General features: G+C 38.9%; 2 protein-coding genes and 1 long non-coding RNA gene across 3 annotated transcripts; 2 read left to right on the top strand and 1 right to left on the bottom strand.

Moving 5' to 3' along the window:
* Window positions 1-80,072: 80,072 nt before the first annotated feature.
* LOC140603538 (uncharacterized) lies at window positions 80,073-83,201 on the bottom strand. The gene is made up of 3 exons (XM_072773925.1): window positions 83,056-83,201; window positions 82,338-82,941; window positions 80,073-81,715 (listed from the first exon to the last, which is right to left on the bottom strand). The coding sequence occupies exons 1-3, from the start codon at window positions 83,199-83,201 to the stop codon at window positions 81,512-81,514; spliced, it is 954 nt and encodes a 317-aa protein (XP_072630026.1). The 3' UTR covers window positions 80,073-81,511.
* On the top strand, window positions 82,766-281,198 carry KCTD8 (potassium channel tetramerization domain containing 8). Its single transcript, XM_072774910.1, has 2 exons — window positions 82,766-84,160; window positions 279,841-281,198. Exons 1-2 carry the CDS (start codon window positions 83,200-83,202, stop codon window positions 280,299-280,301), a joined length of 1,422 nt encoding a protein of 473 aa, XP_072631011.1. The 5' UTR covers window positions 82,766-83,199; the 3' UTR covers window positions 280,302-281,198.
* On the top strand, window positions 177,622-179,923 carry LOC140604028 (uncharacterized). Its single transcript, XR_012007060.1, has 3 exons — window positions 177,622-177,754; window positions 177,993-178,169; window positions 179,487-179,923. It is a non-coding gene; the product is annotated as an uncharacterized lncRNA (long non-coding RNA).
* Window positions 281,199-288,358: the final 7,160 nt, after the last annotated feature.

Raw genomic sequence — 288,358 nt, 5'->3', positions numbered from 1 at the left:
CTTGCGTTATACGGTGTGAGGTATGATAAACGCTCACCCCGTCTCTGGCTATCCAGTTGTTTCAGCGCCATTGGTTGATGAGATTCTCCTTTTTCACCTAATTGATTTTATACCATTTTGATCATAAATATGCGGGTCTATTTCTGAATGTTCTATTGTGTTGCACTTACCTGTTTATCTTTATTTCTATTCCCAATACCACACTGCCTTGATTCCTGTAGCTTTATGATAAGTTTTGAAGTTAGATAGCATAAGTCCTCCAGCTTTGCTCTTCTTTTTCAAAGTTGTTTGGGTTATTCTAGGTCCTTTGGCTTTTTATATAAATCACAGAAGTAGCTTATCAATTTCTACAACAAGCTTACTAGGATTTTATTGGGATTACATTAAATCTATAGATCCCTGTGGGGAGAATTAACATCTTAACAGTACTCAGTTTTCCAATCCATGGATATAATACCTTCTATTTATTCTGGTTTTCTGTTTTTCTCAGTAATTTGTAGGTTTAAATATAGTCTTTCACATAGTTTGTCAGACTCATCCTTAAGATTTACATAGTTTTCATGCTAATATAGTCTATTTTTGAAAATGAGCTTTCAGTTGTTCATTTCTGGAATACAGAAACACAATTCATTGTTGTATATTGATCTTACATACTGTCATCTTGTCAAAATTCACTTATTAGCTCTAGTAGTCTTTGTTTAGATTCCCTCATATTTTCTACACAGATGATAGCATTATTTGGCATAAAGAAAGTTTTGATTCTTTTCAATCTGTTTGCCTTTCATTATCATTATTTTAAATTTTGCTTCCTTAGCCAGAACCTTCAGTACACTGCTGAATAGAGGTGGTAAGAGCTGATGTTTGTACCTTATTCCTTGTACCTATGATCTTTGTACCTATGATCTTTAGGAGACATATTCAGTTTTCCACCATTAAGTATGATATTAGCTGTAGGGTTTTTTTGTAGATGCTTTTTATCATGTTGAAGATATTTCTTTCAACTCCTCATTTGCTGAGAATTTTGGACAGAAAGATATTCGATTGTGTCAAATTCTTTTTCTCTCTCCTTTGAGATGATCATTAATGTCTTTTCCTTTTTAAATCTTCTGGTATGATAAATGTATCCATCAGAGTTCGATCCGAGACATAATCAGTGTGTGGTTTTAAGGGATTTATAATAGAATTTTATCTTATCCATCTGGGTATCTAGTGAGCAGTCTTTGTAGTCTCTGTGTCAAATGTTGAAGCTTGATGTCTGCAGGGTAGGAAGGGCAGATGTCTAGCAGGCTTGGGGGAGCAAGGACAGACTGCAACCCACAAGCACGAGCTGGAGGCCATGAGGACAGATTGAAACTCGGGGCAGTTTTTGTTGTAATTAATCTGGATGGCACAGGTTCTCTGATGGAAGAGTTGGTGTCCTTCATCATGGAGCTGAACACATACCTGACCCACAGGTAAGAAGAGCTGAAGGAAAGTCAGATAAAGGTACAGAAGTTGCAGTCCCTGCTGCTGCCCCAGACCAGGGAGATGGGCATCATCGTGCTTGAGCTGCAGAACGGTCACTGCCTCAGTTCTTTTACCTTGTCATCCTCACACCAGCATCCCTCTTGTGGTCCACTCTAACCGAAAACATACAAGGGTAAGAATTCTCAGAAATCAACAGGTGACCACGGAGCAACACAGGTTTGAACTGTGCAGGTCCACTGAGCATCTTAAATGCAATTTTTTTTAAGAGATGACAGTGAAAGCCACAATGCATTTATTCACACCTGTGCACCCCAGTCTCCAGGGACCAAATCGAAGGTGACTTGCAAAGACGGTCTGCTTCCCTCTGAGTCCTGGGGAGGCCCACTGAGGCCATCGGGAATCCCTAGGGCCCAGTATGAGGCCATGCTGCAGGGAGCCATGAGCCCCTGGCCCCCCTTCCACCCAGCCTCTCCACCTCTGGAGGCTGGCTCATGTGAGACTGTACCTGCGGGTGGCCATGGGCAGATGGCCGGCCCCCAGCTCCCAGGTCCATGGGGGCTACAACGTGCCTCCGGGACAGAACTGCCTCTGCCATGCTGAGGCCCCCAGGCTGCAGGACATTGTCATGCTGTGTCCTGGCTCCTATGTTGGTGATTGGTAGCAGGGGGCAGGGTAGGTGGCTCTTAGATGCTTTTCAAAAAACATTCATATAGAACTGTAAGAATATTTTCTCTTCTTGTGATTTTCTGAATAACATTTTCTTTTCTCTACCTTACTTTATTGTAAGAATGGGGTATACAGAACATACGGCGTACCCAAAAAATGGGTTAATTGACTGTTTATGCTATTGGCAAGGCTTCTGATCAGCAGTAGGCCATTAGTAGTTAAGTTTTGGGGGAGTCAAAGGTTACATGGGGATTTTTGACTGTTGGTTGCGTAGTGCCCAATCCCCATGTTGTTCCAGGGTCAACTGTGTTTTGGCCTAGACAAGTTGACATATGACAAAGACATTTCAATGAATTACATTGATTGATTTTCCAAATATTAAACCAACTTTGTTTAGCTAGGACAAATCCTACTTGATCATGATATTTAATCATTGAATATAATGTTGAGCACAAATTTAAAATTTAAAAAAATAATTTAAAGTAATTCCTAGATGTTTTGAAGAATCTCTATTTCCTTTCTTTCTTAAAGAAAAATTCAATAGTGAAGCAATCTGGACCTGGAATTTCCTTTGTTGAAAAGTTTTTAACTACAAAGTCAAATTCCTAAATAGATATAGAGCTATTCTGAGGATCTGTTTTTGTTGGTTTTTTTTTTTCTTTTTTTTTTTTTTTTTTTTTTTTTGAGTGAGCTTTGGTAGTTTGTGTCTTTCAAGGAATTTTTCAATTTAATGTAAATTAAATGTATTGGCATAATGTTCAGAATATTCTCTTACTATCCTTTAATGTTTGTAGTGTAGGGACATAATTTCTCTCATTTTTGATATTGATAACTGACATCTTTGTAGTTTTTTTTCTTGATTAATCTAATGAGACTTTTCCAAGTTTATTATCATCCCTCATTTTTTTGGAGGGGGGAGTGAGTATTGATATTTCTCAATTTCCTCTTTGTTTTCTGTTTTATTGATCTTCACTCTGATTTTTTCTTATTTTCCTTTTCTAGTATATGGTCTCTCTTGGTAAATGTTCTTGAAAAGAATATATGTTTTGTGTTATTGGGCAGAGTGTGCTCTATTGTCAATTAGATCAAGGTGTTCAAAAGTGCTGCTCGAATCGTCTCTCTTGTTACTGATGTTCCACCTACCTGTTTATCAATTACAGAAAGATGTGTGTTGAAATCTTCAACTATAATTGTGGATTTGTTTATTTCTCTTTGCAGTTGTATGAGTTTTTGCTTCATATATTTAAAAGCTCTGATGTTCAGTGCAGAAATGCTTAGAATTGTTGCCTCTTAAAGAATTGATCTAGTTATCATCATTATGTAATTAATCTCTTTATCCCTATACTATTCTTTCTCTGAAGTCTTCTTTGATATAAATCAGCTTTCTTATGATTAGCATTAGCATCATATAACTTTTTTGATCTCTTTTTAAAACCTATCTGTGTCATTCTATTTAAAGTTAAGTTTCTTTTAGGCAAATTAGTTAGGTCTTGCTTTTTAAAATCCAGTCTGACAATCTTTGTCATTTAACTGGGTTATTGAGAACTTGTCAGTTGATTCTTGATATATGCAATAGTTATATAAAGTCACCATGATCACTAAATTGGTGAATACATAATTATTTTTTAGGAAATACAAAGTTATCCTCTTGAGCATCTGGCTCTGATTTGTCAGCCAATGATATATATAACCTTGTTTTGTGTGTATTTCTTTTTAGAGATATCTTCTTGAATATATTGTATTGCCTCATAAATAATGAGCTCATAGCCAGCTCTTGCCCACATGAAGTCTGCTAACACACTCATTGCCATGGTAAGGCACAACCTTTTGATTCTTAGGAACAACTTTTGAGCATTGTGTTTGAGGGCCATTTTGAATACCAAAATCATCAATGGAAATCACAAAAATGCAAAAAAAAAAAAATGTGACACTAAGGAGACTATACAAAAAGGACATTTGTTTATAGTAGGAGAGCTAAACCAAGGCAGAGTGTCACTTTGATTAACTTCATCTGAGTATTTGCATGTCCAGCACTTGAATTTTTTACTGCTTTGCACAAGTACATAGATGACCGGGAAAGCATAGCAATTATTGATTTGAGGGGTTACAAATAAATGTCAGTGAGTAGACAAATTTGCAAATACAGCATCTACAAATAATGAGGATTGACTGTATACATTTAATGTGATTATTGATATGATAATATTTAAATCTACCATTTTGCTTTTTTTTTCTATTTGTCCATTTGGTTTTTTTTTCTTATTCTTCTGTCTTCTTTTGTATCATTTCACATTATTTAATTTATCTTCTTGGCTTATCAGAAATAACTGTTGATTTTTCTTAAACTGTTTACTGGTGGCTTTGGAATTCACATCTTCTTGGCTTTTAATATATAAACACCAATATTGATGTGATATCATACAACTTCATATATAGTGAATGTATACTTTGATTTCTGTCTGCTGAGCCTTTGTAGTATTGTTGTCATGAATTTTACATCTATATGTATCATAAAGCCCACAGTAAATAGTTATTATTTAATCTTTAAAAAATTTGAAACAGAAAAAAAAGTTTCTACCCACATAATTACCATTTCTTATGTTCCTCATCCCTTTCTATAGACACAGGGTTTTTTTTTTTTTGTTTTTGTTTTTGTTTTTGTTTTTAGACACAGGTTTTTAAAAAAAAAATATTGGAGTTCAATTTGCCAAGGTATAGCATAGCACCCAGTGCTCATCCCGCCAAGTGCCCCCCTCAAGACACGGGTTTTTATCTAGTATCCTTTTACTTCTCCTTTAACATTTCTTTAAGTATAGATCAGCTGCTGATGAGTTCTTTCAGATTTGCCTGTCTGGAGGTATTTTCATTTCATGTTTGTTTTGAAAGGCATTTTCTTCGTGTAAAAATTTTTACAATTTTTTTTTTCTTTCTGTTCTTTAAAGATGTGACTCCATGGCTTTTTAGCTTCATTGTTTCCATCAAGAAATTTGACAGTGACCATAGCAACTTCTTTCTAGATATGTCTCCTGAGGCAAGGGAAACAAAAGCAAAAATCAGCTATTGGGACTTCATCAAAGTAAATGAAAAACTCTGTACAGTAAAGGAAGAAAAAAAATCAACAAAGCTAAAAGGCAATGTATGGAATGGGAGTAAATGTTTACAAACGACATGTCTGGCAAAGGTCTTGTATCCAAAATCTATAAAGAACTTACAAATCTCAACAGCACCAAAACAAACTGGATAAAAAATGGGCAGAGGACACAGACATGTTTCCAAAGAGGACATACAGATGGTCAACAGACACATGAAAAGATGCTCAACATCATCTTTGCATCAAGTCTTTCATATACCTTTGTATTATCATCTTTGATGAGTTCATCATCAGGGAAATACAAATTGAAACCACAATGAGATCCCACCTCACACCTGTCAGAATGGCCAAAATCAACAACAAAGAAACTACGGGTGTTGGCGAGGATATAAAGAAAGGGGAACCCTCTCATGCTGTTGGTGGGAATGCAAACAGGTGCAGCCGCTCTGGAAAATAGTATGGAGGTTCCTCAAAAAGTTAAAAATAGAGCTACCCCTATGATCAGCAATTTCACTACTAGGCATTTATCCAAAGAATATAAAAATACTAATCCAAAAGGATACAGGCACCCCAATGTTTACAGCACCATTATCTGAAGTAGCCAAATTATGGAAAGAGCCCATGTCCATTGACTAATGGATGGATAAAGATGTGATGTCTACACACACACACACACACACACACACACACACGAATATTACTGAGCCATAAAGAAGAATGAAATCTCTCCATTGGCAACAACATGGATGGAGCTAAAGAGTATTATGTTAAGTGAAGTATTTCAGTCAGAGAAAGACAAAATACCATATGATTTCACCCATTTGTGGAATTTAAGAAACAAAACAGATGAGCGAGAAAGAGAGAGGCAAACTAGGAAAGAGACCCTTAACTCTAGAGAACAAACTGATGGTCACCAGAGGGCAGGTGGGTAGGGGGATGGGGGTTAAGGGGGGTACTTGTCATGGTGAGCACTCGGTGTGGTGTATAAATGTTGAACACTAAATTGTGCACCTGAAATTAATATTTCACTGTATGCTAACTAGTTGGAATTTAAATAAAAACATTAAAAAATTAAAATAATATATTTTTCCTCTGTGTGTCTATTTTCTCTGACTGCTTTCAACAGTTTTCTCCTTATTGTTGGTTTTAAGTGGTTTTATTGTAATGTGTCTTGGCCTAATTTTCATTATGTTTCTCTTGCTTGAGGTTCATTGAGCTTCTTGGATCTGTGAGTTTTTATAATATTTATCAAAGTTAGAGAATGTTTAGTCATTATTCATTCGATTTTTTTTCCTCCTCTCTTTGGCAATTGCATTTATTCATTTATTAGGCTGCTTGATATTATCCTACAGTTTGCTGATTCTTTATTCTTTTTTTAAATACCTTTTACTCTGTTTCATTTGGATAGTTTCTACAGCTATTTTCAAGTTCACTAAAGTTTCTAATTTTCCATTCATCTCAGCAAGTGTATTTCTAATTTCAAATATTGTAGTTTTCCTTTTTTTTTAAGATTATGTTTATTTATTTGACAGAAAGAGAGAGCACAAGCAAGGGGAGCAGCAGAGGGAGAGATGGAGAAGCAGACTCTCCGAGGAGCAGGGAGCCCGATGTTTGGCTTCATCCCAGAACCCTGGGACCATGACCTGAGCCCAAGGCAGATGCTGGACTGACTGAGCCACCCAGGCGCCCCTCAAATATTGTAGTTTGCATCTCTAGAAATTCAATTTGAGTCTTTTATATATCTTTGATGTCTCTTTTAAAGATGTCTTATCCTTCTTGTTTCTTAAACGTATAAAATACAGTTATTAACTTTTAGTATTCTTGTCTACTAATTCTATCATTTGTAGAATTTTTAGGTTTTTATACATTTTCTCCTTTGTAGCTTTATTGTCCTTCTTCTTCCAATGCCTGATGAGTTTTGTTTGGATGCCAGACACTGCAAATTTTACCTGTTGAGTGCTGGATACATTTATATTTTTAGGGAAATTTTGGAGTTTGTTCTGAGATACAGTTGTTTGGAAATTGTTTGATTCTTTTACATCTTTTGAATGTTTTGTGTCAGACCACAGCAAGCTTGGCAAAAGACTTCTGAGTATAGCATCTAATACCTGTGAATTATATTGTTTTCCACTGGGGTTGATAGAAACAAGCTCTATTTCAGTTCTTCTGTGTGCCCCAGAGGTTACTTCCTCTTATCCTTTGGGTCATTCTTTGCCCCAGCCTTGGATAATTTCCTGGCATGCTTGTGCTCATTAAAATTCACCTGAAGACTTGAAGCAGACTGTCTCCAGATCTCAAGAGTTCTTTCCCTTACTGTTCTTTGCTGTCTGCTAGGCGGTCTTGCAAACGCCTGCCCACTTTGGTCCCCCCAGACGTTCAGCAATGTCTCCTCAAATCAGGAAGATGGTCAGACTCCTGGAAATCTTCTCCATGTGGCAAGCTGGGGCAGTTTAAAAGCTCATTGCGTTTGTTCTTGTTGCTCAGAGATCACCGTCCTTCATTGTCTGATTTCCAATGACTTGAGTCGTATTTCCAACAGGAGGCTAAGTCCTCTCCCTGTTCCTTTATTCTGACTAGAACGGAAAGAACTCTGATGTTAATGTTTTGATTGTATTCGTTTTATGGCTTTGCTTGTCTTTTGATTATGACTTTCATTTTCATTTTATAGTCATACAACACCTAGGAACATAGGACTATATCACAACTTCAATATTTTTGAGGAAGAGAAGATAATAACTGAAGCTACCCAGGGGACTAGGAAGGGGGAGAGAAAGAATTTTGTTCTTTATGAGGTGTCCATATGTCATTCAAATTGTAAAACACTGTTTCAATTTGAAGCAGAATATGGTATCCCTGTGTTTTAGCCTTCAATGACCTTAAATTTTTCAAAGGATTCCTTTTGTATAATTTGTCACCCTACTATTTGCCTGAGAATTCCTTCCAACACTATTTTTTTTCCTGTGGCCCTTATGATATAGACGTGGACTTTTCTCTGTGGTTTATAGTACCTATAACTGCTAGGATTTTTACTTACAATGAGCACTAAAAGCACATGCCTGATTCAGGGGCGCCTAGCACTCAGGGGCACCTGGGTGGCTCAGTCAGTTAAACATCTGACTCCTGATTTCACATAGGTCATGACCTCAGGGTCCTGAGATTGAGCTCCATTTCGGGCTCCACGCTCAGTGCAGAGTCCGCTTACAATTCTTTCTCTCCCTTTCCCTCTATCCCTACCCCTACTCGCAATCAATCAATCAATCAATCAATCTCTTTTTAAAAAGAAGACACGGGATCCCTAGGTGGCGCAGCGGTTTGGCGCCTGCCTTTGGCCTAGGGCGCGATCCTGGAGACCCAGGATCGAATCCCACATCGGGCTCCCGGTGCATGGAGCCCGCTTCTCCCTCTGCCTGTGTCTCTGCCTCTCTCTCTCTCTCTGTGACTATCATAAATAAATAAAATTAAAAAAAATAAAAATAAAAATAAAAAAAAATAAAATAAAAATAAAAAGAAGACACATGCCAGATTTAACACATTAGGAAATGAAAATTTTAGGATAATTGACAATACTCAGAACCAGAGCAACTCAGGCATGTAGTGGACCTTGGGTAAGCAGGAAAGTAGAGAAACCCCAGTAAAGACCTCACCCTTCACTTTTCCAACTCCTGATCCCCCATCTTTTGTAGATTGTCATGGCCATGAAAAATGGGGAAAAGGTAGAGAAAATATTCAATCAGCATGATTTATAAAATTTTGTGGAAGTTTCTTTCATTCTGGTTTAGGACAAGATATCTACTTCCCTTATATTGGAATATCCAGGGGGCAGCAATGATGTGTATCTTGTTTACCACTGATTCCAATACTTTGAACAGCATCCGGAACAAATGCTCAAGAAAAATAAATATGCTAAATATTCTAGAAATCCTAGAAATAGTATCAGTACAATTTTATTAGATGAAAGAAATCAAAAGTATCTATATCTTCTGTAATTACTTTTACTTCCCTAAGAGACCAAGACTGGGGTGAGAGGTAAAACACACTGGGGGTAACGTGCAGATGTAGTACCTGAACCCTGGTCGAGTATGGTCACTTCCATTAATTATTGGAAGATCCAGACTCTAACTTCCATGAATAAACAAGTCACGTATGTTTGGTTTCTTCCTACATCTCAGGGCCTTCATACACGTGCAACACGTCTATAACAAGTTCTGAGTACAAATAAAAGAAGAATTATTATTGAAGATATGAGATGACTATGAACCATCCTGTGATTCTGAAGGGAACTTGAGAGACTTGTTCCTTATTATCCAGTATCTAAAGAGTAGAGTGGGAATTTAGTTATAGGATTGGTAAATTCAGGTGTAGCTGTGCTATGACAGAGGGAAAAACTATTTTTCATATATATATATACAGTTTTCATATATATAACTATATACTATATATATATATATATTTTGTCCTACCCAACACTTGTTTCTACTTAATTTCATTCAGTGTGCTCTTCTTTATCATCCCTTCAATCCCTCCAAATATACTAAATTTAAATCCTGTCCTTTAAGGTACTCGTTATTTTCCATATTGATTGAAAAAGTGACCTTGAATAAGCCACTTAAATGTTTGATTACCATGGAGGCCACTCCTATTTTCCTCCCTAGAATGGCATGAGTATTAATATTTGAAATGCTCTAACTGGTATTTGGTCTGGCCAAGGAGCCAAGATGACTTTGACAGTTGATTAAATTCCAATGACAGTCACAGTAAAGAGAAAAAAAAAGAGAGAATGCAAACAGCCCAGTCATAGAATTTCCACTGAGAAAAGGGCATGTCAGAATTGTGTTAAATTATAAAGGATGAATTGGATGTGGAGGAAAGAATAGGGACAGCTCTTTCATCCCTGTCACCTCTCATCTAGTCATCAGTCAACAAATATTTAATGCCTACTAAGTGCCAGATGCCTCTTGAGGTCATTTTTTTCCATCAGGGAACAAATGATTTCCATCCTCATCGTCCCTCCTTACATTCCATCAGGAACGTAGCAGGGAGACGTGAAGGCACAGACAAGACCACAATAGTCCCCTCTTAGCTATGGTTTCACTTTGTGTGGCTTCAGTTCCCTGTGGCCAACCATTGCTCAGGAGCAGCTGATCCTCCTCTGATGAATCGTCCAAGGGTCAATGGGAGCCTCATGCTGGGTCGACATGCCTGTGTTACTCACCTCACTTCGTCTTACCGAGTTGGCATTTTATCATCTCACAGCACAAGAAGAAGGATGAGGACAGGGCAGGAACATATGTTGAGAGAGAGAGAGAGAGAGAGAGAGAGAAACCACATCCACAGCTTCTTAGGTCTTGTATGAACTCTGGCTTTTCTTCTGAGGGAAATGGGGAGCCCCTGCATGGTTTTGAGCAGAGGTGTGAGATGATCTTATTTTGGCTTTGAAAGGTGACTCTGACTGCTGTGCTGGGACTAGACCTTTAGGTAGGTGGGGCAAAAGTAATAGCAGAGATATCTTTTAGAAAACTTTTGAATTAAAAAAAAAAAAAAAAAAGAAAACTTTTGAATTAATTTATGTGAGAGGTGGTGGTTTTGACTGGGATGGTAGCAATGTAGATGTTAACAATGGTCAGATTCTAGGTACATTTTAAAGATATATAAGACAAAGAACCTGCAAATAGATAGGATGAAGTATATAAAGGGAGTCATGAATGCTTCTGTGGGTTTTAGTCTTAGCACTTGAAAGGACAGAGCTGGGGCCCTGGGTGGCTCAGTTTATTGGGCGTCCAACTCTTGATTCTGGCTCAGGTCATCATCTCAGGGTCCTGAGATGGGGCCCCACGTCCAGCTCCCTGCTCAGGGAGGGGTCTGCTTAAGATTCCTTCTATCTCCCTCCTTCTATCTCCTTCCATTTCACACCCATTCCACAGGTGTCATCTGAGGTGTTACTTCTTCAGGGAACCTATTGTTCTTGAAAACTATAATTCTTCCCCTAAACATGCCCATACGTTAATTTACTGCTGCTATTAGAACAATTCCCACAATATATTATAATTGCTTGTTTAATTTTATTTATCATTCACTGTAAGCTCCAGAAGGGTGCCAGTCTGTAGTCTCTCACCGTTCCAGTTAGCTATGGCTGTGTAACAAACCACCCCAAAACGCAGAGCCTTACTACAGCAACAGTCGCTCGTTTGGCACAAAACTATGCAATACAGGTGGTCTCCATGAGGGAAAGTTTGTTTTTTCCCTGTGTGGTGCCAGTGAGGATGGCCTAACTCAAGCTACACTCAAGGATCTACTTGAAGATGACTCATGCCTGAGACTGGAAAATTGTACTGACTTCAGGGCCTCTCCATGTGGGCTCTTCATGAAGTTACTGATTCCAAGAACAAAGTTTCCAAGAGATTCAGGCAGGAGCTGTATTCCCTCTCATGACTTAACCTCAGAAGTTATGGAGTGGAGTCACAGCTTGCCCCGATTCAAAGGGAGGGAACACTGACCCCCAAAGCTCTATGAGAAGAATGGCTGTCGCATTTTAAGACTATGTAGAGTAAAAGCCATTGCTGCAGCATGTTGGGAAAATACAATTTTTCATCTTTCGTATTGTGTCTTGTCACACAGCAAATTGTCTGGCATATATTAGAGCCTCAATAAATATCTTTGGGGTAATCAAAATGTCTTTCTCAATGACTTCCTTTTCTATCTGCCATAAGGAACTTCCTTTCACTATGCATCGCGTAGGACATTCCCTGTGTTGTGGCTTTGTTTTATTTCTGAGCAACATACTATTCATGGAGAGTAGGCCCATGTAACTGAGTCTTTTACATGTTTCACCTGAATGGAACTTTTATTTATTCCATTGGAGTCATTTAATCTGTTAAATGATTACAAGGAAAAGATTCCCAATATATATATATATATTTTTTAGTGATTCCTCATTAGGATATTACCATATATCATTGAAAAATGTTACATAAAACAGAACCATCATTATGCTAAGCAGCGTCATTTTATGGCAACCAATGGACTAGTTTTTCTGCATTTGGCCCTCCTATAAAACTTTGGACTAGACATTAATGTTCAGCTCTTACAGTAACAAAACGAATACACATATTGATTTGTAAAGTGCCTTTCCTCTGCAAAGTCCAAAGTCTTTACTTAAAATATTTTTGTGTTGTTTTAAAGTGATAGATTGAGAACCTTCTTAGTCATTCCTGGAATGGTGGCTTTTATAATTAAATAGGAGTTCTATTAGTAAGCTTTCCAGAAAGTATTGTTTCCAGTTTGAGAACAGTGTTTTCCCTATATCTACATCTACACAAATAGCTAGATTCTCAACATGCCATAACAGGATGAAAATTTAATTCTCCCATTTCCTACAGATTTGTGAGATGGGCAATGACCTGTATGAATGCAGCAGAACTCTATACCATGTGATTTATAAATACACAAACCTCTGAGTCTCAGGTTGTAACTCGCTCAATGTTTATCTGATGCTATTGTCTGCTTTCTTTCCACTATGAAGAAGTTATTTTTCCCCCACCCACACTTAAAAGTCCTTATCAATTCCATTCTTAGCTGCTTATTTTAAAACAGAGGAACCAGAGAAACTGGTCATATGATGCGTATTTTCTTGATAACTTGCATGTGACTTTAGAATCAAAACTTCAACATTCGCCAGGAATAATTTCTGAATTTCCTTAACAAAAACCATCCTTCTGTTATCAATATTCCCATAATGACTTGGGCCTATTTTTACTGTAACATTTTCATTTAATATAATAAAAATTTTTAAAAATCCACCTTCCAAATATAGCTAAGGACTAAAAAACCCCAAGAAACTAGATGTTTTTATATACATACATTTTTTTCATAACACCCGGCACAATGACAGGCATGTTTCCATATCTCAGGTGAAGTAACAGACTTACATTGTTATAGTGCCAGAATTCATGCCTTGATCCTCTGTTCATTAGCTCAGATTCCTCTAGAACTAGAGTTTGTACTTGTCTTTGCAGTCTATTTTTTTTTAAGATTTTATTTAATTATTTGAGAGAGAACCAGAGAGCAAGCGGGGAAGAACAGGAAGCAGGACAAGCAGACACCACAGAGTTCTGAGCTCGATTCGGAGCTCGATCCCATGACCCCAAGACGATGACCTGAGCCCAAATGAAGGGTTGGACACCTAGTCAATGAAGCCGTGCAGGCGCTCCTCCGGTTTCTAAGGAGTCCCTCCTGCTCGCTATAGACTTTCTGATTCCCTTTCTGTTCTTGTGGCCAGACTTCCCAGTAGGATTTGTCTGTGATCTTCTCCATCACCCAACTTTTCCCAGCCCTGGCTTAGCTGTCGGCACCAATCTGTACATTCCACTGTCGAATCTTTGGAACCTCCCTGAATTTTGTCCCCTTCTGCAGGTTCACCTGGTTGGTTTGTTTGTTTGTTTGTTTGTTTCCCTGCCATGTGTGATGAGGATCGCTCTGCCTCTCTTTCAGCTGCTGTTGGAGACCCTCTAGATTATAACACGGTCCTCTGTGGCAGAAACAAACAAACGACAAAACGAAAACTTGTGTGACTTTAAATTTTAGCATATGGAACAGTACTTTCACATAGGTGCCCAATAAGTGCCTTGAATAGATGCCTTTCCAAGTTTAAGAAAGCTTTCAGAGCAACTTTAAAAAGTTGAAAATATGAAGTGAAAATACTTTACAGTTGCCCTTCATATCGAGAAAGTACTTGTGACGTGATTATTGTCTGCCACTCTGTCTCAGGGGGATGGGTTGGCACCAAACCTTTGTTTGGAAAAAGCCACCCATTTGTGATTGCCTCATCCCAGGATCATTGTGATACCAATGCACAGACTCACTGTCTCTGGAACCAGTGTGAGCAACCATCCGAGGCAGCACAAAACACTGCTGGCCGAAGACGCGGACACAGAGTCAGGGAGTTGTAACCCCGATAAAATACGCCCTTTTATTCTGCCCTGGAGCCAAATGCTCTGCAGTGTGTTTGGTTTTCTAAAGACCAATGCCAGTCTGATCCGGTGAGGCCAAATCGGCCTGGCAGCTTCTGCTTTGGCTCCAAAGCCTAAGTGCCACCCCCCATACCCCACACAGAGGGAGAACTCTGGGGAGATAAGAGAGACACACAGAATGCTGCAGAGAGACTCTGGCAGTCAGGAGACATTCTATTAACCAGCAGTTTAATCATCAGAAAACTCCAGAGACTATACCTTATGGTATAGAACATAAACTACACCTAGATCCTAAAGGAGTCTCACTAACTAAAAAAATAATAATAAATAAATAAATAAATAAATAAATAAATAAATAAATAAATAAGTAAATTTAGAAGGCTCTGTCCACAGATATTTCCTTGTCTACCCAACCCTAAACTCTGACCTAGCGTGCATTGACATGCATCTGTTTGAGGTGTTTCCTCCCTCCTGGACACTCTGCTCTGGCCTCCCTGTCCTCCTTGTTCCTTGGACAAAGCAAACAATTTTCTGCCTCAAGTTGCTTAGCACTGGTGCTTCTGTTCTCCCTTCCTTCCAGGCTCAGCTCAAATAGGACCAGAGACATCTACCCTGACCCCTGATTAAAAATCTCTGTATCCCATCTCACTCTCATCCTCCTCATCACTCTTTATTTTTATTCCTCTACATACAGTTTGGTTTATTACACTGGTATGTATTTTTTTATAGTGTCTGTCTCCCCACCAGGCTTTAAGTTCCAGAAGAGGAGAGATGTTGTCTCATTGACTATTGCAGTCCCATAGCACAGAGCAGAGGCTGGCACAGAATGGGTACCCATTGCATATCTGTTGAATGGATAAATTTCGAATTTGTGGCCTCACTGGATAATGCATTCTACTTTGTTCCAAACTTCTCTTGAAACGTGCTAACCACGCAAATATGTGCAAGTGTGCTTTAGGGGACAAATCAAGGAAAAGAGATGATTTCCCCCTTTAGACTTGGCACAGAGCGCAGAGAAGTGAATGGCTCCGAGGGGATGAGGCATAAACTGGTTCAAGTTTCCACCGATCTTGGAATTTTGTGCTAGAAAGGACTGTAAATATGCAAATTCCCTACCAAACTTACAGAAATGTTTGAAAGGACAGAATACGGAGTGAGGAACCGAATCTAATTATACTTAAATTCTGAAAGATAAGAGGACCAGTTGAAGGGCCTCTTGATGATAATTGATGATGATGATGGCCCCTCTGTATTATTGGTTTTATATGTCCCCAGGCACTCTAAGGCTCAGGCCACACGGGGCACACCTGTTCCATCCCCTGCAGACAGTGTCAGAAAGGAGCAGGTGCTCCCCTGCTGAGGCCTGGCCCAGGGCCTGGGGTCCAGGTGAGCACCCTGCCTCGACCCTCCTCTTCTGTGGGGCTGCCACACACAGTTAGAGAGCACATGCACTGGGCTCGCGTGAGTTCTGTGGTTTGGATCAATCAGGTGGAGAGGGGCCGTTGGGGGCAGGGGATCTTCAGGGAATAGGATGTCCCACTCTCATCCATTCTGCTCTCTGGGTTTGTACACTTGTTTCTTTATTACATTTAATCATAATTTAAAGCATCAAATATCAATTTCAGGGACCCAGTACCCCTTTTAAAAGCCGTTAGTCATTGCTGTGAAAACCCATGTGTGTGTGTGGAGCCTCTCCAGGTGCGATGTGACCTGCTTACAGATGCACTCCACTGCACAGGCTGAGGACAAGGCGTGCGTGAGTGTCACTGCACATGTCACATCCCCAGGCCCAGCTCTTCAGGGGTGAAATCTCATAATCAAGCCACTCAGTGAAAAAAAAAAAAAAAAAAAAAAAAAAAAAAAAAAAAAACCTTATGCTCACCCTTCCCCTACCCCCCACCCCAAAAAAAAAAGTTTTAATTTAAACGTCTGGTGAACATTGGTAAGTCATTACCTAGGCATCTGAGACATTATAAAATCAAACTGCTTGGGCCTCACGGGTGTCTCTCGGGCATGAAGAGTTATTTTTGTGATATTTTCCAAGTTTTCTAGTCTCTTAGATACCTTACACCTTAATGAAAATAAGTTCTCAAAATGATGACTAAGATGAGCTGCAAATGTTGCATTTCTCTCTTGATCCCCATCAAGGCTAAAACTCTTTAGTCATGATATTCAAAGAACTGTGATAAACAACTGAAAGTATATAAATTGAACACCTTACAAATCCTTACAAATCCATGGAGTTACACAATGGTTGGGGAAAAAAAAATTTTTTTGACTGAGAGAGAGAGAATGGGAGTGAGCGTGAATGGGATGGGGCAGGGGGAGAGCCCAACACAGAGCCTGACGATGAGATCCTGACCTGAGCCAAAATCAAGAGTCAGACACTCAACTGACTGAGCCAGCCAAGTGCCCCTAAATGGTTGGAAATCTAAGAAGTCTGGTAAAAAGTGGTAATTTGAGCTATCACACAAAATAGCATTGATCAAATAAAGGTAGAGTCCAGGGTATACTGGATATAATGAATATAATGAATCTACTGGTATATTCATTCAAAAGAAGGTGTATTATAAGCCTTTCCTCGATAGTACTTTGAGCACAGATGGAAGACACTGATGCTTTAAGACCCGGCATCTCAGTGTTGATCAAAGCAAAGGTGAGTCCGCTCTCCCACACTTGGTATTAAACCAGCACCAACCACTTGCAATTCGAACCGTAGTTGTCCATGGAACACTTTCTTCAGTTTGATATTTAGAGTCAGCTAAAGCGAGTGGTTATTTCTGCTTCCAAGGAGCCAAAGTCTTATTTTGAGTCAAGTACCTTCATGCATCTTTTTGGTCCAGAAGGATATAGAACTTGCACATAAGTTGCCTCCATCAAGATACACTTGGAAATGAAAGGCTCTCATGGGCCATTTTCATGACGACGTTAACTCGTGTGGACTCTACCAACAATGCAGAGGAATTCCAGTGAGCACTTTTTATATGGAAAGCATTATCTTAGGGGTACCAGGGGGCTCAGCGGTTGAGCATCTCCCTTTGACTCAGGTCGTGACCCCGGGGTCCCGGGATCGAGTCCCACTTCAGGCTCCCTGCATGGAGCCTGCTTCTCCCTCTGCCTGTGTCTCTGCCTCTCTCTCTCTCTCTCTCTCTGTGCCTCTCAGGAATAAATAAGTAAAATATTTAAAAAAGAAGAAGAAGAAAGCATTGTTTCCTGACTTATTCCTCAAGTGCCTGAACAACGCCCCCCGAGGAGGGTGCTTTGTTTCTCTGAGCGAGGCTTAGGGGTAGGCCCGGCCTTAGCAGCAGCAGCAGCCTGTGTAGACAAGGCAAGCAGGCCCTGAGGTCCTGGGACGTTGGGGGGCAGTAGGAAGAGGCCTGGGCACCCCTGGCTTGTGGCAGCAGGGGGAGAAAACCGGGGAGTGGAGCTCGGAGGTGCCCAAGAGGCTGCTGTGATAGGAGCTGAGCCAGCTGGGCCCCCTCCCTGCCCCCTGCCCCCTCTCTGCATCCAGACTCTTCCTGGGTGGCGAGCGTCCCTGGCCTCGATGGCAGGGCCTTGATGGCAGGGCCCCGTGCAGCCTGTTGGGGGCAGGTCCCCACTCCGGCTCCTGCTGGCAGTGTGGCCTACATAGGGCGCCCCAGGCCTTGGGGTCGCCATTGGCCGGGTTTCCAGGCCAATTTCCAGGCATGGTTTTTGGCTCTCCCACCCAGCACCCAGCACCCAGCACCCAGCCGGGCCCCGGGGCCCTGAGGGCACCGAACACAAGGAGGCAACAGAGATTGGGGAAAAGAATATTCAGGCCTGAGGTTTGTTTTTCCAGATGTTCTTTATTTACCCCTGAGGGACCCAGGGAGGGGGGTGGGACACAGGCCGAGGGAGAAGCGGGCTCCTGCGGGGGGCCTGGCCAGAGCCTGGGGCCAAGACCAGAAGAAGACACGAGCCCTGAGGCCTTCACACCACTCATGTGAACCCCTTTGGGTGTGTCACCTGGGGCACCACGGAAGGGGCCACCCCCGAGCGCCGTCCGTTTCCCCGGGCCCCTTGGGGTGCACCGTCCTCCTGTTTAGTCAGAGTCTCGAGACAGGGCCCGAGCCCGCGGTGGCAGAGCAGCCCGGCTTCCCTCTGGGGACAGGTGGCCTCGGGGAGGCGGCGAGGCCAGGCCAGCGTCGCACTGGTCCCCGGGAGCAGCAGCCCCAGAGGCCGGGAGGTCAGGGCCGATGGCTCCTGGGAAGCACATGGGACATGGGGAGGGACCCGGCCCTGTGACCCTGGCGTCTGGGCCTCCCTGGTTCTCCGAAAGCTGCCCTGGCAAGAGAGGCCCATTTACCAGGCACCGGTGCCTCCGTCGTCCAAGCCGTGGAGACAGCGTCCAGCTTGGGGACCTGCTCCATACGGATTTATGGCTCTGAAGTTTCCACAAGTTTACCTATTTTTATTTATTTCTTTTTTTGTGTCTCTCAATCCAGTATGATTTTAGCAGGTGATTCCCACGTCTCTTCGAGGACGTGCTTAGTAGCAGACTTTGAAGACAGGCCTGGTGTCCTTTCTGCGGCTGCCTGGACTGCGCTTCCCCACTGGGCGCTGAATCCCAGACCTTGGGGACAAGTGTGACGGTGGAGCTGCCCCACTGAATAAAGCCTTAGGACACTCAGAAGGGATTACAAAGCCCAATGAGCCCTGTTTCCATCTCCATTCCCCCTCTTTGGGGACTCCATTGATTCCCTGCTCATCCGAGGAGAAATAATTTTTTTTTTCTCATTGTGTCCCTGATTTCATGGTGTTCTTCATTCCCAAAGGCAAGAGTCATGAAATTCTAAGGGAGAAAATGATTACTGCATACACATTCCTAAATTCCTCTAAGATCTGATCAAAATAAATATTCTTCAAAAACTGCCATCGAAATGAGAGAACTTCTGAGTACTTCCACTACATGTTCTTCCAAAAGAGAGCTACCATGAGCTTTCTTTCCCTCCCCAAAATGCAGGATTACACAATATAACATCAGTGGGCTCTTGAGCTCATGCACTGGTTGACACAGATACCTCTGGGAGATAGGGCAGGTTATGGGAATCGCTGGTCATGTGAGGCTCCCTCCGCCTCATGCCCCAGAGAGGATACGGGCCAGGATTTGTGCCATGGGTTATTGCACCCTTATCATGGGAGTTTTGCCAGGTGCTGAAGACTGCAATCTAGGAAACATGGGGTGATAGGAAGAGGCATCATGGTGGAAGGGACATCGGTTTTGTGTTCACGCTCACCCACTTTTTGACCTTGGGCAAGGTCACAATTTCCTTATTTTTAAAACTGACACAGCAAGAGTTACCAGGATTGTTCCGAGGGTCACACGTTATTCATGTAAGGCACTGGTACATACGGTTGGTATTTAGTAAATCGTCACTATTATCATGATTTGGTCCTTGAAGTCCAGGAAATCACTATACACTTAGGGAACGTGATGATAAACACCAGAAAAAAAAAAGGCAAAGTGTTCAAGGTATTTATGTATTTAGAAAGACATATCAAGGGGATCCCCAGGTGGCTCAGCGGTTTAGCCCCTGCCCTTGGCCCGGGGCATGATCCTGGAGTCCCGGGATCGAGTCCCGCATCGGGCTCCCTGCATGGAGCCTGCTTCTCCCTCTGCCTGTGTCTCTGCCTCTCTCTCTCTCTCTATGTGTCTCTGTGTTTCAAATAAATAAATAAATAAATAAATAAATAAATAAATAAATAATCATCTTAAGAAAAAAGAAAAAAGAAAGACATATCAAGCATCCTCGCTGGATAGGTGGTCTCGTAAGGGCATTTTGAGGAGGCCAGTTTTGAACCGAGCCCTAAAAATAAGAAGGACTCCCACATACAAAGCATAAGAAAGAAGAATTTCCAAGGAGAAGGAAACAAGAAAAAAATACAAAGAGAAAAAAAACCCCAACAGCCCAAGATCTGCAAGCAGTTGCTGCTCAGAGATTGGTCCACAGATGAGAAGCATCGACGTCACACGGGATGTCCTATCCAAGGCACTAGGTTGGGTCCCACTTCAGACCTACTGCACCTGAATCTGCGTTTTTTTAAAAGATCCCCCGGCGATTCGCAGGCACATTACATTTGAGAAGTAGACATGAAATTAACTTTTGAATTAGGCCAAGTACAAGTCTTGGGGTGGGTCAGGAAAGGCTCTTTCAGTGAAGTGGGATAGAATCCAGGCCGGAACGGGTTGAGGGGTGGCTGAGTGGTGGGGAGTGGACGCAGCGCCTGGCAGCAGGGCGACGGAGGACAGAAGCGACAGTGGGACACAAGTACAAGGGGCAGGAGAGACGTTGTTTAAGATGAGAGTTGTGTGTTTGTGTCCCTGAAGGCCACACCTTGATGGGAGGAAGAGCGAGGATGGGCGCATGGGGGCACCAGGAGGGACCAGGGCCTCGAGGACACAGGACGAGGAGGCAGCGAGGCCAACCAGCCTGTGATGGGCGATGGGACGCTCCGGCTCTAGGGCACGAGGGGGGGTGACAGGACGTGTGCCCTGTAGATTTGCTGATGGGAAGCGAGCAACTTCGGGCGCACTGACCTGCTCCTGCCTGAGAGACAGGAGGTCACCGAGAGCTGCAGCCCAGGGCCCACCAGGGCTGGGACCCCGAAGTGACATGTCAACGCACCGATCTCTGCAGAACAAAAAAAGGGGGGACAAGGAGGCCGAGCAGGTGGTGGCAAGCAGGTGCTGTTCCCGCCTGGTTGGGTTTGGCAACCGCAATATACGGTGCGACCTGCCCAGTGACATGTCCCCCAGCTGGGCTCTGGGCCCAGGGTGACAATGCTGGCGGCGGGGTTCAGGAAAGGTTGGGGTCCACAACCAGCCGCCGTCCTTGAACTCGGCAGTGGGTCTAAGTCAAGTTCTTAGCAACCGGTTCTGCCTCGAGAAGTTAGAGGTCAGAGGCAGAGGTTTGGCTCAGGTCGTCATAACCAGGTGCTGATTACCCACTGCCCAGGTGCTCCCCTCTCCTCCAGGGCACGGCCCCCACGGGCAGCAGCAGGAGGGCCGTGTGCACCTGGGTTATGACGCCCGCTAAGGCCTACAGACTTCCCACCGCCGAATCACAGCGCTGTAAGAACGAAAGGCATTTTTTAAAAAAGGGGAAAATGAAAAGATGGGAGTTCTTGTTTATGCTTGTTTCTCTTTCTCCCCGATTTAAAGCAACAAACTTGGTTTTCATTGGATGTTTTTCTCTGTCCCACCCCCCCCCCCCTTGGTGGTTTGAGGGTGAGGGAGACGGGACAGGGGCTCTCTTTCTTCAGCTAATGACACCTTAGCAAATAAGGAGCCACCCTTGGAGATCTTGCCTCTGCTGTTTCCTTACCAGCGTGTGGGAAGTCAGAGAGGAAGGTTCAGGCGAGGCCTCGGGTAGGGAGCGGGGTGGGAAAAGTTCCTACAAGGTTTGGAGAAGTCCCTAAAGGATTTATCTTGACTGGGGGCTTCTTTCTTTGCACTGTATGAGGGATATGACATTTATTTGATGGGTTTAAATTACAAAAATGGGGGGCCCCCGGGGGGGCTCAGGGGTTGAGTGTCTGCCTCCGGCTCAGGTCATGACCCAAGGGTCCTGGGATCGAGTCCTGCATGAGGCTCCCTGCATGGAGCCTGCTTCTCCCTCTGCCTGTATCTCTGCCTCTCTCTCTTGGTGTCTCTCATGAATAAATAAATAAAATCTTTAAAAAATAAATAAATAAATTACAAAAAATAGTTTTAAACAATAAAATTCCAAAGTAAACATCAGACAAAGTAATCAGAGCAAACTCAAGTGTCCGCAGGCCCGGGAGGGAAGCATAAAGGGGTGGCGAGGACCAAGCAGAAAGATGTGAGGAAGAGCGTGAGCCTGAGGCTCCGATACCCCAGTAGTTCAGTGCAGTTGATGCTGGGCCTGGAGCCCCAGCTCTGCGAGTTCTATTATCCAATAAGAAACATACATCCTGCAATTTGTGAAATGTGACCATCTTAAAACACTTATTGGCAACATCAAACATATCAGCCAGCACGATGTTAAAAGGTAAACTGACGTATATTAAAATGTTCAAGAGTTTATTTGAGCAAACACTGATTCCATTAGGCAGTACGGGACTGGGAGTGGTTAGGGACGCTTGGAAGGCAGGAGCCAGGGGAAACATTTATATAAGAAAAAGTGCTGAAGTGCAAGAAAGAAAGAAAGACAAAAAGACAGAAAGAAAGAAGAAAGGAAGGACGGGAGGGAGGGAGGGAGGGAGGAAGGAATTTGATTGGCTGTAGCTGTTGAGTTGGCTGCTCCTGACGGGTTGTCTTTAGCACTTGATTCCATAACCCTGAAGAATTCATGGGGTTAGACTTTGGTTTGCTCAGCAGGCCACCCTGCCATTAACCCTCCCCAGTCTCACGGCCTCCTTGTTATTAATTTTCTGGTAGAGACACTTTGAAATCTATGACAAAAGAAGCTGTGGTCTCTGTATACGTGGAATATTCCTCAGTCATTAGAAACGACAAATACCCACCATTTGCTTCGACGTGGATGGAACTGGAGGGTATGATGCTGAGTGAAGTAAGTCAATCGGAGAAGGACAAACATTATATGGTCTCATTCATTTGGGGAATATAGAAATAGTGAAAGGGAATAAAGGGGAAAGGAGAAAAAATGGGTAGGAAATATCAGAAAGGGAGACAGAACATGAGAGACACCCAACTCTGGGAAACGAACTAGGGGTGGTGGAAGGGGAGGAGGGCGGGGGGTGGGGGTGACTGGGTGACAGACACTAAAGTGGGCATTTGACGGAATGAGCACTGGGTGTTATTCTATATGTTGGCAAATTGAACACCAACAAAAAAATAAATGTGTAAAAAAATAAAATAAATGAAATCTATGACAAGGGTCACAGAGGACCAATTACCAATGCTGATAACCAGTATTAAGAAGCCAGATAACTCTTAAAAACCTCTTTTAAGTGGCTCATTTCAGAACTATGATCCACCAGGTATAATTTTAATTAGACATCTTTAATTTATTTTTAATTTAGAGAAGTTACCTGAGAGAAGGCGCTACCTTCAGATCAGGTATAAGAGAAAGTGAGAACAATATGCTTTCTTTGCACAAGTCATAGGCTTCTCCTTGATCAATGGGTTGCCAGTGCATAGGCAAAAAAAAAAAAAAAAAAAAAAAGACAAAAAGACAGAAAGAAAAAAAATCTTCCTTATGAAAGAACGTAGGGAATATCTTTATTCAGCAGTGTAGTTCTCATTTATGCACCAATGAGTTCACAAACTTAATCAATTTATCATAATGAACTTCCCAGGGGTAGTCAACTAGAGCATTATAAGCACAGCAGGTAAGTTTTCCAACAGTAATCATATTATGCTTCCTTCTTCGTAAAGAATAATTCAACAGCTTTGTGTTTCGGTAAGTTAAGCCCATAAATACAAAGAAGCCACAGTGACAAAAATCACAGCCTATTAGCTAAGGTCCATGTGTGATATTGTCCAATTTTATCCTAAGAGCACTGAAAATGTGAATAAGGCTCACATCTAAGCGAATGTTCTGCTATCCCCCAAACACGCCTCAAACTTCTGTGGTTCTGCGTTGGGTGTTGGATTTCTTTCCCCTTAACTTGGCCCTGGATGCTGCTCAAAATCCCCTCGGCCTGCTGAGCCCAGGCTCGAAACAGCTCCCTTCCCCCCATTGATTCTAGTGAGTGAAGGTCTCAACTATATATGAACTCATTTCAAATGGAGGTAGGCTAAGGCCGGTTGACTTTTTTTATTTTTTTTTTTTTGGTTTTCAAAAAGTTGGCTTTTAATTGATGAAGTACCTGAGTCAAGGATGAACATATCTTCAGGAAATCATAACACAGGTAATTGATGGAAAATAACAATTTTTATTATCAATGTTTTACTTGGAATCTTGAAAACTGGGAAAATAAAGAGACAGAATTTATTAGAGTTTATCCTTATTGTGTTTGTTATTTATATCCAAAGTATGGAAACTTCAGTTGTAGACATCTAGGTTCATTATAATAATTGTGACCCACTGGGGGAAATTTTTCTGCAGTTTGGAAGAAATACCTTCAATCTTATTCAATTCCATTTGTTCTGATTCTAGTTTCTTTGAGCCATTTTTGTTTTTGTTTTTGTTTTTTTGGTTTTTGTTTTTTTGTTTGTTTTTTTGTTGTTGTTCATTTCTCAGATTTTTGAAAAGAGAATTGGCCTATCTTAAATAATGGGTACAGGCACTCCTTTCCCTGGGGGAAAAAATCCTTCATTATAAAGGTTATTGGCATCTATCTAGGCTAACTATTACTATCTCGTGAATTTTGTGAGGGTCATTAAGTTTCGACCATTTTGACCAATTCCAGGTTAATTAATAGAAAACTAGTTTATGGACCTACCAAGCTGATAACCAGGACTTAAGCCCCTAAGTGTTTTGTTTTGTTTTGTTTTTTTCAAGAGAAGTCGACTTGACTTTTTATATTTTTCCTTTTCTGGAATCCATTGAATCACTGAGGACTGTCCATGTCTAGACTGTAGACATTCTTTTTGGTAGAATGGAAGGAATTTAATGGAAAAGAAAAACTGACCAAACACACTGGAATTGATGGGTAAGCCAGAGAACTAAAACTTCCAAGGGTTTAGGAACAGTGACATTCCTTTAACCTTTCATGTTGTGTCCTTGACAACATGGGATCTCAGAGACCAACCACCCTACATATAGCGAGGGGGACGGGGCAGCGCCCATGCAAGGGGGAGCCCCAGGACTATCGATCTGTGTTTTGACTAGGCCCATTGTGACACTAAGGCCAAATTCCCGAGCTGAGGGGGAGAATAAAACACAAAAAGGATAAATTAAGTAAAAGAGCTTTTCCTGATCTGACGTTAGAGCTGCGCACTAAGCAAGAGACGGTGGTTACATGAGAGATCTGTGGCCTGAAAACACAATTAATTTCTATGAACCTGATTATTTTACTAGCTGCATTGCAATATTGAATTTTTGTAAAATTTTTAGTTGACTGAGACCTCTGGTAGGCTGGCCTTCAGAACCTGGGAGTATGTTGCCTTCATATGCAAAACGGACTTTGCAGATGTGAATATCTGAAGAACAACTGGTCACCCCTCTTTCCTGCTTGCCCTTTTAGGTCCTAGTCTCCATGCAGCAGCTTCAGTATTCTTTTACAATGTACATCTGATCTTGTAACCGCCCTCCCTGAATCTCCCTCATGGCATCCTCCACACAAAGAATCCGCTCCAAAGCCCATTTTTCACCGCACAAGATCCTGTGATCTGCCCCCCCCTCCCCCGGCTCCCTCTCCAGCCCTTCTCCTACTATTCTGCTCCTTTTTCCTATGCATCAATCACCTGGGCTTCCCAACAGTCTACGAACAGGCTACACATATACCGTCTTTAGAACTTGGTGGTCGCTGTTCACTCGGCTCAAACACCTCTCCTGATATCCATATGGCTGAGTCACTGCCTTGAAATTTCTTCTCAACTAACAGCACCATCTTACTTTTCTCTCATACTCGATCTGCAGGTAGTTCCTTCTCTCAGGTAACTTCTCTAAATTAAAAAAAAATAATAAATTAAAACATGTCTGATTAAAATTATACCTAGTGGATCATAGGTCTGAAATGACCCATTTAAAAGAGGTTTTTAAGAGTTACCTGGCTTCTTAGTATTGATAATCAGCATTGGTACTTGGTCCTCTGTGACCCTTGCCATTGATTTAAAAGCTAATATTTGTAATAAGTGCATTGTGAACAGGCTAATCTTTTAATTAGGATCCCCCTCCACCTTTCAAGTTAGACATATAGAGTATATGCACTGAGAATAACTTTTGATTTATACTGGAAGTTTCTTTCTTTTCTTTTCTTTTCTTTTCTTTTCTTTTCTTTCTTTTCTTTTCTTTTCTTTTCTTTTCTTTTCTTTCTTTTCTTTTTTCTTTTCCTTTTCTTTTCTTTTCTTTTCTTTTCCTTTCCTTTTCTTTCTTTTCTTTTCTTTCTTTTCTTTTCTTTTCTTTTCTTTTTTCAGACTTACTTGTTTATTTGAGAGAAAGAGAAAGTGGGAAAATAGGGGGAGAGGCAGAGGGAGGAGAGGGAATCCTGAAGCAGACCCCTGCTGACTGCAGTGCCTGACGCAGGGCTCTATCCCACGACCCCAGGATCATGACCTGAGCTGAAATCGAGAGTCAGCCACTTAACTGACCAAGCCACCCAGGAGTCCCAAGTTTCTTTTTTTAGAGACTTCAGGCCGAAGAACTGCTTTGTAAGCCATCTCTGCCTCCTCTGGATGGTAGTGGTCAGCTCAGTACCACTCCAAGATCATTCCAAGTATCTCCACAATTTGGAGTTTCGGCTGAACTGAACCCTGATCTTAGAATAAAAGAAGGAAGCATTTCATCCTTGAGTCCAGACCCTACTGCATTCTATGCCTCTACATTGATCTCTTTCAAGGACAAGTGACAATGGGGACATCTATTCCTTCTCGGACAACCCTACTCCTACATATAAGGATATACCCTGGCCTCTTCTCCTAGGGCATAGATTTATATGGTTAATTTATTTACCTTCTAATTCAGACTGCATCAAGACCTTTCCTTCTTCACAAGCCTTGTTCCAAATAAAAGGAAGGGAAATGAGACTGGCATAGTTCTCTTGCTATACTTCTCTGTTCCCCTCTATCTCCTCTGAGCAAGTGCTTCATTAAGCAAATGTTATCTCCTGAGAACTCCCTGGTAGAGAGCAATCTAAATCCACATTTGAAAAAATATACTGGCATATTATATACTGGGATATAGGTCCATTAAATTCATCTAATTCACAAGACTGAATGAAGCATTTAGTATCTCAGTCTGAAGCTATTTGATTTATTTTTCTTTACTGCATTCAAGGTCTCTCCAAAAATAGTGGTTGGGTACTTGAGTCACATACACATAATCATAAGGAACTACAAACACACAAAATCTTATTCAGAACAAAGGAAAAGTTGCCTCTGTTTTACGTCAAAATTATTTTTAATCTGTTTAAACTCAAAACAAGATGCAAGGACTTCTCCCTGACCAGTTATTTCTTCTGAGGCCAGCATTATTCTGATATCAAAACCAGACAAAGACACCCTCCTAAAAAGAAAACTATTGGCCAATATCCCTGATGAACATAGATACAAAAATCCTCTCAACAAAATATTAGCTAACCATACTCAATAATGCATTAAAAAGAGCAGTTACTTTGATCAAGAGGGATTTTTCCTGGCGATGCAAGGATGGTTCAATATTTGTATATCAGTCAACATGATACATCATATCAATAAAACAAGATGAATACCATGCAATCACCTCAAGAGATGCAGAAAAATCATTTGACAAAATTCAATATCTGTTCACGATAAGCTCTCAACAAAATGAGTCTAGAGGGAACCTAATCAAGGTTGTATATGAAAAATATATAGCTGACTCCATATTCAATGGTAAAAAACTGAACTCTTTTTCTGTGATATCAGGAACAAGACATGGATGTGCACTCTCCCCCTTTGTACTCAAAATGATACTGGAAGTCCTAGCTGCGGCGATCAGATAAGAAAAAGAAAGAAAGGGCATCCATATTGGTAAGGAAGAAGTTAAACTATCACTATTTGCAGATGACCTGCTACTTTATATAGAAAACCCTACAGACCCCGTCAAAAAACAATGAGAACTAATAAGTGAATTGAGTAAAGTTGCAGGATACCAAGTTAATATACAGAAACCTGTTGCATCCCTCTATCAGCTAAGAGGCAGAAAGAGAGGTTAAGAAAACAGTCCCATCTACAGTTGCACCAAAAAGACTAAAATACCTAGGGATACATTTAGCCCAAGAGGAGAAAGACCTATAGTCTGGAACTTCTGAGATGCTGATGAAAGAAATTAAAGATGGAGGCAACAAACAGAAAGCCATGCTCATGGATTAGCAGAATTAATGACCTAATTCTCCTCAAAACAGGGTGCTCGAGCTTGACCCCTCTTCCCGACCTAGTGACTCTTGTGTGGAATAGAGTGTGGCAGAATGGATGGGATGTCACTGCTGGGATTAGGTTATTGAAAGATGGTGGTTTCTGACTTGGGTTCTCCCTCTCTCCCTCCCTGTCACTCGCTCTTTCCTATACATCAGTGGCTTTGAGTGACACCCAGTGCTGTGTCACCGGAGCAGCCCTTCGGACAGACTCCGGTGGTGAGGGACTGAGATTGCCTACATGCGAGTGGCAGGCTGTGGCCTACACCCCAGTGGGCCAATCTCAGGGAAGCACCTTCCAGGTTTCTGATCTTCTGGAACCATGCGAGATAGTAAGTATCAGTCATGGTCGGCTGCTACATCTTCTGGTGATTTGTAAGACAGCGACCGCTAACTACTACAGTGATATGGGTTTTCTATGCCACTTATTACCTTTGTCATACGAGTGTTGCTTTGTTGAAGGGGACAGTCACTCGGCCATACGTGGCTGTGGAGCAACTACACCACGGCCTAATTGCTGAGATGAGGTCATTGAAGGATTGTGGCTACTGTGACTCAAGGAACCGATTTTTTTACTTTGATCAATTTTTTTAAAGATTATTTTTTCATTTATTTAGGGAGAGAGAGGGAGCATGAGCATGGGGGAAGGACAGAGAGAGAGGGAGAAGGAGAATCTCCAGCAGACTCCGCGCTGAGTGCAGAGCGTGACATGGGGCTCAACCCTGTGACCCCCAAGATCACAACCTGAGCTGAAATCAAGAGTCAGACACAAACTACTGAGCTGCCGAGGTGCCCACACTTGTAATTAATTTAGACTTAAGTTGAAATGGCTACATGTGACCAGTGGCTGCCCTATTACACGGTGCTTTATTAGGGAGCCCACCCACTTTTTATGTTCTTCACTGTCGGTTTTCTCCATCCAGAATATAGGAATATCAGATATGGAATGAGGAGATTTTTATCTATTTTTTCCCCTAATGTATTCCAAGTGCCTAGAATAGTGTCCAGCAAATAGAAAGAATTTCACAAATATTGGAAGGGCGAATTAATGATATGGGATGCATATTTAATTTCTGCCTCATGTCCCATATATAATTAATTCTGCAACCTCTCCAGGCCTTGGTTTTCCTAGATTTAAATGTGACAAGAGGGAACTGAACTTTCGTGAAAAATTCTTCTGCCCTTAAAACTATGTAATTCTATCCTCTCTGAAGTGACATTTTTAGCGATATTTTATCCTCCGTCAGGGCCTCAGTTGAATGAAGCATCTAACAGATGTCCAGATGATTGAGGTCCCCAACCACTAATGACTTCTGCTCCCGTTCTGGCCTCTTTGTTAGTCAGGTAGCCCTCATGCTCCATGTGACTGGCTGGAGAGTGGCGAGTGTGACACTGTAATGATACCACGTCTCCTTCCTTTCACCTCATGCACCTGCTCTCAGTCTCCCCCATACTGTTCACTTTGTGAGTTTTATTCAAGGGTATCTTTGGCAAATAGTTCTATACCCCACTATGTATTTATTTGATTTAAAAAAACGATTTTATTTATTTATTCATGAGAGATACAAAGAGAGAGGCAGAGGGAGAAGCAGGCTCTCTGTGGGGAGCTCGGTGCGGGACTCGATCTCAGGACCCAGGATCACACCCTGAGCTGAAGACAGACGCTCAACCCCTGAGCCCCTTAGGGGTCCTTGCATCCATCTTTTAAATAGGCATATCTTTCCGTTTTCCTGGCAAAGATGTGTCCCACCACCGGAACCTGGTGATTTTTGTGGGACCAGAGTTACTTCTTTTAATTAAAATTCATTATAGATAAAGACACACAAAACTTTACCTTTTCCTCTTTCCTACTTCTTTTAAGGATTTTTGGTCATTATCACCATTGTTCTTTTTTTTTTTCTATAATCACATCTATGTTTCACTACAGAAGGCTTGTTTGGCTTTGTTTTGTTTATTTGAAAGTTTATTTGAAATATTTCCTTCTTTTTCTGTTTGAAACCACTGGTCCAAATTGTGATGCCCTAGGTGAAAATGTTATTTTCAATCTTTATGATATCCTTACTGACCATCTAATTTTCTTATATTAGAATAAAAAAAAAAAAAAGAAACGCTGTTTTTTGACAAGTTCTTTCTAGTTTTCCCTTCACATTCTCTGCCAAATTCTCTTTCAAACTTAGTCTTCAATTAAAAAGAAGGGGCGGGACGCCTGAGTGGCTCAGTAGTTGAGTGTCTGCCTTTGGCTCAGGTCATGATCCTGGGGGCCTGGGATCGAGTCTTGCATGAGGCTCCCTTCTCCTTGGGGAGACTGCTTCTCCTTCTCCCTCTGCCTCTCCTCCTGCGTGTGCTCTCTCACATGCTCTCTCACTCTCTAATAAATTAAAGAAAAGAAAAAATAAAGAAAAGGTTCAGTGAGTTAAGTGTCAGCCTTCAGCTAAGGTCGTGATCACAGGGTCCTGGGATCGAGCCCCACATTGGGCTCCCTGCTCAGTGGGGAGTCTGCTTCTCCCTGCCCCCTGCTCCAGCCTCTGCTTGTTCTCTCACTCTCTCTCTCAAATAAACAAATAAAATTTTTAACAAAAGGAAGAGAAAAAACTCCCATATATTCTCTTCTCTAACAAGGACTTCAAGATCAATAGAGATATAGTTCATGCTTATGGTGCCCGAGTTACGAAATCTTTCACAAATCAAAAGAAGTGGAGAATGGTCGAGGAGCAGCCTTTCCATGTGTCTCTGGTCACATTCAGAAGGTGACATCTCAGATTTTCAACCGCATCTTGTTGCTTCATTCACATTCCGTGTCTTCCACTTGTATTCAAAAGATTTGTTAGAGTTGATTGTGGCTATGAATCCTCTTTATCGTGTAAGATGTGATATCAGAAGTTCTGAATTAACGCTGTCGGGGAAGAGGTCGTAACTTCCATTTAGCTAAAATGGTTCTGAATTTATTTTCTTTCTTTTTTTCTCTCTCTCTCTTTTTATCACATCGTTCTGCTTTTCAACTTTTTGACGCCATTTTTATTTATTTATTTTTTGATGCCATTTTTAATTTCTATTCACCACCTTTGAATTTCTTTGACTTTCTGGCCTCCTTCCTAGCTTTTGTTTCTGTCTAGAGTCTTTTCTGTTCTTTCTAGAAAGGCGGAGCCTCCGCAAGAATTCTTTCCACACTTTCCACACTTTGTTTCCTCAAATGTAAACATCTATTTGCCTCAGTAACAGAACTGGTGACTTCTTCCCTCAAGAGGTGAAACACATTACTCTCAAAAAGGTCACAAGTGACTTTCCAGGGTCTCAGTTTGGACTCTGGTTTTCCCTAAGTTCTCATAAAATTCCACTGCAAGACCTGCCCCTTTGTTATACACATTTTGCTGCTGTGATCTTGGGCCCTGACCTGGGGGTCTTGATCATCATGCATCACCCCTCTCTAACCCACATGGTTACCCTATGGTATGTCAGTGGCTCTCAAGGTGGAGGCTGCATCAGGGTCACCTAGAGGGTTTTTAGATAGTTTCCAAATCAGTCGGTATAGGGTGGGGCTTGAGAATTTACATCTCCAACAAGCTCCCAGATGATATGCTCCTGGTCAAAGACCACACTTTTGAGAACCACCCACTCCTGGGCCCCGGAACTCATTAGCATCCCTGCAGTGGGGGGCCTGACTCTTCGGGAGAGCAGAAGAATCAGCTGTGCTTCTCGGCGACTACTCAGCCGGTGTGGATGTTGTGACTTCTGCCAAAGAAGTCTGGTTTCCAGATTTCCTGGTGCATTTGGAGCTAGTTTCTAGAACTACCTTCTTACTCTTCCTGTACGCTAACCGTTTCACTAGGTCAGTTGATAATTTTCTTCCTCAGCTTAGGTATGGATTCTCCGAGGACTGCAGAAGAGGCAGGTGTATCCCATGGAGAAAGGTCCCCAGTCCTTTTCCAGCACCTGCACATATTTGGAGCCACCTCTAATCTCCTAGCTGACTTCGTTTCCAGGTAGGAGTCAGACAAAATAACACACTCACAAACCAACCTCTTACATTCGTTTCATTGCAAAACGTCTTACTCCCTTTTCCTCCAAATTCTAGTATTAGCTTTTGACAGCTTTAGGCCTCTGTGTGTGGTTGGTGACCTCAGGGAGGTATCAATACCGGCAAACTCAAGCAGTTTGGATGTGATTTGCATTCTAAGAAACCGCACGGAGAATTCCTTTGTGGACCTAACTCGACATGATAGAGCCCCAGGACAGCAAGTTCAAGACTCAGCTAGCAGTCCATAGCAGAGCTCCTTCCAGAAACTAACACCAGCGAGTACAGGAATACTTTATTGAGAAAGCAAGAGCTTCAAAAACCGGAAAAACACCTTGTACGCCTTTCAAACAGCACAACTTATGTAGTGAAAATAGTCATAGTTTCACAATTCTGTTTATTTTTATTCTGAGAAAGCTGAAAGCAGTTGTAAAAATTAGTGAATCGGCCCTTATTAACAAGAGGGCTACCATCGTCTATTTTCTCTATTTTCCTTCTCTGTCCTTTTTCGTTAGGTGGCAGTGAAAGTTACTACCAATTCTTGAGCAGTTATTATTGGAAGAGATTTTCCCTAAGCAATTGATGTGTATTATCATGTAACCCTTCTAAAAATCCTATGAGGCTGATCCTATTCATGTTTTGCAGGTGAAAAATTTGAGACTTAGGTTAAGTAAATTGCCCAAGGTCACAAGCTACTAAACAACAGCAAAATGGGGATTTGAAGCCAGATCGGACTGCCGACCCTGACCTATAATAGCCTTGCTGTGAGAGTCACGGTGCTGCCCCTGACCGCTCTATCAATTTTTTGGCACTGCTTCTAGGCTTTCTTTCCTAGGGTTCTTATAGGGCAAGAGCCAAGATGTGGGGAGCACACTTGGGCTCCCCAGTAGTGGAAGCTGTAGTAGGAACCAGGCAATCAGTGGCACTGGCTCAATTATGGAGTGTGGGAAAGTTGGCAGCAGTTCCAAATTAGAAAACCCTGACTCCGGGTATTTTGTGGCCACAGGAGCCTGCTTTCCAGATTCCTCTGAGCATGTTGAGGCAAGGTTCTATAACGACATTCTTGATCTTCCCATAATCTAACAATTTCTGTAGGTCAACTACATTTTTTTTTCTATTTTTTCTCCTCTCCCTTATTTTTCTGAAACAGAGAACAGAGTGAATTGAAACAACCGAGAACGTAGCTTATTTTAATCCCAAACGATTTTCTTTTCTCTGCCTGAACTTTTATCATTTAACCCACTCTTATTTTATCTTAAGGATTTTTCTCTCTGCCTGATTGAAGCCAGAATTATGTGAGTTTATTTATATCGCCAGTTATAAAATTTAGAAGCGTTTCACAAAATGATTCCTTATACGGATCAACTATTTCTAGTTTCCGACAATAAGATCAAGGTGGCAATAGTCCTTCCTCAATCTCAATAAGCATGAAGGGCTAGCAATGGTGCAAAATTGAATGTTCACATCCATGGACAAAAATAAAATGATCCTTCTTTGTTTGTCAGATTAAAAGTACCTTAAGACCTGAAATCCTGTTTTGTATTTTATCTATAAATCTCAAATGGAAGGGGATCTGAAATAGGTAAGACCCATCATTGAAGGTGACGTGAGTGTCGATTTACCAACACTCTGTAAGTACAATACAATGATAATGTTGAAATAGCCTTGGCATTCCATTACAGAGGACTTTCACACGTATTACCCGATTTGATCCGAATACAAACCTTGAGAATAGAGCTATTTATAGAGAATATGATGTGGCGAGGTTAAGTAACAGGATCAAGACTATAGAGCTAGTATTTAAGGACTCTTGCTTTCTTAATCCTTTCTAGGTATTATACTGACTCTGCTTTATTCTCTGATGGAAGCTCACAGAAGGGAGAATGATACTGGATAAATTAGCTTTATAAATGAAATATGATGTAAGCTTTATAAATAAATAAATACAATATGATATAAATTCCATATCATGTAAACTTTAAAATTTAGAGTCGTTACTTTTAATATGGATTATAATCCTAATATCTTGAATACCCTCTTGTTCTCTGTCTATGATTTCATGTTCACGTTAATTAATATTTTAAATAACATTTATTTATTTATTTATTTTTTAATGTTGATTTATTTTATGTGATAGGCATCCCCAAACTCTTCGTGGGTCAGTATTATAAACCTCTGTAAGGCCAGCTGATATAATATACATCAGCTGATACCTTCTCAGTTGTTTGATTATTGCCTTTTTTTGGGGGGGGGGGGTGTTAGATAGGTACTTCCCTTTATATCATTTTAATTGCCTCGTCATTTCTTCTATGTATATTTTTTCTTTTCTTTTCTTTTTCTTTTTTAGAGGGAATGAGAGGGAGAGGGAGAGGATCTTAAACAGGCTCCATGCCCAGCACAGAGTCCCACTCAGGACTCGATCTCATGACTCTGATATCATGACCTGAGCTGAAATCAAGAGTCAGATGCTTAACTGACTGAATCACTCAGATGCACCTCTTCTACATTTTTAAAAACATTATTTTCTTAGTGGTGGTCCCGAGAACTACCATTAACTACTTTATTTATAGTAATCTAGTCCTGATTAACAGCAACTTAATATGAATAGAATAGAGAAACTCTCTTCCTATGTAACTTCATTTTCCCACCTCCTTTATGCTGCTATTTTCACAAATTATATCTTTGTACTTTGTGTGCCCAGCAACATAGATTTACAATGATTGCATCATGCAATTGTATTTTAAATAATATTGGACAAAAATTTAAAAAATATATTAATGCTGTCTTTTTAATACTTATCTTTGTATTACCTATGTATTTATCTTTATTGGTATTCTCTATTTCTTCATGTGGATGTGAATTACTCTCTAGTGTCCTTTTATTCCATTTTGGAGGATTCCCTTTATTATTTCTTGTAAGGCAAAAAAAAAAAAAAAAAAAAAACCCACAAAAAAACAACAAATCTCAATTTAAAAAATCTAGATGTATCTTAATTTCTATTTCCTTTTTGAAAGATTTATTTGACTGGCTTTTTTTTTCTTCTTCTTTTTCTTTCAAGCACTTTGACTATATCATGCTACTAACTTCTGGCCTCCGTAGTTTCTGATAAGAAATTAGTTCTTGGCATGCTTGCATGGCTCAATATATTAAACATCTGCCTTCAGCTCAAGTCATGATCTTGGGATCCTGGCATCGATCTCAGGGTTCTGGCACGGAGCCCGTGTCCTCTGGCCCTCCCCACTTGTGCTCTTTCTCTCTCTTGCAAATAAATAAATAAATTCTTTAAAAAAAAGAAATTTGTTGTTAATCATATTTAGGACACCTTGTATATGATAACTTATTTCTGTTAGTGCTTTCTAGATTCTCTCATTGCCTCTGGTTTTCAAGTTTCTTTACGATGTATTTAGGTATGGATCTCCTTGAGTTTAGCATGCTTGGACTTTCTTGAGCTTGTTGGATGTGTAGATTAATTTTTTAACATGATTAACAGGATTTCTGGATGGATTTAATGCCAAGTTTGAATCCAGTATTTTTGCTGTTATTGCTTGTTTTTATTTAGACTATTTTTTAGGGCATTTTTATGTTCACAGCAAAATGAAAGGGAGGTATAGAGACTTCCCACATTCTTCATACCCTCACACATGCATAGCCTCCCCAGTTATCAACATCTTCTCTCAGAGTGTCATTTTTATCATAATTTATGGACACACATTGATACATCATCATCACCCAAAGTCCAGAGTTTACACTACAGTTCACTTTTGGTGTTGTATATTCTATGGATTGGAATAAGTGGATAACACAGGTAACCCACATTATGGTATCTTAGAGTACTGTCACTGCCCTAAAAGTCCTCTGTGTGCCACCTGTTATCTCTTCTCAACTTCCAACCCCTGGAAACCACTGATCTTTTTACTGTCTCCATAGTTTTGCCTTTTCCAGAATGTCATATAGTTGGAAGCATGCAATATATATGTTTTCAGATTGGTTTCTTTCTCCTGGTAATATACATTTAAATTAAATGCTTCTTTTCATGGCTTGATAGCTGAATTATTTTTAGTGCTGAATAATATTCCGTTGTCTGGATATTCCATAGTTTATTTATCCATTCACCTACTGAAAGACATCTTGGGTACCTCTACGTTCTGGTAATTTGGAATAAAGATGTGGTGAACATTTGTGTGCAGTGCTTAGGGAGGGCATAAGTTTTCAACACCTTTGGATAAATACCAAGGAGTGCAATTGCTGGATCATATGGTAAGAGTAAGTTCAGTTTTGTAAAAAAAAACTCTCAATCTGTTTTCCAAAATGGCTGTATCGTTTTGTGTTCTTACCAGAAATAAATGAGAGTCTCTATTGCTGCACATCCTTGAGAGCATTTGATTTTGTCAGTGTTCCAGACTTTGACCATTCTGCTAGATGTGTAGTGGTATCTCATTGCTATTTTAATTTGCATTTTTTGATGGCATGTATTGTGGAGCCTTTTTTTTTCTTTTGCTTTTTTGCCATCTGTATATCTTCACGGCGAGAGATTTGTTAAAAAATCTTTGGCTCATTTTCAAATCAGGTTGTTTGTTTCCTTATTGCTGCTTCTTAAGAGTTCTTCATATATCTTAACTAACAGTCCTATAATAGATAATGTATATTTTGATAATATTTTCTCCCTGTCTATGAATTGTCCTCTAATTTTATTGACATTGTCTTTCAGAGAGCAGAAGTTTTTTTTTATTTTAATGAAGTCCAGTTTATTAATTACTTCTTTCACAGATTGTGTGTGTGGTGTTGTATCCAAAACGTCATCACTATACCCAAGGTTATCCAGGTTTTCTCCTATGTTATAGTATAGGAGTTTTATAGTTTCACATTTTCCATTTAAGTCTGTGATCCATTTGGAGATAATTTTTTTAAATAGCATAATTTTTGCATCTAGATTTTTTTTTTGCATGTGGCTGTCTAGTTATTCCAGCATTTGTTGAAATCTCTATTTTGCCCCAATACATTATCTTTGCTCCTTTGTCAAAATTAGTCAACTACATTTTATGTGGGCCTATTTTCTGTTCCATTGATATTCATCTAATTTTCTTAATACCATGTTGTCTTGATTCCTGTGGCTTAATGGTAAGTCTTGAGGTCAAGTGGCATTGGTCCTCTAGGTTTTTTCTCTTTTAATTGATGAATTTTTAACTCAAATTTGAAAGATTTACAGGCATTATTTCTTCAAATACTCTTTCTGATCCCCTTTCTCTCTCCTCTTCTTCCAAAACTCCCATTATTTCTATGTTGGTTCACTTGTTAGTGTCCTGCAGGTCTCTTATGGTCTGTTCATTTTTCTTCATCCTTTTAATTTTCTGTTCTTCGGACTGGATGATATCACCTGGCCTATCTTCAAGTTTGCTGCTTCCTTTTTCTATCTGATTGAATTTGCTGTTCATCCTCTATAGTAAATTTTTCATTCAAGTTGTACTTTTCAATTACAGAATTTCTGTTTGGTTTCATTTTATAATTCCTATCTCTTTATTGATATTCTATTCATTAAATATTAGAATGATAAGCAACTATAGTATTTCAATTTATTTCTTTAGACATGGTATTCTTTAGGTCGTTGGATGTATTTAAAATACCTGATTTAAAGCTTTTGCCTACCTAAATACCATGACTCCATTCACAAGTGGCAACTGAAAAAAAATGAATAAACATGAAAGCTGAATCAGAACTATAAATGTAGGGAAAAAAACAATTTTTGCCAGAGGGGAGGGAGGTGGGGTGTTGGGCAAAATGGGACAAGGAGAGAGGGAGCTACAGGCCTCCAGTTATGGAATGAGTAAGTGGTGGGGATAAAAAGCAGAGCATCAGGAATACAGTCGATATTATAATAGTGATGAAATGGAACAGATGGTGGCCATACCTGTGCTGAACATAGCATAATGCATAAACTTGTCTGTCAAATTACTAGTCATACACCTAAAACTAATGTAACATTGTGTGTCAACTCTGCTAAAAAATACATTATACATATATATAATTAAATATATAAAATAACATTTAAAAATAAAATAAAATAATACTTTTGTTTAGTAGTTCCAAGGTCTGAACTTTGTCATAGAGTTTCTATTCTTTTTATTTCCTCCTGTGTAGTACGGGCCACATTCAGTTGTTTGTTTGTTTTTTGTTTTTTTTTTGGGGGGGGGGTTGTTTTGTTTTCTTTGCATGTTTTCTAATTTTTTGTTGAAAATCGGACATTCTAAATGATATAATTTGCCAACTCTGAAAATCAGATTCTCCCCTCTCACCAGGGTTTGTTTTTGTTGCTTCCTGTTGTGGTTGTAGTTTATTGACTTTCCTAAACTAATTCTGTAAATTGCATATCTTGGCTGTATGTTGCCACTGAAGTCTCTACTCAGTTAGCTTAGGATCAGCTAATGATTAGACAGAGATTTCTTTAAATATCTGGAACCAATAAATCTCCTTTTTTTTTTTCTTTCTGAAGGTTGTGCATGCATGTCAGGACCTGTCTTCCATCTCAGTTATTTAATTTACAATTCTGACTTAGTCTTCATTTCCTGCTTGTGGAGTCTCAAGATCAATCAGAGGTGAGAGCTGAGGGAATTTTCAGATTTTTTTTCTGAGTATGCGTACAACTCTACACTTGAACGTAGCATTCTAAATTTCCGGGAATATGTTGGAACTTTTCACAGCCTCTGGATATCTCATTTCTCACCTTTTCCTTTTAAACTTTTTGGTTATTCTATTATTTGCTCCAACTCTTATCGGTTGCCTCAGGAAGTAATGATGTTAAAATATCCAACAAATGGCATCTGAGAAGAAGCCTTTAGCACAAGGTAAGTTCAACCTTGACCTACTGAGATTAATAAAGGCAAACTTTTCAAGTGGGATCTTTCAGGGAACCACTACTTGGGGCAAATAAATAATTACTCCTCTTTGGGAATGAGGTCTTGAAAGAATTCCAACACTGTTCTGCTCCCTCTCGTACTGCAGGCACTGGCTGTGAGGGGTGAGATGAGACCAGGCAGGGCAAGTAAAAAATACCACCGATCTCACTGTTCTCATTGAGATCTAGCGGTCTTTCTCCACTAAATGCTCCCCATTCCCTGATCTATTGAAATCTTTTTGCTTAATTTCCAGGGTTCTAAGAAAGTGATTCTGATAACTTTTTCCAGCTATCTTATGACTTTCATAGAGGGTAGGCTTCAGATGTCTTCACCTCCACTATTTTTGCTATTTCCCCCCCTTAGAGCATTGGTTCTTAGGCTTTTAGTTGTTGATGGTTTTATTATCCTGGGTTTTTGTAAAAAAAAAAAAAAAAAAAAAATCCATGCATGCACTCACACTACTTTGGACAACATTCCACTGAGTTTATGTAAACATTGAGTTCAACCACGGATCCCTCATCAGAAAATCCTGACATGAACAACCCCAGGTGTAGAGCCTCTTCTTCCTAAGCCAATACCAAATCTTACCACAAAGAACTCTAGGACAAATTATTCCAGAAACATAGCCTAATAGCAAATTTAGTAGGTACATTTAATAGATAAATTCAATCTTAGTGCCAATTTTCTTGTCTGGAAAATCACATACCTCATAAAATTGTTGTGAGGATGGAATGGGAAAATTAATATGATACTGTTTAGAGTAGGGCCAGACACTTCATAAGTTCTAACCATTAATAATATTGTTCCCTGCTCCTTATTTTCCTCCTGCTACTCTTTTATTACTTCCCTGAGGAAATTCCTTTGAAGAGCACCACATTTGTGCTCATTCTTTTAGGAGTTTTTGGAAATATATTTTTCACTTTTACTAATGTACTAGCATGATTTTGTTGGAGGAAGTATTTGAACAGCAATCGCCATTATAAAGCAGGAAGGGTTATTTAACCACAAGATATGACCTCAGTTGGAAAGATGACAAGTCTAAATATAAATACAGGAAAGCAAAAAAGGGAAGAATTATGGATGACTGTGTCAAAATGCTATACACCTGGAGAAAAGGTTGTACAAGTTTGATTTCTATAATATCTTTCTTCAAATTACCTTATTTTCCCAGGTATTTGTTAGATAAAATCCAGACCAAATTATATTACACAAAGTACATTTCCATTAAAGAACATTTTGTGAGAGTTTGGAGATAATACAAAATCTTTTTTTTTCCACATAAAGAATCAAAGTATTTGCTACGCAGAAGAGAAGTAATATAAATTAAAAATTAAAACCTCAAATTCAACTTCTGCTCTCAAAAATTATGACTTCTCAGGTTCAGTCATCAGAATAGCTTCCAGGGCTTAGTGATAGGATAGATGTGTCTTCATAGGATAAATAATACAGTGAAATGAGTCTGAAGCCAAATCTAACCAGTGGCTGTGAAATATCTGCATGTTTCCTGTGATGTACTAATACTGCACACAGAGACCAAGATGTGGAAACATTTTGAATTTTATCATCTATTAGGTAGTAACTACTGGGCAGATGCTTATTATATATTATACATCTATCTTAGGAACGTTGGGTGTATTTCAGAAAGTTAGTAAGGCTAAAGGAGACAAGAGGTGAAGGGAACGAAATACTGTGAACTTCTCTCTCATGTAGGACCTTTTGTGGTCCGTAGGGCCCCAGATTGGTGTATTGGGAGGTCTCTGATGCACAATCAATAGATGCTGATCAGCCAAGATGTTGGATCCAATCATTCAGAATAAAGATTACTTATTTTCCAAGGTCAATTTTAAAAAAGGACAACTATGAGCAACATGCCACAGTAACAATGAAACTTTATGTTCTAACTTGCTAAAATGTTAAGAGAATGCCACAGACACCTTATATGCAAATGAATTTATCTCCCTTGACTATCAAAAACTTTGTTATTATCCTCAAATTTCTAGATTCTGTTTTCATACGCCATATTTACTGATTTTTTTTTTGTTTGTTTATTAGCGAAGGACATTGGGATAGAGGTATAAAAATTTTGCAATTCACATTTCTTTTTGTCTGGATCATTCTAACTTTAGATTTTCATTTTGCATGTAGAAAAGCCATGAACCTATGTTAAGACTCAAAGCAGCTTCAATTAAGGCATATATAGATTTTGGACTTTACAACATATTCCTGATCACTCTGTAATATGTGATTCAAATAATTCAACTTTTTTTTTCTCTAAGTTAAACCCATGTTGAGGGTGGGCTAGTTCATTTATGAATTTTGAAAGCTTGTCTAGGTGGCTTTATAATTAGGCCTTTCCAGGTAGCAGGAAATTTTGCTTTGCCTTCCCATTTAGCAGCTGTGTTCCCAGCTGGGTCTGTTTGTTATAAATGAAAATGGCTCTTTAAATTTACATTCTCTGCATGACCAAGCTTGGCATCACATGCAGCTTCTGGGTGATGCCAAAGATAAGCACCAAAGGATGTCAGATTGAGACTCTGGATCATAGTGTGTTAGACGGCATTATCAGCTACAACTGTAGATTTCTATTAAAACCAAGCGATGTGACCAGTAGATCTTTGAAAGGGGAATTGCCTCCAGTCTTTGAATGTTTTTGTAATATGATTGAGATGAATCCCCCCCGTGGTATGTCTATGGAGCGTAATGAACTGTAAAATATCTAAAGATAGTGGTAGTGGCAACACAGGACACTTGTTGAACCAAGTGATGATCATATTCTGCTTCAGGCCATAGGCTAATGGAGGAAGTAAATAATTACTTCGAATAGTCCCCGTTAAACATCACAGAATGGAATGATGTCTTCCTATTTCTTGCTCTTAGAGTTGCTATACTCACAATTCTCCTTTTTTGCCTTTCTTATTGAAATCAATGGGATGTGTAGACTTTTCGCTAGACAAGTCCCTGCAGCGTCTCTACCAACTTATTGAAAATCCACCCAGTTCTCTCAATATGAAATGGATAAAAAATGTTAGAAGCTGCTTTATTTTATTTTTCTAAGCAGAATTTTTAGTTAATATCTGTGGAAGAGGGTTGGGGAAGCAAATTAGAAAAAAAAAGGTACAATGTATACTTTAGCTTTCCGAAAATAGTTTAAATTATTATTTTAAAATTACTTTCAAAGCCTTAATCTGTGAAAAATCATTAAAAATGACTTTCCCTCCCTTCCCTCTTTGTATTATTAACACCAGATATATAGACCCCCTCAGTACAGCTGTAAACCCACTGACATTGTAAAAAAAAAAAAAAAAAAAAAAAGTAGCACAAGAAAAAGAAAGAAACATGTATTTATTTATTTTAAAGATTTTATTTATTTATTCATGGAAGACACAGAGAGAGAGGCAGAGACACAGGCAGAGGGAGAAGCAGGCTCCATGCAGGGAACCTGATGTGGGCCTTGATCCAGGGTCTCCAGGATCACATCCTGGGCTGAAGGCGGCGCTAACCCGCTGAGCCACCAGGGCTGCCCAGAAACATGTATTTAAAATGTGTGTATATATATATTGTGAGCTTCTCTGGGGAGAAGATTCTCTAGTTGTTTTGTTTTTGCTTTTGTATTTTTAGGTTCTCAAGGTAATCCATAAATGGTTGAGAGCCACATCTACGGAGTGTATTTTTCTCTCTCTCTAGTACGATTTTTAATTAAATGACGAATGTACAACACAAAATGTTTGTCATTTCACCTCTACTTGGCACTCTGTAATCACAAAGTAGCACATTAGAAAACTCCCACTCATTTGCTCTCTTTCTGATTTCATCATTCATTATTCTGTTTTGTACTAACTGGTGAAATTTTGAATATTGAATATAACTAATTGAAATAAAGTGAGACGTAATTTAAGTATCCTTTCAATGAAACATTAAACAAGCACTTTTTCTGAGCAGAATTTTTGGGTTAATAACTAATCTAGTTTTTCATTTTTTTCTCTTTTGCCATCACAGGCATTGTAAATTGGATGGCAAAGTTTGAAAACACCTTTTTTGGGATTTCCAGCAGAAGTTAGGTTTAAAAACAAAAACAGAACAACTTAAAATAAGAATGACTTAAAACCTAACAAGAGATGAAGTATTAGGTCATGTGACTATGTTTCTGTGCATTTATCTTTCAGCATTGAGATCAGATCCTTAGAGACATGATCTCATTTTTCCTGGCTTAATCTAGGCAAATAAAATTAGTACTTATGGTTCGACTTTCTATTTCATTTGCATTAATTGAAATTCTAGCACAAGGCCCCATTTAAAAGTTAGTACTTGCATACTTCATTAAGACCCTCAAAAGGATGTTATTAATTTATAATACTTCACCAAAATCATTTGTATATTAAAACATAATACCCTTTATATCTGTCATTAAAATTGGTTCTGCTCCTACACAGGAAACAAGAGGAAGCAGGAAACTATTTGATCAAATCTTTTACTCCCAGCATTTTAAGAGGGGTAAGAAAATTCTACTTCTGTTAAGTAAAGTTAATTCTCGTTGCCTTATTTAGTCTTCTTCACATTAGTAATTTATGTTTTTGATCATTTATCAAGTGCCAGGTAAACCTGTTGCATGCAGATTGTCACTTAACGCTCATCACACGTACAAGATGTTGGAGACATTGTTCTTATTTTCTAAGAATGAGAGTAGACAAATTGCTGTCCCGACTCCATAGATGGTAAGCAGTGAGGCCGGACGGATGACAGACCACATCCCTTAGCTACGACCTTATACAGTCCATCCTCAGTGTTCTGGGATTTCATACTGCATTCCTCTATCTGTTAATACTTATTTCTAACCCCTGCATCAATACTTGCCACCCTTCTGTGTTCATTTGCAGACATGTTCAAAAGATGAAGAAATTTGAGTCACCAGACGTGCATGTTCTCAGTTGAGGTCCAATAAATTGACTCTGCCTTCTTATTTGAGCATTCATATTGTCAACAGCTATCCTTCCCATGATCTATTCAGTGCCATGTTCTTTGAATTTTTGTAATTTTTGTCGGTGATTTCTCTGTTTAAAATGGCATCCAAACAGAGGTGCTGAAATGCGGCCCAGTGTTCCAAAGGGTGAAAAGGCTGTGCTGTGTCTTAGAGAGAAAATACAAGGGCTAGGTGAGTTTCACTTAGGCGTGAGTTATAGTGCTGTTGGCCACGAGTTCAATGTTAACACATCAACCATATCTATGAATTGACATGTCTTTAGACAGAACACAAATAAAACATAATTATGTTCAGCTGCCAAAAATATTGTGACCAAAGGCTTACAGGAACCGAACCCTCTATTTCTTCTAGGAACAATGGCTCAGCATGTCCTAATTAATTATTCACAGCTACTATAGAGTGAAACCACCACAAAAAAATGACCATCAACGGTATTGCTCTTCAATCATAATCAGTCTTTATTGAAGACATAATGGTCTCCAGCTTTGCTATTATAGTATATATCCTGGTCATTAACATATTTGTTAAAATTTCCAAATACAAGTGCTAACCTACATCTTAAATCATCATTCTTTATAGATGAAGTACATGATTCTATAAAACGAGCAAAATCCAGCAGAACAGAATAATAAGGCTCCTTTTAAGAAAATGATGAGAACAGTAATGTTTCAACAATGCTAGAGGAGTCCTCTGTATTTTCAGAACTCATGGCTATTTTTGCTCAATAATTTTGGAATGACAAAGATTCCTCTACCCTACTGATTGCTTTCTTTCCACAATCTTCTTTTTTTTTATTTCCAGATTCAAATGAAAATACTGTAAGGAGAAAAAACCTTCCCACTTTTCTTCTAATAAAAACCACCTGGTTGATAAAACAGTAAGTGGGGTTTAAGTGGTAGCCCTTTTCTAATCTGGGGAGATAAGAATTTAAGGGATGCAGGCAGCGTAAGACATCGCAGGGCCAGGCTGGGTTGGGTGTTACAGAGCAAGAGCGACTTTATCTTGTAATTTCCCAGGACTGGAGTGCAGCAGGTGGGTGGGCTAGGGGTGGAAGAGCTGGAGGTGGAAGGACTAATGATCTGTTTTATCTCAGATGTGCTTTGGCCTCGGGTTGCCTCTGATTAATTGGAGTACTAACCCTTCTTCTGCCCTACTCTGACCTCCATAATCACCCACGATAGCTTCTCAAGCTGTGTTTTTCAAGTTACGATGCTTGAACTACCAGCATCTGAAATACCTGAGATATGAGGAATGCATCTTAAGTGAGCTGATGCAAAGTGAATTGTTATTTCTGTGGGTGGGCCCAGCACTCTCAGATGAGAAACGTGTAGGGTATGGAAGAACAGAGCAAGGAATTTAGAGGCAGTGAAAAAGCAGTCAACTGAGAGACAAAATGCTTGAATGGAAGCCCAGGATTTATCACTTACTAGGTGTACAGTCTGGAAAAATCCACTTAATTCTTCACTGGGCCTCACCTGGTCTACCTCTAAAATGGGGATAACAACAGGGCTTAAATAAAACCAGGCACGTAAAAATGCCTTGTAAGAGTCTCCATTAACAAAAAATAATGTGATATTATTCTTTTTTAAGAGTCTCTTTTAAGGTGACCAATTAAATGAATTAAAATGTTTATTATAATTTAGAAAGACTCTATATTCAAAGTTTGCTTTACCTTGGGGAGAAATAGGCGTTTGCACTACATTGGGGAGAAACCCAGTACAGTACGGAACATGTTGAAGGCTTATCCTCCCCCCCAGGCATCTTTCTCTCTCATCTGCTACAGATGCCAAAATCATAGTATAATAGAGAATTTTTATTCTAACTACCTTTAGAATGCAAATGCTACACGGTAGAAAGGTGTTTTGAATCTAAATTATTAATGAGGTTTTATACCTGGCGATGCCAGGGCCAAGAAAGGATATCTTAGCATCTGAAAGGGGCCTTCAAAGCTGGCATACAGAATTTTTGGCTACTTCCAACCTGGTCTCTCTGCTAATTCAGGGATCAGAAAACAACCAATCAGCATGTGTACACACACACACACCCTGCGGTGGAAATTAGAAAGAGGTAATTAGTAAAGCATCAGAGGAAATGGGCAAATCACGTCTGTAATTAACTCAGAGCAGAAGAGGAGAAGGAAGTAGTGCCGCCAATGCCAAGATATGCCCCAAACTGATTCACTTTGGGTGTCGTGATACAGGAAGCGATGAGGATAAAATTACAGAGGAGCAAAGTGATGCGACTCTTAGGCATTTCCTTTGTCAGCGGCTTGCTGGCTGTGATGATGTCAACCCCAGAGTGGCAAGAATCGGGCTTTCAGATACTTGGCATTTGCTTCTTCCTGTGCTTGCAATACTCTCGCCTGCAGTCATCTCCCGCCACCTGTGACCCTCCGGGGCCTCCTTCATCACAGCTCATCACCATCCTGCCTACCCACCACCTCTCGGTTCGTGGCAACTCCTAGGAGTTGCTGTTAACACTGTATTCAAGCTTCTAGAAAATCACGTGTCAAATTGCATTATATTATTTTTTAGGTGAATATTTATTTTTCTCCTCATATACATCCTTCCGTATCTCTAGACTGTGAACTGCAGGTGTGCAAAATATCTGTCCATTTTTGTCTTCCTAGCACTTCAGTCCATGCATGGTGAGTTTCCAAAAAATGATGGTTGAAGGAATTAACATGATCATTATTACAAATTTTAGTTTGTCAATTGCTTTATCGCTCCTAACCTTTTTTCTACTCACAAATTACCAGACTCTCTCATTTTTTCTTCCCAGCTTCTCAGTGATTTAGAATTCTTATTACATGTATGCTATTATTCCACTTTTCATTCTGAGGTCATAATTAGGACTACGGCATACTTTTTTGTTTCACATGAATGATTCTTTAATTTTGGCTAGGTATTTTTTTCACCCCCTCTCATTATTGAGCTTACTTTTCTTTATCTTAATGTCAATAAGTTTTAATTTAATTTTTTTTTAGGAATGCCATTGGAGATTTCTCTTTTTATCAAGCTTTTTTATGAATTTTCAGTCCCCTAATAAAATTATTTTCTAGAATGTTAAATCTTCCTTTTGTCAAAAAAGTTTAGTTGCCTTGAACAAAGAAATGCCATTTTATCCTCACATCTTATCTGGTTCACTATGATAAAATGACATTCTCATATTCTTCAAAAATGACACAGTATTGTAAGAAAGATTTTCCTCATTTTGAAGATTTAACATATAAAACCGCATCATAGAAAATTAGTGGCAAGTGGAGATTACTCTGAAGAAATCTCTATAAAGTTAATTATCCCCAATATTAGCTCTTTATTCACTCATTGAATATACATTTATTAGGCACTGGGCATGGGTAATACATGGATTGCACAAAGGTTTCTTTTTAGTAGAGAGAAGATTTAAAAAAATTAATATCTTTATTCAAATGGATCCCTCTTAAAGTATTAGATTTAAATGTAACCCAATTTAGTAGTATTATCGATGTTTGTGATATGGTTTCGTCTTGGATGTTACTTAATTCAGAGAATTACTCTGAGCAGTGGTATCTGGTTTCATTTTAAATCAACATTTTTTATTATGTATTTCAAGGGTACATTATAATTCAACATCTGTGGTCACCCAAAGAGTCTAGTTACCATCATCCATCACTGTACAAATGACCCTCTTTACGGCTTTTGCCCACCTTCAACTCCCTTCCCCCATGCTAGCCACCAAAGTATTCTCTGTAGATATGAGTTTGTTTCTGTTTTAAAATCCGCATTTTTAAACAGCTTGCTTTTCCCACTTTATCTTCATAGAACTTTTATTTACTATACCCATAGGAGAAACCACATTTTCTCTCTCCTTATAAAATCTTTAAATTTATATTTCTCTAGATTCACACCTAAAGATTACTAGACTCTATTATTGTTTGTTTGTTTGTTTGTTTGCTTGTTTCAAAGGCACTGTCACAGAAGGATGCTTTACTCCCCTCTTGGCTGAGGAAAAATCTCAATTAGATTATCCATGTGCATACATGTTAGGTTTCTTCTAGCTTTGTTTCCCTTGCCTTGGGAGATGTGTCTAGCAAGAAGTAGCTGTGGCCGGGGTTCAGGAGGTTGCTGCCTGTGTCCACAATAGTCAAACTATGAAAAGAGCCCAGATGTCTATCGACAGATGAATGAATAAAGAAGATGTGGGGACACCTGGCTGGTTCAGTGATTGGGCATCTACCTTCAGCTCACGGCATGATCCTGGAGTCCTGGGATCGAGTCCCCCATCGGGCTCCCTGCATGGAGCCTGCTTCTTCCTCTGCCTGTGTCTCTGCCTCTCTCTGCATGTCTCTCATGAAGAAATAAATAAAATATTAAAAAAAAGAATATGTGGTATAGAGATATGATGGAATATTACTCAGCCATCAGAAACGATGAAATCTTACATCGACATATATGATGAAATCTTTATATCGACATATATGGAGGGCATTATGTTGAGCAAAATGAGTCCATCAGAGAAAGACAATCACCATATGGTTTCACTCATATGTGGAATATAAGACACAGTAAAGGGAGGAAGGGAGGGAAAACGGATGTGAAGAAATCAAGAGGGAGACAAACCATGGGAGACTCTTAACTATAAGAAACAAACTGAGGGTTTCTGGAGGGGAGATGGGGGGATGGGGTCACTGGGTGACAGGCATGAAGGAGGGCACGTGATGGGATGAGCACTGGGGCTTATGTGCAATGGATGAATCACTGAGTTCTACATTTGAAACTAGTGATGTACTATATATTGGCTGATTAAATGTAAGTAAAAAATAAATAAATAAATAAATAAAAAAAAGAGGGTTTCTTCTGAACACCACCACTTTCCTTTGCTTGTAGCTCACAAGTATTCTGAGACACTGAAGGACAGTAGGGAGATGGAGAAGCTCCCCCTTCAGGACAGGCTCAGAGGAAAGTCCTGAGGCACAACCTAGCATCATTTCTGCCAGGGCTCAATGGACCATGTGCTGGCAGCTGTTGAATGAAGATCTTCCCAGTATACCACCAGGAGGGACAGCGAGCCGTCCTAACACTCAGACATGTCAGGACTTCAGTTCTGAGTTCTAGGTCAACTGCCTCCAATGAAAGCACAATAAAAACGAAAGTAGTTATTTCATTAAAATCTGTGCAATTGGTCTGTGAAGTGTTAGCCATGTTTAGGCAGGGACTTTTGGCAATGATGGGCACAGACATCAGTGCTCTTGATTTAGGCATGTATTAACTCAAGCCACTTTTGGAATGAGGTGGATTAGAAGCAAATCAATAATTAAAAAGCAACCAAAAAAAGGCAGCCTCTTTGGGCGCCTGGGTGGCTCAGTCGGCATCAGCCTTTCGGCTTGGATCATCAGCCCAGGGTCCTGGGATGGAGCCCCAGGTTGGCCTCCCTGCTCACTGGGGAGTCTGCTTCTCCCTCTCTCTCTGCACCTCCCCCCTACTCTTTCTCTCTCACTGTCTTTTTCTCTCTCTAAAATAAATGAATAAAATCTTTAAAAAAATTTTTAAAGACTCTTAATTTCAGGGGCATGGACATCACTAACATCCTCGTTTGAATGAGTCCCTTCAGTTCACATTTGTGATGAAGCTGGTTGGTTTTTTGTTTTGTTTTGTTTCCCATGAGTTGCTGTAAGAGACAGGATCACGGCGAGGCGGTACTGAAAGAGAAGAAAATGGTGACCCTCAGAAATTGTTAAGGAGGATTAGTCCATAGAGTGCACTCGAGAATATGCCATCTTTCCCCCACTTCTGCTCCCCGGGAGTCTCAATAATAATTCAATAAATATTTTAGGAGAGGGTCAGGAATTTTTATTTTTATTTATTTATTTATATTTTTAGCAAGCGCAGGAGGGTTTATTAAAGTATACCCGACACAGTGGAGCAGGGACTTGGACCGGGTCAGGAATTTTTAAAGAATAGATAGGGTAGACTCAGATAAATATACATATTTTTTATTCTTCTTAATTTAATTTTTTATCACGTCTAACTTCAAATTCAGTATGAGTAACATTTTGTACCTTCACAATGTTGTGCCACCATTACTACGATCTAATTCAGAACATTCCCATCACCTCAAAAGAAAACCTTGTACTCTTTAAATAGTCTCTATCCTTCTCTCCCTCCAACTTGAGGCAACCATTTATTTCTTTCCTCTCTCTTTGGATTTGCCTATTCTGGATATTTCCTTCAGTGGAAGCATATGTGGCCTTTGTGCCTGGCTTCTTCCATTTACCATAACGTTTCCAGACTCACCCATGTTGTAGTATGTATCAGTACTTCATTCCTCTTGAAGGTGGAAAAATATTCCATTGTATGGATCTACCACATTTTGTTTATCCCTTCACCAGTTGGTAGTAGTCATTTGAGTTGTTTCCATCTTTTGGCTATTGAGAACCCTGCTGCTATGAATATTCTTGACAAGTTTTTGCTTGAACACCTGTCTTCACTTCTTTGGGATGTTTACCCAGGAGTGGAGTTATTGGGTTACATGGTAATTGTACTTTTAACTTACTGAGGAATCATCCAATTGTTTTCCACAGTGGATGCAACATGTTATATTCCCATCAGCAATCTACAAGAATTCCAATTTAATTTCTAATTAAGCAAAAGGGAAATAGTTGCAGGTGTGAAGGATATCCAAAGGTTACACAAGAAATTATGAACTACTAAATGCCAACAATCTGAAATTCTAAGGGAATAAACATTTTGACAATATAATATCCCCAAACTGATAAATGAATACCACATAAACTTCAACAGAAAATCTGTGCATATTAAGAGCTACTACAAAATCTTTGCCTCTAAAAACACGGTGTTATGGGTGAGTTCCACCAAATTCCCAAGGAATGTGTGTCTCTTTTATACAATTTCTTATAGTGGAAAAGAAAAGATGTGCAACTCATGTTTTTGATGTGTCACCTTGATATCGGTGTCAGTCAGGGTCCCAGCAGAAGTGGCTGGCACGCTCACACTGAGGAATTGAGAGATTTTAATTAAGGGACTCTATACTGGCATGGGCTGACTTGAAGAAAACCAACAGAGAATAGTTTTGCACCCAGACTTAAAACAGAAGAAGCCAATATCACTCTTTGGCCTAAAAAGACAATTTAAGAGTATTATTTGCAAAATCCAGAGTGGGGATGGGAGTTTGGGTAGAAAAATGCATCAAACTGCAATCTAACAGGAGGGGGTTTGGGAGACTGAGGACCCAAACTTCACTCCTATCTTGCCCTTGAATCTCCTGCCGGGAATCATTGACAGCTACACCAGGAGCCAGGGGACAAAGGAACCCGTTGATGGAATCTGTTCAGTCACCTTCCATGTTATGGAGAAGGGAGAAGGATGCAGAATAAATTGAAAGGACAAATGAAAAAACATTCAGCAGAATATTAAAACTAGATGAAGACACTATGAGAAAATGAATGTATAAGCTAATTTCTCCTTTGAGCATAGATTAAACATTTCTAAATATTAATTAGCCAACAAGCTTCTTCAGCAGCATAATTTAAAAAACACACCATGAATCAAAAAGGATTTATCTCAGGAATGCAAGGACAGTCAACATGAGCGAATGGAATAATGTAATTTATCACACTAATGGATGCAGAAGAAACATCATGTGACCATCTCACTATGTACAGAAAAACCACTTGATGGTGTTCAAAATTCATCTGAGATTTTTTTTAAGTGCTTTAAAAAGCAGATATAAAAGGAAACTTCCTTAATCAGATAAAACCCATCTTTCCTCACCGCTATTGACACTCATCCCCGATTGCAATATAAAGCAAAACAAATAAAATAGCAAATACAAGCTAATACCAAATGTTATATTTAATGGAGAAATTTCAGAAGATGTCTCCTAATGTTAGGAATTAGGTGAAACTCTGATACATTAATTTTAAGATAGTATTGGAGATTCCATCCAATTAAATACAAAGGGACAAGCACGCCTGTGAATTAAAAGGAAGAAGACAAATGCTCGGTGTTTGTAATTAATTGATCATTTACAAAGAAAACCCCATATAATCAACAGACAAACTATTAGAACTATTGATATTACAGCAAGATCAATATGCAAAAATCAGTCAGTATTTCTTTGCAAGAGCAATAAGCGTTTAGAAGTTGAAGTACAAAATAGGTTACTATTTACAATCACAATAAAGACCATGACGCCCCTAGAAATTAACCACCCGATTCCCGAAGTAAAAAAGTTTAGAATTCATTCCAGAGTTTTGTTTTCTTTTGCTCCCCAGATCTCACTTACCATTGTCTAAACTGCCACCCAAATCTGTCTACTTCGCTTTGCCTCCATGACTGTTACCTTTATTGAAATAACCATCATGTCTAGATTTCTGTTCAATGAAGTTACCTAGACAAAATTAATAGACAGTTGACAGACTTGGAGAAACTATTTGCAACATTAAAAACCCTTTTAATTTTAGAATAGTTTTATACTTACCCAAAAGTTGCAAATACAATACAGAGATTACATATACCCTGCAGCCAATTCCCCCTGTTGTTAACATATTAGCATGAGTCCTGTTACAACTAATGAATCTATACTTAAATAATGTTATTAACTAAAGTTCATATTTTATTCAAATTTCCTTGGTTTTTATCTACTGTCTTTTTTTTTTTTTCTGTTCCAGGATCCTATCCAGTATAGTACATTACATTTAGTTGTCATGTCTCCTTTGGAGCCTGCACACTGTGACAGTTTCTCAAACTTCCTTTGTTTTGGATGACCTTCACAGTTTGGGGGAGCTCTAGTCATTTATTTTGTGGAATATTCCCCAGGATGGGTTTGAATGATCTCTTTCTCATGATTAGATCTGAGTGATGGGTTGTAGAGAGAACCACCATAGAAGTAAAGCGCCATTCTCATCGTGTCATATCAAGGATATGTTTTATCGACAGGACTTACCACTTTTGAGGTTAACCTTGATTACCTACTGATACGGCATTTATGAGCTTTCTCCACTGTCAGGTTGTCACGTACCTTTAGAACCATACTCTTTAGAAGGACGTCAACTCTGAGAATTGACACTAAAAGATGGGGAGGTGTTATATTCCACTTCCTTGAGGGGGATAGTCTCTAAATAAATGCTTTGGGAGATTTTTGCACAGGACACTTGTCTTATTCTCCTCATTAATTTCTTTTTCAATCATTTATTCAAATCAGCATGGACTCATGTAAATTTATTTTATATTCTAGGTTATAATATAATACTACATTATTTATTTAGTTGTTCAGATTTTTCCAGCTTTGGCCGTTGGAAGCTCTTTAGGTGGACTCCTGTGCCCTTTTGACATACCCCCATTGGTTTAGGTATGTTGAGTATTTTTTTTAGCATTTGGCACTTCTTACAATATGTTTGGCCAAAAATTAATATTTTAGAATATAGAATGATTCCTATATTTGAAAAAGGGCAAAGGTTATAAGTAGGTCATTTAAAGAAGGAAAATTCAAATAGCTAATAAATACTGCAAACAATCTTACATTCATTCATAATAAGAAGTAAATCAAAAACATGCGATGATATTTTATAGTCATGTAACTGGCAAAAATAAAAACATCGCTTCAATCAGTGGCTCTGAAAGACTGCAGGAAATGGGGATCTTGTGCTCTATTTCTGAGAGTGTAAATTAGGGAAATCCATTTTAGAAGCAAACTGGCAGCATTTTAGTAAAATTGACTCAGTGCCTACTCATTCTGGGACATATATACCCAAGAGACGCTCCTTCAGGTACACAAAGAAACATTTATCCTTATAAATACTGTAGCATTGTGTGAGCAAGAAGTTGGAAACAATCAATATGTTTATTACATATGAATGGGTAAATGACATGTAATTATGCACATCATGGAATAGTAATGAGGAAAAGAACTCTTGGTTAGCCTCTAGCAACGTTTACTAGATGTCAAAAACAATGCTGAATGGAAGAAGTAAGAAATAGAACATAGTTTACAGCACCATGCTGTAATGCTGGATATGTTAAGAATATAAATGAAAAAATATATATAAATGAAAACCAACACTACTTTTTTTATATATACATAAAGATAAATAAATATATAGAAATTGATCGAAAGGCTGTACATTAAATATAAACTCTGCCACTTAGAGGGTGAGGTTAACTTGGATAGAAGGTAAAGAGGAAAGACAAGTAAACAATACATTTTAAATATACAGAACATAATCTGTTTTCATTTAGTTATAAACTGAGACAATCAATTAGTTCTTGAGGGTGAAAAAAACCAACAACCCAACTCCTCAATCAAAGCATACCAACCAGCCAAAAAACCAACCATCATGACCATCAGCAACCAAGTTATAAGGTACAAATAAAACCATATGTTATGTTGTTAGATTTTTAAATGGCAGCATTTTTGTTAATAATTATCATTATTCATTTAATAATTCAACAAATATTTTTAATATTTCCAAGTACCATACTGGGCTTAATTGAGGAATATAAAAGTGTATATCTAAATGAAACTTAGGAGTTTCCTAAATAGTTTAATCACAACGGTATGAGAAGTAATGTGACGTATGACCACATTTCTGAAACTCACTTTACCGGCATATTATTTTTATGTTATTCCTTGTTGTTGTTGACTTTTATTTTAAAATTTACTTCTCGTAGACTAAAATCATCAATTTAAAATCTCTAGGGAAAGTCCATTATTATATTTTCCATTCAGTTTCTAACGTGATTGTCTTTCAGAATGTAATTTGGCATTATTTATAGTATTCTTGTCTGGTGAAGAATAACTGAAAACAATATTTTTTAGATGCTGCTGTAATTTGAACTTGTGCTCCCTTTTCATTCCCCTTCTCCGTGAAGCTTGTCAGATTTAACATTATTCTTAGATTCAAAGCTATTATTAATTTATCATTACCATGCAGCACTTTTTTATATGCAAAAGCTTTCAGTGCTAAAGAGTTCTCCTTGAATGTACTGGCTCTACTCTTCTATTACTACAATAAGGTAAATTCAAGAAACATGCAATAAAAACAAACAAACAAAAAATTCCTTTAACCTTGATTTTTATCCTGGACTTCTACAACCTCCTCATAGTAGAAGTCTAAATTTTATTTGAACACAGAATATATTTCTTAATCTGGTTTACGACTATGTATACTTTTTTCCAGGTAATTGTCATCCTAGAGATCTCTCTATTGTCATATATCTGGATTGTCTTCATTCCTTTGTACAACCTCATTATAGTACATGATGTGGATGTACTAAGTATTTATTCAACAAGTTCCCAAATAATGAACATTTAGAGGGAATGAAGGGTCGGGACACCTTTCCTAACTCCCAGCCTCAGAGCATCCTCTTCTATTGTCTTTGTGAACTATTTAAACATGAGGACTAAAGATATGCTAACTTGTGGCCCTTCCTGACTTCTTGGGCCTTTGGTATCCTTTGCACAGATTGTCTTTGTTCTGCTAATTTTGGATTCCATTCCAAGGGGGTTCTCCTTTCATCCTGCAGGGAGCTCCTCCCATCTACTCTACCTCCCCTGGGCCTCACTCCAGGCCCCACACATTCCTCTGCAATTTGGAGAACAATGGAAATACTGCCTCCTTTCTGTTCCCAAAGGCTTGCTGCTGTTTCCAGGGGGCACCTGTGGGGATTCAGGGATTTTTTTCGTTCTTATGTCTGTGAGATGCTTCATTATTGCCCTCTGTTACAAATGTTGATGCTAACAGTTGTACAGAGCTGTAGTGTTTGTCACCAGATTTGGCAAATGAAGAAGATTTGCCATATTTAGCAAATAAAAATTCAGGATGCCCAGTAAATTTGAATTTTAGATGAACGATATATAGTTTTTAGCATGATTATGTCTCGTGTTATATTTGAGACATTCTTGTGCTAAAAATGTATTCAAGTTTTAACTAGATATCTTACATTTTATCTGGCAACCTAATGCAGGTTCATTTTATACTTATGGATAGACTCAGGGATATTTAAGAGCAATGCCAACACCATGGCCAGCAACGCAGAATTCCTTTTCTTGTTTGGTTTTAAATTTTTATTTTGGCTCCATCTTACAGTCATGGAATTATACTTTTTATTTATTCACTTTTTGTTTATTTGAATTCCACTGTAACATTAGGTGTGTTTTTCAGAGAGATACAGCTTTCTAATTTTATCTTTCTGTAGATGTCTAGAAATATTTGTAATGAGAGATGTGTTGTGCACTAAATGTTCATGTCCCCCCAAATTCACGTTGAAATCCTAACACCCAATGCAATGATTTTGGGAAGCTGGGCCTTTGGGAGGCAATTGGGTCATGAAATCCCCTCCTGAGCGGGATTAGTGTTCTTATAAAAGAGGCCCCAGAGAGCCCTCTCAACCATTCAGCCACAGAGGACACAGGGAGAAGGATCACGCTGAATCAGAAGTGGGCCCCCACCAGACTTGAACTTTCTAGCTTCCAGAACTGTAAGAAATAAATGTTTGTTGATTAAGCCACCCACTTTTTGATTCTGCTAAAGCAGCCCAAACAGACTGAGACAGGATGCATCAGTTGTGAATTCGTCTAGCTCTGCTTCATATATATGTGGCCAAGGTATCGACTGGGTTGGTGGTAAGGGCTTTTGATAGGTTACTAATTTACAGTAAAATGCAGTTTTTTTTGAAGTGTATTTCCAATTCCATAAATCAGATAGCATTTTAAAGGAGGAATCACTTATGGCCTTGAAAGAAGAAGAAGAAGAAGATCTTAAGGTAATATTTAAAAAAAGGTAATATTTAAAGAAAAAAAATGACTCCGTGTTTTAGTGGGAAAGGACAGATTTCCCCTATATCAAGCAGCACTAATTATTTGTTCATAAATGTTACAAAGGCAAAGGACCAAAGAGAAGAGGATACAGCACTTTAAGCCCACAAGAGGAGAAAGGGATTGAGAGTCCTAACTAAAGAGGCAACAGATGTGTCCACCATTAAGAAAATGGGAAAGGGCTTTTAAAGGTCACAAAAAATTCTTGGAATATCAAATTACAAACATACACTGCCCCCCAAAAATGTGTGGCCAGAAAAGAAGCACCAATTTCCTAGACAAAAAAAAAAAAAAAAAAGGCTGAAATAGAGATAATTTTCCCCCATCCCCCATACATAAAAATCATCTCCCACATTTAGGTAAAAAAAAAAAAAAAAAAAAAAACATAAAAAAAACACTTATGAATAGAATTTAGAAGAATGGTCTCATCCCAGAATTTCTGAGTCAGACTTTTCTATGTCATGAATGCCGTTAATAAAACAAGAACCAAGACCATAATCAAAAGCACATAAAAGCAATGAACCGCCCCAGAAAATGTAGAGACAACTTCACATGCGATGGCGTCTGTGCTGGAAAGGTACCCATGATGAAGGGTGGATGACAGTATGATTTGAAGATCTTTGAAAGACACAAACAAGGGAAATATAGAAGACGGATGATATGATAAAAATTTAATGAAGAGTAAATTTAAAACCACGAAGGCACATTTCAACTGACTACCAGCCCATGACGCGCCCTGCCACCATAGGAGCTCACACCCCAGATGGAGAAATGAATTCAGGACGGAATGCTAAGGCACTTGCAGGCTGATTTTGACCTTTACGACTTGGCATTTCAAAAGCCACCATTAGAACCACTTTTTAGAATGCTCTTTTTTATGTGTTTATGTACAAGGAAAACAAGCCATACCAAATAACATAGACTATTCTATAAAGTGGATTTTTTTCCCCCTGCAGTTTACATGTAAATTTTAAGTGCTGGGCTGCAACTCTGCTGAAGAAAATATTTTCTCTGATAGCTAATAGCGTTTCCTGATCAGTTTAGGTGATAACTTAGGTTGGCTCTCGATATTTTCAAGGTTTTTGTAAACTTCTTGAAATAGTTTCGTATTAAGATTCAGAATTATATCAAACATTCCTTCTGTTCATTAAGGGAGAGTTTGCATGAAAAGTAATAATTCTCTACAGCCTTGCCGTTATTGCCCTGGATTGGCATGGAAAGAGAAGGGACGTTACATGCTGTGTAAGAATCAGATGCGCTGAAAGTAGAAACTTGAATTATAAGTGACAAGATCATTAACCATTCAGAGTGGTACTTTAAGAACACGTTGAAACCAGTCTAAAAGTATTCAAAGTGTACCAGAGGACTGGCTTCTTAGAGAAGGAATAGAAATTCAGATTTCAAATGGGAAATAGTGCTTTTTTTTCCCTGATATTGCTTTTGCTTTTGTGTTTGAAAAATACATTACATTTTAAGCATCAATTATAAGTGTGATAGGAAAAGTTTTGTAATAATACATTTCTAATAATAGATTGAAAATACCAGAACACAGTGATAATTATGCCCACAGAAAAAATACATAAAACTTTGTGAGATTCAGCAAAAATAAGCAGGGGATAGACCTGCACTGCCCAGTAGAGTATCCACTACCCATAGGCTGCTTTAAAATACTTGAAGTGAAAAAGTAAAAAATAATAAAATAAAATAAAATAAAATAAAATACTTGAAGTGTGGCTAGTCAAAACGGAGATGGACTGTAAATGTTAAATACGCACAGGATTTCAAAGACTGAGTTTGAAAAAAAGTAAACAAATCTCAGTAATATTTTATATGGATCATAGGTGAAAATGATTATGTTTTGGATATACTGAGCTAAATTAAATATGTTATCAGAATCAATTTCACTTGTATGTCGTGAAGAATTTAACCCTCCTTAGAGACAGGCCTGGCCCAAATTTGCCCTGTGATGTCCTGCCTGATTAAGAATGTCTTGTTTATTCAGTAGCCTTGGGCCCAAGCAATGTGATTTATGATTCAGGTTTTGGGTCACATGGTATCAGCTCAAACTCCGGAGGGGCTGGAGACTGAGGTGAGCCATGTGGGCCGCCAACTATGTCCATGGGATGCAGCTGCATTAAAATCTCTCCACACCACGTCTCAGGTGAGCTTTCTTGGTTGGCAATACTCTGCAGGTTGCCACAGGTCCATGCTGGGAAAGTTAGAATGGCCCGTGACACCCTTGGACGGGACACTCCACGCATAGAACTTTCGAGGACTCTGCCCACACATCTCTTTCCTTGGCTAATTTTAATCTGTACCCTTCACTGTAATAAACCCTAATAATCACCAGTGTAAATGCTTTCAGGGAGTCCAATGAGAACTTCTAAGAAGTCATCAAAATCCAAGGATGGTCTTATGGACTCTGACTTTGCAGTTGATGTCACAGCTGAGGGTGGTTTTGAGGACCCCGCCCCTCCAGACCTCCAGTTGGTGTTAGAGGTAAAGATGGTTTTCTGGAATGTTCCTGAACTTTCCAACATGTTTCTCTGTACTTTGTTGATTGCGGCTGCTAGAACATCTAAAAGTGCACACGTGTTTTGCTTTCCTGACCTGTATTGCATTTATTTTTGGGGCAGTGCTAGGATAGAACCTGTGTCTAACAGGAAAAGATAGAATAAGGCAACACGGGTACCACAGCTCAATGGAGGGAACGTCCCGTCAATGGCAGTTAGTTGAGTACACACATTTTGCTATAGATTCTAATCATCCGGCTGCAACTTAGTGTCGTAGATGCCATGAGCTTAATCCACAGAAAGGTTCAAAAGGAAATATCAGTGAGTTGCAAAGGAACTGGTTAGAGATTTCTGTGATTTTATATGAATCCTTCTTATAAACAAAAAGCCCAAAATTAAACAAAGAAATAAGCCAGTTTTTCAACGAGCTAGAAATTGGGGTTGGTGAAAGGCAATGGTTGTTGTTGTAATTCCGGAGCTGGATGGCTTGGTTTTGGAACCCACCTCCACCATTTGTTAGCTGTGTGAACTTAGGGAACGTATCTAATGATTCTGAGCCTCAATTTAATTCTAAGTAATGGTCTAGATGACGTGACTCTACCTCAAAGGAGCATCGTGAGGATTCAATGCTTTAATATAAACAAAGTGCTTATGCCGTTGTTGGCACACAGCACACAGGAGTCAGTGTTGCAGTTACGGTGTCACGACCTACCCCAGCATCATTAAATCTCCTCCTGAACTCATCCCCTACATCCAGTGAATCATTAAGTGTGTTGGTTTTGTTGCTGAAGGTTTTCTGAATTTGTCCCTTCCACTTGGTTCTCTCTGCCACAGATCTAGTCCAAGTCTTTCTCTTTGCATGCCTGGATCATTTCAAAGATTTCTTAAATGGTCTTAAGAGGTCCTCCTGCTTCCTCCCTCCATCTTCTTTTTACCAGTAGGATAATTATATAAATCTTTTGCCCTAAAATACTCTGACAAATCCCCACTACTTCTATAATAAACATAAAATCACTCAGCAGTTCAGTCTATTTTGGCCTCATTGTCTCCATTTGCTTCCTTCCAATTCTGTGGGGTTGCTCAAAATCTCCTAAAGACGCCAAGTGTTTTTTTGTTTTTTTTTTTTTCCTCTTAATGACTCCCCAGCTGGGAATATTACTTTTTGCCCCAAATCTTCCATTTGCCTTCCACCTTGGCCTTTCCTGCTGTGAAAATCTGGCCGGGGTTCTCTTTCATGGCTTGTCTTCCCTTAGCCTTTTGTTTCCATTGCTATTACAGCACCATCCCTGGGTTCTTGGTCGGCTCTAGCTATCTGCCATTTACCCTTCCAAGGCCACCATTTATTCTTCTATAGCTTTCTCTGTGTTCCAGAATATAAGACTCATATGGAATAAGCAATGGCCACCCCGGCTCTCTTGCTTTTGGTTGGTATTAATCAAGTGATAGTCACTGGCATTAAAGTAAAACAAAATGACCTAGAAAAGCTCAAGTGAAGTAAAAAATAAGGAGGAGAATAAAATCATAGAGTTTGTTTTTCCCTTCCTTCCTGCCAGGTTGCTCTGGGATGATGCTTCTCCACCAAAAGTCACAGCCGTTGTCCATGTAGCTCCACCTCTGAGGTTCCAGTAACCACTCCTTCCCTTCACCCTTTGAGACTTAGACATGACAATCATCCTCTGCTCTTACTAGTCCAAATACTTCCTTTGTTATATTTCTTAAACTCTATGCAGTGACACAACAGGAATGTGTCCTATCAGTTTCCTGCCTAGACCCTTTCTGACACAACGCTCATGATACGGTTTGAGAAAGGTGATTAAATGAAACAAATTCTAAGTTGGAAGGATGGAATGGGAAATAATCAATTCAGAATATACATTATGAATTTTATTATTATTTTTTATTGGCAAAAGAGACAAATCACACTTTGACCTTGCCCGTATTATTATTTTCTCCAAATTCAAAGCACATTTGATATGTTGTTTCATGACTCCTGGCCAGGCTCCCTCAGGCATCAGAACAATTTATTAGCGTGAGACACAACATGATGGGAGATAGGAAACAGAAACCAGCGTCTTACTTTAAGGGAGTCAAGATCTGTACTAAGATACAGGGTTTTAAATACCAATTCAGGGTAAGTGACAAACTGTCAAAAAATAGTTGGAACTAGGGAATAGACTCAAGGTTCAGGATAAACAGAACAGCCAAGGTAATGCTGCCCAAACTTGAGGTCATGCATCATTTTTAAGGATATTTGGGTGCCTCCACATAGAAAGCACCACATAAATATTTACTGAAGGAATGGGAAACAAAATAACAGGGGCATGCCCGACCAGGAGGCATTTACTGCTCTTCTATGAAGAATCCTTATCCAGCTGTCAGATTTGGCTGTATGAGGATTTAAGGTACAGGAAGGGACAGACTCACACTTATTGATTGCTTAGGTATGCTGGGCACAATCCTGGGTACACTTAATCCTTCATAAAATTCAAGTAGTAAATATTAAAATTTTATATTTTCTGTATTGATAATGGAGGCTCCAATAGAGTGAGTAAGCAGTCCAAAGTGAATAATCCAGAAGCTGGGCTGATTTTTTCCAAATGTGATACAAATCTTATGTTGGTGGCCAGTGCATGGTTAACGAGGCAATTCAGCTATTCCGATTCCCAGATTAGAATAGATGTTCCCAGACATGGTTAATTCCATATAAGTAGGGAATGGGGTAAAATCACAAAAATGACTGCTTGATATCCTACTCTTTTGCTCTCAAGTGTTGGTTCCCTCCGAGGGCGACATGAAGCGTCTTACTGAAGCGGATGCCTGGGTGGCACACGTGGTTACGTGTCTGACTCTCAGTTTTAGGGAAGGTCATGCTCTCAGGGTCCTGGGATCGGGCTCCACACCGAGCTCGGAGCCTGCCTGAAATTCTCTCTCCCCCTGCCCCTCCTGCTTGTGTGCTCTCTCTCTCTCTCTGTCTCTCTCAAATAAATGAATAAACCTAAAAAACAAACAAAACTCCAAATAGCATTTTACTGAAGTTTAGTCTAGAGATCTAAACAAACCCTAGTTTGATTCCAAACCCAGAGGCTTGTTGGGCCATTTCGGGGCCTATTTAGGTAATATCATTCCTTTTATGCAATCCGTTCGGGGAAGACTAGGTCGGCCTCTCTGCCAAAGCCAAGGAACCCTTCCTATTCTTTTGATCTCATCTTTCTTCAGGCTCTGTTTCACTAAACAGCCTCTCTTTAAGATTTTCACTTTTCCACAGGCTGCCTCCTTTGAACCTCCAGGCATCACAATTTTCCTGCCCTCAAGGTCTTTATTTTCATCCCGGTAGTATATCATTCCCAGTTACTCTCATTGCAGCCCAACTCTGTGAATGATTTGTGCCTCTATACGTTCTCTTGGCCCATCTTCTCTCCTTTATACCAATCAACGTTTATGCCCACATTGAACAAACACTGGATTCAAATCCACGTTCATACTCTGATAGCTCCCTGCTGAGTGTTCTTGGTGGTAACTGACTTACAGTTAATGAATCTGTTTTCAATTTTGTGAATCAAAAATATCACCAACATCCCCTACAGAATCATTTTTACTAAGTTATACGTGAATGGTTGGTCCTTAGATCTCACTCAGGATACGTAGATTCCCCTCCTCCCGCCCTTAATCTACTATTCCATTTATATCAGGTATGTTATTTGAATTACTATTATTAGATACTCAAGCTGCCCCATATACAGAAACTTTTAGCAAATTAATTTGCTTTCCCAAGGGCATTAACAATTTCTCTTTTCTTGTGGATAATTTGAGTCATATAACCGACCACCAAATTTGGGTCAACGTTAATAGCCTAGGATGCTATGAAGTATAGAATCATGTTCTAATTTTCTTACTGGTCTCAATCTTGCCTGCTATATTTTCTCCATCCTGATTTTTATTTACTTATATTTCTCTACAAGCCATCTTTTTAAAACAAGTCAGGGCAAGGATCGGTAGGCGAATATTGAAGAGATGATAGATACGTACGTATAGTGCTGGTACTAACGAGTTCTTTCCTTGCTTATGCTATAACTTAGATTTGAAATACTACCCTCTGACATCCAAATCTATTAAAAATATGTCTGTTTTAGAGCTTGTTTCTTGTACCCACTACCTATTCCTTGAAGCACCGTCTAATCCTTCAACCAGAAGTGCGGTCTCTGTTTCTGCTGACCCTCCTCACATTGTGTATTCTTCTGTTGCTGCATTGACCTCACTCCTCTCTGTAATTCAATCTCTGGCTATTTGAGGGTGTTTCTCATTCTCCTTTCCCATGTTGTAAGTTTTTAAGGGCAATGGTACCCGTACCGTTCATTTTTATAACCCACAATGCACTCAGCAGAGTATGTAACTGATGTTCAACAAATTCTCAGACAGGATTGAAATGAATTTGGTATTCACTTAGATATTTTAAGCAACTTCAAAACCTATTCAGACAACGTGCATGACTGAAACACAAATATCATTGAATATTGGGGCTACCGTTAACTAATGATTTCCTTTATTTGATCGATGTCTCTAAAATTGGGCAGAAAAATTCAGAATTTGTGGTTTTGTGGATGACCATATACTGAGGCGTATTAGATTGTCTTTACAATCTTGGAATAAACATTGTCTTTCTAAGAATTCAGAATTTGTGGTTTTGTGGATGGCCATGTACCGAGGCATATTAGATTGTCTTTACAATCTTGGAATAAACATTGTCTTTCTAATCTTGGAATAAACAAGCAACACTAGTAGTGTGAAGTGAATGAAAGTAACGTGGACAATCACAAGAAAATCTAGCACAAAGAAGGCTGCCAGATGGCCAGAACTTTCGTAGGGAGAAGAGTGAACTTCGGAACACAGAATGGAAAGTCGCACAGTAGAGTTGTACCCATCATATAATGATCAGAGTCCAGAAAATTGTTCAAAAATTGGGTAAGAAGTAGAGTTTTAAGAGTTCACAGCTGTATTTGGTTTATGAAGTCTGCATATAAAAGATGAGGGGGGATGAAGGTTTGCAGAGGTAGTGAGGGATGTTGAAAGAATGAGGCCGAAGGCAGTTCTGGATTAACTAGATCGAGGCAAATTGGCTCAAGCAATTTATTAGACAGAAAAAAAAGGATCCCAATGAAAAGGAATGGAGATTCTTATTAAAAATGAAGGAAATACCTGGCTATCCTTTCATCTCTTTAAATATATTGGCCTGGGATTTCAGACAATCGTACTATTGTATCAGTCGCTTGTGCGCACGCGTACCTCTTCTTGTTTATGTGTCCCCATCCATCACTAGCCAACGACATCATTAGGGATGCAAAGCCTGTAGAGTGTGTGTCGCAGCGAAATGCTATGGCTCTATTTACAGCGCTCTCTCTACATAAATATTATAAAGGGTGTAATGATGCCTGATTTTCATAGTTTTTGTGGTAGAGTTAAAATTTCCAGATAGCGCCACAACACTATTTTGGGTGTCACCTGTTCTTCCAGAAGGTTCCTACTCTTCCCTCCAGCAGCAGAGTCTGTGTTTCTTCCCCCTTCAGACTGGGGGCTCTTCTGTGGCTGCTTTGATAAGTGGAATATGATGCAAGTGACACTCTGCGACCTCCTCGGTGAGGTTATACCATATGACCCAGCTTCTGCTTGGCTATCCCCTCCTGGGTCGTGCACAGAGTCCTAGGTCACCATGATGAAAGGACCGCATACACAGACCACATGGGGCGGGAAGCAAGCAGCCCCATCTCTGTGAGCCCTCCTCTATTTGCATCTTCCCACCTCAGGCCCCAGACAATGCCAGCCAAGCTGTCATCTCACAGCAGCTTGCAAGACACCTGAGCAGGACCCACCCAGGGGAGCCCAGAACCATAAGGATCATCATAAAATGATTGTTGTTTAAGCCTCTAAGTTGGGGGATGGGGTGGTTTGTTGTGTAGCAATGGGATAATCAGAGCAGTATTTCCCAAGATATGTTAGGATGTGTCCATTTGACCAGCTAGGAAAGTGAACAGAAATGATATTTGCTCTCACTTAAAAAAAAAAAATGTTATTGTTAGGGCTGGTATCGAAATTCAGAGTTTCTGTTTCTTATTCAGACCTCCGGTCCACTCTACTTATGATGGAGAAACACAACACACCCTAAGGTCCACTGGATGAAAATTTATAACATGCAATTTACGTTAAGGCTGGATTTTTTTTTTTTTTTTTTTAAGGCTGGATTTTTAAACAGCTATTTCCCAAACCCAAATAACAGAGCATGGGGCCTGTGATGGGTTTTCATTAGCGGAGCGTATACCTCGCCTTTGCAGGCTCTCCCACACTGAAGCATTGCGCTTTAATTGTGGTTTCTAAAGTCTCACTTGATGGATGTACTTTTAAAAATAGAATCCGTAGATATGCACATATCAATATTTTCCTATTGAGTAGTACACAGAAAAACTAAATAGCACCACACAGGCCTGCGAGGAGCTGCGCTAATTAGTCACGCCATAGATAAACAGCTCGCCCATCATCATTTTAAGCTTCCTCTATGCAGAACACTGAATTCGAAATAAAACAACGGGACAGTAGTCCCTGTTTTCAAAGACTTTGTTATCTGGGTAGAGACAGAAAAATAGACCCATATCAAGGATAATTCCAAACACACACAAGCCAAATATAAACAAGTTGTTCTTGGTACAAACTGTGTTTCAGTGGCGAGGGGGAAAAAAAAAAGTGAAGTCCTAGACCGAGCTTTTCTTTATGAAAAATTATAAATATTTAGCACACTTACATGTGCATATTTAAAAGTCAGGTGATGAATTATGCATTTCTAAATATTCAAGCATTTGCTGATATGCTGCTGGATTCATTGTCCTGTTACTGAAAACTATTATGTTGAATAGCATAATATTGCCAAATTTCTCCCCCGCCCCACCATGTGATTTAATAGCTTTATTTTTGTTCCTTTTCAAGTTTTTATTTAAATTCTAGTTAGTGAACATACAGTGTAATATTAGTTTTGGGAGTAGAATTTAGTGATTCATCACTTACATCTCACACCCAGTGCTCATCAAACAAGCACCCTCCTTAGTCCCCATCACCCATTTACCCTCCCCCAGCCAACTCCCCTCCATCAGCCCTCAGTTTGCTCTCTGTTCCCCTGTAAAACAGAGTCTGTTTTACAGTTTGCCTCTCTTTTCCCCTTTGCTCACCTGTTTCATTTCTTAAATTCCATATATGAGTGAAATCCTACGGTACTTGTCTTTCTTGGACTGACTTATTTTGTTTGGCATAATACCCTCCAGCTCCATCCCCATCCTGCAAATGGCAAAATTTCATTATTTTTGATGGCTGAGTAATATTCCACTGTGTACACATATATGCCTTATCCTCTTTACTGATTCATCAGTTGATGCACATGTGGCTCTTGTCATGATTTGGCTGTTGTCAATAACGCTGTAATAAATTATATAATTTATATTTATATACTATTATATAATAAATTATATAATTTATCTTTCTATAAATAAATTATTATTTATATAATAAATAAATGCTATAATCATTGGGGTGCATGTGGCCCTTCTTATCACTATTTTTTATCCTTTGGGTAAATACCTAACAGTGCAATTGCTGGATCATAGGGTGCTTCAATTTTTGACTTTTTGAGAAACCGTCTTCCAGAGCGGCTGCACCAGTTTGCATTCTCACCAACAGTGTAAGAGGGCTTCCCTTTCTCTGCATCCTCGCCGACAAAGTACGAATGCAACAGCTCCGCAGATCATGGTCATGCCAGGTGAGAGCTTTGTCCACGCTCCCTAAACATGACTATTTTCCCCCAAATTAAAGGAATGTGCCTGAGGTTGTATTTGGGGTTTACATTTCATATTAAAGCAATGATAGCTAAGAAAATTGTTTTCACATTTCCCTTCAGACATCCCAGGGTAACCACTTGGATGAATATTCTTGGGGTATTTGCTCATTAGACATTTATAGAATGGAATGTCTTTTTTCTTCCCTCTGCTTTTAAATCCATTTTGTTTTGCTTCTAAGTGAATTAGAGAATAAAACTATTTTTAAGGAAAAGTTTAACTAAATGTGGTCCCGCGATACTGTATTTCATAAGTGTAAATAACATAATACAAGCAGCTAATATGATCCAAAAAAATGAAAAATCAGGACAGACACCGACTGCAGCATGCCGTACTAACTGGTGTGCAGCTGGCTCCGAGCAAGGGGAGTCAGGGAGAAGCAGAAGCAAAAATCAGTTTAAAAGTGTAAGTCCTTCCCAGTCTGCACTTACAATTAAAAACTCTCCTGGGAAGAAGCCCTGGAACTCTGGGAAACCCGGTGGCCATTCTGGAGTGGCTTACCTTGGCAAGAGAGAGGGTTCAATGTCTCTGTTTCCATCTAAGAAAACCAGGTAGGCATCAAGACCAACTGGTCCAAGACTGTTGTTACCTGTGTTGTTGATATTAGCCCGTCCGACAGGTGTGAGGTGGGACCTCATTGTGGTTTTGATTTGCATTTCCCTGATGGTGACGGATGTTGAACATCTTTTCAAGCGTCTGTTGGCCATCTGGATGTCTTCTTTGGAAGGATGTCTAGTCATGTCTTCTGCCCATTTTTAACTGGATTAATTTGTTTTTGGATGTTGAGTTTGCTAAGTTGTTTATAGATTTTTAGATACTAACCCTTTCTCAGATACGTCATTCACAAAGATCTTCTCTCATTCTGAAGGTGGTCTTTTTATTCTGTTGATCGTTTCCTTCACTGTGCACGAGATTTTTTAACATTTTTTTTTTAAGTCCCAGTAGTTCATTATTGCTTTTGTTTCCCTTGCCTCTGGAGGCACGTCAGGTAAGAAATTGCTCTGGCCACACTGTCAAAGAGGCTGCTGCCTGTGTTCTCCTCTAGGATTTTGATTGTTTCCTGTCTTACATTTAGGTCTTTCATCCATTTTAAATTTGGTTTTGTGGATGGTGTGAGAAAGTGCTCCAGTTTCATTCTCCTGCATGTGGCTGTCCGTTTTCCCAACACCATTTGTTGAAGACACATTTTTCAACCATTTGTTGAAGTCTTTTTCCCACTGCATATTCTGTCAAGCTCTGTTGAAGATTAGTTGACTATACCACTGTGGGTCCATTTCTGGATTTTCCATTCTGTTCCATGGATCTATGTGTCTGGTTTTGTGGCACCAATGTCCTTGTTTTGTGCCACACTCTCTTCATGACTACAGCTTTGTAATACAGCTCGAAGTCTGGAATCATGATGCCTCCAGCTTCGCTTTTCTTTTTCAAGATTGCTTTGGCTATTTGGGGGTCTTTTGTAGTTCCCTACAAATTTTAGGATCGTTTGTTCTAACTCTGTGAAAAATGCTGGTGGTATTTTGATAGGGACTGCTTTCAATGCGTAGACGCTTTGGGAAGTAGAGACATTTTCACTGTATTTGTTCTTTTAATCCATGAGTTTGGGAAGTTTTTTCATTTATTTTTTGGATCTTCTTCAATTTCTTTTATGAGTGTTCTATATTTTTCAAGGTACAAATCTTTTACCTCTTTGGTTAGGTTTATTCCTAGATATTGTATGGGCTTTTGTGCAATTATGAATGGGATTGGTTCCATGATTTCTCTTTCTGCTGCTTCATTATTGGTGTATGGAAATGGAACAGATTTCTACACATTGATTTTGTATCCTGTGACTTTGCTGAATTCATGTATTAATTCAAGCAATTTTTTTGGTGGAGTCTTTCAGGTGTTCTATAGAGAGTATCAGGTCATCTGCAAATAGGGAAAGTTTGACTTCTTCCTTGCTGATTTAGATGCCTTTTATTGCTTTTTTGTTGTCTGATTGCTGAGGCTGGGACTCCCAGTAGTATGTTGAATAACAGTGGTGAGAGGGACATCCCCATCTTGTTCCTGACCATAGAGGAAAAGCTCTCAGTTTTTCCCAGTTGAGGGTGATATTAGCTGTGGGTCTTTCCTATAAGACCTTTATGATCCTGAGATGTGTTCTCTGTGTCCTACTTTGCTAAGGGTTTTTATCAAGAGTGGATGTTGTACTTTGTCAAATCCTTTTTCTGCATCTCTTGAGAGGATCATATAGTTCTTGTCCTTTCTTATATTAATGTGGTGTCTCACATTGATGATTTGCAAATATTGAACTGCTCCTACAGCCCAGGAATAAATCCCACTTGACTGTGGTGAATTATTCTTTTAATATACTGTTGAAGTCAATTTGCTAGTATTTTATTGAGAATTTTTGCATCCCTGTTCATCAGGGATATTGGTCTGTAATTTCCTTTTTTAGTGGGGTCTTTGTGTGGTTTGGTATCAGGGTAATGGCTGACCTCATAGAATAAGTTTGGAGGTTTTCCTTCCATCTCTATTTTTTGGAACAGTTTGAGAATAGGCATTAACTCTTCTTTAAATATTTGGTAGAATTTCTCTGGGAAGCCATCTGGCCCTGAACTTTTGTTTGTTGGGACATTTTTGATTACACATTCAATTTCTTAGATGATTACCAGTCTGTCCAAATTTTTCTGATTTTTCCTGTTTCAGTTTTGGTAATTTATATGGTTCTAGGAATTTACCTGTTTCTTCCAGATTGTCCAATTGGTTGATAGAAAATTTTTCATAATATTCTCTTATAACTGTTTGTATTTCTGTGGTGTTGGTTGTGAACTCTCCTCTCTGATTTATGATTTTATTTATTTGGGTCCTTTCCCTTTTCTTTTTGGTAAGTTGGCTACAGGTTTATCAATCTTCATAGTTCTTTCAAAGACCCAGCTCCTAGTTTTACTGATCTGCTCTAGTTCCTTTTGTTTCTTTATCATTGATTTCTGCTCTAATCTTTATTATTTCCCTTCTTCTGGCGGTAGGGTTAATTTGTTGTTCTTTTTCTAACTCCTTTAGGTATAACGTTAGGTTGCCTATTTGAGATTTTTCTTGCTTCTTAGAGTAGGCCTGCATTGCTATAAACTTCCCTCTTATGACTGTTTTTGCTGCATCCCAGAGGTTTTGGCCTGTCATATTTTCATTTTCATTTGTTTCCTTGTATTTTTTGATTTCTTCAATTTCCTGGTTAACTCATTCATTCTTTAGTAGGGTGTCCTTTAACTTCCATGTATTTGTGGTTTTTCCAAATTACTTCTTGTGGTTGACTTCCAGTTTCATAATGTTGTGGTTGGAAAATATGGATGGTATGAGCTCAATATTTTTATATTTGTTGAGGCCTGATTTGTGACCCAGTATATGATCTGTTCTGGAGAATGTCCCGTGTGCCCTCAAAAAGAATGTGTATTCTGCTGCTTTAGAGGAAATATTCTGAATATGTCTATTATGTCCATCTGGTCCAATGTGTCATTCAAAGCCATTGTTTGCCAATTGACCTTCTGCTTAGATGATCTATCCATCACTGCAAGTGGGATGTTAAAGTCCCCCAGTATTATTGTGTTATTATCAATGAGGTCCTTTATGTTTGTTATTAACTATTTTATATATTTGGATGCTCCCAATTAGGGGTCTTATATTTACAATTGTTAGATCTTTACGATCATGGATGCTTTATTATGATATGGTGCTCTCTTCATTTCTTGTTACAGTCTTTGGTTTAAAATCTAGTTTTTCTGATATAAGTATGACACTTCCAGCTTTCTTTTGATGTCCATTAGCCCAATAAATGGTTCTCTCTCCCCCTCACTTTCAATCTGCAGGTCCCTTTAGGTCTAAAATGAGCCTCTTGTAAGCAGCATATCAATGGGTCTTGGTTTTTTTTTTTACTTTTAGTCCATTCTCATACTCCATATTTTTGGTTGGAGCATTGAGTCAGTCCATTTCTACTTAGACTTATTATGATAGATATGAATTTAGTGCCATTGTATTACTTTAGAAGTAATTGTTTCTGGAGATTTTCTCTGTTCCTTTCTAGTCCTTATTGCTTTTAGTCTTTCTTTCCCACTCAAGAGTCCCCTTTAGTATTTCCTGCAGGGCTGGTTTAGTGGTCACAGACTCCTTTAATTGTTGTTTGTCTGGGAAACTCCTGATCTGTCCTTCTACTATGAATGAGAGCCTTGCTGGGTAGAGTATTCTTGGCTGCATATTTGTCCCATTCAGAATGTTAAATAGTTCCTGCCACTTTCTTCTGGCCTATCATGTTTCTGTGGAAAGATCTGCCTCTAATCTTATTTGCCTTCCCTTGTGAGCTACGAACTTCTTTTCCCTTGCTGCTTGTAGGATTTTTTCCTTATCTATATATTTTGCAAATTTATCCTTATGATTGTTGTTTGGAATTCTGGATCAGGCATATTACTTATATTTGTTTTGATCAGATCCCTGGCTATAACTTTTTCTTGTTCTTTCTTTTGGGATAAATTCTTCCACATTGACATTTTGTCCAAGTCTCTGTCTTCTTTTGTGTGTTAGGAAAGCCTGAACAGAAAACTGTTCCTGAGAGTAATGGCTTTATTAAGAAGAGGTCATGAAATGTTCAGGGCCTGGTCCTCCAGGAAGTGTCTCTGGTGTGTGCTGTGTGCGCTCTGCTACTGGGTTTTGGCTGCCCTTTCCCTAGGTTAACCCCCTGCAGAGTGTCTCCTTGCCTGTGGTACGGGGTGTTTGGACCTTGGCCAGAGTGTGGTAAGTTTAATTATATGTACTCCAGTCTGCTTGTTAAAAGAGACTTGATGCTACTTCCCTTAGAGTTGAAGCTTTGCAGCACTCCCTGGTCAGTAGACTTGGTGTGTGTGCAGGGGTTTGTGCTGGTCTTCCAGGGGAGGGGCCCATTGTTGCTCTGACTTTCAGTCACTCTTGCCCTTGTGATAAAGGCACTTGCAGAGTACAGGGAAATGGAGCTTGATGTAAGTGGTTTAGGCCTCCAATGTTGGCACTGTGCTGCTTACTGAAGTTAGTTTAGGAGCCGGGGAGAAAAATGGTGCCAGATGTCTCCCTTATTCCCAGAAAGGGCAGTTTGCACCCACTGCTGGCCAGAAAGGCCACCCAGAAGAGCAAATAGTCACCTTTCATGTGTCTCAGGCATCTCTGAGATCCCTGCCTTCCCTCTGTCTGTACTGGGCTGTCTGCCTGCCTGGCAGAGCAGTACACCTGTTTTATTTTAGGCAGGCCAGCTGAGTTTTAAAACTCCCAAGACTAGAGACCTGGTATGGCACAGACCTGCACTGGTCCTCTGGGAGAGGAGCTCGCCTCACCGAGACAGGTGTAAGCTTGTCCCAGGAGGGTAGTTTCACCACCACATAGGAGCTTGGAGTTTGGAGTAAAGCTAGCAAAAAGCAGGTGTCTGGGTTAGCCACCTCCAGCAGGTGTCTCTGTCCCTGTGTTCAAGGGGTGGGGGGACACAATGGTGCTGCTGGGTCTTTTGTCTCCCAAAAGGCAATGCCTCCTCTCCCAGATGCACTCCAAGAGGGGGGAGAGTCTCTCCCAGGGCATCCCACGAGATCCTGCGATGGCTGTGATCGCTCCAGCCCTCCTGCTTCACAGGGGCTGTGCAGTGCCCACCAGGTTCGACACCAACAACAGCTGGGACCTCTACAACTCTGGTCTTTGAGCCTCAATGGTTGTAAAAACTCATGAAAATCAGCCCCTCTCACTTTCCCAGTGAATGATGTTGGGGAAGCAGTTTTCCTGTGTCATCCCCTGTGCCCTCTTCTGTCTCACATCCACACTTCCCCTCTGCTACACCCACAACCCTCTTCTCCCTCAAATCAGGTCCTGCCCCTCCGACCTTCCATGACGTGGCCTCCCCTCTCCCTCTAGTTGTGCAGTTTGTTCTGTGAGTCCTCAGATCAGTTTCTTGGGTGTTCAGAATGATTTGACATTTATCTAGCTGTGCTTGAGGGACAAGGCAAGCCTGGGGTCCTCCTACTATTTCACCATTTTCCCCCTATTTTCCTCTAAAATTGCCAGTTTTCAATAGTTTTTACAAAACTGGCGATTTCATACATTTCATTCTGACCTACCAGTTTAGTGAAGGAACTTTCCCTGGCTCAGATGATTTACCCTTACCAAGGACCACAGTCAGTTGACAAACGTTCAGTCATCCTTTTGGAAGATCTCGATGTCAGGAGAGCCAATTTTACTTGTAAGTAAATATATATACTGTATTTTACTCTATCAAACTATCAGCATTCCCATCCATATTCTACATGTATAATTTTTAATAGTAGATTACCTGGGAACATTTGTTTTGAAATTATAATTACTTCTTTTTAGATTTAAGATAGCTATCAAACATTTTACAAACTGCACATCTCAGACTGAGGGGCTTATTTCAACTCATCCTGTGTTCCCAGCGGAGACAAGTATCACAGGAGAAGTATAATATTTACAATAATGCTCTCTTGGATCCATGGTAACTTCTTTTGAGGAGCATCAAGTGCCTTACATACATTCATTACCTGCCTAATCCTTTGGAAAACCCAGGAAGGAGGATAAAAAGTCAAAAAAAGTACAGAAAATGATTGAATTCCTGCTGTGATTAGGTTTTGGCTGGTGGAATCAAACCCATCAGTCAATATTCAGTTACTGATCAAGATAGTAAGTGTAAGGAAAGTTTGTAATTTGGGGGCATCTCCGAGGGAAAATCGGACTAGTTATCAGAAATCAACGTTACCGTGCCTTCTATTTTACAATCTTCTTCCAATCAGTGAGACTTTGTTTAGTTGCAGCACAGAATTGATAAATTTATGTTATGTGTATAATATTTCTAGCTAGAGACTCTTGGATCATGTTATCTGAAAGGGTTTAGAATCTGTCCTGGATCAGAATGTTATCCCCAATTTCCAACCTACAGTTTTTACCCGAAATGTCCTAAGGTTATGGAGAATTATTTTCCCTATTTCCCCAAGCTTTGGGGAGCTAAACAGTGTTTCAAGGAGACAGCTAGTTGGGCGAGATGAAATGCCAGGCCATCTGTTGCTAAATTACGCTCAACACATGCATCCCACACATATTCAATATATTAATTATATAGCCACCTTTGAAAATACGACCTCTACATCATATAAGTTAATATGAAGATGGTTTACAAAAGATTTTATTCACAAACATCTATTGATCACTTTTTATGTGTAATACACTGTACTAAGTACCCAGATATATTGAACCACAATCTATACAAAGTTTCATGAATTTCTTTCGGTATTTAACTTAATGGAGTTTTACCACATGTCACCCTAACCTTCAATAGTGTCTCTGTAAAATTTATAATATAGAATAAGAACTCATATCACATTATGTTAAGATATTTAAATTACTGGAATATGTTATATAACAGGTGCATCAAGCATCAATACATTGAGTTTTCTAAATACCTCATTTGCAAAATTTTTCATTTCATAGCATCATTGAAATTCTGACAACGGATATATGAGATTTTGGAGTGAACTAGTTCTTATACTCAGTTTTCCAACTTTCCCCAGATTCTATTGCAATCAGTGAACTTGAAGATGATATTCAGTCTCGTTCCTACCAATGTTGACCCTGCTCCGGAAGCAAACTTTTTGCTTTTTACCTTCCAGGTGGCCACTGGCCCTTGGCTTGGCTTCCTTTTTATGAGAGTGATGTGTAAGAAAAGTGTGCCCAAATTTCACGATGAAGGGGTATGATAGGTGTGAAAGGGAAACCAAAATTCTTCCACTAATAGTGTATATTTTTTCTTTCTTTCAATACTTTTCCTTTTCCTTTTCCTTTTTTTTTTTTTTTTTTGGCCAGAGAGATGCTTCTTGGTCCCCATTTCATGTGTCGATGATTCCACTCAAGTGTTGAGCTCCAGCCTCTGGTCATTGCAAGGCCTGTGATGAATTCATTTAAAAGCTACATTATCGGGGATCCCTGGGTGGCTCAGCGGTTTAGCGCCTGCCTTTGGCCCAGGGCGTGATCCTGGAGTCCCGGGATCGAGTCCCATGTTGGGCTCCCGGCATGGAGCCTGGTTCTCCCTCCTCCTGTGTCTCTGCCTCTCTCTCTCTCTAGGTCTATCATAAATAAATAAATCTTAAAAAAAATAAATAAAAGTTTAAAAAAATAAAAAAAATAAAAGCTACATTATCTTACCTAATCCTCAAAACAAGTTGAATCCCTAATGCTCTAGAGCAATGCCGTGCAGCACAGTAGCCACTGGCCACAGGTGGCCATTGAGCACTCAAAACACGACTAGTCCAGACTAAGATTTGTCATAAGTGTAAAATACCATGTTTTGAAAACTCAGTTTGAAAAAAAAAATGTAAATTATGTAATCAATAAATTTTATATTGATAACATGTTGAAATTATAATATTTTGGATATACTGGGCTAAATAAATGAACTTAGTAAAATAATTTCACCTATTTCACTTTTATTGTTTTATTTTTTTAAAAGATTTCATTTATTTATTCATGAGAGACATAAAGAGAGAGAGAGAGGCAGAGACACAGGCAGAGGGAGAAGCAAGCTCCATGCATGGAGCCCGACGTGGGACTCGATCCTGGGATCCAGGATCACACCCCGGGCTGAAAGCAGGCACTAAACCACTGAGCCACCCAGGGATCCCCATTTTTATGGTTTTAATGTGGCTACTAGTATATTTAAAATTACACGTGTGGTTGACATATTTTTATAGGACAGCACAGTGCTCTAAACAGTGCAAGGCTCCTGGTATAGAAAAGAATCTCAGGCTTTTTTTGCTTAGAATTACAAATACTAGAGTTTTGTTTCTTTTTTTGCTAAGACTTTCAACTACCTTGAGTAAGATAAACAGATACCAGGAAGGTTCCTCGAAAACCAGAAATGCAATTAGCCTCGGATACAAGGCCTTGATCACAGTCAAATGACTGAACGAAGTTTTGTTTTGCTTTTTAAAAAGAAAGGAAAGAAAAGGGCCAAGATAAATTAAACCAATGAAATGATATCAGTGTCTAGAATGATCAAGGGAAACGAGAGAGAGACACCAATGGCTAGAGACAGGGAGGGACGTGCCGGGGTGGCGTGGGGATCCTCAGGGCGGTAGGGCGATGTTACCTCAGGCCTTGTGGTAATCACATACAATTATAATAATCTGCTCGGGATCTCAGCTCTATCAGGTTGGGACGCAGCTCTACTGTCATCCCTCAGAACAATGGTGTGAAACAGACACAATAAATAGAGTGAACTCTATTACACTTGGATGGGCCTGGGACTGGGCCATCGTATCGCGGTGAGAAGTCTGTGATCTTTATTATTCCCACTGCATCCACAAGAAAATTGAAGTGGAGAGGGGGTTGAGGAACTTGCTCAAATAAAAAAGCTAGCAAGAAACAAAGTTAGATTTTTAATCCGGGTCGACCTCACTTTATTCTGTGCTCTTCTTCCGGTACCAAAAGGAGATCACCTGCCTCTCCGTGATTCTCGGCCTGGTGGAGAGATATTTTGCTTGTTGTTTTAAATGACAGATTACTTAATCTGGACGCAACATACTCTTTTTGGTCTGTTTGCTGTGCTTTTGGAGACAGTTTTGACGATATCATCTTAAAACGTGCTAGAGATGTGAAGTGATCTAGTGTAGTTTCTGATCTTATTTTTGCATGGCAACGGAGGATCCGAAGGATCTAGCTTTATGATCAACTTGGCCCAGGGAGCACGACTGGTGTCTGCAGTTTAGAGCAAAATGGTTTGGATTACAGGCATATCTCAGAGGTACTGTGGGTTCTGTTTCAGACCACTGCAATAAAGTGAGTCAGATGATTTTTTTTTTCTTTGCTTCAGTGCATGTGAAGGTCATGTTTACACCATACTGTTGCCTATTAGGTGTGCAAGAGCATCGTGTCTAAAAAACTCCACAGTGTATACGCCTTAATTAAAAAATACTTTATTGCTAAAATAAGCACACCGTCACCTAGGCTTTTAATGAGGCGCCATCTCTTTGCTGGTGTAGGGCCTTAGCTCCGAGTCGATACCTGCGGACCCATCAGGGTGGTGGTTGCTGGAAGGCCAGGGTGGCTGTGGCAACTTCTTGCAATAACTTGTGGCAATAAGACGATGAAGTCGGCCATATGGACGGCCTTCCTCTTATGAGTGATTCCTCTGTAGTGTGTGACGCCTGGTCTTCGGTAGCCTTTCACCCACAGTAGGGCCTGCAGAACTGGAGCCGATCTCCTCGCATGCCCTGCCGCGGCTCTGTTAACTCCTTCACGTAATATTGCAGACTCTTTGTTAGCACTTGCACAGTCTTCATTGCATTTTCACAGGAGTAGATTTCATCTCCAGAAATCACCTCTTTTTTGTGCTCACTCAAAAGCAGCGACCCCTCACTGTTCAAGTCATGGGATGACGTTGCGGCAAGTCCGTCCCGTCTGCAGGCCCCACTTCTGGTTCCAGTTGTCTCACTATTTCCACCACCTCTGAAGTCACCTCCTCCAGCCAAGTCTTGAGCTCCTCTGAAGCCCTCCATGAGGACTGGAATCCGCTTCTTCCGAACTCTTGTGGCTGTTGATACCTGGACCTCTCAGTCAGGTTGGTCACAAGTGCTCCTAATGGCACCGAGAATCCTGAATCCTTTCCAGAAGCTTCCAGTTTTACTCTGCGTGGAGTCACCCAAGGAGCCACTACCTGCGGCGGCTCTGGCCTTGCGAAAGGTGTCTGTCTCTGAAGTTTAAGGCTTGGAAGTCAAATGACGACTTGCCCACGGCTGCCGAGGCTGCTGTGTTCGCAGGCATGAGAAGGCAGTCTTGTCATCGCTGTCATCGGCCGTCGCCGTCGGGGTCATGGCTGGCCGGGGTTGTTGCCAATGAGCGGTCATACTAGAAAAGGACTCTTTCTTTCTGAGCAGGAGCTCTCCCCAGTGGGCAAACCGTGCTGGAGGCAGCCAGGCCGCCGTCCAGGCTCTGTTCTTTCCACTTGTGGGCATTGCGGGCCCCTCAGGGTTCAAGGGTCCTCAGGCTGGTAGGTGAGCCTGGCTGCGCCTTCGGGTCACCAGCCGCATGGTCCCTAAGCGGGGCTTGTCCTGCCCTTGAGCCTCGGAAGCGGCCTTCTGCTTCCCCTCTCTCGCTGTGAAAGTCCTGGGGCATCTTGCAGAGTGAGCCTCTTTGGCCTCCCTGGAAATCTGTTGTTCAGCCCAGCCACCTCCCCAATTACTTTAATCTCCTGGACCCTTTGCAGCACCTGCGGCTTCGTCCCCTTGAGCTTTGGGGTTCTGGAGGCAGCTCCTGGGCAGGTTCTGGAGCGCTCTGCCGTCATCTCATTCATGTGCTCAGTGGAGCAGCACGTGCAGTTTCCTTCTAGAACGTTCCCTTTGCACCTACAGCGTGGCTAAGGGCCTGGCACGCGGGTCACAGCTTTCAGCCTAGCCTAATCATTTGCAGCTTTAGGCTTCCGGTGGGCGATGAGGGGGTCCTCCCTTCACACCAACCCTGGGGGTGCCTGGGGGTCATTTATGGGCTTGATTTCACTACAGCTGTGTCTCAGCAACTGGGGAGGCCAGTGGGGGGTGGGGAGATGAGGTGTAAGCTGGGGCAGACTGGACAGTGTTCACGGGCTTGGTGATGCCCCGCGGCCGCAACGGCACATCGGAGGCCACTGAGCACCCCCTGAACGAATTACAGTGATCACCGACAAGTCTCAAATTCCGTGAGAGCTCTGAAAAATGAAGGGAGCCAATGCTGTTGGAAAAACGGTGTCCATAAACTCGCAGCATTGCCCCTAACTTTCAATTTAAAAAAAAATGCTGTACTGGTGAAGTTGCAATAAAACGGGGGGGGGGGGGCGCCCGGATAGGATTCGATGTTGGTGGCTTGGTTCCTCCAAATGATTCACTCCACAGCGTTTTCCCCTGTCTTTATTTATTTTTAAAGATTTTGTTTATTTATTTGACAGATGGAGAGAGAGCGGGTGAGCAAGTGGGGGGCTCGGCAGAGGCAGAGGGAGAAGCAGGCTCCCCGCGGAGCTGGGGCCTGGACCCCCAGGCAGGCCCTGAGCCCAAGGACACATCTACCGGTCTGAGCCACCCAAGCCCCCATTTCCCCTTCTCTTTTAGATTGAGTTTGTTTTGATCCGATTCTCTCTCCCTTCTCCTAATTCGAATGGGGAAGGAGCCGCCTTACTCCTCTCTGCGATCTTGGGGCGCAGCCCAGGTCCAGCACGGAGCTGCCGCTGTCATCCATTCACGGGGCCACTGCCTGTATATGCAGGAAATAGTCGACAAACGGAAACGCTCTGTCTCTGGGGGGCCGGGCCCCAGGCGGGGATGGCAGAGGGCAGATGGCTGTAGCGCACCACAGTGCCAGGACAGCCAGTGCCCCATCGGCCGGTGCACCTGCCCAGGTGTAAGCGCCCAGTGCTGTGGGAACACCGGTTTTGGTAAAAAGCTGAAGACTTCCAGAGAAAGTGCCATTCCAGCTGAGACCTCAGGGGAGAGATAGGGGGAAAGGATTGGGGGCGGGGCGGGTAGGAAAGGCAAGGAGAGCCTACCAGAAGGCAAGACAAAGCTGCAGATTTCAGTTTGGAGTTTGGTTGGGGGTTTTCCTTGTGGGAGGGAGTGGAAGTCACAGGAATACAGGGAGACAGGGGATTAAGGAGAACTGCTCAACCAACATCGAAGGAATTATGTTAAGAAGCAATCTATCACATGATGCAACTCATTAAGAATTTCTTTTTTTTTTTTTTTTTTAAGATTTTATTTATTTTTTCATGAGAGACACACAGAGAGAGGCAGAGACCCAGGCAGAGGGAGAAGTAGATTCCATGCAGGGAGCCCCATTGTGGGACTCGATCCCGGGACCCCTGCCGTCACAGCCTGGGCCAAGAGCAGGCTCCAAACCACTGAGCCACCCAGGGATCCCCTAATTAAGAATTTCTAAGATGATTGATTTAGAGTATGAATTTTAACCATTTAACCTTATAAGCATATTTTCTGTAATTAAAAAAATTAAAATGGATATTAACCTGATGATACTGGAGTCCTCATATTCCTAAATACATATGCATATGTATTATATGTCCGTTTCATTGCGATTCTACGGTCTGTACCATACTTATCATGAGGGATCTCTCCCTCATGATAAATGGGCTTCATTAGCAGTGGTTTGAGGCACTATTATTTATTCATCCATAAAGGTTATAAAGCTTCTATTAATTCATTTTCCAGGAACAATTATTTTAAATTCCAAATACTTTGCGCTGTTAGCTTTTAAATGAATAAGGTGAAAATCAATTCTACTTCTTAATTAGATCAGTTTATAAATTTGGGGGGATGGGCAACAGGCTTGAACAAGAGGACTGCGTGGAGACGCACACTGTAAACTCAGTTTTGAGTCTCAGGGTTGGCAGATAATGTGATTTGTTCCTTCACTGGTGCACTAGGTTCTCTTAATCTCAGGTCAATTAACTTCAAAACTGAAGTGACATTTTCTGTAGGTGTGGCTTATAAGGATCAATGAATTAGGTATTATTTATAATGCTCCAAAGAATAATCTATTATGTATAAAAGTTTGAAGTTAGTACTATTATCTCAAATCCCATACTTTTCTTTTTTTTTGGTGGATTCAGAGAAGAAATCCTAAGTCGACACTTAGAACAAGAAAAAAAAATAAAGTCGCTCCATTATTTTAACTATTAATGGATAGAGTTCAACTGTAATATTATTATAATTAGTGAAACAAACTACTTGAAGTCACAGTATACAGCCTTTTCACTTTTGTATTTTATAGTCAGTGATTATGTTTTTTTTTTTAAGATTTTATTTATTTATTCATGAGAGACACAGAGAGAGAGGCAGAGACACAGGCAGAGGGAGAAGCAGGCGCCCTGCGGGGAGCCCGATTTGGGACTTGATCCCTGGTCTCCAGGATGAGGCTCTGGACTGAAGGCAGATGCTAAACTGCTGAGCCACCCAGGGATCCCCTCTTTATGTTTTTGAACACAAAAGGATGCCCCAGGTGGATAGCCACAGGAAGGGAGATGTGTCATTTGCACTGCTATCCTAACTCTTTGGGGGGTGGGGTGGGGGTAAAGGGAGAGAGCATCTTAAGCAGCCTCCACACCCTCAGAGCCAGGTGTCCTGGGGCCGGGGCTGCATCCCAGCGCCCTGGGACCATGACCCAGGGGTCAGGCTCAGGTGTCCTGGGGCCGGGGCTGCATCTCAGCACCCTGAGACCATGACCCAGGGGTCCGGCTCTCAGCCTAACTCCGGAGTCCCACTTTCACCCAGCAGGCCACGGAGGCGCCTCTCTCCTGACCCTTCACCGCCAGCAACTTTGCTCCTGCAGACTGCACCTGTGCTGCGCACGCACGTACAGGTGGGGATTCCGGTGAGCTCCCATCCCGGTCGAACCGTCGCGGTTCCAAGGCTGATGGCACAAGCCACTCCTCTCGCCCTGCCCTGCGGAGTGAAAGGGAGACGGGGAGAGGTCAGCGCAGGGCGCTCACCGGTCTGCGCTGGGAGGTAGGAGCGGGACGCGGACTTCAGTTACCCCTTTTCCTCCGTAAACATTTTTTAAAGCATTTGCAATGAATCAAAAAATGAAAAGATAAAAAAGAAAACAGTGACATTACACGCAGCCCCTTATTAGTGTTGCGGACGGACATCGTCGGCTACACGCGGCGCCCCTCGCTGCAGGTGCGGCCGGGACCATCGAGGCCCGCAGGGGCCCCTCACCCCGCCAGGTGCGGGAAGCGCGGCGGAGATGCGCGGAGTCTTGGACCGGAGAGCCCTGGGGCCCCGACGCCCCCGACCCCCCTAATCCCTCCGCGGCCAAGGCAAGGGCGAGGGAGGAGGAGGACGGATGGACGGATGCCCGCGCGGACGGCGCGGACGCGGGAACCACCCCGGCGCGCAGGGGGCTCCCCGACGCTCCCCGCACCCCCCCCCCAATCCCTCCGCGGCCAAACTCCTGTCTCCGGGAGAGCAAAGGCGAGGGAGGAGGAGGAGGAAGACGGCTGGATGGACGGCTGGACGGATGCGTGCGCGGATGGAGCGGAGGCGGGGGCCGCGCCGTCCTCACCCCGGCGCGCAGGGGGTCTCCGACGCCCCCCCTCCTCCCTCCGGGGCCAAACTGCTCTCTCCGGTCGAGCAAAGGTGAAGGAGGGGGATGAGGAGGAGGAGAAGGAGGACGGATGGACCGATGCGCGGAGGGAGCGGATGCGGGAGCCGCGCCGTGCGCACCCCGGCGCGCAGGGGTCTCCGACGCTCCCCGCCCCGCCCCGCCCCCCCAATCCCTCCGCGGCCAAACTCCGGTCTCCGGACGAGCAAGGGCGAAGGAGGAGGAAGAGCAGGAGGACGACGGCTGGACCGAAGCGCGCGGAGGGAGCGGGTGCGGGAGCCGCGCGGCCCACACTCCCGCGCGCAGGGGGGCTCCCCGCAGTCCCCGTCCCCTAGCGGGAGCCCCGTGCCCGGCGGCCGGCGCGTATCCCTTTAAGTGACAGCTGTGGCTCGGGGCCCGGTCCCGAGTTGACGTCAGCGCCGCCTCCCGGGTGCGGGGAGCGGGGAGCGTCTCCGTCCGCGCCCGGGCTGCGCTGCGGCCCCTCCCCCCGCCCTCCCCGCGGGGAGCCGCGCGGCCGCCCACGAGCCTCTCGCACTTTCCCGCCGTCGCCCGGGAGCAGCGGCCGCTGCAGCCCCAGCTCCTGCTCCTGCTCCTGCTCCTGCTCCAGCTCCAGCTCCTGCTCCTGCTCCTGCCTCCTGCTCCTGCTCCTCCTGCGCCTCCTCCGCCTCCGCCCGCGCGCCGCTCCCCCGATGGAGCCCGAGCGCCGGCGCCGCCGCCGCCGCCGCCGCCCCGAGCCCTGAGCGCGGACGCCGCGGCCCGAGCGAGCCCCGACGCGCGGGGCCGGGGAGCGGGAGGCGCCGGCCGGCGGGGGCAGCGGCGGCGCATGGCCCTCCAGGACCCGGGCGAGGGCGGCGGCGGCGGCGGCGGCGGCGCGGTGCTGCCCATCAGCGAGATGCTGGCGGCGCCCGCCGCCCCGGGGCCCCGCGCGCCGTCGCCCTTCCCCGAGGTGGTGGAGCTGAACGTGGGCGGCCAGGTGTACGTGACCAAGCACTCGACGCTGCTCAGCGTCCCGGACAGCACGCTGGCCTGCATGTTCGCGCCCGCCAGCCCCCGGGCCGGCGCCCGCCGGAGGGCCGAGCTGCCCCGGGACAGCCGCGCGCGCTTCTTCATCGACCGCGACGGCTTCCTGTTCAGGTACGTGCTGGACTACCTGCGCGACAAGCAGCTGGCGCTGCCCGAGCACTTCCCCGAGAAGGAGCGGCTGCTGCGCGAGGCCGAGTACTTCCAGCTGGCCGACCTGGTCAAGCTGCTGGCGCCCAAGGTCACCAGGCGGGGCTCGCTCCACGACGAGGGCTGCCAGAGCGACCTGGAGGACAGCGGCTCCCAGGGCAGCGGCGACGCGCTCCTGCAGCGAGGGGCGGCGGGGGCGCCCTCGGGGGGCGGGGGCGGGGGCCCGGGCCCGGCGGGGGCGGGGGCGGGGGCGGCGGGGGGCCGGCGCTCGGGCTTCCTGACGCTCGGCTACCGCGGCTCCTCCGCCGCCGCGCGGGAGCTCCAGGCCGACGCCCGGTTCCGGCGCGTGGCGCGCATCCTGGTGTGCGGGCGCATCGCGCTGGCCAAGGAGGTCTTCGGGGACACGCTCAACGAGAGCCGCGACCCCGACCGGCCGCCCGAGAAGTACACGTCCCGCTTCTACCTCAAGTTCACCCACCTGGAGCAGGCGTTCGACCGCCTGTCCGAGGCCGGCTTCCACATGGTGGCGTGCAACTCCTCGGGCAGCGCCGCCGCCGCCAGCCAGTACCGCGACGACAAGGTCTGGAGCAGCTACACCGAGTACATCTTTTTCCGTGAGTTCCCTGCTCCTCCCACCTGCGGCGGCTCGGCCCCCCACCCCCGGGCAGGGGTACTGGGCGGCGGGGGGGCGCTCAGGGCCCGGGCAGGTGTCCCGAAAGGGCAGGTGTCCCGGGCAGGGGCTGGGTCGCTACCGGGGATGAGGGGCTTAGAGCCCTGGCTGGAGCCCTGATGGGGCAGGTGTCCCGGGGGGGGGGGGGTTGCTTACTCCGGGGCGAGGGGCTTTCCCTGTACGGTTGGTCACGCAGCTCACGCGTTGGACGGACGGGCTCGCGCCCTGGGAACTGCCTCGGGTCCCCGTGGTCCGCGGGTGGGGGTCGGGGGTCGGGGGTCGGGGGTCGGGAGCGTGCCCTCCCCAGCCGGTCCCTTCCTGAAGTTCTTGGCTTTGCCCCCGCGGGGGAGACGGGAGCGCGGCGCTGGGCTCGCGTCCTCTTCTGTGGGCTTGGGCTGGATTGGGGCGGGGGGAGCCGCGGGGGGCTCGGTGGGGCTCCCCCGGGCTGTCTGCAGGCGGTGCGGGGCTGGCGCGGGGGTCACCGCGGCAGGTGCTCCCGAGCGCCCCAGGCCCGGGCGGGCAGCGGCGGGCGGGACCCAGGTGCGCTCCCCGGGCGGCCCCGCACCGCGGCGGAGGGACCGGGAGCGCAGGTGCCTTCAGCCGCGCGGGTGCAGGTTAGGGACGGGCGCGTGCGCGCGCGGCTGTGCGGTTGTGCTCCCCTCCGGGGTACCTCAGGTGCAAAAGGGGGACCGAGCCCACTTTCCCGGGGCGCGGGGGGCGGGGGGGGACGGGCCGTGAGCTTCCGAAACCGGAGAATGAGCGTGAGGCTTTGGGAAGCGTTTGGCGCGGCGCTGTGTGCAGGGGCTCCCCGGGATCAGGGACACGCCCGGTATCCCAGGGGCTGGGGGCTGGGGCCTGGGGGGGCGGTGGCAGTCGGCGACGCTTGGAGGATGCGGGGAGGCCACCACCAGGGGGCTGTTAGGACAAGGGAAGAGCCCGCCGGGATGGAACAGCATGGGCAACTCGCTTGTCGACTTAGGGAGTCTCCTTGACAGCCTGGGATAGAGACCAGCCTTCGTTGGTGCTGTTTCTTTTGGGAAATCACTCCGTTTGGAAACTGGACTGTTTACTGTTGCATTTTATGTAATTGGAGAAGTGGAAAGGACTTTTTATCTATCATCATCTACCATCTATCTATCTATCATCTATCTATCTATCATCATCTATCAATCATCTATCATCATCAATCTATCATCATCTATCATCTATATCTGTCATCTATCTATTTATTTATGCACAGGTGCAAGCTTGATATTGGAAGGTGCGCATTGGTATATCCTAGTAATCTGGGAGGTAGGATGACAAAGCCCCCACACACTGGGCCTGACTGTTGGATGGGTCCTGTTTAATAGAGCTGGATTTCCTGTGAAAACCATTTCCCAGAGGCGCGGAGAAAGTGCCCATGGAAGTCGTAAAGAAGGACACGCTTGTCCTCCTTATATCAAAGTATTATTTGTTGCACAGTGTAAAGTTTGCTGGAGAAGTTGCCTAAAGGAAGGTGATAGTTTATTGCTTATGTCAAGTTGGGATCTTTTCTATGTATATTAAGGAATTAAGACATGTTATCTTTAGCGTCCCAGGTTACATTTTATCCTTTGTCAAGAGTAGAACCCTTATTAACATTATGGCTCTTAAGCATTTATGTCATTCCAACGTGGATATTTTTCCAGGCATCTTAGGATGAGATGAACTTTTGACTCTCTTACGGCTAGAGGGTTTTTGTTAGAAAAGATACGAGCATCAGTGCTCAGTGGTTAAGATTCTTGCATTTTGGGATCTTTCACAAGTGTTGGCCTCTTTTTGTCCCCTGGAGAGTTGTGGACTTGAACACGTTCATTGCTTTATGCAGAGACCATAGGTTGTCTCCAGATTATGAAAACATCCCTTTAAAAAAGTTTGTTGCAGTGGGAAACTCATGCAATTTAACTAATTAGGTAATCTGAGATATTTGGAATTTAGGATATTTAACTTCGGGAGCCAGAGGAAGTGTCAAACAAAACAAAATATTCCTATTACAAGTAACTATGTGCAGAGTGGTCACATAACTAACGAGTTGTGAGCTTCATTCATAAAAGTCCTAGGAATCTAAGCACCCCATAGACTTCCTCACTGATTATTCTATGTGAGGGGGGGGGATACACATTCCCAGATTAAATAATGTTATGAAGTGTATTCTAGTCATCGACTAGTCAAATGCAATATAAAACAAACCAATTTGTGGTGTGAAATTTATCTTGAATCCTATTGCATATGCACTTATTTTTTTGTTTTGTGTAGATTGTAGCATATTTTCATAGATTTTTTTTTGCACAGGATTTCTTTTAATATTGGTGAATGAGCGTACACCGTAAAATTTTTTATATTTCCATTCCCTTCAGCTTAGGTAATAAGTATATGGAGTATAATAATTTTGTTTAGCAGTCTCTATGTAAAAAAAAACAAAAAAACATCAGTGTTACTCATAAAAACAAAATTATTGGGTGAACCTGTGTGCCGTGTTTTAAAAGGCAGAAAGGGATCTTCTTATTTTTTATTTCCCCTTTGACACAGTTTTTTCAACCAATATTTATTTTAGTGTATGACATGTATCACTCATTTTAACACTTTTTAAAATTCAGGCTGTGTGTGAAATTAGCAGCATGAAGCTGCTCTGAAAACTGTAGAATTGTAGTTTACACACTGGGCCATCAATTTTAGCTCCATCGATTGTAGCTCCTCACTCCCTCTCCCCCTTGGCCCCTGAGTTTCTATACAGAGGGGAAGACAGCGGCGAATGGTTCAGTAATCCCAGACAATGCCAATTTACCAATTATGTGATCCGGGTTAAATTATTTACTTCTTCTACGTCTCCATTCCCCTACCTGTATAGTGGGGGTTGTTATAGTACCAGTGTTAGAGGATTTGAGAATACATGTAGAGTGCTTAGACCAGCGCTTGACATGTGGTAAAGGCTTAACAAATGTTAGAGGTTGCGGTGAAGAGTCATATCACACAGAGTGTATTATTCTTGTCAATTTTAAATTTTAACTCTAAGTATAGTTGACTTAGTTAATTAAAGTTAACCAGGAAATGGTTTTGCAATTAAATGATAGCAGAATAAAGTCTCAAAGGTTTGACACGACCGGGTTAATAACAAGTTCGTCCTTAGAACTTGGATTTTCCAGGCCAAGTTCAAGCCACCTGGGTTTGCCAGTCATAACTACAGTTAGGTTTTTTGGCTCGACTCCAACAGAACTCTCTTCTGATTCAGGGCCAAGAAATGTTTTAATGCTTTCTACCAGAACTTGAAAGTTTGGTAATATTTTCTGACAAACACTGAGCGAGATTCATGATCTCCTTAAGTGCTTGTACCCAAGTCATTGGGTTCCGATGCTCAAGGTTATATACAGGCTATTAAACATTAAATACCAACTTCATTTGGCTAGATGGACGCTTTTATCTATTCTCAGAGTTGACTCATTATTTCACCTAGTCCTTTAGGCTCCGCAGCCTATACCAATGGTATTACCATTCTTTAAAGGGTATTACCCCCTTTAACACTGAAGATTGTCCTTTCTTGAAAGAAAGCGGAGTGGTTTTTGTGCTTTCTGTATTTTTTTTTGGGGGGGGGTGTCTGCTAGATGTGCTTGTGGCTATTTTCAGCTACATCTGGAATACAAGATATTTTACGTTGGTATTTTGTACTACGTGGACAATAAATGGTTATAGGTTTGGTATGTGCCATGCGGACTACTCAGAGTTAGGTCCTTTGTCCTCATCATCAGTGTGCTTACGCCGATATTTAAGCTCTTAAAGTGCTTCTGTTTTGTATTCCATATGTTGGTTGAGTAATATTTGGTGTGAAAGTATACATTTCTCGAAGGTGCATTTGATTTTCTTTGTTTGGTATGCATACTTTTTGTCGTGGTATGTGAGAGTGCCGGAACTAGGAATTAATGCGATTACTGAACAGAGTTATGAATTCTCATTTGCATGGATTTTCATAACTACTCTTTCAAATCTATTTTGGGTTATTTGTGTTGGGTTGAAGTAGCTAGTTGAGTTGAAAATATTCAAATAGTCCTTCAGTCCTATGTGAGGAGGCCTGTGTAGCCAAAGCTTTCTAAAAAACATCTTTAAAAAGTCCCTCTATTTAGATGCATACGTTTAGAGTTTTAGATTGTTTTCTGGTCTAAACGTGGGTTCTACTTTTACCACCAAACATTGTATGGAAAAGAATTTTATTAATCGTTTTTTAAAAGGATGGTTCTTTTCCTCCTAAAGAGTTACTAGTTATTTTTATAAGTATAATGTGAAAATTTCTTTTGCAATCACATGACTGAATGACTTCTGAGTCAGTGGAGAAGAAGCAAAAGGAGCGGATAACTTTTTAAACACCAACATCCTGATTTCATGCAAGTAGGTGAAATAATAAAGCGGACAGAAAATGACAAAAACCTTGGAGTGCAAGAAGTCTGGAGGCGGTGCTACGGCATCGGCTCCTGTTTAAGGGCATTAAGCTTTTGTATCTCGCATAGTACTGTCTCTGAAGTTGATTTTTTTTTTAAGGTTTATCTATTTACGTGAAGGGCAGGGAGGGGCAGAGGGAAAGGGAGAGAGGGAATCTCCAGGGGATTCCACGCTGAGCTCAGGGCCCCACACCAGGCTTGACCTCAAGACCCTGACATCATGACCCGAGCGGAAATCAAAAGTCTGATGCTTAACCAACCGAGCCACCCAGGTGCCCCAGACTTGATCTTTTTCTGTAGGGTCATGACGTCAGCTTTCTCTGCTACTCCCTACAGCTTCTTATCGGTCACTCAGATTGTGAAGCCAACAGACTAAATGATATAAGTTTTATTGGCAAAATTCTTTTTCTTTTGTAGCTCAGATTGCCAGAACTCACAGTGTGTGTGTGTGTGTACGCCTCAGTTTAAAAGAATCCCCTGGAAAAAAGAAAAATAATCTGCACGAAAATAAGCATCTATTATTATCTATTTTACTGTCACGAGGTATTAACCGGCATTAGTTAAAAAATCTGGAAATGACTCTCAGCCTGTCATTTGAAAGTAGCTCTTGTTTGATTATGAAAGTAATATGTGCATTTTTAAGAATTTTTTAAAAGAAAATTAAAAAAAAATCACCAACAGTAACTGCTGATAAAATCTTATTTTATTTTCTTCCAGTCTTTTTCCTATGCGCTATACAAATGGTTTACTATGCAAATGGTTTGTATGCGGTCTTTGTTTTGTTTTGCACATTTATTATACTTAATGACATTTCCCCGTGACATTAACATTTTTTATTGGCATCTTAGATAATACAAGTACAATACATGTCCTTTGCCACAGACGGTGTTATATATTATAAATAAGTGTTGGTGTTAAATATTTCCCCTGTAAGCATAGAAAAATAGTTGATTCTTTTCAAAATGCAGAATGTGTAATAAAAAGAACATTTACCGTGACCTAATTTTGTGATGTATTTTACATACATTACTTATTTACTTCTCATAACGTTCCTTGACCTTGGTTCCCTGCCACTCCTGTTAGGAAGCTATGATTTGAAAAGGTTACCTAACATCCGTGCGTTGTGGGACTGAGATGGAGTTTGAGTAGTTCTTACTTCAAAGCCCTTCCTCCTAAACATAAAAATTATACCAGTTTCATGCAGTCAATTTGACAAGTATATTTCATTGTCTACTGAGTACTTACAACTTAGCTCTATAAGCAAACAAAGAAGGTAGTGTGAACTATATCTGAATCAACTATTTCTACGTTAAATTTCCATAAGAATACAGTAAATAAATATTTTTTGTCTTTGCTTGATAAAGGGTTAATTTTTATTGAATAAGGCTACCATATTTTTGAATGTTTTTTAAAGTAAAGAAAACAAACCATTTGACTCAATTTAGCACTTTTTGGGGGGAACAAGTAGTATTTATAGGTTAAACTGGCTTGAATTTAGACAGTGCTATGATAGTCACATACTCCTTTTTTCTTTTTCTTTTCTTTTTTTTTTAAGATTTTATTTATTTGAGAGAGAGAGAAAGCACAGAAGGAGAGGGAAGCAAGCTGAGCAGAGAGCCCACGTGGGGTGGGGCTTGATCCCAGGACCCTGAGATCATGACCTGAGCTGAAGGCAGACACTTAGGGACTGAGCCACCCAGGCGCCCCACATACTCCTTTGCTATAGAAAATTCATTTTTACTTGGTGTGTGAGAGCTCATTTTATATGTCCTATTCTTAGAAGGTGGCATACGGAAGAGGCTATTTTAGTTGAAATCAATTTTGTTAATTACATATAGTCAATTGGTTCTGGATATTGGTTAATGACATTAAATTATATACTTAATATAATTAACTTCAAAACAGTATTAAATACCAGCTGGGTATTGAGATTGACTTTTGGTATTTCTGAAACCTTACTGTGGGAATACGTATATATACGTAAATAATATGTCTTTTGTATTTAAATGTGTATCTGAAGGACTGGGAAAGTAGCATTTTAGGTTACCCTTCAGTTTACACTTACTTACAGGTGTCATGCTTTAAACCCGCTTTTGAATGAACTTCAAGGTATTTGAGTGACCTGTCAGCATTTAGTAGCAGCCACTATCCCGCCAGATGTGCTGGTGGCTCTTCTAATCGAGTTGTTCATTCTTTCATGAGTGAGAGGCTTTGCCATCAGAGGTTTGGAAAGGAGTTCCCTAGAGAGGAGAACGACTTCATTCATTGGGTTTCAAAGTTACTCTAACAGGTTAAGTTACTTCGCAGGTCCTAAGGGTGATGGTGAACCTCCCTAACTGCTGACTCAAATAGACCTGTCTCGTCCCTCTCCATTGTAAACTTCCCATTATTCATTTTTGTGTGCGAGCATCTCATGAAACCTAATGATCCTACAAGGCTAGGTGTATTTTGCACCTTCGAAATCAAAAGTAGATGGGGTGTTTTATGCTGAACTTGTATTACTTGCAAGTTTACGTCCTAACTAACCCATTGGGTCTTCTTAAGTGTATTCTTTGGTATCAAAGTCATGCGACACTGGGTGACCCTTGCGGTGGAGTCATTTTGCCCTCAGTCTCTCCGCTTGCCTAGATGTGGGACCCTTACTACTGCATTCCTACAATATGTAGTTTCCTTTCTCTCCCTTTATTCCTTTCTTGATAGATCTCATTTTCCCTAACTTTATTGAGACATCAATGACATGCAACGTTTAGAAAGTTTAAAGTATACAACATGTTGATTTAAAATTTTTTTTATATTTTACTTTTATTCATATCTATTTGTATTTATATTTTTTACATTATTTTTTATATTTAAATTCAGTTTGCTAACATATAGTATAACACCCAGTGCTCATCCCATCGGGTGCCCTCCTCACTGCCCATCACCCAGTCACCCCGTCCCCCCCCCCCGCCCACCTCCCCTTGCACAACCCTCTGTTTCCCAGAATTAGGAGGCTCTCATGGTTTGTCTCCCTCTCTGATTTTCCCCACTCAGTTCCCCTCCTTTCCCTTATAATCTCTCTCACTGTTTCTTATATCCCCGTATGAGTGAAGCCATATGATGATACAGCATGTTGATTTGATGCATTTATGTATTGATGAGCACTATGGTGTTGGCCAGTGCCTCACTGTCACATAATTACCATTTCCTTTTATGGGGTCAGAATGTTTAAGATCTACTTTAACAGTTTTCAAGTATATAATATGGTATTTATTGTTAACTATAAACTCAGTGCTGTGCGTTAGGTTCCCAGAACTTAATCATCTGATGATTGGAAGCTTGTACCCTTTGACTGACATCTCCCCATTTCCCCCATCTGTCAGTGCTTGGTAACCACAATTCTCTTCTGTTTCCACAAGCCTTGTTTCCTTAGATTCCATTGTCTAATTGGTATCATAAGGTATTTGTCTTTCTTCGTCTGACTTATTTCATTTAGGCTAATGCCCTCAAGGTGCCTCCGCGTTGTCACAAATGGCAGGATTTCTTCCTTTCTCTTGGCTAGATGATATTCTGCTCCATATACACCACACCTGCTGCATCTGTTCATCTACTGACGGACATCTAGGTTGGATCCATGTCTTGGCTAGGGTGACTAGTGCTGCGATAAACACGGGCGTGCGGACATGGCTTCGAGGTCCTGTCTTCATTTCCTTTGACATGTGACAGTCTCGTTTCATGTTGATCTTCGGCATTAGTCCTTTCCTTGAAAATTGATACCAAGTCTTTTGTGTTCTCAGCTCCTGATGCAGTGGCTACTACACATTAAGCACCCAACAAATGTTACTTTTTTGGAAAAAACTGTGCGAATTAATGAGCCAAAGACGTTGGCGGTTCCATGGAGGTAGTTACTGACTTGAGATTTAGTATCACTTCGGCTATTGCGGGATTACCAGGCTGTACCACCACCCCCCACCCCAAGGGACGAGACCTACGACTATGAATGAGAGAGATACTGGATTTAAATGCTGATCTCAGTCAACTTTATGTAATTGTGAATTATGTTATTAGGTATGAATGTATTAGCAAGAGGCAAAGACCTGAGACGTTGTTATGCAGGTTCCTATGGAGAATGAAAATAAGTAAAAATGTCAAGAAAAATAGGGGTGCAGATTAAAATAACGTCACAAACGAACTTGTTAGCCTTATGAACATACGCACAGAGGCCCACACTCATTTATTTATTTTTAGATGGTATGAAGGATGTTGGGCAAATGCTCCATGCTGCAACCTCTCTGCAACCTCGTTGCCGAGGACTTGCTTTTCACAACATCTTAGATGTGGAGAGGCTGCTACCCTCCAGACGTAGTTCCGTCCTGCTGTGGTGAAATATAAGGCCAGGGATTATCTGACTACACTGGTAGGTATTTGCAAAGGCGAGGACTTGGTTAACTATTTTGCAATCTCCACTCTTAGTTTTTAAAAGGAACCTTAAAATATGCCTAACAGGTATTACTGTTTTATGATTTTCAGTATTTTTTACTTATATGTGTTGACCTTGTGTCAAGGTAGTTAACAATCATCACTCAGCTTTGCTGGCAGTAACAGCACACGCTTTATGATACTGGTGAATGCTCGTTATTTCAATGTTTATCCACCAAATTTAGTTCGATGCTTGTTCAGCAGTTAAACTTAGAATGTTATTTCTACCATATTGTAACCATTCTCGTGATAAAATCTATTTCAAGGGGAGAAAGTTAAATACAACAGAAGACTATAAATTTAAAAACCATATAGTATTGACTACTTGTCACCAGAAGAGCGGGTGATTTGACCATTCAGCTGTGTTACTTCCATTTCTTTCACTAGTTAAAATAACCAAACCTTGAGCATAGATGGGATTCACAATATATTGCTCTTTCTCATCATTTTGGATAGTTAGAAAGCTGTAGTTTCTGGCATAAGGAGGATAGGGAGAGCAGTAGTGTGTTTAGGGGGAGATGGTACCAGAATCTGCTGGTTCCCACTCCGAAGAGTAAAAGCCTTGAACACTATGAATAGTTCCCTACTTTTTGGTCAGATTCCCTGACAAATTCTGGATGGAGCTTTGAGATCTTGGGAAAATAACTTAATCTCCCTCCTGAAGGGAAAGTGAGGGAAAATGATACTCATGGCTCTGTTATGAGGATTAAATGAAGAAATCAAATAAAAACACTTAGAAGAAATATTAGGCACAAATTAAATGCTCAATGTATGTTAGGATCTCAGATCATGTAACTAATCCCATTTCTGTACATTATTAATTCTCAGCTCCAGATTTCTTCTCTTTTCCTTTTTGAGTAAATTGATCACGGTACCTATTCAGATTGCTCTGAAAAGGTCTCATCATCATCATTAGTAAAATTTTTACAAAAATTATTGACCTACGAAGTATAAAACCAATGTCAGAATATCATTAAAGTAAATTCATTCTAGTTGGTTCTTCGTTGCTTAGGAAAAAAAATTATACTTTTTAAAAATTATTTTATTTTATTTTATTTTTTTAAAATTACACTTTTCTAGGTTTAGTGCTGGCCACTGGTCAGTTTGGACACAATTTACAAGAATGCTGGCATTCACTGGTTATTGTCTCAAACTATGGTCTGTATTTAGGTAAAGCACCTCCTAATCATATTTCATATTTGTATTTCCGGTGAATGCATTTTGATTTGATTTTCAGCAATTTTGTGCAAGCGAACAAATTGTTAGAGGGCCAGGTGGGCTCTAACATTGCTCAGAGTTTGGGCACTTGGCCAAAAATTTTAGGCTAGAAATTGGATTTAAGTACGTTATTTCCGCAATTTTGAGAAAACCGTGTGTGCTTTCAACTCATCAGCTCCTATTGAAACTCTGCTACCTACTTGGAATGTAAGTTTTTTAGTTGCTGGAAGCCCAGGTATTTGAAGGGAGCCAGGAGATGTGCGGCAGATGCTCAGAGCCACTCGGAGGTAATCCTCCCATAGTCTGATCCCTTTCCTTTTGGTTGGTGGAAGCTGCGTCTAGGAGGTCTCTTTACACGTGGAGGGTGATGGATCATACATGTGATTCCAGTGACTTCTGTGTTATTTCTAAGTTTAGGGTGTCCAGTGTGTTACTTTGACACGTTTATATGCTGTATTGTGCTTGCCCGGGTGTCAATAGTCACGACGTTACCCGGTTAGAGTGCAGTTGGCGGTTAGATCCTTGGGGCTTATTTGCCACGGGCTACGGTTTGCACCATTACACACCATCGTTCTTAGTGCTTCCCCCAACGATCCCCTGTCGTCACCACTTTACTCCATTTTTCACAGGTTTAACTTTGTAAGATCCCGCGTATAAGTGGCGCCATAGGGTCCTCGTCTTTGCCCTACACAAAGGTGCTTAGTTAGCCCAGGTTGCTAGGGCGACGTGCTCCAGGTGCCTCCTGGTGCTCACAGTCAGCAGTAGATCCCTCTGGCTGGCGGCTGGCGGTGCCACGCCGTGTGCACCTGCCACACCTTTTCAATGTGTTTATGCTCTGGTGGACATGTCCACACCTTCCCGCCAAGGCCCTGTTTTCACTCCCTTTGGGGATAAACTCAGGAATGGAATTGCTGGATTGCGTGGCGGATTTTTAATTCTTCGAGAAACCTCTGCGTTGGTTTCCTTAGTAGTCGGACCGATGTTTGTGGGTCCCACCAACGATGTGAGGGGGTGCCTTCCTCACCATGTTCTTGCCAACACCTGTTGTCATTAGCACGTGACAGATGGCCATTTAGCAGATGTGAGGTGATGTCTCATTGTGGTTTTGATTTGCATGTTTCTCATGATCAGTCACGTTGAGCGTTTTTCATTTGCCTTTTGGCCATTTTGGTGACCTCTTTGGAAAAATGTCTGATTAGTTCTGTCCATTTTAAAATTATACTGTTCACTTTTTATTAAATTAACTGAGTTCTTTACGTATTTTTGATTTTAATCCCTTTTCCAAGATATCGTTGGCAAAGATTCTGTAGGTTGTTCATTCTCTTTCTTTCTTTCTTTCTTTCTTTCTTTCTTTCTTTCTTTCTTTCTTTCTTTCTTTCTTTCTTTCTTCCTTCCTTCCTTCCTTCCTTCCTTCCTTCCTTCCTTCCTTCCTTCCTTCCTTCTTTCTCTCTCTCTCTCTCTTTCTCTCTTTCTTCTTTCTTTTTTTTATAAATTTTTATTTATTTATGATAGTCACACAGAGAGAGAGAGAGAGAGAGGCAGAGACACAGGCAGAGGGAGAAGCAGGCTCCATGCACTGGGAGCCCGACGTGGGATTCGATCCTGAGGCTCCAGGATCGCGCCCTGGGCCAAAGGCAGGCGCCAAACTGCTGCGCCACCCAGGGATCCCTCTTTCTTCTTTCTTTCTTTCTTTCTTTCTTTCTTTCTTTCTTTCTTTCTTTCTTTCTTTCTTTCTTTCTTTCTTTCCTTCTCTCTCTCTCTCTTACTTTCTTTTTCTTCTCTTTTCTTTTTCTTTCTTTTCCTTTCTTTTTCCTGTGCAGAAGCTTTTGAGTTTGATGGAGTTCCATTTCTTGATTTTTGCTTTTGTCGTTTGTGCTTTGGGCATCCCATCCAAAATATCATTGCCGAGACCAATATCAATCAGCTTCTGCCCTGTGTTTTCTTTTATTTTTCTTAACATGTAAAAAAATATTGAACTATAACTGCAATACAATGTTATATTGTTTCAGGTGTACAACATGTTGGTCGGACCATTCTATACCTTGCTCAGTACTTATCACAGTAAACGTAGTCACCGTTTGTCACCATACGATGTTACTGAAATCTTCCTGACTATATTCCCTGTGGTGTACTTTTCATCTGGGTGACTTCTTTATTTTATAAGTAGGGGTTTGTAACTCTTACTCTTCTAGATCTATTTTGCTCATCCTCTGGCAACCACCAGTTTTTTCTCTGGATTTCAGAGTCTTTTTGTTTGCTCATTTTTTTTTTAGATTCCGCATGTAAAGTAAAATCATATGGTATTTGTCTTTCTCTGACTTAGTTCACTTAGCTTAATACCCTCAGTGTCCATCCACATTATTGCAAATGGCAATATCTCCTTCTTTATCGTGGCTGAGAAATATTCTACTGTATATATACCACATCTTGTTTATCTGTTCATCTATGGGTGGACTCTTGAGTTGCTTCCATGTCTTGGCTTTTTGTAAATGATGCTATAATAAACACGGGGGTTGTGTGTGTGTCTTTTTGAATTGGCGTCTCTGTTTTCTTTTGGGTGGTGGGATTACTGGATCATATGATATTTCTATTTTTAATTTTTTGAGGAACTTCCATACTGCTTTTCAGTTGGTTGCACCAATTTACATTCCCATGAGTAGTGCACAAGGGTTCCCTTTACTCCACATCCTTGCCAATACTTGCTATTTCTTGTCTTTTTGGTACTGGCCATTCTAATGGGCGTGAGATGACATCTCTTGGTGATTTTGATTTGCGTTTCCCTGATGATTAGTGATGTTGAACATCTTCTCAAGTGTCAGTTGGCCATCTGTATGTCCTCTTTGGAAAAATGTCTATTCAGATCATCTGCCCAATTTTTAATCAGATTTTTTTTCTTGGTGTTCATTTGCATAATTTTAATAATGTATTTTGGATATTAGTGTCTTACTGGATATGTTATCTGCAAATATCTTCTCTTATTCATTAGATTGCCTTTTTGTTTTGCTGATGCTTTCCTTAGCTATATGCAGGGTTTTTTTAAAAAAAGATTTTATTTATTTATTCATGAGAGAAATAGAGGCAGAGACACAGGCACAGGGAGGAGCAGGCTCCATACAGGGAGCCTGATGTGGGACTCGATCCTGGGTCTCCAGGATCATGCCCTGGGCCCAAGGCAGTGCCAAACTGCTGAGCCACCTGGGCTTCCCTATATGAAGTTTTTTTTTTTTTTTTTTTTTTAGTGTAGTCCCAATAGTTTGTTTTTATTTTATGTTATTATCTTGAGCATAGTTGACACCCAATGTTACATTAGTTTCAGGTGTACAACTTACCCATTTGACGAGTTTATACATCAGGCTGTGTTCGCCAAGTATAGCCATCCTCTGTCCTGTTACATCACTATTACAATATCATTGACTATTCCTTATGCTGCACATTTTTTTTGCTTTTGTTTCCCTTGCCTGAGGAGACCGAGCTATAAAGATGTTGCCAAGGCTGACGTCCAAGAGATTACTGCCTGTGTTTCATTTTAGGACTTTTATGGTTTCAGGGCTCCCATTTAGGTGTTTAATCCATTTTGAGTTTATTTTTGTGCATGGTGTATTAAAGTGATTCACTTGCATTCTTTTGCATGTGGCTGTCCAGTTTTCCTAACACATTTGTTGAAGAGTCTGTCTTTTCTGTATATTTTTGCTTCCTTTCTTGTAGATTAGTTGACTGTATAAATAGGTATGGGTTCATTTCTGACCTGTATCCTTTTCCATTGATCTAAGTGTCTGTTTCTGTCCCAGGACCATACTGTTTTGATTACTACACCTTTGTAAAACATCTTGAAATCTCAGATTTTTGTGATACTTCCAGCTTTGTTCTTTTTTCTCAAGATTACTTTGGCTATTTAAGGTCTTTTGTGGCTTCACACAAATTTTAGAGTTATTTTTTCTAGTTCTATGAAAGATGCTACTGGTATTTTAATAGAGATTGCATTAAATCTGTGGTTTGCTTTGGGTAGTATGGATATTTTAATGCTATAATTATTCTAATCCATGAGCCTGGTATAACTTTTCATTTGTTTGTATTATCTTCAATTTCTTTCATCAGTGTCTTATAGTTTTCAGAGTACAGGTCTTTTCCCTCTTTGGTTAAATGTATTCCTAGGTGTTTTATTCTTTTCGGTATAATGGTAAATAGGGTTGTTTTCTTAATTTCTCTTTCTGCTACTTTGTTCTCTGTGTATAGCAATGCAGCAGATTTCTGTATAGTAATTTTATTTCATTTTTTAATTTTTTAATTTTTAATATTTTATTTATTTATTCATGAGAGACACAGAGAGAGAGAGAGGCAGAGACACAGGCAGAGGGAGAAGCAGGCTCCACGCAGGGAGCCCGATGTGGGACTCGATCCAGGGACTCCAGGATCATGCCCCTGCCGAAGGCAGGCGCGAAACTGCTGAGCCACTCAGGGATCCCCTGTATATTAATTTTATATCCTGCAACTTTACTGAATTCATTTATTCACATAGTTTGTTGGTGGAGTCTTTAGAGTTTCTATGTATAGTGTCATGTTATCTGCAGTTAGTGAAAGTTTTACTTCTTCCTTACTGATTTGGATGCCTTTTATTTCTTTTTCTTATCTGTTTGCTACAGCCAGCACTTCCGATACTGTGTTGAATAAAAGTCGTGGGAGTGGACATCCTTGTCATCTCTCTGATTTTAGAAGAAAAGCTCTCAGTTATCCACCATTGAGTATGGTGTTAGCTATGGGTTTTTCATATATGCCCTTTACTATGTTGAGATATGTTCCCTCTAAACCCACTTTGTTGAGTTTTTTTTTTTTTATCATGAACAGATGTTGAATTTTGTCAAATGATTTTATTTCTCCATCTATTGAGATGGTCATATGTTTCATAGTATGTCATATATCATAGTATGTCATGTATCATACTAATTTTTTGTTATAAATGTCTAGGCGTGATTGTGTGTGTACATATGGGAATTTTTTTGATGAACATCAGTATAACTCCATGGACACTGTGGGCAATTAAAAATGTTTGCCCTCTGAACTGTGGTTGAATAAAGACATTTATTTTAGAAAAATGTTATTGATCTTAACCTTTTGTTGAACTTGTCTATTTAAAGACAAACTCAATATTTTGAAAGTTATAATACTTTTTGCTTTCTGTATCACACTTGAATCCCTTTCTGAGAAACTTTACCACTTGAAGAAATGTATTCAAGAGTTCAGATATTGCTATACTCTTACAGATGTGGCCTATTCTGTGTGGAAAAAAATTCTCTAGTCAAATTAAAACGAAGATATCTCCTAGTCACCTTTGACAGGTATTCCATAATTAAGATTGGATTTGAATTAGAAATGGTTAGGTTGTATTTCTTTTTATTTCAACCAAAGGAACCTGTGATGGGTTGATTTAGCATGATTTACAGACAGTGAAAACAAGATCCATATTTGTTTTGTAACAAGAAGATATGGAATTTTTAGCAGTTGTTCATGTTGCTGGTAAATGTAGCCATGGATAAATGTGGTAGGAAGTCCAACATTGAAGATTCTGTAGTAGGATCATTTACATTTCTTCTACCGGACAGCTGTATTTCTAAGACCTATAAGAACCATTACAAAATTTCAGTTTTTAGTTCCTGTGTTAGCGTGTTTTTTTTTTTTTTTTTTTTTTTTTTTTTTAGCGTGTTTGGATTGTAAAGTAAACTTAGTTATTTTAAGCTATCTGTTTTATAGCTACTACCATCAAGCCATATTTATCACAATTATAATTTGGCACATAGCGTTCATACTGAGAAGCTTAATAATACTCAGTATTTGCTAAAACTAAAAAGAAACCAACAACCAACCGACAAACACAAAAAACCAAAAACCAATAACGTATTTACCCATCCTGTTTGTGGTACTTTGTTACTGCAGCCCTAGCAAAGTAATACATCTATTTCAAACTCTTCATGTTGTCATACATCTGGGTAAAGTTTGAAAATACAATGATTTTTAAACTCCCTCTGTTTTGTAGAGGTCTTGGTTACAGAGAGTGGACTCCACGCTAGATAATTTAGGCTGGAAAAAAACTTACTGTTAAGTGTAATGTAAATAGCACATGCATTCATTGGGAGGGCTGAGCTGCCAGCAATGATCCCCCACCACACCGTAGGATACGGCTGTCCTGGGTGGTGTTGCCGCACAGTGATGTGGGAACTCAGAATTAGGCAGCTGCTGTAAGGTGCAGGGGCTGGGCACACCATCTCTGCCATGGTCTGTAACCATCAGAATAAAATCATCCATGCCCCTGCCTGTCGCTCCTTATGCCTCAGTTCTGGGTGTGCAATCATCTACGGAACTCTAGTGAAAAGAGAACTAAAAATATGTCTTTAAAGATGAGAACAGCTTGAGTGGCTCAGTCGGTTAAGAGACTGACTCTTGCTTTCAGCTCAGGTCGTGATCTCAGGGTCAGGATTCCCGGCCCTGCCTGGGCAGGGAGCCTGCTTAAGAGTCTCTCTCCCTCCCTCCGTCCCCCTCCGCCTCTCCCTCTCTCCCCCACTGCACACTCACTCATGTGCTCTCTCTCTGTCAAAAAAAAAAAAAAAAAAAAAAGGAAAAAAAAAACCAAACAAACAAAAAACAAACAAAAAACAAAACAAAAAAAACCCAGCAAACATACAACAGAACAGTAATAACAAATCTTTACGGCAAGTTACCAACATTGTTCTATGCATGTCTATTTCTTATTTTTATTGTTCTTCTTGAGATTTAAACCACTCAATTATATAAACTATACTGGAATTAAAATTAAAAACTGAAAAAAAAAATTAAGCCATTCAGTCTCTACCAGCGTGTCCTCATAGACAAACATTCTGATGTATTTAGCGTATGCTCTCATATTTTTGTGTTCCTGCAAGATGTGTATTGTTTTATTTTCTTAAACTATTAGTGGACATGTACGTTGTTTCTGTAAGAGCTTTGTTTTAAAGACTGCTTCATTTTCACGGGCCCATCTGATCCAACTGGTTATTTCTAACTGCTGCAAGTTACTTTCTGGCCCATATTTTATGTGACCAACCTCTGCCTCCACCGATCTACACTCAGATTGCCTCCCTCCTGACGATGGCCAAGTCCCCTCTGCGGTCCGCTGTGAAATTCTTTGACATACACATCGAGGCAGACGAATACCAGGTCACCGGGGGAGCATGCACCGCCTGGATTTAGTAGTCAGGTTGCTGTCCACGAGCAGCACAGCGGGATTCCACGTTGGCCTGCCAACACTTGGCAAAATTCAGTTGTGGCAAAATCGAGGAAAAATGATATTTCATGGACATCTTGAATTGGAGCTCTCTCATTCATAATGCTGGAAGTAGTTTTTAGTTCCCCAGCCCCTAATTTTCTAAATTAGAAAAGCACTGGCAAGACTTCGAGCGTGCCCGTCAGGAGGATGCCCAGGAATCTGTCTCCATGGCCATCTTCTCTCTCCGCTAACATCCAGCCGCAACAATCGCATCACCCACACCTGCTCCTGCACCGTGTGAAGAAGTGGCCCTTCCTGCGTGTGAATGTTCTGCTAGCCTTTCTCACGACGGGGAGACGTCCAGGCTCATCAGCCTTGCCAACATTTTGGGTGATGTGAGGTCTGGAGGTGATTTCTCGTGGAGCGGTCACCCAGGATTTGACACATCGCTGTGTATGTTCTTTGCCCTCAGTGCATCCATAGACAGTAGCAGGGGGGATATTTGGATGACGTCAGTGAGAGCTTTTGCCCCAAGAATGGGAGACTGTGGGGCACGCAGCATCTCCCCCACCATGCAGACAACAAAGACTCTTTAAAAAAAAAAAAAAGGAATATAAAACTATTTATTAAAAAAAAAAAAAACTATTTATTGACCACTGTTTACCAGTATTTACAATAAAGTAAACAATATACAGTTGGATAACATTCTAACTACAAAGTTCTTGTTTTTCCTGGTTTCTGCTGAACCAGTAGTTCAAATACTGAGAAGATTGAGCCTACATGTTAGGAATGAGTTGGGATGAAGAAAAAAACATGCAGGTCAAGAATTTGGATTATGGAAGTCTATCTACCCATTTATTCCAGCAGGTGCTCAAAGACTCTTTTTTTTAAATTTATTTTTTATTTTTTATCTGGCATAGAATGCATTTCTTGTGAAGACTATCTGGAAGCACCTGGTTCTGCTGTTGAGTAAAAACCATCTTCCTTGTTCTTCTCTGTTCATTGTCTGCTCATAGTCTTGGCGCTCCTCGTCTCCCGTGGCCACATCTGAAGGAGGTGCTGGGTGCTGCACCCTCTGTGCAGCAGCTCGGACCTCACCGCGCACATCTTCACTCTGCAGGTTCAGAGGTGGGGGTGGCTTTGAGGGTTAAAGGCTGCGGATGAAAAAAAAGAAAATAAAATAAAGGCTGCGGATGGCCAGTCTTGCAATGTCTTTGGCAAAAGAATTTCACCCTCACGGCGGTCGTGCACTGTTGGTCAGTGTCACAAGTGAATTAGGATCAATCAAAATCTTGTGTCATAATCATTTTTAGTCTCTTTATTTATTTTGAAGACTCTATCGTGTGGCCTCTGCAAGTCCCTCATTTCAAACAATGTTTTAGGAGTTCGGTGCCAGCTTTGTCAGCAGGGCTGTCATCCTTTTGTGAAAGAGTTATGCCTTCTGCTAAAGCTGCAATTTTGTAGTTAGAGTTTGTGGTTGCTATTGTTTTTTTTTTTTATTTTTAAAAAAGATTTTATTTGAGAGAGAGCGAGAGAGATTGAGCACAAGCGGTGGGAAGGAGAAGAGGCAGAGGGAGAAGCAGGGTCCCCATGGGGCTCAATTCTGGGACCCCGAGATCATGACCTGAGCCAAAGCTGCTTAGCCGATGGAGCCCTCCTGGTGCCCCATTGCTATTGTTTTCTTAACATAAATTTTTATACTATGAAGAGTTTAAGCATAATGTAAAAAAAAGAATTGTTAATAAAAATTCCCATATATTTATCTTCTAGATTCAACAATAATCAAAATATCACTTCATCTATCTGATTTTGTTTTTGCTAATGCATTTTAAAGGAAACCCAAAACATTGTTGTTTCATTCCTACATAATTTAGTGTCTAAAACCAAAAACAAGAATATTTTCTCATATAACCACTCTTCCACTCTCAACTCCAACAAGACATGTAGTAATTTTTGTCAAAATCTGATGCATAATTCACAGTCATGTGTCCAGGATTGTCTCAAAGATTTATTAATAGTTATTTCTTTTTCTTTTTCTTTTCTTTTTTTTTCTTTTTCCTTTAAACTTGGGACTGTATCAGTTATTTTTATGTGCCTGTCTCTGGGGATCCCTGGGTGGCTCAGTGGTTGAGCGTCTCCTTTAGGCCCAGATCCTGGAGTCCCAGGATCGAGTCCCGCGTTGGGCTCCCTGCATGGAGCCTGCTTCTTCCTCTGCCTGTGTCTCTGCCTCTCTCTCTCTCTGTCTCTCATGAATAATAAATAAAATCTTCAAAAAAAAAAAAAAAAAGAGGCTTGTTATATGCCTGTCTCAATATAGGCTAGCTTGCTCGTCCTCTCTCTTTCTCTTTTTCTGTCCCTGTCTCTACATGTAGTGCCGTCCAATTGTTTACCGAAATAGGCTCTGTTGGCCTAATTAGTGCACCGTGTTCTAGATATGGCTACTCGCTTTCTTGCGACCTCATTTAAATTGTTCCTTTGTCTCTGCCTTTTCTGTAAATGAACATTAACTCAACCTTGATTAGATTATGCTCCCCCCCCCCCCGCAAGACTACTCATAGGTGATTCTGTGCAACTCCATTAATATATTAGTTCACAGGTGACCATTCCACAAGTGTCAGGTTGTCCCCTTTTTAATGGCAATTAATCTGCAGATGTGAGTGGTGATCCCTTCATTTTCAGTGCCCAAGTAACATTTATCTAATAGTTTTATCATTGCTGACCGTTGCCTAATGCAGATATTATATTAGGGGATGTCAAAATTGTGATTTTTCTTATTTTATCGTTGCTTACACATTTGTTAGGTGGAATTTTATAAGGAAGAACTTTCTCTCAAGAACTACTTAAAATACAGTTCATAGAGGAAAGGCAGGGAAAATGCATAATTCTTTCTTACTTCTTGCCATTTTCCACAGTAAGAGCTGGTTCTTGAGTAACTTCCAGTGATCCTCAGCGAGTCATTGCCATTGGTTTGGTTTTTCAGGGCCACCCTTTCTCCTTTCTTCCGGTGTGGTTGTCCTGGTCCTTGTTCTTCAACTTTGCTGCTGCTTTTCTCAATCCCCCTCCCTCCCTTCCTCTCTCTCTCTCTCTCTCTCTCTCAAGTGTAGTTGTGAAATCATGAATATTTTATGTACTTAAGCATTTCCATCAATGACTTTTGTTATTTTGGATGCTCAAACTGTTCAGCCTCTGACCAATGAGAGACTCGGTGCTCTTGACACAGGCGCTTAGGTTCTTGGAAGATCACCTGCCGTTATGTGGCTGCCTCTTTGAACTGCTTTGGCTCATGGGATGGAAGTAGCTGGATTTGTCAACTCTGTGAGTTTCCAAATTCTAGGGCTCTCTTCCAAATTCTCTCTTAGCTTTAGGCAAAGGGAGGAAAGACCACCTGTTTTAGAAGAACTGAGTTCTCTTCTGTCTCTCCTGGAAGGTTTGCTAGGTGGGTCTCTCTTCTAAGGCTTTGCTGAAATGAAGCAGGAAGCAAACTACACTCTAATATTCTGAAATTTCCTAGCATTATTTGGCATGTGCCTATCTCCTAAGGCACAGCAGATCATAATTTGACCAAACGGTCACCATCACATAATAGTTGCTGTCAGCTTTCCCATTGGTAGCGTCTTTATCCTGGTGCCAGCCACCTGACTGCCTCCCTGCTCTGTGGAACCAGTACTCTGTTTTACATTTTGTCATTGCAGCAAATGAGTGTGTTCTCTAGTGTAAGCCGTATGTGTAAGCTACCTAAAACTAAATGCACTCTAGTTAGTTTAAGATGAATGGGATTTATTAAGGATATGCATATCTTGGAATCATAGGAAGGATTGAAGAAATGTGCTTTAGGTTGAGCTCATAAGAAAGACTTCAGATTATACTGGAGAGCTGGCCGCTGGGGAATCGCTGCTTTGTCAGCATCGGGAAACTCAGAACGAAGAATCTTCCGGCACAGCTGCAGGCCATGGGCCCTGCAACCCCCGGTGCCCCACATCCTGCCTCCCCTGAATTCCAAACCAGAGTCTGTCAGAGGCCAGGTAATTGGTGCAACAGAGATCATATCCAGAAGCCCATCCCAATGGGATGAAGAAATTTAGTTTTTAGATGGCTGGCCTCTTCGTCTTTCTTAGTAGAAAGCAGTTCCTTCCACTATATCCTGCACTTATTTGAATTTGAGAAGAGCATCTGGAAAATGATAATTTTTATTAAAATACCTGCAAATGTATTCATATTTATACACATCTCATTTCTGCAAAGGCATCATTTCATACCTCCCCTTATGGACATTCCTTTACATACAAATATATGTATAATAGAGATGAGACTGGTAGGTTTAATCTCATTATTTCAGCACAAGTTATCAGTGAGGGCAAGTATAGGAAGTAGGATTTCAGCTTGTAGAATATTAAAAAAAAACAGCTTGAGGAATATTTAAATTATGGAAGTATGTAGTTTCAAAATATGCATTTTAGACTCTTCTAGAAGTGAAAATCGGCTAAATCATTAGATAGCTGTCCCTGTAGTTACACTAAAGTGTATACGGAGTCTGGTGAAGATTAGAGACAATCAGAGGCTGACTCACTCTCTAGTTATTGATTTAATGAAAATGACTTAAGTACTTTGTTATTATTTCTCCATCTCTCACCTGAACAATGACCCTGAACACAAGCGAGATAATACTTTTCAAGCGCTTTTAGCGTCTCAGTTGAATTGTGCTACGTATATTGAACCAGAAGTGACAAGATGTAAATTTCTTTGAGTTGAAATATGAGGAAGGGGCAGCCCTGGTGGCTCAGCGGTTTAGCGCTGCCTGCAGCCCAGGCTGTGATCCTGGAGACCCTGGATCGAGTCCCACATCGGGTTCCCTGCATGGAGCCTGCTTCTCCCTCTGCCTGTGTCTCTGCCTCTCTCTCTCCTCTCTGTGCATTCTCATGAATAAATAAATAAAATCTTTTTTTTTTTTTTTTAAAAAAGAAATATGAAGAAGAAGCTGGCAAAGCACTGACTCACTCCCTGTAACAAGCAGAGGCTTCCAGTCTAGCTACTTGCCCGATGAATAACTTTTGCCTGGCTTTGGAATGTAAGTTTAAGTGCATGAAGTGCAAGCTATAGGGTGGGGGTAGGGGAATGACAGTGAACAAGAATGCTCATACACTGGAATAAACAACCTTCCAAAACCCCATGAATGACAGTGATTATTAGGTTCCTTTAAGTGTCCGGAGAAATTCGCTATTAATCCCGATGTGGCTGTTTTGGCCAGTCGAGGGGATCGTTGCACATTAGACATGCTCTCGTCTCTGTGAGGTCTCACAGTGTGTCTGATAGTATTATTTCTTTCTTTTTAAATATTTTTTAAAAAACATTTTATTGATTTGAGAGAGCAAGAGCTTGGCCACAGGCACCCACAGGCTTGCCAGCAGGAGGAGGACCAGAGGAGTAGGGAGAGGGCCAAGCAGGCTCTACCCTGAGCACGGAACCCTTTAGGGGCTCCCTCTCAGGACCCTGAGATCATGACCCGAGCCCAAATAAAGAGCCTGTTGCTTAATCTACTGATGAAGCACCCAAGTGCCCCTCTTTTTAAACATTTTAATTCCGGTATAATTAAATACAGTCTTAATATTCTTTTCAGGCGTACAATATAGTGATGCAACAATTCTATATATTAGTGTTCATCGTGGTACGTATACTGTCAATCCCCTTCACCTAGTTCTCCCATCCCCCCCACCTCTTCTCTGGTAAATCAGTTTGTTTTCTGTGGTTACAAATCTGTATTTTGGTTTGTCTCTTTTGGTCTTTGTTCCTTTGTTTTGTTTCTTGCTTTACACATTTGAGTGAAACCACACGGTGTTTGCATTTCTCTGTTTCACTTATTTCACTTTAGCATGATACTCTTTAGAGCCATTTGTGGTGTTGCAGATGACAAGATTTTACTCCTTTTTATGGCTGAGCAATACACACAAACACACACACATACACACAGCACATCTTCCTTATCCATGCTTCTACTGACGGACACTTGGGCTGCTTCCATAACTTGGCTGTTGTTAATAATCCTGCAGTAAACATAGGGGTGCGTGTGCATGTGTCTTTTTGAATTAGTATTTTTCTATTCTTTGTGTGAATACCTAGTAGTGGAGTTACTGGATTTTAAGGTGGTTCTATTTTTGATTTTTTGAGGAGCCTCCATGCTTCCATCAGCTTGCATTTCCACTAACGTGAGGTTTTCTTTTTCTGCACATCTTCACCAACACTTGTTGTTTCTTGTGTTGCTGATTTTAGCCATTCTGACAGGTGTGAGGTGGGATCTCGTGGTTTTCATTCGCAATTCCCTGATGACGAGTGACGTGGATGGGGCATCCTCTCACAGGACCATTGGCCACCTGCATGTCTTCTTTGGAGAAAGTCTCCATGTCTTCTGCCCATGTTTAATTGCATTATTTGTTATTTTGGCTTTGAGTTGTGTAAGTTCTTTATATATTTTGGATGCTAACCTTTTATCAGATATGTCATTTGCAAATATCTTCTCCCGTTAGTAGGTTGTCTTTTAGTTTTGTTGATAGTTTTCTTTGTGGTGCAGAAGCATTTTTTTTTTTTAATTTTGACGTAGTCCCAATAGTTTATTTTTATTTTTACTTTTGTTTCCCCTGCCTCGGGAGACCTATCTAGAAAAATATGGCCGTGGCCCATGTCAGAGAAGTTACTGCCTGTGCTCTCTTCTAGGGTTTTTATGTTTTCAGGTCTCACATTTAGGTCCTTAATCCATTTCAAGTTTATTTTGTATATAGTGTAAGAAAGTGGTCCAGCTCTCCAGTTTTCCCAAAACCATTTGTTGAAGAGACTGACAGTACTATTTCTTGACTGAAGTAGTGAAGGGTGGTGTATACTAAATAGGTTTTTAAAATGAAATTAAAACTTGTGTTTTTTCAGTTAGTGATGCTGACTTTTTAAATTAGATTTACTCTCTGTGCCCTACTCAGTGAAGCCTCATACTGCGTCTGGCACTGAATTGTCACTTAGCAAATGTTTATTGATTTAATTAGGGAAGCTGTGTGATGGGCGAGTAGAGACATATTATGAGCGGATTTAAGGAGTAGACCAGCACCATGTTCATATCCCAACTCTTTTAGTTAGTGATTGTGTGACTTTGGGCAAGCAATCTGTTGTCTCCAAACCTCTATTCTTCTTTAGAAAAATTAGTGGACTAATAGCACACATTTGAGAGGGTGTACTGAGGATTAAATGATATGGTGCATATAAAACACTTAGCATGGCATTTTATTTAAAGTCAAGGTTTTCTAAGGTTAACTATTTTACTTATGATTTATAAAGAATAATGGTAATATGAAGGATGTAGTTATTAATCGAACTGAATGGAGAGTTCACCGAAGGCATCAGACATTGCAAATTATTGACAGAGTGGTGAGCATCCTCGTGAGAGCTTGTGGGCTTTGCGAGGCATGGCATGTGAGACAATAGTTTGATTTGGTTGGGCATCAGGGAGTGTGTTGGGGGAAATCTGGAAATTAGAGGAAAGAGAATACAGTACATTATATGTCAGGCAAAGGATTTTAAACCATGAATGGATGTGATCAAATATGCATTTTGGAGAAGCAGCTCTTGGAGTGGAGTAGCGTAGAACTGGGGAAACCAAAGTGACTTGGTTGGTTGGCGGTTGTTGGGAAGGTTCAGACTAGAGATTAGCTGATGTGTTCTAGAAGATTCAGGGAGTAAGGAATATATTCTAAGGCTATGTAGGAGAAAAAAATCAATTGAACTTAGGGAAGAAAGAGTTAAAGTATCTGGAGGTTGTCCTATGATTCATGTATTCCCTTTACCAGGATGATGCCTTAGGAGAAAGAAAAGAAGTTAGGTGACTTGGTCTAATCTTCTTGTTAACTGGCTCTCCAAGTGGATAGTTGAATATTTCTAGGAAGAAGAGGTCTTCTCTAGCGAAGAAGGCCTTTGCCAGATAACCTTGGCTAAAGGATGACTTATGGTAAATAAATACAGAATCTATAAGGCATGGCCCCCATTTAAGCTATTAATTTTCTCTGAGTACTTTTTTTGAGTTCTTCATTGATATTTGGGGGGCAGAGAGTAAATATCAGTTAGTGATATTTACTTATGTCAGAAAGAAGGAACTGGGAAGGTACGAGAGATGTCCCAGACCACTCTTTGTTTCATCTGTGCCTCTATTCTTGAAATTATTAGTTAAGTCTCATACTCTGATCTCTCTCTTTCATGGGAGTCTGATTTGATTATCTGATCCCATGTCTTAGCTCAGACTTTGTGACCTAATGGATGTTGGTGAGAGAGAGAAAGAGATAGGGTGACTCCAGAGTTGGTGATGGCATTACATGAAATTGGGCATCCTGGAGCAGTGAGGTCATGCCCCTGTCCTTAAGGACAATATGATGAGGTTGGTTTTAGACCTTTTGAAGTTGAGTTATTTATGTAATTTTCGGGTAAAGATGTCTCATACGCAGGTATTAGAGATCAGATGGTCAGTAAGTTTGGAGAGGCTGAGGATGTGCTTAGGCTGCTAAAGTTAAAGTAGAACTGGGAATCATACTGAGAAAGCCTAGTTGGACGTTGGAAATATCAGAAGAGAAATATGATTGTGGAATCTATGGGAAAAAACAAGTTTTAAGCACAACAGTGTAAATGCTACAGAGGGTTGACCATAGATTAAGACTGAGAACATCAATTAGATTTACCAATTAGGAGCTCATTGGTGATTTTAAAGATAATTAAAGAAAATTATAAATTTGTCATGGTAACAAATTGTGTGACTGGGAGATAGTCTCTGGTATGGGTATAGAAGTAGAAAGGGTAGATAATGAGTCATCCAGGCTTGTGGATGCTTAATGTGGGTGTTATGAGGAAGAAAGCAGAGCTAGTTAAAGATTCTGATAAGAAAAGTTGTTGATGGAACCAGTTGCTTTTTCCAGGATGCATAAAAAAAGTCAATAAAGCTATGATAGTCTAAACAACTTGTAGTAGTATCATGTGGGATGTTGGTTAAAATTGAGTATTTGTTCCCTACTGAGTTAGAATCTCTGTAGGATGATGCTATGGAATATTCTTTTTAAGCACTTTCCAGATTAATTTTTAAGAACCTGTTTAATTATAAACAAGTGGGTTGTGAGAAAAATTATGATCTTGCTGAAATATTAAGTGAAAAGCCAGGACAGAGATCTGTATGCATAGAATGCTGTTAATTATATTTAAAAAGATGCAAGTCAATGTTCATGCATTAAAAAGGCTGGAAGGAAGTGCTTTAGTTATTTTTAGCTCGTAGGACTTTATTTTCTGCAAGTCTTTTAATGACAGTTTATACTTTCAGAATTAAAGACAAAGTATTATTAAAATTGGTAGCTAATAAATGGCGTACTTTTACGTACTGGATTATAGATACAGATACAGAGAGATAGGATACTGTCTTAAAGAGGCTCTTTTGATAAAGATGGAAGGAAGAAAGAACCTAAAGGCATTTTATACCTGAATTAGGTATAGAGGGAAAGATATGAGAAGAACACAGAGGAAAAGCAGAACCTTTTCATGATAAACAAATCCACGTACTTCTTAATTTTGCTGAGAGTGGCGCATCCTTTAATACTCTAAAGACTGCAAGTATTCAAACTTTCAGCTTCTACCCAATTTTTTTTTTATCAAGACCAAAACTGTCCATGTGTCATGGGATACATAAAAAAAAAAAAATACAGACCACTTTGTAGAATCAGTAGTGATTTACAGGGAACATCAGTCTGATAAAAAGCTGAGGCCATGAATCCAGCTGTGTTAGGAAAATCCCAAAGGCCATCTCAGGGAAATGGCTGAAGTCTGCCATAGATTTCTGGTCACCTGGGAGTATAGCTGTCAGAAACGATTCTGACAAAAACTGGGCACAGGAGACAAAAATATTCTTTGGAAGCTTAAAGTACAGATTTTTTTTTATTAGGTGTTTGATAAAGCTGGTGTTACCACAGTGATATCGGAGCAAAGTGTGTCAACATCATAGATGTTTATCAAGTAATCATTATAGGCTAGAATCTTTGATGAGGGATATCAAAATCTGTGTATCGTAGATGCAATCCTCAACCTCAGTGAGCTTACAAGTGAGGAGAGAAAATAAATGAGATCTTTATCCTGAAGATAAAGGTAGATATTAAAGATAAAGAGGCAAAGGGAGACATGAAGGGAGTAGATCATAACCGGAGGAGCCTTCGAGAGGGGAGTGTGGGGGTGTAGGCAGGAGATGGCCCTGGTGTGAACTGAGCTGATGACAATGTCAGTGGAACAGAGGGGAGGAGTATGTACGGCGGGGAAAAAATACGGTGAAGAACTAATCATTAGGGCTTCCTGACCACTCATTGAGTACAAGGGAGGTGGAGGGTCAATTCAAAGCTGGCCCTGATGCTTCTGTGCTTACTACCTTAGAAGAACTCACAGGCCTATGGAAGATGAGGGGAAGGACTGATGTAGGGGCAGGAGGGAAATGATGAGTCCTCCGTTGTATCGAGGGGGTCATTATTGTGCTAGCCATATCCAGGAGAATTTGTACTTCTGTTCTCTTCAGAACGTGCCTTCATGGGCTGAAGATTGCCCATGAAGACTCTGGATAGGTAGATGACCAGGGGAGACACCAAGACCCCAACCTTGGGGAAGGGGCAAATTTTGGCTCAAGCATCTTTCTGGTCCCTAACTCAAGACAACAAAAGATGGACCATATGCCGTGAGGCTCTGATTTCAAAAAAACTATGAATTCAAGATGTCATGGCTCAGAATGTCCTCTCCTGCCAGCTCGTGTGATCACTCTCTGTTAGAGCCACTTTCTCTCAGGTCATCAGCCTTCTTTTTGTGCACTGCCCTCAATATCTAATTCAGGTCACAGGTTTATGATTGCCAGCAACCTCCTGGAACTAACTCGTGAACACTCTTGTTCTTCTGACTTTTTCTTTTCCCTTCAATACCTCTTGTGGCTCCAGTTAGACCCAGCTAGCCACTTTCCCCTGTTATAACCAAGAGACTTGGACGTGATGGAGAAAGCTGGGTAACAGAACAGACCACTTCTGCTGAGAATCCATAAACAGTCGCCTGGAGACCCCCCAGCACTGCCTGGCAGGCCCCCTGTGCTTCTCTGGTAAACTCTTCTCATCTTCACAGTGTATTTTTACTGTAGCTTTTTTTCCCCCCAAACCACCAGTTACCTCACCTGTTCCTGACCATCTCTCTCAGAAAATGTCTTTGCCTCCTTTTCCAGAGAAAATGGAAGCCATTACATTAATTCATCTTACCGCTGTCAGTGGTACAAACCTATCCACAACTGAACCCAACTTATGTGCCTTCCCTTCCATTACAGTAAGACGGGAGCCGTCCTTCCTGAGGATGGCTCTTCAGCTCTGCGCTGAGTCTCATCAACTCCTATTGTGTTAGGAATCTTACAGTAATTATTATTACTTTTATTTCTCGGTATGTTCAGCCTCTCTTTTTCTCAACTGCATCCTTCCCATTAGCTTTCAAACTTGCTAGAGTTCTTTCCATTAAAACAATAATGAAGTGTCCCCAAAGTTCCATATATATATATGTCCCAATATACTTATGTATTTGAGCGCGAGAGAGAGAGAGAACAATCAGGAGGAGGAGGGACGGGACTGAGGGAGAGAGATAATCCCAAGCAGACTCCTTGCTCAGCGCAGAATCTGACTTGGGGCTCTATCCCAGGACACTAAGATCATGACCTGAGGCAAAACCAAGAGTTGGCCACTTGATTGAGCCACACCGGGTGCCTCTAAAGTTCCTTATCTTCACCCACCTACCCTCCTACAGAGTTGAATTTTTGAAAGTTATCCCTTACCTTTATCCAGTTACCGCCTTAATCATAATCATTTGACCTATTTGAAATGACGGTCTGTATTTTGATGTTAACATTTCCATTTTTTTTTCACTTTACACTTACATCTCAACACACTTCAGTCTGGCTTTTTGTCCTCAGCACATCTTTGGAACAGCCCCTTCAAAGGGAGCTAGTGTTTTTCGCCCACGCCATTAAAGCCTGTCTTTCCCTCCTTATGTATTTCCACCTCTTATGACCTTTGCCATTGTTGACTCTGCGGCCTTGAACGCACCTCCTCTTGGCTTCTGTGCTTATTGCTGTTCAGCTTGTGCCTAAATGAAGGGATAAAACCAAATGTGTGGTCCTCTATCCAAGCCTTATTAAAAAAATTATGGTCCACTGCCAGATCAGAAGAAAAAGGTTTTTCTGTTCATTCATTCATAAGGGACACTTTTAGGATTCTTAGTTTTAGGACACAACAGGATGCTTCTCTCCTCGTCTCTTCTTTGTGGTACCTGTGTAGGATCCTCATTCTCTACCTAGATTAAAATGTTTGTTGCATAAGTTTTGTTCTGTCTCCCTTCTCATCATTCCCGTGTCGCTTGGGGATCTACTCTACCAGGATGCAGTGATCACGTATACACTGATGGCTCCCAAATTTATATCCACAGCAGACTTCCTCTTCGAGTGCTACACCTGTTGGTCACTCGGCTCCTATTCAGGATTTCCCCGTGAATGTGTGAGTGACGTGTCAGATTTATTATATTCAATTTAACAAGCTGTGAACAAAATTCATAACTTCCCTCCTTCTCTCCCACGGTTTCCAATACTTATTTCAATTTCAGTGTTGTTTCTTCCAGTAATTGGCCATTTTATGTATTCTGATACTTTGACCAGAAACCTAGTCATCTTCCTTCACACATTTCTCTTCTTGTTTTCCTTTTAGAGTTGAAAGCAATTGTAGCTCTTTGCTCACATAGAAGTATTTAATCCGAGGCGCAGGGACCTCTTGCAGTCTTTGAATTTTCTGGTATTTGATTCACAATTATTTGTGCATAGTCGTCTGAGCATCTTGAGGAGAGAAGAAGGTCCCTACTATTCAGGACTCTCAAAGGGGTCTGTAATCCAGAAATATATTGGTAATATTAATCAAGATTTTGATTAACTCTTGAATGAGGAAACTGAAACTCAGAGATGTCAAGTGGCTTCACCAGGGTAATAATTCTGACTGGAACCCAAGTAGGAACTTGAAAGGAGGCTCCCGACCTCCAGGCCACTACTCTTTTCCCTTTAAGGCATTTAGTGGTCAAAGTCAAATTGTTTGGCCGTCACCTCTTATCACAAATAAAACAGCACTGACAGCAATGTAAGCCTGAAGATGCTTGTTCTTTGCTGTGCATAAGCATTGGAAGATTCTCTATTTATAACTTATTTCAGATTCAAAGAAGTTATGTTTATATGTAAAATAAAATTATATTTTCATCAAATTTCATATTTACATTTAAACAATTTTAGAATGAACTTCTTTTTAACTTGTCTGTGCAAAATAATTTCTGTGTTTCGTGTGCCCTTACCTGTCTCTGATTTTTGATTCCACAGCCACCTCGCCCAATCCCCAGGGCCTGTTTTGCTGCTGAATGAAATGATTTGGCTCTGCTGCTATCACAGGATGTAAAAAGGGACAAGGGAAACCTTGTACACGATGTTTCTTTTATTAACTTAATAGTTTTGCTTTTTATATTAAAGTCTTGTAAGCATCTGAAGTACTCTTGTACGTGGTATTCAAAGGTCGGATTGCAGGCGTTTTTTGTTTTTGTCTTTTTTTAAAATTTAAATTCAATTTAGTTAACATATATTGTATTATTAGTTTCAGGAGTAGAATTGAGTGATTCATCAGTTGCATGTAACACCCAGTGCTCGTCACATCTTGTGCTCTCCTTCATGCCCATCACCCGTGTAGTACATGCCCCCACCCACCGCTCCTCCAGCAACCCTGTTTGTTTCCTACAGTTAAGGGTCTCCCATGGTTTGTCTCCCTCTCTGGTTTCTTCCCAGTTTTCCCTCCCTTCCTCTATGATCCTCTGCACTGTTTCTTATATTCCACGTATGAGTGAAACCATGTGATAATTGTCTTTCTCTGATAGGCTTATTTCGCTCAACATAATACCCTCCATATATGTTGATATAAATGACATTCTTTCTAGTGGCTGAGTAATGTTCCCTTGTATCTATATCCCACCTCCTCTTTATCCGTTCATCCGTCAATAGACATCTGGGCTCTTTCCATAATTTAACTATTGTGGACTTTTGCTGCTATAACCATTGGGGGGTGCAGGTGCCCCTTCGAATCACTTGTGTTTGTATCCTTTGGATAAATACCCAGTGGTGCAATTGCTGGGTCATGGGGTAGCTCTGTTTTTAACTTTTTGAGGAACCTCCATACTGTTCTCTCCAGAGTGGCTGCACCAGCTTGCGTTCCCACCAACACTGTACCAGGGTTCCCCTTTCTCTGCATCCTCGCCAACATCTCTTGTTTCCTGAGTTGTTAATTTTAGCCGTTCTGATTGGTGTGAGGTGGTACCTCATTGTGATTTTGATTTCTATTGCCCTGATGCCAACCTTTGTGGAGCAATTTTTTCATGTGTTTGTTGGCCATTTCCATTTCTGTCTTCTTTGGAGAGATGTCTGTCCATGTCTTCTGCCCATTTCTTGACTGGATTATTTGTTTTTTTGGGTTTATAGGGTTTGGATACTAGCCCTTTATCTAATAAGTTTGGAAATAGCTTCTCCCCTTCCTTAGGTTGCCTTTTAGTTTCATTGAGTGTTTGCTGTGCAGAGGGAGCCTAGCTTGATGAACTCCCAATAGTTCATTTTTGCTTTTGTTTCCCTTGCCTTTGGAGACGTGTCTAGCAAGAAATTGCTGCAGCTGAGGTCAAAGAGGTGGCCACCTGTGTTCTCCTTTAGGATTTTGATGGATTCCTGTCTCATGTTTAGGTCTTTCATCCATTTTGAGTCTATTTCTGTATATGGTGTAAGAAAGTGGTCCAGTTTCATTCTTCTGCATGTGGCCGTCCAGTTTTCCCAACACTATTTATTGAACAGACTTTTTTCCCATTGGAAATTCTTTCCTGCTTTATCATAGATTCATTGACCAAAGAGTTGAAGGTCCATTTCTAGGTTCTCTCTTCTGTTCCATGGATCTATGTGTCTGTTGTTGGGCCAGTACCATACTGCCTTGATGATCACAGCTCTGTAATAGAGCTTGAAGTCCAGGACTCTGATGCCTTCAGCCTTGGTTTTCTTTTTTAACATTACTTTGGCTCTTAGGTGTTGTTTTTTTTTTCCTCCTAAGATTTTATTTATTTATATACTTGAGAGGGAGAGAGAGAAGGAATCTCAAGCAGACTCCATGCTGAATGTGGAGCCTGATGTGGGGCTTCATCTCACGACTCTGAGATCATCACCTGAGCCAAACAAAGAGTCATACTGGACATTCAATCAGCTGAGCCACCCAGGTGCCCCAAGATTGCAGTTTTACTTATTTTTCTATCGACCACATGGAAATTTATCCTTTATTGCTACGAGGAAATTTATTCTGTACACCCTAATTTGTGCTACCACTTTACTCATCACCTTGATTTGTGATATGACCTTACTTGTATATTGTTATTTTTTAGGCTTTGGAGAGTCTCTGTTTTATTCCAGTTGTTTAGTTTTATTCATACCAATGCAGTTTTATCTATTCTTTCTTAAGTTGATTCCTACTTTGTAGGTTTTCTTTTTCTATTACGACGGGTGTTTTATTTCTCATTAGGTTTTGTAGTTGGTTATTGGGTAGTTTCTAGTGTAGAAAAAAGTTCATGGTTTTTGTAAACGGATCTTGTGTTTGATCAAATTCTTTTGTTAGTTTTCATAGTTTGTCTAATCCTATCATTTCTTTCTGCTGTGGACCATCATATTATCTAAAGGACAGTTTTATTCTTTCCCTTCCAGTCTTTTTTACTTTTATATCTGTCTTTTTTTTTTATAGCAGTTGCTAAGATTTGTAGTACTATCTAGAACATTTATAACCTTGCGATTTCTTTGTCAGCCTGCAATTTAATATACAGTTGTTAAGTCCCCTGAAATTCAATATACAGTTTTGTATGAATGCCTATCTTAATTGTAAAAGGAATGTGTCTAAAGTTTTTCCCTTAAATGTAGTGTTTAAGCGTGTTTGCTTTAGGTAGGTAGTTCATAATTATCACTGACTTTAGGCCATTCCTTCTGTTCCTAGGGAGTGAATTTCTCTTTTAATCATAAATAAGGTTTAAATTCTATCCAATTTGTTTTTATCTCTTAAAATAATTATATGTTTTCTCTTAGTGTATTGATATGGTAAATTATATTAGAGTTGTTTTTTTTTTGTATTAAAATAGTCTCATAATTCTGGGGTAAATCCTGCTTCATCATGTTGAATTTTATTTTTATATACCATTTCATTTAGCTAATATTTTATTTTGGAATTTATACATACATTTGTAATTGAATGGGCTTATCATCTTTTTATACCATGTTTATCTAATTTTTGAATTAAGATTACACTAGCCTTATAAAAGGGGCAACTTTCTTTCTTTCTGCTTTTCCTTGAAAGGTAAGAATGATTTGCTCCTTGATGGTTCCGTAGAAGACATCTACAAATCAGCAAGGCTAGAGAATTTTGGGGAGGAGGAGACTTTGCTTTTTAAATTTCTTTAGTATTTATTGATCTATTCAAGTTTTCTATTTCCTTTCATACTAATTTGTCATTTTATGTCTTTCTGGTAATATATCTTGTGCCTAGGTTTTCTTCTTCTTTTTTTTTTTTTTAGGTTTTCAAATTCAGTAGTATACGAGTACTTATAATATTTCTTTTATTATTTTAGTATTCTTTTGTGTCTATAGTTATTTTTTTCTTAATTCTGTCTTTTATTTTTATGTTCTCCTCCCCCTCTCCACATCTCTCTCTCTCTCTCTCTTCTGCTACCCTTCCCTCTTTCTTACCCTCCTTCTCTCCCTTCCTTTTCCCCATTTCTCTCTTTCTCTCTCCCTTTCCCTTCTCTCTCTCCCAAAACTAATTTCTAGATTCTATTTATTGATCTTCTTAATGCTTCTAATTGTTTTGTTTTTCCCAATTTTTTTTTTGTGGATTTGTTCTCTATTTATTGATTTTTGTTAGTATCTTTATTATTTTCGTACTCCTTGTTTCTCTGGATTTGCTCTGTTCTTTTTCCCACTGTCCAGGTTCAGTGATTAGCTCATTTTTTTCTAGCCCTTGTTTCTTGATGAATGTACTTAAAATAAGTTTCCATTTAAATGCAGCTTTGTAAGTGTCCTATACTTGTTAATATGCATTATTTAATTTATTTTTAAAATATTTTTTTAGCATGTTATTTAGTAGTATTTTGGCTTTTTTCCCCTTCTTCTTCATTGATTGCTGATATTTATTGCTTTTGAATCAGGTATCTTTGATATAGAAAAGCAGCTGCTGCTGGTTCCTATCTGGCAAATGGTGTGGGACAGACAATGATTCTTCCAAAGCATTGTTTAGGGGAGGCAAGAGCAGAGTCTCTCTGAAAAACAATCCTCAGGCACTGTGTCTACCCACACTCCGCCACATGGTATTATAATCCCACAACGGCTTTCTCATAGCTTTTACGTTGCTTCATTAGATGCATGGTTCTCTCTGTCTTTTATCCAAAGGGTGATTTTTAGGTAAGAAGTGGTACCCTGTGCTATTTGCCATCTTGTCAGAAACCATGGAAGCTACTAGTATTTTCTATTTATTGATTCTTTCAGCATTCAGCAACTATCGATTAAGCAATGATGGTGTCCAGAATATAGTTCTAGGTCCTGAGAATTAAGTGGTAAAAAAGACACACTAACTCCCTGACTCTTAGCACTTATATTCTTGTTAATAAAAGACATTTTGTTTCCAGTCCAAAATGAAATATGTCCTTCTACTTATAAATGCAAAATTAACTGCTTTGTCAGACTTAATTTCTTTTTTTTTTTTTCTTTTTAAATTTTTATTTATTTATGATAGTCACACAGAGAGAGACAGAGAGGCAGAGACATAGGCAGAGGGAGAAGCAGGCTCCATGCACCGGGAGCCCGACGTGGGATTCGATCCCGGGTCTCCAGGATCGCGCCCCGGGCCAAAGGCAGGCGCCAAACCGCTGCGCCACCCAGGGATCCCTGTCAGACTTAATTTAATATAAGCAGAGTTATGTGATATTTAGTGTAAAGAGAGGTGGAAGACTGGCCGACTGTAGTATCTGCTCCATTACCTTTTATCTTTTTAGGATGCAGACAGACTACAATTAGTAAATCCCTTTCTTTCTTTCTTTCTTTCTTTCTTTCTTTCTTTCTTTCTTTCTTTCTTTCTTTCTTTCTTTCTTTTCTTCTTTCTTCTTTCTTTCTTTCTTCTTTCCCTTTCTTTCTTTCTTTCTTTCTTTCTTTCTTTCTTTCTTTCTTTCTTTCTTTCTTTCTTCTTTCGATTTTATTTATTTATTCATGAGAAACACACACACACAGAGATAGAGACGTAGGAGAGGGAGAAGCAGGCTCCCCACAAGGAGCCTGATGTGGGACTCAATCTTGGTACCCCAGGATCATGCCCTGAGCTCACGAAGGCAGACGCTCAACCACTAAGCCACCCAGGTGTCCCTAGTAAATCCCATTTGATAGTGGAAATAGATTATGATTAGTGGGAACTTTTCTCCCTTTTAAGTTTTTTTTTTTTTTTTTCTTGCCAGAATTTTAGTATTGGTTTGCTAGGACTACCATAAGAAGTACCACAGCTTGAGTGGCTTAAACAACAGAAATTTATTTTCAATTCTGGAGACTAGAAGTCTGGCTAGAAGATGACAATATTAGTAGGATTGGCTTCTTCTACGGTCTCTCTTCTTGGCTCGTAGATGGTTGTGTTCTGGTGTCTTCACATGATGCTCTCCCTGGTAGGACTGTATCCTAATATTCTCTTCTGGTAAGGACACCAGTCATATCAGATTCGGGCCCACCTTAATGATCTCATTAAAATTTAATGAACACTGTAAAAATCCTGTCTCAAGGGATCCCTGGGTGGCTCAGCAGTTTAGCGCCACCTTTGGCCCAGGGCCCGATTCTGGAGTCCCGGGATCAAGTCCCACATCCGGCTCCTGGCATAGAGCTTGCTTCTCCCTCCTCCTGTGTCTCTGCCTCTCTCTCTCACTCTCTCTCTGTCTATCATAAATAAATAAATAAATAAATAAATAAATAAATAAATAAATCTTAAAAAAAATCCTGTCTCCAAATATAATCACATTCTAAGATATGGGGTTTAGGACTTCATCATATTAAATTTGGGGGACCCAATTCAGTACCTAATAATGGAATTATATAATAATAAAGTGTTTCTTAGTATGATGCACATTACTTGTAGATATTCTTTATGATTAAATTAGCAGAACTATATATAATTTCCATGTTAACTTTTAGAGTTGACTTTTTGGCGTATTTTAAATGATGTAACCATGTGTTTAGCTTTTCAGGGTTAACGTCAGGAGCAAGTGCTAAACTTATTTTTGGTGGACCTGATTTGTAGAGGGAGAAACCTCACACAATTATATCAAGCAGGATTGCTTTCACAACGGATATTTTCTAAACAGAATTTAGAGGTCTTTCACATTTTGTGAATGTTATTCTGTTCAGAATTTCCCATGAGTCTAGCGAATGACGTAGGAAAAGCAGGGTCACTTAAGAAAGAGCCATGGAAAGCTGGGCTGGGAGTGAGAACAATTAGATGGGACTCTAGGAGCTGAGACCACATAGAGAGACGGACATAGCTACAAGGTCATACTGGATGGTGACCAGAGGGTGGCCATAGTGGATGGGGAAGGAGTTGGTGGAAGATCTCCCTAAGATCACAGATATGTCTTTAGAAAAGACGGCCAACCCATCCTGGTGAGCAGTGTCTCTGGGGACCTGAAGAGTGAATGAGGTTTGTTGCATAAGAAAAACTAGAACCTACTTATTTGGGTGAGTGATGGGTAATGTCTGATAAAAACCCATATAAATGTGTCTGTATAAACTATCTACTCGACACTGCTTTGTTAGATTCAGTTCAGTATGAAATTATGATATCATTTATATATTGTTTTTACCACCAGCTCCTAAAAAAATGTAAGATTTCGTACTATTAAGTCAATCCACAAGGCTTATTCGGAAGCTTCTAAATACCTGCAGAAGAATTAAACTTCTCTTTAGGATAAACCTTCAGAGCGTATAGGAGGTGTATGGATCTGCTGATTACAGCACTCCTTTATGTGGTAAGCAGCTCACCTTGTGTTCATAGCTCAATGGGATTAAAAATACTTACATTTTCTTAATCACTGTTGATTCAAATAATCAATAATCTTATGCTACATTTATTACTTGCTTTTTTTCTCTACTAACTTTTTACTCTCCGTTCGCCTTTAGAATTCTGGGTTTACCTTTAAAGGGAGATGAGGCTCATGAGGCTCATTGTCTCTTGTGGACCATTCTTAAGAACTTTTTCCAGTTTAAATTAGCAGAGGAATTGGGTCACTTTTTATTAAGTAGACTGACTTGTAGACATTCTCTAGAATCACAGCTGTGTCAGTTAATGAGCTGGAGAGAAGCACTTTTTCTCCGATATTTTGATAATTAACAGAATAATTAACAGCATAACTGTTTTACTAACGGAATATTTTGTGTTCAGAGCATTGTGATTGCTTACTTTAAAAATTGCTAAAGAGTTAAAAAAAAAGCATGTACCCTGCTTTGTGTAGAAGATATTCCCCAAAGAAACAACGCAAATGTGACAACTTTATTAATTTAGGTTAGTGTTTCTTAACTTCAGTACTATTGACATTTTGGGTCCAATGATTCTTTATTGAGGGGGCTGACCTCTGTAGGATGTTTAGTAGCATCCCTAGCCTCCACCCAATAGATTCCAGTGACACAGCCTTCTTCGTCTCCCTGGTCCAAATGTGACAACTGAAAATGTCCCCAGTTCCAAATGTTTTCTTCTGGACGGCAAAGTAGCCGTACTTGAGGTTCACATACTTAGATCCATGTTAACATTTACCTGGAAACTGAAGCGATCAAATTTATGGTTGGGAAAATAGAGTGGGAGGCCAATCTCTTTCTTAGCCAAAGCCAACAGCCCCAGCAATACCACCACCATCACTACCACCATGGGCTGAGGACATGGGAAGGAGGATTTGCTGGATATGAACCAAGAACTAGGTACTATCTTGGGCTCTTTATATTATTTCATTGCTATTTCCTAATAGCCCCATGAAGAGGACATTGTTCCTCTCATTCTACTACCGTGAGAATTGAGGCTCGACACATTTAACCTCCCCCTCTCCCCTGGGTCAAAACATCTGCCTGGTGGTGCAGTTGGGATGAAACTTAGCCAGATCCATCTCCAAATCCTATTTTTTTCCCTCTCACATTCTACTGTATCCTTAAAACACTTTCTTTTACTCTTTCTTTCAATGTAACATGGTTCTAAGCACCTAGGGTATATTGTGTTTTAATTTTTTTTTATTTTTATAAATCAATAAAATTAGCTCAGCTTCAAATGTGATATGGTTTTCTTTTTTAAAAGTCCACAATACAAATTTGAGGTTACCTCCTTTAAATAACATCTGCTCTCCCAGGAATTTTAATGTACACTGTTTCTTGTGTAGGGTGTTCGTTCTATGTCCTCCCCTACTCCAGCACACCCAAGTTAAAAATCACACTGATGAATATTTCTCAGAGGTATTCACTCCAGCAATTAATAATGGAGAAAATTTTTCTCATATTATAAATATTTTAATTTCTAAATTGACTTTCTAATAGCAAAATTTGATAGATTTAAACTTAGTCCTTTTTTTAAAATTTACTCATGAGAGACACAGAAGAAGCAGGAGAAGCAGGTGCACCCCTCCCACCCCCCGGGGGAATCCGATGTAGGACTCAATCCAGTACTCCATCCAGGACTTGATCCAGGACCCTGAGATCACGCCCCTGAGCCAAAAGTGGACGCTCAACTGCTGAGCCACCCAGGCATCCCTAAATTTAGCACTTTTTATTGTTCCCTTAGAGAGAGGGGTCTAATCAGCAACCAAATGGCTAATAAAGAGATTAAAAAAAAAAAACTAAGGATAGGGGAGTGACATTCTAAGGATGAGAATGTCAAGTTTGAGATTTCTATTTCAATGCTAAAGAGTACAGTGTATCTTATTTATTTATTTGTTTATTAGATTATTTTATTCATGAGAAAGAGAGAGAGAGGGAGAGAGACACACACACAGGCAGAGGGAGAAGCAGGCTCCACGCAGGGAGCCCCACGTGGGACTCGATCCCGGGTCTCCAGGATCATGCCCTGGGCTGAAGGCGGCGCTAAACCGCTGAGCCCCCCGGGCTGCCCTGGCATAGACATTTAGAAACATATTTCTAAGTAACAAAAACAAGACTGAATGACATGTATTTTAGGAGCAGTTAATCCTCATGCTCAGATTATATAGTTGCCGTTAAGCATAGAATAATCTAAATCAAGAGAAAAAAAAGAAATCCACAGTTAAAATTGAAAACCATAAACATTATTTTGAACAGGCCGTTGTAACTTTTTTTTCTATCCTCTAAGGATCTGGGCTCTTTCCCAGTGGTGGTTGCATCAAACATTGAAACATCTGAAACAGACGTTGCATGTTTTCCCCATAATTTCCAAGGATTTGCTCTATTAGAAAAGGTAGGTAAGTGACAGGGAGTCGTATAATACTCTGTCATGCTTATATGGCAGCGAGACTTGTGAACTGTTTGGATGGGCTCTCAACAAAGCCTAATCTTCATAAATTTGTTCTCTTTCTTGAAAGGAAACGTATACTGTATGTCAGCAATTATCATCAAACCAGGGGATATGAAGAACATTTTGCTTTCAGGGAAATGCACTTAGGCTATCTCAGTTATCTGACTCAAACCAAATAATAACAAAAATGACTCCCCCCCCAAAAAAAAAGACAAAACCGTTATTTTAAAAACACCTTCATAAAGAGGTTGCACATGTCCCTTGCCTTTTTGTTGGAAATTCAATGTCCATCATTTTCTCCCCCCTCCTGCCTTCTCCTGAAGCAGCTTAGTTCGGTTTCTGGCCAGGTGCCACCCTAGGGACTGAAGGCCATACTCTGTTTTAAATGTCTAATTGCAGTTCCTTTAGAGCCTTCATCTTCTGACTTGTTTTTAATTAGCTTCTTGCTGGTCTTAGAATCCTTCCCCGTGACAGGACAGTGGCTTGCCCTGTAATTTTTTACTTTTATTTGTATTTTTTTGTAGCTGAGCTATTGGGACACATCCAGGTTCATTCATCTACCTATTGGCTGTGGCTGGTTTTGACACAGCTGAGTGGTGATGACCCAGTCTCCACGGCCCCCAGAGGTGAGAACCTTTATTGCCTGGCCCTATGAAGAAAAAGCCTGCTGACCCTTTTATCTCCTTTTCCTAGAGTCCCCATTTATTTTGGTCCATTAAATCACTGCTCATCCCTTCCTGCGGCACCTGACTCTCCGTAGATTTGGGGTCGGTTGTGCCCTAAGGGCTTCGGGAAGTCCAAGGTGTCAGGTGGTTCGTTCATTGCTATGGACTGAACGGTTGTGTCCCCTCAAAATTTATATATTGACTCCCAATGTCTGATGTAGTGGTGTTTGGAGGGGGGGGGGTCTTTGAGAGGGGCTGGGTCATGGCAGTGGAGCTCTCGGCTGGGTTTGGGGTCCCAGAGCTCCCTCACACCTTCCACCCACGTGGAGACACAGTGCAGAGGTGACTGTGGGCCAGTAAGTGGGTCCTCCTCACCAGACACCGAATGTGCCAGAGCCTTGATCTTGCACCTCCCAGCCTCCCAGTCTCCAGAATGGTGAGGAATAGATCTCTGTAGCTTATGAGCTGCCAAATCTCGAGGGGTCAACGGGGTGGCAGCCCGCTGGGCTAGGCTGTCCCCAGGCTTTGTTTGAGGTTGGGAGTAAAGAAAGCTCTTTCGCCTCCGAATCTCCGAGACATACTCAGGTCTCCATTCCTCTTCCCCTCCCTTTCCTCTCCCTTCCAGTTCATCTGTTACAGAACCTGGGTGATTTGGGAGATTTCCCCAAAAAAGTCTGTCATTTTTGTGTGGCATTAAAATAATAGGGTGTCTCGTTTTCTGAGGGTTTCTGGCCTGGTTTCGCACCTGCTCCCTTTCTCTGGGCCTCCTCACCCCTTCCTCCCGCTGCCCGTCTCCTGCGGTTCTGGGTTGTCCCCCCGGGGTGCTCCGCTCGGTGGGACGTGCGTTCCGAAAAGGCCGTGGCCAGGGGCCCCTTGTAGAAGCCGCGGGCACCGGGGCTGCTCAGTGGCCGGAGCAAGGCCCTGGGATCGAGCCCCACGCTGGGCTCCGGCTCTGCAGGGCGATGCTTCTCCCCTCCTGCCCCTCCTCTGAGCACTTTCTCCCCCTCTTCCCCTGTCTCTCTCTCAAATGCGTGAATAAAATCTTTTTTAAAAAAAGAAGCCGCGTGCACGAGACTGTTCCAGCTCCACAGCCCACGGGCCTGCTGCAGGCGAGAGGCCCCGGTCGGGGGCGGCCCCAGCCCTGGTCCGGGGTCCCCGGTGCTTCCCGTCGCTTCCTCGGTCCCCAGGGGCTTCGTGGGTCCCCTTTGTTTCTTTCCATGGGAAGGTCCTGTGGCTGTCGGTGGCTTGAGCCCCCCACGTTGACTCGGGCTCGGCAGGCCGTCGTGTCACCGGGTCCGGCCAGAGGTGTCCGCGGTCCTGCTCTCCCCGCGGGGCTTGAAGCTGTCCCTTGAACCCTCGATTCGACTTTCCCATTGGTTAAGGGGAGCTGAGCAGCTTGGAGTGTTTGGGAATAAGAGAGGTAGATTATTCGGTAATTCGGGTTGGCAGCCACATGGACGCGTGCAAGGTGGTGGGCGCGGGGACACCGGGTCGCGTCCGTCTAGACCCCCCGCCGCTGCTCTTGCCAGCCCATTGCCTCGTGTGGCGCATCGTGCTGACCCCAGGAGGTGCGCAGGGGGTCCTGCCCTTGGGCCGGGGCGGCCAGGGCTCCCGGGGCGGGGGGTGGCTGTGGGCCGGGTCCTCCAGGCACCTGCTCCCGTGTGGTTGCTTCCCCTCCTCTCCATCAATTCCCCTCCCACCCACCCACCCCCCCGGCCCAGGTCCGGCCTGCGCCGCCGGCAGGTGCTCCCCGCGGGGCCCTGGCCCCCCCAGGCCACCTCCTCCAAGCACCTGCCAGGACGCCGCCCCTGGGGCCTGCTTGTCGCTGGCCACCCTCACCCCTGCTGTCAGCCGCGCATGCCGACGAGGCCGAGAGGCTGGCTCCTGGGGCCTCGACGGTGCAGGGGGTCACGGTGGCCATGCGGGGGGGCTCAGCCGCAGGGGGCGGGGTGCACCTGCCGAGGGGGCGCTGGCCCTGGAGCTCGCTGTTCCTGACGGTGCCAGGAGGTCGAGGTGGCCGTGGGGGCTCAGCCGCGGGGGGAGGGGGCGGGATGCTCACCGTTCCCTCCATCCCTACACAAACCCACTTACTGTCCCTGACACCACGTTTCTTGGCATGACATTAGTTTTCTGGGTGTCTCTATGTTCCTTTTTTATTAAAAAGGTAATTAATTAATTAATTATTGTTTTACTGAAGTGTCCTTGACACGCAAGGTCACATCAGTGTCAGGGTACCAGCTCTCAGTGACCCAGCAAGCTCACAGGTCATGCTGTGCTCCCACTGGGTGTGACCCACGTCTGTCACGACACCACGCTGACAGCTCGTGTGCTGCACTTCTGTCCCCGGGACTTACTCTCTCCACTACCCAGAGCGCCGTCACGAGACCAATTTTAACGTCTTGATTGGAAAACCAGTACTTAACAGCTGTGGACCTAGTTCCCCTCCCGTTAGAACCCCCCCATTAGAACCCCCCTCAAAAAATAAAAAAAGAACCCCCCTCCCGTTAGAACCCCCCTCCCATTAGTACCCCCCTCCCGTTAGTACCCCCCCTGTTAGAACCCCCCTCCCGTTAGAACCCCCCTCCTGTTAGTACCCCCCTCCTGTTAGAACCCCATCTCCCGTTAGTATCCCCCTCCTGTTAGTACCACCGTCCTATTAGTACTCCCCTCCCATTAGAACCCCCCTCCTGTTAGTACCCCCCTCCCATTAGTACTCCCCTCCTGTTAGTACCCCCTCCTGTTAGAACCCCCCTCCCGTTAGAACCCCCCTCCTGTTAGTACCCCCTCCTGTTAGAACCCCCCTCCAAAAAAAAAAAAAAAAGAACCCCCCTCCCGTTAGAACCCCCCTCCTGTTAGTACTCCCCTCCCGTTAGAACCCCCCTCCAGTTAGAACCCCCCTCCTGTTAGTACCCCCCTCCCAACATGTATTCAGAGCCGTCCCTACGTGGGCCTGGCCAAATCAGTGAAGATCGTGCTGTTTAACTAACTCTGCCACGAAATTAAACTTTTTTTCTTGTCTGGCGTTTCTCTGAGAATCATCTGAGTGTGAATTTTTTTTTTTTTCATGTAGCTCATCATTGCCAGCAAAATTAAATATTTTAATTAACATTTGTAATCAGCTTTTCTTATTCTTGGGTCCACTGGTTTATATTCGTTTAAGCAAATTGAATTTTAAAGATAAGTGAAACACGGCCTTTACAAAGCCAACTTCAGATTGGTTTTCTTTTCTCCAATGTCACATACTTCATCAACTTGCATTTCCATCACTCATGGATTTGTTCGTTCATTTAATAAATCACATGTGTTTTGAAAGCTATTAACTGTCCTTTCTGGATAGGTCTAGAATTTGCTCAAGTCAGGGTGGTGGACCTTTCTGGAAAGTACTGTGCCTTAATTTTTAAAATTACAATGAGACAGAAATTTCAGGACATCAAGAGACACAGACTAGACACATTGATTTTGCTATTCATTTATTTTCTGATTAAATAGTTTAAATAATATTCATAAGCTAATTGATTTTAAAACTTCTTCTGCTCCTTTGCCTAAAAGTGAAACGATTCATTTGGTCCTACAGGTATAGGCTCCGGGTTATCATTATTCTTTTAATGACTGAAATTAAAAAGTGAAGATGTCTTACCTTACAGACAAATTAAATACTTGATAAGCTTAGGGGCTCGTTTTGTAAGGGGGATGGGCTTTGGACTCCTTTTCCCGAGGGTAGAGATTATTGATCTTTGGATGACATTCAAACATCATTTTTTTAAACTCACCTGTGACACTTCAAAAACTTATCTCTTTTTAAACATAAATATGAGCAAACAATTTCTGAGAAACTAGAGACTCCTTGGTGTTCTTTTTTTTTTTTTTAATTTTTTAGTGGTGTTCTTTCTTATTGCAATATGCACTCTCTAGTTTTGGGAAAAGGCACTCAGACCTGAAGGCAGTTTGTTTAGGGCAACAGATACAGTATACAGAGTCTGCTAATGTCACCAGCTTCTGATAGGAAAGACTTTTTTTCCAGCGGGTGCTGTAGGTGTGTTTTTCAGGCCTCTTGGAAGAGATTTTTCTCAAGGATATTCCGTGACAGGGATACAAACTCAGGTAATACATGGTTCTTTCTGTCAGATAGTTTAGAATCTAACCAGAAAAACACACAACTGATGATTACAAATGAGTGTGACAAATTCTTTTGAGTCACTAATTTACTAGGATAGATGGCATTATTTTATCTTAAAGTGATTTGCAAGGCTGCTGTTTTCACAACAAAAGGTGACACATAAAGTGCTCTGCTACAGAGTAATAGTCCATGAGCTATAATTTGGACATACTTTTTAAAATAAGCTTTGTTTCCTAATTTCTGTGGCAGATATAAGTTGAATTCTGATAACAAGATAGGAAAAACTGGTAAAGACACCATAAACGAATTTCAGAAATCCAGCTCTCAGGGGCAGTTTGCTGCGTGAGTGAAAAACCAGAAGTAACCCCCAGCAACGTCACTGGATCGCAGTGGTCATTGTTCAAGGCTTGGGGCTTTGCAGTCAGACACATGGGGATTCAATTTCTGGCTCTATGTGAATTGTGTGATCTTGGATAAGTTACTTACCTGGTGGTGTACATCTCATTTCCTCACCTGTAAGATGCCTCAGAAATTACTTCGAAGACTACAAGAAATTGGTGATGTAGAAGTTCATAGTATATTGCCTGGTACCTAACAAGCCCTTAAAATCTATTTACGAGCTTTATGTTACCGTGATAATGCCCCTGAATCAGTCTTAAGATATTTTAAACAATTCTCAAGGTATCCATTCAAGGAAGTGTCAAAATCAAAGGGGGTGAGATAAAGATGTGAGAGAGGGTTCATGACAGGGCACCTAGACCTCAGAAAGAGTTGCCATCAATCTGGTCCCCAACCATGACAGGCCAGATACTCAGTTGTTCACGATGCATCTTTTAAAAGGGACTCACAAGGTTGGATGCATACCACTTACTTTGGGCTCACTGGTGGTGGAGACCATGCTATCTGTACATTACAGTTCAACAGCCAGAGCACTTTTTTTTTTTTTTTTCCTGTGTTATATCCTAGAAACGATATGGTCACGAGCTGTTTGCACAGTGAGCACAGAAGCAAATCAAAGCTACTGACATTGTCTTGTGGAATTTTTTTATTCAAGACTCTTAAAAGCCCAATGAGACCTCCTGACCCAGAAGAGTACGCCTTTCTCCCAGCCAGTGAGATCAGGGTCTCTTTCCTTTGGTCATGCTGCAGAAAATAGTCTTCCTGACCTTTTGCTCTTTTTCACTGTCCTTTTATTTATTTATTTATTTTTTTTCAGTATTCTATGAAGACCACCATCCTGGTTTCTTCATACAGCTGTAACAAATCACCCCAAACTTAGTGGCTTAATCCAAGGTACATCTCAGCGTTGTGGGGGTTAGAAGTCTGAGTGGATCTCACTGGGCTCCAGTCCAGGTGTTGGCAGGGCCGGGCTTTCTTACGGAGGCTCTAGGAGACAATCTGTTTCCTGCCTTTTCCCAGCTTCTGGAAGCTGCCTGTATTCCCTGGCTCCTGGCCCCCTTCCATCTTCCGAGCCAGCAGAGTAACATTGCAAATCAGTCTCTGTCTCTTTCTCTGTCCTTCCCTCTCCATCTGATTCTCCCGCCACTTCCTTTTGCTTACCTTGATCCTTGTTAGTGCATTGGGCCTGCCTTGATAACACTTGATTACCTCCCTCCCCCATCACGAATCTTAACTTAATCACAGTTGCACAATGTCTTCTGCGTGTAAGGTGACATAGTCACAGGCTCCTGGGTTGGGGGGGACATTTTGCTGGAAGCATTATGCTGTCGCCCACAACAACCTAGATAGTCTTTCTGGGGGTGTGGTCCTACTGTTGATTGCATAAAGACATTTTTCCTATTTAACAATGCTGTAATTAGATTTCCAGATTGCTCTTTAAGGATTGATTTGGGAGAAATCTAGTCCTGTAGGCAGATTTCTGTAAGAGCTCATCTTATTCCTTATATGGTCATAACCTTATAGGTTAATGTTATATTGAAGTTCAAGTACTTCTTTTAGGTAACAACTAGAAATCACAAGATGAGGTCATATATTTCAAAGATTTCCATCAACAGGAATGAGAATTTCTTTTCCAAAGTTTATCTGTTAGAGTTGCAAGTTTCAGTTACCTGGGAACCTACTTGCATGGAATAGCTCATCTTCTAAGGATGCTAATTCAGTTACTTGTTACTGTAGCACATGTGTGGGTTTCTTAAATTTTAGCAAGTACTTTAATCTGACTCCTCAGTTAGATGTACTCATGCTTTTCACTGTCCATTTAAATAAATTGTACAATAAATCTTCCTTTTTGATGGTCTTCCGTATATTGATGCAGTATGTTTGCATTGATGAGATATAATAGATACTGTTGTTATAGGAAACTGTATTGAACAGCAAAATATAAGGGTGGAGTAAGTTTCTTTTATCCAGGAGTGACTTCTAGATGGCATACAGGCAATATTTTATTGCATTATCTATTCGTTCTAGAGGTCCTGAACTCATGAATAAATTGCAATAGCAGGCAAGCATGATCATGACAGGGTAAGAAAACTAGGAGAAAGGACTCAGAAGAAAGAAAAGAAAGTTTTTTCTTTTTTTTCCTGTGCTTCGGACAAGCCCTTGGAATAAGTAAAAATTATCTACCTGAAGTCTTAGGCAAACAGCTTTACATCATATTAGATAATTTAGCTAATTGAAAATATGTCTAGAAAAATGGTAACATTATTTTAAATTGTACTTTGAGTGTTAAGGTAGTAAGTGCTTCCTTTTTCATTGCATCATATACTTGAAGACTATTCTCTTCAATTAAATAATTTTAAAATTTGTAATGTTAGGTTGAGTTCAAGTTAATCATAAGAGGCAGATTTTCTAGGAATCCCTTTCCTAGAAGGCTAATTTTTGAAGATATATGGCTCCATGCTGTCTTCTGGTAGATGTATTGCTTTTAAAATGTATTAGCCATTAAGCTAATGCATAATATTTTATGGCTCCTGTGTCTAAGAAATTATAACTTGAGAACCTATTTATAATACCTATTCTTCCTTCACTAAAATAACTTTTGGAGTTTTAGGAGGGAACTGAAGGCTGGTGGCTGGAGAGATAATATTGGTAGTGTGAAGAGGCCAATGTAGGACTATGTCTTGCTTACTTTCCATTTACTATTTTTCCCAGTTTGTCACTCTCCTCATCTTGTAAGGTGTAAGCTGGTAGCCCCATTTTCCAGGTAAGAAAATCAAGTGTCAGACAGATGTTAAATTTGTTACCGTAGATTAGCTTTTTTAAAAAAAAGAATATAAACAAGTAGATCTCTCTTCAACCGACTACGTGGACACCTGCTCTCAAGTCTCTTTCCAAATTATTTGTTCTAATTACCATGACGCGATGCTTTGCTCTAAGTATTCTGGATGCTTTGCTCTACATATTCTAGATTTTATCTCCTGTTCAATGTCTCAAAATTATGTCTGATTGTAACTCATGAAAGTTGGTTTCCTAGGCCGTGGTAACGAAGTACCACAGATTGGGTGGCTTATAACAACAGAGATTTAGTCCATCACATTTCTGGAGAAGTCCAACATCAAGGTACCTGCAGGGCCATGCTCCCCCACTGAAGGTTTGAGTCCAATCTTTCCTTGCCTTTTCCTAGTTTCCGGTGCTGGCTGTCAGCACTCTAATCTCTGCCTCGGTTATCACATGGAATTTTCTCTGTGTGTCTGTGTGTCTTCATACGACATTCTTCCTGTCTTCTCTCTCCCCTTTTTATTAAGGATCCAGTCATATCAGAATAGCAGCGTACCCTCCTCCATTAAGACTTCATCTTATCTAACTATGTTGGTAACAACCCTATTGCCAAATAAATTAACATTCTGAAGTCCTGCCAGTTAGAATTGCAATGTATCTTATTTGTGGGACACAGTTCAACCCCTAACACCACGTGTACCACATTTGGAAAAACATTAGAGTTATTTTTGTAAATTGTATTTGTTGGCATTAGGCTCTCAGCTTCATATCAAAGTCACAACTAATGATTGTATGAAAATAGTTACCGTCCTTTTTATAAGTAAACTTTCCTCCAAATTTGCTCCGAGGAATACTGTTTTTCAGGATGCTCTAAGAAAAATGGAATGTGTTATCAAATACTTATGGGATATAATGAACCTTTTATTCATTCTTCTTGGAAAGCTAGTGACCCTTAGGATGTTAAAGTCACTTGGAAGTCCCGTGTAAAATCTATTGAACTGAGCCCTGAGTTCCCTAAACACATTTGATGTCAGAAAGTATCATGTAACACTTGTTGCTTTGTGCAACCATCTTGGAAAATGCCACACTTGTGGATCCCGACATGTATGCTGTTGTCCCTTTTCATTACGAACATGGGCAGGTGACTTACCCTTTGCGTGCTTCAGTTTTCTCAACTGTAAAATGAGAATAATAGGTATAGTTATAGCATAAAAATTATTGAGACTATTAAGTAAGATAAAACAGGCAAAGAGTATGACCCAAAGTTCAGCGTGGAAAGAGCTCAATCAATGCATGTTTATCATTATTGTGACTGGTGTTCAGTTGAGTCAATATTTGTCACTAAGCATTAATCCTGAGCGGTGCTGAGCTCCAACAAGGAAGTAGGCCATACTTATTAGCTTGAACACAATTTCTATATAATTTACAGAGTAAACAGATATTTTTGTCCTCAAAGTGTTTAAGTATTTTAGCTGTTTTATTGCAATGTCTCAGGAGACATAAGGGGAAAAACAAGCTGCATTTAGAATTGGTGTAGTTCGTATAGTAAGAGGGAATTGCACAGTAGTACATTTTAGAAAAAGATTTTTGGAGAATGACTAAAATTAAGATTTCTCATTAAGAATGCTCGTCATTTTATTGTGCTATTAATAAAGTGATGCCCCAGGAACAACCGAAATACACATATAAGGCTGAGGGAACTTGCAGTAAAAGGCCGAGAATCCTATGCTTTAGATTCTTGTGAGTTTTTTTCCTATTGTCTTTAATGTGAGGCATTCAGTTGACAGTTTTGTTGTTTTCTCTGTTTCTCAGGTACTTTATTCTATCATTTATTCTAACCACTTGCTGTTTTAAAATATACTACAAACTAGAAAACTAATAATGAAGTTTTTTTCGGTTGTTCCTAAAATGGTAAGATTGCCGAAAGCTTTCTTCCCCCTGCAGATTCTTTTTTGTTTGTGTGTGTTTAAAATAATTCATTTAATTGTAAGTTTATATAATTTAATGTTTAATAATCATTTTGTTTAACTGGCCCACAAAATTCCTGAAAATTTAACATTAGGCCTTCAGCGTACCGCACGTGTTAATATTTTTTAATACAATTGTTAATATTTTATAACTATTTTCTTTTTTAATTTTAATTCCAGTGTAGTTAACATACAGTGTTATATTAGTTTCAGGTGTACAACATAGTGATTCAACAGTTCCATATACTACTTAGTTTTCGTGAAGATATCCTGCAGATTCTTTTTTTTAAAAACAAGGTTTTATTTATTTATTCATGAGAGACACAGAGAGAGAAGCAGAGAGAGAAACAGGCTCCCTGCGGGGAGCCCGGTGCGGGACTCGATCCCAGGACCCCCGGGGTCACGCCCTGAGTCGAAGGCAGGCACTCAACCACTGAGCCCCCCAGGTGTCCCGACCCTGCAGATCCTTGAGCATATTTTTCACATATAATATGAATATGTTCCTCGAGTCCTACAAATAACTCTAGGTTCTCTGACTTGCTGATTTTCCAGTTGGCAAAATGTTCCTGTGTTATGTCCCTTAAAATGATTATTTTTGTGTTAGCTAAGGATAGCTACCACTTCACCATTATTCCTTAGTCTCTGAATGTCCCTCTTTCCCTATCGATTCCTCATAATTTCTCCAAATGGGTGCCCACCTGGCTACCACCATGCCTTTTACAGCTAGATCACTCTAGTCAGGAGCTTGCCTTCCTGCCTATTAGAGGATGCAAGCTGCTCTGTCGGTACGGCTTTCTATCGCATGACAGCCCTGTCTTACAAGAGCTGCAGACAATGCTTGGGGTCCCCCATGGATATCTAAAAAAATCACACTTTATTTTTTGTCAGCTGTTTTACTTAGAAGAGTCATAATGCTGAAAGGTTGGTTAGAAATTTTCCATTCATGTTTTTCTGATTCAAAAGTCTTTGTACTAATTTCTTGACTCTTAAAAATCTTAAGCCCCGTCTTACTGTGTCTATGTCATTTGAGGGATTACTTTTTGTTGTTGTTAATAAAGAGTCATAGTTGAATGCAACATATATACATGTACTTGTATACACCTTATATAGTTAAATGCAACAGGTATATATTATCAATTTTCAAAGCATTCATAGAACAGAGAATGTGTAGGAAGCGATAAAAGTATGCTACAGAGATTTCCTTTTTGCTTAATACTTAGGGATCATTGAGTGAGTCAAGGTTATAATTTTAACAACTACTATGTGATTATATTTAGGAGTGTGGATTAGTATTTAATAGACTGCAAGTAAAGTCACTAGTCGATGCTAGTACTTTACATACACTGTCTCATTTAATCTTCCATTGGCCATATTAGTTTGGCTTTATATCTCCTGTATTGCAGATAATGAAACCAAGGTTCAAGGACTTAACTTGCCCTCACAGTGGATAGATGACGGGGCTGGGATTTGATCTCAAAGACGCCTGAAACCTCAGTGTGTGCGTTTCCTGCTTTACTGTACTACTCTTGATGACGTAAGAGTACAAAAAAAAAACAAAAAACAAAAAACAAAAAAAAAAATCAGAGAAGAGGCGAGATCTATTTAACTTCTGAAGTATGAGAATTCAGTAGGCCGTGCATAGGAGAATATGCCTTGTGTGGAAAGTGGGATATGGGATAGAAAATCAGCAAGTCAGAGACCTAGAGTTATTTGTAGGACTCGAGGAACATATTCTGATTATAATGGTAAGATTTGATAGGAGAGAAATTTAGGTAGTGTTATCCTCAGTAATAGATTGGAAAGTTTAAACGTGGTTCAGTAGGTGATAAGGAATTATTGGAGGATTTGATTCCAGGTTGATAGAATGTCACAATCCAAGTGTTGAATTAAAAAGAAAATTAAAGTGAGGACTGTATGAGGATAATTGAAAAGAGGTGGTTTTTGGAGCATTAAAATGAATGAAGAGTCTATTGTAGCACTTGAGATGAGAATATGAGAACCTACACTAAGTTGATAAATGAGATTTTTTGAAGGCTGTGTCTTTTGAACTTGTTTGGGAATGAAGGAGATAAATGAGAGAGTGAAGATCCTGAAATTTATGTTTTAAGTAATTAGAAGGATTGTGATAATATTGATTGAAGTAAGGACAATGCAAAGCAGCACTTTTTTGAGGAAGAAAAAGTAATGCATTTAGAAAACTGTGGGTTGATGGTTGGAATATGGAATGGATTTGTCTAGTGGGCTATATAAGACAAATGGAACTGAACTCAAGTGTTGGCTGAGGATTAAGGAGAAAAATTAGATCTATAGACATTCAACACCCAAGATTTGTGTTCTTATATTTGTTTAGTTGTTATGCTTAATTCAAACATTTAAACCCAACTTGAGCTCTTAAAATTAACCTGAGAACAGAAACATTTGTAAATACAATATGTAAATTTAAGAATAAAAATAATGTGACAAGAAGCACAGATGGGATCTCCTTCACTGGAATCATAAATATTTTTTTTTAAATTGTACTTCAGCTTTTTTTTTTTTTTGTTAAAGCTGTCATTCCTTTAGATATTTATGCTCCTACATCCTTTTCTTAGATTTGGTATTTTATAGATCATGTTTGACTGAAGAGCAGAGCTATATCTTTCGATGCATAAAATTATGCTTCGAAGTTGAATCTCCCAGCTATATTTAATTCTTGAAGATATCCATTATATACTCTGAGTACTGCACTGACTACCAGAAACTTGTCCCTTTCTTACCTAAACCTGAGAACCGAGATTCACTATATATTCATCTCATCCTTGGATGCTGTCCGAGTGTGAGAAGTAGGAGAGGTAACCAGGGGACAATGAAGAAAGCAGAAATGCCTGAATCTAAAGGAGACATGATAACATTTTTGAAAATTTATTAGCTGTACCTTTACAAGAAACGCAAAATAGAAGTGTTGATCTCAAAGAAAGCAGGGCTGCCAAAATATCGGGTCAGTCTTCTAGCGTGACAAGCCCTTTCTTCTATTCTTGTCCAGTTCCTTCCAACCAAACCTTGTTATAAGAATGGCTCAGAGGACATGCTTTGGGATGAGAAGGATTGCCTTATTGCTTGTTCTCTGGAGGAAACAGGACAAGTCCTTCAAAGTACTCATAGCTACAGTTTTGATCAGTTGATCATCAAATTAACCTTGACCACCCTCAGGAAAGTTTCTAGGTTGTGGTTGGTTTGTTTTTGATTAGGATAAAACTGGATAACACCTTCTTCTTGGTAAGTAGGGCTATTTGAGTAGAGATCTTGAGAAGAAAACAGAAGAAAGAAGAGAGATACTAACACCCACGTCCACTCCTTCTTCTATCTTCTATGATTATAAAGACCTGGTTGATCAGATCTTTGACACAAAAGAAGAGCTTATTTCCCAAGTGATTTTGTTGTTTTAACCTAGGACCATGTAGGGGTGCTTTAAATCCTCTCTGTGTTGTTGTTTTGGTTGGAAGAAAAGCTGATATATTTGGTCATGAATATTAGATCTCAGAAGGTAGAAACCCAGATCTTAAATTAAGAAACCTCATGAAATTTAAATTTAGAAAAACAAAATTGCAGTTATCCACTTTGAACTGTAATTTTTTTTAGGCTTTTCAAAGCAGCTTTGTCCTAAGACACCCAAAATATTTTACTTCAAACGTTGCTGAGTGAAGGTGAACTGTGATTATTATGAAACAAGAGAGGCATTTAGCGTCTGAAAGTCTGACCTAAATTCTTCTCAACATTTCAGGGAATGTTGAAAGTGAGATTGCTTGACAAGCTTCATTACTTTTATGTGACTTCAAACATGAAATTAAATGTAAAATGATAGAATGTCGAATGAGTGTGAGTTAGGAGATTTCTTGAAATGCAAAACATGAGGATTTTATAAATTAGATACCCAGTTTCTACATCTCATTATTATTCCCCTGTGTGTTTGTCAAACTGACCAGCTCTTGAAGTCATTCAGCTTATTTCCTCTTCTGGATTCTATCTCTGTAGGCCGGAGGCAAAATTTGATCATACTCAAGGACATGCTGATGTTCCAGGAGAAACTCTATACGGGGTTGATACAATTAGTGTCCCATTAAAGAATGATGTATAGACTATAATACAGGAAGATAAAATGTCATACTTATTTGTCCTCTTGGCAAAGTCAGGCTCATGAAGATCTTGTTTGTGTCACTAGGCAAATTTTCTCATTGGTAATTTAAAAATTTTTGTACTTATGACCTTATAGAGAAATAGGAACGAGACATGAAATACAATGAGAACACAGCAAGGAATTTAATGTGTGGATTTAAGAACAGTTGAATATTAGGGGGAAAAAAAAGCCTTTTACTTTTTGGCCTTCCAAGGAAAACATATCTACATGTGATTTGTCAGAGATGACCATTTCTTTTCAAAATGTAGATATCAAAAACTAGGTACTAAAGTGAATGTTTCACACGAGAAAATAAATTACAACAACTTGCACGTTTAGAAAAGGTGACACATAGCAAAAACACTTCTAAATATACAAAAATGACATACTTCTACAAAGGTTACTTTTTTTTCCGTACATTGTATAGCTACATACTCTTAGTGTCTGTTAAGCTGAACTGTGTTCCCTCAAAATTCGTAGTTGGGATTTGTATCCCAAGTATCTCAGAATGAAGATAGGGCCTTTAAGGGGTAATAAAATTAAAAAGAGGCCTTTAGGGTCTACCTTAAGCCAATCTGACTGGCCTCCTTATGAGAAAAAGAAGGACACACAAAGGGACACCAGGGATGGGTGCACAAAGAGCACCCAAGAAGACCCAAGAAGGTTGCCACCTGCAAGCCAAGGAAAGAGGCCTGAGGATAAAACAAACCTGCTGAGGCCTTGAGTTTGGACATTCAGCCTCCAGAACTATGAGAAAATATTCTTGTGTTGTTTCATCCTCCTCGTCTGTGATATTTTGTTATGGTGGCCCTAGCAAGTGAATGCGGCACCTCTACCTTCTACTTATTAAAATGATGTTGCAATATTTTTAGTAGGGAAAAAACAGAAAGATAATCTAGCTTTTCATCTTGTGTGATTGATGGAAATACATTTTTTCATTATTGAGATGCATAAACCATGTGACTTTACATACAGACATACTGACTTTATGACCAGCAAACAGAGTAATTGTGATAAACTCTGTTTTGTTCAACTCCAACTCCCTTGTGCATTCATAATTATGGATGCCGCATTGTTGAGTTTGTTGACGAGAGATGTCTTGAGTTTTAATCGTGCTGATAAATTTCCCATTTTCACTTATCTATTGAAATGCTTGATAAATGGAGAAAAAAAAATCCCACAAATTAGCTTCTAGCCCCATTCATTTCCAATCTTGTTTCTCCTTTACTGACCGCATACTTTTAGCACTGGGTGCCAAAGGACACATTTCTCTCATGGTATCATCTTCAGTCTCTGCCTTTGTGCTTGCAGAGCTGAATAAGTTGTCCCCGTGAACAGTGGGAGTGTTCTTGGAAGCCACCTGCACACCGGGATGGCTAGTGTAATGGAGGCCATTTAAGATCATTTGAATATATCCAACTACGTGTATTCCTAATTCAGCTTCCCCTTAGCCAGATTCCTGAAGTGCTTGCAAACACTAGTGCCAGCTGACCCAAGGGCAAGTGTGACAGAAATCACCATGGGAAAAGACAGCAATTATAATCAATTTCAGTTGAAATATCCTTTGTAAGTTTTATGAAAATTTAAATGCAAATACATTGCTTGGGCCCCTCCTCAGGTCTGGGAAGAAGCCTTGAGGCTTAGGCTTTATTCACTCCTGGCTCAGTTCGCTTCTGAGACTCCAGAGGTTTGCCTAAATTCACACAGTGATTAATGGGGACAGTGCCCTAGGTCTCTTTCTCCATGCAGTTTCCTTTTTATTTTTCAAAGCGTGGATTTATGCATTTTTCTTCTTTCTCCTATATTTAAATGTCCTATGACAATTAATTTCTATTAAATAGTAATTAAATACTGATACTCTGTTGAGGACTCCGGTGCCAAGAGGAAATAGAGAGTCTTGGGATATCAGCATTCGTAGATTATTGTTTACATTACTCTTTTTGAGTTAAGGCCTGTGCTTGAAAGAGAAAAGCATTTGAAGCTGAAAGGCTTAAATTCAGAGATACCAAAATGAAAAATCAAATGACACCATGCCGAAAATCTAAGAAGTTAAAAAATGTAACCGAGTTGTCCTTTATTCAGGTGTTGTTCTCTGGCTGCCTATCTTTTTGCTGTATATGTAGTCATTTGAATCCCAGGTTTCTATTACTTTTGTGGATTCATTTTTTTTTTCCTCTAGGCTATAGATTTTCATCCTAAAATTAAGAATTTTTTAAAAGCATAGAAGCTTAAAATAACTCAGGGAATCTTTGTGGGACTCCTGTACATTTCATCACATATTTCTGTTTGTGGAACTCCATGGCCCCTTGTATAAAATTATTTGGGGAGAGCTATGTTACTCTTGGCAATGTAAAAAAAAAAAAAATCAGTTTCTGGGTGGAGCAGTGCAGGCCAGGCAATAAGAAGAGATCCCCCCCCCCTCCAAAAAAGAAGAAGAGATCCCAACATAGGATAGTAATTGCTACCACTTATTTAAGATTTTGTACGTCCTCTGTCCAGTAGGAAACATCCTGTGTATATTAATATATCCATGCATTTAATCTTTAAAACAGCTATAATATAAGCATTGTTTCCATTTCCATTTCATAGATGGGGAGACCAAAGCTCAAAGGTGTAAAGTAACCCCTACAAAGGTGACTTAAACCCAGATATTTGGACTTCACGGCGTGTGTGCTTAACCGCTTCTACTGCTGTTTTATCTTTGAGAGTGAGTCAGTGACAGCTACACAAGGATGCCCGCCACCTAAACACACTAGAAACAAGCAAGGATGAAAAAAAAAAAACCCTCTAAATTAAATGTGACTAAGGAAATTTAAGCCCGTCTTCATCTAGGACTAAAATAATGCAGATTTATTTGCAAAGACACAGGCAATTAAAATACCAGCCATACAACCTGAAATGTCCTCTGATAAGTAGAGTCCATAGCAATAGTCAGTTGTCTAGTTTCTAACTAGTGTGAAGTCTCTTTTTATCATAGTAAAGAAAATAATGCATGGAAGACTGATAGAGTGAAATTCCAAGTTGTTTTAGGAGGCGTCTAAAGATGTGATGAGTTGGCTTATCTACCAAGAACATATTTGTTTTCAATACCATGTAGGGTACGTGTCCTGTGAAAGATTCATCCTATTCACAGTTGGAGGGAGATAAACATGCCCCCACTTACATTTGGGATTTTTCCTTCTGGTGGGTGATTAGTGCTACCCAACCTTAGTGAGATCCTTATTAGGACTTGATTGCTCTTTTGCATCTTGTGAGGGAACTTGTGATATTTAATAGAAATGTTCTACTGTTTTTGCTTTCTCCTCAAATCCTCAAGCCATGCACTCAATGCTTTGTTGGTTGCCCTTTATCCTCCTGGGGGACCATCCCCTGTGAACTGTGCTGGCTCTTTCTATCCTTTAAAAATGGCCATTGATCTCTTCTTATCTTGAACCCTTTGCTCAGGGCCACTCTTCCACCTCGTATTCTCATCCCATTTCCTTAATGCTCCCTCTGTGATCTGCTTACATCCTGTGGCTCCCCCTGTTCCACTGGCTCCTTTACCTATACTTGCATCCAAACTAAAATTTCCACTTCCCAGCAAAAGGATGCTTTTTTTTTTTATTTTTTTTATTTTTTGTTTTCTTCCAGTATTACTTCTGTCTGAGTGGTCTCTCTTCACTGGTGTTTCTCTTCTTCCCTTCACTTGTAAAACCCAGTTGCCTGAAATTTTCAGTAGTCAATTATTTCCTATTCCTCTGCAATCTGGCTTTTGCCTTCAATATTTCATTGAAAGTGCTCTCATCCAGTGGATCTACAGAATGACCCATAATGTTTGGCAGTATCGATGAGCTCCTCCACCCCCCCTCCCCCGAAACTGTCCCATGGCTTCCATCACATGGTTCTCTGTCTTGGTTATCTTCATCATGTCCAGACTCGCTAGTTACTCTCCCTTCTCCTCTGTACCAAATGTCTGAAGGCTTTCTGGGAGGTTTAATCAGAGAATCTCTTTTCTCATTTTTTTACTGACTTACAATGAAACCCTTCCTCCTTACCGTGGGCCCCAGGAGTCTGCATGAGCTAGCTCTGGTTTTCTTTCTTTCTTTCTTTCTTTCTTTCTTTCTTTCTTTCTTTCTTTCTTTCTTTCTTTCTTTCTTTCTTTCTTTCTTTCTTTCTTCTTTTCTTTCTTTCTTTCTTTCTTTCTTTCTTTCTTTCTTTCTTCTTTCTTTCTTTCTTTCTTTCTTTCTTTCTTTCTTTCTTTCTTTCTTTTTCTTTCTCTTTCTCTTTCTCTTTCTCTTTCTCTTTCTCTTTCTCTTTCTCTTTCTCTTTCTCTTTCTCTTTCTCTTTCTCTTTCTCTTTCTCTTTCTCTCTTTTTTAAATAAACTTCTGGCTTACTTTCTGACCTTAATCCATTCCTGTCTTCTCTGGCATCAGTATTCTCCAGTTACTCTGGCCTTCCCTCAGCTCCAAGAACCCCAAGTGCTCTTTCCTCCCCGAGTGGTCACTAAGCATGTATCTGGCCCTTCACGTGCTCAGGTCTTTCCTCACGTATCTCTGCAAGTGATTACCTTACACGGAGCAGGTCTGCTGTCTTGCTGCTCAGGGAACTCAGCTATAAAATGAGCTTGTGCTTTATGTCCCCTGGAGTTCGTTCTGGATCTTTAATCCTGTGATAGACCTGAATGACCTAGGATGATAGAGTCAAAAAAAGGCTGCTGTAAGCAGAATGCCTCAGGTATCCCCTGCATCAATGCTGCGTCCACAAGAGCTGTGATATCGTTGATGCACAGTGGCTGCTTGATGAATAAATCAGCAGTCAGGGTGTGACCTAGGGCAAGTCACTACTCATTGTACTTCATCTGTGATGTTTATGCTTCAGTTTTGTTTTCCTTGGTTTCTTGTGAAAAGCGACGCAGAGAATCTTTCCCCCCCTTTTGGGACCAAAGGTAGCAAGTGTTAAAAGAGGACACATTAACACAGATATCCTGGAATCATTTTCTTGTGTCCTTGACTTAATGGACTTCAAGAGTTGACTTTTTAAACTTAGTTCCAAGGAATAAATTTCCAGCAATACAGGAAATGAATTAAAAACGTTGACCTCTAAGGGCATAGGACTGTATAAATTTGTTATTTACCTGACAAACATCATTTTAAAGATTTTCTTATGACTCCTATAAAGTAAAAGTGCATTTTGAATTTCAGCCTCTGAGCTCATGAATAAATATTTCAGCTTCCTATCAATGATTTTACTATTGGAACGTGGCTGTAAAATGAATACTTTGCATTAAAAAATACATCCAAACAAAAGGAAGTTTAAGTCTCTTTTTAAATTGTAGATTTAACTGTAATTCATTAGACTACAACTGCTTTTAACCACAAATTAATTCCATTTGTGAGATATGGAATTGCAATAAATTGTACCTTAAAGAACAGTTCAAAATTCTTATAATGAGTTCTCACGTAGCAAGAACATTTACCAGCATATTTTAATCTTAGCACATTAGCAATAATAAATCCTAACTTCTTTTTTCTAATGAATGATTTGGTTCCTTTGGTAAGAAAAAGATGCAGGCCCATTGTTAAAAAAATAGATAAGCAATACAGAAACATTCAAGAGTAATACTATAAAAGTTATTCAAATGTAACCACCCAGAAAACACTACTACCAATATTATGCATATGACATTCTAGTCGTCTCTTTATATAAGACTTGACTCTTCAATTTCTTTTTGAGCCATGAACATAAACTCCTATTTAGCAACTGATTATTGTTCTCTGTGTTTATGTATATATGTTTATATGTGTGAGAGGGTGTAAACACTGCACACACACACACACGGATTTTTTATCTTTATATATATGAATTTGCATAAATATATGTGCACATATATTAGTATATATTTAAATAGAGAAATGGGCTTAATATTTGCTACTTATGTCAAGGTACTTATGAGTCCATAAAAATGATTTTACTAATTGTGTGTGATCTATAAAAGGGGCTCCTGTTTCTTAATGTTTCTGTGGCCCTCGTTTTTAGAGAAGCCAATTCATTCATGTTTAGTGCAGTGTCTTTATTTTATGTCCAATTAGTCAGAATTCATCATCTAGCTAAAAAACCATGGCTTAACAGAATTAAGGGGTTCTTTGTTATTCGTGTGACAGGCCGTGATGCGGGCAGCCTAGGGGTGTTATTGAGGCTCCATTGTGTCCCCAGAAAGCTTCTCCACCTCTCTCTTGAGAATGTGACACTTCTCATAATTGCAAATTGGCCACCAGAGTTGAGCCATCAGGTCTGCATCTCAAGCTGTAGGTAAGGGAAAGACGAAGGGCACAGGGAGACATGCCCCTTGAGTGGGTTGACTCCTGAGAAGCTTTCTTACAACCCCTTCCCTCAATTTCCACTCTGAGGGTTTGAAATGTGTCATGAGGCTGCTCCTTGGGTGCTAAGGAAGGTGGTTCTCTTAGACAAGAAGTGCAGAAAAGATGCTGAGCATTGCAAGGCATGTATTTGGCTCCTAATAGTTTCCTGATCCGTTAGGCAGAGACTGGCTTCATTTTTGTCTTAGGCATTTGTCACATCATTTGTGTGTGTGTGTGTGTTTCTTTGGAAGTTTCATGTTATAAAGTGGATCTATGAAAGAGTTCCCGAAGTTGTTTTAGATTTTTGTATTTTGAAATAAATATCCTTTTGGATACTTTCTAGTGACTTAAGACAAAGTGAATTAGTGACAATAAACAACGTGCAGAACGGTTGGGGAATATGCTTTCTTGAACTCTATATTCTCACTACATAGAGGATCAAATTCAAAGTAATTAGCTATACATACAATTAATGCAGCATACTAAATACCGCCTACTTTTATATTAATTCATAGGCTACTTTAATATTCTGACAATTATCATCAAGAAACTCCATTGTTCTTGCACAGCAGATTATTTTTTAATGCTCATTTGAATTTTATGACCAGGTTTTTAAAAACTTGAGTTTAGTATTTATCATATTAGGTAGGTAGATATATTCTTTCTTCATGTATCTTTTTGAGAGTGACTTTTAGTTGCTGCTGTTTTGAAAATAAAGTATATTTACTAATGTTATTGGTGTAATTTTGATTTTCTAATTTTTTTACCCCCTCCCCTTGCCCCTGGTGTGTGAATAACTATAATATGGTTTTGGGAAATTTTTTAATAGTAATTTTCTAAGGGACATAGCATTTGCAAAACCAAATCTATGTTCTTCTTTTAATTTTCTTTATAATTTTAGGAAAAGAGCATAACCTTTGTTTCTGTCCCTATCAAGTCTCCTTTACTGAAACCTGATCTTACTTTTGAAGAGCCATCAAGGCTATAGTTTGCAGTTATAATGCTCCTAAAAATACCGTGTTTATCTAAGGCCACAGAATTGTGCTCACTACAATCAATTATTAAATATGGAAAGAGTACAACTCTGCTGTTGTCACAATATTGCATCTTTTCCCACATTTTTGTGGTCTCTAACTATTTCCAGCAGGAATGGGGATTCAGTGTCAGCACTTTTCCCAACTATGACTTAGCACTGATCAGTATTCTTGCTTTGTAGGCTGGGAAGAAAGTGCTTCTCTGTCCTTATCTGTTCTGACAATTTGATATATTTAGGTTTATCTCATGAATATCATTTGGTGTTATTTTTGGCATTTAGTAAAAATAGATGTTTTTCAGCTGTACAGAGCTATAGTTTATAATAAACTTTATATTGCCATGTTCAAGGAAGAAATTATGATGAATCGAGACCATTCTCTGCCTGTAAGCCAAATCTCACCATTTTTACACTTCTCATTTAGCCTGGAGGGGAAGTTGTATCCACCATTTGGGATTATTTCACCTGCCTATTCTTAGCTCCAGAAGTTTCTCATCTTCAGCATGATTAAAAATACTTACCAAGCATCTTCTTTTGTGGTTATTTATCTGAGTGAATCAGCCTCTCACTTTTGGATGGTCATGAGTATTGGCAGGGAAAACCAAGGTGGTTTGGAGCAATTCATAGTCTTCTCCAAGCACACCCAAACCATTTAGCTAAGGTTGACTTTGATGTTACGGGTAATCTGACTCAACGATAGTGGAAACTGTGTAATGATAATTAAAATACCACCCCCACAAGCTCAACTTGTGTCTTTTCCTTAGGACTTTGAAGACATGGTCAACAGATGTGTTATTTAATATATATTTAATGCCTTGTTTTTGCAGAAGACAGTGCACATTACTGTGGGAAGCTGCTGGTAACACTTCTGAGGTAGAAGAGGGTCACATAATAAACCCACTCAAGGGACCAACTATGTCTCCTTCCACAAACCTTAATGTCTTTTTCTCAACACAACTTAAAACAAGGAAGAGGCTTATATTTAAGTTTTAGGGACAGTAAATACCTACAGGTCCAATTCTATGAATTAATGGAATAAGCACTCAAGTAAATAATAAGATCTCTGTGGGCTCAGGGAAGGCAAAGGGCAGCTGGACCAAAAAATTTTCTCAACCTGCTTGCCAGAGTTTCTAAAATTTTCACAATTGGCAAGACTCTGTGTTTTCTCTTCAGATTATACCGAGGTTTGGCATAGGCCCTCAGATTTAGACTACACCTGTTGTTGGTTTTAGCTCCAGGCTCTGGGTTTGGGAGACTGATTTGCTGAGTGCCGCCTCTGTGTGATTTCCACCAACCTTGAACTTGTGTGAGCCTGTGGATTAACCATAATGCGATGATACACCCAATCAGCGTAACCATGATGCAAACACAGAATGCCATTTGTACTGATTCTGAAAATCTGAACATGTTTTTATGATTTAAAAAGTTTTCAAGGATGCCTGGATGGTGCTGTCGGTTAAGCACCGATTCTTAGTTTCTGCTCAGGTTGTGATCTCAGTGCAGAGTTGCTTGAGTTTCTCTCTCCTCCCTCTGCTCCTCTACCCCTGCCCCATGCTTGTGCTCTCTCTCTCTCAAATAAATAAATAAATCTTTAAAAAGTAATTAAAAATAGGTGAAAATTTTAGAGGTAACAATGAAAAAATCTCATGTGATTTACATATTGAAATAAAAATAGTGTAAGTGTAAAATGTTAAATGAGGAATAACTGTGAGTATTCTTATTTTATTAAGAAAAATATCAAAATTTCCAAATAAATTTGGAAATATGTTGAAATCTAATGGATTTATTAAGAAATGACTGCTTTAGTTACTTAGGAAGAACTTGTATTCTTTTTGAACCCACAAATGTTTATACAATTTTAATAGTAAAAAGCAGATCATAGATGACTTTATAATTATAATTTTTAAGAATTAAGCAAGGGAAATTTTCACATTGAAAGTCTTCACATATTTTAAGCAAGAATGACAAAGAATATCAACTTAGCACTTCAACAAATTCACATGGAGAGAAACCTTCAAAATCACATGTAGGAGTCATGAAGAATCCCCTTCTATACAGACAATGTAGGAACTATAGAAAGATATGAAGAAAAGAACAAAGGATACAGAAAGATGAGGTATGCCCTAAAGATGTTTTTTTTTATTTTTTCCCATTGCAAAATAATCATGTAGGATCACAGATGTGAAATTGAGTGACCACCGGAGCAACGTGGTAACTAACTTTCTAGGCTACAAAATTGTCTGTCCTGCACTAATAATGTTGATCTTTTAAATTTTGACCATCACAAATTGTAATAATAAAATCATATTAATAATTAGAATTGTTTAATAAAATCTCGGAATCATTCTTGTATCTCATAGGTTCATTATATCATTAAAATACTCACTTTGGTCTTAACCTTAGCAAAATATTTATTTATTTTTTGATATGTGTTCATCCAGAACTTGATTTGTAATATGTAATTGGTTTACCTCTATCCCATGTGGGTAGGGATGTTAAGTTGAGTGGTAGGAGTGGACTGGAGCTAGAACCTAGTGTAGCTTAGTCTGATAATGCTGTTCCTGAACATTAAGAGAATGGAATTGCTGTGAGGAAGGTTTTAGAATGGTGTGCATGATGTGTCCCATCACACAGTAAATTTTATTTACTTAACAGATTGTCTAGGGCTGTTCCTGAGTGTCACAGTTATTGATAACGTATATTCACATATGACAGGTTAGGAAACAAAATAGCATATGCTAGGAAACATGCTGCTTACCAGGAAGTTTGTTCTTTTATCAGACAATGCTAAACCTACCACTGATAATGCAAGAGGAATATGAAATATAATAGGTTTTATTTAATTGAAAAGGAAATAGGATATCGGTGGATTACAAAGTGAGCTAATACAAATTTTAGACCTCGAGCATACTTTTAAAATACAAATCAGGGATCCCTGGGTGGCGCAGCGGTTTGGCGCCTGCCTTTGGCCCAGGGCGTGATCCTGGAGACCCGGGATCAAATCCCACATCGGGCTCCTGGTACATGGAGCCTGCTTCTCCTCTGCCTATGTCTCTGCCTCTCTCTCTCTCTCTCTCTGTGACTATCATAAATAAATAAAAATTAAAAAAAAAAATAAAATAAAATACAAATCAAGTTGTGTGTAATTTATTGTGTGTAGAAGTCACACAGTAGAATTGATCAAAATTTTAAAAATTAATAATACAAAAATTAATGTAATTTTACATAATAGTACATAATTCCATTACCTAGATTAATATGATGTTTCAGTCAAATTAAAAAGCTGATATCTTTTGTCATATGCTATCTCACAGAGGGTATTTTATGATAAAATATGAGAAGCATGGATTTTGATTCCTTTTTTTTTAAGATTTTATTTGTTTGAGAGAGAGAGTGTAAGAGAGAAAGAGCGAGCATGAGCAGAGGGGAGAGGCAGAGGGAGAAGCAGACTCCTTGCTGAGCAGGGAGTTAGATGTGGAACTTGATCCCAGGACTCTGGGATCATGACCTGAGCCTAAGGCAGATGCTTAACCGGATTGAGCCAGCTAGGTGCCCTGGGATTTTGATTCTTAATCAATTTATCCATTGCAACGTTGTCATCACTCTTTTCTCCCTGGCATTCATGTAAACACACGTACAGACAGATTCAGAAGACAGACAGACCTTGCCACTCCTGCACACCTGTTTTTGTTCTGTTTTGCTTTTCATGAGTTAGTCACGTGACTTACATAGGATTTATCAAAGACCTAATCTGTACAATGATACTATCCAGTCCTCATATGCAAAAACCTAATAGTAGATCTCAAGAGTTGATCAGTTGGTGTCCTCTATTCCCAAGGTGTGCTCATTTTAGGTTAGTAACAGTGATAAACAACTTCATTTTATTCTTTTTTTTTTTTTCCATTTACAGTGTACTGTCAGAGAGTAGGTGACTTTTACGTTTGCATGGAATGTTGTTTCGGTCATTTATGCCAGCCGTTGAATGCTCCCCGCAAAGATGTCCATCTCCTAATCCTGGAGGCCTGAAAATACCTTATTTTAAAGGGACGTTGCATACATTAAATTAAGGATATTGAAATGGGGAGATTATCCTGGATTCTCTGGGTGGGAGTAATAAGGTCTTTATATGAGGTAAAAGATCCAGGGTCAGAGAGAGAGGGATTGGAAGCTGCTATGGGGCTGGCTTCGAAGATGGAAGAAAGGAGCTATAAGCTGAGGAATGAAGAATGTGGGCAGCTTCCAGGAGTAGAGTGGGTGGGCAAATGGATTCCCCACTAGAGACTAGAAAAAACCGGCCCCGTCCACACTTTGATTTTAGCTTACTAAGACTGATTTTGCCCTTTTGATTTCCAGAACCGTAAGATAATTTGCTTATGTTGTTTTAAGCCATCGAGTGTGTGGTAATTTGCAGCCACAGGAAATTTGTAACAGCAACTAATAGGAAACTAATGCTTCCCAGATAGTTATATGAGTATTTCTTCGTGATTGCCTTACTAGTAACATATAATCATTATCGTGGTCATTGCATTTGATAATTAGTTAGAAACCATTTTTAATCAAGAGAATGTGAAGGTTATCTTAGTATCTTGTTCATTCACTGATAGATGTGTACACGCCTTGGCACACACACACACACACACACACACACACACACACAGGCAGCCCGGGTGGGAAGAGAGGAGGGACTGCCCAGGGAATGGAGGCTCTGGTGTGAAATCTCAAGGAATATAAGGATTCTAAATTTCAGTCCGGCCTCCAGGTTGCTAGGACTGTCTATTTGTAAATGTAGAAGGCTAGAGCATATGTTATTTAATAGGTTAGCCTGATTTATAGATTTCAAATATTTACACCTATAGTATGCAGGCTTCTTTTATATTTTTACTCTGGGTCCTGCAGATGTTAGTGTCAGGTCTTTTCTCCGAAATCTGGTATTTCTCACTTACTCTATGTGCTCCAGACATAACTAGTCAAGCACAAATTTCTCAATCTTCCACACTGCTTGATGCTTTTGCAGGTGTTCCCTCCTTTGCCAGGAGTGCCCTTTCTTATTACTCTTTTGCCTAGAGATCTGACACATATTCTTTAAGACCTAGATCAAAAGTCATTTGTACCAACCAAGCTCCTCTGGTTACAATTAACCATTTCCCTACTGGTGGTTCCTTTGCTTCTTTTAGTCCTGACACAACTCTTACTTATATCCTAACTTGAATGTGAGCTTCTCGGTGGAAAGGACATTTTATTCCCATTGTCTTGCTTCAGCCCATATTAGTGAGGGAAAGCATATTTTGTGTTTCTTACATATGTTGATAGTGTGATTGAAATTTTTGACCATTATCCCCTCCTGGAACAGTGTATGGTGTCTGAGCTGTGTCATCTTTTAACGATGAGGATACAAGCAACATTCTGAGGATGTCAGAGCAGAAATACAGAAAAATTCTGGGGTCCTGGTGGATCAGTAGATTTATTATGTGAGAAAAATGAACTCTTACTTGTTCAAGCCTCCATTGGTCAGATTTCCTGCTATTTGCAGCTCAGTAGAGCCCTCATGTTGCATTGTACTTAGCCAACCTGCTATATCAGTGTCTTTAGCTTGATTATTTTTTCAATATTTAAATTATGCTAATGAGTAATATCATTCAAAATCTTGAGTCCATTTCTAATTACTCCGATAAAATATATTTCTAGATGTCTCTAGGATTCTACAATTGCTGGATATAAGAGTTTGATTTTTTGATGCATCTTGACCCTATTTCCATCTTGAAAGTTGGAGACGGTTTATAATCTCAAAGATAGGCGATTACTCAATTCAAATGACTGGTACTTCTTCTCTATGTATTTTCACCTTACTGTGTCCTTTCAACGCTAGTAAAAATTTGAGTTCAGAAAATGACCCCATGTACTCGCTGTGAGAAAGCAAGGTCCAAAGAAAAGTAGTGGGGCACTCATGGTTGCCCAGGAAGCTTTTGTAAAAGGAGAATATTTATTTCATTGTGTAAACCCTAGGTGGATAAAGAACCCAGCCTTGCTATCTAAGATGCAGAAACAGAACTAACTGCAGTGACAGGAGACACTTGTTCTCATCCGACCTGTAATTTCTTCAGCAGAATTGTGAAATATCTGAGTGAATTTTAACCCAGAAAACATGTTGAGAATTTGTGTAAATTCTGGGGATATTCCAGACAACAAATATGGAATTGTTTATTAAAAAAAAAACAAAAAACAAAAAACTGCAAGTACTCAGAAAAGAAATGCCAGTAAAAGCAATTGTGCTCATGGATTACCATCTCTTATCCGATTTATTTTAAAAAAAGAAAGTGATTATCAGCTTAACTTAGCAAAAACTGAAGACTTCACGTTTAAGTGCTCTACACTTTGCCAACTCATATAAAATATGTAAATCCTGCTAGCAGATTGGAATGGTTATTTTCTCTTAAGCATCCTCTTATCTGGTTTGAACTATGGGATATGTACTGCGCTAAACGTTAGGCACAGCTCTCCCATGTATAGAGAAGGCAAAATCACTTGCCTTTGGGAATTGTCTTCTAGAGAACTAAACATGACCTCATTAGAAATACAGATAACCTTAAAAGAACGTTAATAGTGTCTCTCCGTCAATCACGGAGGCTATGCTAAGGGAGTGCTCCTCCCTCTAATGCAGGTCTCTTCCAGCATAGAGCCCCTTTATGTCCTTAAGCACTCTAACTTGTCTCCCTCAAGCAGGGAGGGTTGTTTTCTTTCTGTGTCTTCCTTCCCCTGGTGTACCTTCAGCTACTACTTGAGTGGAGCCCCTGGCATAGAAAACCTGGACAACCAGCTTGCATGTAACTTTGCTGAAAAAGGACAGAAGGAGGGAGCAGTGTCTATGCTGATGACTCACTGAAGTCCATTCAGGTGTAAAATCAAGTTAGAAGCAGCCCAGGCCAGATACCGAAATGTGCCAGAAGGTAAGATTTCTAGAAAGTGTGTTTTCATAAGGAGTATGAAAACTTTGATCCTTTCCCAGAATAGCAGCATCACCCTTCATATTGAACCATAAACTCTGGTTTATGTTGCTTCCTCTGGAGCAAGTGCTTTTAAAAATACTGAGAAGTAAAGATGAGTCTAGCAGGATTTGTTGTTGGTTGTTTCTGGGCTCACCTCCTTACCTTAGAGTTTACGTAACATCTTTTCCCTTAAAAAAAAAAACAAAAAACAAAAAACCTGTTCTCGTTCTGGGTGCCAAAATCTGCATTCATCTTCCTCCTACAAATTCCAGCCACCAGAGAGTCTAAGGCATAGCGTATTCTATCCCCTATTTATAGGGGTTCTTTGTACATCCGGTGTGGTCCTCCACTTAATCTCCCCAAAATTTAATTATGTCATTGGGCATCCGCTGTTGGCTTAGTGTCCCTGAGTTTCGGCAGCTATTGGCTGAGCTCCAGAGGATGGCTCGTGCAGAATCTGATTTGCCTTTAAGAAAAAGATAAAGCAGACACTGATGAAAACCTGTTCAGGAAGCTCTATGCGCTGTGTGTGAAATCCTGGTTTTATCCTTAATCTCAAAGATTGGGCATGACTGCTCATATCAGAGGATTTCAGCTTAGTGCCATCTTGATAAAGCAACCACAACATTTTCTAAAGAAAGATCCCCCCTACTTTGTCAGTTCATTGGGTGGGGGTCCCTAGCACAGTTTCAGATAGTAACCCACAGCGATCGCTTTAAAGATTGTATAAAATCATGAATATCTTTGGACAGGCGATGGTTTCTCTGGTGCCGTTTGCTGTATTTTATATACCCAATACCCGGAGAGCTATTTAAAGATCATCTGCCAGGATCATCAGACTTACAGTCAATAGGAAAGAGACCCTGCCGTCATCTTTTCCTGTGGCATCTCAGAGATTTTCAATAATGCCAACAGAGTTCATTGAATGGAGAGTAGCATTAATTCTAATTTCAAGTAGGCCGAGGTGCCTCAAAAAGTTGACTATTAAAAAAAAAAAGTTGACTATTGAAGGAAAATTATCTCATCCTCATTTTACTCATATTTAAAAATACCTTTTAAAAGAAATACTTCTTTGTAAGGTCACTAGTGGTGATTCCTTGTTGCAAACTTAACGCGCAGTGTAGATACCGCAGCCTGACGTGCTAAATAAACTGGATCTGGTAATGAAGGACGGACGTTTAAGAACTTTGTTAACTTTCAGATTGATGGATGGATGGATCGATTGATTCATTTATTTCTGCATTCAAGGAGCGATTTGTTGAGTTCCTTCTGCATATCAGGCTGTGTGCTGGCGAAGCGACGGTGAGCAACCGTAGGCCTGCTCCCTGTACTCCTGGAGCTTGCTGTCAAGTAGAGGAGGCAGGTGTTAATCAAATATATCATATATTGCAGTTGTGATAAGAGCATCAAAAAAGACACCTGATGATGCTACGTGGTTCAGCGTACAGAACGGGCCTCACTCCGAGGCTGGACCCGGTGGCCACTCGGGCTTCGTCGTAAACTCTTTTATCTTTATCTTGAGAGCAATAGGAACTCATTAAACTTTTTTTTTTTTTTTCCTAAGGGGGTGGTCCAGGAAGCAGGATAGAGCACATAGGATATGAAATTCCTCTTCTAAAAAGACCAACTCAGGCTGTGGGAGTGAAGGGAGCCAGAAGATGGGGAGTGTGTGTGCACCTGCCACGTGGTTAGGGCTTTGGAGGACTTCACAGATGACACAAGGGCAGTAAGGGGAAGACTGGGTTTCTTCACTGGGTTTCCAGGAACTGGTGATGCTTGTTTATAAGTCCAAGCCCAGGGACGGTGAATAATGGACACATTTATTATGAAAATTATGAGTAAGGTAGGCTCATCTATGGGTAAGCCTCCCTCACAGGTCGGGAGGGGGACATCTTCCCTCACAGAGGTCTTCATCAGGAAGCTCTCTAGTTTGGTTTGCTTTTGCTTGAGTGCTTGCTCACTTGTGTTGCATTATTTTTTTCTAGTTCCGCACGTTAAGGAAGATGGAAAAATAAAAACAAAGACTCACTCCCAGCCTTCCCTCTTCGCACACAGTCACACACAGTGAAACACATACATATGCATACATGCAGAATATTTTTGTGCATAAGTCTTTCTTTAGGCTTGTCTGGTTCTCTTTTTAGGATGAATTTCTAGATGAAATTACTGGGTCACTTGGTATACACACTTATTCATTTATTTATATTTTTATATCTCTTAAGTTTTTTTGAAAATTTGCGTTCAGTTGGTACACAATGCTACCTTACTACCTTACTACCTTACTCTGTCAGGTGTACGACAGAGTGATTTCAGAAGATCATCAGTCATGCCGTGCTCGCACAGGTGTCACCATACGGATGCTGTTACGGTATCATGGACTGTACTCCTTGCACCCTACCTTTAATTCTCCTGACTTACTCATTCCACAGCTGGCATCCTGCATCTCTCCCTGACCTTTACCCATTTTGCCATCCCTTGCCCCCGCCCCTCTGGCAAACATTGGTTAAAATTTCAATGTATTTGTGAAGTGTCCATCCTCCAAAAAAGCTCGACACGATTTAAATTTTTATCAGTGTTGGAGATGATTTCTTTCTGTTTAATCACATCTTTGTCCGAGGCCAGATAGATACATTTTTTTTTAGATTCTGATTATTATTTTTTTTTGCTTTTCTGGTAGGTTATAGATGATTTTTTTTGCTGTTTTTATTTGCTTTTTTTCATTTTTAATGGATGTCATTGTTCTCAGCAGCTCTGTGTCACATTTTGACATATTCATTTCCCTTTTAGAAAGTCATTTAAAATAATATCCTTAAAGTACTTCTGCGCTTCATCTAATATTTCATTTCTTTGTTGACTTCGGAGTCAGCTTTTTTATCGAGGGACAGTACAGGCATTTCAATGGAACCAGATGCAATCAACATTTAAAAGACACATTTTCCTTGATGCTTTTATGCAAAGCCCTATTTCTCTCAAGACTAAACAGTTCACAAATGTTTTTTTATCTAATCTTTAAAACCTTAATAGACTTCATTTTTTAGAACAGGCCTTGGTTTACAGAAAAAATGTGCAGAAGTTACAGTGTTTCCATATACTCACCACCCTCTCAATGGCATTTCTCTTACTATCCTTTTTTTTTTTTTTTTTTTAAGATTTTACTTATTTATTTGAAAAAGAGAGAGAGAGAGTGAGAAAGCACATGTCAGCAGGGGAAGGTGCGGAGGGAGAAGCAGATCCCCTTTAAGCAGGAAGGCTGATGTGGGGATCGATCCCAGGACCCTGGGATCATGACCTGAGCTGAAGGCAGATGCTTAACCCACCGAGCCCCCCAGGTGCCCCTCCCTTACTATTCTTGCATTAGACTGGTACATCAATTATAATTGATGAACCACTACTGACATATTATTATTCAATATTGTTTTAACTTATATTAACATTTACCTTTTGTGTTGGACAGTCTATAGGTTTGGAAAATATGTAATGTCACATAGCTACCAGTATAGTTTTGTACAGAATGAGTTTCACCACCCTAAAACTCCTATGCTCCGCTTATTCATCTCTCCTCCTTCCCTCATTTCTTGTCTGAACCTCGGAGGCCATTGATGTTTTTTCTGTCTTTATATTTGTGCCTTTTTCAGAATGTCATATAGTTGAAATCCCTACAATATGTAGCCTTTCAGATTGGCTTCTTTCTCTTAGCGATATATATTGAACTTTCCTCTATGTCATTGTTGCCCCAATAGCTTATTTTTTTCTTATCTGTGAGTAATATCCCAAACCACAATATCCCAAATTCACATATTGAAAGACACCTCGGTTGTTTCCATAATTTGGGGAAATGATGAATTAAGTTGCAAAAGACAGTTATTTGTGTGCAGGTTTTTGTGTGGTTGGAAGTTCTCAAGTCATTTGGATAAATTGTAAAAGCTGCACTATATGGAAAAACTATGCTTAGTTTTGTAAGAAGCTGTCAGACTGTCTTCCCAAGTGGCTGCACCATTTCGTTTGCCCACCACCAGTAAATGAGAGTTCCTGGAGCTGCATATCCTCACCCATGTTTGATACTGTCAGTGTTTTGGGTTTTGGCCATTCTAATAGGTGGGAGTGTTATCACATTGCTTTAATCTGCAATTTTCCAATGACATATGCTGAACAAAGTTTCATCCGCTCTGCTTATTTTCCATGTCTGTATCTTCTTCAGTGTGGTGTGTCTATTAAAATCTTTTTATCATTTTTAAACTGGATTATTTTTAAATTAGTGCATTTTAAGATTGTTTATAAATTTTTTTAATGAAGATTTTATTTATTTATCGATGAGAGACCCAGAGAGAGGCAGAGACACAGGCAGAGGGAGAAGCAGGCTCCATGCAGGGAGGCCCGACGCAGAACTCGATCCTGGGACCCCGTCGTCACGCCTGAGCTGAAGGCAGACGCTCAACCCCTGAGCCACCCAGGCGTCCCAAGAAGTTTTTTTTTTTTTTAAAGAAATTTATTTTATTTAAAAAAAAATTTAAATTTATTCATGATAGTCACAGAGAGAGAGAGAGAGAGAGAGAGGGGCAGAGACACAGGCAGAGGGAGAAGCAGGCTCCATCCACTGGGAGCCCGATGTGGGATTCGATCCCGGGTCTTCAGGATCGCGCCCTGGGCCAAAGGCAGGTGCCAAACCGCTGTGCCACCCAGGGATCCCCAAGACATTTTTTAAATGTATTTTGGATACAGTCTTTTTTTTATCAGATGTGCATTTTGCAATTTTTTTAATGGGTTAACTTTTCATTCTCTTAATAGTGTGTTTCACTGAGCAGTAGTTTTTAATTTTAATGAAGTCAAATTATCAATTTTTTCTTTCACGATAGTGATTTTGGTGGTGTTCTCTAAAATATTGCTAAAATCAAGGTCATCTAAATTTCTCCCATCTTATCTTCTAGGAGTTTTATAATTTTGTGTTTTATATTTAGGGTCCATGATCCATTTTGAAGCTATTTTTGTGGAAGATGTAAGGATTGTGGTTTTATTTTTTTATTTTTATTTTTTTTGTATGTGACTGTCCAGTTGTTCGAGCACCACAGATGTCTTTGTGCTGGGAACCCTAACACACCCCTGTGTCACTGACACTAAGACTACAGATTTAGATGTAGACATGAATATTTTTTTGCTACAGCTGAATAGCTTGCTCGAAAGCCAAAAAGAAGTGGCTTATATTTATCCTACGAGCCTTTCGTTTAAGACGAGCCTCACTGGCAGGAACACTTCCGTAATGTACAATCTTAACAGAACTGGTGTGTTATTTAGGAACACACAAAGGACTATTCAAAAGTTGGTGCAAAATTATAGGTGTGCCTAGAGGAAAAATTATGTTTCTTAACATCTTCGCTGTCTGCCCTGTTTTTCCTACAGCTTCTCATTTTACTCAAGTCTGTGATCTTTGTCTTTGTTAGCTTGCAGTGAACTTCATTCACTGATGCTGGAAGCAGAGAGTTTTCAGTTAGATGCCCTAGCTGCTGATCCATACCCTTGGAGACTGGATGTAGTCTCAATATTAAAATGTGCAGGAATACATCAAAGATACATCTTTAAATGTCCCCCTTTAACCTCAGAATAAATAATTTGGAAGTATTTCTTTTAGTTCCCAACTTTGATAGGACTTACAATGGAATAAAAAGACAGGAGTTTCAATTCCTTTTAATGCTTCTCTTCTAATAGTTCTGTGATTTGATACCATGGTGACAGGCATCAAGGAAATACTTAGGATTAATGATGCTTTCAGTTCATTTGGAAAAGAAATGTATATTTAATTCGTCTAGCTTCTTGGTTAAATTGCCATCTTGCATACAAACTCCTTTCTGGCATAAATGAATTGAAAATATGGATTTCGAGAAATATTTTAATCCACGTAGCACCATACTTATTTTCTCCTGACTTTACTAGGTTATTTTAACCCAACTTATAGAGACAACAATAAAAAGAGTAAAGCAGATGGCTTAAATATTATAAGTACATCTTATAACACTTTTGGGATTTAGAGAATTACTTTTGGGATCGATGAGCTATTTCTTAGTATTTAAATGTTGGCTATTTCTTAAAACGTTTTTGGTCTTACCTGGGTTAAACTTTTATTTATTTATTTTTAATTTTTCCTTTAATGCAGAGAGGAATAGCCACTTGAAGTTACCTGAGCATTCGAGTAGTTTCTTTGCAGTGTCCTTCGAAATATTTCTTTCCCAGTATTTTCTTACAACCACCCTTGCAGGTTTCTACTTCAGCTTGGACTTGTTTCTATGACTTGTTGGTGTCTCTGACTTCAGCCTTGTACTGTTTTTGTCCCACACTCTTCACACTGTTTGATCTTCAACAAACACTCTGCTCGGATTGTTGTAGTAAGTGTTGCGCGCTGTGGTGTAGGAAGAGTATGGATCTTGGGGTGCGTGCTTCTCTCTCCCTGCAGCCCCGACACTCAGATCTCCCTAAGGCTCACTGCCTCTGCTGCACAGCATCGTCAGCGCTCCCATAGACGTTGGCCTTATGGTTAAATGAAAGCTTGTTCCCTTAATGCTTCTCATCTGTCCACAATTCTTACCTTGACTTACGAAATCCACGGAAGTTGGTGCTCAGACAAGCCCTCAGCACTCCTGTTAACTCCCTGTGTGTGCCCAACATTTTAGCCAACACCCAGACCAAACTCTCCTACCCCGTTTTTGCCCTCTCTCCTACCCTGTTTTTGCCCTCTCTCTTCCTGAGCCTCTGTTTATATTTCTGCTGCCTGGAATTTCTTCCATCTTCCTTCACCATTTATTGAAAGGCTATGGATTCATGAAAGTGCCCCGAAATGACCTCTCCGAATTCCTGATCCAGCGTAGCCCCAGCCGAAAATGGTCTGTTTTTCTTCCTGATGTTTGTAGGGCACTGATATTTGCTTTCTTATGACACTTAACAATGACTGTTTTGAGGGACTCCTGGGGGGCTCAGCAGTTGAGCGTCTGCCTTCGGCTCAAGTCACGACCCCAGGGTCCCGGGATCGAGTCCCACATTGGGCTCCCCACAGGGAGCCTGCTTCTCCCTCTGCCTGTGTCTCTACCTCTCTCTGTGTCTCTCATGCATAAAAAAATATTTTTTTTTTTAAAAAAAGCATTTGAGGTAACGGAAGAAGAAATATTGGGAATTAAATGGAAAAAGGCCATATGGAAATAAATATACCCATAAGTGAATGAAATATAAATGCATAAAAGGGCCCCAAATATGAAGATCTTCTCTGGATTGCATCTTTAAGAGATATTTAATGCTCATCAATGTGAAATTTAAAAAACTATTACCTATTCATTTATATTAACTGTTAATCTTTAAAAAAATTAAGTACTAATCTTAAAACCTTTAAGTACTAAATTTTTATGATCGCTTTCCTAAACATTTTCTTCAAGGATTTCTCTGTTTTCACTTTGGTTAGTTTTTAAGAAGTTAATTAAATACGAGGATGGCCTTTCCATTCTCTTCTCCTGATACTCCTGGCTGTTTGAAAAAGAACACTCAATTCATTTAATAAAGAAAACACCTATTGGGATGCCTGGATGGCTCAGTTGCTTAAGTATCTGACTCTTGATTTCAGCTGAGGTCATGAACTCAAGGTCATGAGGGCATTGGGGTCTGCATTGGCCATGAAGCCTACTTAAGATTCTCTCTCTCCCTCTCCCTCTACCCCTACACCATCCACTTTTCTCTCCCTAAAAAAGAAAAGGAAAGAGAAAGAGAAAAGAAAGAGGGAAGGAAGGAAGGAAGGAAGGAAGGAAGGAAGGAAGGAAGGAAGGAAGGAAGGAAGGAAGGAAGGAAGGAAGGGGAAAGAAAAAGAAAGAAAAAAGAAAAAAACTTGTGATGAGCACTGGGTGTTATATGTAAGTGATGAATCACTAAATTCTACTCCTGAAACCAATATGACACTATGTTAACTAACTAGTATTTACATAAAAACTAGAAACAAACAAACACATTATTAGTATAGCTGTTGTTTTCCTTCTGGCAGCTTCAGTTCTATTTTTCATCAACTGCATCTAAGTTTTCTTTAAGAATTTTGTGAAATTGTCCAGGAAACGTAACTCTAGGATCCTGGGATGGCACTGATAGAAGGCAAGCCATACATAGTTAGTGTGCAAAGCATAACAGGGAGCAGGTTCTCGCTTTCTTTTATCCTTTGAGTGTACATAAAGCAAATAAACATTCTGTAGTTTCTTAGAGCATGTGGATGGTGGGTATGAAGCAATCTGGATAATCTGCTTTTTCATTATATTACATTTATAATTTATATATTCCATAAATCCCGTTTTATGAATAAAATGTTTTATTAAAATATAAAACATTTAGGTGTTGGATTATTGTAAGCTTCTATCTACTGGAAAAATTCACTGAAATATTCTCAGTTCCCTTTGTTGTAAGGATACATACTTTTGCTCTTGAGAGATGTGTGTATGTACCCTTGATAGTAATAATCAGCCGTGCTTTTAACACTGATAAAATAATTCGTTGCTCTTTTTTTTTTTTTAAAGTCACAAGTATATATTCACTCTACAACGCAAAAAGGCGGAATAAAAACGTATGATTTTGTTAAGCTGTATTGCTTCAAAATATTTAGGGGAAAACTACATGCAGATTTCTAAAAATAAATGTCTGGTCTGAGTCTGGCCTTATCTGATCTCAATCTGATCAATGTTGAATTTATTCAGAATGGTCTTTAGAGATTTTGCCTAAGCCTACATGGGTTTAAACTTTGAATTAAGCCTCACAAACAGCAAGACCAAAATAGCAGAGTTAAATAACTAAAGAAATCAATGATATTTGCATAAAATGAATTAATTATTTTGGGTCTTTTGAATTTTATATGACTTCAATACAGGGGAATATACATATAGGAGCCATTCCACTAGTATTTCCTATATACTTCATTTCCTGCTCGATGTCTGAGGTTTGCTTACTGTCCAGTCTGCAAATAACCGATGATGTGGATGATCAATACATTTTGTAAGTGATATATTGAAAACTTAATTCATTTTTATTCCTATGACAAGCCTTAGCCTGCCATTAATTTCAATAAAGGGTAAGAAGATCATGCAACTTGATGTGTTAGGAAAAGCCAGTTAGTAGAAGAAGGAACAGTGCATTAAAATCTTGCTAAATAAATGAATTTAGGCAAGAAAAAAGATGAAATCATAGGACAAACACATATCTATGTAACAAAAGTCATTACAACACTATTCTATTAATACATGTAGGGCTTTCTGATTTAAAAGCTACTGTTTGACAATAAAATATCTAATTTCATTTGTTTATTTTTTTTACTTTGAATTTTTATTGCTATGACATATATTCAGAAACGTCTCTAAAGCAAAGTTATACACTCTTGCAAAGTCAATACCTGTGCTTCCACATTCAGGACAGGAAATAGATCTTTACCCTCTTAATCACCATCGGTGCCTTAGCCTCTCAAGTTCATTTTTACGTTGACTTTGTGGTTACTAATTTAATGTCATTAATTTCCTTGCTTCGTCATCATTTTAACTCTTAGGTACGTGTGTCCCTAACCATGTTTAGTAGACCATTTTTTGAAGAGAAGGAATCCTGCACTATGCATCCTTTCATCCCCAGCCTCTTGCACTCACCATGATGCCTGCGACATCGAGCCATGTGGATAGCCCCACTTTGCTCCCTTTCATTGCATGAAAAGTTTTTATTGTTTGGCTACTTCCCAAATTTTAAATCTATTCTACTGTTCGCGGACATGAGTTGTCTCTAGGTTTGATCTTCATGTCTCTTGGGTGTGTGCCTAGATGTGGAACTGTAGGCATATGTGTCTTTAGCTTTAGTAGATGATGCCAGACTTTCCATTATCATTTCACTCCCCTACCAACCTTTGGCATTTGTTTTTAAAGTCTAGCTGCTCTGATTGGTGTGTTCTGGTAGCCCGGTGTACTTTTCATTTGCATATCCAGCTAATTAGGTTCAGTTCCGTTTGGCCATCTGTGAAATATTTGTTTAAGTCTCTTGCCATATTTTTCTACTGGGTTATCTCCCCCACCCCCATCGATTATGATTGGTACACACACACACACACACACACAAATCCTATTTTGTTGGTTCTGTTTGTTGCAAATGTTTTCTCTCAGTGTGTGGCTTACCGTTTTGCTCTCTTCATGCTCTCTGCTGGGAACACGAAGAATTAATTTTTATGTGATCCAATTTATCAGTCTTTTTCTTCATGGGTATTGCTCATTGTGTATGAAATCTTCTTCTGCCCTCTCATATACTTTTCTCTGTTATATTCTGGAAGCTTTATTGCTTTGCCTTTTACATTTGCTCTACAGTTTACTCGGAATTGATTTTTATGTATTATGTGAGATAGATGTCTAGTTTCATTTTATTCCATGTGGATTTTAAATTGTCCTAGAATCATTTATTGAGAGACTGTCCATTCCCCACTGTATAAAATAATGTGAAGTGATAAAAATCAATTGTCTGTATATGCATGCATCTGGTAATGAACTCTCCATTTCATTCCATTTGTTCACTTGTCTGTCCTTGTGCCAATTGTCTTAATTATATTTTTGTAATAATTCTTGACATCCCATAGAGCAAGTCTTTTTTGCCTTGTTCTTCCACAGTCCCGTCTTAGCTATTCTTGGCTCGTGTCATTTCCACCTTTTAGTATCAACTTGTCAAAACTCTCTCTCTCTCTCTCTCTCTCACACACACACACACACACACCACAGAGTTGTGATTTTTATTTGGATTCATTCAATCACTAGAGTAATTTGGAGAAAATTAATGTCTTAAAATGTTGAGACCTCAGATCCATGAATGTGATCCCTCTCTCTCTAGTTTTTTTTTAGATCTTCTTTCTTTTCACTCAACAGAATGTTATTTTATTTTGTTTTGTGAAGACATCTTGCGCATTTTCAATGAGAACTAATCCTGGTATTTTATTGGTTTTCCTACTGTTGTAAATACCGTGCTTTACAAACATTTATCTAGCACCTTTATAAAACTATGTATCTCACATCTTGTAAATCTTTGTAAAATTATTTTATATCAAGGTTAGTAATTCTCACTGTGTATCTAAATTCAGTACTCTAATTATATACTTTGTCACTCCCCTCCGGTAATCTATGGATTTTGGCTGCCAGCAACAGAAACTAATTTTGGCTAAGTTATGCAAAGGAGAATTTACAAGAAGAATGTAGGTGAAATCACAGATTTCTGGGTTTCTGGGGATCTGTTTTGAAACCAAGTGAGAATGAAGGTAGCCCCAAAGTCCTTGAAGTGTGAACTAAAGTTTGAAAGCATGATGCCTTTGTGACAGCTTTTCTGCACCTGTTCTTGCTTATGCTTGCATCTTTTCCTCAGTTGTGATATTCAAGGCACAGAGCATTCACTTCATCAAACTTAGATCAAGTCCTGATTCTCTTTATGGAAGAAGAGGAAAAAATGTGGTCCTTGGGCTTCTTTAGTGTAGGGGGCAGCTTCTGAGAATTATCTTCCCACCAATGCTATGCAGCTTGGGCTAGAGAACAGAATATAATTCCTCAAAAGAAAATTGGATGCATTTAAGGAGAAGGTTTGAGTGCCGGAGAGCAGATCCGACAGTTCCTTCTCTTCAGAGGAAGAAAATAGATGCCAGTTTGTTGCCCATCAGGCAGGTCTCTCTAAAGTTTAGTAGGAAATACTTTCCCAAGTGTGGATATACACGGTAATAGGATCTCTGAATCCTGATTGTTGTTGTTATTCTCCACCATCTCCCACTCCTCCCTCTGCTTCTCTTCGTCCCCCTTTTCCCCCTCCTCCTCCTCCTTTTCTTCCCTTACCAATTTTAATCGGTCAAAACATGATAATTGATAACAAAACGTTTTGGTGAAGCAGATTAGAGAATTGGGAGGTCAAATCTTGGTATAAGTATTTATTTTTTTTTCTGTAGAAATTTGTAGTATTAAATAAACTAAGAGAGATATACCCTATAACTTAATTTCTCTAGAAATTAAAATAAGTCATGTAACTTTTTGCACATCTATTATTATTATTATTATTATTACAGAGAAATGAAGTTCAATTAGGTTGGTATTTAACCCTTTTTCCATTCTAGGGATGACTCCAACTTCAAGCATGTTCCTAACTTGTGGAGAGTAATTACATTTGGAGCAATGTAAATATATGTGCAGGATCAGATGCTATAGTGATGTGCTAATCTACTGTCCTTTACAGAGAGTTAAGAGGTCTTTTAGTTCAATCCTTACCTCATGAAGGAACTTGGCCTATCTCTGGAATTTATTGTGTAATATCCATTGAAAACTTCCTGGGATAAGGAATGGTACTCTTGGAGACAACTTTCTCCATTACTGGACAATGCTAATATCACTTTCTCTCTTACTTCTTTAAGACTCCATGACTCTACTTTCTTTTTTTTTTTAATCTACTTCTTTTTCTAAATGTAATTTTAATTTTTTAAAAAATAATTGATGTTTCTTTTTTATAGTCAATGTTTCTTTTAAAAAAATTATGCAGATAGTAGAAGATTATACAAATAAAAGGTGAAAGTTTGGAAATGTCTTATACTGCCAAAGCAATTCTTTCTTTATGCAATTTCTACACACCTGTCTATGTCCAGCCTTCTGGAGCAAGAGAATGTATGTCTGTCCATTCTTTCTTTACATAAAAATACTGCAGGTGTTGGAACACAGGTATCATGACCTCATTAACTGTTTTTCTTCCTTTCTGACTGTGCCATGTATCTTCAGTTGTTAAAATAAATATTTTAAGTGTATACAAAACATCTTCAAAATAGAATTGTTTGGTGTTTTCATAGAAACACTTCTATGACATTTGTGCAGTTTTATGTTATTAACTAAATGTGAGACAGTACTGAATAAGCTTGTGTGACATTCTGAATCATGTTTCAGCTATTACTGAGTTTTTACATGAAACATCAATATGAGTGTCTGTCGGTACCATTTATATACACAAATGACATTTTTGTTTTTGACACTAATTTAATAAAAGGAAACATAATTTGTGGATCCCTGGGTGGCTCAGCAGTTTAGCGCCTGCCTTTGACCCAGGGCATGATCCTGGGGTCCCAGGATCAAGTCCCACGTCGGGCTTCTGGCATGGAGCCTGCTTCTCCCTCTGCCTGTGTCTCTGCCTCTCTCTCTCTCTCTCTCTCTGTCTATCATGAATAAATAAATAGAATCTTTAGGAAAAAAACATAATTTTGTCATTGAAATGTTATACGTCTATATTGTTAAAATTTTCTAAATAATGAAGCTAGTAATCATAATTCTCCTTTTAATAAAATAACACCCAAAGATAGCATTTGTTAGATCACTGTTTGAAAAGATCTTGAAAGTTCCTGTGTCAGTACATGCATTACCTCTTTAATAAATGTGTCATTTTAAGATTGCATGCATGTATTCTAGTTCCTATGCAAATAATTATTTGCAAAAATTGTCAACTCTTCTAATTAAAAAAGAGGTTCTTACTGAGAAGACTTAACACAGCAGTAGAATGAAGAAAAAATTTAATGCAAGCCCATGACTGTGTCATTGAGCTATATTTCTTAATAGTCCCCCTAACTTGTATAATTTATAAGAAAATGATTATAATATATAACTATTCAGTAATACATATTTTTAAACACCAATATATAGTTATGTTATATTCTTAGAGCTATCTTTTAAAAAAATGACTACTTATTGTTTCATAGCTTGAGTGTCCTAAAAATAAATTTATCCCTCCTCCTTCTAATGAGTATGACTTTGGATCATTTATAACAAATAATGCTACAAAGAATTTCTTTGTAAGTGGGTAAAACATTTCTATAATAGATTCTTTGAACTGGAAATATTGGGTTCAGAGTATGTGATTTCAGTTACTGACATGCAAACCTAAATTGTTGTCTGATGACATTGTGATTTCCAGTCACACCAGGTATATTGCTTTGTAGCATTAGCTTCCTCACATTCTCTCCAACAATGAATAATAATCACAATATTTTTAATTTGGGCAGATTGATAGTTTAAAAATGACATCTCATTTTAATTTCTCAATTTTTTAATTAAAGAGGTTATAATTTATTTAGGACCATTTGAATATCCTTTCCTAAGGAAATCCTTTCCTGATTTTTTTTTATTTTTATTTATTTATTTTTAAAATTTTATTAAATTCAATTAGTTAACATATACTGTATCATGAGTTTCAGAAGTAGAGTTTGGTAATTCATCCATTGCATATAACACCCAGTGCTCATCACTTCATGTGCCCTCCTTAATGCCCATCACCCAGTGACCCCATTCCCCCACTTATCTCTCCTCCAGCAACCCTTTTTGTTTCCTATAGTTAAGAGTTTCTTATGGCTTTTCTCCCTCTCTGATTTCATCTTGTTTTATTTTTTCCTCTTTCTCCTATGATCCTCTGTTTTGTTTCTTAAGTTCCACATATGAATGAGATCATATGATAATTGTCTTTCTCTGATTGACTTGTTTCGCTTAGCATAATACCCTCTGGTTCTATCCACATCATGGCAATTGGTAATATATCATTTTCTTTTTTATGGCTGAGTAATATTCTATTATTCACATCTTCTTTATCCATTCATCTGTTGATGTGCATCTGGGCTCTTTCCATAGTTTGGCTATTGTGTACATTGCTGCCATAAATGGTGGTTTATAAGTATCCCTGGGATCATTGTGTTTGTATCCTTTGGGTAAATACCTAGTAGTGGAATTCTTGGGTCATAGGCTAGTTCATTTTTAACTTTTTACAGAACCTCCATACTGTTTTCTACTGTCTATACTACTTGCATTCCCACCAACAACATAAGAGGGCTCCCCTTTCTCTGCATTCTTGTCAACATCTGTTGTTTCCTGACTTGTTAATTTTAGCCTTTCTGACTAGTATGAGGTGGTTTCTCATCGTGATTTTGATTTCTATTGTCCTGATGCCAAGTGGCATTGAGCATTTTTTCAGGTGTTTTTTGACCATTTATATGTTTTTGGAGAAATATCTGTTCCTGTGTTCTGCTCATTTCTTGACTGGATTATTTGTTTTTTGGGTGTTGAGTTTGAGAAGTTCTTTAAGATTCTTGGATACTAACCCTTTATCTGATAAGACATTTGCAAATATCTTCTCCCATTCTCTAGATTGTCTTTTGTTTCTGTGGATTATTTCCTTTGCTATGCAAAGCTTTTTATTTTGATGAAGTCCCAGTACTTCATTTTTACTTTTGTTTCCCTTGCCTCTGGAGAAGTGTCTAGCAAGAAGTTGCTGTGGTAGAAGGTTGCTGCCTGTGTTCTCCTCTAGGATTTTGTTGGATTCCTGTCTTACATTTGGGTCTTTCGTCCATTTTGAGTTTTTGTGTGTGTGTGGTGTAAGAAAATGGTCCAGCCTTTCTTCATTTTTAATTGGATTGTTTTATTATTATTGATTTCTTATTGGAACTCTTTTAAAAACAGGGTTGTTATTTTTTTCTATTCTGCATAATGCAGCTATCTTATTCCAGTATAGTATATGTCCTTTAACAGTAGTTTGTAGAAAAATTTTTTGCAAAGGATTTTTTTTCTATTTTTAATCAGTCCTTTATAGCGTATGGTTTTCTGTTATGTTTATGACAGCCATTTATTTTTAATGATTTATTTATTTATTTATTTGAGAGAGAGCAGGAGCAGGGGGAGGGGCAGAGGAAAAGGGAGAGAAGCAGACTCCCCACTGAGCCCAGAGCCCCAGGCCGCTGGATCTGAAGACAAGCCAAAACCAAGAGTCGGATGCTTAACTTACTGAGCCACCCAGGTGTCCCTTCAGCAGCCTTTCTTACCCCAAGATTATAAACTGTTATTCCATATTTTTCTTATGAATGATATTTATTTTTTAACTAGTTTTAAAAAAATAGAAAAAACAATACGATAATTGCTAATATACATTAAGGGTGTTTACTGTGTGGCAGGCAATTTCCTAGAATCTTTGCATCCACTAATCCATTTAATCTTCAAAACTATCTGATAAGTTTAGGTTTTTCTGACACTGTGGGTAAGGACATTGAAGCACAAAAAGATGAAGAGGTTACTCAGCAGGTATGTAGTGAGTCGGGAATCAAGCCTTTGCAGTCACCTGTTCAGCCTTTTTCGTAAATCATAATGAATTACTCGCCAATGCAAGCAGGTTGACTTAAGAATTTTTATTTGAATATCTCTGTTTCCAGCATTATTGGATTGCGTTCTGTGGGGGAATATGGCAAACGTGTAAGCGCCTCTTCCTTTCACATGGAATGCAGAACTAAGAAAGTTGCGTCCTAACTTGAAAGCAAAGAAAAGCAAATAAGGTAGATCAAACAATCAGAAAACAAATTGTATACTTCAGAAATGAGAAGCTCTTGGTGATAAAATTCACAGGGTATACAGCAAGAAGATTTTGGTTTTGGAAGTCATCCTTACCTCCCTCTAAAAAATCACCAATATGTTGAATCAAAGGAGAGCTTTGGAGGAACAGAGGTCACTGTATTTCTAATAGGAAAAGAAAAAGAACCTTCTCAAGTAAGAAAACAAATAAAAAAATAACTCAATTTAATACCCTAATGACACCTAAGAGATCATCTGAAAGAAAACATGAAATAGTTTGTTTTGTTTTTGTAACAAATAGTTGAAAGGAAGAGAATCTAGTGAGCTTCTTGCCTGGTCACCCCCAAGAACACAAGCCTTGTCTTCTCCTTCCACGAATCCTGAATTTTCCCTCATTTACTTTAGACCATCACCTAGGATACAGCCCAGTATGCATTAAAATGAAGCCAGATGACCTAAATGGAGGCTTTCTGGGCCCTGCTGAGCTGCCTTTACTCAGCTAACAGTGACATCACCACATTTTTCAGTGACCTAGTTGAGCTTTGGTACTCCCTCTGAAGCGCTGACATGCCCACTTGCGGGTAAGTGTGTGACACGCGTGATGATGGTTAGCAAAAGGCAGAGCTCCCTTGATTGGCAGGGACAGGACGCTTGCTAATAAAAACACGAGAAAGGCCTCAGATTTCGCACGTGTGCGCGTATGTATACCATATATGACACATGAAACACACGTGAGATACGTGATACATGCGATACATATGCATATATACATATTTGGGATTTAAGTATCTTCTAAAATCTTTTGCCAATTGGCTGGCTTTCTTACGATTTACTTGTAATACCTCTTTATATATATACATATATATATAAAGTTCCTCGCTAGATACGTATTTTGTAAATGTTTCCCTTGCCTTTCATTTCTCTAAGTATCTTTTGAAAGGCAAAATTTCTGGTTTTGCTTGTGTTTTTTTATTTTTATTTTTATTTTTACGCTTCATGGTTTTTGGATCCTACAAGTCATCTTTGCCAAATCCAATGTCACTAAGATTCTTCTAAAATTTTTCTTCTGGAAGTTTGTTCTTTCACTATTATATTTAGATCTATCCATTTAGAATTAAATTGTATATAATGTATGAAGTAAGGTTTGGATTTTTTTTTTCATATGACTCTCCAGTTTTTTCACGTAGCATTTTTTTCACTACCTTTCTCCACTGAATTGCCTTCTCAAGTTTGTGAGGGTCTATTTCTGAATTCTCTATTTATATCCAATAATATTTAAGCCAACATTTATACTAATACTACCTGTTCTTGAGTCCCATGACTTTATGATAAGCCTTGAAATCAAGTAATTTAAGTCCTTCAATTCCTCTTCTTTTTAAAAATTGGTTATTATAGGTATTTGATATTTCCATATAAATTTAATAATCAGCTTATCAAGTTTTTGAAAAAAGCCTGATGAGATTTTGATTGGAATTGCACTGAATCTAACAATGTCACTAAAAACTCACATCTTAATATTGAGCCATCCAAACAATAAACATAGTATAGCTTCCCATTCTGCTAGGTCTTACATAATTTTTCTTATCAATTGTTTTTACTATTCTTTCCTCGAATCTTGCATGTATTTTGTTCTGTATATACCTAAGTATTTCACATGCCTTTATTACATATAAAAAGCATCATGTTTTTGTATATTGACCTTTATTTTATTTTATCTTAGATTTTATTTATTTATTCATGAGAGACACAGAGAGAGAGGCAGAGACATAGGCAGAGGGGAGCCCAATGTGGGACTCGATCTCAGGACACCGGGATCATGACCTGAACCAAAGGCACTCAATTACTGAGCCACCCAGGCATCCCTGTATATTGACCTTCATTAATTAAAGTAATTATCAGTAGTTTAGGCTTAAAACTCATCTTGCTTTTATTTTGTCTCATTTGTTTCTTCTTTTATCTTTTCAAAAATTTTTGGTTGATGAATGAACATCATTCCATTTTATTTCTTTTTTAAGATTTATTTATTTCAGAGAGGGAGGGACAGAAAGAGAGGAGGTGGAGGGAGGGGCAGAGGGAGAAGGAGAGAAAATCCTTGAGCTGACTCCCCACTGAGCGCTGAGCCTGGAGTGGGGCTCCATCCCAGGACCCTGACACCACAACCTGAACTAAAATCAAGAGTCAACTGCCCAACTGACTGGGCCACCCAAGCACCCCTTCATTTTATTTCTATCATTTGCTTATTCACTGTGCCTATTCTGGGTATTGTTATCATTGCTCTATGGGTTATAATATGCACATATGTCTTTTACTTACAATAATCATACTTTCAAATAACACTATATTACTTAACATACAATGCAAAAACCTTATAAAAAGGTACTATTTCCCTTACCTGGTTGTTGTGTTACTACCATACCACATCTTTGACTGCCACATATATTACATAGCACACAGTATGTCATTATTATCTTACACAGTCAACTATATTTTTTTTAATTACAAAATAGGAAAATAATCCATTTACATTTACCCACATATTTGTCAACACCAACAATCTCCAATTTGTTGGAGATTTGTTTAGACAAACTTCTTTGCTTAGATCCATGTAATATCACCCTCCCTTGGCCTGAAATTTCCTTTAACATTTCTGGTAATGCAGTTTTATTGGATATAAATTCTCTGGGGGGAAAAATTACAAAAATGTTACCTTCATTTGAAAGGAAATCTTAGCTGGTTATAGAAATCTAGATTTAGTTTTTTTTTTCTTCAGCATTCTAAAAAATACATTCCATTATCATTTATCTTGAATTATTTATGATAAAATATATGTAATAATTCTGATATTCCTCTACTCTCCCAAAATATGACAGGCCTTCTCTTTCTTACTCCTTTTATGACTTTCTCTTTAATATTGATTCTTAGCAATTAGCTTACGATGTACCCTGCTTTGGTTTGCTCTGTTTTTATCTTGCTTTGGGTTCTCTGATATTTGTGAATCAATTTTAATCAAGTTTGGAAAAATTTTGCCATTATTTTTTCAAAAAATTCTCTTCCCCCTCTCCTCTTTAGACCACATGATGTTGTCCCACAGGTCCCAGAGATCCCTGAAGCTATATTTTTATTTTTATGTTTTTTTTTAACCTTTGTGCTTCACTTCTGATACTTTCTAGGTCTTCAAATTCACTGATTTTTTTCTCTACTCTAAACTGCTATTAATCTAGTTGAATTTTCATATCAGGCCTTCTATATTTCAGCTTTAAAAATTCCATTTAATTCTCTTTTATAGGCTCCATTTCTATTGCTATTATGTTCATGTTTTCCTTTAAATCCGGAGTATGTTTATTATAAGTGATTCATCTTATAATATTTCTGCTATTTCCACATCACTGTTATTATTATTTTTTTTTTTAGAGATGGATTGGGGAGGGACAGAAGGAGAGGGAGAAGGAGGATCTTAAGCAGGCTACACACCCAATGGGAAGCCCTACATAGTGGGGAGGGGCTCGATCCCACAACCCTGAGATCATGACCTGAGCCAAAATCAACTCCGCCACCCAGGTACCTCTTCCACATCTCTGTAATTTCTATCTGGCTTTCTATTACCAGATTTTTTTCCTAAGGAAATCAAGAGTTATGTTTTTCTTTGCATACCTCGCGATTCTTTTGTTTGTTTCTGGACATCGTGAATGTTATATTATTGAGTATTGCATATTGTTGACTTTTTAAAAAGTGCATTAGACTTTTCTATTTATAGGCAGTTGTATGCAGACCCTTTTGAGGCTTGTTTTAGGACTATTTGTTGGGGGTGGAGTGGTGTGCAGGTTCAGTGTAGCCTTCATTCTAAGCTTAACTTACATCCATTTCTAATGTGTCACTTTTAAGGTTTTTTTTATGAATGTCTCAGGTGTTCAAACAGTTCTCTCTACTGTAACCTGTTGGAACTGAAACTACTCTAGCCTTGGGTGACCTATGAAAATTGAACATATTATAATTCCCTACTTATTCCCTAATCAACCTCATGGATTTTCCCCCTATCCTCAGCCAGTTTAGGATTACAGTGACAGACCCAATAATACCACTAATCAGGGTTCTGGAGGTTTTTCTCCCTACCCGCCTCCTACCATGGAAATTCCAGCAATCTTGGCCTCTCCAAATTCTATTTATGTCACCTCAAACAGAGAGACCACTAGACTCCACCTTGGCTCCTCCTCCTTGCATCATGATTAGGAAAACATTTTCAGGGAAAAAGCCAAGGTGATCCTAGAGCTCTCCTCATTGTATTCTCTTCTTTCTGTGATCACACTTCTGCATTTCCCACTATCCAGTGTATAAAACCAATTTTTTAGCCTATATTATCCAGTGTTCTAGTGGCTTACACAGCTGTGCCAGCCCCAGTCATGCTATCATGGTTGGAAAATTTGTTTTGGATTATTCCAAGTATTTTTTATTAGTCATCTTGCAACCCACACTAAGATTTAAAAAAATCTAGTAGAATGAATGAGAGTTTTCTAACATTCATATATAATTCCATTTCTCAATTTTATTACCACTAGGCCTACTGCTTTATTTGGTCATTTGTGTTTGTCTTCGTTTTATTGCGGTAACATATAACATATCTTTTGTTAAACAAACTATACTAATTTTCTATGATAAAATTTCCATCATATCAGCTTCCAGGCTTAATCCTTTTCAATTTTTGCAATTTCTGAATTAAGTAAAATCTTCTTAGATTTGCCTAGTGGGATTCCCATTCCCTGCCCCCTAACGTTTCTAGCTAGTTTGATCCTATTTCTTCATGCTTACTTTTCATACCAGTGTAAGATGACCCTTTCCTAAATATGACACAAAGTCTCATCAATGAGCAATGGCTCTCTCCATATGAAATAGCCTTTTCTAGAGCCTTGCCATCTCCACTTGCCAAAATCACATCTTTAAGGTCAATCTCAGATATTATATGTTTCATGAAGCCTAAAGAAGATAGATGTAGGGCACCTTGGTGGCTCAATTGGTTACACCTTTGGTTCGGGTCATGATTCCAGAGTCCTGGGATCAAGTCCTGTGTTGTGGGGGGGCGGCGGTGGGGAGAAGGTCCCTGCTCAGCAGGAAGTCTGCTTCTCCCTCTGCCCCTTTCCCCCACTCATGCACATTCTCTCACTCTCAATCTCTCTCAAATAAATGAATAAAATGTTTAAAAAAATAAGGAAGATAGATGTAACTTCCTTCTTCTGGGGCACTGTAATACCCTCTTATTTTATTAACTTTGTGAGCAATCAGCATGTGCCAGTTACTTTTCTGAGTCTGACAATTATTTTATCCAAGCCTCATAAAGTCCTGCTTAGTGAGTGCTGTAATTATCCTCAACTTACAAATGGGAAAACTAAGGCACAGGAATGATAAATAAGTGGTCTATAGTTGCACTACCTGTCAGCACTGTGCTGCGTTGCTTTACTTCACACATCCTTACAGTATCACAGACATATTAAACACTGCATGAAGGTACTGGCTTTGTAAAATATGTAGCAAAGACCTTGAATACAGCAGGCATGATACAGTCAGTATTTGTTCCTGCTCTGGAAGGCAGAAAGAGTGAAAAATAATGGTCATGGAATGCTATTCTTTTCTAAAAGTCAATATGATTTGGGGAAAATGAATAAAAGCACAAGAATTAGAAAGTGGGCAGTAAATAAAAAATAGAATGGCTTTGGCTGCCTTGATATTTTATGTTGGGTAATTGTTTTATTAAAATTAAAAATTGGAATAGAAAAATTTATGAAAAATTGAGTCAACTGAGAAAATTCAAGAACTAATAGTTATGCAAATCATGTTTAAAGTTTACCCTTTTATCCAATAAAACTTTATTTTTAAAATTATTAATTATTGTTGAGAAAAATCTTAAAACATAAGCTTTCTTATAGCTTTTAAAACAGTGGATACCAAAATATAATTTATCCTTTCTCTTGAGTCATTAGAAACATTGATTCCTAAACTATGCAGTTATAAGGTCATGCCTTCAGGAGTTAGCGAGATCAATGGAGACATTTGCTTTATGGCTGGGCATGTTGCCTCATTAAGAACCATGACACATTGTTTCCATTTTTAGCAATGCTAATCCATGCTGTTAATAGTTAGTGATGTCAAATTCACTAAATCAGGCAACATAACTTTACACAGAATTTTAAAAATATTCCCTGCCACTATGGGTGGTTCTAATTCTATTATAATCTTTTATGAACTCTGCAGTATGTTTTTCAATAAGAAATTGTTTTCATTTATTTCTTAGTGAATTTGTTTTAACTGCTAGAGTTGTCAGAATGTGACTTCTACACAAATAGAGTATTTACATAACTAGAATAAATTGCCATCCAATTTCTCAGTGAAAATTATTTGATCTATATATTGAGGGCATGGACACAATTAAGAAACCCAGATTAGCAAACTTCACCATTTGATTATATCAATCTCCAACTAAGAATATGATTTATTCACTTTTGCATTCCCTGTGATGCAGTGTGCTTACTTAAAATAGTCAATAAATGGACAAAGCTACTGAAAGAGATAAATATAATCATTAAAGAAAATTCATAGAAGTATAGAAAATAACTACATTGGCTCTTCATACAAAAGACCGATTTATAATAAAGGTTAAAAATTTAAAAATCTGTGTAAAATTATCAACAATATTTTGTAAAATAATCACTATCTAAACTTGGAAAATAGTTAAGCACATGAATTAAACACATATTAACCCTATATATGGATACAGTGTTCATAACTTCTTCCTCCCCTATTGGCTTTATTCCTCATGGTTGAATAGTACATAATCTTCTTACTCTGAGTTTTTCCCAGTCTTCAGATTTTGATTACAGTTTAAAAGAGTCTAACTTTGCACCAAAGGTCTTTTTTACTACCTCTCACTTAATTTTGGTCTTTTACCTACTTTACATAAAATTTATTAAGATCTTAAAGATTACAAGCAGTTTGCTGCAAGTTAAGAATAATGGATGAATTCTAACTTCTTAAAGCAGTTTGCTGCGAGTTAAGAATAATGGATGAATTCTCACTTCTTAACTTTTTTTCTTTTTTGGCAAAATAAAAAAAGGAAGAAGAGACTAAGCATTATTCGCTGACAATTATGAGAGTACTTGCTCCTTTCTCTTGAAATGTTCTTAAATCCCCATTTTCTCTAACCTCATCAGGTACCTAGGTCCTAGGCCAGGTAGTATCAAATGAAAAAAAGCAGAACTTATGTGACCCATATTTCATTTCTGACTCCGCTTGCTCTTTGTGTAACTTAGAATAAGAGGTTTTGTCTATATGAGATTAATGACCATGATGGCTATGATACAAAATTGCCATGAGACTCAATAACTCCACGTTTAGAACAATATTTTGAAAACTTTAAACATTATAAAATTAATAAATATTATTTCTGTAGACGATCCTCCATAGTAAGATATCATGCCACTTTTCCCAAAACTCAATTTAAGGGCAGTTATTGAAAAAAAAAAAAAAAAAGACGTTTAAAACAAAAACAGAAACAAAATCTTGAAAACAAAGATTTAAAAATAGTTAACACTCACGTGACATTAATTGCTATCTCTTTCTCTACTACACTATTCGTCCCCCTTATAAAGATGAGGAAACTGGGGATCCCTGGGTGGCTCAGTGGTTTAGCTCCTGCCTTCGCCCCAGGGCATGATCCTGGAGTTCTGGGATCGAGTCCCACATTGGGCTCCCTGCACAGAGCCTGCTTCTCCCTCTGCCTGTGTCTCTCATGAATAAATAAATAAAATCTTTAAAAAAATAATAAAAAATAAAAATTAGCTAAAATTAATTTTTAAAAAAACATAAAGATGAGGAAACTGCAAAACAGGTTAAATAATTTGACAATTGTCACACTAGCAAAGTAGTGGAACGTAGGCAGCCTGACTCCCAAGACTGCTCTGGATTGAGTCTGTTTTTTCTCCATCTCTTCCCTTTCCTCAATCATTGCCAAATCACTGCCACAGACAAAGAGGGATAAATAGCTGAATGCATGAAGAATGAATGAATGCAGCTTTCTTCTCTTGATTGAGATTAATCCAAGGCACGGATCATTTCATACAATAATACAATAACTATGTTGGTTTTTCATACAAAAGACAAAACAGCTGAAGGTATTATAAGACTATTTTGGCCAGAAGATTCCCCTCCTAAAGCCCCAACAGAAGGAAACAAAGAATATTAAGTTAAGGGCCATGAGAATATCTGTTCAAAGGAGTTGCCAGAATTGGATATGTCCTTCAGAGGATGTGAGTGGGAGCACTCTATATAACAGCCACCATTCTATAGCTATCCTAAAACTGAAGGACAAAAATACAATTTTTTAAAATACAATACAATTAACTTCTGTATCTATTTTTAAGGAGATATTTTATTATATACATGGTACCTTTTGCTTGAATAAATGGTATCTTCCAGTATCACCCAAATAAAAGAAAACATTAAAATTAAGAAATGATTATATCTGGCATAATAGTCAAGATCCTCTCTAAACATATAAATATTCTTTAACTGGAATTTCTGGATTTCATCTGTTCTGTTTGTTTGTTTTCTATTTCATAATACAGTCAAAAAACAACATATGAAAGAAACACTGCCAGAAATATTTTCTTATGATAACCTTGAATATTATTAAAGTATCTAAATATAGAAGATGAAACTGAGTTGGAAATTTCTACCAAATCCATACAGGAAGGACTTCACAAGGTCAGGATTGTTTTTCTCCCCCTCCCTTGAAGCTACACACTTCTTGTAATTTAATATGAGCATAAACATGTTGCTTAAAATATCAAGGTGGGCCACTGCTTAATTAGCAGTTTAAAATTTATTTCAATCAAAGCCATTACCTTGGAAAGGATATACAGCAGAAAAACTCTATGAAGCTCTTTTTCTTCTTTATTAAAATAAAGTGTTTAACTATTTCATGTTTTCTTTCCTTTTTTAGACTATGGCTGTAGGATGAATAGACATATAATGAAATTTGAAAGTTGACTGGAGTGAAACTAAAATGTTGAAGAAAGAATAAGTTATTCTTTCCAACTCAGTAAAACAGCTAGACTGGGGCCCGCCCTCTGTGCTCAGTGGTGTTCTTGGCTGACAGAGAATGTAAAGTTACTGGAAGGTCAGATTCATGTTTCAAGGATCTTATGAGCTCTTTGTTCTATGGGAACATATTGATACTTGATAGTAATGATATTTTTTAGATTTTTTCTGTTGTTAAAGGACCAGAACCTCATTTTTTATAACATCCCATCCAAAGGAAATATTATGTGGAATTTCAATGTATAAAATTAATTTTAAAAAAGGCAAGTGGGAAAGGATGTGAGCCTGAAGCCCTTCAAACTCAGAACTGAGTGTTTTTACTCATTTCAGAAATCTCTAAAGAAGCCTAGGGTTCCTGCTGAGATCCCCAGACCTCCTGGGAACCTTATGGTTCAGGAGCACACAATTTCAAAGTCAGTAACAGAGATAATTTTGCAGCAGGTCTCCGTTATTTTTTCTGAAGAAATGACCAAAATGATATGGAAATCTCACTTGGTTTTGATACGAACTAAATGGGTTTGTTTGGGTTCTTTTAATGCACAAAAATCCTGTTTTGAACTAATTTCAGTCCTGTGGTGAAAATATCGGATCATCGAACCCATAATGTTATCATTTATTCATGCATGTCACAGTTATTTACTGACACCCAGGAGCCATTCTAAGTGCTGAGGGTAAAATAGTGAATCAGATTGTAGGAAAGGAGATTTTAAAAACTGACCGACTTAAAAAGTCGATATGTAAACTGTGTCAAATACAATGAGATGTATGTGAAGATAGAGCATCTTAAAGGGATAGATAAGGGATTGGGGAAGCTGAGGAGCTATATTTGGGCAGAGAACTGAATGAAATTGAGATAGTGAATGAATCCAAACGTACCCTTCGAATGTTCTGGGCAGCCAGCACTGGTGCATGTGCTAATGGTTGTATTCAGGTAACGGGGACAGAAGTCTGATTGCAGTGAATAGGATGGGAGGAGAGATGAGGAAGAAAGTAGGTATCGACAGCTCTTTCAAGGACCTTGCCCGATCAGGGCACAAGATCAATTTTGGTTAAATAAATGATAGCAAGGATGGGCTGGTTTTCCTGATTCATTATAATGCCACTTTACAGGGATGGCATTTCATAGATTAGTGGCTATCAGAGTTTTTCTAAACATGTTTTATTCATTTTGCCAAAACACATCCTTTGTGGAGCCTTCATACGTAAACAGATGTCCATAGAGCATCACCCCATAATCTCATGCAGCTGTTAACTTGCATATCACCAGATGATGTTACCTTGAAATGTTTAAAGAGGATTTACTGTTGCAAATGCCATCCTAGAATGTCTCATATTTATGCTTTATATATAAATGCATACATATAGTGACCTGAACCTTGTGATCCTTTTACTGTAGGAACAAATGAAAACAAACAAACAAGTGAAGAAGAAAAAAGAAAAGGAACATGTGATTTTCCACGAATGTCACTCAGTTGGTTTGGGTTGTTTTGTTTTTGTTTCTGCCCACATGATGGAGCGGCATCTGCCTGGGGTGATCAGAAGGGGTTGGACTGTAAGACTTCAGATGATAGGTAGGATTTTAATAGCTTAAAAGGGTATTAGGAAAATGATATGTTGTAGAGAAAGAGTTTAAACCGGCCAGAGGTACGGCATAGGCATGAAAGCATGAGCCACAGTCAAGGTAGGGCAAATGATCGGATTGCATGCGGGCAGGAGAGAGAGCAGTACAAGGCAATGAAAATGTATCGTTTTTTTTTTGTGTGTGTGTGTGTGTGTCCTAAAATTATCTCAATATAGTTTTGCAAAATGTACCTCAGGAATTCTTATTTTACTAACGAGGAAATAAAAGTGAAAAAAAAAAGTTGCATACCTAGCAAGTGGTGAATAGAAGCAGCATTTTAAGCCCCTCCTTCTGACTCTTGAAGTGTTCCTTCGACTGCACTTACTGTCTCTTAGACAATTCCGTGAAGAATGACTGGGCTCATACTTTGGTGGGCCTTCAATCCTGCGTTAAAGGATTTCCACTTCATTTATTAAGTAATAAATATGTAATAAGTAGGGATCCCTGAGTGGCGCAGCGGTTTGGCGCCTGCCTTTGGCCCAGGGCACGATCCTGGAGACCCGGGATCGAATCCCACGTCGGGCTCCCGGTGCATGGAGCCTGCTTCTCCCTCTGCCTGTGTCTCTGCCTCTCTCTCTCTCTCTCTCTGTGACTATCATAAATAAATAAAAATTAAAAAATAAAAAAATAAAATATGTAATAAGTAATAATATTAGATAATACCAAAGGCTTTCGAATAGGCATTAGTATCATTAGTATCATCAGAATTGTGCTTTGGAAAACTGATCAGATGGCTGAGTCCAGAACTGAGTGGTATGGAGAAGTCAGGATACGACACGCCAATGGTAAATCAACCATAGTCATGTTAAGGGGAAGGCAGCCATGGGATTGTGCCACTCAACTGTACATTCCAGAAAGAACCTGCTGGTCATCTGCAAGTTGTCCGGTTGGTGGGCAATTCCTACTGTTAGTGCTTTTGGGATCCACAGTGGTTTTGACCAAGGCCATGCTTTTCCTGGGCAGCCCTTTTTCAGTGGCTGAGCATGTCAGGTGTTCGAGAGCCTGCCCAATTCTGAACAATGTGGGACTCCTATAATAGGAAGTCCTTGCTCCAGAACTTCCTACTGGGTTAGCCAAGACTTTGTCAGATCTTCACTGTTTTGAGCCTTTCTCTGCCCAGTCTTGTTTCTTTTCCTCCACCCAAATCCTTTATTTAACATTTTTCACATCTCTATCACAGTCTGAAGTCTTTCCTTACCCAGAGTTCCTTCCCCTTTTATCTTTTACTCATATTATCTCCAACAAATCTCCTGTGCTCCTAACTCTATCTCAAAAATGTTCATTCTACAATAGTTAAGGTGTGGAAATCAAAAGATGACAACAGATGCTCAAGCTGTTTCTGGATGATGATGGTGATGATGATGATGGGTGATGCTGATGGTGATGATCGTGATGATGGTGATGATTATGCTGATGGTGATGGTGATGATGGTGATGACGATGGTGATGGTAATGGTGATAGTGTTGATGATGGTGATGGTGACAGTGATGATGGTGATGATGATGATACTGACTTTAGCATCACTTAAGTTTTTCTGTAGTCACAGCCAGAAATGCAGTTTATAAATGTGTAGTTTCTAGAACTGACAGTGTATCCAAAGAGATGGAATCTAAGGAAAAGAGAAAAAGTTAGAAAAACAAAAAAGGCTCAAGGGTAGTAAGAGGAGATCTGTGCCAGTGGAGAGAAGAGTTTCATTGAGGAAGAGGGAATCAATATTGTAAATGCTGCCAAGCTAACAAGGAGGGTGAATGCAGCAAAAAGGTCATGTTACCTGTTTGGTTTCTTTTTTTTTTTTGGTTTCTGAAATGTAATGATCTTTTTTTTTTTTTTTCGATTTTATTTATTCACGAGAGACCCAAAGAGAGAGAGGCAGAGACACAGGCAGAGGGAGAAGTGGACTCCCCACAAGGAGCCCAATGTGGGACTCCATCCCAGGACCCCGGGGTCACACCCTGAGCAGAAGGCAGACTCTCAACAACTGAGCCACCCAGGCCGCCGCCCCCGAAATGTAACTATTCTTAGTGTGAGCGTAGCTGGCTATGAGCAACAGGGACTGAGAGGGCTCACTAATCTAGAATCTTGGGTTTGAATGATCTCAAGATGTCTGTGGAACTATCCCTTCCCCTCTGAAGCAGTAGGTATATTTTTCTCATGAGTAATTTTGATAAGGAATTAGTGTAAGAATCCCAGCCAACTGTAGTTGAGACGCACATATTCGTTATTAGAATGACTACCATTGCTCACAAGAAGGTGTGAAGATCTGTGTCTACACATACACACACACACACACACACACACACGTGTAGCTTGCATTTGTCCTGGTGATTCTAGATAGTCTGGTTGAAGCAAATGAAACTAAGGACCGTGCTTCCTTAACTCGGTTTGCACCTATGTTTTCTAGAGTGTGGCTCTCAGATTGGGGTTACATATGCCATTATCGCAGTCATTCAAAACTGTGTTAAGAAAGGGGAAGTTAGAAAAATAGGGTTTTGACTAATGGCTTTACTTATCTAATATTTAGACCAAACAACTGTTGTTTTCTTTAGTGATTTTCACCGCTGACCCACAGACTTTACCGTGCAAAGTTGTGTGCTCATTTTTATGGAATACAATCATTTTAATTATGTTCTTAACTCTGTCCTTCTATGTTATTTGAAGCTAGACATGCTCATTAGGAAGGAATCGTATATTTCCAAGTAAAATTGAGCTATAATTCCTGTACCTGCTGGGTGTATTCAGAGAACAGGTCTCCAACTGTGATATTAATATTACATTATTTGTCATGAAAGAAACTTGCCGACTTATTTCAACTGAAAGGCCAAGATGATGCCCTACAGTGATAATAATGGCATTTATTTTTTGTATAAAAGTATTGATCTAATTATTTATTTAATGTTACCAGGATATACATATGGCTGCCTGCATTCCTATTAGCATGATTCTGGTTTATACATACAATATTAAGTTATATTTAAAATAATTTTTTAAATCTTATGATTGAAAAGGTTTATGCAAAATTCTTTTATTGATCACAAATGTCAGAATGTTGATAATGCTGATATATTTTTATATAATATAGTTTTCTCATTAATTCTACTAGGGACATCTACAAATGTCATGACATGAAATACTTATTGATGGTTTACCAGGTTTTACTGCTAACTAACCATGTTTAGTTGAAAAAAAAAAGCCACAAAACCTCAGGAATAATGCATTAAACAATGGGGAATTAATTTTGGCAAACAGAGGAATCTCTTCACAGAACTGCAATTGCAAGTTCAAATTTGAGGCTGGAGGTTGTGGCTATGTTCGAGTGTATTCTGGCTTTAGTTGCCACTGATGAGCACCTACAAAAAGTTGAGTCACTTGCATCTTTTTTGCTTTATTCAGCCATCATTTTGGTGCTGTCAATCTTTAAATTTAGCTAGCTTAGTAAGTTTTTGGTGGTATTTTTGGTTCATTTTTTTTCTTGATAATTAATTATATTGAACACTCTTTGTATGCTTATAGACCATTTGTGGGTTTTTTTTCCTTTTTTAATTTTGAAGTGTCCTTTCAGATTGTTTTCCATTTGGGGAGTGGGGTTATCTTTTAATTACTCACTTGAACAATGTTTTTATATTTTGTACAAATAGTTTTTCAGCTGATTATGAAACAATTGATTAATTTCTGAGGATTTGGCAGTTATCTGAAATATAATCTTTAATTTGATGTTGTGGTCAAGGGGCTTATTATATATGATTAAAATCCTTTCAAAGTCTTGATCTCTCTTGGTATATGTTCCTTCTCAATATTTTATCGTAGTGTTCTAAAGTTGTCAATTATTTGAAGTTGGTTGATAATGTGTTAAAATCTTGTATATTCATAGGGATTTTCTCCTTGTTTCATCAATTACTGAGAGAGGAATTTTAAATCCTTCAACTGTAATTGCAGAGCTGTCCATTTCTCACTTCAGTTGTGTCATTTTGTTTTATATATTTTGAAATCCACTATGAAGTGTGTATACATTTGGAATTATTATGTATTCCTGATAAATTGAACCTTCTATTGTTTGAATCATTTCTGTTTCAATTTTTGACAGTACTCCTTAACCAGAGGTCATTTTGATAACAGCCACTACAATTTTCTAAGGATTGGTGTTGTCAAGTACTATCTTTTGCTGTCTACTTTTAAGCCATCTCTGTGTTTATATTTATATTTAATCTGTAACTCTTAAAGATAGCATGTACTCAGGGCGCCTGGATGTTCAGTGGGTTAAGCTGCAGACTTTTGATTTCAGCTCAGGTCATGATCTCAGGGTCCTGTGATAGAGTCCTCTGTTGGGCTCCATGCTCAGTGGGGAGTCTGCTTGAGCCTTTTCTCCCCTCCCTCTGCCTCCCATTCCACCTCCACACTCACCGACCTTCTCTCTCTCTTTCTCTCATAAATAAATAAATAAACAGACAAATAAATAAATAATAAATATTTTAAAGAAAGATAGCATGTACTCAATTTTTGCTTTTTAAATCCACTTTGATAATTGGTCCTTTTAAATTAGGCATATTTATAGATGTATGATTAACATAATTATTGATATGGTTGTCAGCCTATTTTGCTAATTTTTTTTTTCTATTTGTGCCATTTAATCTTTGTTTCTTTGTCTCTTTTATCTTGCTCTTTCCTGAGTGGCTTGAAATACTTTATAATATCTATCCTATTGGTCATTTATTTATTTTTAATTTTTTGCTTTGCAGTTCTATAGATTTTTTAAAAATGAGTAGAATTATGTCTACCACCATAGTCAATATAACGGAATGTTCCATTAATACCCTGTATAGTCAACCAGTTTCCCACACTCAACCATTCATCTGTTCTCGATCTCTATATTTTTTTCTTTTTCAGAATATGACATAAAAGGAATCAGATAGTATATAGCCCTCTGGGTCCAACTCTTTCACTTGAAAAATGCATTTGCTGGTCATTCATATTGCTACATGTACTGATAATTCCTTTCTTTTTATTGCAAGAACTACTTCACTATATGGATGTGCCGGAGTTTTCTTTAGGCGCTCCTTAGGTAATGTACATTAGTTTGTTACCTACTTTTGGTGATTTTGAAAGAATAGGTTATAGATATTAATGTAGACACTATTATGTGAACATACATTTTTATTAAGAAATTGCAGGATATTTCTTTTAAATTTGACTTCTTATTTATATTATTTCACTCCTATTTGTAAATGTCATGTTTGAAGTGTTTGGAATGAAACTTTTATTTAATTTAAAAATTCCTATGCCATTATGTTTTGTAAATTTTCTAGGGCATTAATTATTCTGTGAAAATCCTGGCTCTGAGTGTTTGAGAGATCCAGTAAAACCACTGGACTATGGATCCTTCAGCTTCTGCAAATGAGCAAATAACACAAAGGCAAATTTGCCGAGATAGTAAGAGGCAATATATAAAATATATCAGAATGTTATAATCATAAGGGTGTCAGAGATTAGCGTTTGAGTTTCATCTCTACCTTTTACTAGCAGGGTGACCTTGGGGAGTCTACTTTATCTAAGTCTCCATTTGTTTATCTGTAAAATAGGGATAAAAATACAATCTATCAAAAGGATTTCCTGAAGGTTAAATAAGATAATGTTAGTTGAGTATTTAGGATAATGGTTGATATTCTATGTTTATCAGTCATCAGTAGTATTTAGTATTAATCATACTTTTTACATTATAGTATTTAAGGAACTCTAAATAATTAGTGTAAACACTTCATAATCATTTAACAATCTAATTATATTTGACGGAATATGAACATTTTATGACTCACTTGTTCTACCAAATGATGTTTAGCGTTTTCTCCAAGTGTATGATTCTCTATGAATTTTCTGTCATTGCCATAACAAATCACCACAGATTTAGTGGCTTGAATGACATGCATGGGTTGCATGGGTCAGAGGCCTACTAGGGGTTTCACAGGTCTCAAATCAAGATGTCAGCAGACCTGCATTCCTTCCTGGAGGCGCTAAGAGGGAAGCAATTTCCTGCTTATCGAGGTTGGTGGCAGAAATGAGTTCCGTGCTGGCTGTAAACCGAGGGTCGTTCCTAGCCAGAGGCCACCAGCTTCCCGTGGCTTGCAGCACCATCCTTGGTACTTAAAGCCAGCAGCAGTGGCATGAGTGCTTCTCTCGCTGCATCTCCCTGACCCACTCTTTTTCTACTGTCTTTTAGTTTCAGAACTGGTTTGATTAGATTGGGCCCACCCAGGTCATCCAGAATAATCTCTACATCTTTATTCAGCATAATTACATCTGTAAAGTTCTGTGCCATTGGAGGTAACATATTCCCAGGTTCTAAGAGTTAGGTCTAGGGCTTTATTTTTTAATTTTTATTTTTAACTTTTTGCAGATGTGGGGAGAGGGAAGCCTTATTCTGTCTACCACAGATTCTAAGAATTGCATACAGGACATAACAACTCAAAGATGTCAGAGTTTGCCTTTTCAAATCCATGACATCTTCGAATCCATGCTAACCAATGCCCTATGTTCTATTAGACAGGAACCAATGATTTTCTGCTCTTTATGAAATCAAAGGTTGGCTGAGCAGTTGCTGCTGTATAGTAATAGGTGGAGAGAGAAAGGACCAAATTTGGGATGAACTAACAAAATAAAAAGGAAAAATAATATGTAAGGGATGCCAAAGCATTTGATTCTTTTTGTGATCTTGTTTTACCTACTTCATCTTTCTTTTCCTTTTTGTAAACTTTGAGCAAATGCTTTCTCTCTCTCTCTCTATCTCTCTCTCTCAAACACATACACTTTTTGAGTTGATCCAGTTGTTACCCCGATGAAATAATGGTACTTTCAAAATAGTCTTTTTAATTGCCAGCAAAATGGATATTTTGTTGTTTCCGAAAACTCTGGTGGAATAATCTTTAGTTTCCATTTTAAAATTTATTTTTCAAGTTAAGGGATCTTTTGTCTATAAATCCAATGTAAATCCCCAAATTTCTTCTTACATATTAACCAATATTGTATTTCCTTTTTCCTCAATAAATAAGGCATGAGTTATAGTTACATATTTTGAGTTTTTAAGAAGTGCCTTTTGAAATTTTTAAAGAAAGCAACCGTATCATAACGAATCATCACTTTGTTAATTATAAATTCCCATATCATATTTGGTCTTACTACAACTCTGCTAGGTAAATTGGACAGGTAATATCTTGGAGTTAAAGTCAGTGAGGCTTAGTACCACCCAGAATAAACTCTAGGTTTATCTGTTTAACTACAGCTTCTTGATTTTAACCAGTGTTTTTCTTTTCTCCAAAATCTAGATTCCCCTGCTAGGCAAGATTGTTGAAAAATAGAAAAAGAAATCCCTCGTTTTCTCCTTTAAATTCAGAATGTGCTCTCCTGTTTAAAAAAGGCCCCAACTAGTAGTTCTTGCTCTATTTTGTTTTCTTGTGAGTATATATAAGGTAAGGGACTTATATATAAATATAAGACATATATATATATATATATATATATATATATAAATTTTTTTAAAGATTTATTATTTATTTATTTATGTATTTATTTATGATAGGCAGAGAAAGAGAGAGAGAGGCAGAGATACAGGCAGAGGGAGAAGCAGGCTCCCTGCGGGGAGCCCGATGCGGGACTCGATCCTGGGACCCCAGTATCACACCCTGGGCTGAAGGCGGTGCTAAACCGCTGAGCGACCTGGGCTGCCCCTCTTCAATCATTTTTAAACATAAAAGGATTCTCTGAATAGAGATTTATTATATAGCTATTTTATTTTATTCTACATTTCTTTTGCTTACAAAATGGACAATTTTATTCTTTTTTCCTTTTTTTTTTTTTAACAACACGTTCATCAATTCTTTTTATATCTCCCATTAAAGGTATGTAGTATTCTCCAAAAAGATGTCACACATTTATTGTTTGGAATATTTTAATTTCATGATATTATGACTGTTTATAAATTATATTCTGTTATCTCTACGGAGAAAAAGTTAGTGATTTTTGCACTTTTATCTTCTTCCTCGCCATCTGAGTGAGCTTTTTGTCTTTAGTTTTTCAGTTGATACTTTGCAAAAGAGTCATACTTTCTCTTTTAATTATAGCTCCTATTTATGTTTCATGGTTTTTGTTGTTTTATGAACCAGAGATAGCAGCAATTTTTGGTTTTTGATTTGGGTGCCTTCAATGGAGGCATAAAAAAATGTTATGTATTTGAGAATGACATGCTTCATGACTTCTTCGTGGTGCCCCAGTCACTAGAAGAGTGCCCGGCACATAGTAGACACCCAGTGTATCCAGTGTCGTCTGAAAACTCTATAGTGGTTTACTGGAATAAAAAGTACATCTCTCTGAAGAGTGCTAAGTTCAATATGCTACAAGTAGTAACTTATTGATTCCATTCTATAAATTCCGTCCTCATTTCTATCTTCTTAATTGACAATAATTTGGTAGTGGTATCTACGGTTACATTTTGTTCAATTTTTCTCATACTTTTTGTAGTCTTTACACCTTTATTTTAATGATACCTTTTTAGTGTATAATGGGTCATGAATATTATATCATTCTATGAATATTAATTTTTAGATATATATACAATGATCTACCCTCTTTTCCTTACTTTCTTTGGCAACCAGCAATATGGCCATTATCCCTTTTTACATTTGGATTTGCCTTATGTTTTTGCCTTTAATTTTTGAACTTTTTCTGTCAAAAGAGTGTTCATGTTCATATTATCAACCCCATTCTCCTCAATACATCAGTCACAACCTTAGCTCAGCTGCTGTATCATCTTATCCCTATGTTCTAATCTGTTACATGTTACTGGATATAATGATCACTTAATAAAATGTGTGAAGATGAATGATGGGGTCAGTTAGGAGCAGTCAGCAGGACATTCCTTGAAGGACTATCAGATACTGTTGCTAAGTAATCAAGGAAGACTTAACTGTTTTCTTTTTTTAAGGATTTTATTTATTTGTTTATGAGAAAGAGAGAGAGAGAGAGAGAGAGAGAGATGGGCAGAGACATAGGCAGAGGGAGAAGCAGGCAGGGAGCCTGATGGCAGACTCGATCCTGGAACCCTGGGATCACACCCTGAGCCAAAGGCCCACGCTCAACCGCTGAGCCACCCAGGCATCCCAACTTGACCTTAATTTTATCTGCCCATATGCTCAGCTCTGCCATAGCCAAGTGTGAATCACCTGGAAGTTGTGGATAAAACATACTACTTGGGAAGTATTGATTTATATCTTTAAGACAGCAGTCAGGATTTCATCCAGAACATCTCCAATAAAAATCTTATTTGGTTTGTTGGTGACTTACATAAACACGTGATATTCTCTATACGGCCTGCTATTCTATGTAATCGGAGACAGTAATATTGGTTATTGTCCTCACATCTTTTCCAGTCTCTGTATTCGTTCTTTTATATTTATCTTCATTATCAATGAAGAGATAGAGTGTTTGCCAAGGTCTAATAAAGTAACTGTATATTCGTTGAGGTATCCATTCCACTGTTTCCTTATAGGTAAAATGAGAAAGCTCCAAATTGAGTGGGTTGTTTGAGCCATTTAAAAATGAAAAAGTAATGGCACTGCTCTCTATTCAGTCTGGACAATTGTGCTGATCATTGAGAATATAGCAGGTGTATTGAAATGAAATGGTCACTGCCTTTGGCCTCAGTGTTCCCAGGGGGCATTTGACAATGTCTAAAGATATTTTTGCTTGTCTCAACCGGGGAAGTGCAAAAACAATATAGGGGACAAAGGCCAGGGATGGTGGTGGACATCCTATGGTTCACAGCACAGTATACGACGACAGAGGATTATCCAACCTTAAATGTCAGTGGTGCTGCAGTTGAGAATCCCTGCTCTATCACATAAAACAAAAGACATTTTTGAAAGAGTGACATGAATATGGAACATGTGTGATAACTGGTGCTATAAAAATAGAATCATTCATGATGAAATTAGTATGATGAATTTGTCTTTTTGTAACTATTGAGTTTTGTGTGTGTGTGTGTGTGTGTGTGTTTTAAGAGAAAGACTAATACAGTGAGAACCTACTCCCCTTTCATTTATACTTGTCTTGCCTGTTTCATTAATGGTAAAAGCAAATGAGATAATGTGAGAAACCGAAAGTGCTTTGTAAGAAGTGAAATAGTACATCAATGTAAAGTAGAATTGCAAATGAAGGCATTCAAGTCAATAACCATTTATTGAGCACTTATGCTGTATGATTCTACGGGGAATAAAAGTGTTGAGTGATATTCCATTCTCTTCTGTGTTGATAGATTGAAATTTGTAGACTGGGGATTAATACTTTTTAGAAGTGGAATATTTGGTTTGAAACAATGTGTTAAGACCTTCGTATGACAGCCGTGTGGGACAGCTAAGCCCGAAGACCCGGGCCCATGTTTCTCTCATCTTCCCTGGAACAGAGCACATCCCCTGTCATGCGTTAGCCATATAGTGAAATTCTTAATAGGTTGTGATTGGAAAAGAAAAATCAACAGCTAAGAAGATCAGTTAGAAAAAAAATTAGCTGAGCAACTCCAGTTCCTTCCTGGTAACCAAGAGCACTGAAATGTAGACGATGGGTGACTTAGTGAAGGTTCTGGAGCCAGAAAATAAGAGAATGATCAGTGAAATTTAGGTCTTCTGACTCCTTTCTTCTCGCATATTGCACTAAGCTTTATGCCCGCTAAAAGGTGATGATCTGAGAGAAATTGCTTCTGTGCTTTAATTGAGGGTATCTATTAGTTTCTGTGGAGCCACCATATAATAACTCCTAATCGTGGGTCCCCTTTTTCAGGTCTTTCAAAAATTGGTCCAAGAATGTAGCTGTGTGTGTGGACTCTTGTAGGATTGCACAATTCTCCTTCCATATGTACATTATACACACGTATCTAGAGTGTGTCATATGCGTATCTGTCTTACACGTCATGTAGACCCACATCACATACAATTTCTGTAAATTGCTACGGCCCAAATCAACAAAGAATATTGGCAGTGAATTTTCTACTCAAAAATGGCAGTTTTTCTTCCAGACTGATTTGCAGTCAAATGCTCTACTCCTGAGCTCTAGCCCTTTTGTAGGTTGATTTGAATTCACTTTGTGTCACATTCATTATATCAAGAACAATATAATTATCCCATCACTGAGACCTTACCATGATCTGTTTTCTCTCACTGATAGCAAATCATTTTCTCGATGCTTTATAAAAAATAAAGGATATTATTTTGAATGCATCTATTTTTTTTTCTAGGAAGGAAAGAAGACGGAATGCATCTATTTTTTTTGAAAGAAAATGATTTTACAATACTATGACTATTAAAGTGTGTAGGTACTTTTACTCCTATCATCATTGAATTAAAATATCCTCAACACTGAGTGTGTCTGTCTGTATGTAATTAATACATTTGTCCTCGTTTTTTTTTTTTTTTTAATTTGCATTATTAGAGGCTGTAAAGTTCAGGATATGTACTTAGGGCCCGACAATTAGAGCTGTTTTTTCCTTCAGAAATTTGCCCAACTGAGAAGAAGCAGATAGCTTCAACAATGTTATTTTCTTATATGTTTTATTTTCTCACAGACTTTCTTTAGAAGTTATGCGAAGCTGTCATGCCTTCTTAGTTTACAAAGTACCTGGAATTATGGATAAATTTCTCCATTGATGAAAGCTGTTTGACATGTGTAGTCCACAAAAAGTAGAAGTTTCCTTGTCTTATCATGAAGCATCTCTTAGGCCTTAATGACATGTGAGGAGGATGTGGTTGGGGGATGTGTCACAGTGTGGCATGCCTCTTCTGTGCTCTAAGAGGATATACTTGTGCCAAACCCCTCCCTTCTCTCGTTCAAATGGGAAAGGGTTCAAAACTCCGAATTAGCATCATGAACACATTGTCTTCATCATCACAGTCGTCATCATCATCATCATCATCATCATCACGGCTGACTCCAGCATAGATTGAGTCCTACATTTACTTGTACCATGTGTCTTGCACATACAACCTCATTTAATTTTCATGGCAACCTTTCTGTAGCCACTTTCAGACCTAATATATAGACTTATTCACTGAGGCTCAAAAAAAGGTAATTTTACTCAAGGTCACACCTCCAGTAACTATCAAGACTCTGACTTATAGCCATTTCTTTCTGATTTTATAAATACATTTTTATTCACATAGTAAGTAAAGTTCAAGTTTTATGTAAATGTATAAACCACCCTCTGCCACCTTTAAGGATGAAGTTTGATATACATCTCTCCACAGTTGTCCTTATGCATAAATACTTGTTTCTACACACATACATTGTAAACTGATTATTCTTTTATTTGTTGTTAGTATTTTATATATGCAGTAATGTTTATGGAAAGACCAACAGGCTCGTTCAATGAATGCTCCCAGCAATGATCATTGGTTGGCCATGCACCAGCTGGGACCAGGATTTTCCTCCTCTCCCAACAAAGGGTGCTGTGTAGGATCTTAACTTTCCCCAAAACCTCCAGTTGGCAAGCAGTTCGCACCCTCCACGCCCCCATTACTAACTTATGTCTTGGTTCAGACTATTTTTCCAGATTCAAGAAACTTTTTCCCTAATTTTGAGGTCATTTTCACACCCAGCTCCCATAAAATGAGAGCACCAGGGTGGTGGGTCACTTTCCTTTCTTGTGACACAGACCCACGCGTGCCCAGCTGTGCTTAGTCCGAGCATGCTTTCTGTGGAATTTCAAGAAAACTGGGGATGCAAATCTGTGATTTCCCCAATCAGAGCAAGGTGGCACTTTACATGTGTGTCCCCAAAAACTGTACATCAATGATATCAAATGTGGGGTGAGCTCCACTAGTTTGCGAATGTCAAAAGCATTGAACTAAGCACACCAACAGAGGGAGTATTAAGGCAGGGAAAGTTAAAGCAAATCATGATTGATGTAATGGTGATATGGTCATGTGACCTGTGGTTTAGAGATACCTTGAAGCAGGTGAGTCATTTGGCCACGGTAGGGCACCTATAATCTTAAATGAAATTGGTCTCTAATTTGGTACTTGTAACTTGAAGCACCAGTAGTTGCTGGGTCATAGTAAACTCCTCAATGAAAATACGTTTTCTCTTACTTGTTAATCCTTAGCAATGAGTTGATTTGTAAAATGATTTAACATTCATAAAACTGCCATTTATTTGTTCCATCTGTAAGTCAGACTCTGTCTAGAAGAATGGCATATATTATTCATTATTGCATTTAACCACAAAATTATTGCATGTCTACAGTTTACCAGGCACTTGCTTAAGTAAAGGACGTATAATATCCTAGTAAGAAACTCAGATCAATAAATACACTTAAGACAAGGAATCAGGATGGGCACAGGATGCTTTGGGAAGAATATTTAACTTCTTATCTGAAGACTAAATCAGGAGTTGGCCAAGGAGACACTTGAGGGAAGAAACTTCAAATACAGAAAGCATTTGAAAAGACCTGGAAAGTAGACTTATCGCAGTTAGAGAAATAAAGGTGGCTCCACCTTCATGAAACAGAATTAGAGAGGAAGAAGTCATGAGAAATAAGGCTGAAGTAAGTCAGTCGGAGAAGGACAAACATTATATGTTCTCATTCATTTGGGGAATATAAATAATAGTGAAAGGGAAAATAAGGGAAGGGAGAAGAAATGTGTGGGAAATATCAGAAAGGGAGACAGAACGTAAAGACTGCTAACTCTGGGAAACGAACTAGGGGTGGTAGAAGGGGAGGAGGGCAGGGGGTGGGAGTGAATGGGTGACGGGCACTGGGTGTTATTCTGTATGTTAGTAAATTGAACACCAATAAAAAAAAAAAAAAAAAAAAAAAAAGAAATAAGGCTGAAGAAATAAACCTGAAGCCAGATGACAAATGATCACATAGAAAATGGTAACCAATTTGCCAAATTAAAATGGAGTCATAGAAGAAAGGAAATTTGACAAATTCAAGAGATAACAGAAAGCTGAATGGACAGGATTTAGTGATTGATGGAATATGGCAGGTCATATTGGAGGGTTAATGATGTCAACTCAAAGTCGAAAGTGGGCATGCGGTGGGATAGAGGTCTCGTTCATAAAGAAAGGCAAGTTAGACAATACAGGTTGCTTGAGGTCAGTGAGGGGAGACACAGAGGTCATGAATTCTGTTCTGGAAATGTGAGTTCAAATGCTTTTACAAGTAGATGCATCTGGTTGTAGTCGGATATATTAGACTGGAATTCCAGAAGATCTGGGTAGGTGACTTAGATATGTAATCATCAGAATGTAGCTGAAAGATGAAGCAGGCTGATAAAAAATGGACGGGAAATTGGTAAGAAAAAAATGTAGTGTCATGGAAGCAAAGTAATAGCTTTTATTTTCTTGTATAAATAATATATGTTTCTCATAATCTGATCCAAGCAGCAAAATGTTCATTAAATAAAAACCTAATCCTGTTTCCTTCACCAACGCCATCTCAATCCTCAGAAGTCATTAGTAACACTTTGATATGCATTACATCAGCCATTGCCTATGTATATATAAATACACACATTTCTATGTATATTTATGCATATTTACACACTGGGGACCATATTCCATATTCTGCAACTTATTTGTTTTATTTATTAGATTGTGGATATATATACTTCACTATGAGTACATAGGGATCGAAACTATACTTTTTAATGGATGCACCTTATTCCATTTTATGAATATATCATGAGTAAATCATTTAAATTTATATTTAAATGCTCAATATAGAAATAATTCAAGGACATTGTGAAAAAAGTAATAAAAATAAAATTAAAAACTTAAAATCTTTCTTCTCCAGAGACAACCACTATTAGCCTTTTCACTTTTTAGGAGATACGGAGATTAAGTTTTTAAATATTATCCTTAAAATTTTATTACATAATTCACCAACTTTGTATCTGTGTTAACTCCCCACCTATAAAAGATGAAATATTTAGAGAATTTATGCAACTTCTCATTTCCCGTGCCCCCATAGCCAAATGTGGGCACTTTGTTAATCATTTTAACTTCTCTAAGATTTGCTTATTTATTTATTTGATTATAATCTCTATTTCTTGAGGTAGTTATCACTTTTAATATTATCTAGTTTTCCTCTGGGTTTAAAAAAATGGAAATAAGATACTTAGCATCTGTCCATGTTTCTTCCATTTCTCAAAAATTTTAGGGAGAAATTATGTTGGTATATTGTTAAGGCTTAGAACTTTGGCATTCTCTCCTGTCAATATAAATGCTAAAGGGAATTTTTTTCTATAGCTAAATACTAAAAAATGTTTAACTATTATAAAAGATGTAACATATAAGATTATATAAACATTATGTGTCATAGAATCAAAACGTGGGATTGGACCCATCAAGATGTAAGGTTATGCTATTTAAACTCTTGTTTCTAGCTTCCTTCTCATCTTCTTCATAAGAATATTTATGTATTCCATACTGTTCCCCTTGGGGGGTTGCTGGGGGGGATTTTCTTTTATTTCCTGGGAAATATCTTTGAGTAATTTCTTTAATAAGTAAATATGCATAGTAAAGTTTATGAGTTACTCTTTTATGAAGAAGTGTGTATTTTACTCTCACAGTTCATTTATAACATATTTGAACTCTAAGTTCAAAACATTTTTTCTCAAACTTAGGGATTGTTGTAGAGTTCAATGTTGCTGAAGAAAAGTCTGATGTCTTTCTGAGCGCCAATACTTTGAAATCAACATAATTTAACATAATTACTTTGTTTGGTTTCTTTCTTTCTGGATGATTTTAGGATTTTCTCTTTTACTTTGATGTTCTAAAATTTTACTGTTTTGGTTCTTTTCATCAATCTCGTTCAGCAATTAGAACATCAAATAAGGCAAATCAGTGTCTATTTTCCTTCTTAGCACTCCTTTCAGAAATGCACTGGACTTTTCTGATTTAGTTTTCTTGGACCTTAATTTTAATTATCTCTGTTTCTTTTTTGCCTGAATTCTTTCAGATTTCCTTTACTTTCAGATAACTTACTCTTTTGGGATAACTTCTTCTAGTATATGTGCTGCCGAAGCGAGCACAGGGATAACTTCTTCTAGACATACACCTGAACTATGTTCATTTTTACCATCCAATTCAACTTTTTATTTCCACGTTGGTTTTTTAAATTTATAATTAATGTTTCAAATAGATGCAATTTACACTAAATCTTTATAAGGACAATTAAAATTATCTTTAAGATTTCTTTTGTTCTCTAAATGATTTCTGATCTTCCAGGGTCTGGCTTTTCTTTTAGTTTACCTTGGTTCTTCTCTTTCACGATGTTAACTTTTCTCTGATGTCAGATGGCCTGCTGTCCTTTCATAAATATAAATGAAGTACTAGGTTAACTATTAGACATGAGTAAAATTTGTTTTCTCACTAGTTGTGTAGGTCTCCTCTAGGTGCTCTCTTTCTTGATTTGGAAGAGTAGCTGCAATTCTTATACATATATTGGGACATGTCAACAGGTAATTGTCCTATAGGTCATGCAGATAAGAAACCAAAGTCAGACATCCACACTTGCCAGGGTAAGGAATAAGCAATTGGCGGTGGAGAAAATCCTTTTTCCTACCAGATGAAATTATATTTAGTTTTATTTCTCTCATTGTTTTGAGGGGTTGTTTGGGGGGTTGATCTGGAGCAGGACTTGACACGCATAAAAATTTGTCGGAACACAGCCATGCTCATTTGTTCATGGAGTGGCTATGGCTGCTTTCACACTAAGCTCATGACCTAAAATATTTACTATGTGGTCCTTGCTTAAAAATCTTTGCCAACTCCTGGCCTAGGGTGCCAGTACGCTCTGTAATATTTATTTCTCATCCTGTAATAATCACGAGCACCTATGCTTGGGTAGATCTCTTTCTGTGTTTAAGAGAAGAATTCTCAGTATCCATCATGATGTCCAAAGCTCCATTGCTACATACTTGGTTTAAAATAGGAAAAGGGAAGAAAAGCACCTGTCTCAAGTATCCTAAAGGTGTTTACTTAGTAAAGTACCTGGCTAATTACCAATGGTCCTGGCCTTTGCTGACTGTGTAGCTGGAGCATCTCTGGACTTCTCCGGGACGTCCTGGTTTATTTCTGATGCCTGCAGTATATTTCATATAAACTCCATTCTATCTGCTTTCTATATCCCAAACTATCATAAAGTATCTGATCCATTACTGGCATAAATTATTTATTATCATTGTAACTGTACCTTCTGTATTCATGAAACTTCTTTTAAGTTCATGAAAAGTCCAGAAATAATTGAGCTAGGTTCTTGTGCTCAAGCTATCGTCTGGTACAGGAAACCCCGAAAGAAATCCATTCTGCTCAACAATGAATAATCAATATTGCTAAATACTGAAGAGACTTCAAGTGAGATGTGGGTGGGAGGTGGCTCTAGATATAGAAACAAGGATGGTATTGGTTACCTTGGAGATAGTAGGTTAAGTGGAATAGTAGTGGGAGAAGAGGGCAGAGAGCAGTAGCTTGGGGAATGACAGAGATTTGAAGAAACAGCCTGAATATACAGAACTTTCTAGTGAAGGAGAGAAGAGAAATAGGCTGGTTATGTGGCTGGGAATGTGAGATTAAATAGTAGACCTTTGTTTGCTTGTTTATTGCTGTTGCTTTTCCCTTCTAAGATAGAAGTGAGTATACTAAACTTGAAATCCAGTGGCTGAAACTTTGAGACGGGACCACATTTTAGTTGAAGACACAGAGAGAGAGAAAAAAAGAAAGAGAAATTTATGAAATGCATCCTTGAAGAGGTGGAAAAAAATAGAATCCCGCACACAGATAGAAGAATACAGTTTAGATAAGATAGGAGGGGAAGAGGAAAGGATGGGTGTGGACACAATCAGAAATTGATAGCAGTAGGTCCCAATAGTTTCATCCTATCACTTTTCTTTGTGAGGCACCAGCTGGCCATGTATGTTAGGTGTTCACTAGCCCGGGACTCAGATGGTTGGAAGAGCTACCATAGACCATGGAAGAGAGAGGTCATGTGGACCCACTGAGTACTAAGGGAGTATTGAAGATCCAGCTGAGGATAGGTATCATTCTTCTGTATTGACACAAGCTTCGGTCTGGAATCTTCAATAACAGCTTTCCGCAGTCTCAATAAGGGTGCAGAAGAGGAAAGACTTGGGGTTTTCCCCAGTGAAGAACTGGGAGATTAGTGAGAGACTGAGTGAAATTTGACCATGATGTTTAAGATGACTATGGAGGAAGTAAAAGTTGGAGGTAACTGATGGGGAGAAAATGTAGAGGCCAGGAACTGTGTGATTAAAAATACAAGATCATGCAAACCATGCAGTGAGAGAGCTGCTGGGAGAGCAGCAGTGACTAGAGAGTAAAATGTCTACATTTAAAACGACAGAGAAAAAGCACTTGTAAGCCATGATCCATCCTCCTGAAGTTGTGGAAATGAATTATCTAATTAAATTCTCACATCGAAAGGTTATTATTCAATTCCTCTCTGAGTCTCCGGACGGTAACTTGCAAAGGTGAGACTAAGCCAAAAGTGGTAGATCTGAAATCTGGAAAGTGTAGGTGTTTCTACAGTCAATCCTATGTCCTTCAGGATCCGCTTGGGCCCTAATAATATTTCCCGCAAGAAGGGGACAACTAGAGAGTAACAGTTCTATACCCTGTCCCCACGAGCAGCAAATCCTGCAACACATTACTCCGATCTCCTCCCACACTTCTTAGCCATCCTTTCAGAAACAAATTCACATAACGACAATGATCCCGTTGTGGAAAAGTTTGCGAACCCCAGATCTGGATGGAATTTTTAATCACAACTAATTTTTTGTTCAAAGATCCTTGGAAAGAGATATTTCAAAATTTTCTTCCGTAGTGATCTCACTCTAGGTTCTGGGACTGCCCTAATTTACAAGAATACATGTTATGATATATAGCTAGGCCTAGTCGCTGGTACTTTTTCCCTGTAAATACTGTGAAATAAGGCTTCATACATGTTGGTGGTGTAGAGAGAATCAATGAAAAACAGACCTCATCCAATAAAGCATTTTTTATTTCAGAAGCGTAATTACAGCCTTAGAGAGCACTCTGCTGGAATTCATTCTCAGGAAAGGTTCTGGAAGGGAAAGACTGGGATGCACAACAGCAAAGCCATCCTTGTGTATGAGGAAGTGGAGACAATGGTAAAGAACTGATAATAAACTCCCATGCAAGGGTGGCTGGCAAAGGAAAGTGAAACCAAGTGTGGGGCTCATTCCTAATTATGCAAAAAGCCTCCCAAACTGTCCCTCTCTGCTTTGTCTTGAGACATTATAAGAAGTCAAGCAAAAGGACAAGATTAGAGTGACAGCAGATGCCTGGTAGCAAAACCTGGAGGCCCCAGGAAATGCCATTCCCAGGTGGATTTGCAAACGCTCTTCATCCCCTAAAGCTGCTCCTTGCAAAGCTCATGCTCCATTTATTCCATGTTTGTTCCAAAAATGCATTTGTCCATAGCAGCTCTCGCCAGCCCCTAGGTGAATGCTTTCTACCTCGCTGTGCCTAGCCCTTCACTCCCATCATTTCCTTCGGGGTATTTGCCATAATGCCAGTTTTACTCACCCTTGGTTACTCTCACTTTCCCTGTCTTCTCTCTAAACTCATTTTTCACCCTACGGACGAGGAACAGTACTGGCTTACGTACAAGTGTCTGCCAAGAACGTCACACACAGTACGCACTCGATTATTACTTGTTGACTTCATGAATTTGCCATCCTCAGCTTTGGGACAACAATTTTTCAAAGGCTGACTAGAAGACCTAGGCCGTCACTTAGGATCGGATTTGGGTGCAGGCAACACAGACTCTCTACAGTGGCAGCTGATCTAAAGGAGACCGTTGTTTTGTTGTGGTTTTCCATAGAACAAAGTGTTCAGCAGTGAGTAGCTTAAGAGAAGTGTGACCACTGCACACTACCACTGTCCTGGGAGCCTTTGATTCTCGGCTGTTTTGTTGTTGTTGTTGTTTTTCAGCCATAGTATCCTCCAAGAGAGGCTGGAAAATGTACTTTTGGTTTGCTTATTTGATTAAGCCGGAAATATGACAAAAATATCAGGTTTCTGCTAATAAGATGTCTGGGCAGAGAAGTCACAGTCTCATGGACTACAATGCCTCTTGATGGATACACAACAACACAATCGTGGTCACATAATCCGTATCAGTCTGGCAGGCCCGATCGGCCAGTTAGACGGTTCTCCATGGGAAACACATTCTTTATCAGGAGAAGGCCTGGAGAGAACGGAGTTAGAACAAGGAGAGGAAGGTAAATGATATAAATATGTGACGGCAGGATAGGACAGCTGACAGGTGCATGCCCGCCCTAGGCTTGGCCTATCCAATGATACAGGTGAATTTACGATTTGTCTAAAAAGGCATATTTTCCCCCTGACTTTATTTCTAGTGACACAGGTAACTCAATTGTGAGACCCTCTTCTCTGTACTTCATCTTCTGACCGACTTCTCTCTGATGGACGTATTCCTTCTCTTGATCTTTCACTACTTCTATTGGATTATTTAGTTTTGCAATTCAGGAAGCCAATCTTTTCCTTTATGGCAACTTCGCAGATCTCTGATCTGATCTACTGTATGTTGACTTCACAGTTTAGCTCCCAGAAAGCAATTTCCTCCCTAGGTTCTCCCAGGACACTTCAGCACAGTCATAAAATATTGACAGAGAACGTCTGTAGTAGACCATACCTCATTCACAATCTTAAAATTGACTAATAAATATTCATTGTAAAATGTCTTCCGAAGTTTGTTTGATTAGCTTTTCCCTCAGTTGCACCTTAGGTTTGGTAATTGTTCTTAATAGTATTTTAGGAAGAAAAATTCTTCAGCTAATGTCCCAATATTGATATTGGCTTTCCCTTGGAGACGTGGGATAAGTGTATTCTTTTCTTAACCTATGAATTTTTAAAACTTCCGAATGTTGACATCCTTGAACTTCATTTTCTTCATCCAGGGATACATTTACCAAGAGATATCACGCACCAGCATTCTAAATATTACATGACATAGGCATGGGAAAAAGTAGAGTGGAAAGAATAATCGTGGTTAAGGCAAGAGTTTCTAGATGTTCGCTTGAAATTTCTATAATTTTGGGAAAAGAACTTTCAAAACAATTTTCTGTTTGAATATACTCCATGGAGATATGTAGCCACAGCTGCTTCTTGGGAGGGTTGGTAGAAATTTAGATGTGTAAGCTGGGATGCTTCACACATGTGTAAAGCCCTTGAAAAGACAAGAGGAATCCAAGGTGAAGAGAAGGGGATTAGGGGCCGAGGACCAATCCTCCTCACACTGTCATATCCTAGAATCGAAACCTGAGAATCTAGAAATCCTAAGCTTAAAGTTAGCTTATTTTTTTATGAAAGTATATTTTTATGAAAGTATCTCAGTCAAGGTATGAAAAAATTTTGTTTTATCTAATAATTTGCTAATTTGATGTATAGTTTTAAATAGTCCTGCATATAGTATACATTCTTGCCCCAGGCCCGCGAATGTTAGCAGCAAGCTTGCTTAGTCTTACTCTGGCCATATGTAGAAAATATGTATATATAGCTCCACTGAAGGAAGTGTGTCCTCATCTGCTTAATTCATGGGGGATATAATTAACCCAGTGTTATAGGCATAAGAACCCAAAACAGAGCCGAAAGAAACTTGTACAGATATAAGATATGCCTTTCATCTGCTTCGAAGAGTGGCGAGGTGGGAAAAATCCAGACTCGGTGCATAGCTCCTGAAAATAGTATTTCTGCATATAAAGGGAAAACAAATATGAACAAGGGAACCGTTGTGCAAACAGTCAGATTCAAGATGAGCTCAAAAAACATTCTGTTTGAAATGCATATCCTCGTATGCCTTTGCTTTTCCTGTCCTGTTCACAACTTTGTAGTGTTTGGGGTTTTTTTTTGTTTGTTTCATTCATTAAATAAACTGAGCATCTTCTCACAGCCTCCTGTGCATTCAACACTTCATATTCTGGGTCATTTTTACCTTCGTGAACAATAGCATAACACCAGTCACACTATAATGAAACATGACGTGTGTGTGTGTGTGTGTGTGTGTGTGTGTGTGTGTGTTCAGTACCCGTCTACACCATCTGGATTATTTTTCTCTAAAAACCAGGATGCAATTCTGTGCCATATGCCGTTAATCCCTACGGATTTAGAATGTGGCTGAAGCAGTTGGATAGAGTGAAAGTGAGGACTGAAAGCCCTTCCTATGAAAAACCCCAGGTCCAGTTTCATATATTTTACTTACTTTCAGGGTTTGGGGTCTGAATGACCAAGATAATTGCTTCCCTCACTGTTACATCTGTTTTAACAGTTTAGAGCTTAGGCACCATTTTATCTTTCACATTTTAGCTCATCTCTTCTTTTTCTTTTTCTTTTTCTTTTTCTTTTTCTTTTTCTTTTTCTTTTTTCTTTTTCTTTTTCTTTTTTTTCTTTTCTCTTTTGTATGAACAGGTTGTGCCTTCCTTCCTCTGCTTCATACCTTAGTTGTTTGTCTCGTTGGCTCTGTCTCCTTTCTTGTTATTTACTAGGTATGGCCAGGACTGATCCGCCTGTCGTTCTAATATCTGAACATTTGAAAGCAAGCTGTTTTCCAGAAAGATCCCCATGCATGAGTAACAGGTATTCTGACGGTGAAATTAGCCGCCTCGTATTCTTCATTCCTTTATTCTTCCAAATGAGAAAACTAATCTTGTTATGTAAGAAGTCATTACTTCATCTACTCATCAGCTGTTTCTGACATGCTCCAGTTGGCTCTCAGTTTGGAAATAAAATTGCACAAGGATGAAAATGAAGCCTGTTTCAGAACATTTTCAAGGAAGATTTGTTCCTCTAATAGGCTCTTTGCCGAAAGATATGGTTTTTAATTTGTGAGAAAATAAAACTGCAGTTCAAACGAGTGAAGCATAAAAAGTCAGGGGTCAGAAGACTTCCTTATTTCCATAGCAAGAAAGTTCTAGCTCTGTATGAAGTGACACCTCAAACACAATTTTTGCTGCAATTTACCTCTAACAGTTCAGACAATTCATCCGGAAACAGCTTAAAATTAAGTCAGGTTTTGATATGTCAGTTTTTCATGCATGTTAATCTCAGCATCCGATTTTTTTTGTCCACGTAAGAGAGAAGCACATTAATTTCTGCGTCGCCATCTCTATTTTCTTTCAATTATTGGACTCTGCTTTACAGTTTCTGGCAAATGAAATATTTCCTAGTTAATACACAGGGTAATAAAGAATGTTTGCATGATGTTCTCCACAGCAGCCCTGGTGGCAAGAGACTTTGTAAATATTGGAACTCAGAGTCAATCCGAAGGAGACGGTGAAATAAACAAGGCTCAGAAAAACACAAGAGAGAGAAAGAAAAAAAAAAAAGAAAAACACACGAGTTTGAAATCAAGTTTCCTCCTCCTCCTCTTCTCCTTTCCTCCTCCTCCTCCTCCTCCTCCTCCTCCTCCTCCTCCTCCTTCTTCTTCTTCTTCTTCTTCTTCTCCTTTTCTTCTCCTTCTGCTTCTCCTTTTCTTCTTCTTCTCATTCTCATTCTCTTTCTTCTTCTTCTTCTTCTTCTTCTTCTTCTTCTTTCTTCTTCTTCTTCTTCTTCTTCTTCTTCTTCTTCTTCTTCTTCTTCTTCAAGTGCTTACAGAAAGTAGGAATAAAAAATGCATAGTCTCTGGAGATAAATTTTCTGTATGTACATATCAATATTACAACTGCCTAGCTGTTTAACTGTGTGATCTTGAGCAAGTTACCCAACATATCTATGCCTTGATAACCCCATCTGGTGATGGGGGGTGATGAGGGGGAGGGTAAAAATAATACAGAGTTGTGTAGATTTAGTGAATTAATAGAAGGAGTTGTCATTTACTAAGCACTTGCTTTGCATCAGACACTATTCTAAGCAATTCATAAGGCCCCAAACTGGGTGTGTTAAGATTGTGTGTGTTGTTAAGATACTAATTTACAAAGCACATTGGGAATTTATAAACTCCTCCAGGGATCATTCTTTTTGTAATGTAATACCACTATTTCATGTCAAGTACATATTAAATATTTTAAGTAATATTTAGCTGACCTATGTATAGATCCCAAACCTTGTGTTCATTTTCAACTTGGAACACATAATAATTAGATTTATTGGTTATAATCAGCACTTTGTACAAAGCATCAGCATAAAATAAACCACATAGGTGCTAAATTTGTTGGTAACAATGGCAACCATGTTGTAACTGAATTAAAGGATCTTTCCTAACACGTACTAAATACTTTGTTGTGAGTCCAGCAAAGATATTTGAACCAGGGAGAGGTTTTTGCCCAACTGAGAATTGCACGACCACTTTGTTTAAAATACACTCTTTGGCAATCTGCATGATTTGGCTCTACTACATGCATCTTCTCCTGATTTATGGCAATTTTCACTCCGTACATGTAGGGCATCTGTAAAATGCACAGATATTATTGCACATGGTAAGTACTCAATAAAAATAATTTTAGATGAGTTTACACTAAGAACACAAAACTATGAACTCTTCTGTACGAGCAAAGTCCATGAGAGTCAGGTTCCTGAATAATCAGTGTCATCCAGAGAACTACTTTTAAGCTTTATCAAGTAATGGATGCACTACACTCAGCTAGAGAAAGTGGTTCCAGCTTTTATTGAGTCAAATCTTAACTACCCACAAGTTACTTCGGTAAATCCATTAATCCTCAGTGAGCTCTGAGATTTACTTCATTACTGACTGTCAGTAAAGACCAGGTTTGTCTATCATTCCCAGGCAGCTAAGGAGAAGAATATAGAGAAAAAGAGAACTGGGTTCTGGTCCCTGTTCTATAACCACTTAGAAAATATATTATGAAGTCTCTCATCCTCCCATGGCGGTTTGCTTTGTTTTGTTTTGTTTTGTTCTACATTTTGGCACTAAGACATCTCTTTTAAGATCTTACTAAATTTTGGGGTCATGAGCAGGGACATAAAAAACAGAGTGTTCCTTTTGGAACATGGTATCAGAGAAGTAAATATTAGGGGCTTGTCCAAATTAATGGGTTTCAATAGTTCTAAGGATAAATTCACTACTTTTTAAGATAGGAAACAGTATTGCCATGCTTTTCTTCTAAAATCTGTTCTATTGGGGCACCTGGGTGGCTCAGTCAGTTAAACATCTGCCTCCAGCCCAGTCGTGACCCCAGGGTCCTGGAATTGAACCCCGCACCAGGATCCCCGCTTAGCAGGGAGTCAGCTTTTCCCTCCCTCTCTGCTCCCCCTCCACTCATGCACATGCTCTCTCTCTCTCATAAATAAAATCTTAAAAAATAAAATCTGTTCTATTTAAAATGTGGAGATATCAAAAAAAAAATGATCCTTCACAAGTCCATTGTATGTATGGCAAAGCTGGAAGTTTCTTAGGCAGTATTCTGAAAATTTTGAGGATCAAAAAAGAAAAAAAACAAACCCTCCTGTCTCATTTTGCACGTTTCTTTAAAAGCGTGTATTACTTTTACTCCTAATTCTTTTTAGAGGGTCTCTCTGTAAGCACTACTTTCAGTGACATCAAGGGGCGCGGTGCTGACCCTGGTCGGAATCAAGTGTACTAATCCTGGCTTGACCAGCTCTGGCCCTGTGCCTGAATTAGTCATCCGGCCTGTCTACTCAAGTTTGTCTGCAGCAAAGGAGGAACAAATGGAAAAGGTGCCTTGCTACTGGAAATGAACCATGAACAAGCACCAACAGGACCTTGCAGAAATGCAGGTACTCAGGCCACAGACCAGACCTGTTGGATCAGAACCGACATTTTAATAAAATCCTCAAGTGATTCCTATAAACATTTTGGATAAATGTTAAAAGAATGACGTTTAACACTATGAAAGCAGTTTATAAACTGTAAAGCCCTGTAAAGATGTAACACACCCATGACTCTCATGTTCCTAATTCTCATCAGGGCTGCGATTAGCCCTTAGCTTTCTCTGTGCAGTCAGATTTTTAAAAATGGGCACCAAACAGAAACTCTTGTACCAGATTATAAGCAATCAATACAGATTTGTTGAATGAAAAACAAAAGTGAGAGGCAAATATACAGCACCTGTTCTAAATGTAATAATAATACACTATCAACATGATTTTCTTTGCAAAGAACTCAAATCACTACTTTCTGTTTCCCGGTGTCATACGCCCACGTGGGTAGGTGGTGGCAGCTAGGGGAATAGGAAGGTAGATATTAAGACGTAATTCAAATCAGTAATATGTTCTGTACAGGTCCTAGATATGGGGAAACTTTCACCGAGCGTATGCACTAAACCTGAAATCACTTTCAATAATCAAATAAACAGCCTTCTGTGTATCTTGGAAAAAGCATTTCCAAAAAACATTTACATGTCCGTTCTGAATTTGCCCTCATAGATTTCAGTTTACAGGAGACAACACTGAATATAATTCACTTTTCATTTAAGGCCATGACAGCTTCCACCTAGTAGAATTTCCCACGAACGCCACGATAATTATAACATGAAATATCATGGCTCAATACCTTACGATCGGGCCACTGCATCCACTTTATGTTCAATATAGAAAAGCCCCAACAATCAGGGGAAAAAAATGGACATGAGCCTGTCAGCCTTTTCTATTTTCATTCTATTTCTTAGTGTAACTAAAAGCCTCACCTTTCAGATTAGATATGTCTGAATCACAGTGGTTAAGGGGATCTTTGTGTGAGTCTTGGCCATCGGTAATATGCTGTTAGGACTTCCTGTACGATGTACAAATGTGGGTCACACCTCAGGCAGAGAGTTCACCTACAAAAATTATACCCACACTGTCGATTAGCTTGCAACCTGAGGCCAGAGCTGTCCTCATTTTTCTATAACGCTGTCACTAGATCATTCTCATGTTTTATTTCGTTCTGCCTTTCTCAAATACATCAATTTCTCTTCTTTATGAATTTTTAGAAAGTTTGTATCCCTGGGATGGAGTTTCATATGCCATTTTCCATCAGTGCTTTGTTATTTATGGGTGTTATCAGTATCCCGAGATGTTACCTGTTTTGCAGAGGCTCCGGCCCATCTTTGTAGTAGCTTTGAGGATAAAAACTAAGTCGCTAATTGTGGTATGCGTTATGGAGAAAAAAAAAATCGGAAAATCAGAAGTTATTTCTATAGGCATATTATAGTTATTTCCTCTCTGTTGCTATTTTTTAAAGTTTTATACCTTGGGTAATTTTCCTTTAATATTGCATTGAGAAATAAGTAAATGGTTGAAAGAAAAATGGCATGACTAATAATCATGTCTTTATTGTAGCCTACAAAGATAATAGATTATTGATCCTGAGTCCTGATCCAAGTCCTGACCTGAATGCCCTTTCTGTTTGCAGATGCAAGTAGGAAGTCTATTCAGTTCAGTTGAACAGTCCATCCAAGTGAGTTACCTGGCTTAGAACCTCCAACACTTATTGAGCACCTCAATGCATTTTGAGAAACAAAGGTAATTAAAACAGTCCCTCCACTCTCAAGGAGCTCCCAACGAGCTTTCCCATTCATTTGAAAAATCATTTTCCAAGACTGAAGTATTTCAAAATCTGAAAACATTATTTCTCCTCATAATTTTATTTTTTAAAAAATCGTCAAGCAAGACACCTAAAACTCAAAAGACAATGTGAGTTGGGAATGGAGAGGGGAACCCAGAGAATGATTATGATCCTTTAGTTCTGATACGTGTCTATGGAAAAATGAGAGGATGGTCTGCTGATGACCACAGCTCTCAGTTTCTTCACTAGTTCCGTCCAATCAAGCTTCCTCTGGGATGATGACGCAGGATTAGAACATGACAAGGAGGAAACCAAGAGGAATACAAATTTAACATTTTATTTTTAAAGCTCAATTTAGGGTTTAGAGATGCAAATAAATTAATTTGGCCTTCTGCTTGGCAGTTCCTGAATCACTTTTATCTCAGCTTCATTCTATAAAGCATATTTGTTATCTCTTCCCTTTGGATTTGTTTGGCAATGCCATGTTTTGTTCAGTGTTAAATTTGTTCATGTCTTCACTTGGGTCCCAACATTTTAACGGTAGGCTGTCAATCTGATCAGCAAAGGGGATGGGTGTTTTTACATAACAACCGACATGCTGTGGTATCTCCTGGAGACTCCTGGATTTCAAAGTACAATAAAAGGAAAGTGGGCAGCATTACCTTCTATATTTAAATATGGTTGGGGGTTGAATGAGCAATTTTCATTTTCATCTGACCGATTTGAATGTGATGGGTAGACAAGATGATTATCATCTACCTCTGTGGTGAAAAAAGCTCCTTTTATTACCACAGAAAATTATTTGGAGTCTGAAGGCAACATTATATGAGACAGAAAAGTAATGGAGACAGAGAGCTTTTTGCAGATATTACCTTTATTATCATTTAAACTATTGATATAAAATAATTTTGAAAATTTTGGAAGAGGAAAATGCTAGGAGAAAAAAGATAGTAGAAGGGAAAGGGATGTTCGTGTCTCTGATTCCAAGAGATTGGTTGGAATGTTACTTATGGAGGATTATGAGGGCCTGTGTCTTTCTAAAGGACAGATCACAGAAGATCAGTTTACTTTAAGAGGGATCTCCAAGCCTGAAATTCAGATCTATATGAAGATGATACAAGGGAATGAGAAATGGGAGGCGTGGAAGCGTGTGAAAGATGAGAAAGAACCACTCTGTTTTGGAAAACTGATAATGTGATCTGTGCTGAACATTCTAGGCAGTGGGAAGGAAATGAGCGTACCCGTGCTAATCTTTCCTACTGAATCTAGAAAATAGTTGACTTTTTGTAATGACACAGATATGCACATCCAAGCAAAATAAAATAAATTCCTTACACTTTCAAGACTGACCAAAAGATTTTCGAGGTTGCCTGGGTGGCTCAGTCGGTTAAGCATCTGACTCCTGATTTCGGCTCAGGTCATGGTCTCAGGGTCGTGAGATCCACCCCCCACCCCCCTTTGGGTTCCACACTGTGTGTGGAGCCTACTAGAGGTTCTTTTTCTCTCCCTCTGCCTCCCCTCGCCGCCTAAAAGAAAAAAAAAGGGGAAAGATTTTCAAAATTAAAATAGGATTTATAACTGAAATGTGTCTTAAACACATCTACAATCAATGTGTTCACTGATGGTATTTATGTGAGATCACCGTTTCTTATTGGGCAACTAATGTTTTCTAACTGAAATATTTAGAGTTTAAATTTTTATGGTGAAATGTAAAGCATGTGATAGTGAAGAAGTAGTTTGTTTTTTCCCTTGGAAATATCAGGGGTTTTAGAGCATGTATCAGGAAACGTTAGGCCTTAGTTCGCTGAGTATGCATAAAAATTTCTATTTTTATTCAGATTTTAAACATTTTGATTATTTGGTAAAACACTCAGGGCCTTTTTTTATTGTAGCACTAAAAATTATTCAATTCAACAACACTTCATTGCACTTAGTGTCTCTTGGTCTGGAAATTATGTACTACGGATGTTCTTATATTCAAAGCTAGATTACTCACAAAGTCTCCATTACACAAGCAGCATCTATACCATCAATCTATTTATTTCATTGGCTACATAAAATTAAGTTTTAAATTGATCTCTAAAATGCCAAGTGTTTCTAAGTGGTACATATAAACAAAAACGACTATATTTTTTCTCAACTGGATCTTAATTTAGTAAGGCCCTATCTTTTTAAGGAATATACATTTTTTTTCTATTTTTCTTTTTGAAGTCCGTCTCCAAGGGCTTAGAAGGTCTCAAAATGATACAAATTTTATGATCAGATTGCCTCCAAAGATTCAATTCAAGATTTTTCACATTGCGATCATTTTAATAGATGTAATTATTGAATAACGGTGTTTGAAATATCAATGTTGATAATGGGAAAAAAAGATTATGGGTCTTGTGAAACCTATCTAACTTTTCGAAAGTCAGAATTAGCTCCATTTTTATCTCAGTAATACAATTTAATAGCATGAGTTGTTTAATATTTTTGAATAAGATAACTAAATATATAGCTGAAAGATTATACTGGATTTCCAGTATATCGTCAATGCTCAGAATAATGCAATTTGTAAGGTTTATACAGATATCTCCCACTATCCAGAAGTAGAGACTGCCTCTGAAACCTTTCATAAACTGAATGGCATAAAGGGAAGAGTATTCCCTGCTTTTCAAAAGTTCATGGTGAGCCACTTTAGTTTTGCAAAAGACCTACATTAGTACCTGTGTTTGCTAACCAAAAGAAATCTGGAAAGGGTTTTCACTTTTCCATAAGTGTCCATTACAATACTAATGGAGGACTTTTGTAAAAGCAAAGTGGTGTAACTCAAACTTTCAGAAAGCAGGGGATGCCTGCATCTTCCAAGGAGACTTTAAATTCTGGAAATATTATCTTTAAGTTATTTTAACTAAGGGAGGTTTGAAGTTAAATTAATTTAGGAATTCAAATACCTGCTTTTATTTTTTTATTTTTTAGATTTTTAAAATTAATTAATTTGAGAAAGAGAGAGAGAGCATGAGCAAGGAGGAGAGGCAGAGGGAAAGGGAGAAGCAGACTCCCCGCTGAGCAGGGAGCCTGATATGGGGCTCGATCCCAGGACCCTAGGATCATGATCTGAGCTGAGGGCGGGCACTTAAGTGACTGAGCCACCCACGGGCCCCCAAATACCTGCTTTTAAATATTAGATGTAAACTTCTTTGGTTTGATTTGTCAAACATGAGTCAAGGTGTAATGTACATTATTTGTCTGAATATTATTCAATCAAGATCATTATTCAATACAGTTACATCCTGTAGATGCTGTATAGCAGTCATTGCTGCTCCTGCTCAAACTAGGAATAAGGTTCTCTTTTAGGGCAAAATCCTGAAGTTTGTAATTTATAACTGTACTGTGAAAGATACATGACAGTAATTCAAAATTTATTTCTTCTTATTTCATTTAAAAATCATTTTAGTGTCTTAGTGAATGCATTTGTTAGTCTGCATTTTTTGTTGTTGATAAGTATATTTTTTTTATATATATATTTTTTTAAATTGTGATCTGTTTGGTTATTTTTATCTTTAGGTTTGGAAGAGAGATTAAACATTAAATCTGTACCTGAATGTAAGCATATGTAAGCATATTTGCTCTCAATTAATAGTATTTTTATCCTTGTAAATATCACAGTCTTATTTAAAAGATGCATCCATAAAATCAAACTAAAATACATACAGAATGAAATATTGGAATGCTGTATTATATGGATCCTTACAAGGAATGGATCAAATTGTACATTGTTGGGGCACCTGGGTGGCTCAGTCGGTTGGGCGTGGGACTCTGGGTTTCAGCCGAGGTCATGATCTCAGGGTTGCGAGATCCAGCCTCACAGAGGGGCTCCCAGCTCAGCATGGAATCTGCTCTAGATTCTCTCCCTATTCTTCCTGCTTTACTCCTCCCCCAACCCTGCATGCTCTTTCAAAGAAAAAAAAAAAATGTGTCATTGCTTTTCCTTACTTCCCCCTCTCCTATTTATATAGGGCTCTGCTGATTTATGATTAGTATACAGTCTATTAAACCAGGGAAATGAGATTTAAATAATTTCCTTAATGAATGTCTGAATGTGGAACAGGTCCTTTTTTTTTTTTTTTCCGGGGAAAAGAAGGTTTACTCTAACTTAATCTCTACTAAACACATACATTTAATGAGCACTTGATTGATTGAATGATTGATGATACTACCCTAATATATCTGTTTGAAAGTTTTATTGCCATATCCAGCTAGGAGGTATCACATACAGTTAAACCATCTCTTTTTTCATTCTGACCCGTGGAAGATTTTATTAATTTATAAATGTGGATTACAAATTATACATAAAGGAACACCTGCATATAATGGGAAAATGTTGTATTTACATATAAGAGTAAGTTAATATATGAAAAATAGTTGGAATATATTTCAGGATATTCTATTATCCTGAATATTATATTCAGTCTGTAATAGTGCACTATATTCCCATGTTTGTTAGTTGCTTAAAGAAGTCTTATCCTTTTTGTAACTAATGAATCTGTCTTCTCTCTGGATCTCTAAAATATTTTACCTTGAACTTCTGTGCTATTTTAATTTTATGGGTTTTTGACTAGATATTTTATTTCACTACGTGGATTTGTAAGTTCTAAGACTATGAATTCTGAAAAAAAATTATGTACATGATAATTTCTATTTTGCTCATCATGTCAGTTGATAGAATGAAAACCTTCGGCTGATATGCAGCTTGAATCAGAATGTTTTCTCTTAGGGTTTGAAATTTGATTATGCAATTAATTGGAAAATAAATTACAGTGGAAGTAATCTTGTGTTAAACTTAATAGTCTATTTTTTTTTAAATAAAGGTTCACATCGTGTTTGTAATCTGACATCAAAATGGCAGTATTCTGAACTTTTCTTGAAGACGTGTGCTTCTAGTGCTGCACTATTTTCTAAAAATAGTGTCGAAAATAATGATAAATAAACAAATATTGGATGACTTTACAATGTGAGCATGCTTTATCACTTCTCATACTGTGACACACCAGTTTTAGACAATAGAGACGGATGAGCAAGCTCAATTCTACGTCTGTACGTTTGATTGATTCTGAGTAGGACACACGAAGAAAGTATGCAGTCGGCATTACTAGAACCTAAACATGGGCTTGGAAGACCTCATCCCTTTCTCCTAATATGATCTTACTCTTAAATGGCTCTTCTACATTCCTATCAAAATTCTTCAGGCAAAATTCTTTAGGGATGGGGACTTCATTAACTGGTTTTGCTAGTTTTTTGATTGGACGACTCTCCTCCCTTATATTGAGCCTCATTCTGTTCCTTTATAACTCTTCATGACTATTCTTTGTTTATAGCTGCTAGGGTTAAATAATTCATCATTTATCTGAAGATGCTGTCAAGTTTCTTACTCAAGTTGCAATGTCCCTGGTACCTTTAGCTAGTCTTCATAGCTTTTGGTCTTTCAGACCTTCTGGCCGTTCTGGAGCTTGCCTTCTACTGAAGATAATCTTCATTTGTTAATTTAAGGCTTCTTTCTCTGCTTTTCTTTCCCTCGTCCTTCTTTTTTAACTGTCTGTGGCAGCGAATGCTAGTTGTGTATCAAAATTTATTTTCATTTTTAAAGAGGTCAGTTTTAGTGGGGGCAAATCCAATAAAAATTCACATTTCTTAGCTCCCCGCGATGGCAGTTTGGTAATTTCTGGTCAATCGTATTTAAGCAGGACAGTAGGATGTATTTTCCTCGAAAATATCCTCACAAGGGGATTGACTCACATTGATGGACCTTTTTTCCTTTCTCCCTTCACCTTCTTTCTGGCTATAATTCACAGTCAAGAGGTGGATCAGTCATCCTGTGTCAATGAGGCCCCAGTACTTATTACATGGATTATCATCCAGCTTAGTCCTCTTGTATATAGTAAGATTTTTAAAATTCAAGGTACATCCCAGGGGGGAACATAGGGCTTTTAGAATCAAACAGGCCTGAATTTAAAACATAATTTTCTTGCATTCTTTGCCCTTCACTTTTTGTCATCTATAAGATAGTGTTAGCAGTGGTTATTACTTCATTGACTTCTTGTGAAAGAACAAAAGCTAGTACTGTAAACAGCACATAGTAGGCCATTTTTCAAAAGGTAGGCATTTATTGGTCTTCAGCCAGGTTCTAGGATACCAAGATCTTTGGGAATATTGATTCTACTCTCTAATGTATTAATGTCTTCCAGCATTGTATGCCTTGATCACTTGATGTGAGTATTCCACAGGATTCTTCGGGTAGATATGATATTTTTAGATGAATAATGAGTTATTTATAGCCACTTCTTAAACTTTAATATGCGTATGAATTACCTGATCATCTTGTTAAAATGAAATTTCTGATGCTTATGTCCAGTATGGGCCTGAGAATTTGCCTTTTTGCCAGGCCTCTAGGTAATAGCAGTCCATGAATTATACTTTGAATATTAGGGATATGGGTGACTTTATAATTTGGGCCTCCGTATTCCAGTTTGTGAAAAACATTTTTTTAAAAGTATTTTGACCACATGATCTGTGCAGCTGGAAAAGCATGAACTATGATTGCAATTCAGTTTATCGTTCTTGATAAAGACATGTGAAGAAATTTAAAGTATATTAGAAAAAGCCAAAGGCTTTGGACCTGGGGAGACATATATATTTTGATATTCACCTTACTAACCATCTAACCTTGGCAAGTTATTTAACAGGCCAGTGAGGATATAATGCTTGATGGATCTAAATGTTATAATAGCATATAGTATAATAAATAGTGTCCTACTAAGAAGCAAATAGCGTAGTGGCTGTTGCATATTAGAGACCTAACAACTATTACTTCCTTTTTATCTTTTAAGCTGGCATTAGTTTCCTATCTGTTTTATCTTTATGTTTTTAATGAGTTTTTGGTTTAATACTTATTATTTTCATTCCTTCTACTTTCTTTGGTTTTATTCTCTCCTCCCCCCTTTGGGTTTATTCTTGTATTCTCTACCTACTACCGTGTTAAGTTAAATACTTAGCTTATTAATTTTTAGCCTTTCCTCTTTTCTACTATAAGCATCTCACTGGACAGATTTTCCTCGAAATGCTATTTTGCAATGTTACTATTCATCTCTAGGTATTTTCTAAACATTTCAAGAATTATTCTTGTTAATTGCTTCAGGGTCAGAAAATATGATTGGATTATTGTGATAGCAAATTGAAAAAAAATCTGTATATTTTTTTTATTGGAGTTCAATTTGCCAACATATAGCATAACACCCAGGGCTCATCACATCAAGTGCCCCCCCTCAGTGCCCATCACCCACAGTCTGAAATTTTTTGAAACTTGGTTTATGATAAATTTAAGGTCAGGTTTTATAAATGTATAATGTACTTGAAAAACTTGAAAACATCCATATTTTCCATCTTGGGGTAAAGTGTTATAAACATACACACAAAATAAGTCCATCATATTAATTGTATTATTCAGATCTTTTATAGCATTACTGACTTGAATTGTTTCTTTTTGTTTGATCAAATATTAATTCAGGGAAATAGAACATAGTCTAATATGGCAATGAGTTTGTCTGTTTTTACTTATTCCTTTGCCAGTTTTTAAAAATATATTTTGATACTGTATGCATAGCATTTTGGAAATAGTATATTATGCTGCTGAATTTAATTGTTCAAGCATCGTGAAGTGATTTCATCTCTGATAATGCCTTTCCTTTTAAAATTTAGTATTAATATAGCTGTACCTTCTTGGTTTTTATATGTCTGCTTTGTGTTTTTTTTAAATATCCTTTTATTTTCTATTTTTGAGTCCTTCTATTTAGGAGTTTTTAAATAATGACTAGGTAGCCAGATTTGACTATTCCAAATTATCATTTTCATCTTTTAACTTAAAAGTGTATTCCATTTATAATTAGTTGGATATTTTAAATAGCTTTATTTCTATCACATATTTTATTAATTTTTGAGTGCCTTTTTTTTGTTGTTGTTCTAGCATTGATTTTTTTTTCTTTTGGAGATTTATTTATTTATTTGCCAGAGAATATGAATGGGGAGTGGGGAAGAGGGGAGAAGCAGAGGGAGAAGGAGAGAAGCAGACTCCCCCAGCTAAGTGTGGAACCTGATACCAGGCACTCTATCTCACAACCCCAAGATCCCGACCTGAGCCAAAACCAAGAGTTGGACACAACCATCTGAGCCTCACAGGTGCCCCACAGCATTGAATTCTTTATTCATTTTTTTTGTGTTGATTGAAATATACATACTCGGTTCTATTTTTTAGTGTGTTTATTCTAGTTATGTTAATATGAATATTTACATGAGGAAAGCATATGTTTAATCAATTGAGCATTTAAAAAGCCATAAAAGTGGCTAGGTTTGTGGGGTTTTTTTGTTTTTTTTGGTAGTTCCTACATCTGATAACATTTTCTTTTGTTTCATTCATATTGCAAAATTGGTTATTCTTTTCTGCAGTCTTTTACTAGAGTATCTCAAATAAGTTTTCATTTAAAAAGAAATGGCAACACAGAGAATAATTTTCTCATAAAATATGTATAATATGGATATAAGCTTTTTTCTGGTATCATGTTTGGAATTAGATTTAGTTTGAAAGGTGCTCTACGTTTATTATTACTCCTACAGTAAAAATCATGATTAGAAAGCAGAAACAGAAACTATGTCTCTAATGAATACCAGACCTTTGGAGGACTATAATCTCTTCTAATTTACACATAAGTAGGGAAACTTAATTATAATCTAAAACAATGTGTTACTCTACACCTCTGTAGGTCATTTTAGACAACTCTGAATTTCCATTATATATTAAAAATAGATTAGAGTCAGCTTTTTCTTTAATTACACACTAAATTTTTATGCAATAAGAAAGGAGCACACAGTAGTTTGCTGTCTTACTTTAAACTTTTAGTGGAAATATACTGGAGTTTTATTATTTGAATATGTTGCTACATGGAAGAAGAACTTGTAGACAGTAAAGCATGATAACATACCCACTTTTTAAAGAGAAATAGGAAGAGTGTTTCTTTGAAGAGGAGACTGAGAAGATCCTTGCAAACATCTGTTCCAGTGTGAGATAAGGGTTTTAGCAGTGCATATCTTTAAGTGATGCAGATATTTAGGTTTTTAATATTCTTTGTCACACTTTTGAAATTTCTTAAGCTTCCGCAGCTTCTGTAAAGGGGAAAAAAATGATACCTAACTAATCTACATTAAAATAAGTTATAGCGATGTTTATGTTTCTAAGCTAGCTGCATGGCAATTTTCAAAGGGGCTTGGGATAAAAAGTAGTTGGATTTTATTGCCATTGAAAACTTGAAATTAATTTGTTTGCAACTATATGTATTTTATCATGTTTTCACCTTTGCAGTCTGTCTATTTTCATGAGATAAATGGCTTTTTCCAAAGGTTTCCATTCACTCCTTGCTTATTTGCTGTCATCTAATTAATATTTATTCCATGTGTAACTTCTATGCAGTTGTTCTGTTCTTTAGAATCTAATGAAGGGTTATCTAGACCAAAAATGTTGTCATCTGTCTTTAAGAGGGTAGCATTTTGTCACTTGGATACAGACCCAGTGGGTATGGACGCTGAACTGATAGCTATTCTCAATACTTAAAAAAAAAAAAAAAAAAAGGTTCAGTTGAGGGAGTTTGTTTCACGCGCCGTGGCTGTCAGGATGGCTTTCTGGAAGAAGCAAGTTACAGGGAAGTTCTCCAGGGAGCTGTTTCCTCTCGTTTCTGTGGGCCTGTCAGCTCTTCCCCCTGAGGTGATTTTAATATATATTTATACTTATTGCTGCTGAAACAAAAAAAAAATGTAGAAGTCAGTGGTGGTGATAATACTTTCCCTCTCTTTCTCCTAATTCATTTAGTTAATTTTATCTTACCAAAAAATCAAGAGGAGGGCAACTCGATCCTATGTGGGCCTCCAGGAGGACAAGTAGAGTCTCAGGTGCCATTTCCTGCAGGAATCCGCATCCATTTGGGGTGAAACATCTAAGGGAACCGTGTCATCCTCAAACCGAGGAAGGCCCCGACAGGCTAGTTGTGGGAAAGGAGAGGGGTCTTCTGTGTCAGGGCACCTGCAAGGGCTCCTGTATATCCCCGTCTAGCACAGAAAGAGAAAGAAAATCTTGGGGCCCAGCAGTCATGACTTCTTTCTGCAGCATCTTTGGGTATGTGCCTCGGTCTACACATCTGCCTGTGTCTATTTTCCATGACAGCTTCCACTTGTGTTTTCTTGAATACTGACATCCTCTGTACCAGACCCTGGGGTCCTTGAAAAAGGAAAGGGAACTCAGACAGTTGTTGACTCCACCACGTTTAGTCTAGTATGGGCTCAGAGATGGAAGCACCGACTGTAGTATGTGAAACAAAAGGATGTTGAATCCCTGTACTCTTGATAGGCCAAGAGAAAATGTTTATTTTTTATACGTAAACAACCCTCTATGGAAAATTTAAGATGTCCATGGAACACAACACTTGTGCAATGGCTTTCGAACACTTCTGAGTACTTCCACATGGCAACTATCTGGTGCTGCATGGCATTTTACCTCTGGGAATGAGAGGTCCATGCTGCCTTTACCATATGCCTACTTAGGATCTTAGAAAGCTCTGGGGAGAAGCAGGAGCAGGTCTCATATTCTGCTTAAATATTACTAAGAAACACAACCTTAGTCAAGATGCTTCTAGGATAGCCATGGGGGGGCATGATGATTTTTAATTAAAAACTTATGTTTTAGTTTCACAGCAAGATTGAGGGGAAAGTATGGAGATTTCCCATTAACTACTGCCCCCCCCCACATGCAAAGCCTCCCCCACTATCAACATCCCCCACTGGAGCAGCAGTTTGTTGCACCAGCACTGACACATCATGATCACCTAGAGTCTATAGTTTACGTTATGGTTCGCTCTTGGTGTTGTACATTCTTTGGGTTTGGAAAAATGGATCGTGGCATGTTCCTTCACGATGGTACCATCCAGAATATTTCCACTGCCCTAAAAATCCTCTGTGCTCCGTATGTTCACCCCTCCCTCCCCAAACCTCTGGCAACCACTGACCTTTTTACTGTCTCCATAGTTTTAACCGTTCCACAGTATCATATAATTGCAATCATAGAGTACACAGCTTTTTCAGATGGCTTCTTTCATTTATTAACATCCTTTAAAGTTCTTGAATGTAGTTTCACAACTTGATGGCTTATTTCTTTTACTGCCAAATAATATATTCCATGATATGATGTAACACAACTTATTTTTACATTCACCTACCGAGGGATGTCGTAGTTGCTTCCAAGTTTTAGCAGTTATGAAAAGTTGGTATGAATATTTTTTGTGCAGATTTCGTGTGGACACAAGTTTTCAACTCCATTGACAAAATTCCAGGAGTGTGATGATTGGATCATATGGTAAGAATATGTTTAATTTTGTAAGGAACCGCCAAAGTGTCTTCCAACGTGCCGATGCCACTTTTCATTCCTTCCAACAATGAATGAGAATTCCTGTTGCTCTGCATCCTCACCAGCATTCCAGATTTTGGCCATCCCAATAGGGAACATTCTTCTTTAAAGATGTGTTGATGTACAAGGTCATGGTAAACTGATGTTTGCCTTAAAAAAAAAGAAAACACACACTGTATCTTCCTGTCCTAAGTTGCTGTTTAATTAGTAATTTACCAGAGGAGAAAAGATAGAAGAATACTATATTAAATGAAGGCATCTATTTAAATACAAAAAGTGTGCATCTTAGATATAGGGACTCATGATATGTGAAAAAATAATTGGGGGCACAAAAGCAATAAAAAATGTAAAAATTTGCAATGTAAATTGAAATTTTAGATGGCTATATTATTTTTACAATTTTGTTGGCAATACCACTATTAGGCCACTTTAATATTTTGTTTACTGAATTATACCTATTTGTGAAATGCTTTGGTTTCCCTGTATTATTTAAATTATATCTCAACTTAGTAGTTTACATTGGTGGCATGTTTTTGTCTGTTTGTTTTGGGTTTTTTAGATTTTATTTATTCATAAGAGACCCAGAGAGAGGCAGAAACAGAGGCAGACGGAGACTCAAGCTCCCTGCGGGGAGCCCGATCAGGACCCCGGGATCACACCCTGAGCCGAAGGCAGATGCTCAACCGCTGAGCCACCCAGTTGTCCCCATCAGTAACATGTTTTAATTTGTGTTAGTGTTTTAGTTGAATTTTTTATTGTGTTATTTGGGCTTTTGTGATATCAACCCAGTTAGCACATAGATATGCCAAGAATATTTGTGAAAATATACTGCTTCTGTAGCATTAAATATACTCTAAGATATGTAGTATAGAATATTATGTTAATTTGGAGAACTTAAGGTAGTATGTCTTACTGATGTAAAAGAAAATGGAAAGGGGCCATTTTCCATATCTAATGGACTATTTCAGGTTATGTGTCACACACCTGGGACTGACTAGATGACCCTGTGGATAGAATAATCTTTGGGTCCTCATTCTTCTTGAAATTGTTAGAGATAATTCGTATCCTTTAATTTTAGCTTATCACTGTGGGAAATTTTTTTTGTTTTGTTTTGTTTGGTTTCTTTTAGTTTTTCAGAAAATCATAGAAACTAACGATTGCAAAAAGAAGCAGGGATGCCTAGGGGGCTCATTGGTTGAGAGTTTGCCTTCAGCTCGGGTTGTGATCCCAGGATCCTGCTTCTCCCTCTGCCTATGTCTCTGCCTCTCTCTGTGTCTCTCACGAAGAAATAAATAAAATCTTAAAAAAAAAAAATGGAAGCAAAAACTCAGCTTTCTGATGTCTTTATGAGAATTTAGGAAAAAATATATTAGTGGAGCCTATGCAATATGATTCATCACTGTGTTATCAAAGGAGTTATTTTGTGAATTTGTTAAAAGTCAACATCATATTCAGATTATAATGGTATGAGATATCATTTTTTTAACAAATAGAACTAATATATAAATTGCGATGTTCCAGAAGTCATTAATATAAAGACTGAGCCTTATTACAATAGTATTATCAATGATTTTTTAATCCCTAATTCTGCTCACAAATAACTAATTAACTCATGTGGATACGAGCTGGGAATCAAACTAAGGAAAATCATTATTGATGGCCAGGTAGTTAAGGGGGAACGGGTAGGTTAGTTTCAATTATTTGGGGATTTACACAATTTTAAAGTTATGCACTAAATGACTGGGCTATTTTAAAAAATAAAAACTGTTAAAATTGAACTAATAATTACTGAATCACCAATATTAATAATTATGTATCAAAATAAAGAAAAGGTAATACATGAAAATCTAAGGAGTATAAATAAATTCAGCTACAAATGAAATATATATTTATCTGCGATATTTAAAAATTTTAAGTTTTTTTCTTTGCTTTCCCTCTCTTTCGCAGAAACTGTCAATTAAATAAGAATATGTTCAGAAGACCTGACAGGAGGGCTTTCCTGGGTTTCAGATGTTAAGAGCTATTGAGCCCAGGCCAAACCTAAGATCGCCAGCATTTTAGTTCTAAGGCTCAGTTAGAGAACATGTGTATGGCCTTCTAGTTTTTCTTCCCAGATAGCCTGTTATCCCCTCTAGTCCTAGAACATTTTATTCCATCTTTTCCCTAGTTCTGTGGTGTTTTCACTAAGTTCTCTTGGCATTAATATTCAGTGGACATACTAGGATTTTGCCAGAGAAAAGTGGGACCTTAAATACGAGAGGTGCTGGTTTCTCATCTTGCTTTGAACAAACCAGCTCCACTTTCATCTGTTCTGTATATTGGGCCTTGCGTAAGATTAACTTAGGAAAGCAAGTCCAACTTAAAGAAATGGAAGTTCGAAGGCCTGTGTGCACATTGATGTACAGGATGTCATGCAGAATCCGTGTTCTTCCATTCTGTTGATGATGGCGTTTCGTCAGAACCCGGGTACAAGTTCTGGGGCGCATTGTCAAGAACATCAGGCCCATCAGGAAACTTTGGATCAGAATTCACCAATAGGTGCTCTCTGACCCATCAAGCCAATGCTTTTAGAAATCAAAACCGGATAATCTCACCAGTTTCTATGGTGCTGAAGGGTGATAAGGAAATGAATTTGAACTTGATGCCTTGAGAAAAGAAGAGATTTTCTTTTAGGAAAATATTTTCTCGTTGCAATGAAAAAAAATCTGATTTTGATTTCTAAAAGCTTTAGTCAGCATGTGCTCCTGTTTCATGACCTCGCCAGTCCTTTGATGACTCCTAGGTATCAGTGGGCAAGTGACTAAGCCTCTTCAGTGTCAACCTGGCTCCCGTCTTTCCTATATTCCCACAAGACTCCAGTGATACAAATATACTAAGTAGAGGGATGTCCAGTAAGGAGTCATGTGATGGATTATTTTCCCTCCTCTGCACTTACGTGGAACTTACGTATGTGAAATCATTTCTGATTTATCTCCATAATCACGTAGTATAAGTAACATCATGATTTTTCTGAAAATCATCTTCACTCAACTATGGCCAGCCAAGAGCATTATCCCTTGTCAATTCCTAAGCAAAAATGTCTGTCGTTGCATTTGTTTAAATTTTTATTATTAGTCATGTTAAATTTTGGGGTTGATAATTAAGTTAATAAGAAATGTTGATGAAGATTGTTGAACGAAATGAATACATGGACTTACCTCATTCTCAATGTAGTAATTCTTTTCACGTTTCTGTTAAGGGAATACTGTTTGGTTGGCTTTCCAAAAGGTGTTTGACAATGCTTTCACCCTGGATCCTGTTATTTAATTCTAAGATGCTGAAATAATTTTTAAGTAGCTCTTTCTGATATTTTTAACATTTTTTTTTCCATTTGGGGGCAGTGCTAAAGGGTTCTTTGCTTTTCTTTCTATCATCAAACAATTGATTAAAATACTATCAATCAACCTTCCACATCAATTATCTCACACACATACAAAAAAGTCAAAGCCTGGAAACCTAGCATATAAGTAATAAATATCATTTGCTTTGTTTCTGTGACATTTTCTTATATGAATCAGATTTTTTTTATGTTCTCCATGTGCTAGTATCAACACTACAATCTATAGATACTTATGATTGTTTGCCCACCTCCAACATAAACCAAGATGCAGAGCTGAGCTCAGAATCTTGGCAGCAGTTCATATGGGGGATAAATTAATCTGATTTTAATTTGGGCAAACTGAACATTTTTTTTGAAAATAATTTGAATTTAGTAATTTGGTAGATTATTTTTGTAGATTATATTTGATAATGTTGGCTGAATGAGGGAAGTGCATCAACTAAGGGAAAAAGTTCTTAAATAATTTTCATATGAAAACTTCTATAGAAAAAAGAAAAAAGAAAATTTATATAGAAAAAAATCAAATAAAAACCAGAAGTGTTGGTTATCATAATAATTCTTTGCTTAGATAAGATTGCTATCTGTTCAGATACTGTTTTTTTCTTAACTAGCTGAAAATTTATATTTTCTCTGGGGTATTTTATCAACATGTCTTAATGGATGTTATAGTCTTAATAATTATAGATTTGTTTACAAGAAGGCTTGAATAGATCTTCAACTATAGAAGATGCAGAAAAATACGTTCATAGTCCCTATGTAAACATATTGCAAAAAATCAGTAGAACCATGACTGGCATTTCTAAGATAAAATCTAATCCTATAAAAATTTCTGTAATAGAAAAATGTAAGCCCTTTCAAGTTGAAGAATTATTAATAAAAACTATAACTAATTCTTGATACTTCCTGGATTTTCACCCCCGATATATCTAACTCTGATAACTAGTCACGAAAGAAAAATACACATCATAATCTAATTGTATTTGAATGATGGATAGGTGGAATATGTCCTGTTTTATCTACAGTTTTGCAAATTTTGTAGTCTGACTTGTTTATTTAATTTTTCTTTTTATTTTAGTCTATAATTACTTAGGGAGAGGTGATTACATTAATCTATTATAAGAAATTACTCCTGAGGTATATTGCCCCATATAATATTAATATTACCATGCTACATGAATATATAATCATAATTACTGTATAATATATAATTATACTAACACATTAGGTTAATACAAAATTATATCATACAATATATAATATTGTATATATTTATAAATGATATGTACATATGTGTGAATAGAATACTATTAATAGTTCAGAGAGCATTCTGTGTATATGGAATTTGTTTAAAGCTCACAACAGTCTGTGAGAGACATAGTATTTTCATTATATAGGTGAGAATTCTGAAGATATTCAAACAAGAATAAATAAGTCTAAAATTAAGATATAAACTTTTAAACTGTATTGTTTTTAATTTTTATTTATTTATGATAGTCACAGAGAGAGAGAGAGAGAGGCAGAGACACAGGCAGAGGGAGAAGCAGGCTCCATGCACCGGGAGCCCGATGTGGGATTCGATCCCGGGTCTCCAGGATCGCGCCCTGGGCCAAAGGCAGGCGCCAAACCACTGCGCCACCCAGGGATCCCCTGTATTGTTTTTTAAAGTATACTTTATTTTTTTTACTAAAATATACTCAGTTTTGAAATAACATATATTTAAAAATATATACTCATAAGAAAAATTCAGAGACTTAAAATCCGAATTCCCAACAATAATCATTACCTGTCTTCTCCGAATGTGTTCCATCTATACTTCTCAATGTATATGCAGAAAGTGAGAGGGAAGTGAGATGGCCAGTCAGAAAGAAATGGCTTTTGAAAATGGGCTGATGCATGTTCATATAAAGACAGAAAACATTGACTTAATTTTTACTTCGATGTAACTGGAAAAAAAAAAAAAAGGAACAGAAGTAAAACTGAAGGAATTGGTGAACTTGAATGTTTCTTCATAGAACGAAAAGTTTGCCTCTAAATTTAAGAAAATGTCCCTGAATACAGATGCTTGTCATTAATATGTTTTTGACTGTTACAACTATGTAAAGTATCCACTGATTCCCTGCTAAGAGAGAAGAGGAAATTATCACCTTACAAAACACACACTTAGTTAATTTTTATATTTAAACAGATTGAGTACTCACCATTGGGTATTTTTGATTTATCATTATTTTCCATTTATTGAGCTATTCTGATTAATCTCTTGGTTGGTTAGATTTCGTTGTCAGTTTGTATGTCTGTGTGTTTAAATTAAAAAAAAAAAAGAAAAAGCTCCCGTGAGTTAAACTGCCAAATCTGTTGCGTAGTTGCCTGTGTCTCTCTGTTGATTATAAATGAAGGAACACTTGGCTGAGTATACAAGTGTTTTTGATTTATACTTTCACATTAGAACTGTGCAGTCATTTCTCGACTCTCTCCTAGCGTTAATGGTGTGCAAGTCATAAGTACCTTTTACATTAAAAAAGGATTAGAGATATTTTCCTAATATGCTTTAACATTTTCTTGTAGCAGATGGGTTTGAAGATACCACGGACATTTACCCTGCGGAAGGAAAACAGGAGGCACATAATATTGTCCAGCTAAAGGGCTATTAGCAAGAAGGCAACCCTTTCTTATCCTATATAATTTGGGTCAGGGGCCCCTTTTTCTTGCTTTCATAGTATTCTGTACTTCCTTTTAATGTAGTATTTATGTGGTTGTTTTATAATCATCTGCATATAATTCTAGACTAAATTTCCTTGATCACAGAAACATAATAAGCACCCAGTAAACCTTTTTTTTTTTTTTTTTTGTATTTTTAAGGACCAGGTTTATCTGCTACTGATTTGTAGTGACTGCCAAGAATACTGTGTGGAGAGTGATTCTCAAGCCACTGTGGATCAGCAGGAAAGCAGACATTGATCAATTAGCAACGTGTGTGTCTTTAGCAGAAGAATGAAAAGTGGTGCTGGGAGTGACTAATATTGTCCATCTTAGACTAGATGCTAGTTATTTACCACAGATGGCAGACTCAGGGCTTTAGATGAATACCCTAGAAGGTAGATTTTGACTCAATATAAGGAAAAGTGTCTTGCTGATTACATAAGTTTGAAAGTTGAGTTTGGTGCTAGAGTCACTGGGGTGAGTTTTCTTTCCCTGGAATTGTTAGCATATAAGGTACCCAAGTAAAAAAAGTAAAAAAAAAAAAAAAAAAAAAAGTGAAAAAAAAAGTAAAAAAAAAAATAAGGTACCCAAGTATTTTAGAAATATTAAACATTATGGACACTTTCCACTTAATGATTCTAACCTTGTGGGATACAGTTTATCAATATGACCAATACGCAGCTAAGAAATTAAGTTTAAAGCAGAGAAGGCATTGTTAGCCATATGAAATAATTTTTAAAATCTCAATTTTTGTTGAGTTTATGCAATTTATGTGGTTCAAGCTTATAGAATGTAAGTGAGATTAAATAGTCTTTGGGTTATATGTCAGAAGATGCTATAAAACTGTACTGATTATTTCCTGACTTGGTAAATAATACCTTCTGCTTGAGCTAATAACCCAGTGGTTGCATTAATTTCTCTTTTCCTCACTTTCCCTGAGCCAGTCAATCAACAAGCCTTGTGGTCTCTATCGCAGTCTTGAATCTGGCCCCTTCTTTCCATCTCCACTTTCATCATCATTTCTCCCTGGCCTAGTAGAATGCCCCTTCTGTGATATCTCTGTTTTTTTTCCCTTGCTTCTATACCATTCTTTCTCCTTCTAGGTGCAGTTCTCTTTCTTAAAACATAGGACAGAACATTTTGCATTCCCACTTAAAATATTCCAATAGTTTCCTATCATAGTAACATAAAAACCAGGCTTTCTATAGTTACCTAAAACTCTCTACAAGAATTTATCTCTGGCCTTTATTTCTAACTGTCTGTTTCTTCATCCACTTGCCCAGCCACCCTGGACCTTTTATGTTAGGAGACTATTACATTATTATAAGTGAGAAACAAGGTGGCGGTATAGGATATGATGAGAAGTAGCCAGTTATGGATGCATTTTGAAGATAGAGGCAACAGCAATCCTTCATAGATGTGTTGTTGTGGAAGAGGATTTAAGGATGGCTCCAAGGTTTTTGGTCCGAACAACTGGAAGGATAGATTTGACATCAATTAGGATGAGAGGGGTTAAGTCTGGGGTGGATTTGGAAGAGAAGATCAGGAGTTCAGTTTTGGAGATGTTGAATTTGAAGTGTCTAGGAGTTGGATATTATGAGGCTGGAGTTGCAAAGAGAAATTTGGGCTGAGATGAAATTCTGTGTTGTTGTATGTACTTGGTATCTCATGTCATGAGACCTCTTACATTTACCAAGAGGATGAAAATGGACAAAAATGAGAAGAGGCCAAGAACTGAGCCAGGGTGCACTAGAATATTAAGAAGTTAAAAAAAAAAAGTAGAAATCTGCAAAGGAGACTGAGAAGGAGGTAGGAGGAAAACCAGGGGAGTGTGGTGTTCAAAAAGTCTGATGAACGATGTGTAACAAGAAATGAGGAAGATTAGCCGCATCCAATGGTGCTGTCTCGTCAAGTAAGATGAGGGCTGAGAAGTGAGCCCTGGATTTGGTAACAAGTATGTTCTCGATGACCTGCAGAAGAGCACCTTTAGTGTAGTGGTGGAGGTGGAGGCTTGAGTGAGTTAGGAGGACACAAATATAAACATCTCCGTAAAAGGAAATTAAAGAAATGATTCGGATCGTCGATGAAGTAGGAAATGGAGTCAGGTGGTGTTTGTTTTAGGTGGAAGAGGCTGCATCACATTTCTCCTGTTACTGTATTGATAGAAATACATAGGTGGAAAGCCAAACGTTGGTGATGTGGAAGAGAGATGACAAATGCTTGAGCAAGGTGTGCGAGTACATGAGAGAATATGGCTTACTCTACCAGTGGAGAGAATGGCTTTAGACTCCGCGTGACTCACTCACAGGAAGGGAAGGCAGAGGAGGTGCGTGCAGTCACTCATAAGTGAATAGATGCAAAATAATATGGAAACCTACAGTAGCCTTTCCTTTTTTTTGACTTCAGTTTTTTTTTTTTCAGTGAATAAAAAGCAGACCCAGTAACTAACAGAAAGTCCCAATTTTCTCTTGTGTAATGGGAGGATTTCAGAGAGAACTAAATGAGAAAAAGTAACAGAAAATTGTTTTGCAAACTCAATTCCAATATATAGCTATGCATAATACTTTTAATAGTTATCTCTCTAGTCTTATGTTAAATGGAAAACCGTAAATAATATTCTTTCATTGCTGTAAAATAAACAAATATCAAAATATCTTAAATTGTAAAATTTAGGTGTTGAAATGACTAGTAAAACACATTGCTTTTCCCTAACAGGTTCTATGAAATTATCTCAGACTAAAAATAATATTTTTTTTCTTTAAATCCAGCAAGTACACTGGAACTCTCATTTCTAACCATCTGGCATTATCGCCTTGCTAGATAAAGAGAATAATCCCTCCTCTCCATAGTAAAGATTTTTGAATTGATTCAGCTCTTGGTATATATGTGAAGTTTAGTTTAGTCAGAAATATGTTTACTTTTTCTTTGGTTTTCATAGATTTTTTTTCAAGTTTGTGCAATTTATTTAAGAAAAAGAATCATTATTAATCATTTTGTTTTCTCAGGTTCTCTGTGAATCAGATATTCATGTAATTTAAAAAATTAAACCCCTCTATTTCAATGTGCTGCGTTAAAAATATTTTCACGTCAGTTTAGCTGCACAGCTTGTTCATTCTTATATTTTAATTGATCGCAATTGACTCTCAGATTTGTTAAAAATCAAAACTGAAGGCATTATGATGAATGAATCTGGTATTGAAAATCTGTTTGCATGTTTCCACCTACATGCCTGAGAAGCAGAGATGTAATTGATAGACTGCATCTTTTTGATTTGTGTGCTATTCAGTGTTTGTCTCTAATTTTTCATTGTGCTAAAAAGGAAACTAAAAAGAATAAAGGCAAAAGCATTTATTCTTTTCTTCCAAAGAGAGCACTTTTGATTACTAGATAAAAAAAAAAAAAAAACAATATCCTGTTGTATTTGCTTGCAATTATTCTCCTCTTAAAGGTATCTTCACTTACATGGTCAGCTGGAAAGCTCAAAAGACCATAATTCATCAGGGGTTTTTTTATACTATGCCTCAAAATCACTATGCAAATCTATAGCATCCTACAGTGTTTGGTTCATACTCACTGTGGGTTTAGTATTTGATATTTTATGGCACCATGATTCTTTTAAATGTTAATTCTTGTTTAATTGTAGTAGCATGTCAGTCCTGAGCTGTGACCATAATTTCTCAATAATTCAGATGCGTTCATATTTTTACTATATGAAATACAAGAGAAAAAATCCCAAATATACTTTAATTTGTTAAGAGATTAGATGCTTTTTCTGAGGGCATGAGGACTTAGGAAGATTAAGCTATGGTATGACAAGCCATATATAGATTTACTTCACTGTTTCAGAACTTCTCGTATTTTTTTACACAATTTGTCCACATGCTATTCATCCTCAGGGCCATTTTCTTTTAGAATATCCTTTGGGGGATGAATGACTCAAATGTGTTGGCCCAGCACCTTCATTATACAGATAGAGAATGCGAGCCTCAAAAAGCAAAGGACGTCTGCTTCTAACTCTTTTACGGTAAAGGATTACTCCCATTATTGATAGTGTTTAATACCAGTGCTGTGCTATTAAAGTTGTCCAGTCTTGGTGCAAAGTTCTTTATAGCTGCTTTCAATCTTTTCTCTGCTGGTACATTTTTAAGACTAATTTCTACTAGGATTCTGGGCTAATTAAATGATAGTGGAAAAGCATTTTCCATCATTACCATTGGAACAGGAACAGTAAATCACCAAAGGTACAAATTGGGAACTCTGTCTTAATATCATTAGACAGAAGAAGGCACACAGAAAATTCTTATCAGTCAAACCCCAGTATTTAATGATTATACACATTAGTTTTTTCAGAGTAGTACCCAAGAGAAGTTGCTGGAAGCAGATATCTCTGCAACTTGAACCCCTTGTAGTTTAACATGAAGGGAGAGATAAGAATACATATTTCTTCTAAATCTAAGTAGGAAAACAAGTACTCTTTATAAAGTGGAAACCATTGGCATGTATTCTGTATAAAAGAATAACCCATAAATTTAATTCTATTGCAATCAATAAATATTCAGCAACCAGGAATGGGGATGTAATCAGCCTTGGTTCATTTGGGTGCAGATACCTGGAAACAGCTTCACAAATTGAAGTTAGCAGAAGTTTGAAGGGGATGGGTCATGTATTACGGTAGAAATAACATGAAATGGGCAACCCCTTGTGCAAAACCTCCCCAGCCCCAATTAAGCCGGGCCACTTTAGGCAAGTTACTTAACTTCTTTTAGCCTCAATTTACTCATGTATTAAAAGATTTGTTTATTTATTTGAAAGAGGGAGAGTGCATGCGTGAACAGGGGAGGGCAGAGGGAGAAGGAGAGGGAGAAGGAATCCCAAGGAGACTTCCGGATGAGTGTGGAGCCCCATGTGGGGCTCCACCTGGGGCTTGATCTCGTGACCCTGACAGGGTCGTGACCTGGGGTGTAACCAAGAGTCAGGTAGGCATTCAACCAGCTGAGCCACCCAGGTGCCCCCAACAATTTATTCATTTGTAAAACACCACAGTTGGATTAGGTAATTTTGAACTTCATAGCTCTGAACTCCGTCATCCTTTTAAAAATGACAGTTTTCCTGGGGAAAAAGGGAAAATTCATTTATGCTCTGAGCTACCTTGTTGAGTAGAGATACCATCTCACTTTCCACATTGTCCTAGTGAAACATTGCCAACCCTACAACCTTGATCTCACAATTCAAATTTGACAGCGCATATATAATGTACGTAAGCCAAAGGAATCCAAGAACACCAAGGGCAGCAGCATCTCAGTAGCAGGGGGTCGGGGGGCAAGAATTTCATCTGGATTTGGTCTGATCCCTCTTACGGGATCATAATGGGAGAAGTGTGTGTAGCGCAGAGAAACTTCCAGAGACTGCAAAAAAGAGAACCAGCAGTATTATTCTGGCCAGCTAGGAGGACAGCTGCATAATAGGAAGTGTATTGTTTGATTCTATAGTTTGATTCCTTGTGATCGTCTCCCTCGCCCAGGGAAGCTGTGGGGGAAGGCATACAATGGAGCTTTTGGGTCCATCCTCACTCGACAGCATCTCATTTGTTATCTTGACCCTTAGTAGTAAGATTAGTAATTGCAATCATTCCTATCTGAAGAAAGTGATGAAAAAAAAAAAAAAAGCTACTCTTGACATCGATGGAAAAGTTGGGTGTTTGGGGGAGAAGAGAAGATAACCTCAATTGCTTTAAACCTCTACTGAGCTGCTGCATGAAAAGATGCCCCAAGGCTAGTAGAAGTTGTCTACTTGCGTGGTAGCTGCCACCTGTTTAAAGAAGCTTCTAAGACGATCTTATACCATTGTGTTGAAGGAGAAGAGTCATAGCTCTGGTTAATATACTCTCACTGTAGGTCTGCTTTGGCTTCAGCAGTGTCTTTGAGATATCTTAGTTCTTCAGAAAGGTGAGAGAAATCTGCTTCCTCAGCAGTTCCTCACCACTATAAATCCTGTAGGCCAGGAATTCTAGAAGTTCCATGTGGACATTTGTCATGGTGGCAATAGAAAATGAATATGCCTTGGCCATTTCCATTTTACAGATAAAACCAAGGCTTAAAGGCATGGGCGGTGTGTCCTGGGTCACAAAGCTGCCACGGGTAATGAAAACTAAGACCCAAGAATGTTTGATCCCAGAGGCCATGCTCTTTCCACTAGTCAGTACCTACCCTGACAGATTCTAAGAGGGGAGGCTTCTCCACTTTAGGACTGCAGGGAACAGGAATAGAGGGCAGAGAGTCTGGCAGTGAATGCAGCCTATCAACAAAGAAAGCATTGGGAAGGCATGTAGAAGGTTCTGGCCGCAAAGTGAGTCAGTCGTCTCCAAGCTAAGCGATAATGGAGACAGAATGGTCAAGTGTTTAGAGTCATTCGTGGTTGACAGGCCAGAAAGGATGAGAACAGAGACAAGGGCTTGGCTTGGCTCTGAAACGGGTCACTGTTACTCTTGCCATATCTGATTTCAGACCTTTTTCCATTTTTTCAACCTGAATGCTGTTGGTCAATGTGAGTGTGTTAGGTTTTCCAACTCCAACAGCATTTTAGAGTATGTTTGGATGACGTCCCAGGATGAGCCCAGAGAGCCAAGGACTACTGACTGTTTCCTCTACAGTTTCTAAGCTATTTCCCCATCACCTCTATAAATATTTTGCCCTTTGGCCTTTCACCATTGCCCTTGTAATCAATATGAAAGTAATTAGTATTATAACTTATCAACATTCTGATTTTTTAATGAGTATGTCTACTACAAAAAGCACCTGACAGCTATGTTTCTTTTTCTACCATAGGAATGAAAAGAAAGTGAGGTTAGTAAAGGACCAATATGGGAGAAAGAAAGAAACTCTGACATAGCTGTTGGATACATTGAGAGGAGAATACAGAGTAGTTACAGAATGTATGCAGAATATTCTCCAATTAATACAGAATACAGCATCATTGGTGAATGATTCAATATTGATTGATACATATAATTATTATATATTTGGAATTTCTCTCCAATATTCCCACACATTATTACCTCCCCAGTGGACTTGGCTTAGTTTAGATACATGTCAGTGCAAAAACACTGCTGGAAGTCCAACATTCAAAGACAGAAGGTCTTGGAAATCCAAAGTAACGAAAAGCAGAGAGAAGGTAATGGGTCTCCAGAAAATAAGGCTAAAGTGAGCTATTACAACTGAGCACATTCCTTGGCTTTGAGATTTCTAGGAGAGGCAGTAGGAGAATATTTAAATAGCCGTGGTTTTGTATTCTGTATAAATTGTTGTTTTTACCAGATATACGATCCTTTAGGAACTGAATACAGTTTGTATTAGTATATAATGATGCAGTAAGAAACCAGATTTTGGAATCCGGCATATCTTAGTTCAAAATCCTGTTCCAGACGTGAAACCACAAAATTCCTAGAAGAAAACGTAGGCAGTAATTTCTTTGACATTGGTCTTGGCAACATTTTTCTAAATGAGAAAACATCTAGAAAGTCACATTAACAGTTATTGGAATCAATATCTTGTGGTAGATAAGAACAACTGATTTAGCCTTAAAAGAAAATGACTTCTGTAACGGTTACATTTTCCCCTTTGGGTTTTTAAAGAATATTAATTAAGTGGGATGAGAGTTGCACACAGGTAGGATTAATGAAATGTGGACTGATACTTGGTTCCCAATTGAAAGTTTAACAGCTTGTTCAAAAATTAATATTCAATATTCTCCGGGGTGTCTTTGCAACTTCAAAATGAGACTTTCTGATATTACAGTTTGTATGAAAACTTGAGCAGAGTAGAGTAGCTGATATTATGAAATTCAGCATATGTTAAATTACCATATTAAGGGATTGGTTTAGGGCAAGGGGCTGCTCGCTATATGAGATTTTTGTGTAATTGTTTTCCCTCTGCCCATGACTACTCTGAATTTCTCTTTGACATGTTCTTTCTTCAGCCAGAGCGGCTATGGGAAGCATATGGTAGTTTTTCTTTTTAGGTCTGTATTTTTATAATCTTTGTCACATTTTAGGCATAACAAGTAAGTTGAAAATATGCTCCTTTCCCTGTATCCGATATGAACTTCTGGTTGAAAATCTAGGTAGATAAGGAAATCAGTTGCTTTATTTTTCAAAGAATGAAGGTTACACAAACAATGACTATATTTCTGATTCTTTCAAAGAGAAGAAATAGAACCCCAATGTTGTCATGACCTCAAATCAATATTAACAGAGCTGCCTCGGTGTGAACACACTGATGGTTGGGGCCTAAAAGTAGGTAACTTCCTAGTTGTTTGCAGTTGTTTCAAGCCTTTTAAACCCAGATATAAACTCCATGCATTTGTTTTGTCTACAGATGGATTCCTTTGCTGTTTGCCATTTTATTTTTGCTTTGATATCAGAAAACACGGCAAGTTGTAAAAAATAATAAATAGAAGGAAAGAAAAAGGGAAGGGGAGAGAAAGGGGAGGGAGGCAATATACAGGCGCTGGGGTAAAATGATTTAAAAATATTGAAAAGGGGCAGCCTGGGTGGCTCAGTGGTTTAGCGCTGCCTTCAGCCCAGGGTGTGATCCTGGAGACCCGGGATCAAGTCCCACATTGGGCTCCCTGCATGGAGCCTGCTTCTCCCTCTGCCTGTGTCTCTGCCTCTCTCTCTCTCTCTCTCTCATAAATAATAAATAAATAAATAAATAAATAAATAAATAAATAAATATTCTTAAAGAAATCAAAATACTGGAAAGTGCTGTTGAGATTGCTCATGTCCTAGAATGCATCCCTAGTCAAAAGCCTTCAAATGGCGCAAAAAGTTGAATCATCCACCAAGACAGGAAGTAGAATCATTTATCCCCTCAACACACTTGCTAGCAACATCCAAATGTAGCAAGACTCATTTCCATGGTAGGAACCAAAGGCATTCCAAAGAAGGCTCTTATGGTTCCTGATGGTAGGACATCAGTTGGCATTTCTGTTCTTTTGCAGGGAACCCTCTCCAGTCTCCCCAACTGTCTCCAAGTGCCTGGGATATGCAACCACATTTGACTGTTCCCAAGGACTTAATAATTCAGAGCAAATGATTTATCTTCTTTTGCCTAAAATTTCTTCTCTATAAAATTGGGATAATATCAGTTTCTACCTCAAAGGGTTATTATGGATATTAAAGAACGTAAAAAGGGTAAGGTGCTTTAGGCACCCATCGTATTTTAGACATTCAATAAATACTAATTGTTGTTAATATTACCATTAATTCTAAAATAACGAAGAGATGTTCCTTATCGCTCTTTTTCAAAAGTGAACCTTAAAGCTCGCCCTACTATTTGAGTCAGAAATCAGTAGTGTCCTCATGATCCAATATAAAATCTAAACACTTCACTTCTTAAGACTTCTATAAGACAGTGTTAAAATTTATTTCCTTCATACAAGGACACTTGTCAAGCCTCATCAGAGTATCTGTATTAAATTATAAAGTTCTAGAAACAGTATTAGGCCTTTATTGGAAATTTCCATATACTTATGCTCTAGCCCTTGGGTTTAACAAATGCTTTGGGAATACAAGCGGTGCATTACAGAGGGACTTCTGAAAGCACAAATAGTTTGTTGGCAACTGTATTTTTGTCAATAATTTTGTTTTATAAGAAATACATATGCATACATATATATATATGCAAACATATATGGATACACACACATTTACTTTGTTCCATATGATTTCCATTTCAAGATTATTTGAATTTTCTCTGCAAATATGTGCTACTTTCGAATAAGAAGAGTTCTTTTAAACCCACTTATTCTCAGAATATTATTCATTTTTCCCCATATGCCTCTGTCAACCTTTTTCTTCTTTCTACTTTTTTTTTCTGCTTTAAACACGCAAAAAATAGCTACCCTATGTTTTGACTATATGTATTATGCAAAAAGAACTAGGAATAACGATGAAGGTTGTGCACTATACCTTCTCCATACATTATATAAGGGAATGAACTCAGGAGCCAAACTGACACTAGAATCCATAAAGAATAACAGTTATACAAGTGTCTACAATGAGATTATTAATTAAAATCTTAATCTAATAAAACCACTACTGCCTGTCAGAAGAAATAATGTACTTCAAAGTCCTTCCATTTGGAGTTCGTCCTTAATCAATATTTACGTAGAATTCCAATCTTCTAGTAGGAATACTCAACCTAATGAATCAGTAATCAATCATGATAGGGATATATGGAGCACACCAGATAATTAATTTGCTAATAACTGTTTCATTGTGGGAGACAAGAGAGCATAATGATTAGGAGTCTACAGATTTCCAGCCTCTGTGTTCAATTTCAGTGCCACTGTTTACTGAGAGTGTGACGCTATTAAGTCCTCTATTAAATGAAGATAATAAGATCACCTACATCTCATGGGACTGTTAGTGTGAAATGAGAAGACACACACTAAGTGCCTATACATAGTAATGGTCCATCAATAAATACCCATAATATTATTAACAGGGATATCTGTTAGGCTGAGCCACAAGTAACTACTGTTTTTGCCAATATCTGTCAAATATTAGAAGTTTCATAGATCTCAATGTAACAAATGTACACAAAGACCCAATCTCCAGAAGCTTTGAAAAGAAACCCCACAAAAGTTAGCAAAGGAACATTTTCCCTCATTGACCTTTACAGAAAGACAAATGATGAACAAATAAGCCAAACTAAAGAATAAAATATAAAATAAAATAAGAAGAATCAGGCTACTTCTAGGATATATTAAGCAGTCGGCATAGATTTTGCCTTTCTCTCATACTCCTGTCTAAAGTAATGTATGATGACAATTCAAAATGAGACACTTCATGAACTTGAACTTCACTTCATGAAGTATAAATTACCAGATGTTTAAAATATATGTAGAATGAAGTGTATTCCTATATATTTATATTCTTTGAAAAATGGTAATCTACATAGGATAATATTTTAGGTAATTGGTATATGAAATGAATTTAGCACATTAAGAGTTCTTTAAAATTTTGTGTCACAATAAGCTCACATATGTATGTGTAGTGTGTGCACGTGAATTGTATTAGTGGCAGCACAAGTTCGAGCTGAGCATTTTGATTCATGCCGTAATCTACAGATCCATTTCCATGTCAGTTGTGCATCAGGCAAGGTGACAGGAACGGGGGACACGATGAGTGACACAGGCAGGGCCTCTGCTCTCAAGGAGGCACAGATCACTGGAACTGCTGGCATCTAGTTACCATTGCAATGCCCCCAAAACAGAGAATCAAAAATTCATCAAATACAAAAATTCGACTTCCTTTTCTCACTATAAGCACTCAGGAAGACCAGGCTTGTTGACATTTCTGAAACCGAGGGAGTAAATTGTTCTTATGTAGAAGATTATCCCTCTTCATTTGTGAGTCACATCACATATTAAGAACCACAGAATCTCCTATTTGGCTTGAAGAGTTTGATAGCTAACAACAAAATTGGAAACTGGAAGAATAATAGGTGAATCACATATCTGCTTAAAGAATTCCGAATGTTATATGACAGTTCGTTCCTCCAATGGCTTCTTCCCTAAAGAGAAATGTTTCCCAATTTTAAGAAAATCAAGTGCTCATAAATATTCAAAAGGTGAAATTCTTTCCACGTGGCATATATAATTCATGATTTTCTCCATGTTGCCATTATACAGGTAAAAAATAAGTACATTGAAATGGTGCTAACTACCATTTGAATTTAAAAGCTTACTCCTCCAGTAGCAAATGAGTAGCCAAGAAAAGCATGTGTGTACATTTATCATATGTATATTAACAGACCTCTACATAAATATTTTCTATGAGGAAACAACTAAGACATTTTCAATGTTAGCATCATAAAACCTTAATGAATTTTTCATGACAGAAAGAGTGCAGAGGTTTGGAATATGAATTAGAAATCTTATGAAGAGCAGAAAATATCTCTCAATCCAATCATTGAACCATGTGGGGAAAAGACGAAGATTTCAGGGAAAAGGAGTCACCTTTCCTGAACTCAGGAAGCAGCTTATAAACTAAATTGCCAGGGTACTGCGCACATGGTCATTCCTTCATTTTTCCCACTGATAATTGAAGAAATATGTATTTTAAGAAATCACATTGTTAAAAGCAAAAGATATACGTAACAGGACAAACACAACATCAGTTAGGCCCAATAATCGGGGCATGTATAAAATAGTAAAAACAATCAATAATAATCTAAAAAATACCATAATGAAAATATTCTTTACAGTTATCTTGTCAAGATGGGTAAATGTTAAGTTGGATTCTCATAGCCATGTGTATTAATAACCCCAATCAAGTCTCAGGAGAATACAGATTATTACCATCTAAACACTTCTTTATCTTTATCGAAGTCTTTCTGTTATTTAAAATCATGTATATAGGCAAAAAACAGAAAAATAAAGTCTTATTCATCTTACTCTTCTAAGTTGAAAAAGATCATAAGACCCTACTGGATGTACCTGCCAGTGTCAAAACTCCCTGCCCTCAAGTTTAACTCCAAAGATTGTTTCAATACAGCTGAATATTTGGCCAAATTTTAGAGCCAGTAACAAAGATTTTGTAATACTAGGTTTAGACAGAGATACCTCATAAACTGAATAATTTCAAATATGTGTAACTCTCCTTTGAACAATTTAAGGAGACTTCACCTTCCAGCCTCAAGAAAGTCTAAGACCCCTGGTGTCATTCTCTGGAATGACGTTAAGTGCTTTTCAGAGACATCTCATTCTTCTTCTTTTTCCCCCAAAGGTATTCAAATTAAGCTAGAATTTTAGTTTTCAATCTCTATCATCACTGTCTAAAGACTTCAAAATTTCCCCTGAACCACTAGATCCTGAGACTCCATGTCAGACAAATGCTCATTATAAAGTTATAATGAGATTGCATCTTAGCTCTTGTGAGCTTCTTCTTCTGATTCTCAAACTATTCTTCCATATTACTTTATCAAATTGGTTAACTGATAATTAACTGTAACTGAATATCTGAACTTAGTTATGTCATGTTAATATTTACACAGTCATTCCTTGGCTCACGTCAAGAATTAGGTTGAAAATTACTTGTTCACGTGTGATGAGAGTCTAAAGTCAGGACTGGGAGCTGTATCCCTAATGAAATTTATCCTCCTTTTTTAAAGCTGTCTCAAATTGGGTTTACATTGGCCAGCCAAGTTGCTATAAAGCAAAAATATCCACTCTTCTACCTTCAGAATGGAATTTAATCAGTTCAGAGATTAGAACGTGGCCCACCGCAGTCTATTAATGCTTCTTAACCATTTGCACTGATTAAGGTGTCCTACATATATACAAAGCTGTGAAGTCATTTTTATTACCCGGAATGGCTTTTAGTAGGTAAAGTGATTTACCGAGAAAATATGTCTTAACGATAGCTTGGAATAAAAGTTAATATTGGAAGGTCTTGTTCAAACAATAAAACCTCCTATGAATGGGCAGGATAAAGACTTTCTGCTGCTCCGTAATTAAAGTGAATGCACAGAGAGGGTAAGCATTCTTTAAAAAAAAAAAAAGAAAGAAAGAAAGAAAAAAGAAAAAATATAGGAATGAGACAGGGATCCCTTGGAAAATGTGAGACTATCTAGCCTCCAACTTCAAATGTTGGAGTGGCTACGGGCCAACAGGAGTGCGAAGGATGGGATCTTGACGTTACAAGCGGTGGAGTGTGAACATAGGTAAACTATCCAGTATTATCTCTGAGTAGATATTTTTATTTTTCCTTCTATTTTTCTTTCTCTTCTCTGTTCTTCCCTTTCTTCCTTCCTTTTTTTATGTGAGAATTTAGAAAAAAAAAAAAATGGTGTAAAGTACCCACAGTAGGCAGAAAGCCTTGAAAACAGAAGGGATCAAGAGTCTGGGAATTTTCAAAAATTTAGAGGAGGGGTCCTTTCCTCATCCATAAACTACAAGAATGAGGGAACAAGCTCACTTCGGGTTTATGCGTGTAAACTAGAAGAAGCTGAAAGGTGATTTACCCAAGTCAAGAATAGACTAAAACATGCAGAATGATTTTAAGTATGTAAAAGCATTAGGTCTCTTTATTGCATCTTTTGCCAGCTTATTTCTTAAAAAAAAAAAAAAAAAAAAAAAAAATTTATTTACTCATGAGAGATGCAGAGAGAGGCAGAGACACAGGCAGAGGGAGATGCAGGCTAGCCGGGATCATGGCCTGAGCCCAAGGCAGAGGCCCCACCACTGAGCCCCCCTCCCCCGGGGTCCCTCCCAGCTTACGCCTTGGGCTTCCTGGTGGAAGGAGCTGGTTTTAAGTGGTGGCTGCTGCTGCTGCAATTTGCATGCCCATGGGAGGGGTGGCCCTCGGGCAGGGCTGAGGGCTGCCTGGGGGAGGGCGCTCCCGGCAATGGTGTGGCAGTGTGCAGGGAGAGAAGGAAGGTCAGAGGAGCCACGCTACCCCCTAAAGCCACCCACAGAAGAGCAGAGCAACTTTTCATCAGCCATCAATTAACCAGATGATACCAGTGACGGAAGCATTTTTTAAAGGTCTGAATCAAAATGCAATGGAACTTGCTTCAGATGTGGCTTCTTTCTCCACGAGAGGCAGATAGGGGTGCTCCCTCTCATGGACCCCAACAGTAGCACGGCAATGGTGATACAGTGGAAGCCATCGCCCCTGTCCAGGCAATCAGGTGGGGACATGGTAGTCTGTCTTTTTATTACCACCCCCCTTGGGTGGTGATCAAATACCTTGAGAACATCTAAACATCGTTTGGGAGAGAATCCCAACAGACTCCCTGCTGAGCACGGAGCCCAGAGCAAGGCTCCACCTCAGATGAGGCCCTGAGATCATGACCTGAGCCAAATCAAGAGTCGGACCCTCAACTGACCGAGCCACCCAGGTGCTCCCTGAAAACATCCTTTGTTCGACTGAGTTCCAAATAATTGCTACCAAGTCACTACCAAGTTTTCACAATCATACGTAAGCTCCAAATTAACACATTTGTTATATCGCTTTTGATGACAGAGTGTTCCCATAGAGAAATCAATTCTGAGAATTCCTGATTGTACGATTGACCTCTGTCCCATGTAGACTCAGCCATACCCGTACCTTTTAAAAATGAATTCCCAAGGAGGCGTAATTGTTCAGACTTTCCTAGGACACATCTGGTGGCTTTACCCACTGGTGATACATATTCCTTAGTTTACATGGAAATTCAAATAAATAATAATAACACAAAAATGATAAGAATAAGGAAACCAAACTTGAGTCATTGGAATTGTCATTTTATGTGATCACCGGGCTTGAAAACTTTATAAACTGTGAAATGGAGAAATACAGGTGTCACGTTTTTGTTTGGCAAGTGCATGTTTTGTTTCACAGATTAACTACTGAGTTTTTAAAAAGCTCTAATTTACCGTTCTTTCCAGAAATTCAGTTGTCTTAAAATTAGAGTGAATCAAGAAAAGGATTGTTATTGATTATGACATGAACCTTATTAAAATAATGTTGTCAGACAGGGAACAAGATATTAAAAAAGTGATCTACATTGATGCTAAGCACTCTGGGTGTGCCACTGAAACAGAGTGCTTGGGTCCAGATCCCAACCCAGCTACTTAAACTCTGTGATTTTAGGCAAGAGATTAAATGTATTTGTCATATGGGAATTAAAAAATCCTAACTTCCAGAACGTGGCTGTTGTAAATAATGCTGCAATAAACACAGGGGTGCATGTATCTTCTCAAATCAGTCTTTTCACACTCCTTGGGTAAATACCCAGTGGAAAAATTATTGGATAATATGGTAGTTTTATTTTTATTTAAAAAAAATTATGAGGAACCTCCATACTGTTTTCCACAACGACTGTACCAATTTAGGTCCCCCCCGCCCCCGACAGCGCACGATGCTTCCCTTCTCCATATTGTTGCCAACACTATTTCTCGTCTTTTTGGTTCCAGCCATTTGACAGGTGTCAGATGGTATCTCATTGTGGTTTTGATTTGCATTCCCCCGATGATTAGTGAAGTTGAGCACCTTTTCATCTGTGTGCTGGCCACTTGTATGTCTCTTTGGAAAATGTCTATTCGGGTCTTCTGTCCACCTTTAATTGGATTATTTGGGTATTTTTTTTCCTTGTTGTTTGGTTGTGTAGATATTTAGATATTTTGGACACTAGCCCCTTAATGGATATATCATTTATATATGTTCTCCTATTCAGTAGGTTGCCTTTTGATTTGTGGATGGTTTCCTTAGCTGGGCAAAAGCTTTTTATTTTTGTGTAGTCCCAATAGCTTATTTTTGCTTTTGTTTCCTTTGCCTGAAAAGACATATTTGAAGCAGCTTGGGATCCAAGCAATATAGCTAGAGAGCCCACATCTTAAGCTGCTAGACTCATCTGTCAATGTAAATATTGAAGACTATCTTCACAATCAATTTCGATTAAAGGAAGTTGAGCCAGCAATAAAATAGAGTGAGGTATTATCCAGAGAAATGTATGAAATATTCTGTTTGAGTTTTAAGAAAGGCAGTCGTCGTAATTGTGAGATCAAAACAAGTGGCGGTCTATTTGGTGTGGCCAAGACTCTGATTCAAGGTGCTTCAAGAAGTCATTTGGTCTTCACGGTAATCTTTTCATTTTACGAGCTGGGACAAATGTGACTCAGAGATATTGATGACCATCAATTTATAGGAAGTCATTTATAAAGACCATCAATTTATAGGAAGTGGCACTGGCAGGGTTAAAACCTAAGCCTATTTCCAAAGCCACACATGCGCGGGTGGCCTTGCCGTTAGACAGCAAAAGAATAGGAAAAGGGTGAGAATGGCTGGTGGCAGAAACATTCCTGTCCTTGATCCCATTCTGTCCTCCTGAGTACCTTCCCTTACGTTCCTGTCACTTCCTGTCCAATGATAGCCTCCCTCAGGACACCTTCTGCTCTCTGGTTTGGAACTGCCCATTCACCCAGACTTTCAGGACCTGGCTTCTCCCTGGTTCCCTGTTACCTGCCACATTCTGACCCTCCCCCAGGGAATGTTAGTAGGTGGAATGTAAGGTACTCATGAAATATCAGGGACACACTTATCCTATGAATCATTCACTGTGGTCATCTGGGATTCAAATTTGCCTGAGCAGCCTGTATTTCTCTTTGCTAAATCTGACAACCTTGTTACCAGGAGACATCAAGCAAAATGTCCACATTCTATTATCAATATTCTTGCTCTCAGAACTCCAGACCGTTTCAACCTTCCTTTTCCTGAAGGCTTCATCCCCATAGTCAAACACAAAGATATTTTATAGAGGCTGATTTTTCATCTCCTTTTCTCCGTATTCCGAAATTTGATTGCAGAAGACTTTTATTAACATGCGCATTTTATCCAGTTTCTCCTTGGAGTGAAATAAACATACCCGCCATCTCCCTCTTGCTTCCCGAAATTCCTTATTGTGGCCCCCGAAAGGGCAAACTTTTGAATTTGTGACTTTCAGAACTCTATAAAACATGTCCACAAAGAAGTGTTATGGGTGAGGGTAGTGAGAATGAGGGATAAGATAGCCAGCTGGTTTTCTGTGGAAGAGAAGGGGGCAGGGAGACTGGAAATGAATCAAATACTCCTCAGCATGGTTATTAAAATGTATAAAATCATCAGTATTCCTATAGTAGGACTGAAAGATGTAGGATACGGCATGTGCTCCAAATAGTACTCGGAAGAGGCTGAGATTGGCAGCTATCAAAATGCATGTGTCTATTCCTACCTATATTTGGAAACCTCAGAAAATGGTCTGACACCAAAGCAACAAACTCTGAACACGCAGCTAACAAAATACCTCGAGTCTGGGTTAACACACGTGTACGCTCTTGTATGTATTATGGTTTTTATAGCAGGTGTTAGTGCTACGTGAATTTTTTTTCTTTAATTCCCTTTAGAAGAAAAAATATTGTTAAGATATAAGTAGGAAAGAAAGATAAGATTATTCTCATAATTCAATAAAGTGATAAAGGAGACTATCAAGAAAATGCGATTAAGAGTGTAGCCTAATTGGTGTTAAAATGTCGATATTCCAATAACCATATGCCAGCACTAAAGTTAACCTAATTAGGATATTTTCTTATCAAGCAATAAATCAAGTGGAAGACTGATTGCAGAGGAATCAGCTGACTCTTATGAAACATTCTGGAATTGGTTTTCTAAAAGTAAGATACCTCCAGACAGGTCAAAAAATGCTTGAAACGATCTGGATAACTTAGGGGTTCAGTACAGACTGTATAACCTGCGCAATCCTCCAAGGCCTTTTACATACGCTTTTAATACTTTATCCTTTTATAAGTTTTTTGTTTGTTTGTTTGTTTTAGTGAGACAATAGTAAACGTGAGATCAAGCAAACAAAAGTAAAAACAAACAACAACAAAAACACCCCCACAATGTCTTATTAAGTCAGGGGCAGTATCAGAAATCCTGCCATGATGATTAGCCTCCCAGATTGCCGACTCAGAGCCATGACAGATTCCAGGTATGAAGACATCATCATCACCTGGGAAGTCCCTGTGATGGGGCCTGACATGCCATGGCTTCGACCTAATTGGAAATCCAGGCTGAGCCCACGCACCGAATCCTCGAGGTGGCCTGACCCCAAATGCTTGCTTTCCTGGCAGCAATTCTGTCTTGGGCGTGAGAGGGAGTTTGAAGTCACTGGGGACGAACCACCCTCCTTCCAATGACCCAGCTCATCTGTGCTTTATCCTGATTTTGTCTCCATCCTTCACAATGAAGCCCCCATTTCAAGCTAGTCACCCCACTTATGGTTTTTAGCCCATTGTTCTCCATCTCTTCAAGGAGCGTGCTCCATTCATCATATCTAATTTCTCCAAGATCTTTAGTCTAAAAACATGCTTTTTTTTTTTTTTTTTTAAAGAACCAGGTTTAGGTTTCTCCCATTAGGAAAATCAGAAACTCTCCTTTGGTTTGGGCCCATCAACTACTTTCCAGCTCTTCCTTTCTCTCTTCCTCAATTTTCCTGTCTTATCTCCCATAAAGGGCCATGGATCCTTAAAACTTTTAATTCTTCACTTCACATTCACTCCCAGGGACCTGCCTTACTTCTTCCCCACCTTCACCCCCATACTCTGCCCTGGAAATATCCTTGCTAAAGCCAACCATGAAGACTTGCCAAATCCAGCGGCCATTTCTCAGTCCTTCTATTTCCCTGTGGTCTTTGAAATGTGGAGTCCATGTCTGACCCCCTTACCTACTCTGCTGTTCCCTTTTGGTCATAGCTTGGACATTCTGGCTCCTGGTCCTTAACTCATGGCTTTCCACAGGATTGTGTCATAGGCCCTTTGGGTTTTTGTTGTTGTTGTTTTTAAAGATTTTATTTATTTATTCATGAAAGACAGAGAGATAGAGGCAGATACAGGAAGAGGTAGAAGAAGCAGGCTCTAAGCAGGGAGCCCGATGTGGGACTTCATTCCGGGACCTGGGGTCACACCCTGAGCCAAAGGCAGATGCTCAACTGCTGAGCCCCCCAGGTGTCTCAGTTGTTGTTTTTTTTTTTTTTTTTTTTAACGTGACAATTATTGTTTGCAGTATGATTTGTAGACCATTTCCAACTTATGTCCAGAGTCCAGACATCTCAAGGGAATTCCCAAACAGGGACACCTGGGAGGCTCAGTGGTTGAGTGCCTGCCTTCAGTTCAGGGTGTGATCCCAGGTCCTGGGATCGAGTCCCACATCAGTCTCCCCACAGGGAGCCTGCCTCTCCCTCTGCCTGTGTCTCTGCCTCTCTCTTTGTCTCTTAGGAATAAATAAATAAAATCTTTTAAAAAAAATTCCAAAGCACCATATATCTGCCAACTGGTCATCACTATCTGAGTGCTTTCCAAATCATGAAATCAACCTATTCTAAACTTACCCCCGTATACCTCCCCTAATGCCTCTGCCCTTCACTTCCTCAAAACTTTTATTTTTCTGTATTATCTGCTTGTGGTGTCAATGACTACAAATGGGGAAGAATAATCTTAGATTCATTTTTTGTGATCCATGCTCCCACCATCCACTTAATCACTCACTTCGATAATTACAGCTTCTAATCGTTTCCCGATTATTTTCCTGTGATCACTCTTCTGTCTCTCATCCCCTGCCACGATTTCTTTATTGAGCTATTCAGTATTTTTTTGAATTTGATCTTGCCGTGATAGGAACACTTACTATGAGATTTGTCTTCTTAACAAATTAAAAAAAAATTTTTCTTGACGAGTTTTTAATTACATAGTACAGCATTGTTAAACAGAAGCACAGTATTTTACAGCAGATCTCTGGAACTCATTTAACTTGCATAACTGAAACTTTATACTTGGTCGCCAGCAGCTCCCCATTTCCCTCACCACCCTTCACACCCAGAAAACCTCATTCTCCTTTCTGTTTCTGTGAGTTCGACTACTTTAGATGCCTCAGGTAAGTGGAATCATGCAGCATTAGTCTTTCTACGCCTTGCTTGTCTCACCTAACATACTATCTCCCAGGTTCAGCTATGTTGCTGGTTTTTGCAGAAATTCCTTCTTTTTTTCTAAGGTGGAATCATATTCTATTGTATGTATAGACCACATTTTTAAAATAATATTTTATTTATTTATTCCTGAGGGACATGCAGAGACACAGGCAGAGGGAGAAGCAGGCTCCACGCAGGGAGCCCGACGGGGGACCCAATCCCAGGACCCTGGGTCACAGCCTGAGCCAGAGGCAGGTGCTTGACTGCTGAGCCCCCCGGGTGCCCCTAGACCATATTTTTTTATTCAGTCTCTATCAATGGACATTTGGGCTTCTCTGCATAGTATTGGCTATTGTGAATACAAGTTTCCCCTGCTGCTGCAAAGAGCTTTGTGCCACTTTGCTTTTACAAATGACTTCTATTAGGCACCTCTTTTTGCTGCCTGGAAGAAATCCAGAGAGGATATTTGCTTTTAGGAAATGTTAAGTGCTTCTTCACTTTATGCCATTTTGGTCCATAAAAGGTTTCACGGGAGTGCTCCGATTTGGACTGGTGGAGGAAGCCTAAAATGCTACAGTGAACATAGAGGCTCCTCAAAAAATTAAAACCAGACTATCATATGCAGCAATCCCCCCCTTGAAGTATATAGCCGAAGGAAATCAGGCGTTTGAAGAGATAACTATCATTAGTTTACTCTTTTTTTCCCTGTTTGCAGTATTATCCTCGTCAAATCTGTAATCCTGTCTGCAGCCAGCATGACCTGCTGTTAAACTCATATGACTGTAATGTTCATATGCTCCATTCAATACCTAGTGACCCCCCCCCCATTAAAAGCATCCTCTTAAATAAAAAAAAAAAAAATAGAAATGACCCATCGTTACTGCCCAGCATGAATGTGAGCGACCCGGCATGGTATGAAAGGATTTCTTGATCTGTGGCCATTACCAGATTCAACAAATGCAATTATTGCATGTGACATACTTAAATTAGTTATTATTTATCTGAAATTCAAATTTAATCAGGCAAGCTGTATTTCGCTGGCAACCTCTGTGACGGGGAACCTGATTACTTCTCTGGCTCATGGCTCCCTGTGGTCCACCCATAACACCATCTCCACCCCTGGTACCTTATAATCCACCCCCCTCAAAAGAAAAAAAAAGACTTACTGGCTTACTTCACTCTTTCTTCTTGTCTTTTAAGCCTCTCTGCCTTCCTGCCAGGGATGTCTCCTCTCTGTAGCGTGCTCCCCTTCTCTGTAGTAGCTGTCCTCCTGTCTGCCCGGCGCCACCCCAATTCTCAAGTGGACTTCAGTCAAGTGTGGCCATATGATCAAAGCACCTCCAAGGAAATGGGGCTAAATGTCATCTGTGCCATAATCGACTCCTGTTTCATAAAACCTGCAGAGAGTGCCCTAACTTGTTCTTTGGAATGATGAATGACACGGAGGGGGATCTTAAATCCGTGTACCAAGCTGATAACCAAGCTACCGTCAGCCCGGGTCCCTGCAAAACTCCCTGAAGTGCAGTTTCCCCGTCCTCCTGGAGCACCTGCTTCAGACTGTTTTGTGAGCAAAAGTAAAGCTCTGTTGAGCCATATTACATTAGGATGCAATTAGCCTATCTCACCAATTCATTGTTTTTCCCTATATTCAAGTCTCAGATGAATAAATATTACCCCGTGTGGTAAGATTCTGTGGCCTCCAGAATACTGGGTTGCAAAAGAAGATGGAGAATAGATGAAGGAGGTTTGACAACTCTGAGGAGTAAGAGCTGCAGTGAGAAATGTAAGACTTTCATTAAATTGTATTTGGGACACATATTAGAATATTAAAATAGAAGAGGCCCGTATCCTCATTATTATAAACAAAGGCATATAGCTTAATGGTTTTTTTTCTCATGACTAAATTTGAGCCTTTCTGATTTTCACCTTTGAAATAAATTAGCAAGGTTTACCATTAACAAGGCTTTTGAATAAAATCACTCCAAAAATCAATTCCCTTACAAGTCACTGCATTCTAATACATATTCCTAAAAATAGAAAATACTCTTATAATAATTTTTACGTTTAAAAATATGGGAAAGCCTCTATTGTATTTTATACCAAGCATTGGCATTTTTTTTCTCTAAAGGCTCATAGAAGAAATATCTTCAAATCTATAGGCCATAATATTCTATGCAACTGATGAATCACTAAATTCTATCTCTGAAATTTATAATACACTCTATGTTAATTAAATTGATTTTAAATTAAAAAGAAAATAGTATGGCATATACTTCCACTCCAGAAAAAAAAAAAAAAAAAGTTATAGGCCATAGGGTCTCTGTCACAGTTAATTCAACTCTGCCCTGAAAATGCAGACCTGCCGTAGATGACATATAAAGAAACCCAATAAAACTTTATTTACATCTTCCTCCATCTCTGTCTCTCTCTCTCCAAATTCCCCTTTTTCTCCTCCTCTTTTTCTTCCTCCCGCTTTTCTGCTCTCCATCTCTCTCTCTCTCTGTAAAGGAAATATCCCAGATGCCTCCAAAGCCACACTTCCTGTCCTGTCCTCAGACCCTCCTTCTTTCTTTCGTCCCTTCCAGAGGGAACAACTATTCTGAAGATGGCATCAGCCGTTCCTAGGTTGACGTCTGTGCTTCCCCTACGTGCACCTGCAACCGGGATGATGCTAATTAGCCTGTTGTTGTTGTTTTTTTTTTAAGTCATGCAAATAATATCATTTTTGCAAGCCAGTGTTTTCACTAAAGGCTGTCTTGAAATTTTACAGTGTAGACTGAGTCAGTGCACTTTGGTGTTATCTTCAGTTTATTCCCCACTCTCCACGAGTTCACAGTGTAGAGTCATACTGTTTTTTTGTTTTGTTTTGTTTTTTGTTTGTTAACTCTGGATATCTTTGTGCACTTGTAGGAAGTGTAATGTCCGTGGGTGAGATTTTCTCCTAGACTTTTCCAAGTGGAAATGCTGAGTCTAAGTCGGGTGTATCTTCAGTCTTGCCAACTTGCTTTTCAAATTAGATGTATGTTCTTACTAGGATTATGTTAGCTTCTGTTTCCTTGCATCTTGCCACTCAAATGTTGCCTACTTGACGTCTGGGAGATGGAATTCCCTGGTTGATTGAATGGTAAGTGCTTCTTCGGCTTATAAAGTGCTTATGTTGAACAGGATCTAAATGGTTACTGTGCCCTAACACATGGAATCATCTCCATTTTACAGCTGCAATATCAGAGGCTCAAAGATGTAATTTTCCCAGGGTCACGTGGCTAGTCAGTGATAAAACCAGAAATTGAACCCAGGTGGTTTGATTTCACAGTCCATGTTCTTTTTTTTTTAATTTTTCATTTTCGCTCTTTTTTGAACTTTATTATTTTTTTTAAATTTGCATTTTGCTTTATTTGGGTTTTTTAGGATTTTATTTATTTATTTAAGAGACAAAAAGATAGTGAAAGAGAGCAAGGGTGGGAGGAGAGGGAGAAGCAGGTTCCCTCCCTAGCAAGGAGCCCGATGTGAGGCTCGATCCCAGGACCTTAAGATTATGACCTGGGCTGAAGGCAGACACTTAAACGACTGAGCCACGCAGGTGCCCCTAAAATTTAAATTTTAGTTAATGAACATACACTGTAATATTGGTTTCTGGAGTCGAATTCAGTGATTCATCACTTACACACAGAGTCCATGTTCCTCACCCACGAAACTAATAATTCTCTCTCTTGTTTGACTTTGCTTCTCTCCAATTATGAGTGAGGTTGATGACCATTTTATGTGTTTGCTAAACTTCAGATTTATCTTTGTGAACTGCCTGAATATGCTTGTCTCATTGACTCATCATTATGTAATTGTGCTTATTTTTATTGGTTTGCAGAGGTTTCTGTATATATTCTGAAAAGCGAATACTATTTAGTGTATATAGGATGCAACCATTTTCTCCAAGTCAAGAGCTCAGCTTTTCTTTTTCTTATGTCATTTTGAGTTTTTTTTAAAAATTCATCACGCATTATTTTTTCCATCATGGTTGTCTTTAATTTTTTATTGAAGTAATTCTTTCCTGTTTCAAAATCATAAAGATATTTCTTCACGATTTCTTCTTAATATGTCTTTCTTTTATTTTTCCATACAGATAGCCAATTTTACCAGTAATATTTATGGAAAATTCTATCCTTTGCTGCACTGAATCATAATGTCACCTGCAACATTTATCATTTTTCCTACATGTAAAGTTATTTGGGGGCTCTTTATTCCTTTCCATTGAGATATTCCATCTCCTCATAGATAGCAAAATAGTTTAACTGCAATATCTTTTTAGTAAGTCTTATCATCTAGTGGGATGAATTTTCTCCCATGCAATTAGAATACTAACACTTGGATATATTCATTTCTTCAGCTTTCCATGTAAAATTTCGGATCAATTTGAATATGCAAAAACACAAAACAACAACAAAACAACAACAAAAGGCAAACACCAACTTGTGGATTGGGGATAATTTGAATGCATGGATTAATTTAGGGAGAACTGACATTTTTATTTTATTGAGTCTTTGCAGACATAAACTGGCAAACATGGCAAATCTCTCAATCCCTTGTGTTTTTTTATGTCTTTTTTGAGATCTAATATATTTTTTCATAAAAGTCCCATATAATATGGGTTAGATTTATTCTTAAGCACCTTATTTTTTGTTTTTATTGTAAATAACTCTTTTGAAGTTAGATTTTCTAATTATTCATTCCAGGCATTTATGAAAGCTATAGATTCTTATGACAGTAGGCTTCCTTATGTTGTTGCTCCTTTAAAATGAAATGTCTTTAACATTTCCTCATTAAAAATGATACAGGTTTTGTTTTGTTTTTTTTTTTTAAATTTTTATTTATTTATGATAGTCACAGAGAGAGAGAGAGAGAGAGAGAGAGGCAGAGACACAGGCAGAGGGTGAAGCAGGCTCCATGCACTGGGAGCCCGACGTGGGATTCGATCCCGAGTCTCCAGGATCGCGCCCTGGGCCAAAGGCAGGCGCCGAACCGCTGCGCCACCCAGGGATCCCATGATACAGGTTTTGAAAGATAATCTATAGCAAAGTTAAGGACATTCTTTTCTATTCCTAAATTTAAAAAGATTTTTTAAAGTTTTTATTTTAGCTCCAGTGCAGTTAACATACAGTTTCAGGTGTACAGTACAGTGAGTCACCCCTTCCATACAACACCCAGTGCTCACCCGATAAAGCCCTCCTTAATCCCCATCACCCATCCCACCCACCCCCACCCACCTCCCTTCTGGTGACCATCAGTTTGTTCTCTAGAGTTAAGAGTCTGTCTTGGTTTGCTCCTCTCCCCTGTTCTCCCCTTTGTTCATTTTTTTTGTCTCTTAAATTCTGCATATGAGTGAAATCATATGGAACCTGTCTTTCTCTGACTGACTTACTTTGCTTAGCATAATACTCTCTAGCTCCATCCATGTCATTGCAAATGGCAAGATTTCCTTCTTTTTTTTTGGGGGGGGGGGGCTGATTAACAAATATCCCATTGTATATATAGACCACATCTTTATCCGTTTATCAGTTGATGGACACTTGGGCTGTTTCCATAATTTGGCTATTATAGAAATGCTGCTCTGGGCAATGGGGTTTCTCACTGAGTTAGTATTTTTGTATTTTTTGAGAAAATACCTAGTGGTACAATTGCTGGATCATAAGGTAGGTCTATTTTTACCTTCCCAAGGAAGCTCCATACTGTTCTTCAGAGCACCTACCCCAGTTTGCATTTCCCATAGTGAAAGAGGGTTCCCCTTTTTCCACATCCTCGCTCATCTCCAATTACACCTCAGTAGAGGTGCTTCAACCAAACTGGTCTCTTTCCTTTGTCTGTGATCTCTCCTCTGTGTCTTTCCTCCTATACCATTTCCTGTCCCATAAAGCCCCTCTTACTGCACTGTCTCTGCAGTTTCAGTGCCATCCATCTGCATTTATTAGGATCATGTTAGCTCTTAAAACAGACCAACTCTTCAATTCTAATGACAACACGATAAAGAGTTTATTTCTCGTTCAATGAAGGTGCTCTTGGTCAGTGGTGTGGGGTGAGGTGTGGTCAGAGGAGTCATCTACCTCACAAGGTCACTCAAGACCGCCCATCTTCAGGTCATCCAAGGGCAACCTGGTCATCACTGTCCAGCTTGCAGAAAGGGAGGAGATGGGAGAGAAGGGACACCACTTCCTGATCCCAAGGGAGCCACATACATTCATTGGTGAGAACGACTTTTATGGCCCTGCATAATCTCAAGGGAATTTTAGAAAAGAGGTCTATGTGATCAGTAGGGGCATGAGCCTTTGATGGGCAGTGAGTGGTCTCTGCCGAATCATCTGTCATGACGCATCTTTATACCACCTTCCTAGTCAGATAAGCAGTGTTTCCCATTGGCCCTTTGTAGCATTAAAAAAAAAATCTATTAGGGGGGTGGGTGCCTGGGTGGCTCAGTCAGTTAAGCATCTGCCTTTGGCTCAAGTCATAATCTCCTACGGGAATCAAGTCCTGCAATGGGCTCACCATTCAGCGGGGAGCCTGTTTCTTCCTCTCCCTTTGCCCTTCTCTCCACTCATGTCGCTCTCTTTGTTTCTCAAATAAATACATAAGGTCTTTTTAAAAAGACTTAGGAGCACCTGCGTAGCTCAGTCTGTTCAGCATCAGCCTTTGGTTCAGGTCATGATTCCCTCCTCAGTGGGGGAGTCTGCTTCTCTCTCTGCCCCTGCCCATGCACGTGCATGCTCTCTCTCGCTCGCTCTCTCTCATTCACTTCTCTCCCTATAATAAATAAATACAATCTTTAAAAATAAAAAAAATAAAAAGTTTAAAAAATCTATTCGGTTCTACATGGCCTATCAGGTATTTCTTACATGTATTACTTTTTTTAAACTCAATTTCTCATTGTACTTGTCTGGCAATGTCCTTTACATTACATTACTCACAATACTCTTTGTATCCACTGTGGTCATGAGTAAGAACTCTTAAATTGGGTTTCATTCTGAATATGTTGTTCAGGATATTAGTTTTTAGAAACAAACGACCCAAGATTTTTTCAGTCTCTGAAATACCAAGAATGATACTTGGATGACGCAGGAGGAAAGGGACCCAGTAAATGTTTCCTGAGACACAATATCCCTGAAGTGAGGGAGAGGTTCACAGAGGGTCCCTGCCACAAGTACATGATCATCTTAGGGTGCACGTGGCTACACAAGGTTAGAAACTGACCTTTAGGGGCTGATTGTGCTCCACCTCTGTCAACGGCAAAAAGAGAGGTGCGTTGAGGTCCTAACCGCCAGTACTTCAGAATTCAAAGTTTTTTTTTTTTTTTGGTTTGTTTGTTTTTTGGAAATAAGGTCTTTACAGAGATAATCAAGTCATAATGAGGTCATTAGAGTGGATTCTATTCCAGTATGATGGGTGTCATTATAAAATCAAAAAGTCAGACGCAAAGGTAAACCCGCACAGAAGAAAGATGAAGTGAAGACAGAAGGGGAACGTCATGAGAAGATAAAGGAGAAACTGGAGTAACGTAGGCATGAGCCAAACAACGTCTGCAGCCAGCAGAAGCTGGGAGAGATGAGGACGGGGCTCCCCCCTTGGGGTTCAGAGGGGACAGGGAGCTACCGACACCGTGGTTTGGGACCTCCTGCTCCCAGAAACGCGAGACAATACATTTTTCTGCTCTTTGCATGTCTGGATTTTCTTTCTCTTTTATTCTCATTGCCACTTCCTCGGAGAGGTCTTTCCTTGCCAACGAACCTACAGCATCACTATTGCCCCCCGTGAGCCCATCCTAATGTAGTTGAGCAGAGTTACTGTCTGCGTCCCTCCTTAAAATCTAACTGACACAGGGGCAGGCTGTTAGGCTCCCATCTGTTAGCCCCTCTCGGCCCAGCACCAGGACTCCTGTCTCACAGGGTCTCCAGAAGCAATCGGCCAGGGGATGAACGGTTGCTCCTTTTGCTCTAGGAGATAGGAAAGTGAGCTAAATCGTCAGATATTGTCAAACTTTTTTGTCATAGTTTGGATTTAAAATACATAGATTCTGAAGCCAAACGTACTTGGCTCAAATCCCAGCCTCATCACTTCGCAGCTCTGAATTAGGGCAAAGTGAATCACCTGCTTGCTACCCAGCTGCTGCATCTGTAGAGTGGAGCTAATATCTACAACTACGGACCTGCGCCGTTATCCTGGTTGAGTGAATTACACACAAAGGATTCGGAGGTAGGCCCAGCACATGGCAAATGCTTTCTAAATATTTGCTATTACTATTTTTATTATTATCATTACTGAAGATACACCAGATAGATAATTATTTTCTAGAGTCGATTAAAAAAAAAAAAAAGAGTTGAAGACTGTTTTCTGTGCCCATAAGAACTTTAGTATATAACTAGGGAGACTATAGAAGTTATTATTCTTTAAGATTTTACTTATTTATTGGGGGGAGAGGAGAGAGAGAGAGAGAGAGAGCATGAGCAGTGAGAGACGCAGACTCCCCACTGAGCAGGAGCCGGGTGTGGGGCTCTATCCCAGAACCCTGGGATCAGGACCTGAGCTGAAGGCGGACAGAGGCTCACCTGACCCACTCAGGTGCCCCTAGAAGTGAAGTTATTGGAATAAACTTCAACTTACCAATTTAAAGTAGATGAGAAAATACAAATATAAGATGCAATATTGGGGGTAATAATTAGGATGAAAATGAGTGTAATTAAGATCACATATCATACAGTCCTCGCCAAACGAGTGGCACTGCTTAGGACTGATTTCATCATTTCTCGTCGCCTGCATTACAAAGCTGCATTCCAAAAAGCATTACTTACATGGGACTTCGTTAGAGCTTACGGATTTCTCCTGAAATATTTCTTTAAAAAGTACTTTCAGGGGACCCTGGGTGGCTCAGTGGTTAGGAGCCTGCCTTTGGCTCAGGGCCTGACCCCAAGGTCCTGGGATTGAGTCCCACATCGGGCTCCCTGCATGGACCCTGCTTCTCCCTCTGCCTGTGTCTCTCATGAATAAATAAATAAGATCTTAAAAAATAAAAATAAATAAAAAGTTCCTTCATGATATGGAGAGATCCAGCAAAGAGCAGAAATCTACGGCAGAGTGCTGGGTGTCTCGGGGCCTCCCACGGGCACCAAAAATTAAGCATCAGAATGCTGCTTATACTCTGGAGCGTTCTTTTTCTTGGAGGAATTCTTGAGCTAAACTTTCAGTTTGGCTTTGCCATTAAAATCACTTCATATTCCGAGCTCGTCTTCAGGACTTAGACATCTTATTAGAACATACCATTTTCAATAGCTACCTATTGGGAATATCCAGATTCTCAAGCATCATGGATGGAAAAGAGAGTGGTTTCTGAACCCATCTGGCCATCTGTGCTAAGCAGTTCTGAGCAAACACCCTGGAAAAATTGATTCTGCTTGCAAATTTATACATTTGGTCCTAAATTCCCTGTGTTTGTTTAGTGTTCCTCCACTGGGCAGCAGAGATGCTAAGTGGTAATGACAAACTCAGATATGCACATTTAGTTGATTATGTTGGATTCCAAACACCTGAGCCAAGAGTTGGTCGCTATTCAATAATCCCAGTTATCCTCCTGCTGCCGTGTGACTCGTTTTATATGTAGGATAGGAAAAGATCATATATCTCACCCTATTTCTCCCCACACAGGCCCTATCTCTGCTTTTCAGGTCTTTCTATAATTGCTTCAATCAATGCAATAACGCATTAAATAGATATTTAAGGAAAATCAATTCAGAACACTATCATTAGCAAACACTGTAAGCCTAGAGATTTTGATGCAAACCACTCAACTCCAGGAAGGGGTTTATCTGCAACAAAATGTGCACAAAATCACCTGTGACATTTACCAGTACTGACTTGGTTGATGCTTAAATCTTGGTTTTTAGTTCCTTTTTTTTTTTTTAAGATGCTACATGGCCTGTATGTTATTTTTTCAAAAAATGATGATGAAGTTATGTGTGACCAAAATGTTATCTTTGATTATGTAGTCTAAATATTTTCAGCATTATCTCAGAAACATTAAAAACCAATTTTGTACCCCACTGATAAAATTACTTTAATATTCCTCATGTCTAGGAAAGGTATGCTAAAAACAATCAACTATATAAGTTTTTCATTTCAACTTTTTATAGAAAATTTTTCCTGAGATGAATCCATTTCTTTCCTTCCCTTCTCTTCATCTGACTCTCTCTGGATCTCTTTCTTTTCCTGTGTCTTTTTGATGGAACGACTAGTTGTTACCAGGTTGAGCACCTGAATCCTTTTTTTTTGTTTGTTTGTTTTTTTGTTACCAGGTTGATTTTAGGCAGTGACTCCAGAAATGAAATCAGAGCGGTGGCTCTAAAAGTCAAGGGCCAAAACAGAAACCTCTTCAGGATCTCTGAGTGTGTGCAAAATGAAATAAATAGTTGGAAATTGGGTAATATTGTCACCGTCACTAGTTCACAAACTTCTGTGCCTATCAGAATTATCTAAGGAGGAGGGGGTGCTGGCTAAAACACATATTTCTAAGCCCCCACCATAGAAACTCTGAATCAATGTGTCTGAGCTGAGACTTATTATTTTTTTTAAACATCCAGATGAGTCTTAAGTGATCCCTGAAGTGTGAAGGGATCCAGAAATGACATTTTCAGAAACAATCATTTCTAGACTAAAGGTTCTTTCATCTTATTCAAACATTCTTTCGTATCTTTCTTACTGGTTAATTTTTCAACATCTTGCTTTATTTTTCCCAGGGCCCAAATCTCACGTGTCTGTTATAAATGACTGGAGTGCTTAGGGGAGTTGTCAAAAATCCCAGCAGAGCCGACTTAAACCTCAACTGCTGCAAAAGTGATATGGCAAGCCATTTAGAATTTATAGATAAATTTTGGCTAAAATTCTGAACTCATCTTGAATCCAAAGGCAAGGTTCAAGGCCCAGTATCCATGGGCGGTAAAGCCAGTGAACCTTGGATGGTAATATTTTGTGTACCAGATGTGCTGCTTTGATTCATATATGTAAAAACTTTGTGCTTTCCTTCAGCATCAATGCAGAAACCAAGTCTTGTCGTTGTTTGTACCTCTCATGTCTTTTCTACTATTCAGGTTTGGCTCCATAGACCCTCAAGTAATAGTATTCACCTATAGGAAATAAACCAATTAACATTTTATATTTAAAAATTACAGATTGTTTTGGTCTAAACCTTAGAGATAATTCTCCTTTGGCAAAAAGTTTAAGCCATCCTAACTTTTTTTCTAACTGATAAAAGTCACTGTTTACAACGTGATTGTAAATTTAATTCCTATATAGATATGGTGACCAAAAGTTATGTGTAGAAGTCACTACCATGACATATATTTAATAATAAAGTGATGAGTTTCCTAGGGTTACCGTAACTTTGGGTAAACGTATTCTTTCGTTGTTCCGAGGGTTAGATGTCTAAAATCGAAAGGCTATGCTCCCCTGAGACTCCTGGTCGAATCTTCCATTGCTTCATCCTAGCTTCTGGTGGTGGTCTTCAGTCCTTGGTATTCCTTGACTTGCAGCTATAAAACTCCAGTTTCTGCCTTCATCTTCATATGACCTTCTTTTCTTTGGGTCTTTGTGCCCAAATCCCAGCCCCCCATCCTATAAGGACACTGGTCATCAAATTAAGAATCACTTTAATCTAATATGACCATATTTTAACTTGATTAGATCGGCAAAAAGCCTGCTTACAAATAAGTTCACATTCAAGGTACTAGGGGTTAGGACTCGAACGGATGTTTCTGGGGGTACATAATTCAACCCACAGCATAAACTAAAAATCAGCGTTTGCTGATTCTTTGCTTCATGTTGACATTTCTGTTTGCCTAAAATGATGAAAATTTGACTCGCAAATTAAAAAAAAATTTCCAGATAAAGTAATCACGAAAATCACAGATTGGGGATAAAAATCAGAAAAAAAAATGAAATTCATGATATTAAAGCCTTATTCACCAAGGATATTTTAAGATTTGGTTCCTCTTTAGTACTTCTTGAAGTAGCTGAAGAGAACCTGTCTTAGGCTCATGCTTGGATGATGGTGGAGGAGCCAAGAAAGCATGGGGCCATTTCCTACAATATGAAGCAGTGAACCACAGCCCTGTGAACAGACGAGTATGAACTTGCTTGTGTAGGTTTGCTTAGAAAAACACGAGTCCAGTGTCATGAAGTCAGTGATCATAGGGCTCTGGTTACAGTTTTATGAAGCAGAGGAAGTAGAATCACTGTTTAACTCAGAATCTCACTGTTTCTTGTATCTCTAACTCTTGTCTCACTCAGCTACACTGACCCAGCAAGAGTGGAAGATGGGGCTCAAGGAAGGAATCTTGGGAAGGCCTTTGACTTGGCAACAAAAACCAGATACAGATGTTATGGCACTTCATGTTTCTTACCTTCTGAAACTCGTTCAGATGGCTCTTAAACACTGCCATGTTGGTGCTAATGGTTTTTGCTGTTGTCACTTCCACAAGTATTCCTCTTTTAGCCAATAAAACTTTCCACAGATGAATTTGTGGAAGTGTTCTCCACAAGTGTTCTCCTCTCCTTTGTTCTCCTGGTCCATCCCTATTTTTCGGTCATGAGTTACAATCTCGGTGGCCTGTCACTTCATTAAGCTGCTTCATTTATTTTCTGGGAGTCTTAGATATTCTTAGTGAAACGATCTGTGGGTGATTGCACCTGATATCTATGAATTAAAAAATCACTTTGGCGATTACGGATAAGAAAGCTAACTTGTGAAATTCTAAGATGTGTCTACTGATAATCCTTATAACACAGTGAATTCCTTATATTGTCATCAACTCTGATTTAGACCTGCCACTCAGGAACACTTGGTAGCAGAGGTGGTTTTCACAAACACCAATTTCCTGTTCTGTGCCATCTTCTTTCATTCAAAAAATCTCTCTGTGTAAAAATTGCAAATGCCTTTTGGCTAAGTGAATGTTAGCAGTTGCCTCTCTCTGCATTTCACCATATTATCAGCCTTTGAGTATTTTTTTTAGCAGAGAATAGACATGACACTGCCCAGGGGACCTGCTTCTGATTTTATTTTCTAAGAAAGACATATCAGTTTGGGCAGACACTCTGCTCTTTTCACTTTTGTGGGTTCTTTCCTTTCAAGAGAACTGGACAGATTAATAGTGTCCCACTAGTTACCAAAAGTTACATAATTCTGCATTCATTAACTCTCTGTATAAGTTTAAAGAAGGATTACAAATTGGGAAGATAACCAGATCCTTAAAACTGTCCTTGGTTAACAAATTCATGATCAGATGTATGCAGCATTTTCTGTTACTTCTCTAAGAATATGAATTAAGGATTTAACTTATTGATCTCCTAATTAAATGTCATAATCAGAATACATAAACATGAAATTTAAATGTCTAGCTTACAGTTTAAAATAACAAGACTTTTTCCATATAAAAATTATAAACTATTTTTAAATGTAATTTAAATTTAAATTAGTAAGGAATTCTATCATTTTACATAAACTTTGTTTAAAAATAATCACTCACTAATATTTTTTTACTCAAAAAATCTTAAAAATAAAACTATTTTGTTTTTGGGCTATGAAGTTTTATTACTTTAATTTTATACTGTCAAATTTTTTTTTAAATATTTATTTATTTATTATTTATGATAAACAGAGAGAGAGAGAGAGTGGCAGAGACACAGGAGGAGGGAGAAGCAGGCTCCATGCTGAGAGCCTGACATGGGACTCGATCCCGGGACTCCAGGATCGCACCCTGGGCCAAAGGCAGGCGCTAAACCACTGAGCCACCCAGGGATACCCTATACTGTCAAATTAAGCAAAATTAAGCCACTGGCAAATACAAGCAATGGCATATTGCTTGTATTACTATATGAATGGGTCATTAAAATACATGATTTCTCTTTTAAGCAGAATTGAGAAGACCTTTGATATGGAGAAGACTGAATTTTTGTATACTTTAGACTCTGCCCTAAGCAGAAAGAGAGGAGACATGGTAAAGAAAGTAAGAGCTAAGGGATTCACGTGGATCATAGTGAGTCAGAAACAAGCCCTGAGCGAGTATTGGTGCTTAGAATCCACTTAGATACTCCAAAGATAAAGGGATAGGGGATAAGAGCAATACCATTGCCTCACCTCAGGGATTTTCCAGTCTAAGGAGACAATTGATATGCATTAAAAATAAATGAACCATACCAATGAGAATAAGCAGTGATGAATTGAATAGTTCATATTAAGCCACACTTTGAGTTCAAAGTACTGATCATAACGGACTTCACTCATGAGAGTCCATTATAATATTGCAACAGATGAAAGAAATCTTGGAATTAGAGCAGCTAGACATCATGTTACAATGCCACTTTTACCACTTTTTACCTGTATTGCTTTAGAAAAAATTGCATAATTTACTTTTAATTTTCTTATCTGTAAGATGGGCTAAAGGATTTGGTTTTTGTTTCATTTTGTAGAAATGAACTTTCTACAAGTAGACCATTGATGAACTACCATAAATAATAATTTAAGGACTCTTGGGCTTCCAGGGAAATCTCCGGTCCTCAAAAAAAGAAGGAAGAGGAGGAGCAAAGAGAAGATGGAGAAGAGAATTTGGATAGTGTCTATAAGCCTAGCCCTCTATGGGGACCGACACTAATAAGGGAACTGAGATAGCCAAAGTCAGATGGGAAAGCGAGGCTGTATTATCACAAGACAGGGGAGCCAAGCTATAGTCTGCATTCGTCTAGGGCTACTGAAGGAAAGAGTATCAATTTCCTGACAACCTGGATGCAAGTAGAGAAAAACCAAATTCTCTTTGCAAGAAAGTAATTTATTAAAGAAATATTTCAAGAAAAGAGAGAATCACTATATCGGAAAAGTTCAAGAGCTTAACAATCAACTTTTATAAAAAACATATAACTAAATATAATAATGATAAGGTCTCCATTATGGAATTACAAAAAAATCAAAAATAAGACTGAAGTCAGTACTGGTCAACAATAGCATATAAGTAGAGCTCAAATTTCTGCTTTCTTGTTTAGTTCAAGAGGATGGCCAAAATGTTGATTAGGCTGAAGCTTGAAGTCTAAAGACATCATATGTTCATGGTAAATTTTCATACCCACTAAAAAGAATGAAAACAGAGTTTATAAATCCCATATTAGTTGAAGGAAAAATATGAAACCAGAATAAAAATATAATTAAAAATTTTAGTCAAGAAAAAAGAGAAAAGAAAAAGGAACAGAGGATGAAAAGGAAAGTGAAAGAAAATAAAAATTAAAAAGTAAGAGATTAGTAATTCACATAAATATAAATGGACTGAAACGTCCAGATAAAAATCATTGATTTTCAGATAAGATTAAAAATAAAAATCCAACCAAACACTACTTACAAAAGTCATATTTAAAACTTCAGAAAAAAAAAAAAATAAATAAATAAAATAAAACTTCAGAAATAGGGATGCCCAGGGCTCTCAGTGGTTGAGTGTCTCCCTCCAGCTCAGGGCGTGATCCTGGGGTTCCGGGATCGAGTCCCATGTCAGGCTCCCCGCATGGAGCCTGCTTTTCCCTCTGCCTGTGTCTCTGCCTCTCTCTGTGTGTGTCTCTCATGAATAAATGTATTAAATCTTTTGAAAAATGAATTTTGTCTTGCTACACTAAGTATGACCTATTTATATATATATTTGTAAATATTATATATATTAATTAACACTGCAGATGTAGAGGAAAGCAGTTGATTTTTCTATGTTGCTCTTTTACCTAGCCTGCTCTAATCTTAAAGAGTTTTTTTGTTGTTGTTGTTCTAGATCATATTGCCTCAAATAACGATGCTTCTTTTGTCCCTTTACAATATTTCTACTTATTTTTTATTACTTATTTTATTGGCTGTACTCTTAAGGAAAAAAATTGAACAATAGTAATAATGACAGATATTTGGGGATGATTTTTTACTTTAATAGAAATTATACCTATCAAGCTAAGAAATCCCTTTTTCTTCCAATTTCTAGTTCACTATTAGAAAATTAAATCAGGAATGGATATTGGCTTCTACTCAATGTTGCTTCATATCTACGTAATGTTTTTGATGATGAAGTTGCTTTCATTTTTGAGATAAATATCACCTGGTAATGATTCATTTTCCATTTGTTATGTTGTTGGATTAAAATTGTGTTATGTTTTATTTAGATGTTTATATCCACGTTCAAAAAGTAGATAGACCCATAGTATTATTTTCTTTATGTGTGTATGGGGGGGGGTTGTTGTTGTTGGTTGGTTGGTTGTTTGGATTTAAGATCAGGGTTATGACGCTGGTTTCCTCACAGAACTGGGTAGGAAATTTTCTCTCGTTTTCTATTCTTTGGATCCATTTGTATCACATAGATCTTGTCATTTCCCCAGAGATCTGAATGACCAAAGGAAAAAGAATTATGGATTTCCCTCTCTTTCTCTTTATTTCTATGTCATTAGGTTCAGTATAATGATGAATAAGAAAGGATGTGATGGGATTCTTAGTCAATCTTGTTATTTGCAAGAGTGCAATTTGCTTTCCTTCTGAATCCAAGCAAGTCCTGGTTGGAACAGAGTACGTGGCTTCGGGGGCTGTAGTGCCCCCCATTCCTACCACTTTACCTAATGCTAATGTAAGATGTTTACACTTGGCTTTGAGTCTGTCTGAAATCTTACAGTCAGGAGGCATCCAAATACTATATGCAAATAAGGTGGGAAAGGACTGGGACACTTGTGGCCATCTGCCCTGCTTCCTAGATGCTCCCTTGTTCTCTTGGACTTCACTCATAAAACACAAGTTCAAAATGTCAATTGTTGTTTTAACACTGCAACAGCAAAGCATTAAACCAAGCACGCAGCCTTTCTGAGTGGGGAGCCATAGGTTGCAAACCCATGAAATCTGCCCTGATCTTTTTAAATTATTAAAATATAGTTGCATTGGGGTGTCTGGCTGGCTCCGTGTGAGGAGCCTGAAACTAGTGATCTTGGGATCATGAATTCGAGCCCCACATCAGGCATAGAGATTACTAAATAAATAAATAAGACAAAAAAAGTAGTTGCATACAATGTTTTAGTAGTTTTAGGTGTACAATTTATTGATTTGACAATTCCATACAATTCTCAGTGCTCACCACAGTAAGCGGAGTCACCATCTGTCACCATATAATATTTTTACAATACTAATGACTATACATCCCTAATACTGTATTTTTCATCTTCACAACTTGCTTATTTTATAATTGGAAGTTTGTACCTTTTAATCCCCTTCATCTGTTTCACCTTTCTCTCGCATCCCACCCCGCTGGCAGCCACCAATTTCTCCTTAGTATTTAAGAATCTGCTTGGGATTTGTTTGCTTGTTGATTTATTTTTGAGACTCTACATATAAGTGAAATCAGCTGGTGTTTGCCTTTCTCTGACTTATTTCACTCATATAAGACTATCTAGGTCCATCCATGTTGTTGCAAATGGCAAGGTCTCATCCCTTTATGGCTGAGTAATATTCCATCGTGTATGAATGCTACATCTCCTTGACACTTGGGTTGTCTCCATGTCTTGACTACTGTAAGTAACAGTGCAGTAAACAGGAGTGAATGTATCTTTCCAAATTAGTGTATTCGTTTTCTTTGAGTTAACTACTTAGTAGGGGAATTATTGAATCATATGGCATTTCTATTTTTACCTTTTTGAGGAATTTCCATACTCTTTATCACAACAGCTATACCAATTTATATTCCTACCAACAGTGCACAAAGGTTCCTTTTTCTCCACATCCATGTCAACTCTTTTTATTTCTTGTCCTTTGAGACTAGCCATTCTGACTGGTGTGAGGTAATATCTCATATCTAACGAAAGGAAGAAGATATCTGCAAATGATATATTTGATAAGGGGTTAGTATTCAAAAAAACTTACATAACTTATGTAAAAACTTATATAACTCAACACCAAAAAAATAATCCACTTAAAAAATGAGCTGACGTCCTGAAAGACATTTTTCCAAAGAAAACATACAGATGGCCAACAAACATAGGAGAAGATGCTCAACATCACTAATCATCAGGGAATGCAAATCAAAACCGCAGTGAGACACCATCTCACACCAGTCGAAATGGTTGGTATTAAAATGTGTCCTGTTTTTAACCAAAAAGCTAGTTAGAAGCTACTCAATTATTAAACCATATTTTGAATAATTTAAAATGTCCATACATATTGAATATTTAAAACATCCAAATAGGAAAAATAAGTCATTATTTTTATCTCTGTCATTTAGGGATTTTACCTCACATTAGTCATCCATTAATACATATCCTTCTCCTATTTTCAGCTTACTACTTTTTTGACTTGATGTTTTTGTCTTGATAATTTGTAGTATATATGTTTTATTGATCACTTATTTTGGTCCATTTCATTTTTTACTTCAATTTTTCCAAGCCTGCTTTTTATTTTTATTCTTTTAGTAGTTAAAGAATTTTAACTCATGCTTCACATTTTTTCCAACAGTATGTAGCATAGGGGCACCTGGGTTAAGCAGGTCAGGTCAGGATCTCCGGGATCTGGGATCACCCTGCGTCTGGCTCCCTGGTCAGCGGGGAGCCTGATCCTCCTCCTTACTTGTGCTCTCTGTCACTATCTCTGTCTCTCCCTATCAAATAAAGAAATAAAGCCTTTAAAAAAACATGTAGAATTAATGTAGAGAATTAATCAGGATCTATTCGCCTTCCCAGTATCCATAGGATATTATTAATTCCTTTCAACCTCCCCTTCACAGTCTTCACATTCCTGTTAAACAAGAACAGGAATGTTGTTTAACATAACCCTATTCGTATTATGACTTAGTTATTTCTTTTTTCAACAATTTTTCTTGCTCTTTGCCTACTTTCTTGGACTCCGGGAACTTATTTTTGGGGATACAAAGAAGTATATGCTCAAAAGCCTATCTGAATCTCCACATGGATGTGTTAACTTGTCTATATCCACTGGTTTCACTCTGAGTGAGCTCATGGTTTTTCTCCTACACGGAGTTCTCCACCGGTGTCTATCACCTCATTATGGCAAAACCACCTAATTTATTATCAAGGCCAGACACCTGAGTGCCATCATGGTACAGCTGCCGCCCTCATGACTTTCTCTTCTTACCCACCAGCAGTTCGCCACTAAAATCTAGTGGTTTTTGCATTCTAGAATTCTATACTGTTTTCACTTCTCCCCATCACCACCACCATCACCACCCCCAACATCTTACTGCACTTTGTCTTTATCTCTCACCTAGAAAATAGGGAAAGGCTTTGAGTTGCTGCTGCTCTGTCTGCCTACAGTCAGTCTCCTCCCAAGCCATTCTTTTCCATGGCAGGGTGGTAGTCACAAAATACACATTTGATTTTGTTCCCAGCCTTGTCTCTGACTTAAATTGTTCTCCTATATTCCCTTTGTTCATCGGAAAAATGCTAAATTTCACAGGGTGCCTTATAAGAACTCAAATGTTCTAAGCCTCTGTGGTCCAGATTGGGCCATGTTGCATAATTGTGCCCCCTTTATTCAGTTTTTTATGATTTTTCATGCTTCCATGCAAATGGCACCTTGCTCATGCTCCTGTCTGGCTCCTCCCTCCCCCAGTCATCCAGTGCCTTCTATAATTTCTTTACCTTCACAATCCCTTTCTGAGCAAAGCCCTTCCTTTACATTTTGCAAAACCGAACTTCCTAAAATATGCCTTCATGGTATCAGTTAACACCACTCTTACTGCAGTTACAACTCTGCATTACTTTGTGTGATTGTTAAATAAATGTCTATCATCATCATTAGACAAATTAAACATCATTGTACATTTTGCATATTTCTCCCATTGTTTAGCCAGATGTCTTCCATGTATTGAGTTTCAACAAATAGTAAATGTATGAATCAACAAATGAATAAGTTGATAGTCGTTTTCGCTGGAGTATAACCTTGGCAAATTCTTTCAGTGAGGCTCTTTGGATGATCAAATGTTTGACTGTCGCCTACATTTGAAAGCCAAAATAACAGAATAAGTCTCTAAATTAAAAATACTTATTTTTTTTCTAAAACCTAAATGAAGGTTTTGACTCAGTCTTCTAGAAAACAAGAGTAGTCAGTGAAATTTTCAAGCTGAAACTTTTCCTTATCTTTTGTCTGTAGGATGCTTTATTTTCTTCTGGAAGTTTTTAAAATTCTCTGTTTACCTTGAAAATAAATTCCTTCATAGTTCACTGAGACGCATTTATAAAGGTATGACTTTTTTTTTTTTTACATTGCTTGAAACTCAGTGACACTTTCAATCTGAAAAATATGCTTATTATAGACAAGGGACACCTTCTATAATGTATTTTGTTATTATTGCCACTGCTTTCACTCTGATCTTTTTTTTTAAAGAATCCCTATTATTTAGATATGGACATGCTGGATTGATTTTTTTTTAGAGAAAGAGAGACAGACAGTGGGAGGTGTGCACGAAGGGGCATAAGGAAAAGGAGAGAGGGAATCTTAAGCAGGCTCCAAGCCTAGGGCAGAGCCTGACGCGGGGCTTGATTTCACGGCCCTGACATCAAGATTTGAGCCAAAATCAAGAGTCAGATGCTTGACCAGCTGAGCCACCCAGGCTCCCTGGATTGATTCTTCTTATTCTCTATGTATGCGTCATTTTGCCACAAATTCTAAGAAATTACCATGACATTTTATACAAGACTATTAATTTTATTTTTAACCATGTTCTTCTGTGGTTCATTTTGTCACATTCTACTTTGATAATAAAATATTTGGTTTCCCCCAAAAAATGTATTTTCTTAGTTGTCAACGCTTAAAAGACTTGCTATCCTATTTCTTTCGGAGGATTCGGAATAGAATTTTTAAAATTTTCTTCTGTTCTCTGATCTTTTTGTTCCAGGCAAGATATTTTTGTTTTTTATCCAAGTCCCTGTCTTTAATGCTCTTATTTATGTAATAGACCTATTTTTTGCTTTGTTTTCTGTTGTATTGATGAATGAATGTCTAAGTTACATAGTATGGGTAGATGGCATAGGCTTAGCCCAGCAGATTTTCAAGTATCTTTCTCCAATAGAATATTGTAGTGCCTAGACTTTGCCTTACTGGGGAGAGGGGGTAGTATGTCTTGACTGGACAACCTTATTTTAGAATGCAATGAAGTTTAACTGGTATATCGACTGAGCCCATCCCAACTACATATACACATTACCCACCTCTTACTTGCAGTCAAATCAAGGAGAGGCTTTTGTTTTGGTATATCTTTTACTGGGTATATCACCTTTCTCTTTACACACCTTTCCTTCCACCGCCTCACCTGTATTAGACATCAGAATTGCCTCAAAGCTCTTCTCCTTCATCCATTGAAGGGATTATCCCCAGAGAAGTCGTTGATTCTCTTTAGAGAACAATTGGATTTTTGTCCTGGGATCAGTGCTTCTTCTGCCTTCTACTTAGTGAAATGGACCAGCCCAGCCATGTAAACAAGGCCCAGGTCTTCTGATAACTGACCTAAGATTTCTTTAATTAGTTTACTCTGGGCTTGCGTTCTACTAAATTCTTCTTCTTTTTTTTTTCCCCCTGTGAGTGTGTCAAGCTAATATTTTCTCTACTCATCTTTATTTTTTTAAAAGATTTTATTTATTTATTCATGAGAGACATAGAGAGATAAAGAGAGAGAGAGAGAAGCAGGCTCCATCCAGGGAGCCTGACGCAGGACTCGATCCTGGGACTCCAGGATCATGCCCTGGGCTGAAGGCAGGCACTAACTAAACTGCTGATCCACCCAGGGATCCCCTCTACTCATCTTTAGACTGATCTCATCTGCTGTCACCCAGTATTTTTTTGTTCGGTTCATGACGGTCTTCTTGTTTTCTAGCACTGTCAAGGATTTAGCCCATTTGTTCTCTCTCTTCCCCATTTCCTGGCCATAACATATTAAAAAGGTTTGTAAGAGATTAAGCAATTTAAAAAAATGGCCTGCTATCTTCATTCAATCTCCTCCATTTCTTTTTCTGGTCCTTCTAGACCATACTACACTAGGGTGGAATATGTTCTGTAGTCTCTATGACATCAAGCATGAGGCCATATTCCCTAATGATTTTCAACAAATACATAGTACTAATAAAAGTGCGGCGGGTTTAATTCACTCCTTATAATTATTTTGTTTTATAGAATGCCCTGTGCTAAAGGGTAATATTTTTAATAAAATTTGTATTACCAAAAATTGAATCACAAAACAACCTTTTTGCTCTTAATAAAATACTTAAGTTTAGATTAATTTGGACTCATAATAAGGATTTTTATTATAAAGTTTTACTAGTTATATGTGTATTTCTGCTATTACACACAAAAAAGGATAGATTACAATGGAATATTACTCAGCCATCAGAAAGAATGAATATGTACCATTTACATCGACATGAATGGAGCTGGAAGGTATCATGCTGAGTGAAAAGTCAATCGGAGAAAGACAGTTATCATATGGTTTCACTCGTATGTGGAATATAAGAAATAGTGAAAGGGACCATAAAGGAAGGGGGGAAATTGAGTGGCAAAAAATTAAAGAAGACAAATCATGAGAGACTCCTAACTCTGGGAAACAAACAAAGGGTTGTGGATGGAGAGGTGGGTGCGGGGAGGGGGTCCCTGGGTGACGGACATTAAGGAAGGCAGGTGAAGAAGTGAGCCCTGGGAGTTATACTCTATATCGGCAAACTGGATTTAAATAAAATTTTAAAAAACGGACAAATTAGGAGAAGAAATTCAATAAAAACAAACATTAATAATTCTCATTTGCTCCTTGATCCACACACTCAGAATCTTCTCAATCTTCCATATAATCTTTTTGACCTTGACCTTGCAGTTCTACTTGTAAAATCGTTCACAGCACATTAAGGACAAATGGAGCAGCCAGCCATTCAAACAAAGGAGCTGGGAATCTTTAATCTTTGGTTAAACATATTCTTTTTGTACTTCTCTAATGCTGATATATAGTCACTGTTGTGTTAAAATCAATCATAATGTAACTCATAATTCCCAATTGGTTAGCGATCTTTATTTACATTTCTTGTAATTGAATAAAAGTAGTCCTAGCTTAGTTCTTTGTTATGGAAAAATTTGCCCTGAAAAGAATGCATATATTTGAATTTTCATCCAGACTCTGCATAATTTGTTTAAATAAGTTTTCATGTAGTAAGCAAATGGTGACCACCCCAGATCGTTTTTCACTGAACTACACAAAGTCAAAGCAGAATGTTCATTTCCATGAATGTTACGTTTTCGGAGCTTCATGGAGAGTTGTTTAATGCATCCTACTGGGTGCATACACTGTAGTAATGCTTCATATATTAAAAAATTTCTACCTTCAAGCTTTTAATGCATGACTATTAATGCATCTTGTAATTAAACACGGTTCTCCAAAAGTATTCCCAGTGCAAACTTCTTCCTTTCCATAGCCATTTTGACTGTTCCACACTGAAGGTATCGCCAGTACATCTTTTTTCTCTGGTAATGGTTTCCATTAGCATCATTCACAATCTTTTACTTTTAATCTGTAAGGCTTTAATGTCAGAAAGGGAGATTGATGTTACCGCTGCTGTTGAAATATTAGGTTTAGACTAAGTGCACTGTAAAGTGACATGAGAAGTTCAAGGTGTCTCAGTCCTAACAGAATCCACTCATTATTTAATTAGGCTCTGAAAGCTCTTAGCAGAAATTTCTGGCCTTATGTGAAAAACCTTTCAAGAGGTGCACATCACTGAAAGCTTCAGTTATAAGGGTGCCTTATCGTACAAATATAGTTCTGATATTTTGGAAATTATGATATCTGACAGCCACGAGTCTTCAGATAATTCCCTCATCCCCTCTGGTTTTTCTCTGCTATAATTCTACATCTATTTATCTGTTTTCCTGATTATTTCCACCCTGTAAATGTTACAGTGGAATTCACATCATAAAAACATAGTTTCTTTAAACCATATTTGCTTCTTGACCCGTGTTTATCAAATTAATGTAAAAATTTTTAAGTGGTCTAAATCCACAAAAATATGCTTTTCAGAGCATATGGCAACATAAACATTTGCTTTAAGGTGGAAAAATCTTAAGTTTGATAGAGTTTTATGGTTAAGGTGTGCTGGTCCCAATAATGGTCACAAGGAACTGAGTTAGAAGGCACAGTCTGCATTTTCATACATTTAGCCTTTTTAACTTATTTCCTGTTAAAATAACTAGACATAATATTATAGTATTGTAAATGATCGAAAGAAATTCTGACACTTGGTCCAGTCAGGCACTTCGATCCCCAATTTTTGTACAGCTGTGTGTCACAGTTCAATCCCATCAGATGAGGAGGACTTGAAGCTCATATAAGTGGTTCTAGTTTTAGTTGGGACTAAACACCATTTTTAGATTCTTGAAGTGGTGTTTCTCAGAGCTTAACTCGGTGTAAGCTCTGAAGCCTGGCAGATGAACCTCTGAATCCCGCCTCTGCCGTTTCCAAATGGGACCCGTCAAATCACGTAACCTCTCTAAGCCTTGGTTTCCTCATGAGTAAACAAGGCGCGATAGGCCCTGACTTTATAGTTATTGTGAGATGTAACCGAGATGGTAGGTATTTGCCTTTAGCGTGGTGCCTGGCCCCTAGTCGGTGTTCAGTAGATGTTTAATGTCACTCTGCTCCTGTACTCACTTGAGTAGCTATGAATGGAGAGAAACGATCCTGGTTGCATAACTAAGTTTGTTTCTAAGCCCATTGTGTCCTTAACTAATGGCTACACAGGAAGAGATGACACACACATGTTGCCATGGGATGGTATGAAACACTTGCTACGACACATCTTGGTGTCTGCATTTGACCATACTTCCATACTACAGTGTGTGTATTGTTGGCTTTGTGTGTGTGTGTGTGTGTGTGTGTGTGTGTGTGTGTGTCTGTTTACCTTGCACCTTTATTTACTTCTTAAAACAGATCTTTTGTCCCAGGTCACAGGAATGGATGAGAAACTCAGTGTAGAGCAATAATAGCATTTTATCCACTCTGGTCACAGGTTCTAAGGTAAGGATGGGGGCCTGTGGACCTGCTAAGTAGAGTAAAAGTAAATCCCTGAGATTTCTTAAATTGTATATATTACTGTTACAGTGATTTGCTCATAAATACACCGATTATATTTTTTCTGCTTAATATAAATTTCCCCAGATTTTCTGATCAATAACTTGAAATGTGCATTAAAAATTTAACTTTATTTTTTTTATTTTTATTTTATTTTATTAAAAAAGTTTTTTTAATTAGAGGTCAATTTGCCAACATATAGCATAACACCCAGTGCTCATCCGCCCAGTGCCCCCCTCAGTGCCCATCATCCAGTCACCCCAACCCTCCACCCACCTCTCTTTCTACTACCCTTTGCTCATTTCTCAGAGTTAAAAAAAATTAACTTTATGCATTTAGCATTAGGTGTTAGAACTCTCCAATGACAATACAGTCAACATGTCACCCAACTTGCTTCAGAAGAGAGGCTTCAGTTACATTTCAAAGTTATACGCATCTAATAAAATATCTAAACAGGTGTATACAAATGATTTTTCTGAAAAGATAGATATTTTATTTGGTCTAAAATACTCGTTTAACAGGTGGAGCTGGCCAGAGGGATTGTGGAGTCAGACACCCAAACTCTGCTGAAACTCCTTTTCTGCTCTTACTTTCTTCTACTGTACCTGCTGCTGGGGGACTTGGTCATTGGCAGTCACATCTGAGAACTTTTGGGCCAGACATGTAAAGACCTGCTTTTTCTGTCCCATCATCAATAGTTTAGTGTTCCAGGGATTACCCTGTTATTAATCGACTCAGATTACTTGTCTCCCAACCCTCATCCTTGCTTTAGATTATGGGGCTGGGTTGGTGAGGTATTAGGATCGACTAGTCTAGGTTATAAATCCATCCCATCGCCTGGGCTGTGGGGTCTGTTACATAAGATGATGGACAGGAGCACCAAAGATATTCTCAGACATACACACACACACACACCCAATAAAGAATTTACTCCATTTATGTAAGTATGCTATCAAAAATCAACCTATAATTTGAAGACAAGAATCCATGTGATATTTAGGATAATATCAATATTTCCAGTTTGGCTTGGATAAGAGAGTGGAAGTAATAGAAAACGAGTTTTGGAGTTTAAATTGGGACTGCACCTTAGTAAGTCTTGTTTACAGGTCTAGAAGATTTGGCTCTGTTGCTGAAAGCCTTGGATATTTTCTGAGAACACGTACTATAATGAGAGCTATATTTCAGTGCCCTGTAGCTGGGATTTTAGTTTGGATAGTAGGTGGTAGCTAATAGAGATGAAAAGATCTCTAGAATTTCAGTAGATTCAGGAAGAGGTGAGAAGGTTATTACGATAGGTTCAATATGAGTTAATGAGAATCCTAAGCTGGGGAGAAGACTAAAATGAGGGGTGAGGGAGACGTCATCAAAGTATGCGCAACGGGATTAGGTGGCTGTCACCTGAGCAGGGAATCAATCGGGGACAGGAATAGAAATAATGAAGACTAAGACTGCAAACCCAGCTGATTATGAAGATTGTGGTGCTTTTATGAAAAAGAAAAATTGTAAAACATCGCAGGAGGAGCTGATTTACAGGGGAAAAAATAATGAGCTCTTTTTTTTTTTTTGGCATATGGTATTTGAAGTTTAGGAAATGTCCAGAAGGCAGTAAATTCAAGGTGCTAGAACTTCACAGAACTATCAGTTGCTAGACTTGCATGTGCAATCAATTATGGATGAGAGACAGTCCTATGATTACATGTATATGTGTGTGTGTACAGACACACGCACGTACACACATGTGTGTATATATATACACTGTGAATATGTGTGTGTATAGTATGTGCGTGAGGGCAGGGGGGTGTAAGTATGCATGTGTCTAGAAAGAGACAGAAAATAATCTTTTGTGGGAATGTTACTGTGTAGAGTGAATTGGGATGTGACATTAGGAGACTATAGACCTCATTCCTGCAAATAATGGTTAATTTTTATAATTAGGGGAAACAGACTAGAAATGATAACTGTTTTCTAAAATCTTAGAGGCTGTTAGTTGGAAGAGAAATAGGATGACAATCTGGCAGAGACTGCAAGAGATGAGATTTTAATAGAGGAACTAGGATCCTGTAATTCAGATCCAACAACCTCCAGTTGTTAAGGATGATATTTTCACTCATATAAGGACCATGACTTAACATCTACCGAGGGCCAGACGTGCGACTAAATCAACTTGTATTAGTTTCCAGTGGTTGCTGTAACAAATTACCATGTTAATAATGGAGGTTCTTTTTGGCGGGGGTGGGGGGGTTGAGGGAGGTTCATTTCTTTTTTAAACAGAGAAATGATGAATGTGCCCCAGAAACCTAGCTCCCATGAGTGAAATGTGGAGGTCGGTTTCAAATGTAGACCTGCTACAGGGTGTCTGTGACTATTTTGCATGTGATCAAGCTTCTGAAGGGACAAGGACCACGTGATACCTTTTCTACTAGAAATATTTAGGTGCAGCAATCCAGTACCATCACGGACGTGACCTAGAGTTCTTCCACAGAGCGAAGAAAATAGGTTTTCCTTGTTATTTATGGTTCGCAAATACCTTTTACTTCTCTTTAAAAGAATAACTCGAAAGGAATAATATAGGGACCTTCCCAAAGGAATATTTAGAGTAACTAGAGAGACTGTAAGCCCCTTCTTATCCTCACTGGCAAGGCTTATCTTCTCCTATGTTTTTTGCTTGTTCTTGTTACAGCTTGTAAGCTTAATTAAACTCGGCTTTATCTTTTTTTTTTAGTTAAAACAAAACAAAAAGAAATTCTGTGGGAATAAAATAATTCCCGATGGGCTTAGACATTTTTTGGTAGGTCATACTAATTTCATTTAATTCAGTTCAACAAAGAGTTGCTGAATCGGTATGAGCCCCAGTCATGGGGGTGGTGCTTCAGGGAATAACAAAGATACAAAAGAAAAACAATCTCTGTACCCTAGTGACTGACCAGTAGGTCGACGTGTGCTTGTGCGTACAGAACAAAGGGATGAAAGTTAAAACTAGTATAGAAATGACTATTATTTAAGATAAAATAGGCTCCATACTTTGAAATGGATTCAAACAAACTGTGATGGGTCATTAAGAGAGCAGGGAGGTTCTATGGAAGGCTTTATGCTGAAAACACCCTTTGACATAGGCTTTGGAGGGTATGGAGCGAGGAAGGAATACAGTCCATGGGGAGGAAAATAGGCAGAGATTAAGTAAGGCATTTACCGGAAACAGCAAGTATACTTGGGCTGTTATATGGGAACCACTACAGAATGGCCTGACATCATCATTGGGGTCACGCTGAGGACAACCCTTAATGCCAAAATGTGATATTCACATTCCATTTCATTCTTCCTGTTTGGAAGGTTTTTGTACAAGTGAGATACTCGATGGATTTAGACTGCAGGAATATTTATTTAGCAACATTGCAAAAATAGTTTGAAGTGGGACCAAAGTGCAGTCAGAGAACTGGTTAAGAGTCACAGTAAGAGGTAATGAGAAACCTGTTATAAGTGGTGGAAATGGGAACAGAAAGGAAGGGATTGATTTAAGAGCCCCAGTAAGGTAGCATTAACAAGACCTGGAAGTAATTGGAAATAAAAAATGATTCCATTGGGTAGCCAAAGGTGACCTTGGAGAAATAACTACTAGGAAGACACAGATGTATAAAATGGAAAGAAGGCCATAAGATTACTTTTGAACTTTTCAACTAAACATATATTTTCTCTGACGGTTTTTCCTAATGCTGCATTACATTTGCTTATTCACTTTATTAGTACATTTGGTTCAGTGACAACACAAATCAGCTCCTGAGCTGAGTGACACAAGGAAACCTAAGACACAGTCCCTGACCTCATGAAAACCATAACCATTCTGAGGAAGATAGGACACCAGATGGTGACTCTGGGACACTTATTTGTATGGGGATGATGAGAGCTTTCTTACCTCTCTGTGGTCATCTTGGTGAATATTTAGTGACATAGGAGGCCGTGAATGTTCATTCAGGAATGATTGATAGAGTAAGTAGTAGATACTACAGAAATTCAGAGGAGTAAAGATCATTTTTTAATTTGGTCAAGCAGTTACTCTGATTAAGCCTTCATGGTAGGGCTATAAAAGTAGTCTCCACCTTCAATGCATTTACAGTTTAGGCCTGGGAGACAGACACACTGTAAATAAATAAGTGCAATCAAAAGTTAACAGATACAAGATGGATCCAAAAAATGCACTAGAGACCACAGCATGTTTATCTTTCCAAATTACAGTTCTTTTATTTTCTTTTTTATTGTCCTTCATTCATAGAAACAAGTAACTAATGATGGTAGAGACTATAGGAAACATAAAAAAGTGAATTCAATTTTTCTCATATAAAAATTCATCTTTATTCAAATATCTTTTTATTCTAAAATGAACTCATCTCCTTTATGATGACTTAAGTTTCAATTTTGGGTGAGAATTTAACTAATGATTTAAAAATTATGCCCATTCCTTATTATGCCATCAGAGTTCGCTCCAACCACAATTTACTCCTGCTCCTTCCTTCTTATCCAATTCGAACTTTACTTACAGGTGTGTTACTGTCACCCTAAGCCTGACCTCCTTGTGTGTGTGCATGTGTGTCCTCTAGTAACTAACACTATGCCTGGTACACAGTAGGTGCTCAACAAATGTTTAGAAAATCAAATAGAGTTTTTTTTTTTTCCCTTTTGACTCAACAGCTTAATACCTGGAGACATGTGGTGCTAATATTTAAGATGGATTGGTTCATTCTGTTCAAGTAGCACATAACCATTCACACACCATTGAATTTAGTGCTATTAAAGGGTAATTTCCCTTCTGGGAATTGTGCCTGTTGCAGATATATTTTACATATTCAGTCTCTTTTATCATCACTAGGCAGGTAAAGAGATTAAAATAAAAGTTTTTTTTTTCAAGTATACAGCTGTACACGTAGACTGCATTTGGAAATGCCTGTGTATCCCAAGAAAAAATATGGAATTACTCTTATTCAACATCCTTACACCCAGACCGACCCAGAAGTCACCTTTCTTCTTTAAAGATGAAAATACTAACATTTGATGTCTGTACTGCAATAGCCACTCAAATGAAATAGTAAAGCTCTAATTTCCTCCTTTTTGTATCAGTGTAATACAACTCAATGGAATTAATTGAAAGCCCTGTTTTGACCGATTTTACAGTTTGGCCCATCATGATACTTTCAATTTGTTTCATTTTGTTTAGTGTCATGTTTTTACTATTGCCTTTAGTTCACACATTTTAATAGCTTGGAAGAGAGCTTTTGTGTTTTATTTCCTCAAATAAGTTCCTTCTAGGGCATGAAAACTTAACACTTCGTAGCCTCTCAAATCTATTGTAGAGAACTTCATGGCAAATTGCTTCAACATATAGTCTCTCCCTTCTCATTACACCTCTGTGACTACGTATTACTATTCTTATTTGATTTTTACTAAAAACCTAAGGCCTAAAGAAGCCAAGAGACACCTGGAACTCACGTGTCCCGTAGGTACCTTGAGTAGAGCCAGAGTGGAAGTATTTGGGTTCTTCCAAGAGTTCTCTCAATCTTCAGATAAATAAATCGGCCACATATGACCAAATAGCACTGGATATTTATGCTGAGTAATAATAGCTAACATTGTGAGCATTTACACACTCCTAAGTGTTCTAGATGCATTAGCTCATTTAATCCTTACCGGGATTCTGTAGAAAGAGAGGCACAAAGAAACTCTCCCAAGGAAAAGACCCCTAGTAAGTTGTTGAGCGAGAGGATGCAAGCCCGGCCAGGCTGCACTGTGTCGCCTTAAATGTCACTCTCATTGCTTGTGCTTCCATGACAGGAACAGGTTTAATGAAACAAACGTAAACTGATAATGCCTTCTAACCTACATTTCCTATCAGGAAGCTTCGAGAAAGTTATCCTTGAGCCCTGTAATTCTTTGAAGTACTTTGATGGCAATTGAATTTGTTTCCACACTCTAAGAAGTAATTTTTAATAATGGTCCCTCTTTAATGTTTTATATTTAATATCTGATTAGAATTTTACTGCCTGGAAAATTTCTTCCTAGTCATTGCATAAGTTAGTGTTACTGAACTTGGTAACATAAATGTTGGCCAACCCCACCAAAAAAAGACCAAATTTTAGAGAGGTCACATGATGAGCACAAAGTGCTTTGTTAAAGTGGCTTAGCCAAGCTCAAACCCAGATCTTCCAAGGCCATTCCCATATTGAATAAAGATGTGAGCATAATAAATGAGCATAGTGTGTGTGTGTGTGCATGTTGTATACTGACTGTTCCTTAAAAAAGTAATAACCTGGGGAGAGGCATGACCTAGTTAGCTGGTCTTCAAGTCTCCTAGGCTAGGCTGTCATTCCCTTGAAATATGATCAACTCCTAGATGAAAGTCCTCGTCTATCTAATGACAAATAGCCAAATGAAAAGATTTAATTGTCCAAATACTTTTTGGAAAGTTTCTAGGTGTACATATGTATTGGGTATTTTAAAATAATTAATTCCTTTTAAAAGTTAACTCTTGAATAAGTAACAGATTTGCTTATTCATTGATTCATTGCTTATTCTAATAATTACTGGTGAGCTTATTTACGTGATGGAAAAAAGCCCAGCTGGTAAGACCACCAAATCACATTTTGTTTTCTTTTCTTAAACTCAATCTGATTCATGCTCTAACTCACAGGGCAAAATGCTTCTAGGAAGAGCATGTAGGTGTATGTATTTTATTCTATTACTAGCTGAAGAGACACACAGAAGTTTCTGACACACAAGCTGTGCCCGTATTTGCTTAACGCTATTTAAATTATTTTTCATCTTGTGCTCAGGGCATTTCATGTGGCTTTGGATCATTGAATGGAATAATGTAAAATTAAAGTTTTAAATTATCCCTGGAAGCCTACAATTAGCAGACATCCTCAAGAAAACTAAGCAACTAGAGTAAATCATTATTTCCTCTGAAGTTATTTATTTTTCTTAAATTTCACATCGTAAAAAACCCATAAATCATTTTATTATTGTATCTTAGCCCCAATTTGAGTGCACTAACTTATCAGTAATTATTTAAAGTATGCCTAATCAAATAGGAATAATAATACATAATATGTTATGCATTATTAAAAATTCTTAACATCAATCAAAAGGAGACTATTTGTTACTCCCAGTGATTTATACAGAGAATTATCATAGTATTCTGTGCATTCGAAAGTGTGGACAAAAAATTAAGTCAAGCAATTTCCTTGAAGTCATAGTATAAACATCTGAGCCTTTTTGGTGTGCTGATGAGAGCCCACCTTGCCTAACAATAGCTTATGAAATAGCAGGAGTGAAAAATAAAGGTGTAGGTTTGTTGTTTCTGGTTAATATCTATACCTATTCTAAGTTCTTAAAAATGTTCCTAAGATGGTAATAAATTCAGGTTCCCACTTCTTTTTTTTTTTTCAGAGTTTAAAGTCTATACTGGGAGATACTGTACATTTTAAATAGTGTATAAAATATCATAAAAATAGCCTGTGAGCTTCACCAGAGCACCTACTATGAGCCTCCTCTAGATCCTAACATGGTACCTGACACTCGGTGACCTCAGCAGAACTCCGTTGGCCAAACCAATCAATGCCTTCTTCCAAGAAGTCTTCCTGGATGTTCTGTGTTATTGCACAGGAGCAATTCATTTCCAACACACGGATGTTACATTCTCCTGTAATGGGCAGTTTCTGCATGTGTGTGTGTTTATTGGGAGGACAGGAGGAAGCTTATTTCCATGAATAAATTGTGATGCCATTAGGCATAATGGTTACAACACATGGACTTTAGATAACTCTGTACCTTCCCTAGCACATATACTTGATAAGCATCTTTCTCCCAGTGAATAAAAACAGAATGAAGCATCTGCTTTCATAGTACCTAACACGTACCCCTTTTCTGTGCTGTCTTCCATTTTGATGTTACTTTTCGGCCTTGGTGTCTCTATCAAATGCTCTATTCCCCTGCCTGTTAACTGAAAGAGATTTCTCATCACTCCATTATCCCTAAATATAAATTGGTTTCCCCAAGTATTTGCAGTTAATCATTTAGTCATTATAGGGAATGAAAACTATAGATTCTTCTGGAGGGATATCTGGTTAAAGTAATGTAGGAGATTGACAGAAAAGGAAAAAAAGCATTCATTTATATCCTATTTTGGAGTAGCCTCCTAGACATCATGCTAGCTTGAGGTCACACCCACAAAAAAGATTAGATAAATAGATGCTGCACCTCCTCCACCACCCTGAGCTCCACATAAACACACATACATGCAAACCCTTCAGCAAACTTAAAATCTCCCAGAGTTGGCCCTGAACATCTGCACATCAGAAAAAAAAAAATCACAATGATACACTCAGTTGTTGATATTTACTATACTAGACCCTTTTGTACAGTATTTCATTTCATCTCAATCCCATGAGGTGAAGTGCTATTACCCCATTTTACAGATGAGAAAGTTGAGGCTTAGAGGAGCCATGCATGTTGCTCAAGGCCACTAGACTATTTGCCAGAGAGCTAGAACTTGATTCCAGATCACTAGGACTTGAAACCCATTTCCTTTTCAATATTGTTGCCCCTAAAATCTGATGCTATTCAAACACTGATCCTACAAGTAACACTGGAGAGGATGAGTAGCACCAGGGTGGGTCCATTAGTCAGGATCTCAGAAGACAGAGAAGGCACATCCAACTGAGTAGGTCGAGAAAAGGTAAACCGACGGTTTACAACCTAGTGGCAGTACCCTCGTGCCAGTTACAGTAGACATGGTTAAGGCCTGGAGGCCTGAGGGTGTGGGCCTCTGGAGTATGGAAAGAGAGGTAGCAAAGGGAGGGAGGTGGGAGGGGAGACGGAGGTGCCAGGCAAGGCTATACCTCTTGGTCCAGGAGTGCGGCCAGGTACAGAGATCCTGGGGGTGGGCTGGGCTGGGGGCATGGTCTTGCCGGTCTTCATCATTGGCTGAATCCAACTGGAAGCCAGAAGACAAGGGAGCTTGAGGACTTACTTTGTGCCCATCAGCTGAGGACAGAGGAATGTTCAGAATGGATTTGGGTTAGGCAGCAAGGAGTGTTAGCAGTACATCTTCTCTGCTCCCCAAGTTATCGATGATCTATTAGGGAACAAATGCTCATTAAGAAAACCTCCTAAACTTGATCATACCCATAATTAATCGGCATGCTGAGTGTTTCAACGTGCGTTAATCGAGGTGGGTGTTGTATTTCATCCCCAAATATAAATAAACTATTGCAACATTCAACACTTTTTTTTTTGAAGATGAATGTTTTTGGTTTAAAATTTAAGAACGATAAAGCTTATTTAGTTTGACCTTCCTACTACTTATTAGTTGTTCTACTCAGTTTTCTTTTTCTCCTTTCTTTTCTTTTTAGGACCACCTCAGAAAATAGTGTCCCCCAAACAAGAACATGAAGATAGGAAACACGACAAAGTGACAGATAAAGGAAGTGAAAGTGGGACTTCCTGTAATGAGCTCTCCACTTCCAGCTGTGACAGCCACTCAGAGGCGAGCACTCCGCAGGACAACCCACCCAGTGCCCAGCAAGCCACAGCTCACCAACCCAACACCTTGACATTGGATCGCCCTTCCAAAAAAGCACCTGTGCAGTGGATGCCCCCGCCAGACAAACGCAGAAACAGTGAACTCTTTCAGACGCTCATCAGCAAGTCCCGGGAAACAAATCTATCCAAAAAGAAAGTCTGTGAGAAGCTTAGTGTGGAAGAAGAAATGAAAAAGTGTATTCAGGATTTTAAAAAAATCCACATTCCAGATTATTTCCCAGAGCGCAAACGCCAGTGGCAATCGGAACTGCTGCAGAAGTATGGGTTATAGTAATTGTCGCGTTCCTGCGGTATGTCGATGACATTCGATGTTTACTACAGTGTCACCACCTGACTATATCCTAACGGTGGTCAGTGTGATTCCTTGCTGCTCTTTCTTTTTGTGAACAGTGGATGTGGGACAGTATTTTCTTTCTCTCCTTTTTTTTTTTTTTTTTGGTTGTTGTTGTTGTTTTAGAAATATGATTTTGAAGGAGAAAAATAAGTGTTTAATCAAAATGGCATATCTGACTCAAACCATTTTTGCAAGAATGAAAGTAAAATGTGCATGATTAAGAAGCTTCAAATCTTGATTTTTGAACTGTGGTCAACTGGATATGTTTGTCATTTCGTGACTCACCAAAAACAAACCATCCTATCACTCCGACTAAAATGACAATATGGGTGAAGCAACATCAAGTAAAATGTTAGATGATGGTTTTGGGACCCCAGTCCAAAACTGTTTAAATGTTAATGCAATAAAACAAGTATTATTTTTGCATGAACACAATGTAACAAATAAATCACAAGACGTAGGGAAGATCTGTTTGTTGCTTGGGAAGAAAATATTACAAAAAATAAAAATAAAAAAATGTTTCAGGCAAAGCCTATAAATGTAAACTGTCTAGGAGGTTGATCTTATTTGTTCTGGATCTGTGATATTTTTGTGTATGTGTACGGTGTTCTGTATGTTAAGATGGTGTAAATATGCCTTATGCTGTTGTGTTATGGCGCTGACATTCATATTAATGCTAGTCATGATTATTTCTGTGAAATGAGTCCTTACATCAGGCTGTGAAAATTGGTATAATGATCCTCTGAAAGATCCTATTATCATGTTAATCAAAATAATCGAGGGAAGTGGTAAAGAGCTTTATGTATTTATTAAAAAAAGGAAAATATATTAGAATTCCTTGATTTCTGTCGACTCTTCTTTGAAAATGCTCAAGTGTCACGTTGTCTTCAAAGTCCCTTTAAAATTCCAAAAGCTGGAGAATGACATGTTCAACCGTGATGTTGAGTTGTTAGACTTTTCACATAATTCGAAATGGACATGGAGTCCGATCCAGATAGCCCTGGGATTGATTAATAAACCCATAACCCACAAGAGAAAAAGACTTCATCTGAGGATGCATCTGAGGATGCGCTGAAGTTTTATTTCAGCTGACAACCAGATTGAAAGCTTCTCCAAGAACAATTGGGGAGTTACCTCTTACAAATTAAGAGACAAAAAAAAAAATGTCAAAAGCAAGCTGAAATGTTAGCCTGAGTGGCAAGAGATTTCTTCCTCGTTCCATATAGGAAAATGAGCTTTCTTACTGTAGGTCACGTAGTTTTTGCCTCACCATCTCTATGGAAAGAAATACATTAATATCACGAAATTGCACTCAAGAAGAGTCTGAGAGAGAAGGTAAAAATATCTTAAGAATGATAGAGATCCTGCTCGGGCTCCCTGCATGGAGCCTGCTTCTCCCTCTGCCTGTGTCTCTGCCTCTCTCTCTCTCTCTCTCTCTCTGTGTCTCTCATGAATAAATAAATAAAATCTTAGAAAAAAAATGACAGAGCTCAATCTTTGTGGTGAGTTGAAACAGAAGCTGAGTAGCACTTGTATCATTTCTCTAGGATGATATAGGGAGGTAAGCACTATTAACTCCAGAATGTTTTCATCTACATACATCTTTAATGTATTCTTAGATTTCTTACTCTCCTATTATACAAAATGCCACCTACCGTGGACTATTAAAGAAAACCCAGATATGTGATTGACCTTGAATTACCTATCAAGGGAAGGAGCTACTCTCAAATTCTGCACTTCCTTTTGGGAAGGCTCGGAGTCTTGCCATGGCCTGATAGTAGCTGCAGAATGCTGGTTAAATAAATAAGGCTTGGGGGTTAGGTTGCCACAGTTCAAATCTCAGCTCTCCTATTTATGACCTGTGTGATCTTAGGGATAATGGGCATAATATTTATAAGAGAAGACTTAAATGAGGTAATGAAGAAGAGCATCCCTACCACACCTGGGGACAGAGGGAAAGGGGGAAGCGGTGGTCTTACTAGAGTCCAGGAACCAAAGCCAACAGATGGGGAATTTGGAATAGGGAGGAACAAGCTGTCCAATACGAACTGTAGCCACTAAAGAGTCACAACCACTTCCACATATGCCTCCTAAACAATAAGAAAGGGGGGAGGGTATTATCTTAGTTTCCCCAAATCCCACCAGTGCTCTCCATTGTTCCAGTGTAAGTGGAAACCAGTTGGCAGTGGAGCCTGGGAAATTAATTCATCAAGATGATTTTGTGTGCCCTTGCAACACAAAGCCCAACGACACGATACAAAGGCAGGGAGTAGATCTGAACAAACAAACAAACAAAACCTCCCTGGAACTTTGATTGAGATTGCATTGATTCTGCAGATCACATTGGGAAGAACTGACATCTTGGCACTACTATCAAGTCGTCTATCCATGAATATGGAATATTTCTCTATTTAGTTCTTATTTGATTCAATTCATCAGAGTATTGTAGTTTTTCTCATACAGATTTTATAGTAATGTTGTCGTATTTTATATCTAAGCATTTAATTTTGGGGGTGGTAATGTAAATTGTAATGTGTTTTTAATTTCAAATTCCACTTGTTCATTGCTGGCATGTTAGAGCCCCCCACTTCTTGAAGAATAAAATCCAAACACTAATATTATAGGCCCGCAATAAAGGGGTTTCATATCAGCTTACCTTTCCTGGGCAACAAAGTACTTCTAAAACTTAGTGACTTTAAAACAATAACCATCTATCAACTCACAATTCCGAGGATTGGCAATTTGGGCAAAGATCAAGTAAGCTGTTCTTCCTCTGATCTCATATGAGCTTACTCACCTAGACAATTTACTGGTAGTTGTCAATTGCTAAATAATCTGTACTGACTTCACTCCATATTTGGCCATTGACAAGCTTCAATCAGGATGCCTCAGTTCTCCACATATTCTAGCTCAGATTTATTCACATGGTGGCAGGGGTTCAAGAGTGTGAGGCCAGAGGCCAAGGGTGTGAGCCCTAGAGGCTGGGGTCAAAACTCATAAAATATCGCTTCCCCTGCATTCTCTTAATCCAAGCAAGTCTTCTCAAATTCAAAGAATATGAAAGTATACACTAGCACTTCATGAAAGGAAGCAACGAAGAGTTTATGACCATTTGTAATCCTCTGTGGATCCAATCTATCCTTTCCAGATTTACATCTGGAAGCAAACTCTGCACACCAGTTACTAGTGATTTGCTAAGACTAAAAATTGTCCCCTCCCCACACTCACACACACATACAAACTTCATTCACATTTGACGTCTTACCCATATCACATATTTCAATTCAAATGGCACCTACACTCCAAAACTTTCTTTAATTCCTCAGGGCAGAATTATTAGTCATTACATTTTCAGACATCTCAGACTTTTTAAAAAATATCTGGACTTGATGCACAAATTATGTTTTATAATATAAAAGGGTAGCTATATACATGTGTATTTCCCATAGGTTTGAAAGATTTTTCATGTTAAGATTTTACTTTTCTTTGAATGAGGGGAAACAATAAGTACAAAGTGTCTAGCACACAGCAGGTTTTACTAATTTTGGCAAATGCATAAACACTCTTTTCAATATAAGACTCTCTCCAGCAATCCTTGATACATTCTCTTCCTGCCTCACAACCTGCTGAAAGCTATTTTACAATGTTTTCAGGCCAAATCCCGCTCACTGGTCCTCACTGCTGCTCCTTTACAGGGAGATTATTCAAATGAGTATCTTAAAAAAATGTTTCAGTTCATTCCAATTTGGATGAATGTGGTTTTAGCATCTTCTGATGCTAAAGAGATTCAGTGGCTAGGCCTTAAAATCACTTCTTCCCCACAGGGTTTACCTTGTGTGTAGCATAGAGTACACATAACCTGTGACCATGTGTATTGGTGTTCTTAGTTTAGGTTAGTTAAGCAAATATTATGAAAGGATAGTTATGTTCATCTAAAAAGGATACAATTTGGAAAAGCTTCCCATAAAGCTGTTAAACATCAAATCTATTTTCTTCAAGAGTATCCTCCCTCTCCATTATGTAGTCCTAAAACATTCACTTTAGAGCATAACATACGTAGGTTAAAAGAATCCCACACCTGCAGGGTTGAAAGAATCTTAAAAGTCATGTACATTTTCTATATAAATGCATCCAAAGTAATCTGTGCCTATTGCTAGAGTGCCTACTATGGGCAAGGCACTTTACCAGATGTATTGAAGATACAGCAGTAAATAAGCAATAGTAAAAATGCCTAAGAGCGTATAGATTTAATTTCAACCATACGATGTATACACAATCACTATGATAAAGTGTAGGCAGTGGTGTGAGCTATAATAAAAGCACAAATATTGCAACATAGATTTAGAGGAAAGAGACAGCTTTATGGTAGAGGTAGAATTTGAGCTGGGACATGAAAGAAGGTGGATTTGGGTTTGTACATATAAGGGTGTTGCAAAGGAGACTCTACAAGGAAAGAAATGAGTCTTTAATAGGTAAGAAGACAGTAGTAGGCGAAGATACTATAGAAACATTTTCACAGAAAAATATCATTGAATATATTCTTTTTTAAAAGATTACTTATTTATTTATTCATGAGAAACACAAAGAGGGAGAGAGAAAGAGAGAGAGAGAGAGGCAGAGACACAGGCAGAGGGAGAAGCAGGCTCCATGCAGGGAGCCCGACGTGGGACTCGATCCCGGGTCTCCAGGATCACACCCTGGGCCGAAGGTGGCACTAAACCTCTAAGCCACCTGAGCTGCCTGACTATATTCTTGAATATAACTTTTTAAAGGAATAAGCCCTTCTTATTTTGAAGGATAATTTAATGAAGACTATTCTAATAATGATTTTCATATTCAAGACTATATGCTCATAACTAAATTCTCCTCATACCCACCCAGTCTGCTTTTCCCTGTGGCCCGCAGTCTCTAATTGCAGCAGCAGGGAGTTAAGGTAGAAGCAAATTAGTTTTATGTGTGGTGTAGGAAAGTAGTCCAGTTTCATTCCTTTGCATGCCATTGTCCAGTTATCCCCACACCATTAGTTGAAGAGACAATTTTTTTCCCTTGGATAGTCTTTCCTGCTTTGTTGAAGATTGGTTGGCCATACAGCTTTGGGTCCATTTCTGGGAGTTCTCTTCATTCCACTGATCTATGTGTCTGCTTTTGTACCAGTACCCTACTGTCTTGATGATCACAGCTTTGTAATTTAGCTTGAAGTCTGGAATCCTGCTGCCTCAGCTTTGGTTTTCTTTTTCAGGATTGCTTTGGCTAGTTGGGATCTTTTGTGGGTCCCTACAAATTTTAGGATTATTTTTTCTAGTCCTGTGAAAAATGCTGGTGGTAGTTTGATGAGGATTGCAGAGAATGTGTAGATTATTTTGGGTAGCATAGACATTTTAACAATATTTGTTCTTCTAATCTGTGGGCATGGAAAGTTTTTCCATTTCTTTGTGTCCTCTTCAGTTTCTTTCATAAGTGTTCTATAGTTTTCAGAGTATAGATTTTTTACCTCTTTGATTAGATTTATGTCTAAGTGTCTTATTGTTTTTGGTGCAGTTGTAAATGGGATCTATTTCTTGATTTCTTTTTCTGCTGCCAAATTATTGGTGTATAGAAATACCACAGATTTCTGTATATTGATTTTATATCCTGTAACTTTGCTGGATTCCTATATTCTAGAAATTTTTGAGCGGAGTCTTTTGTATTTTCTACATAGAGTATTGTGTCATCTGCAAAGAGTGACTTCTTCCTGGATGATTTGGATAGGTTTTATTTATTTTGTTGTTGTTGTCTGAATGCTGTGGCTAGGACTTCCAGTACTGTAGTAAATAGTGATGGTGGGCATCCCTGTCTTGTTCCTGACTGTAGAGAAAAAATCTCAGTTTTTCCCTGCTAAAGATGATGTAAGCTGTGGGTCTTTCATTTGTGGTTTTTATGATGTTGAGATATGTTCCATCTATACCTACTGTTTTGAGGGTTTTTATCAAGAATGGATGTTGCATTTTTGTCAAATACCTTTTTTTTTTACAGCTATTGAGAGGATCATGTCACTTTGTTTAAATAGACAATTTCCCCTGTGGATAACTATGAAAGAATTCCATATGGTCATACACAAACTCTTACCTTCCTTCCTCTGTAAATACAGTGATCATCTAAAAGCTTCACATTCTCTCCAGTTTCCAAACTTCCATTAGCTTCCCATTCCCATAGACTGGAAATAGCCAGTCTTTTATTTTTTTAAGATTTTATTTATCTATTCCCGAGAGATACAGAGAGAGAGGCAGAGACACAGGCAGAGGGAGAAGCAGGCTCCCTGCAGGGAGCCCGATGTGGGACTTGATCCTAGTACCCCGGGGTCACAACCTGGGCCGAAGGCAGACACTCAACCGCTGAGCGCCCAGGTGTCCCAAAACATACATCTTTGATGTGGCTCAAAAGGCTCAGGTCTCCACTGACTACTACAGCTTCATGAAAGTTACACAAACAAGGAACAGCTATAATGATGAAAAATAGGTATACTTCAGTTTTCTGAATGAGAAAGTTGATGAATAGTTAATGGGAGGCCATAACTCAGGAGTCTTAAGGTTGCAGCCTGAGTAAAAAATTAGCATCCGATAATAGAGCAAGTTGGGCATTTGAGATCATTTATTTGTCCTGAAGTTTCACTGTACGAATTCGTGCTCCTTTGTTTACTCTCTTATTCATTCATTCTGTGATTCATTAATGTATGTATTTGTTTACTTACACTATTTAATTTGGATGCTTGATATTTAATTAATCATAATCATTTATCAAGTACTCAATTGTGCAAAATACCATTTAAATATAATAAAGATAAAAATAGCAGAGATGATAACTCTTCTTTCGTGTAATTACAGAATGAATCTAAGGCAACATCTGAAAATTATTTGGAAGTATAACAATCACATATCTCTACTAAAAAAGGTCAAATCAGAAAATATCTTCATGGCAAGAAGGTCTTTTTATAGGTAGTTGAAAAGGGTTTTGATCAATGCCGAACATGTTTAAGGTGCCTTACATGTATTGAGTCCTCACAACAACCCTTAGGACAGGCTCAGTAATCATCACCATGTCCCGTACCTACAGCTACTATGTGGTAGAGATAGGGTTTGAACCCAGGCAAAGTTTGCTATGATGAGTTTATCTGGGCTTTGATCAGATTATTGAGTTGGTATGAAAAACCTTAGAGGGAAAAGGGAATTCCAATTGGAGAATAGAAAGAGCAGAAACAAACGGGAAGGGGATATGCCTCACTGGACTGAGGCCGATAGAATTTAGGGACTGCGATGGTGAAATGAACCAAGTGTGGGCATTTGGGATATAATCTGGAGGCAGATGGAGCCACTGAGAGCTGTGCGTGAGGGAGTAGAACTATGAAAGCAGTGTTTGATGAAGGATAATCTTGCCTGGTATGGGTTATTTACTTGACAGGACATAGGAGGAGCTCTCAGGGATTGATTAATCAATCATGCAATGATGTCAGAGCTATGGAAGTCAAACCTGAGTAGCGAAGAAAGTTCGAATAAGCAGATCCAAGTGATCCTGGCACTTCTGGATTCTCTTTAAACCCTAAAGTATTGAAATCACCAATGAAAACCATCTCTTTCTGTGGCCGCACTCTCCATTCCTTCTGGTCTGCATGTGCAACTGGCCTTTCTGAGATCATGCTTCGATTTCATGAGATTTCCAGTCTGGTATTCACTCCATTACCCACCTCCGCCCTCAGTCTATTGCTTTCTATTTTATTCACTTAATTTTTAAAAATCTTGAATTTGTAAGGTCCATCTTTTTGCTTGCATAGCTCCAGAGGCCTGTCGGTTTAGCCCTGATGTTTCTGGTGAGAGTACGTGATAGCTGGTGCTATAAACTTCCTGTTGCTTCTTATCAAGAGGCACTAATGCTTGAGGTCTCTCTTACACATGAGGCGAATATTAGGTGGTGGGATCACTTTCGAGCATCCTGATCCACCCATTCATTGCACAGTTTCCCAT

The sequence above is a fragment of the Canis lupus genome, chromosome 14, assembly GCF_048164855.1.
Source record: "Canis lupus baileyi chromosome 14, mCanLup2.hap1, whole genome shotgun sequence".
NCBI classification, from domain to species: Eukaryota; Metazoa; Chordata; class Mammalia; order Carnivora; family Canidae; genus Canis; species Canis lupus.
This window is presented reverse-complemented; position numbering and strand designations above follow the sequence as displayed.

Excerpts from the sequence above, each read along its gene's own strand:
- KCTD8 (XM_072774910.1), top strand. The coding sequence starts at position 83,200 with ATGGCCCTCCAGGACCCGGGCGAGGGCGGCGGCGGCGGCGGCGGCGGC. Across the intron at positions 84,161-279,840 it reads CACCGAGTACATCTTTTTCC|GACCACCTCAGAAAATAGTG; the intron begins GTGAGTTCCCTG and ends TTTTCTTTTTAG.
- LOC140603538 (XM_072773925.1), bottom strand. The coding sequence starts at position 83,201 with ATGCGCCGCCGCTGCCCCCGCCGGCCGGCGCCTCCCGCTCCCCGGCCC. Across the intron at positions 82,942-83,055 it reads CGGGCTCCATCGGGGGAGCG|CGGCCGCTGCTCCCGGGCGA; the intron begins GCGCGCGGGCGG and ends CTGGGGCTGCAG. Across the intron at positions 81,716-82,337 it reads GAGACCCCCTGCGCGCCGGG|GGCAGGGCGAGAGGAGTGGC; the intron begins GTGAGGACGGCG and ends TTCACTCCGCAG.